This window comes from Sturnus vulgaris, chromosome W (assembly GCF_052056855.1).
Source record: "Sturnus vulgaris isolate bStuVul1 chromosome W, bStuVul1.hap1, whole genome shotgun sequence".
Taxonomy (NCBI): domain Eukaryota; kingdom Metazoa; phylum Chordata; class Aves; order Passeriformes; family Sturnidae; genus Sturnus; species Sturnus vulgaris.
In genome coordinates, this window is record NC_142282.1 from 38,914,416 (window position 1) to 39,202,773 (window position 288,358).

Here is a 288,358-nt window from a genome sequence, read left to right on the forward strand (position 1 = left end):
AATCATTAATTTTGACAACTGTTGTTTTAATGTTTGATTCATCCTTTCAACCCTCCCAGAACTCTGAGGGTGCCAAGGTGTGTGATACTCCCAGCTGATGCCCAGCGCTGAGGTCAGTAACTTAAGCACCTTTGATGTAAAGTGCGTCCCCTGGTCTGAGTCTATTGCTTGAACCAGGCCATACCTTGGGATTATGTGTTCCAACAATATTTTGGCTACTACTTGTGATGTGGCCCTAGCTGCAGGGTATGCCTCTACCCAGTGGGTTAATTGGTCTACTATCACTAGTAAGTATTTCCACCTTCCTATTTTTGGTAATTCTGTAAAATCTACTTGTATTCTTTCAAAGGGTCTGTAAGCAGTTTTCCGTCCTCCTGACGGACCTTGTCGCATACCTTTTTTATTAATTTTCTGACAAGTTAAACAACCCTGTACGCTTTGCTTTGCAATATCAAAAATGCTGATGCATCCAAAAATTTTAAAAATTGGTCTGCTAGTGCTCTGGTTCCCCAATGTGTTTGTTGGTGTAATTGTTCAATAATTTGTCTGGCCTGGGTCTTAGGCAAAATTTCCCTGCCATCTGGTAAAACCCATTTATTCTCATGCTGTTCTGCCTTTAATTTTTTTATCGCTTCTTTTTCCTGAGGAGTAAATAGCTTCTGTAGTTCCTGGTTGGGGCCAAGATCTTTGACTGTAGTACTTAATACAGAAACTGGTTTTTGCTTCAATGCTGCTTTTTTTGCTTCTTTGTCAGCCACATTATTCCCTCTTGTATGGTAGCTTGTTCCTTTTTGGTGCCCTCTTATATGGACCACAGCAATTTCAATGGGGCCCCTAAGAGCCTCTAGTATTCTAACAATTAATTCTTGATGTATCAACCCCCGTCCTTGAGTGTTAATTAACCCCCTTTCTTCCCAAATTTTACCAAATGTGTGGACTATGCCATAGGCATACTTAGAATCCGTATATATCGTCCCTTTTTTACCTTCTAAATAAGATAATGCCCTATAAAGAGCAAATAGTTCACAAGCCTGAGCGGACCATGCTGCGTTTAAGGGTCCGGATTCTACTAATTTCAATTCTTCTCCTCCTACTATGGCATATCCCGATTTTCGTTTTCCTTCCACCACTCGAGAAGATCCATCTATAAACAATTTTACTCCATCCTTAAATTCAACTTCTCCCAAATCAGGTCTAATTTTTGTTTGTAATTCTATAACATCCACACAATCATGTTCTAAATTTTCTCCTGGTTCCCCATATAGGAATTGTGCAGGACTTTGAGCAGTTGTTGCTTTTAGCTCCAAATCTGGGGAAGTGATTAGAATAGCTTCATATTTTAATATTCGGGCATCAGTTAACCATTTCTCAGCTTTTTGATTTAGAATTCCCCTTACGTTATGAGGGGTGTGGACCACTAGGGGTGCCCCAAAGGTAATTTTTCGGGCTTCTTCAATTAAAAGTGCTGTGGCCACTAGGGCCTGGAGGCATGTGGGCCAACCCCGACTGACAGGGTCGAGCAGTTTAGAATAAAATCCCACTGGCTTTCGACTGCCTGCCCATTCCTGGGTGAGTACCCCATATGCTGTTTGATCAGAGGTATTTACAAATAACTGAAATGGTCTCTCCAAGTCTGGGAGACTGAGTACAGGGGCTTGAATTAAAGCATGTTTGACCTTTTCAAGACTCTTATCATCCTCTTCTGTCCATTTTAGGCGATTAGTGGTAAGCTTTTCATATAGAAATTTTACTTTCTCACTAAATCCCTCTATCCATTGGCGACAATATCCCAGCAATCCCAAAATTTTCCTCACTTCTTTTTTAGTTTTTGGAGGTTCCAGACTTAATATTCCAGAGATTCTATTAGGATCCAATTTCTTTTTCCCTTTACTTAGCCAATGTCCCAAATATTTTACTTCTGGTTCTGTGAACTGTAATTTGGCTTTGGATACCTTCAATCCCTGTTGTCCCAAAAAGTTTAAAAGTTTTATAGTTCCATTTCTAGTAGATTTCTCGTCTTTTCCTGCTATTAATAGATCATCTACATATTGTAACAATTTCACCCCGTCCGGTGACTCAAAAGATTGCATTAATTCTTCTAGGGCTTGTCCAAAGAGATTAGGGGATTCTGTAAAGCCCTGAGGCAATACTGTCCAAAGCAGTCGTTGTTTCCTGCCCTTATCAGGATCTTCCCATTCAAAGGCAAAGTAATCTCTACTGCTTTCCTCTAATGGGCATGCCCAGAAGGCATCTTTTAGATCTATTACACTATACCAAGTGTAGTCAGGGGACAACTGGTTTAAGAGTGTGTAAGGGTTTGCTACTACAGGAAATTTGGTAACAGTTTGCTGATTTATAGCTCTCAAATCCTGTACCAATCTGTAATTCCCATCTGTCTTTTTGACAGGCAGAATAGGAGTATTATGTGGGGACATACATGGTTCCAAAGCCCCCTGTTGCAAAAGGTTTTCTATGAGAGGCTTAAGGCCCCGTCTCCCTTCCAGAGATATTGGATATTGACGAACTCGGATAGGCAAATCGGGATCAGTGATTTTCACTTTGATAGGTTTCATTTTTAACTTCCCTATTTCTCCAGGGGTGTACCACACCTCAGGACATATTTGCTCCTCATCCTTTTGAGTTAAAGCAAGAATTTTAAGCTGACCTTGGGATACTTCAATTTTCAAATCCAATGCTATTATTAAATCCCTCCCCAATAAATTATTTTCTGCCTCTGGCAGTAACAGCAGATCTTTTAATTCAATTTTGGTTTGGGTCTCAATTTGCACATTTTTAATAATAGGGACCCGAAATGGTTCACCTTTTGCTCCAACCACGAGTGCTGTTTCTCTACTAGGCTCACACCCTTTTGGTAGGTGTTTAATTGTGGATTTTTCGGTACCTGTATCTACTAAAAATTCCACCTCCTCTCCCTGGGGACCAATCTTTAAATTTATCAAGGGCTCTTTGGATGGTATGGTCCCTAATACATACAGCCCCTGACACCCCTATTCATCTTCCTGGAACATTTTTTCATCCCGTATCCGTTCTTTACAGTTTTTCTTTATATGACCTTTCTTGTTACAGTAAAAGCAGGTTCGCCTTGGTGAATTATTTCCTGCTTCATTTCCTTGTTTCGGTGGGGGTTTTAGTGATTTCCCTCCCCCTTTCTGCTGGGTTTTTCTGTGTTTCACGAACTGCAGCTATAAAGATTTTTGCTTTTGCTTTCTGCTTCTCTTCATCCCTCCTTACATAAACTTTTTGTGCTTCTCTTAGCAATTCTTGTAACCCCCGATCTTGCCAATCATCTAACTTTTCTAATTTCTTTCTAATATCTCCCCATGATCGAGCAACAGTTTCGGTTTTGAGGAGTGCCTGACCCACTTGTGTATCAGGGTCTATCCCGGAGTACATTTGGAGATCTTTCCTCAGCCGCTCCAACCAGTCAGTCGGGGATTCATCCTTTTTTTGTTGCTCACTAAAGGCTTTATTAATATTTTGTCCTTTAGGAACTGATTCTCGGATACCTTTAACGAGTATCCATCTTAAGTCCATCATATTCTGGCGATGGACATCATTTTGATTATCCCAGTTAGGATTATTTAATGGCCATTTCTGGTCTCCCCTAGGTCCAATCTGATGCTCCCGGTCCTATACCCTCATTCCAGCCTGTCTGATCATTTCCCGTTCTTCCGTGGTGAATAGGATACTTAATATAGATTGTAATTCCATCCAAGTATATATACTTGGTCCAAGGAATTGATCTAGTCTCTCCGATACCCCTATAGGATCCTCTAATAGTTTTCCCATTTCTTTTTTAAAGTTTCTCACTTCCCCTGTGTTCAAGGGAACATTTACAAATCCAATTAAGCCAGCCTGTTGTCCTGCTAATGGCACTTCCCTCCGGGGGTAAAGGCGAGCCTTTGTGTCGTTATCTCCCTCCTCTCTGGTGATACTATCTCTCCTGGTATTCCTTTGACTGGAGCGAGTTCTCAGAGCTATGGGAGTACCGGGAGGAGAAGTGGGTGCGTGGGAAGGGTCTCCTGTATTTTCTGTATTATACGGAGGTGGGAGATTATCGAGGGGTTCCCAGGTAACCTTATTTTTATTTTCATCCTCTTTTTCTTTTAGAGTATATATCAAGGATGGCTTGGACTGTTTTGCCCACAGGGCAGCATACTCATATTCCTCTCTGTTAAATGGTTCTTTATGAGCCACATATGTGTTTAATGCCCGACAAATCCAACCCTCAAATGATCCGAACATGGGCCAGTATAGGTTATCTTTATGGATCATTTCTCTGGTCCATTCCACCATGCAATATTGAATCAATTTTTCTTTACTTTTTCCTCTGTATACCACCCCTGTGTCCCAACATTTTAATATTACTCCCAAAGGGCTGCCTGGTGGTATTTCTGGCAACCTACTTGTCTTGTCTTTATTTTCCCAGTCTCCTTGTGGACTAAATGAACTTGAACCTCTTCGTGGGTCCTTGGGACTCAGAATCTTACTCCCTCTTTGTCCCATTTTTACCTCAAGGGACTGTCTTGAGGTGTTTGTACTCCCCGATGTGTTCCGCCCAAACCCCTGCCTCTCCTTGGGTCAGGATGGACTGGAACCCGCCTCTGCCTGGGCTGGGATGGGAAAAGCAGCTTTTCCCTTTTCCCTCCGTGACTGGTGTGTTGCAATCTGCTTTTCTTTTCCTCCCCCTTCCCCCCCCCCCTTCCCGGGTCCTGCGTTTGCCTGGACTAGGATGGGAAGGACCTAGCCTCTACCTGGGCTAGGACAAGAAAATCAGTCTCTCCCTTTGTGCTCACTCGCTTCGTCCGGTCACCGGCCAGGTCCCTCGCGGGATGCTGGAAACGCGGATAGAAGGACTCCGCTCTCGCTTCGCAGCAAAGGCCACGTCTCATTCAGACAAACACACAGTCATCCCCACAAAACCAGACAGATACTCACAGTCCGATGCTCCTGTCTGCGTCTTCGTGCACAAGAATTACAGGTGATTTTGCCGCGGTCTTCTAGGGAGATTTTCCTTGCTCAGTCTATATGGTGTGGGACGTCGATGGGTCCCGAGAATCACTGACGAACCGGGGCCACAGCAGTGGGGCGCCTCCCCGAAATCGCAGTGCCTCTCAGGGCTCCAAGGACGTCCCGGGTTTCGGCACCAAATTGTTATAAATGAGAGACAGAAGTCTCGATATTCAGTAAAATTTTGGATTGCTTTATTTGATATAGAAAGAGCAAGCAGCGCGCTGGGGAACGTGAGGGGTCACCGCCCACTCCACGCTCCACCGAACCTTGGTTTGCAGCCTCTTCTTATACTGTGGGTTCTCATTGTAATCAATACTTTTGGGGTTTTTTTGTTGGTTTTTTTTCTTTTTTTTTTTTTTCTGTCATAATTTTGCTAGGTAAGCAGTGGTGGTTGAATAAACATCCTTACACAAATTCACAAAGCCTTTGGGTGATAATCAGTCACAGATAGCCATCTGGTCCTTGTAGATGACCACCAGAGAAGTCCTGGAAGTCTGGTCCTTGAGATAGGCAGCATTGATCAAAGGCAGGAAGGGGTTTTTTTTTTGGAAGTTCGATTTTGCAAGCTGGTAGCCGATACAACTTGTTTGAAAAACATAACATAATGTAATGTAACATAATACAACATAATATAACATAACAAGGTGATTTTAAACAGAATTATTTAATCATATAATTTCCTTTATCTAGTGTCCATGCTTTACTTCAGAGCTTAGTATTCTGGTTTATGCAAACCCCAATGCTTTTGTGATTAACACGAATCTTTTATCAATTGTCACACAGGGAATCAGGATTTATTGAGGGAGGGAGGACAACTGGGATCGAGGGAAGGGAACCACAAAAGGCAGGGAACACAGGCGTGCAGCAACTTAAATAGAGGTCCTCCCCCAAGGGAGGGTACAATACAGCAACCAATCGCTACAGTTTGGGGGTGTAACATAAGGCGGGGCTGATTATACATACAACCAATAGGGGGAAACATAGGCGGGGAAATACATGTAACATCAAATCATATGCTAAGAAGGGGATGACTGATACAGAAGATACTAGAAGGATAGGAGGGGCTAGGAGGGATTGACAATCTCCAGGGCAGGGACTAGAGTGAGGGACAGGGAAGGTTCTGGAAGGTGGGTTGGGATATGGGTTGATTGATCAAGGGAAGGTGGGAATTAGGGCAACTGAATTATAACGGGGGGGGGGGTAACAAACAATGGAACAAACCATCTAATAACAATAAAATAACGCAATACAACAGGAAGGACCATACCAAGTGCTTCTCATCCCCTTCACTGCAGTTAAGATCAAGGAACAGAGTGCCTGGATTCACCATTCTCGAGTGAAAATGGCTCCAGAAACCCCTTGGAAAGTAACACCAGCTGGCAACAAACTGAAATTAAAACTTACTCCAGAAAAATGAGTACATTGCCATCAAGAATATTAAGTAATTTAGCTTGCAGAAATCTAGTCAATAGAGTTGTTTTGTTTGTTTTGCTTGTAGTTATAAGTATAATCCAGGAATTGGAAAGCACCTCTAGCCAGAATAATGCTGAATGGCCTTGGTCTCAAGCTTTCATTCGGTACACTGGATCCACGGGAAAGTATTCTGATATGAAAGATTTAAACCTATCAACTGTGGTCATGCATGAAAACCAGGTATATGAAAAGCAAGAATGGCAAAAACAAAGGTTATGGTCCCTTCAACGGACTATAGGAGAAGTAATCAGAATCGGATGCTGGATGATTTATGGGACTACACATAAGAAAGCAATTCAAATTAGTGTTTCAACTTCTCCTACAAACAAGCATCAGGAGATTTGTAGTCATCTAAGTGAATTAGATTGTTGGTATAATTTCACGTTAGTACAGACTGTGGAGGTGGTTTGCCTTTAGAGTCATGATACTACTGGGCTCTCATTCAAATTTAAAATAAAGGCCATACCTTGTGAGGTTTCAGGGAACCTCCGGGTGCCTCCTGTGCACCCACACTGTCGGGCTTCTTCTTTTATGTAAAAAGCAAAGCAGCTAATAATTACTGTAAAGTTATTTATTGCAGAAGCACATCAGTCTCAAAAGCAAATACAAAGCAAGGTAAAGCAATGGCTAAAAGCAATGGCTAAAAGCAATGGCTAAAAGCAATGGCAAAGCTGCAGTGGCAAAATGCAATGGCAAAATGCACATGGCATAAAGCCATGGCATAGAGCCCCAGCTCTCCCTGATGCATGTTCTTTTATAGAAACTTTCCAACTAGCTAAGACACAAACTCGGACCAGTACTCCTTAACCTATTAGAATTCTGGTTTCTTAGCACGCCAGGCTACGTATAGACTACGTTCATGGCCTATCTTGTTCTAACTGAAAAATGTAAGCAATATTCTTAACTCTATTATGTCTGAAGCTAGGTTCTTGGAGCCTCTAAGAAAACACTAGCATGTTTTTCAGCCTTCACTAGAACATGTACTACTTCTCAGGCATTTAAGACCTTTTGCTTACTAAAAGCACTTAAAACTTATTCCATTTACTTACTTATTTTCTCTCTCTTATGTTACAACTTAAGTCTTCACCTCTGCCTTATAAGTGAGAGGCCTAATATACTTCAATCCATCTAAAGGTTTCAACTCAATCCCTGCATTCTGATCTCTCCCTGAAGGATTCAGAAAAACTCCTGACTTACTGACTCCAACAATACCTATTACAACAATTGAATCAGCTGTAACCTATGTTAGTACCCAAGCCCAGACCACTCTACCTAAGACTGAATCTAAAATTTATGAAGTTGGTCCCTATGTAATAAGGAATACAGGCCAACAACAACTGTTATTTAACCCAGAGTGGTCTCTCAAGCAAGTTAAATTACTAATGCAAACTAACATCTCTGAAATTCAGCAAGCCTGCTCCTCTTTCCTAAAGACATCCTTTGAAGGCTGGGCAACATGGTTACAAAAGCAAATACACTTCAGGGGCAGAATACTAAGAGATTTAACTGGAATAATAGGAACAGAATTGGGAGTCTTAAATGGAAGAGATTCAGAAATATTAATGAATAAGTTAGCCACTGCAATAAGTGATTTGACAAAATTAAAATAGGCCCTACAATCCTCTTTATTAGCACTGGGAACTAGCCAGTGGCAAATTTCTAAAGTATTACCAAGGTGGGAAAAGGCTGAAGACCAAGACCACAAGCTAATAATGAATGCACCTAATATGGCCCAGGACAATGTGTCATTGGCCCTCAGCTGCATATAAGCACAATTATAGATGCAATCAATAGTTGCTTTAATAATAAGGGAAGGAAGTGAAGGGGCTTTTTCTATTGAAATTCAAAAAATTGTCTGTGACAATGCAAACAATTTAGAAGGAAAGTTTCAATCTTTGTGGACTCTGGTAAATTTTACCTATAACCCTACCACCGAAATGGCTACTACTTTCATGCTTACTATATGCAGTGCCACGATTTACACTATCCACCCTATTATTTCATTAGGATTAAATCATGAGAGGGCAGTGCTCTACCCCTTGGAGCATAGAGCATGGGCCCGGATGATGAATGGGTGATGGCAAACTGTCAATTTCAAATCTTGTGCTACAAGGGTTTATCTGTGAGAGTAATATGATTGACACACAAGATATATGTCTGGACACTCAGCAAAGCATTTGCCACTTTAAGATTCATCCAGATACAAGTCAAAAAACTGTGCTTGTATATATTGGCCTAGGCTGTGTATGTTTAAGAACTGCTTGTGCTTCTGTAGAAATAGATAGCAATGTAACATTACCTACTAAGAACCATTCTAATTTTTGTATTTGTAATTTTGTTAAGATTGTCAGGTGTGATTTTTCATATTTGGCACCAATTGCATCTCACCAGTTGATAAGGTCTAACTACACAATGTATCATAAATTATCACCTACACACATTGGAATGAACCTTATATTAGTAAGGCAGCTAATGAAACACCAAGACTTGAAAAAAATTCTGCAAGAGATTCAGGAAGATGGGAAAAAGACTCTGGTTACTGTCTATCATGATATAAAAGAGATAAACAAAGTATTACAAAGAGTAAAACAGGATGCAAATAATCACTGGTGGGATGTACTCTTTGGATGGTTGCCAACTGCAACTGGGATTTTGAACACGCTTTGCCACCCTATCATTGTCATACCGACATTAGTAGGTGTAAGTCTGGTGCTATCGCAATACTTGTTTGGAATTGGAGGATGTTAAAACGGATAGCGGTACTGACTTCCCTAGCAACAGTATATGATAATGCAATGAGGGATACATACCTTTCTCGGTTTGAAAGACAGGTATTTTTCTAAGGAAAGGTGAGAACCCCTTTCCTGAGATGCAGAGTGCAACCCCTTCCCCTTTAATTATTTTAGTTTCAAATCAGAGGCTGTCAGGCAGGAGATATGGGGATAGGAATAACAGTTCTTTACTGATATCTAACAAGGCAAAATAGCAGAAAACAACAACAGCTATAAAAATTGACAACAAAACAGAACAGTATAGCTCAGTTCCAGTCTCTTTTGGCCACAGGCTCCCTCTCCCTCCGCGCTCAGTTACCGGTGCTGTGGGCAGGGCAGGTCCCGCGCAGTCGAAGAGGGCTGGGTGATGGCGGCAGCAGCCCAGGGGTGAGAGGGGATGGAGGAGTGACTCCCCCCTCACGGTGTCGGTCGTGGTGCTCGACAAAGTGTCCGGAGGTAGTAGGATGAAGTGGGAGAGCAGCAGAGAGATGTCCAACTGCAGGGAGCGTGGATCTCAGCGCTGGGATGGCAGGGGAGATGCTAGCTTGGAGCACGGGCCGTCTTCCTTCCACTCCACGAGCCAAGCGAGAGCCAGAGAGAGCCCACCCCAGACCGCTCTCTCCCCTTTCCTTTTCCGGTCTCCCCCCATCCACCCACCCCCCTGCTAGAGAACATTATAGTTTCTAAGGTGTAGCCACAAATACTTAGCATAACAATGGAAGAAATTCCACAGAAAGAAAAGGGAACAAGTCAACCCCTAACAATACCAAGAAGAAAAAGCTGTAGAGGTAGACTGGAAAAAGGAAAGGTATCAATATTATTAAATAAAAAAATTTACTGATTTTCTAGAGAAGGGGGGGACTGAGACAGAGAAAGTAAGAATTAAAAATTAAGAATCAAGCATCAAGAAATGCTTTGACTAAAAGGCAGCTGATAAAACCATATGAAATGCTTAAACATTTACTGTGCTTACAAGAATAGAGGGAGAACCAGGCTACAAGATTAGATAAAGAGCTAGAATGCGCAGACAGGGTGGAAGGACAGAGGCACCACAGGATAAGGGGAATTCTTCAGACCCCTGAGCCAGGAAAATGGGCATCAAAGTCCAGAAGATGACCAAAGGACTAAAAAGAGCATGCGCAAAGAAACAAGGTGAAAAGTTCAATTGAGAGGAAGACTATTTACTTCATCCCAAAGACCCCCCAGATGACTGCAAAGAGGTGTGGAGCTAATTTTAATATGAAGCGGGGACAGGCAGGGTTAGGAAATTAATATGTATTAGGCGTATTGTGTAATCCTAGTTTGTAGGGAATAAAAAGAGAGGCACAGGTCGCTGAAGGTGTGCACGTTTTTGGAGGAGCTATCCCCCATGCACCTCAGCGCTGAATAAAATACATACCTACTCTTATAACTTTGTGGGTTATCGAGTTTTTCTGTGCTTCAGGAAAGGAGCATAGAGCAGGAGTTGGGAGGTGAGCTGCAATCCCTGCTCATCCACCAAGATGCCTTAACCTCTGTGATCCTGTTATCTGAAAATGGGGACCATAGTGTCATGATCCGCTGTTAATACAGGCGGGAGTCGTGATGGTTCATTTGATCTCAGGGGTGTAGAAGACACAACAGGAGACAAAATCAGTTTGCTCAAAGCAAAATGCACTTTATTGAGTGCCAACAACTCCGTTTTGCAATAGAGGGAGATTTAAAGGAAACAAAGAGAGAGAAAAAAAGGGGGGAATGGGGAATAGCTACCGACAGACTGGACGTTCGTTCTCGTGGTCTGGCCAATAGATGTGTCTTTTGTGGGGAGATCTCAAAAGCTTCTCCCGAGGGTCGCTTTTTTATAGTCCTTTTCCAAAGCAAGTGGCGTCTGGCCAAGATGTGGGAAGATTTATGGACTATTGTGAGGGTTGCTCTGAGAAACAGGTGTACAGAACCTGCTGCTCCAACTACTGCCTGCTCGAGGGCAGTGTACCATGAAGTCCTGAGGCATATGAGGGAAAAATTCCAGATCGACTCTTACACATTGTTCTTACCCACTTACACCCTTTGAAAGAGTGTGATGGGATTAGTTAGCAGCAGATCAAGAATATTCAAATTGCTAAGCATACAAACAAACAGCACAAGTCTCCACTCTGGTGCTGGCTCAGAGGTGGGATGAAACAGGCTCTGCTCTTTCCACTGTCTTTTTATCGCTCATTTGTGGATGCCCAGAGGAGTCCGGCTGCACATGGCCATCAGAAAGCAGAGCTATAAGGACACCCCAACCCATGGCCAGCTTGTGCAGGGATAGCCCTTATCCAGTCAGCAATTCTGTCACGGGATGAGTGAGAGCTTCAGATAAATCCTGCCTTAGCCTTAGAATTTGGCAACAGTTTAAATTTAAGGACTCACTCTGGACTGCAAGTTCTAAGGATGGCAGATCAGGTCTATTTATAAAAATTAATTATTTATTAAACAGAAAAGAGATAACAGGTAAAAGATCTTAATCAGAGATACTGCACAGTATAAAACTAAAAAGAACTACCAGTAGATTACAGCATAACATAAAACAGTGCATGATATCAAGGTACCTATATTAAAGCTAGCAAAAGAAATAGTATTGATTAGGAATCAAATGTAACTTACTAGCAAAATGACTATAATGTACATATTCTTTTTGCTTAATCCCTGGGGAGTAACCACCAAGCAGGCATCCCTACTCATGGGAGAAAAGTCACACATTTCCAGGGAAGCCTATAGAAAATTTCTGCTTTGTGAAAGTTTGGTGTGGCTTTTTGTACTTGTAAACTTAGGTGTCTGTCAGTCAGAAATCCAGCTTATCTTCCACTTCTTGGGAAGTGGGAAATCAGTCGCATGGGGTAAGATGAGGGCAGCTCCCATGGGACTGTGGGACCCTGTTGCACCTCCCCCCATGCAAAGGCAAGCCCTGAAAAGAGCATCAAGCAAAGACTCATTGTCCCTCAGCCAGACACATCCCAGCATGACACTTCGATTTTAGCATCTAGTCTGGGGAAATATCTCTTTTCTCCTTTGTTGGGGGTTGAATGCTTCCCTTTTCTTTCTGTGGAATTTCTCCCATTGTTATGCTAAGTGGCTACACCTTAAGGTAATGTTCTCTCGAAGGGAGGTGGGTGGAGGGAGGGGGGCAGAAACCAGAAAAAGGAAAGGTGGGACGGGGGTTGGGAGCGGACTGGAACTCTCTCTCATTTGGCTCGTGGAGGGAGAGGACGCCTCGTGCTCGGATCTGGCATCTCCCCTGCCACCCCAGCGCTGAGATTCACGCTCCCTGCCGTTGGACATCGCTCTGCTGCTCTCCCACCTCATCCTACTACCTCCGGACACTCTGCTGAGCACCACGACCGACACCGTGAGGGGGAAGTCACTTTCCCCATCCCTCTCACCCCTGGGCTGCTGCCGCCATCACCCAGCCCTCTTCGACTGCGCGGGACCTGCCCTGCCCCCAAAACACCGGTAACTGAGCGCAGGGAGAGGGAGCCTGTGGCCAAAAGAGACTGGAACTGAGCTATACTGTTCTGTTTGGTGTCAATTTTTATAGCCGTTGTTGTTTTCTGCCTTGTTAGATATCAGTAAAGAACTGATATTCTTATACCCACATCTCCTGCCTGAAGGCCTCTGATTTAAAACTAAAATAAATAAGTAAAAGGGAGGGGGTTGCATTCTGCATCTCAGGAAGGGGGCTCTTGCCTTTCCTTAGCAAATACCTGTCTTTCAAACCAAGACATCCTTCTTTTTGAGTACCCGATCAAGATAAAGAAAAAGCTTCAATGTGGTCTGGTTACCCCATGAGCACACCTTGCAACAGGGATGCTGCCAGATGACAGTGCAACCACCAATGCTGTGCCAGCAAACATCAAACCCCAAATATTTTATGCTAGATTTTAAAGGCCAGAAAATATTTTATTTACAAATCTCCAAGTTTCAGAAGGGAAAAAAAATAAAAGCAAAAAGTTGATGAAACCAGCTGTGAAATCATTGACATTTGCCATCCTTCCAGGACACTTTCTGCAGATCACCACCAAGATTGTTTAAACCACAGAAAGCAGAGGATGCTGCTGCTGGAGAACTGGGTTAAGCATCTCTCCAGCTTCACTCTAAAATCCAACTGGAAGTCCACATGCATTTGCGTCCCTGTGGCATCCTATGCACTGGGCCACAAGGATGTAGGGAGATACTCACCCAGCACCATACAGATGAGAGGGACATTATCTGTCGTTTCAAGGTGTAGCCACAATTACTTAGCATAACAATGGGAGAAAATTCCACTGAAAGAAAAGGGAATAGTTCAACCTCCAACAGCTGGGGTAACTGATACAGGGAGGCAAACTGCCCTTCCCCATACCTCCTCTGAAGATGGGGAAGAGAAAGGAGAGGGACAGAGATGTAGGGGAGCTGGCTTGACTGCAGGCACTTGTCACGATCCGGGGTGGTGTAAGGGTCGGTCCGAAGTTCCCCTCGATTTTGTATCATTTTTTCCACACATGATTTTATAGGAAAATTGTATAGCAGTTAGATTTAGCCAACAGTCTTGATTTTGGGTTCTACAATATAAAGTCCGGCCATGAGGTCCTATGCCATAACTGTATGCAGGTTCGATGAGGGATCCAGCCACTAATTTACAAGTCATTGCGACATCATCACCTTGTGTCACCATGAAAGGAGAGAAAACCTTGTTTTTGTCATCCAACACTAAGGGGGGTGCTTCTTCATGTCCCTCGGTGTTCTTCTGTGAAAAGTAAACACAAACAGAGTCTGCCTCCAGGAGGCAGGAGATTAAAATGATGGAACTATCCAGTGTGTAGCGTGGACTGGAATTCTGTTAACTTCCCAATCATTTTGCTGCTGAAAAGGAGGCCACTCTGTACCTCCTTTAAACACAGCATGGGAGTCAGTGTAGATGTAAACAAGAGAGATATTCTGTACCTCAAGTTGGAAAACACTCCAAACAACTGTCAGCTCACCGGTCTGAGAGCTGCCTTCTCCCTCAGTAATAATTTGTTCACCAGCAGAAGTGGGGAGGGCTACTGCCCTGTATTTCCCCACCTTTCCCTCTCGTTTGGCAGAAGCATCAGTGAACCAAGAATTTGCTGATTGTTCAGGGGAGAAAGGAGTGGCAACTTTACTTACCAAGGCAGGTTTGTCATGGCTATTTGCCAAGCTCTCAGTTTCTTGTATTGCCAGGTTTTTTACAGCTCTTTCTATCACTGAGAAGATGTTACAGTAATGTTTGATCTGGGCATACCACTTCCCAACTGAGGATCTTTGGGCCACCCCGTCAGGGGGAGGGGTCTCAATAGTGACTGTGATGTGTTTTCTCCAGAACACTAATAATTCTAGAGCCTGTTGGATATCTTTCCTGGATTCAGGCAATTTAATTTGATCCAGGGAGGTTAGAGTATCAGGTGGAATACATGTCATACTTCCTTTCCACCAAATTCCCAACAACTTCACCTCCTGAGAAGGTTTTTGAATTTTCTCTGAGGAAATTTGCAAATCAGGGTTTTCCAAATGAGAGATTATTTTTTGTTGGGTATCCCCCACTACTTTTATTTCATCCCCTCCCACCAGAATATCATCAATGTATTGATAGACAGCTGTATTGTCAGGTTTGGGTATCTTTTCTAATTCCTGGGCTAAAGTGTGGTGGGCTGAAGTGGGGGAATGTTCATACCCTTGGGAAAGCCCAGTGCAGGTGTACTGCTTTGGCTCAACTCCCAGAGCCTGTGCAGGAGATTGATTTGGTGCATTGTTCAGAACTTGTGGAGAAGTTTGCTCTGGTACACTGCCCAGAACCTGTGGAGAAGGTTGCTCGGGGGGTGCATCACTGATATAATCATATTCTATTTTAATCACAGGTTTCAAGTTGGGGCAGCAGTGTTGCCCACAATTTTTCATCAAAATTAGGTCTTTTTGAGAGTGTATTGGATTAATGTGAATAGCTTCCTTCTCCTGTGTTTCTTTTGGTGTTACACCCTGCGTTGAATTTTTGTCCCATTCTTCTCTTAAGGCAGCTTTTAACAAATTATTTTCATCTAGCAACAAATGGTTCTCATTCCTTTCTTGATCTAATTGTTTTTGCAAAATTTGAACAAGATTTTGTAGAGAGTCTATAATTGTTCTTTCCTCATTTCTTCTCTCAGACCGAGTTTCTATAGCTGCCGTAAGACAAGCTCCTAAAACTGAGCAGAGCATGGTTTTATTTTTGCCCAGTTTGAACTTTGACTCATGTTGCAAAGAACATATTCTATCCATCACATTCTCCAGATTAAACCAATTATTGTTCGCCCATTCCTCCCCACCTTGGGACGGTCTGGTGCTATACTTAGCTAATAGAGCATAAAATGCAGCTTTATCTGTTACAGTGGAATTCTCAGTCATTTTGTGAAGGGATAAGTAAAAACCACAACAGGGAGGTCTATTGCTTAAGTTACCACACACAACAAAACAGCTTCTGCTGTGTGCCCCCCTTCGCTTCCCTGTGTGGGTGAAGAGACCAAACTACTTGGGAGGCACTCCTTAGTTACAAAACACCAGGTTGTCTCTTCGCTACATCAAGTAGTCAAACATCATAAAAAACAACAACAACAACAACAGTGTCCCGCCTTTTGCACCAGTAGATCTTTTGTGAGATTCTGACGACAGAACCCTCAAGCGAGTCTGGGGATGCTCCACACCAAGGTGTCTGCAGTCTGCGGGAAATCAGAAAAAAAACCCCTTGCTTTCTAGACAGGCTCACCCATTCAAGGTGGCCAGCTAGGTGCGGCTGGAGTAAGACTTCCTTTCCCTGATACAGACTACAGACAACCTTGCATCCCTTCTGTCTTCCAGAAAATCCTGTCCGTGACGCCAATTTAATGTCACGATCCACTATTAATGCAGAGCGGGGGTCGTGATGGTTCTTTTGATCTCAAAGGTGCAAACAGGCAAAATGCAGGGGACAAAATCAGTTTATTCAACAGCAGAAAATCAGTTTATTCAACAACAGCAATGCATTTCATCAAATGCCAACAATTCAGTTACGGTAAAGGGGAGAGGTATAGGAAACAAAGTATAGGGAAAGGGGAAGGAAAGGAAGGGATGGGAAAATAGCTACCAACAGATGAGACGGGCGTCCTCACGGGTCATCCGATAGATGAGTCTTCGTCTGTGGGGAGATCTCAGGGGTCTTCTCCAGGGGGTAGACGGGTCTTTTCCAGAGGGTCGCTCTTTATAGTCCTTCTCCAAAGCGAGTGGCCTCTGGCCAAGAGGTGGGAAGATTTATGGACCATTGTGTGGTGCTGCAGGAGACAGGTACAGTCAAGCAGTCCTCAGTGGGTACAACACAACCTCTGTTTGGTGCCATGACAGCACAGTCCAGTGAACACAATACACCAGCACACAGTCACGAGCATCCACCTTGGCCTGGCCAGTAAACCATTGTTCAGAGTCAGCCTGGGTGGGGGTCCTCGAGGTCTCCTTGCGACGGTAGGGAGGCAAAATCAAGGGGAACTTCGGACTGACCCTTACAACACTGACCCAGCAACTGATCTAACTGATCTGAGATACAAAGCAAAGCCTCTAGACCATCAGCTTGAGAAACAGCAAAGAATAAAAAGCCATTTCTAACAAAGTTAAGCAGATACTGAGTATGACAGTGGAACAGACACAGGGAGTCAGTTTGCCCTCAAAGGGAAGGCTGAAATCAGTAACACTTAAAAATCTTTCTTGATGACACTGCAGTTACAGCTCAAAGCAATCAAATCCTACACAAAGGCTTTGTTTATTGAGGAATCACAAAATAACATATAGTCTTGCCTCCAGTTTCCTCAAAAACCAAGCAGCTTGATAGTCAGGGATGCGGGAAGGAGTTTATTAGCTATTGGAACCAATGAATGCAAAGGTTAAATTTAAGAGTGGGCACAGTATTCATAGTATGTAAAAGAACTTATGTAAAGACGATTCAGCAGAAAAAGTATATAAAATGGGTGGGTTTTGTTTCTTAAGTGGAACGTGTTTTCAGAGGAGCTATCCCCCATGTTTCCTGGTGCCTGAATAAAGACGTGTCTACTTATTCATATCAAATTGGTGTTGGACGTGTCAGGAAAATTAATCCACAAACACCATAGATTTATGTCCAAAAAGGAGACAGAGGAGTCCTGTTACTTTATTTGAACAAAGGGAGAGGCCATGGTGCATTTCCCCTTGGATGTCTCAAATTTTTGGAGGATGTAACCTCCTTTTTATCCTATTTTCCCGGCCTCATTTCCCTCTCTTTCCCCATTAGCTGAGGTACTTGAGAGATACAGACTTCCTGAGATGCCTAATACCTAAGACCTCCTTCTAATGTATACCCTCCCCTTTGTCTTTCCCTTCAGTCACTCAGTGGAATTCCTATGGAATTTATGGTTCTTCCCATTGTTTCTTTCATCTCTCAGTATCTAATTTTATTTATCAGCATACCCACAGTTTGTTTGTAAAGACAAGTCCTTAATTCCTTTCAGTCCCTCTGTTATAGATGGGTAATGCAATGGTTGGCTCTCGCAATTAAAGGATGAATATTATGTATATGTTAAGTTTTATTGATGCCCAGTTACATTATTGTGATTTACTATTTAGATGTCCTCTGTTCTACCCATTGTCCCCTTTCCCCTCCCCCTTGTATTGTTGCCACCTGATGGCCTTAGCAGTCGGGACATGGGGTGGGGGGGCGTGTACCTGTGCTCCTTGCATGGGGCATCTGGGAGAAGGGCAGGCCTGTTACTGAGACAACACCTGACCTCCAATCAAGTTGCAAGAAAGCAGTCTCCACCAATAAACGGCGAAGAAGAGTTGACGGACAGACTTCAAGAGGGGCCAGGGTTGGCTGACGCAATCCCCAGAGGTATAAAAGCAGGAACAGCCATTTTGTAGACAAGCACATGGCAGATGCCGGTTCCTAGCACAGTGCCTTTTTCCTTATTCAGTCCTTTGTTCTATTGGTTAAGGTTTAATAAACCTTTGAAAATTTTAAGTTAGGATCATTTCTCATAACTCCTCTTTTATTTTCTCAATAATTGTCTTTACAAACCTTAGTTATCATTGACTTAACTTTCTGTTCCTGAGTCCTTTTTGGTTTTGCAATTATTTGCAGTGACATAATTTTCTGTCCTTTTGTAGCCATTTCTGGATCTGTAGGCATGGCTACTACCTGCATCCCCTTGATCACCTGCTAAATGAGCTAAGCTCAGCAAGGGATCATGCATGGTTAAAAGATTAGAGTTGCTAGAGCACATAAGAGGAAAAAAAAGCAATTGTTTAACTCATAGTCCACCAGTTAGCCACGAAAACATGTCCCATTCCCATCCTTTCCATGTTTGGACTGGTACATGTGATAACTTTCTTATTCCCTTTGTTATTTGTTTCACCACTTTTTCATTGTCATCTATTTGCAAACAGCAGTTTGAGTAATTTAATTTTCCACACACTCTCCCTTCTTCTTAACTGATTTCCCTGAGTTTGTGGTAGCAAAAAGAACAAAAGTTTAATATAACCTGTATAACATATTCCTGACCAGTTTGGAGGTAACCTGTAATAGGCATGTTGGCCACCCATGGTCAGTTGTCAGATCGTCATGGTGTCAGGAAAATTAATCCACAAACACCAGAGGTTTATGTCCAAAAAGGAGACAGAGGAGTCCTTTTTGCTTTATTCGAATAAAGGGAGAGGCCATGGGGCATTCCCATGGGATCTCTCAAAATTTTGGAGGATGCAGCCTCCTTTTTATCCTATTTTCCCGGCCGCATTTCCCTCTCTCTTTCCCCATTGGCTGAGGTACTTGAGAGACACAGACTTCCCGGAACGCCTGATACCTGAAATTCCCCTCTAATGTATAACCCTCTCTTTTCATTTTTAATTCTTATAGAATTCATAGTTTTTCTCTGTTGCTTCTTTCATCTTTCGATATCCAATTTCATTTATCAGGAGCTGTACAGTTTCTTTGTAAAGGCAAATATCTTCTTCCATTCATCAATCAGTGGAATCCATCCCATTGTTTCTTTTATCTCTCAGTGCTAGCCTTATCTACAAGCAGATCCACAGCTCATTTGTAAAGATAAATTCAACATATGGCCTTCTGCAGATCCAAGAATTGCTAAGGTTAAAGGTTTTTGCAACTTCTCCTAGGGCTAAAAAACGATTCTCCTAACCTCTGGCCCAAACCTAACTGACAATACAAAGGTAAGATTATTAAGAAAAACATTCTAATGGTGTAATCTAATTTTATAATCTGGTTCTCACTGTTGTCTTCTGCACCACCTGTGGTCACTGAAGGCACAGAAACAACATAAAACAATGACAGCAAGTAGTAGCCCTCCAGTGACTGGAGATCAGAGAGGAGGGATGCCAATGCAGACTATTTCAGCAGACAGTATGAGGGTAGGAGCACGAGTCTTTCCCCGATGTTGACGCACTGGCTACTGCTCCAGTCCACTCCTGTGGAGTGCCAGTCGCAGCCTCCTGTCCTTCTCCTCCAGCTGAGATGTCCAAATCTCTGGGGCCTCAGAAGCCTTGACCCGAGTGTGATGGGTCCATCTGTGTTCATCTTTCTTGATGTCTGTTTCTGTGGTCAGTAATGAAATAAATAAGGGCAAGGAGACCAGGTCCCGTTTTAATGCCTTTATTGAGAAATCAGCTCTGGGTGGGAGCCCAACGGGTCACGTGCACCACTGCTGCTCCTGATGGACGATCCAGAGGAGGAGGAATTCAGCTTTGCTGTGCAGCAGAGCTGGGCCTTCTGTCCTCACAAGAGTCCCGCAGAAGACACTGGTTGGCTCGTAGTCCAGGGGTGTCATGTCGATCGGGTGCTGTTCAAGTCATGGTGACAAGGCAGGAGGGTCCTGGTTGGTGATTTCATCTTCTTCACTGTTTTTCTTACTTGGGAGTACCATTTTTGGTTTTCGATGTTATATTGGCTCGTTGTTTTTGGGGGTTTTTTATTACTGAGTTGTGTCCCATAAGTACTTGCGGTCTTCTCATTTGCTAGGCATCATTTTGGGAGCAGGGAAGGCGTTACCGACGGGGAGGGAAAGGGCACAATGGCAAGACAATTCCAGGGAGTGGGGATCAGAACAGAACAACAGCAACAATTAACATTAAAACAGTGTGTTTTCCACAGTTAACAGAACATTAACAGAACAAACAGGAGCTTGTTCGTAACAAGTAACACCTGGAAAGGTCTAAGCCACTTCGCCACTAGCGATGCTTCTTTCTACTTCTTAACTAGGACCCAGTCTCCTGGTTAGACGTTATGAACAGCAAAGTCCAAAGGCAGGGTCTGTGCTAACTGGGCTTTCTGTCAGAAATTTCATAAGAGGCAGTATCCTGGCCACATATTGTTTCAAATATACATCACTTATTTCTCCCCCCACCCCCCACTAGATTGAGAATTACAAGGATAAGGAATTCCAAACACAAATTCAAAGGGAGATAATTGAATCTCTTCTGGGCCTGGCCCTTATTTTTGTCAAAGCCAATGGCAAAAGTCATACCCATGGCATTTTAGTTTCTATCACCAGCTTCAAAAGGTGTTTATTTCTTCATTCATCTGTTCTACTTGACCTGATTTCTCACGGTGCCAGGGGGTAAGGAGATCCCACTGAATTCTTAAAGCAGCCATAATCCCTTGAAGGATCCCCCTGCAAAATGAGTTCCGCCATCCAAGTCGACTGTCTTCACAATCCCATATTCAGAAATCATTTGTTAACTGATCAAATAGTTGCTGAAGTAACTAGAAACTCTTTTGGCCACCCTGCCAGCCGGCATATCTCTACTGCTATCTAAGCCCTCCTCCCTAGGGCATCTCAGCAAAATACACTTGACATCCCTGGAAAGGATGTATAGCCCAAGGTCATTTCCCTGCCTTGCAATCTTCTCTGCAGGCTGGCTGTTAACTTTAGCCAGGCATCCCTCAATAGCTCGTTTTGCTAAAACAAAAAGACTCAAGGCAGTCCTTGAGAGTCCCAACGACTCCCCCCATGGAGCTGTCCCAATATTTGCAGGCTTAAAGTTCTTGACATCCAGTGTTTACTGTCATTTGTAAATCAATTCTCCCCTCCTGCCCCATTACCTTTAATTATCTCCAACTCTTCTGGTGGAAAAGACCCCACCACCATTTCCCCCCTCTCCCTGGCTACAGCTGTGCCACAGGGAGCAAAGGGAGGACCCCAGAGACCTCTGGCAAAAGTGCTGCTTTTTGAAAATCTCCATTGACCAGTTGATTATCTATTGTCTCTTCTGAGCGATCTGCCTGATGTCCCTTAACAGTTCTTATTTTTACCTCTTTTGGTAAATTCACCACTTCCAACAAGTAAATAATTGAGCTCTCATGAGCAGACGTTTTTCCCTGCAAGTTAACAAACTTTCCTCCCAGCTTTCCAAACTCACATACTACCCCGCATGCATCCATAAGACCTTTAGTCCCACCATTTTTCAGTAAAAAGACAAAACAAGTTAGACAAAAATCAAACTCCAGATTATGTAGAATGCTTTAAATAATATTTGATCTCCCACCAAGTCATTCAAACTGAAAACAAATTATAAACATTAACAAACTGACAATGCAAGCACTTATGGTGGCACTTAAAATTTCATTGGTTGTCAAGCAGGTCCATCTCATGGATTGGAAGGCTCCCATAAAAGAAAAGTGCAAATTTGGCCTACCAGATCGATTATTAAAAAGAAGTTAAAACCTCTTGTGGCTAACACAAAGTGACAGAGTTCACCTGAAGAAATGGTTATCACATTTAGGTGAGATTTTGTTGCTTGCCGTTTCTCTGCTCAAAAACTGTTTTCCTTATCTTTGATGCAGGGATGTTTGACATTCCTAGAAAAGAGAAAAGAAACAAACTCCCTGGCAAAATATGCCTGGGTGAAACAGTTAATTGCATTCTTATTCAGGTGGAGTTTTAGCTTTTATTCTATGAAGTGCTTGTTGCACCTCTTTTGTTGTTTCCCACAGATCTTCCTGAGGTTTCCTCTGATAGACTGTTTAGTGGAGGGAATGGGACTTCTTTTAAAAAGTTTTGTAAGAGTTGCAGTCTGTGAAGCAAGCATCTGCTTTTCGCCCTGGAGCATTTTGCCTTATCTGTTTCCTCCTTTTGTTCCAGTGATTTTCCTTTTGGACATGATGGAGTGGCAAGAGATGCCACTGCCTAAAGTCAATCACATTTTTTTAGCAACCAATTGCTCTCTATCCCAATTTTTTGCATCAAGTCCACCCTAGGGGTAAGGAGGTGACTAACAAATTAGCCAAGGAAGGATAACAAAATAATTTCCCCTTAAGTTTTCCATTAGCCCCCACAGAGGAAGCTGCATGATAAATACCTAGGCTTGCATAGGGACAACACCATCCCCACAAGGCAGCAGCTGCAGAATTGGCCTCAGGATTAGAACCTGTCAATTCCAGTTCCCCACAACAAACCACAGACTAGTGGGGGGTTCCCCACAATATAGGAGTTGCAGAATTGGCTTCAGGACTGAAACCTGCCAATTCTGGCTTTTCACAACAAAACACACAAAAAGCAGAGGGGCTTGGGTCCTCTCCAAACAGGAGCCTTTCAGCTCCACACAAAGCCCCATGTAGAAAAAGGAATTAAATTTCCAAATTCATTTACCACAATTTCCACAATTCCCTCAAAGACGCTTTCAGACTTCTAAGTCTACAGAAGAAACAGTAATTTTCACAACTCCCTGAACAATCAAACATCTTTTTGACAATTTCCCCCCCCTTAGAGATATAATTTAAGGTGGATTGAGAAGCCTCCTGTATCTACCAGAAAACACACCTCCTCTTTACTCGGACCCACCTTAAAAATTAACAAGGTCTCCTGAATGGTGAGGCCCTGGTATGATGGATGCCCCTAACATCCCTAACAATCCATCTCCATTATCTCTGGACTTCCTCCTCCTGAGGATCCAGCTGTCTCTGCTGACAGTCCCACTTCCAGTGTCCTTCTGTCTTTCCACATTGTCCAAACAGCCCCTCCCCCTCTCCAGCGCTCCCAGTGGGCACAGCCGGCAGCATTACAGGCGGCTGGGGCGTCCTGCAGCCTCATGGAGGCCGGCCGCCACTGCCGCCCCTGTCCGGGGGTGGCGCGGTCAGGCACTGCCCGGCGCTGAGCCCCTGTTGCCCCATGGCCCCCACAGGCCCCCAGCCCGTGATCCTCGTCTCGCACCTCTGCGCTCAGTCCTGCTGCTCCTTGCTTCAACCATCTCTCTCTACACTCTCCTTCAAGCAATTCTGTTCCAACACACCAACACTATCCATCCATCCCCTGTTGTCAAGACCCCTTCTCGGCTTTCCCTTATTGCCCCCCCCCGGGCATGGATTGTTGAGACCCCTTCTCAATCTCCCCTTAGTGCCCTCTCCTGGGCATCTGTCCTTAATTACCTCTGGGAGAATGTGTAAACCAACTCAACATTCTTCCAAGGGATTCTTCAGAGATATTTTGGGATCGTCATCCCTTTTGCCAGGGCCCCTTCCCGACTTTACCTTTGCAAGCCTCCATGAGTGCCCTCTCAAGTTTACCTGTGTGATATGGGAAACATATAATTCAGAATTTTAGAAGCATATAATGTGCTCAAGTAGGTGGAAGAAAAAACAGAAATACATAGGGTATTTAGCAATTTTGTAAAAGAAGAGAAACAACTTGTAATAGAATGTTGCTGGTGGGGTTTTGGGGTCCCTTTGGGATCCTTGAGACTGCTTCTGCAGCCCTCAGCGACGGAGCAAGTTCCCGAGCCTTGCCCAGATAGAATTTTGGCTGGTGGTGACCTCTCAGACCAGTGGGGTGAAGAGATTGGAATATGTAGAAAGGCACAAATCCATAGTTTATTCTATGAAGGCATCCTATCTAGCATATACAACAGTTATTGTTTTACAGGGGTTTTTATATCTTTTGAGGGTTTTGCAGTTTGCACCAATTACCAAGGGAATTCTACATTCTAACTAATCCCCGAGGTATTTCACATTCAAAGCTGGCCTATGGATACTAAAAGAAAATGAGCCACTAATACTGAAGATAGATAAGAGGGTCTACCAAGGGGGGGAACTGGATTCCTTTTTGTATTCATAATTTAACAAGCCACTTCTTATCTTTAAGCTATGGTTTTCCAAGGGGCTTGTTCTGAGGATGCAGAGGGACTTTCTTCTTTATGAATATTTTCTGGTCCCTCCACAATAGAACATATAGGAATGCAACTGGTTAGGTAGAAACAATTTGTAACATGTTATAAGCACATATTATATTATTGGCTTTTCGCAAATATGAAAATGAATGCTATATGTATAATGTTGGAAAACTTTCCTGTATGAATATAGTTTCTTTTAGTTCTACTATTAACAAAACTTAGAAATAGTAGTGTGATAAATATATATTTTTCTTGGACTATAACATGGTGATGTAAAAAGCTTTTTTGTTCATGTAACTAAGAGAATGGTAAAAAAGATAATCAGGAAATTCTTCACATTCTTGGATTATCGGACACCAAAGCCCCAGGGAAGGAATTTATTAATCTTATCAGAGAGTACCTACAAGATGGAGCCACAGGGAGAGGAAAAAAAAATTGATTTACAGGTTGGGGGAGGATGATTTTGAATAATGCATGGAGATCTATGAATATGCAAAATGTTGATGCATTTAACAAAGTGTTTTCTGAGTTAGTGTGTGCTCTTGGCAGAAGGCCAAGCACCCGACCGTATAACCTTTTGCTTTATTGTTTGTCTCTTATTGTCTTTTCTTAAACCTTTTAAATTCTACCAGGACAGTGAACCTCGTTTTTCACAAACAGAACACATAGGAATTTTAGTTGCTAGGTAAGTCCATAAAGATGTATACTGTGAAAACCCAGTAAAGCAAGATTTAGGTATTGTGAAAACTTGATAAAACAGAATCTTTTGATTAAGAAACCAGCAAGAACCAGGCCCCTGGTTTTGGCCAGGGCAAGCTGACCTGGCAATTAGCCAAACCTCCACTGCGCCTGCCCAGAGACAGGAGTCAAACAGCGAACACCTGAGGAAGACCTCTTTACTTCATCTGAAGACCCCTGCCCGCGACCACCAGGAGACGTGGCACCACAGATGACTAATTATAATATGAAGTGCAAGGAGGTGGAGAGTGGGCGGGAATGGGCGGGTAGGGAGGTATGGGTTTGTGGGCTCTATGTGTATTTAAACTTGAAACCTGTCCTGACCAGGTACGCATGTATGGTGGAAATATTCCCCATGCGTCTCAGCTGGAAATAAAACATACCACTTTACAATTTTAAATTGTAAAGTCCTTATTCTGCAACACAGTTTTGGTGCCATGACTCAGATTCTCTTCGTCTGGCTGCACGATAGCCCGGTAAGTGGGCATCCTCTGCTGCAGAGGCAAACAAGAATCTTCTATACGGTGGATAAGGTATGTTTTACAAGGATTAAGGAGGGCCCAAGGTAAGCCTATAAGACTCCTGGGACGCCCGTGCCTGGCGGAGGCAGTGTGTCAGATACGTCTGATATATAGCACTGACCTTTGGGAAAAGGTATTGGAAAGCCGACAAAAAGGGGGGGTTTCTGCTGACCGCACGGGGTGGCCACTAGCGAGCTTGGGGATAGCTCCAGAAGAACCCAAGGTATTATCAGTATTTTCTATGATCTTGCTTCCCTAACTTTTTCTGCTATAAATATCCTGTATAAATTGTGTTTGTTGTAGGATTATATTAATAGGTGGTGGAAGAAGATTCTATGTGGGACAAAACTAGTGATATCTGCTGTTTTATATCTGCGTCGCTTCAATTTTGGTGGTGGAAATTTTGGTTTTGACTAAGTTATTTTTATAGAGCCTCTTGTTTGGTAACGATTGCCTCTTGGAGTGTGTATTCATTTTTGTGGTTACACTGCCCTCTTGTGTCAAAAGATATAATTACAACAGGTCAGTGGTTTTCCGAGTTTACAAAAGTGACTGAGGCTCGAGCTCAAGCCCAGAGAGCCCAACCAACCAGGCAGACTCTAGATGGTTTCAACTCGAACCAGGAGAGTCTCTGAGTTATGGGGAGCAGTGGACCGGGTGTACTTAGGAGGAATATACTCAGACTAAGTGGGTCGTTATCTGGCTTTAAACTGGGAACAACCTCTAGTTGAGAGAGAGCTTAGAAATCCCAATATACAGGGAAAAAGAGGAGTAATTCCCTGTTTTGTGTGTGGACTGACAATCTTTCGTTGAGGATTGGGGTGGCATTCAGCCTGTGTTCTTCTCCGTTGAAAACAGTGTAAAAAGAAGTGGTATTGCATATCTAATAGGTGAAAGCCTACATGCTCCAGGTGTACACCTGAGCAACCATGATATTATAATTGGGAGTTAACTCATGCTGAATGTGAAATAGTGAACTTGAGCTATGGAAAGAGTCATTTGGTCTCTGAAATTTAGGACATTTTCAAAGACTATTGGGAAAAAGTGAAAGATCAGTGTAAGCAGAGGTTTGGGTGGAAATTAAAGAAGAAAGAGAGAAAGAAAAATAAGGAGGTAGAGAATGGGAACCCAGAAGAGTAAGGAAGTTCCCAAAATAAGCCCTTTAGGATGTATACTAGCCCGTTGGAAAGAAATTGTAGGGACAGGAGGAACAGAGAGTAAAAGGGGTTTTGATTAAATATTGTAATCAGTGGTGGCCTCTGTATAAATTAGAAGAGGGAATAAAGGGAAACAAGGAAAGGTGATCGCAGTAGTTAAGAAAGAGGACAAAGGTTCTATAAAGGGCCCCTCGCCTCCCTGCCTGGGAAGAAACCAAAGTGCTATATGTAAAAAATTAGGCCACTGGAAAAACGAGTGCCCAGAATGCTGGGGGAAAGGAGATAAAGGGGTACAGGTGGTGGCAAATGTGAATGAAGACTAACAGGAACCAAGGGGATCTTCCCTAGCAGATCCACTGGTTACAATGAAGCTAGGGGAGGGGGAGAAGCAAAAACAAGTGAAATTTCTAGTTGATATGGGGGCAACATATTCAGTCTTAAACAAAGCTCTAACATCTGCGGGAGAGGATTATATTATGGTTAAAGGAGCCACTGGCCAAGATGAAAAGGCTTAATTTTGTGAACCACTAAAATAAAAATTAAGAAAACAAATAGGTATACACAAGTTCTTATATATACCTAACTCACCATGTGCACTCCTGGGAAGGGACCTACTTGAACAATTAAATGTGATAATCAGATTTGAAAAAGGGGAAATTACTCTGGAGGTAGATGCTCAACAATACATTCAAATAATGAGTTTACTTTTAGTTGCTGTTCCCATAGAAGGAGAAATCAGTGAAGACATCATAGCCCAAGTGTATCCTGGAGTATGGGCCACTGAGAAGCCAGGAAGAGCTAAAAGTGCATCACCGGTAGGGGTAAAGCTTGAAGAGGGAAAATGACTGGTAAGAATAAAACAATATCCCCTAAAGAAAGAAGATAGGGAAGGAATCCAGTCGGTAACAGAAAAAAATTTGCAATGGGGTCGGTTAAGAGAATGTGAATCTGATTTCAACACTCCCATATTACTGGTCCAGAAACCTGATGAGACGTATAGAGTGGTCCAGGGTTTAAGAGCTGTCAATAAAATAGTAGAGGATTTATATCCCATAGCAACAAATCCATATACTTTGCTAACAGTACTAACACCAGAACTAACTTGGTTTACTGTTTTAGATTTAAAGGATGCTTTCTTTTGCCTCCCTCCCCATGAAGCGAGCCAAAAGATATTTGCCTTTGAGTGGGAAAATCCTAAAAGTGGACGAAGGACCCAACTCACCTGGACTGTACAGCCTCAAGGATTCAAAAATTCCTCCACCATATTTGGCAGTCAACTTGCCAAGGATCTCGAGTCTTGGGAAACCCCACCAGGGAAGGGAAGATTGCTACAATATGTAGACAACATCCTGATTGCCACTGAAACAGAAGACACTTGCATGGCCTGGATGGTGAGTCTCAAACGTTTTAGGACTCAAGGGGTACTGAATGTCTAAGAAGAAAGCCCAGGTAGTGCGGCGAGAAGTCATTTATTTGGGCTATGAGATTAGTGCAGGGAAAAGGACCTTGGGACAAGCCCGGAAGGACACTATATGCCAAACACCAAAGCCACAGACTGTACAAGAGCTGAGAACGTTTCTCGGGATGACCGGGTGGTGTCGCCTCTGGATCTGTAATTATGGACTACTTGTTAAGCCTCTGTATGCACTAATCGACACCAAGCAGAAGCATCTTCAATGGGATAAACAAGCCACACAGGCTTTGAACAACCGAAAAAGGCCCTGATGTCAGCTCCAGCCCTGGGGCTCTGTTGATAGCATAGGGTTAAAATGTTTCTAAAATCATGGGAATTGCATACAATAGATTCAGGGGATGGAAAGAAAGGTTGGGTCTACATATGTTAAATGATGTGATTGTTAAATGTAATGATTGTTTGGTAATTGAATATAATTATTGTTTAATTGTAATAAGAATCATGAGAAAGGATATTTGGGGGGCCTAATCAATGTATACAATACAATAGGACAATGTATAAATAGAACAATATGGGTTTAATAATATATAGTTATATAACGAAAAGGGTATAAAAACATGTCCATCTCAGATCCATGTCAGAGTCAGATTTGGGTCTGCACCCCTGATTCCCAAAACTCTTCAATAAAGCACCTGCATATAATAATTCTGTGATTATGTGTTTCAACACTAACATTTTGGCGACCTAGATGGGACCCTGTGCGCGCTGCTGAGGACCCCCCGACCCAATCACGCTCCAACCAGCACCGAGGGATTCTCGGGGAGCCCATCGGCGCTGGGACCCCTGCTGCTCACAACGTCCCCTGGAGAGAGGTAAGGTGCTTTTACTCTGGTCTGGTTGCCTGCCAGTATGACGCAGCGAAAGCTACTCTTGGTTGGGCTAAGGAATTCCTACTGTTGCCTAGGCGCCATCTGTAAGACAATCGCGAAAGCATTGCAGGTTGGGCATCAGTGGTCTATTGTAGCTGTAACATGGAGAAGTTTAAAGGGATTTTGGGCGGCAATGCCCCCATACCGCACGCTTCTCCTTTGGTGTGCTTATTAGCACATTGGAAGGAGGGTAATTTTGGGCAAGAGTTATGTAAGGTTAAGTTGATTGAATATTGTAACACTCAGTGGCCAAAATACATCTTGTAGGATGGGAAAATGTAGCTGGAAAATGGGTCTTTGCAATCTGACATGATTTCACAGTTATTGATGTTTTGTAAGCAAGAGGGGAAATTGGATGACGTTCAGTACATTGATTTGTTTTTCTATTTGCGGGAAAAGCCAGAGTGGCTGGCTGAGTGTGGGTTAATGATTGTTAAAGTACTTGAAAACAATAAGTGCATGACTTGTGTCCAAGGGAACACCTGGCATTAGATGAAAGTTTATATCGGAGAGATGATATGGATGATGAATTGCTGATAGCCCCCACGGCATCAGGGGAATCTGACCCTACCTCACCTGGCCCTATTTCACCTGACCCATTTACCCTCTCTGCTGAAAGATACCCTCCTCCCCCACTGACTCCTGCTCAAAGATACCCTTCTCTCTCACCAACGCCTCCTTCACCTGCTCCTGTCTCCCAGTACCCTCCTCTGCCGTCTTCACCCACCCCTTCTTCCTCAGGAAATGACCAAGATGTAGCTGTGATACAGAGACATGGGGAGGGTGCAGAAGGAGCAGATAGTAGTGGGAGCGATGAAGATAAACCAATAACCCCCATAGCTCATCGGACATGATCAAAATTAGCCCCGACTTGGTCTAAAACAGGAAAGGGTTTACTAAGATCATACAAACAAAAGAGAACTGTAATTGCCCATTTGAGACAAGGAGTGGGAGTGGACAGACCAGTTTTTGTAAAGGTACCTTTTCCCTGGGAGATTTAGTAATTTGGAAGCAGTCAGCTGGGACCTATAGAGAAAACCCAGATAAGGTGGCCAGAGTAGTGAAAATTATTATGAAAACTCAAAATCCCGACTGGGATGATATGCAAGTTATATTAGATACTCTAATGGACTCTACCGAAAGGGAAATGGTACTTAGAGCGGCCAGGGAAAGGGCGAGAGAGGATATTTGCAATGGACTAATAACAGGGACTTTGGATTATAACTTTCCCACCGAGGACCCATTGTGAGATCCTAATGAGCCATCTGGAGGGGATATGATAAGGCTAAAGAAATTTCAAGAGTGGATCCAAATAGGGGTTCAAAATGCTATACCTAAAACTATAAACTGGTCCAAATTATATGAGATCAGGCAGGAGAGAAGAGAATCTCCAACTGCCTTTTTAGAAAGACTTAAGGAAGCGGACAGGAAATATACTGACCTCCAAATAGATACAGAACAAGCAAAAGTTCAGCTTGCTCTTATCTTTCTTGGCCAATCACAGGATGACATTAGGAAAAAGTTACAGAAACTGGAAGGAGGAGAATTAAGGAGTTTAGACAAACTGCTTGAGGTTGCTTGGAAAGTTTACAGCAATAGAGAAAAAGATGTTAACAAACAGCAAGGGTGAAATCTTTTGTCAGTAGTACAAGGAAATTCAAGGGGAGGTGCTAGAAACAGCCGAGGCAGAACTATGGGGAGGGGCGGGTTTGGCAAGGGCCACGGAGGGCCAGTTTTGCAAGGGTTAGGCTTAAATCAATGTGCATATTGCAAACAGTAAGGGCACTGGAAGAGAGAGTGATGTTATGGTGTTTGTATCTCCAATCGTGTGTTCTGATTATGTTTGGTATTATGTCCTGTGCTTCCAGGACTGACTCTGAAAGTGAAGCTTTGTTTTGTCTTGTTATCAGCCGGCTCACCTCCCCCATGGTCTATGTTTAGGAGAGGTTTTAGCTTGGCTTGCTTGCTTGCTTGCCTGCTTGCTTGCCTGCTTGCTCGCTTCTGCCTCTTTTTCTTTCCTTCGCTTTGCCCTTGCTTTTTGCTTATTAGTTAGTTCAGCTAGGCAGTCCAACTTTTTCCCTGGACTGTTTTCTTTTCCACCCCGTCCCCTCCCTCTCCTGGATACCATCTGAACCTGTTCTGGACGGGGACCTGGGAAACCCCAAGAAACACGGGGAGTCTGCATTCTGTGACGTGCAGCAGTCATCCCCCAGCGCCGGAGACTGATAACTGGGCGACCACTCGCCGGAGAGACTGAGTTTGTCATCCCTTCAGAACGGTGAAAGAGGTTTTTTGTCAGCTGGTGTTGTTTTTTTCCCTGTGCTGGGGAGTGTCTTGCTTGTTAAATAAACAGGTTTTTTCTCCCACTCTTCTCTGAGGAAATTCTTCCCGAACCCGGTGGTGGGGGGGGAGGAGTCGTGGGGTTTGCTGTCTGGGGGCTCCTTCTGGAGGTTTTCCCCCAAATTTGCCCAAAACCAGGACAGTGCCCAAACTGGTTTTACCAGGGCGATCAGTTCCAGCAAGGAGATGTTGCCAAGGTGATGGTGTTATATGCTGGGTGGAAAGAATCCACACCCCAGGAACCTTTTGGTACTTTGCAGTTAGGGGAAAAAGAAGTAAAATTTTTAATCGATACAGGGGCTACTCACTCTCTCTTAAATAACTTAGAAGGCCGAATCGGGAACAAATCAACCACAATAGTTGGAGCCACAGGGAAAGAGGAAAATTGGCCATTCCTACAACTCTTAGATTTGTGTTTTGGGAACAGTGTTAACCCATGAATTCTTGCATGTGCCCGAATGCCCTATTCCACTTCTAGGTAGAGATTTATTGGCAAAGTTTGATGCAGTAATTACCTTTGAGAATGGGGAACTACTAATGAGGGCACCCAAGTCAAAAATGGGAAAAATTTTAATGATAAAAGAGAAACCAGTGCCTGTAATCCCTAGGGAAGTAGAAGATGTAGTGATCCCTTCTGTATGGGAAACATACACCTGGAAAATCGAAACTAGCACAGCCAGTACATGTGGAATTAAGGAAGGGGGCAAAAGCTGTACAGGTCTGTGATAGGTCAAACAGTATCCTATAAAAACAGAGGCACGACAAGGGATAGCAGAGACTATTGATAAATTCTTAAAATATCAGATTCTAGAAGAATGTGAATCAGAATATAATAAACCAATATTCCCAGTGAAGAAACCCAGTGGGAATTATAGGCTAATACAGGATCTAAGGGCAATAAATGAAATAACTAAAGACATTTATCCAGTGGTTGCCAATCCCTACACGTTGTTGGCATCCATAAAAGAGATATATAAATAGTTTACTGTAATTGATCTAAAAGATGCTTTCTTCTGCATACCCCTTGACAAAGAAAGTAGGAAACTGTTTGCCTTTGAGTGGGAAAATCCAGGAAATGGAAGAAAGACCCAGCTCACCTGGATGCGACTACCCCAAGGATTTAAGAACAGCCCGACCCTATTTGGAAACCAACTGGCAAAGGTGCTAGAGATGTGGACCAAAGAGGGGCAAGTACTGAGAGACCAATACCTTTTGTTGCAGTATGTTGATGATATACTGATAGCAACAGAAGAAAAGGCAACCTGCATAAAGTCAACAACTGAGATTTTAAACTCCCTGGAAATGGGAGGATACAAAGTGTCTAGAGAAAAGGCGCAAATTGCCCAACAGACTGTAATTTACCTGGGATGTGAAATCTCACAAGGAGAGAGAAAATTAGGTACTAACCGTATCCAAGCTATTTCTGCTATTCCAGAGGCCCAGGATCTCCATGAGCTGCGAGTCTTGCTTGGGATGGCCGGGTGGTGTCGTCTGTGGATCATGGACTATGGGCTGTCTTGGGATGACTGTATGATGCCTGATGCCTATATTCCCAAATCGTCTGTTCTGTTGGTGTTGAATATTAAATTCTGCAACTTTAAGACTGGTTCCAGGAGTGAAGGGGGGGGAAAGAAGAAGTGCAGAATTTGTTATCAGAGACTGCACTGGCTCCCCCGCATTCCTGCACACAGACTGTGTTGTCTGCAGTGAACAGAGAGAGAGAGAGCTTTCCTTTGCTCTTGGTTAGTTTTCTGGTTAGCTGAGGCCGACAAGCCCCCTGGATTGTTTTTTTCCCTTTTTCTTTTTTCCTGGAACTATTTGAACCTGCTCTGGACTGAAAACCCAAAAGAGCACCGGGAGCTCACACCTGTGGCCCACCAGGCCTGGCCTGGGCCGCAGCATTCCCCAGCACAGGAGGGACTGAGAACAGCCTGAGTGAGCCAGGCAGCCCACGGAAAAAACTCTTGTAAATCTGTCATCTCTTTGGAACGGTGAGAGGTTTTGCTGTTTGATATTGTTCATTTTTGTGCTGGGAAGTGTGTTGCCTGTTGAATAAACAGTTTCCCTTTTTTTCCCACTTCTCTCCAATTTTTTTTCTTTCTCTTTTTTTCCCCTGAGCTGACTGGGGGAGGGACTGCTTGGAATCTTTTCTTTTTTTTTTCCTGGAGGGACCTCATTCAGAGGTTTCTTCCCAAATTTGTCCTAAACTAGGACATGGGCTAATTGCAAAACCCTTGTATGAAGCTCAGAAGACACAGCCGTTCACCTGGGGAAAACCACAGAAAGAAGCCTTCCTAAAATTGAAAGAGGCACTGTAGCCCTGGAATGGGGTTTTAACCCTTTAAGTGTGGCGGAAATAAGGTGCACAGCTACATGGTCATCTTTCATGACAGGAAGAAAGAGACAAGTTTATTCAGAAACACACTTGGTTTTATAGCATGACTCGCAATTCCAAGAGTAGAGAAAAGGTGATTGGTTCAGAGAGAAGACACCCCGTTCCCAGGGCCTGGTCACACACCACAACAGGTGTTCTATCTTTGTTATTAATTCCTCTTTATTTTGACCAAATTATCACCCTGGGAGAAATTCTCCCCAGCCTTGAGCTGGCCCAGCTTATTGGCTGGAAACAGAGCTGAAAAGCTCCAGCCTGGAATATTTTCCAGGCTGTAATTTTCTTACTTTCTCAATATGTGTCCCACAAGGCACTGACGACAGCCCAGCATTAGGGTTACCTGATCTGTCTAAAGATTTTCAGCTGTTTGTACATGAAAGGCAGGACCTGGCACTGGGAGTCCTGACCCAACATTTGTGAAGCTGGAAAAGGCCGGTGCCTTTATTATTTGTTATTTCTCCAAACAACTTGACAATGTAAGTGCTGGGTTGCCTTCATATCTGCGGGCAGTCACAGCCACTGTAATACTGATACAGGAAGCCAGGAAGCTCACGATGGGAAGACACATAGATGTCTATGTACCACACATGGTAACTACCCTTTTTAGAGCAAAAAGGGGGCCATTGGCTATCTCTAAGCAGGATGATAAAATTCCAGGCAATCCTGATGGAGCAGGATGATGTCACATTAAAGACAACTAAGCTTTTGAATCCAGCCCTGTTCCTAGGTAACACAACTGAAGAAGGCCCATTAGAGCATGACTGTGTAGAAGTAATAGGATACACCTATTTGATGAGAGAAGACCTAAAAGATGTCCCATTAGAGCAACCAGAGTCGGAGTTATTCACAGATGGAAGCAGCTTCATGGAGAAAGGAACCAGATACCCTGGATATGCCGTAACAACAATCAGTACAGTAGTAGAGGCAAAAACATTACCACCAAACACATCTACCCAAAGGGCAGAACTGGTTGCCTTAACCAGAGCAGTAGAATTGAGTGAAGGGAAAAAGGTGAACATATGGACTGACTCAAAATATGCTTTTGGAGTAGTGCATGTGCATGGAGCACTGTGGAAAGAAAAAGGACTGCTGTCCTCTCAAGGTACGCTCATTAAACATCAAGATGCAATCCTGCAATTGATAAAAGCAGTGCAAAAACCTGAGCAAGTGGCAATTATACGCTGTAAAGCTCACCAATGGGGAAGTTCCAAAATTTGTGAGGGAAATCGAAAGGCAGACTGGACAGCTCGACAGGTTGATCGAAAGGTGCAAACAGCAATGGCATTGATACCTTTAAAACATAATGTATCTCAATTTAATTTGCCTTCAAAACCGAAATATTCAGCAGAAGATGAATTGCTGAATGCACAAAAGAATTCAGAAGGGTGGTATGTAACTACACAAGGGCAAATAGTGGTACCTCCCTTAATGATAAACATAATGAATGCCATTGGGGTGCAGAAGCATTGGTGAAGTTGCTAAAATGAAATTTAATCTCGGTACAAATATTAACAATGGCAAAATCAGTGATGACAAAGTGTGAGATTTGCTTGAGAAACAACCCAGTGGCTAGACGACAGGCACAGCTAGGAAGAATTCGGGTAGGGATAGAACCAGGAGACTATTGGCAGGTAGATTTTCTAGAGTTACCAAGAACTCGAGGATACAAATATCAGTTAGTGGGGGTTGACACATTTTCTGGATGGCCAGAAGCCCTTCCCTGTAGCTCAAACCAAGCAAAAGAAACAGTTAAATGGTTACTACAAGAGATCATTCCCAGATTTGGGGTGCCTATAGGGATATCATCAGATAGGGGCCTACATTTTATAGCCACAGTGGTAAAAGAAGTAAGTAGGTTGCTAGGAATAACTTGGGACCTCCACACACCATGGAGACCCCAGTCAAGTGGACAGGTAGAGAGGATGAATCAGACATTAAAGAGGCAAATCAGTAAAATATGCCAAGAAGCCAAACTGCAGTGGTCACAAGCTTTACCCATAGCACTGTTGAGGATTCGGATAAAGCCTAGGAGTGGGATGTCAGTCAGCCCTTATGAGATATTGTATGGGAAACCATATGAATCTCCCGAACCTAATCCGAATGTATATGCCAAGGGGAAGCAGGAAGTGTATAATTATGTTCTGTCTCTTGGGAAAACTTTAGCTCGGCTTGGAAGCGCCCTCGTGTGGAATAGGCTGCTGACTCTTGAGAATCCAGTTCACGACATTCATCCAGGGGACGACGTGTACATTAAAACTTGGAACAAAGAACCATTAAAAGAGAGGTGGAGTGGACCCTATCAGGTGCTGTTGACCACTTTTACAGCAGTCAAGGTGGCTGGAGTGGATCCCTGGATATACTATACCCGAGTGAAGAAAGTCTGTCCTGGACAGTGGACTGCACAAGCTGTAGGACCAACAAAGCTGCAGTTAAGATGTGTTTAATTGTTTCAAATGATATCAGTAATTGTGACAATGCTCATTTTATGGTTATTAATGTCACCAATTGGAATTGATGTTGCTTTGGGATATGGAATGCAAAAGGATCAACTGACCACTCTTCATTCGAGAATGAAGAGGGAGGTCCAGGCAAAAATGCAGGTGATAAAGGTTTCCAATGCAATCCAGGCTGAGAATGTAATGATTGGGTTAGTCAAAGACTTTGCCAAAATGCAAAACACCAGTAGAATAACTGCCTGTCTGCCAATACCAAAGGCAGTGGGAGACCCAGTAAGCTGGGGAATTATAACATCAAAATTACCTGAAATACAAAAGAACAAAACAATTGCATGTAAGCAAGTACCGGAGTCAAGGCAAATAGTCAAAGAGACCTGGAAAGTAATAGGGGAATGGACGAGGCCTTTGAGGAAACAGGACTGTATTTCAAGTCATGGAAAGGTAGGGCAAACCATAGAGTGGTGGGTTGAAGAGCAAAACCTTGCAAACTGGGAATGCTTCTTGCCACACTATAAAAAGATTAAAGAGAATATCACAGAGACCACTCTTGTATGGAAATGTGAGGAAAAAGATTGGAAAGGTCAAATGGAACTCTGGGACAGTGCATGGTCCATGGGTATACTTCAGAAATTTCAATATATGGCAAATACTCCTTGGTACATTAAATGGGAAGACCCTGAGAATGAAACAGATCCAGCAGCAGTGGACACTGCCAGTAGTAGCAGAATAAAGGCAGAAAAAGTAAGTTGGTGGGCATGTAATAAAACTTATGATTGTACTTCTGACAACATAGAGATTAAACAAATGCCACCACTGGCAATAGCCTTGCAGATTGGTTGTGCCTGCAGAGGGATCAAACACAAACAAGGTAAAGTTGATTATAAGATAATGGTGGGATGTAAAAAGAGTACAATCCAAAGTCCAGGACAATTTATATGGGCAACAAGTGATGGTACCTGGACAACACATCTGCCTGTAGACAGGAAAGTAAAAGAAATTACTCTGGGCCTCCCTATTTTATGTCCAATTTGAAAAAAGTCCCCATTTAATGGAAAACATGAACTTCTGCAGATAAGAACAAGACGAGAAGTTCCAGATCAAGATGAAACTTGGCAAGAACCCTCTAGTGGAGTGAAATTTGGGTGGGCCCTAGAGTCTTTACTCGGTCCTATAGCAAACTACCGAAATAGAGAAATGTATAAACTTACAGGTCAAGTAGATAGACTAGCAAGAGTCACCCAGGAAGGATTTAGAGAACTAAATGTGCAATTACAAGCCACCACAAAAATGACTTTACAAAATCGATTGGCCTTAGATATGTTACTTCTGAAAGAGCATGAGGCGTGCTGATTTTTAAAAGGGCAAATTGATCATTGTTGCATTCGCATCCCAAACATGACTGCAGATGTAGAATATGATATCAATCAGTTGAAACAAATAGAGTATGAGGCACAAGAAGAACAAAAGGACTTGACTACTAGCTGGTTAGACAAAATCTTCAAAAGGTTAGGATGGAATGTGAGTTCATGGATTAAGTCTATCATTGAGAGTTTGATAATCTTACTAATTATGTTTTTAGTGATTTGGTTAGTCTACAGCATCCTGAAAAGAGAAATACAGAAAAGGACATCCTGAAACCAAAAGATAATGAAGGCACTAACACAGGACAGAAATCCACACCCATCATCTTCAGGTTCCCCAGTTTGTGACAGCATCCATGACAACAGTTATAACAACCATGGATTTGAAGACGAACATCAAGTATAAAGTCAGAAGCCAAAAGGACTGTATCAAGGGAAAGCATTTACACTTATTATAGTGAAGTGAAAATACTTTCAAAGGGGGGAAATGATAGCATAGGGTTAAAATGTTTCTAAAATCGTGGGAACTGCATACAATAGATTCAAGGGATGGAAAGAAAGGTTGGGTCTGGTAGGCCTGGTAAAGGGAACTAGGCCCTGGGAATGAATATTGAGCTTTATCTTTTCTAGATCATGTGAAGCTACACCTGTATAATCATCATATGGTAAATGATATGATTGTTAAATGTAATGATTGGTAATTGAATATAATTATTGTTTAATTGTAACAAGAATAATGAGAAACTATGTAATTGCAACAAGAATCATGAGAAAGGATATTTGGGGGGGCCTAATCAATGTATACAATACAATAGGACAATGTATACAATAGAACAATATGGGTTTAATAATTAATATATAGTTATATAACGAAAAGGGTATAAAAACAAGTCCATCTCGGATCCATGTTGGAATCAGATTTGAGTCTGCACCTGTTTCCCAGAGCTCTTCAGTAAAAGCACCTGCATATAATAATTCTGTGATTATGTGTTTCAACACTAACACCGTGACGTGAGTAAGCCTTTATTTTTGTTTTCTCCTGAGAGACAGGGAATTGCCCTGGGAATATTGGCACAAGATCTGGGTCCATACCATCGAACAGTCGCCTACATTTCTAAGCAATTGGGCACAACTGCAAAAGGATAGCCAGGGTGCTTGCGTGCAGTAGCAGCCATGGTGCTAAACATCCAGGAAGAGCAAAAATTCACCTTGGGAAAGAAAATTACTATGCTGGTGTCCCATACAGTGTCTGCAGTATTAGAAGTGAAGGGCGGACACTGGCTTTCTCCACAGAGATTCCTGAAGTACAAAGCCATAATGGTGGAACATGGTGATGTGGAGATTGTGGCCACTAACATTGTCAGTCCATCTTCTTTCCTCAGTGGAAACACAAGAGAACCAGTGCACCATGACTGCTTGGAAACCATTGAAGCAATGTACTCAATCTGCCTGGATCTGAAGGATACTCCTATGGAAAATGCAGAGAACTGGTTCACAGACAGAAGCAGCTATGTCCCAAATGGCAGAAGGCATGCAGGATATGCCATCACCACTTGCCATGAGGTAATAGAGTCAGAGCCATTACCTGTCAATACCTCTGTGCAAAAGGTGGAGATAATCGCCTTGACCTGCGCCTTTGAATTGGCCCAAGGTAAGAATGTGAACATATACACAAAGTATGCTTTTGGAGTTGTGCACGCCCACGGAGCAATCTGGAAGGAAAGGGGGCTGTTGAACTCCCAGGGGAAAAACATTACACATGCAGAAGAAATTCTGAAATTGTTAAAGGCAGTACAGGTCCCAAAGAAAATAGCAATCATGCACATCAGAGCACATCAAAAAGCAAATTTGGAATTAGAAAAAGGAAACGAGCTGGAGGATAGAGAGGCAAATGAAGCGGCAAGGAGAGGTAAAAATGGAAGGAGCTTTAATTCCAGATGGAAAAATTTCCCTTGAAGGTAAGCCAAATTATAACAAAGAGGACCTGAAGCTAATCACAGATTTGGAGGGGACATACAATAAAGAAGGGTGGGCCTACACTCCAGAAGGAAAGGTAATCATACCTAGCCACTAATATGGTCTGTAGTAAGGGAGTAGCATAGGAAGAGGCATTGAGGAGCAGAAGCCCTGTATAGGCACTTGACTCAATACATTATAGCTAGAAATTTATACACTACTGTAAGGCAGGTCACCCGATAGCATGATCTCTGCTTCCAGACTAATCCCAAAAACACTCCAAAACCAGAAATGGGTCAAACTGGGACAGGGAATGGACCTGGCCAACAATGGCCAATTGATTTTTTGGAACTCCCAAGAAAAGGGGGGGTTTCATTATTTACTGGTGTTAACTGATACTTTTTCAGGATGGCCCGAGGCTTTTCCCACTAGAACCACTAAGGCTCAAGAGGTGATCAAGGTATTAATCAAAGAAATAGTACCACGATTTGGGGTTCTGGCACTCATTTCCTCAGACAGAGGGCCACATTTTATTTCAAAGGTGGTACAGCAGGTTAGCAATACTCTGGGTATAGATTGGCAGTTACATACCCCATATCATCCCGTCAAGTGGACAAGTAGAAAAGATGAACCACCTGATAAAACAAGAAATTGTGAAATTAGGACAGGAGTTCAATCTGCCCTGGCCTCAGTCTCTTCCTTTTGCTCTCATGCATACGGATTAAGCCAAGGGCAAAGGAAGGATTGAGTCCCTTTGAGATCCTGTATGAGGAATCCTATGAGATGCAGAGGGGAACATCAACACAAGTAGGGGAAGAAACTATAACAGAATATATGGTAGCCCTGGGGAAACAACTCAATAAAATCAAGAAACATGTAGTGGGAACTTGGTGTGGGGGATTGGATGGGCCAGTACATAATGTGCAACCTGGAGATTATGTCTATGTAAAGTCTCTTACAGAAAAGACTTGGGAACCTCAGTGGGAAGGACCATATCAAGTGCTCCTCACCTCCTTCACCTCAATCAAGATCAGAGTGCAAGCTGCATGGATCCATCACACTAGGATCAAAAAGGCTTCACAGTCACCATGGAAAATCAAGCAGGTGCAACCTGGAAAGCTGTGGCTTTCATGATCACAGTCATGGCAGCCACAGATGTCAATGCAAGACCACCTGTATATAAGGTGATTGGCATGTATGTTTGTCAAGGAAAAGCTTATGACTTTAACTCTCGTGAGTCTCTGTGGCAGATGTTACAAATTACAAATTCAACTATTTGGACAGGAAGAAATGTCCCAGGATGTATAGTAATGTTTGTTCAGGATGGAATACACTGAGGACCTATAAAATCTATTCAAATTGGTACTAAATGTTGTGACAAATTCTTAGCTAACTGTTCTGACTCCGGGATTGTAGTATGCAATGTAGGATGCAAAAGTACAGGATTCAAGATTGACTACTGTTACAAACAAGCTCCTGTTCTGTTAATGTTCTGTTAACTGTGGAAAACACCCTGATTTTATGTTGTTGCTGTTGTTCTGTTCTGATCCCCACTCCCTGGAATTGTCTTGCCATTGTGCCCTTTCCCTCCCCGTCGGTAACGCCTTCGCTGCTCCCAAAATGATGCCTAGCAAATGAGAAGACCGCAAGTACTTATGGAACACAACTCAGTAATAAAAAAAAAACCCCAAAACAACGAGCCAATATAACATCGAAAACCAAAAATGGTACTCCCAAGTAAGAAAAACAGTGAAGAAGATGAAATCACCAACCAGGACCCTCCTGCCTTGTCACCATGACTTGAACAGCACCCGATCGACATGACACCCCTGGACTACGAGCCAACCAGTGTCTTCTGCGGGACTCTTGTGAGGACAGAAGGCCCAGCTCTGCTGCACAGCAAAGCTGAATTCCTCCTCTGGATCGTCCATCAGGAGCAGCAGTGGTGCACGTGACCCGTTGGGCTCCCACCCAGAGCTGATTTCTCAATAAAGGCATTAAAACAGTAGCTGGTCTCCTTGCCATTATTCATTTCAACTACAATATAACTCAAGTTTGTGTAGCATTGAATAATAATCCCTGGAATAGAGACTAGAACAATTCCACAAACCCTGACACCAGGAGAAACCATAGTCACTCTGGTCACACCCACTCAGACCCTAAAATAGACAATTCAACCTTTAATCACCAAAATAGGACCATATGATATTAAGAAGACAGGGGTCCAAAGGCTATTGCTCAATCCAGAGTGGTCCCTGAAGCGAGTAGAGATGGCAATGCACGTAAAGGCTTCTGCCATTCGGTCAGAGTGCACTCCATTCCTCAAAACTTATTTTATGGAATGGACCACTTGGTTACAAAAGTGTGCACCTTATACAATCAAATGGAAAAGAGATCTTACAGGGATATTGGGAACAGGACTGGGGGTCTTGAACATGATGGATTCAGAGGCATAAATGAACAAGTTGACTGCAACCAGTAATGATATAGTTAAATTGCAACAACCCTTACAATCATTTTTATTATCATTAGGTACTATCCAGTGGAAGTTATCCAAGATATTACCAGAATGGGAAAACATAGAAGAACGAGATCATGAATTGATAATCAACGCTCTGGGCACAGCTAGTGAAAACATTTCTTTAGCCCTTGGATGTATACAAGCACAATTGTGGATGCAATCAGTGGCTGCCTCAATTATTAGGGAAGGTGGAGAAGGCACCTTCTCTACTGAGATTCGCAAAATTACTTGAGATAATGCTTCTGACATGGATGTAAAGATTTTGATGGAATGTGTTGCATGAATCTTTCTGACCATTTGGTATCTATACATAAGAGCATTCAACAATTGCAGGAAGGTATCACCAAACTCAAAGAATGATCATGGTTGAATGATCTGTCTAATTGGCTGAGTCTCACACCATTGTGGAGAGAACATTTGAAAACGGGCATGTATGTGCTGATTGTCATCCTAGTAATCATGATATTTGTGCCTTGTCTACTTCAATGTATCCGCCAGAGGGTTGACAAAGCTGTCAATGCAGTGTTCATGGTTCAAACAGAAGGGGGAGATGTTGGAACCCAGAAGCCTGTGAGTTTTGAGCTTTCTGACACTGATCCCCAAGGGAACACTGCTTTTGACTTGAGGCCTTGGAGGAGGCTTCCAAATTTGAGTGATAGAGTTGAAATCATGGGTGTGTAGTTGAATAGAAGTGTGTGGTGTCACATGATGAAGGGTTTGGAATTTGGGGATTTTAGATTAATAGGTATGGGACAAGATGGAGGTTCTTGGGAGTTGTCTCTTTCTTCCTTCTTCCTTCTTCATGCTTTCAGGTAGTAGTTTTTGGTTGGATAGTGCTGCACTGTGGGTCACAGGGGTTTGGTTATTGGGTCAAAAGTATAAATAATATAGGTGTTAGCTCTTTATTGGACTGTTTAGCTCTAAAAGACCTTGTAACTAGATAGATTAATCTCCATTTTCTCACTTTTGGCTTGATAGATAGACGTGATGAAGAACTCTCTGTACTACAGATAAGATTAAACAAACAACTGAGCCCAACCACGAAAAAATCCATCTCCTTTGTGTTTTAATCCTGTCTCTGAGTGAAGGCAAAAGAAAATGAAGACAAGCCACTAATTAGGTGGTGCAGCTAACCGCTTACAGGGTGGTACATTTTTTGCAATTTTAAATACCTGGAAGTTATTAATGAACATGTTAAAACTGATAAATGCCGAGGAAATGCAAAAGCAGCTGCTAAGATGCCTGTGGCAAGTCGCTCAAGATGGCGGGCGCCACATGACGTGAGAGTGACTCAACCAAGATGGCGGTTGCCACATGGTGCAGAAGCTGCCCACTCAAGATGGCGGAGCCAGCGCAGCACAGATGCAGCCTGCCAAAACATCTCGGGATGTCAAAGTGCAGGAGGCAGCCCATGGGGGAGGGTATGCCACGCCAGGCACGTGGAGGGAGAGGCTGGAGGGAGAGCAGCCATTGTTCAGGCTCCCCAGCCCCACAGTACCGAGGCACCATGCTATGGGGACCAAAGCCCTCCCACCATGGGCTCCGGATGCGTCAGCATTGCCCATACTGCAATTACCGATATTTGCAGCCCCTGCATCGCACATGGCTTTCCCATGCTGCAGTTGCCCAAGCCTCTGCTGCCTGCAGCATGTGCATCTATGCAGTGCCCTGGATTGCCCGTGCCATGTCTGCAGGTAACTGATTGGACAGCCCAGCCACCACTTGGCACGCCCACCAACGGCGGCAGTACACAAGCGGAGCCCAGAAGTGAAGTGGTGCCCAGCGTCGGAAGCACTGATGCCAAGCTGTGAGCGCTCAAACCCGGAAGTGTTGGCGGGAGGTTACAGGCGCCTGAGACTGCCAGACATTGCATTCTGCCACATACAGAGCCACGGCTCTAGAAGCCTGAGAGGTACAGCAGCAACCAGCACTGCTGTCAGCACCCAAGGGGCTGGGGGACCCTGCTGGATACGGGCAGCCCTGGGGACCAGTGGAGCGGAGCCGCCTGCTGCCAATGAACCGTGTTACCTACCAACCACCATCTGCAGCCCCAGAGATCAGCAAAGTGGAGCTGGGCCCCTCGACGCTGAGAGCTACCCCGAATGAGGAGCCAAGTCACTTCACCTAGCAACCACTGTGGCAGCCATGTCGACCCTTCTGCCCCGCCAGCGAACGCTGTGACTGATTATCGCCCGGAGGCTTTGTGAATTTGTGTAAGGATATTTATTCGACCACCACTGCTTACCTGGCAAAATTATGACAGCCAAAAAAACCACAAAAATTATTGATTACAACGAGAAACCACAGTATAAGAAGAGGCTGCAAACCAAGGTTCAGTGGAGCGTGGAGTGGGCAGTGACCCCTCACGTTCCCCAGCGCACTGCTTGCTCTTTGTATATCAAATAAAGCAATCTAAATTTTGCTGAATATCGAGACTTTTGTCTGTCATTTATAACAGGATGAGTCCTCTTTAATGCTTTGATTGATGATCTGGACATGGAGATTGAGTGTACCCTCAGTAAGTTCACAGACGACACTGAGTTGTGCAGGAATCTGCTGAAGGGTGGGAAGGCTCTACAGAGGGATCTGGACAGACTGGATCAATGGGCTGAGGCCAATTGTATGAGATTCAATAAGGCAAAGTGCCAGGTCCTACACTTTGGTCGCAACAACCCCATGGGATGCTACAGGCTGGAGGCAGAGTGGCGCAGAGGAAAAGGACCTGAGGGTACTGATCGACAGCCGGCTGAACATGAGACAGCAGTTTGCCCAGGAAGCCAGGAAGGCAAATGGTGTCCTGGCTTGTATCAGAACTAGTGTGGTGCTGGGGGTTGAATTGTTCCCTTTTCTTTCTGTGGAATTTCTCCCATTGTTATGCTAAGTATTTGTGGCTACACCTAGTACCTATGGTCTTCTCTCGAAGGGGGGTGGGGGGATGGGAGGAGACCAGAAAAGGAAAAGGTGGGAGAGGGGTCTGGAGCGGGCTCTGGCTCTCACTTGGCTCGTGGAGTGGAAGGAGGACGGCCCGCGCTCCAATCTAGCATCTCCCCTGCCATCCCAGCGCCGAGATCCACGCTCCCTGCAGTTGGACATCGCTCTGCTGCTTTCCCACTTCATCCTACTACCTCCGGACACTCTGCCGAGCACCACGACCGACACTGTGAGGGGGGAGTCGCTCCTCCATCCCCTCTCACCCCTGGGCCACTGCCGCCATCACCCAGCCCCTTCAGCTGCACGGGACCTGCCCTGCCCACAGCACCGGTAACTGAGCACAGGGAGAGAGGGCCTGTGGCCAAAAAGGACTGGAACTGAGCTATACTGTTCTGTTTTGTTGTCAAATTTTTATAGCTGTTGTTGTTTCTGCTATTTTGCCTTGTTAGATATCAGTAAAGAACTGCTATTCCTATCCCCATATCTCCTGCCTGACAGCCTCTGATTTGAAACTAAAATAATTAAAGGGGAGGGGGTTGCACTCTGCATCTCAGGAAAGGGGTTCTTGCCTTTCCTTAGAAAAATACCTGTCTTTCAAACCAAGACGTGGCCAGCAGAACTAGAGCAGTGATCATTCCCTTGGATTCAGCACTAGAGAGACTGCAATGTGAATCTTGTGTTTAGTTTTTGTCCCTCCCTAAAAGAAAGACATTGAGGTCCTGGATTGTGTCTAAAGAAGAACAACAAAGCTGGTGAAAGGTCTAGAGAACAAGTCTTATGAGGAGAGGCTGAGGGAACTGAGGTTGTTTAGTCTGGAAGAAATGAGTCTGAGGGTAGACCTTATTGTTCTCTAAAACTATCTGAAAGGAGATTGTAGCAAGGTGGGTGTTGGGCTGTTTTCCAAAGTAACAAGTGATAGGACAAAAGAAAACAGCCTCAAGTTGCACCAGGGGAAGTTTGGGCTAGATATTAGGAAAAATTTCTTCACCACAATGGTTGGCAGGCTTTGGAACAGGCTGCCCAGGGTGATACCTAAAGATTTTTAGCTTTTTATGTATTCTTCACCTATTTTTAGCTTTGTAGATTTTTAAGGCATGGTTGTAACTTCTAGCACTTTTCCAGCTCTCTTTCCCACAGCGAACAAACTGTTATTGATGCATTATTGGAATTCTGTTTAGTATTTTTTGTTAGTTTAGCTAGGACATTTTATTTTGCATCATGTAATCATAGACATAATAAATGTAGAGCTAGGACATGGAGGGGAGCTCCAATGGGGCAGAACCCGGGAGGAGATTACCTAACCAACTGCTCTTCTAATTGGACAATATTTGCTAGAGATACTAATTGCCAAATCTTATAAAATTGTACAAATCTAATTTGGGGCGCAGTTTTTGCCATATTGTGCACCTGAAAGCAAGTAAAGGTTTGCTTTTATATTATCATTTTAACATTGTTTGGGAAAGTTTCGTTCTATTTCCAGGCATCAAGGGAACTGGTGGAGTCACCATCCCTGGAAGTGTTCAATAAACTACTGGACATGGCACTTTCTGCTATGGTTTAGTTGTTAGTTGATGTTCAGTCAAAGGTTGGACTTAATGATCTTGGATGTCTTTTCCTACTTTACTGGTTCTGTGATTCTATGATAACCTGAGTAATATAAGCAAACTGTTTTCCTGTCAAATGGTTTCCTTACATTATAGTATTGTATATAACTTTATATACAATCTCAAAGTTAGTTACAAGGTAAAATGTTTTAAATAAGTTTTTTCAAAACACTGAAAGTTAAAAATAATTACAAAGCAGGGTTTTTCTTCATACTTTTTAATACTTTTCACTTTTAAATACTGGTTCAAAAATTGTGATTGTACCATGGGAGGACCAACTTATTTTAATTTTTAAAAATTTATCATTAGGATCATAAAGCTATTATAGAACAAAACAGTTACACTCTATACACTCAAGGTATTCAAAAATATGATTGATGCTTTGAATCTGTAGATGAATGGTGGCAATTCAAATACAGCGTTATCTCTACAACTTGACAAAAATACAGATGGACAATCTGATTAGTTAAAAGAGAATCTGCACAACTTCACATCAGCCAGCTCAGCCCAACTAAGTAAAAGGTAATTTTTTTCCCCAAGATGTACTAAATTTTTCACAGATAAATTTGTCAAAATAAGATGTTCAGATTTTCTGACAGGATAACAATGACCATCTCTCATCCTCATTCCCAGTACAAGTTCTACAAAGTAATTTCCTTCACATCTAGTTCAGCAACATTCAAATTCACCAAACTGACACACGTATTCAGAGAACAATAGCTGATGGATGAGAAAACTGTCTTCTCAGCCCTTCAAATTGGTTCACCTTATGAAAACAGCCATTCTACAGTCATGGGCTGCTTCTGCAAAGACCACAGCTGTATAAACACTACAGATCCTTTAACAGGAAGAAGAGAACTCAGAATGCACAGATATGTGTCAGTGACTGGAAAGAGGGTTGGGCTCAAAAGATCCCTTCTAGAACAAAAGACCTAATGGCTACTTGTACATGGACAATCTGAGAGGCCGATAGCTGCCTTTTAAAATTTGTTTTTAAAGCAGTCAATTAATACCTATTTCTCAATTTTGCAACTCCTTCCATATTCATTAAGAAGACTTACAACTCTGATTGGGAAGGGCCAGCTTTAGTGAAGTACCAGTGCCTTTATCTAAAAGCAAAATATTATTTACAATTAGTATCTGTAGTTTAATTTTATTTACAGAATTGCAAAAGTACATCATATTTAGTGCAAATGCAACTAATGATATAAGAATTATATACTGCTTTGTAAACTTCCAATACCTTTGCAAAATAAAGTCATCCAATTAAATTAATGAACAGGTAGTTGCCTGTGTTCAACAACTACAAGAAAAGGCAAATATGGAGTTAAACTCTATATTTTGGACTTTTTTTCCTATTACATTCCCATCAGTAGCTATGGTGGAATTAACCACTGCTTGGTTGATTTTAAAATGAAGAAGTACATTTGAGATAAATTTTTTAACACTACTATATAAAATGTTCACTAGTGATGTAGTAAACATACAGCTTTTAATCTTATTTGCCTTACTAGCATTAACATATAGGCACTTTTCCAGATATTCAAATTAATAGAATAACTCTGTAATAAGGCATATTCCATGTACACCATTTGGAAAAGGCAAATAAAAAGGAAAAAGTTATGGAACATGAAAACTGCATGCATGTGTAATTGTGTGTTATGTATGATTTCCTCTAAATAAAGAAGATGAACAGATAAAGTATTTTTTTCAACACTGTGCAGATCCCATTTAATCATTCACCAAATCTTTATTAAATTACTATTTTTAATTTATTTTCAGTTACCTACCATACTATATCAAACAAGACTTTCAGGGTTTTTTTGAGGAAAAAAAATAAATCTGGAACTTTTTTCTTGAGATACACAGGTCAGTGAAACACCCAGCAGTCTCTGAAGTTTCCAGCTACAGGACATGGATAAAAGACCTCAAAGTCAGTAGTAGTCTGCCAGAGACTTCTCTTAATGACCATATCCAGAATCAGGCAGGCAAATATCTGACATTTAAATTCTCATAGCAAATAGACAGAACTTGCCAATATGAACTATACATCCTTATGAGTTTTTGATTGAGACAAGTATCATTGCAACTTATTTTCTGCATGAGCCTCATAGCATGGCTTTATCAAGATGAGAAAAACACATGCAAGATCTGAAAGTAATGTACTCATCCTCATTGTAGGCTGGGAATGTTGTCCTATGTAGCCCAAATTACTTCAATAAATATTATAGTGTACCTTCTCAAAGCTTCAGGAAAGCCCCAGATATCATACAAGAAAGCAGTCCATATTTATAAGGAACAGATGACTTCTAGTTTTCAGGCACTGTCTTGCCCTCTCACAGAATCTTCCTAGAAATTCCTGGTTCATGTTTAATAGCAAAATTTCTGTAGCACATATTGCATAACTAAAAAATCCAATAGAAATATACCTGGAAAAAAATAAAGCTTTTCACACTCTTACTCCAGAGCCAAAGATCTTCATAAGAGTAAGACAATAAAAAAGGCAAAGTCATAAGGATATTGACAGCCCTCAATTATTACCTGACATTTTAGGTAACAAGATGATTCATTATAGAAACAAATGGCAATGAACTATGATTATACAAAGCAAAACAAAACCTGGAAATAAGTCACTTAGGCTGTACTGAACTCCCTCCCTCCCCACCAAAATACTTGAGATTTTTGTACACATAAAGCACATAGAGTATGCTATATGTGCATTTGTCTTTTGTGCTTTTTAGACATGCACAAAAACTGCACTAGTATATTAGGAATGTTGACAGCGAAATTCTGCAAGTTGTTTAAAATTAAAACAGTAACCTGTGTTGGTGTTTCAAAGCTGTACACATTCTTCCTCTTCTAAAGCAGTCAAAATAGTCATATGCATATTATCAAAACATCTATTGATAATTACACACTGACTCCGCAAAAAAATTTAGGAAAGAGCTATTGTTAAATATTCAGCCTCGTGGTAATGCAGCACTTCTTTACTTCAGTATACAAACCCTAGAAACCATAAAAAGACTATAGATCCTTTGTTCCAACATGGAGTGCTCTATGCACTTATCGGTCATGTCAAGGTGGAATGCTCACCCAGTCTTGTTCTGATCACTGCAAAGACAAAAAACAGCAGCAAAAGTTTTGAACACTAATAGGAAAACCAGAAATTGTTAAAACCCTTAAATAGTATCAGCACTATTCTTACATTTGAACTGCTGACTTCTGAAAGTTATGCTTTCAATGATCCACAGATACTAGTTCTTTAAAAATATAGTTAAAAATGAGAATCATTACAGGGCTACCTCTTAAAAAAGGATGAAACTACCATGACTTTTGGAGTCTGACATAACAAAAAGAATCTAAAAATAGAGGTAGCCTATGCTATACATAGAAAAGGGATGAAACCCCATTTTGGTACAATCACAGAATATGTTGAGTTGAAAGAGACCCATAAGGATCATCGAGTCCAACTCCTGATCCTGCACAGGACAACCCCAAGAATCACACCATGTACCTGAGAGCATTGTCCAAACATTTCCTGAACTCAGAGAGGTTTGGTGCTGTGACCACTTCCCTGGGGAGCCTGTTCCAGTGCCCAACCACCCTCTGAGTGAAGAATCTTTTCCTTATCTCCAAGCTACATATCCCCTGACTCAGCTTCATGTCATTCCCTAGGGTCCTATGACTGATCATCAAAGAAAAGAGACCAGTTGCCAGCCTGCCTGCCTGCTTCTGCTCATGAGGAAGTTGTAGACTGCAATGAGGTCTCTCCTCAGTCTCCTCCAGGCCGAACAAACCAAATGACCTCAGCTACTCTTCATATGGCTTCTACTCAAGGCCCTTCACCATCTTCATGGCCCTCCTTTGGATGCTCTCTAATAGCTTTATTTGCTTATTATATTGAGATGCCCAAAACTGCACACAGGACTTGAGGCTGCACCAGTGCAGAGCAGAGTGGGACAATCACCTCCCTTGACTGGTTCATGATGCTGAATTTGGCCACCCCAGCACCTGGTTGAGTCTTATGACTGCCAGGGCACGCTCCTGACTCATATTCAACTTGCTGTGAACCCAAACGCACAGATCTCTTCCCATGGGGCTGCCCTCCAGCCTCTTGTTCTCTAGTCTATATGTACATCCAGGGTTGTCCCATTCCAGATGCAGAATCTGTCACTTGCCTTTGTTAAACTTCAAATGGTTGGCTCCTCCCAATTTAGTGTCATCAGCAAACTTAGTATCTCTTCGAGTCCTGTGTCCGAGTCATTTATGACGATGTTGAAGAGAACTGGTGCTAAAATGAAGCCCTGAGCTTTAAAATGGAGCTTTACTGAAATCCCAAAAGATTACATCAACTGGCTTCCCTTGATCAACTAGGTGGGCTACCTTGTTGTAAAAGGAAATGAAGTTTGTCAAACTGGACTTTCCCCTCATGAAGCCATGCTGGCTGTGATCAGTGACTGCATTGCCCTTCAGGTGTTTTTCAAAAACTCCCAGAATAGTCTTTATAATTTTACCAGGCACTGAAATGAGACTGACAGGCCTGTACTTACCAGGGCCATCCCTCTTGTGCTTCTTGAAAATTGGGATAATGTTACCCAGCGTCCAGTTAACTGGGACCTCTCTGTATTCCCAAGACCATTGAGAAATCATTGAGAGTGGCCTCACGATGACATCAGCCATCTCTTTGAGCATTTTTGGATGAATCTCATCGGTCCCATAGACTTATAGGAATCCAGCTGGAGCAGCAAATCCTGCACAGTTTTGGGATTGACTGGGAGTTTGTCATTCTCACAGCTATGGTCCTCCAGCTCAGGGCTCTGGGGGTTCAAGAGGCCATCATTGGTATTGATGAGAGAGGTGAAGCAAGCAGTAAATGTCTCTGCTTTGACTGTGGGCCTGTTTGTGAGGTGACTGAACTCATCAAGTCACAGACCAATGTTATCTCCGATTCTCCTTTTGCTGTTAACATATTAAAAAGCCCTTTTTGCTGCCCTTCACAGTGTTGGCCATCTTGAACCCTAATGGTGCTTTGTCTGCACAAATTTTCTCCCTACAGTGGTGAGCAGTATCTCTGTAATCCTCCCATGTCACCTGACCTTGCTTCCAATGTCCATACACCTTCTTTTTTTGCCTTATCTCCAAAAGAAGATCCCTGTTCAGCCAAGCCAGACTTCTGCCTCATCTGCTTGACTTCCATCATTTGGCAGTTGCCTGCTCCTGTGCCCTTAGGAGGTGGTGTTTAAAAAGTGACCAGCACTGATGGACCCCAGCACCTTCAAAAGCATTCTCCCAGGGAACATTACTCACTAGTTCCCTGAACAACCTGAAATCTGCTCTCCTCATTTCCAGGGTTGAAGCTTTGCTGACACTTTTTCTCCTGATAACAGAGATTTTAAACTCAATCTCTTCGTTGTCACCGTGGTCACGATGGCCGCCAATCTCCACTCACAAGACCTTCTCTGTTAACAAGCAACAAATCAAGGAGGACGTCTTTCCTAGTTGGCTGCCTTAGTACCTGTACCATGAAGTTGTCATCCAGGTGTTTTAGGGATCACCTGGACTTGTTTGTTCCAGCTGTGTGGTTAACATCTGACAAGTTGAAGTCTCCCATAAGGATAAGGATGGTTGACTTAGAAGTGTCCCTTAGTTCCTTAAAGAATAATTGTTCAGTGTCATCATCCTTGCTGGGTAGCCTATAGTAGACCTCCATTCTTTGTTTCCCCCTTGATCCTTACCCCGAAGGTCTCAACTGTGCCACTGGCAACTGTGAGCTCCATACCTTCTAGCCCCTCCGTTACATACAATGCCACCCCCCCCACCTCACCCACCCTACCAATCTCTCCTCAAGTGCCTGTAACCATCTATATATATTAAATCTAAGTAATGAATTCATGTGATAAAGACATTTCTAGATCACATACTTCTGTTTGGCCTTAAATATTTACAATAGTGAATCAAGAATAAAAAAAACTAATGTATACCTGCTAATACTAGAATAAAATAGGCTTTCCTGCTGTTTTCTCTTGCACATATGATGTAAAACGCTTTAAGAATTTTGGATATTCTCGTTTTGCCACTGCCCGTAACACTGATGCTGGTGCCCATCCTCCTGGGTTCACTAGAAGTAGACAGTAAGGCAGACATTGAAATACAACAGATCTGCTAAAAGCTAGAAGAGAAAAATTAAGTTTGTATTCCTGTAATTCTTTCTGAAGTGGTAGGAAAGAATAATCAGCATAATTTAAACTCTTACAGCTTGTATTGCAGCACTTTCTACTCTTGTTACTCTAATTTAGTCCAGTTCTACAATGTTACTATTTCGAAAACATTAAACATTGTGTGTTGGCTTTGGGGAATGCCCAAATGAAAGATGATATTCTTTAAGTACTTCCAAAAAGCAACGGAAAGACAAACTCAAGCTACTTCTCATTTCAAAGAAAATAGAAGTCAAGCTTTAACTTTTCAATAACTGCTGCATTTGCCTGCAGAGTTGCTACATAGCCAATGTCTTACAAATTATTTTTAAAGCACTTCAAGCAAAATTTGCTCTGATTATAAAATATGCTTAAATTCACAGGTCAGATACTTGGCTGAAAAATATGCCACTTCCCATATAATCACAGTTCAGAATTTGTCAATGAAGATATATTTTTTAAATAATTGTGAAACTTCTAAACAGGAAATAAAGGCGCTTACCCCAGAGTTTAACATCATGCAGTATTATTTGTACAGGATTTAATACAAGTTGTATCACTCCTATATGCAAAGATTTACTGAACTCAATTTTCAGATTGTGATTATTTAATAAGCTATGCAATAGGTGGTCAAAAATAATAAGCAGATAAGATGCTCAAAGTATTTTTCAGCTCCAGGAGAGGAGATAATAGGTATGAGGTTCCAATACTTTAATATACTGCTGAATACTAGGTACAGTAACAATACAGTTTGGTTTTGCTAACTTTGCAGTCAATACCAAAGATTCTGTCAGTTAAAAAAAAATAGACTGCATTATACTATAGTTTGCAAACATCCTTTCACAAACATGAATTGTGTAAAAAAAATGATAGTAATGCATGAATAAAACCCCCAGATTATTACTAAAACTTAAAGCTTATGCAAAGTCATGCCAGTTGCAGACATTTCTTCTGTTCAATCCCCCTCCACCCCAAGGTTCTCTACTTTGGACTGAGCTACACATTACTTTCATTTATTGCTCTCAAAATGCCACACAATGAAAGATCCCATTCACTGATTGATGTAGCACATTAATTTAAATAATTTTGACCATGAAGACCACAAGTGTGATGCTATATATAAATTTAACAGAAAACTGCATCAACCTTTTTGTTCCCCAGTATTCAGCTCCCAGGAATTAACATATATAGTTAATGTCATACTGAATAATTTTAGACTTACCATTAGCTACATATGTAATCTTGCATAGGATATTGTCCCTGCTTATTTCCTTGTTCCCCTCTGGCGGGCTTACTAAAGTCTGACAAATCATAGCAATATTTATTTTGGCACGGACACAACGATTGTTCATCTATCAAAAAAAAAAAAGATAAACATTTGTAAACTTCAAACTAGGTTTATTTCAGCATACTAGAATGCTAACATTTAAATTTAGTATAAAGTCTAAGGTACTCCAAAAGTTATGTTTTTGGGAGTTTGCATTCTAGCATTACACAGATGTAACATGAATGTGAATGAAAGGCACATGGTGAGTAGGGAAAGGGTTAAACTGAAACGTCTGAATCTCAAGTTTCTGCTTGCTTAATACAATGAATTATTTCAATTATTTTGACAAGTAAGGAAACATCTAAAAATAATGCATCAGTGTTTACAAATATCAGTAACTTTTCCCTTGTAAGTAGGCAATGGCATGGTATTCAGCACAGAAACACTACAGAGAAAACAATCATTGCTACTGTCTGACAGAACCAAGGCAGAACTGTGTAAGTTGTAGGTTTAACAGATTCCATATCTAGTTATACAAGCCTATCCCCATGTCTGACAATATTGAAGAGTTATTTATTCAATTCCATATGAAGGAACCTCAATTCTTTAAAATGTTTTCACCATAAATTTTGCTTCCATTTTTCTGTAACGCCTTATATCTGTCAACTGTTGAGATAAGAAAGTTTTTGGCTCAGAATGCTTTCATCAGGTCATTGTATCATCTGGTATAAACAAACTGTATTTTTGCATACCCCCCTCCCCCCTCCCCTCCCCTCCCCTCCCCCCAGTATTGCAAGAGCATCACACCACATAATAGAAAAATGGCATCTTTAAAACAGAACTTGATAGAATGAAAATAATACTTACAGGAGCACTGTCATGTTCCACAGAGAAATTGCAAACAATCCATGTTTCAGGATCATTTTCACTGAATGCTGGTATTTTTCTGATGGCAGACAAATACAGCACATCCCTTTGAGAAGCTGGCCACACTCTCTGCAGAGAAATACCTGAATATAAGCTTTTCCAGTTTTGCAAATTAAGTACTTACTATCCTTAGATAAAGGAAAAAAACAAACAAGGCAAAACAGGTCAGTCATGTTATTTAAGTAAAAAAGTTTATTCAAGTTAGTAATTTCATGCAATTTTGAAAACTCAAGCAGAACATGGGCATTGTACAGATGTATAACAGGTTATATGGCTATACCTAATTTTAAACATTTAAGGTGAAAGTTTAAGGCTTTTGAAAGGCTGGGAACCAAGTTGCAACGACTTTTTCAGTAGACAACCGGGAAGAGGCACTTCGTCTCCTGTTCTCTCAATGTGAGGTTTACATTGTAATTAATACTTATAAGCTACAAACTGAACTAGTGGTTAAGTATAAATAGAAGCATCTACAGTTATTTATGTCTCCATAAATATAGTGAGAGAGTAAGCATAAAAAATACTTATAACAAATATTATTTCAAGAAGTTACTACTTTAATGAGATAGATATGGTAAATTGGTATTATCTAAGACAACGCTTCAGAAGCAAACTGTCATAAAATAAAGCAAAACTGCACAGAAGCCATTTTCCTGACATTCAATATGGGCAAAAAGTCTAGCTTTTACCACAACACTATACCGTTCATACAACTGTGTTGTTCAAAAACCAGTCTGCCGTTTCAGCAGTTTTAAGATAACCACATTACCAGTTAAAAAAAAAAAGTTTCAATATCTGAATATACTAATACTTGGTATCATCCAAGATTAAAGATAAGAGTGTACACTTCATTCCAAATTTTTTAGAACCTGTTAGGGAATAGCTATTGGGTTATAAGTCAAATGAACATTTTAGTAAAGCTAAATCAGAACTAGTTGGGGTGAAAAACCATAATGAAGTCAAAAGAACAAATGTACTGGGAATTATAAGACCTCATAATGCAAATGCAGAATGTCAACTAATTGTGGTCAACAATAACTTGCATTATTGCAACAAAATGCATGATACAGGGGTAGGGGTTTCTTCCTTGTAGTCAGTACCAATTTATTGCTTCAGTTTTCTTGAGATGAGCCTTGCCTTGCTTCCAGTGATATACTTAAGAGATTAAAAACAGTCATCATTTGTTATTACAATCTCTATCACATAGATACACAAACAAGTATGCTATCAAGCCAAGTTTAAAAATTTACAAAGTTGCAGTTCAATAAAGAAGTTGTTCTAAACTGCTGTTCTGGATAATATTTTAAGTTGTTAAGAAGGTAAAGTATTTCAGAAGAGATTAGAACACATATAGTCCAGACTGTCTCACTAAGGTTTGTATACAGGTGAAGCGTTATTACCTTATGCATCTGGTAAATGATGATGGCATTATCAGCTAAATTTTCCACAACATGGAAATTTTCAACGGTTGCTAAGGGGAGGGGACATAAAAATCCATCAGTAAACAAGCACAGCTATTAGGACAATGTTATGAATTATATGCTTGCTGAAAAACATGGAAAGCTTAAGAATCGATTCCTTACTTTCCCAGTCATTACGAACATCAACATTCCAGAAGTAGTGGCAAACTTCATGCCCTGTAACCCCTTTAACGGCATGTGTTGCTTTCAAAGGATCTAAGACAATTCCATTATCTTCCACCTCTCTTCTGTACACCTATGGTCAAAAAGAGACAGAAATGTAGAGAAATTGCCAAAACTGGCCATGTTTTAATTATTTAAAATTTAACCAGGTTTGATAAAAACTTACCCAGAAGACTAACAAATAAATAACTTGCCATGAGAGTGTTCTATGGTAACTACCAATGCAGATATTCTTGCAAGGCACTTAACAGGAAAAAACAGTATTTTGAAAAATCTCTTCTCCAAAAGTGATTAATTGAATCACAGAATATGTTGAGTTGAAAGAGACCCATAAGGATCATCGAGTCCAACTCCTGATCCTGCACAGGACAACCCCAAGAATCACACCATGTACCTGAGAGCATTGTCCAAACATTTCCTGAACTCAGAGAGGTTTGGTGCTGTGACCACTTCCCTGGGGAGCCTGTTCCAGTGCCCAACCACCCTCTGAGTGAAGAATCTTTTCCTTATCTCCAAGCTACATATCCCCTGACTCAGCTTCATGTCATTCCCTAGGGTCCTATGACTGATCATCAAAGAAAAGAGACCAGTTGCCAGCCTGCCTGCCTGCTTCTGCTCATGAGGAAGTTGTAGACTGCAATGAGGTCTCTCCTCAGTCTCCTCCAGGCCGAACAAACCAAATGACCTCAGCTACTCTTCATATGGCTTCTACTCAAGGCCCTTCACCATCTTCATGGCCCTCCTTTGGATGCTCTCTAATAGCTTTATTTGCTTATTATATTGAGATGCCCAAAACTGCACACAGGACTTGAGGCTGCACCAGTGCAGAGCAGAGTGGGACAATCACCTCCCTTGACTGGTTCATGATGCTGAATTTGGCCACCCCAGCACCTGGTTGAGTCTTATGACTGCCAGGGCACGCTCCTGACTCATATTCAACTTGCTGTGAACCCAAACGCACAGATCTCTTCCCATGGGGCTGCCCTCCAGCCTCTTGTTCTCTAGTCTATATGTACATCCAGGGTTGTCCCATTCCAGATGCAGAATCTGTCACTTGCCTTTGTTAAACTTCAAATGGTTGGCTCCTCCCAATTTAGTGTCATCAGCAAACTTAGTATCTCTTCGAGTCCTGTGTCCGAGTCATTTATGACGATGTTGAAGAGAACTGGTGCTAAAATGAAGCCCTGAGCTTTAAAATGGAGCTTTACTGAAATCCCAAAAGATTACATCAACTGGCTTCCCTTGATCAACTAGGTGGGCTACCTTGTTGTAAAAGGAAATGAAGTTTGTCAAACTGGACTTTCCCCTCATGAAGCCATGCTGGCTGTGATCAGTGACTGCATTGCCCTTCAGGTGTTTTTCAAAAACTCCCAGAATAGTCTTTATAATTTTACCAGGCACTGAAATGAGACTGACAGGCCTGTACTTACCAGGGCCATCCCTCTTGTGCTTCTTGAAAATTGGGATAATGTTACCCAGCGTCCAGTTAACTGGGACCTCTCTGTATTCCCAAGACCATTGAGAAATCATTGAGAGTGGCCTCACGATGACATCAGCCATCTCTTTGAGCATTTTTGGATGAATCTCATCGGTCCCATAGACTTATAGGAATCCAGCTGGAGCAGCAAATCCTGCACAGTTTTGGGATTGACTGGGAGTTTGTCATTCTCACAGCTATGGTCCTCCAGCTCAGGGCTCTGGGGGTTCAAGAGGCCATCATTGGTATTGATGAGAGAGGTGAAGCAAGCAGTAAATGTCTCTGCTTTGACTGTGGGCCTGTTTGTGAGGTGACTGAACTCATCAAGTCACAGACCAATGTTATCTCCGATTCTCCTTTTGCTGTTAACATATTAAAAAGCCCTTTTTGCTGCCCTTCACAGTGTTGGCCATCTTGAACCCTAATGGTGCTTTGTCTGCACAAATTTTCTCCCTACAGTGGTGAGCAGTATCTCTGTAATCCTCCCATGTCACCTGACCTTGCTTCCAATGTCCATACACCTTCTTTTTTTGCCTTATCTCCAAAAGAAGATCCCTGTTCAGCCAAGCCAGACTTCTGCCTCATCTGCTTGACTTCCATCATTTGGCAGTTGCCTGCTCCTGTGCCCTTAGGAGGTGGTGTTTAAAAAGTGACCAGCACTGATGGACCCCAGCACCTTCAAAAGCATTCTCCCAGGGAACATTACTCACTAGTTCCCTGAACAACCTGAAGTCTGCTCTCCTCATTTCCAGGGTTGAAGCTTTGCTGACACTTTTTCTCCTTTTCACTTGCCCGTTTGCTTTCAGTTGGGCAGTGGAGAGGGAAAAAAAATAATAAAGGGCTCCGGAGTTGTGATGAGGATGTGGAGAAAACATTCCAAGGGCAAAACAGGTTCAAATTTAAAGGTCTAAGGTACATTTATTATAAACAGGGTCAGAGTAGGATTATGAGGAGTAAAATACACCTTTGAAACACCTTTTTTTCCTCTCAGCCCCTCCCTCTTTCCCACCAACAGCACAGGGAGACAGAGCGTGGGGATTTTGGTCAGTTCATCACACAAGATCTTTTTCTGCTCGCTCAAGGAGAGGAGTCTTTCCCCTCCTATGCCGTGCAGTCCATCCCACGGGACACAGTTCTCCATTAACTTCTCCAGCATGGCTCCAATCTCACAAGCAGCCGTCCTCCTAAAATTGCTGGAAGGTGAGTCCTTCCCATGAGCAGTCTTTCCAAAACTTCTGCGGCGAAGTTCACTCGTCCATGGGGTGCCCTCCTCTAAGGATAGGCTGTTCTAGTTTGGAAGCAAGGGCCCTCTCTCTCTCAACTCTGGGAGCAGGAGGCCTCTCTCTCTGTTCGGATCTGTCACTGTAAAACAGTTTTTTCTGGCATCCACCCACTCTGGTGTGAGTACTTCTCTCACAGGCTATGAATGGATCTCTGCATCCCCCGTGGACTTCATGGACTGCGGGGTGACAGTTTATTTACCATAGTCTTCACCACGGCCTGCAGTGGAATCTTGGCTCTGGCACTTGGAGTACCTCCTCCATCTCTTTTTCCACTGACCTTAGTGCTGCCATGATGTTCTCCATCATATGTCTTCACTTCCTCCTCTTCTCTGACTAGAAGAAAAACTGCTTCCTATAGGTATTGTTGCCAACAAGTTCCACCAATTCAAAGATTATTGCAGGATCCTGCAGCACCAAGAGGTTGATCTTATCTAGGTTCCATGTCGGGGAATTGTTCGCCATGTTTCCACCACTGGCCAGGCGGCCCCGTGGCCACTGAGTGGGCAGTGGTGGCTGCCGCGGTGCTGGTGCCATTTAACGCCTCTCTTCATGCGGGACGCCAGAAAGGAGAAGCCACCGCCGCCACTCCTGCCCTTCTGCCCGCGGCACGGCTGGCTAGGGGTGGCCAGGAAGGCAAGGCTCTCTGTGGGCTGCACAGAGATGGCAGTGACCGCAACGCATTGCCACGTGATGCACTGAGATGGCCTCAGCAGTGGCGCCTCACCACCCCTGGAAAAAACTACACATGCACCGTTTTGATTTTCTTCTTAAATATGTCATCACAGAGGTGTTACCAACCTCTCTAATTGGGCCAGCACCATGTCCATCTTCAGAGCCATCAGAGATTGACTTTGTTGAACACAATGGAAGCTTCTAGCAGCTTCTCATAGAAGCCACTTCTGTGGTCCTCCCCCACTACCAAAAACCAGGCTGTGCCAAATCAACACAGCACACCATGTTGATAGGAAGTTTTAAGTAGGAGAAAATGAGACAGGAATCTGTAAAGACAAAGCTATTGCAAGTGCTGCATAAGATTTTGCTGAATATATTAGAAACTGCAGCTCATATGGTTGCCAGTTCTAACTTAATATTATTTTCAGAGAGCAGTTTTAACAGCATAACTTGCTCAGTAATAGTATTCAAAGAGAATGAAAATATCTCTCTTCACAGCATATCATATCAATTAAGCAAAACAACAAATGCTTACCTTCATTTCTCCTTCTTCTACCACTAGCTGCCAATTGGCATCTCCTCCTACATCTTGCAAGGAATATGTCATATGGTTTTGTACCATCTCTTCCACCTTTAAAGGAAAAAATACACATTTTAAAGTAATTCCTTTCATCTTCTTGGGCAGGCAACTATACAGTATTGAAAGCCATAAGTCAATACTTCAAATCCTGTGCAGGAGCTGAACTTGGACAATAGAGCCTTTATTACAAGTTAAGATCAAGCAGGTACTTGTGGCCTTCAGAAACAAAAGCCAAAATCTTGATTCAACTTCCAATTTAATTCTTTATGGGTTCTTCCCTATCCTTCCTTTGTACCTTTAAACTGTCACAACTCACTATTCCTACCTGAGACAGTTTTATTTCAGCATGTATGAAATTACTTCTGGTGCCTCCAAATAGAATTACAGTGCATTGTAGGACTTGAAAGACAATATTCACTGAAGAGCATTAAAAAGATGAAGGGAAGGGAGGGGGGGAGAGGAGACAGACAAACAAGCTCTAAAAAAGTAAATGCATATAAAAAGTTGGATTGAAACAGCAGTGAGGGAAACAGTCATGAGAAAATCATGCCTATTCTGTTTCTTTGGCATCTTTGCACAGTTGCCAACTAGAAAAACAGAACAGAAATGCTTACATTCAAAAAAATTATGATGATGCAGAGATCCACTATTTTAAAATACTCATTTAAGAATACTTAGCTAGACAGTTGCATGTTTTTCTTAAAGGCCAAATATTTGAAACATTTTTATCAAGTTATGTGAATACTGGTTTTTTTGTTCCAAATAATGTGCCTGAAAATGGGGGGTGAGACAGGAAATTAATTTTTATGTTAAATCTACAGTCTTGTTATATGTTTCTTTTGTCTGTCCCACCATTTCGAAATCCTATTCTCCCTCAAATAAAAACAGAGACAAAAAAGCTAAATTATCCATTCCTGTGTAATCTTTACAAGTGCTGAAAACAATTTAGCAATTTTTTTTGCCGAAGAGGTAGGTGACTACTAAAACTCATCACATCAAAGTCCATGTAACTGACACTATTTTCCTGAATCAGTAGAAATTTCTTTTTTAAAGAGGAAATGCATTGCAAGCAAAGGTTAGTCAATTGACCAACATATGGATTAGTCTAAGAACTGTATAATCACAATATTAATAGCCTGAGCCTATGGGTGGTTTTTTTACAACTTGAAGAAAAAAAGTAATTGAATCAAGTCAAAATCCTCAAAATACAACAAAAAGTAAAATCCTTTCAACAGAAATGCTCCTTTATGTTATTTTAACTGTAGAATTCTCTACAGAAACCAAGTTATCAGTCAAGTTTTGGGGGTTTTCTTTGTTTTCTTTAAGTTTTTTTTTTTAGTTATAATGAAGTATAAACATCCACAAGATTTGTGTTTCTGCTTTTAGACAGGCCATCTTTTCCTGCCACCTACTAACAGGTTTCTGACCAAATAGTCTTCTAAATAATTTTTTTTCCAGGGAAACAATGACACAGTACAATCCAAGCCAAGTAAGAATGTGAGCTATTTAAATATTCAGTTTTCTAGCTCTAGGTCACACTTCTTTCAGAAAGGAATCCTCACTATGCTCCTGCAACTTTACCTGCAACATATTCAGGGTCCCTGTCTCTTCCCTTTGCTCCTAATCTATTAGGGACAAAGCTGGCTTGTATGTGATTTTGTATTTTGCTGCTTTTTGCTTCATGCCAAATGCAGAGGGAGGAGAAGAATAGCAAAAGAAAGAAGAGAATGAAGCATTGACAGGAGTATCAGAGAATACCTGAGTTGGAAGGGACCCACAAGGATCACAGCATCCAACCCCTGGCTTTGCACAAGACAACCCCAAGAATCGTACAATGTGCCTAAGTACAATCTAAACAGTTTAAGGCCTTTGGAATTGTTCAGCATTTAGCCCCCTGACTTCCTCTGAAAACTTGAAAGGCATCTTTAGTTTTTTCCCTCCCTCTCTTCTCCCAGTAAAGTTTCATTCCTGCTAATACATCTTTCAGACAGCTTCCCCTTAGGTTCGGGAAAGAAGAGGTATCATTGCAGCTTTCAGAGGAGAATGTTGTTTTTCACTAACAAGCAATTGCTTCTATTTGACCAAGTAATTGCAGTGCCTACAACTGCCTTTTGCATACTATCTGTCCAAACTGTGATCTACCTGCTGGTTGCTGTCAGCCTGAACCTATTTCAGGTACCACATTAGGCACTGAGTCAATATTCACAGCTTCTTTCTCAGTGAGGAGGCCACACTATTACCTCTGGGTTCCTGGCAGACTACAGGAATGATCTGCAAAAATACTTCTATCCCATGCAGCCTTGGTCTTAACATTAAATGGACAGATCTTCATTTAAAAGGCCCTCAGAAGAGCTCAATCTATTTTAAAATCTGATAGTCCTTTAAAAGGAGAAAATGACTTGCAACACATTTGCAACATTTTAAGCCCACAACCTCTCACTCAACTGGCAGAGACTAATCAATGCCTTTCTGAAGGCACATTGAAGAACCAGCTCCTGACAGAATATGCGTTTCCATCTTAAAATGAAAGCTGCAAGTTTCTACTTGACCTGTTACAAAGATTCCCTTCACATAAACGAAGTCTAGAAACAAGCCCCATTTATTCAGAACCAAGATTTATCTTGCCTTTTTAAAAGCCAAATCCTCAGCCTGGGGACAGAGGACAATTTCCTAATAATAAGGTCTACAGCAGGTTGTCACCAAAAGGTGTGCTGCTTTTCTCTTCATGCTATCAGTTGTCTTTCACCTGCTTGTTCACTAGCAATGAATCTCCAGAGCAGATGAAGTAACTTAATGAACTGGCAAGTTTGTTCTAGGGAAGATATGGGGGAAGAATGGGGCAGACGGGAGTAAGTTAGCAGGATCATTCTTTCTGTGTCACAGTGCATACTGCAGCTGTTTAAAGCTACAGTCTGAAACCCAGCCAGTCTGTAAGCAAGCAGGTACCTGGATGAGTGACAGTAGGAGGGATTTGAGCAAATACAGAGAATCCCAGCCCATCTATTGGATCCTAAATGTCCTGGTTTAGGACAAATTTGGGAGGAAACCTTTGAATGAGGTCCTTCTAGGAAAAAGGAAAAAAAATTGGAGAGAAGTGGGGAAAAAAAAGAAAACTGTTTATTTAACAGGCAACACACTTCCCAGCACAAAAATGAACAATATCAAACAGTAAAACTTCTCGCTGTCCCGAAGAGATGACAGATTTAGAAGAGTTTTTTCCATGGGCTGCCCAGCTCACTCAGTCTGTTCTCAGTTCTTCCTGTGCTGGGGAATGCTGCAGCCCAGGCCAGGCACGGTGGGCCACAGGTGTGAGTTCCTGGTGCTCTTTTGGGTTTTCAGTTCAGAGCAGGTTCAAACAGTTCCAGGAAAACAGAAAAGGGGAAAAACCAATCCAGGGGGCTTCTCTGCCTCAGCTAGCCAGAAAACTAACCAAGAGCAAAGGAAAGCTCTTTCTTTCTGTGTTCACTGCAGACAACACAGTCTGTGTGCAGGAATGCGGGGGAGCCAGTGCAGTCTCTGATAACAAACTCTGCACTTCTTCTTCCCTCCCCCACCCTTTCACTCCTGGAACCAGTCTTAAAGTTGCAGAATTTAATATTCAACACCAACAGAACAGACGATTTGGGGATATAGGCATCACACAGTTACTTCAAGACATTGCACCCCTTATCCCCATATCGTCAGCTTACTACCATATCTGATACATACTCCAATTCTATAAACACATACATCATACACATATATATATACGAGATACAGCAATAGACAGACAATGACAGTTATATTTAATAGTAATATTTACATATGGTTCTCACGCAACAATTAGATTTTTCTGAGGTACACACTGTGTTGTCCTATCCTTCTGCATTATCTACCATGTGCAACTTGGTCCTTGAGCAAAGACAATCCCATGAATGGGTTTGTCTGTATTTGAGGCAGAATTGATCCAAACTCTCTTCTCTAACAAACTTCTGGCATGCACCACTGGGACTTTATCTCTGTCGACTGTATGCAAGGACTCTGACTGGGCAGGGCCTGCTCGATTTGTGGAACCTCGGGTATTAACTAACCAGGTGGCCTTTGCTAAATGCTGCTCTCAATTCTTAAAAGATTCTTCATCCAATGCTTTCAAAGTGGTTTTTAACAGTTCATTGTACCTCTTCACTTTCCTTGCAGCTGGTGCATGGTAGGGGATATGGTACACCCACTCAATACCATGTTCTTCAGCCCAGGTGTTGATAAGGCTGTTCTTGAAATGAGTCCCGTTGTCTGACTCAATTTTCTTAGGAGTACCATGCTTTTACAAAACTTTTTTTTCAAGGCCCAAGATGGTGTTTCGAGCAGTGGTGTGAGGCACAGAGTAGGTCTCCAACCATCCAGTGGTGGCTTCCACCATGGTTAGTACATAGCGCTTACCTTGATGTGTCTGGGGCAGTGTGATGTAGTCAATCTGCCAGGCCTCTCCATACTTATATTTGGACCATCGTCCCCCATACCAGAGGGGCTTGACCCGCTTGGCCTGCTTGATGGCAGCGCATGTCTCACAGTAGTGGATAACTTGAGAAATACTGTCCATGGTTAGATCCACCCCTCGGTCTTGTGCCTACTTATAGGTAGCATTTCTACCCTGGTGGCCTGAGGCATCATGGCCCATTGAGCCAGGAACAACTCTCCCTTGTGCTGCCAGTCTAAGTCTATCTTTGACACCTCTATCTGCGCAGCCTGATCTACCTGCTTGTTGTTTTGATGCTCCTCATTAGCTTTATTTTTGGGGATATGGGCATCTACATGACGGACTTTCACAGGTAGCCTCTCTACCCGAGTGGCAATGTATTTTTACTCGTCAGCAGCCCAAATTGGTGTTCTCCTACATTGCCAGTTAGCTTTTTTTTACCTTTCCAGCCAACCCCACAGAGCATTGGCTACCATCCATGAATCAGTGTAGAGGTAGAGCTTTGGCCACTTCTCTCTTTCAGCAATGTCCAGGGCCAGCTGAACAGCTTTGAGTTCAGTAAGTTGACTCGATCTACTTTCTCCTTTGGTAGCTTGTGCAACCTGTCGTGTGGGGCTCCATACAGCTGCTTTCCACTTCTGGTTCATTCCCACGATGCGGCAGGAACCGTCAGTGAAAAGAGCATAGCATGTTTCATCTGCTGGCAGTTGGTTATACGGTGGGGCTTCTTCGGCTCGGGTCACTTGTTCCTGTTCCTCTTCGTCAGCAAGATCAAAGTTTTCACCTTCCAGCCAGTTGGTAATTATTTCCAAAATCTTAGGGCAATTCGGGTTTTCAATACGGGTGTGCTGTGTGATGAGGGCAATCCATTTGCTTCATGTGGCATCGATGGCATGGTGGGTAGAAGGAACCTTTGCTTTGAACATCCACCCCAGTACTGGTAGTCGGGGTGCCAGGAGGAGTTGTGTTTCTGTGCCAACCACCTCTGAGGCAGCTTGAACCCCTTCATAGGCGGCCAAGATCTCTTTTTCTGTTGGAGTGTAGTTGGCCTCAGACCTTCTGTAACTTCGGCTCCAGAATTCCAGAGGCCGCCCTCGAGTTTTCCCAGGCACCTTTTGCCAAAGGCTCCAGGACAGACCATGGGTCCCGGCAGTAGAGTAGAGCACGTTCTTCACCTCTGGTCCTGTCTTGACTGGGCCAAGGGCTACTCCATGAGCGATCTCCTGCTTGATCTGGTCAAAGGCTCGCTGCTGCTCAGGGCTCCAGTGGAAATCGTGTTTCTTGCAGGTGACCAGGTAAAGAGGGCTCACAATCTGGCTGTACTCAGAAATGTGCATTTTCCAAAAACTTATGCTACCTAGGAAAGCTTGTGTTTCCTTCTTACTGGTTGGTGGAGACATTGCAGTGATCTTATTGATGACCTCAGTGGGAATCTGGCATTGTTCATCTTGCCACTTCATTCCCAGGAACTGGATCTTTCAGGCAGGTCCTTTGACTTTGCTTCTTTTGATGGCAAAACCAGCTTTCAGGAGAATTTGGATGATTTTCGTTTTTTTTAAATACTTCTGCTGCTGTGTTCCCCCACACAATGATATCATCAATATATTGTAAATGTTCTGGAGCCTCATCCTTTTTTAGTGCAGTCTGGATCAGTCCATGGCAAATGGTGGGGCTGTGTTTCCACCCGTGGGGCAGTTGGTTCCAGGTGTACTGCACACCCCTCCATGTGAAAGCAAACTGAGGCCTGCACTCTGCTGCCAAAGGAATGGAGAAAAATGCATTGGCAATGTTAATGGTGGCATACCACTTTGCTGCCTTGGACTCCAGCTCCTACTGGACTTCCAGCATGTCCAGCACAGCAATGCTCAGTGGTGGAGTCACTTCATTCAATGCCCGATAATTCACAGTCAATCTCTATTCTCCTTCAGATTTACGCACAGGCCAGATGGGGCTGTTGAAGGGTGAGTGGGTTTTGCTGACCACCCCTTGGCTCTCCAGCTCACGGATCATCTTGTGGATGGGGATCACAGCATCTCGATTCGTCCAGTACTGCCGACGGTGCACCGTTGAGGTGGCAATTGGCACTTGTTGCTTCTTCACCTTCAGGAGTCCTACTGTAGATGGGTTTTCTGATAGTCCTGGCAAGGTGTTCAATCGCTTAATGTTCTCTGCTTCTACAGCAGCTATTCTAAAAGCCCACCTGAGTCTCTTTTGATTTATGAAATACCCATTTTGGAGGAAGTCTATGCCCAAAATGCACGGGGCCTCTGGGCCAGTCACAGTAGGGTGTTTTTTTTATTCATTTTTAGTCAGGGTCACCTCCGCTTCCACTAAAGTAAAATCCTGTGATTCCCGTCACACCAGCAATAGAAACAGATTCTGTCTCTACATGTTTTGATGGGATTAGTGTGCACTGCGAACCGGTGTCGACCAAAGCCTTATATTTTTGTGGTTCAGATGTGCCAGGCTAACGAATCCACACAGTCCAAAAAACACGGTTTTCCCTGGCCTCTATCTGGCTAGAGGCAGGTCCCCTCTAAGCCTGGTTATTCTTTTTACCCTGAGCATATGTCTTGGAGGTTCCTTCAAGGGGATTGGACATGTTATCATCATCATCATTGTACCTGGCAGTTTGGCTACGGCCAACTGGAGCTGCTTCCCTTTTGGTGGAACTCTCTCTCTGTATCTTGCTGTCTTGCAATTCAAGCACCCGTTTTACCAGAGCAGCAGTAGGTTTTCCATCTCACTTTTTCATGTTTTCTTCAGAATTACGCAGGAAAGACCACAATTTAGCTCGTGAGAAGGGTCTTCTCTCCCCATCTGGGGAACGTTTACGTTTGGGGCCAGAACCTTTGATCTGTATAGCCAAGATTTGGAGAAGGTCTTCTTTAATTTCCTCCCTGAGTTTCTTGTGATTCTCTTCTATCCTATCTTCTAATTTTTGCAGACGTGTTTTCACAGCTGCAATTCTGGCATGTGTTGGGCCATGCACGGCATCTGCATATGCTTCGAGCTTTTTCGCCATATCAAATACAGTCTCCTCCCTGTCATCCTGCTTCATTATAGCTAAAGCAGAAGCATATTCATGGGGCCCAAGTCGTACAAGTTTTCGCCACATCACGGATGTACATGGCATTAAGTCTGGATTCCTAGTTGTTAGGTCATCTGGAAAAACAATCTCTGCCACTGCCATTTCTCTCAAGCTTTGAATCCCTTGTTCTATGGTCTTCCATTGGGTTTGCTGCATATAGAGATCGTCTGCACACAGGTATCTTTGTGCTACACTGTCCAGGACCCGTGCCCAGAGGCTGTGAGAGTTAGGCCCCCTCATAATTCCTTGGTCAATGACAGGATCATGTGACAGGGATCCCAAATGCCTGGCTTCAGTGCCGTCCAGAATTGTAGCCTCGCCTGCAGCATCCCAAAGACGGACCAACCAACTAATTATAGATTCATCAGGTCGTCGGGTGTAATCCTTTCTCAGGCCACGAAGGTCTTTCAGAGATAGGGACTCAATATTGGCTTCTGATCCTGTGTCAGTTGTTCTGACTTCTGATTTTGTATCGGAAGCCTGCCTTGAGGATCTTTTCTCTTCATCATCATCGTCCACTGGCCAATCAGTTTTGCTGGTGTGCTTTCTTCCTGCAATAACTGCCAGTGGCTTAGGTTTACGATTTGGTTTAGCTACAACCTGAGTGACTGGGGTATTGGCTGATTTATTTCCCTGCCCCCCTGCCTTTCTCTGCTGCTCTACAGTATTTAGCAGTGTGCGATAAGCATATGCCAGGGCCTAGTTTATTGCAATGATCTTTTTTTTATTAGAATCATCATGGCACTTCTCTTCCAGATATTTCCCCACCTCGTCTGGGTTCTGAATTTGTTCATGTGAAAATTCCCAGGCTGGGGGATCAGAAAATTTCTTCAGGGTTCTACCCATTCTCTCCCATTCCCCACACCACTCATAATTTTCCACGCCTGGGCCTACTCCTGGATCAGGGGTCCCATCAGCTCCTCTGGACATCTCAGCCTTCATTCTAGAGAGGCTGCAGACTGTGTAGAGGAAGCTCACCAGATGAAATACCAGGAAGGTGGTATCCTTGACATTCAGGGGAAACTGAACATCCTCAAAAAATGACTTAACAGATTCAGGGGAGAAAAAAGAAAGTTAAGGCTGAAAAGCCTCATTCCCTGCTCCTCCTCTAACAAACTGGGTGCAATTACTAATGAACCTCCAAAACATGCTATTGGAACTGGGACGTAGGGTAGGACGAAGAAACTATAAACTATAAATACCTGGAACAAACTCCAGTAGTTTTATAATCTTTCTATAAATCATTATTACTGAGCCCAGCACAATAGCTATTCTAATTCGTGCTCCTCTACTGAAAAAACTGCATGTTAGGGACACTACTGGAGCCATTTCCGGATAAGAAAATAAGCTTAGAGACCAGAAAGGTATTAAAACCTCAAAAAAGCCTAGAGACCCGAGACCCATAAAGGCCTCCATCCCGACAGACATGATAGACATTATGACTTCAAACAACATGGTTACTGACTGCTTTACTCCAATACAGAGTAAGTATAACCAAAATGCAATCTGAACAGGTTTTTTTTCCACTTTCTCGAGCCCCACGTTGGGAGCCAAAGGTATTTGTCCTGGTTTAGGACAAATTTGGGAGGAAGCCTGTGAATGAGGTCCCTCTAGGAAAAAGGAAAAAAAATTGGAGAGAAGTGGGGAAAAAAAAGAAAACTGTTTATTTAACAGGCAACACACTTCCCAGCACAAAAATGAGCAATATCAAACAGCAAAACCTCTTGCTGTTCCGAAGAGATGACAGATTTAGAAGAGTTTTTTCTGTGGGCTGCGCAGCTCACTGAGTCTGTTCTCAGTCCTTCCTGTGCTGGGGAATGCTGCAGCCCAGGCCAGGCACGGTGGGCCACAGGTGTGAGGTCCCGGTGCTCTTTTGGGTTTTCAGTTCAGAGCAGGTTCAAACAGTTCCAGGAAAACAGAAAAAGGGAAAAAACAATCCAGGGGGCTTCTCTGCCTCAGCTAGCCAGAAAACTAACCAAGAGCAAAGGAAAGCTCTCTCTCTCTGTTCACCGCAGACAACACAGTCTGTGTGCAGGAATGTGGGGGAGCCAGTGCAGTCTCTGATAACAAATTCTGCACTTCTTCTTCCCCCCTTTTTACTCCTGGAGCCAGTCTTAAAGTTGCAGAATTTAATATTCAACACTAACAGAACAGACGATTTGGGGATATAGGCATCATACAGTCACCTCAAGACACTAAGTTAAGATGTATCATTGGTCAAGGAAATGAGTTACTGAGATTGTAACCAATCATATGTGTGTCCCCAGGAAACTCAAACTCCCTGTTTAAAGAGTGTTCATAAGAATAAAGTGTTTAGTCTTTGTTACATGAATCAAGAGTGCCGTGTCTCTGTCTTGGACCTGGCACCAGTCAATATCACATTTCTGTAGTCAGTTAACTTGAAACCACATTTTAAGACACTGGGTAGTAGCTTCTACAGAGTATAATCCTTGCAGCTGCTAGAAAGAGCAACATCTTGACCCCATAATCCAGTCCATTTGACCCTGATCTTTAATGTCAATTTGCATTATTGTGATAAGGACCTGATCAATCTCAGATTTAAGTGGCTAGGTTTTCAGCCACACTAGTGGTCTGATACTCAGGTTTACCATACGGACCCACAAATGTTATTACAGACGTAAGAGGTGAAAATGAGAAAGTTCACATATTTTAATGACTGTTTCCCTTACGTTGAACTGGCAGTGCAGCCTGACAGAAAATGAATTCTATCTTTAGAATCAAACTTGCTTTCTATTACTTGATTTCCTCCCTCCTCCTCTACAAAACCTAACTTTAATTATTAATGTGACTGGAGTATCAGTAGATCAGCCTATTGGTGTTGTGCAATATGACCTGCATAATTTTTCCCCTTGTAAAAAATTCAAATTCCAGAAGGTAACTGACTGCAGTAAGTCAAGGCAAGTGTTGGGATTTCAGTCCAATAAGCAAGTCCTTAATTGTTAGGGTTCTGCTCACGAAGCTGGTGGCAAGGTATGCAGGTAGTATCATTCCAGGCTGTGTTACTCAAAAGAAAAATCCATTCCTTCTATTTGAAAAAGTAGGCTGTTTGCAGTGTGTCAGAGACTGGAAAGATGGATGTCTCAAGACATTTTGGGATGCATGTGTGTGGGGGGGAGGGGCAGGTTGGGCCTTGCCCTGGTGAGACAGTGAACTGCCTCCCACTCCCCACCTCTAGAGCCAGTATCTCAGCCCTGCAGTGGTGCCAAACATGGAACATTGGAGGCAGAGCTCCACTCTCACCTAACCCAGCTTCTGAGTGGCTGGAAGTCCCACCTGGAGGGAGGGGCTGATGCCTGGAAAGGCTGACCCAGAACAGAGACTAGACAGAGCAAAAGGAATAAAATAGGTATTTATTAAAAGGATACACCTTGGGCAGTGCAAGACCCCGGTCAGGGTTATACCCAAGTCAAATCCAAGATGGATCCCAGTCACAAGTCTTTACACTTTTATAAGTTTTGGTTCATCTACATATTGGAGTCAATTATCCAACCACAGCTCCAGGCTATGAAGTATCAGCCCCCTGGCTTGCCCCCTTTCCCTTGCTGTTGTTTATGCTTTTTGGGTAATGGGTGTCCTTGATTCTCTAGCTAGGAAGGGATTGTTTTGTCTAACTACCCTGTGAAGAGAACTTATTAACACCTAATATGAAGTTTCAGAGTTACACACTAAGCAGCAGAGAATCTGAAAAATATAAAAGCTAAAACCCAAGCTATCAGGGCCACGAAGGCCAAGAGGTATATAAGGCTGAGCATGAGGCCAGTATGTCTTGAACCTACCTTCCTTTTGGAGTTTCTATCTGAACACTTCTGGAACCCAGGAGTTGGTAGCTATATGCATGCTTTTCTATATATTTTCTTTCTGTCTTTCTCTCTTTCTTCTTCTACTAATTCCCTCTTCTTGGAACATTTTGAGTAATTTAACATCACACGAGTTTAAAGTTTGCTAAGTTGAATGGACCAAATTAATGCTGTGAGAAGTGTTTTATGTTGTTTTGATGTTGTAGTAAACCTTTTGCTAAAGCTCTCTGATTTTTCTAAAGTTTGCCAATAAACTTTTGTCTTGTTTTGACCTCTTGAGAATATCTGGTAAGTATTTCTTCTGTGTGTCTAACCCAGAGTACATGAACCACTGTAAAGTCCTTTTATTGGGGCCTTACACAGTGTTAGTTCATAATTTAAAAACAAACAAATCCAAAACCAACAGACCCCAGAAGGAAGCCCCATATTCACAATCATATGGACCACAGCAGAAAGAAAAGTAATGGCATGAATGTTATTTGAATGATTTTTTTTGAGACTAAAGACCAAACACATTAATTTACTTGTCTAATTCAACTTTAAACTATGCTCTTCAGAGCAAGCACCTAGAGTAATTTTGTACAATACTGGAATATGTCACTACAACTAAATTCACTTATTCAGGATGTCAGACATTTTCTGAACCATAATTGAGTATATTGGAACTCTTCAGTAAAAGTTCTCATAGCCAAAATCTCATTTTTTAACAACACACTAAAGTTGACCTTTTGGTAATAAAACTAGTTGTAGAGGTAAAAAATTATAATAGAGAACCTTAAAATTTGGTGTCCTAATGTTATTACAAGTGACAAATTTTAAAGACAGAATTAAACCTTTGATTTAAAAACAAGAAAAACTATACAATTTGAAGCAAAGACCATCTCCAGCCCACACAAACCAGGTGTTATTTTATTACTTTTATTATAATCAGAAATGCAAAATTTTCAAGTTGTAGGTATTTTTAGTAAAGCTAATGAAATGAGTCCAACAGTTCACAAGATTTGGGCCTCTGCACAAATGATATGCATGCAAGCAGAATGTAAAAAGACAACCATTTAGTAAAGAAATAGATAACTTTTTTTTGTCTCAACATACTAGTTTAGAGTAAACAGCGATTTATGTAACAAAAAACTCAGGTTCTAGAGAAGAGGATGAAATGCAGCAAAGATACACAACCCCCACTCTACACATTAATACAGTACCTGGGCGCTGAATCTGTGAACATCAAAGGCACTGACTAGATCAATGGAAGACATGGAGGAAGAGCGACTATAGAGCTACCAGAGACAGACAAAGAAAAAACCAAGTAATCAGAACAAAGGCACAACAGAGCATTCAGTACCAACTTGCAAGCACAAGATAATGAAGAAAATGAAAACAAAAGCACCATAAGAAGCAAGCACAGTGGCAAATGCTGATTTCATGCACCTATGATGTATTATGATCCCAGTGTAGCCCTAAAAAAGTCATAGTGTTTCAAGTAACACTAAAAGAAGTCAATTGATCCTAATGCAAGAGACTTTTTTTTCCTACCAATTAAATTAATTTTGGTGACGGTATCTTAAAAGCAGCGAGGTTAGCAAGTTGTTGATTTTTTCTTTATAATCGCTAACTGACAAGCTTTATACAAATCAAGAGTATTCTAAATAGATTCTGAAATCAGGATTTTTTTAGCCAAGACAGAAAACAGTCCTTTTATAATTCCAGCTACTTCAATTAAAAATGAGTAAACCACTGAAAGTTATTCTAGAAGCATCTAAAAAACAATTTAAAAAAATCTGACCTATCCATGCAAAATATTATATACAAGTCAATCAACTATACAGAGGAGTTCAGGAGAAATATCTTACCTTTTGTACAAATCTATGAGTCCCCACAGTAGAATATGCATCTCCAGGAGGTAAGGATATCGGCCAATATAATCTGATCTTTTCACTTTGGGACTGCAACAAAATAGCTAATTACTGGTAGTCAGTTGCTACTGGATGGACTATGAAACAGTGAGGCACCTTCAATCTTTATAATGGCTACAACTAATGCTGTCCATGACAGACATGAAGTTGCCATCCTGCTGGAGTTCTCAGGAAGCAAATGGACCTGGAGACTGAATTACCCATTAATCTATACTTCAAGGTATATTTCCAGGTTAAGCAAAATAGATTGGGAGCATGACAGATGTTGCATCCATGTAGTAGTGCTACAGTAACTCAAAACTTTTACCTTCTAAGAAACCCCAACATAGATAAATTGTTGGGTATAATATGTCCACTAGAAAGTCTTATACTTCTTAACCAAGTGATTGTATTCACTATATTCATAAGCCAAAAACCTTTTAAGACAAAGGAAGCACCACTTTATTATTCCCTCTCATATTATACACTACTATATTTTCTCATATTCTATATATTTCATCACACACATCCCTTTTTGATCCTTGTCACTGAAGTATATTCAAGAAATTAGTTAGAGAAATAGCCAGAGCCTACACAATTTTTAAACAAAACCAAACGTCAATAGAACTATCTATTTCCTATTTCACATACTGCTACAGTCAAAAGAAACTTCAGAGCAATAATTAGGTTTTGAAAAATAGCTGCATCATTAGATATTCTTATTTGCCCAGGGCATCAGTTATATATAGAGATAAGTTTTATACAGGACTAATACATTTATTTAGGAGTTAAAAACCAGAAACAATTAGCTTAACACTTATACTATCCTTTTCTATGCAAGCTGTCTAGTCACTTTCTCAAAATTAGTGTTAAAAATATTTAATTGTAAATATTATATAATGAATCCCACTTATATGTGTCAGTCTAAAATATCTAGAGTTTCAGGAGATGCATCCCAGGACCAATCAAGTCACAGAAGTCTTCCATGAAGTGCCCATCATTAACACATTTTTTAACTATCAATACCTGTTCTTCCATTTTATCCTGTCTATCAAGAGCAGCTTCAACAGCATCAAAGAATTCTTCTTCATTAATCAGACTATTAGGACCCTCCTAGAGCATAAGAAACAAAATTAGTTCAAGATTTTGGAGACATGAGAGCTCCACTTAAGTTCAGTATTAGAAATAGCTATTTATGTATTATGCGGATAACTGACAGAAGGAAATTTCTTCCATAAATTTTAAATATTTTCACCAATATTCATATATTAGAATTAATCTGAAAACTCTACTTGTTAAAAGAAGTTATTTCCTTTAAGTACAATTTAGGTATACTTAAGTAAACAAGCAAAACCCCCAGAAAACCGAAGACTGAGTAACAGTGTCAATATGCTTTGATATGAGATTTAGATTTTAATTAACAGATATCTTCTCTTAAAAATGTTTACCGTACGTAAGTAAGTATATTAAGATAATTGTGTATTTAGACTCCTTCCAAGTATTCTATTGCCTTAAGGTGGATTTCAGATATGTGCTCAAAGCACAAGACAAAATTGTGTGGATCACTACTGAGAATTATTGGAAAGGACAGTTTAACAATACACAGCAGGTAGAGTTGAATCAATTATTAAAAACTTGTGTCCCCTAAGTAAAATGGTAATTTAGGAAAACTAGGTTTACTGCTTTTATTTTATTGTAAAACAAACTAATCCAGCAAATTTCAAAAATCTACTTTACATCAGGGATATCTGGGGAAGCAGTTGAGTTCATAACCAGGTAGACAAAGTTCAACTTCCTATCCATCCTTTTCTTTTACAGTGCCTTAGCCACAACAGAGAACATAAGCTCAAATACCTTTTAAATATCTCAACATATTAATACTATTTCTCAGGCTATGATTTGTAAGTAGAAACCCAATTAATTAACGTAAATGAAAGAATCGAGTTCTTAAAAGCTATGCAAATTGCTTTATAGGTGCATTACATTATTGTTCAGGAGGCAGTTTAAGAGACTCAGACTTTAATTCAATAACCAAACTGAGGAGGAAGTTGATAAAATATGCCATTTAGCAGATGAAGCAGAACCTAAAATAATTGAATTTATCAACACATTTCAAGTGCCAGTGACAAGTCAAAAATCAAATTAAACTTCAGATTCTAAGACTGCCTGCAGGCAGGGCTTTCATATTTGCATTACATATCTAGACAGCTGACTAATTAAAATGTAAGAGTCCACAACATTCAAATGAGCAGTATAGAATGTACAAGAAAAATAATTAAAAAGGCAACAAAAATATCTGTAAGCAAAATGCTTTAGACAAAAGTAGAATAGGAAATCCGAGGTGAAGACAGGCTTCTATTCTCAAAACACTGAAGGATTTAGATTCTTCATTTAGTTTCAGTTTCCAAGGCAGAAAAAGTGGCATGAACACATTACACAATGACCTTGATTTGCATACACACTCCATTGAGAAACAAACTAATCTTCAAAAGCCTTAGCATTTTTAAAAATTTCAGAAGCAGAATTTGCACCTCATAGTCTGGCCCTCCGAAGTGGGACTTTTTCTTCAGTTCTGTCACAGCATTTTTGTATGCTTCTTCAATTCTTCTCCTTTTCTCTGTTTCCTGTAAAATTACATGATCATTTAAAACAGCAAGAATATATTGACTGATAATAGTCAGTATGACAATAAATGGAATGATCAGTATAAGTTTTATTCCCAAGGAATAGTTACAGAGATGCTGATTTTCTGATTTTATTTGAATGCATGCATTATATGTGCCCTTATAGATGCATATATAATACAAAGCTTGGGGAGCTAGCTACCTTGAGCATAACTTCTTTAAGTCACATGGAATAAACTAGATCAGCAAGAAAAATCTGGTATCTAGTTTAATCATAGCTATTCATGTTTGTTGAGGGTCAATCCCACTTCAGTGGCTGAAAAAGTTATGGAGAATATTCTGGGAGTTATTGAAAAACACCTGAAGGACAATGCAGTCACTGATCACAGCCAACACAGTTCATGAGGGGAAAGTCCTGCTTGTCAAACGTAATTTCCTTTTATGACAAGGTAACCCACCTAGTTGATCAAAGGAAGCCAGTTGATGTAATCTTTTGGGATTCCAATAAAGCTTTTGATACTCTCTCTTGCAGCATCCTTCTGGATAAAATGTCCAGCACACAGCTGGATAAACACATTGCACACTGGCTTGTACTAAATGGAGTCACATGAGGCTGCTGACCAGTCACAAGTGGTGTTCCACAGGGCTCCATTTCAGGGCCAGTTCTCTTCAACATCTTCATAAACAACTTGACTAAACAGGACTAAATGATATACTGAACAAGTTTTCAGGCAACACTAAATTGGGAGGAGCTGTAGATTCCCTTGAAGGCAGAGAGGGCTAAACTGTCCCTCTACAAAATGGAGACTGTATAGTTTTGTGAAGTAGCAGGACTCTCACTATTCACATTTGTGTTTTGCTGCCAAATAAAACATGGTTCTGAAGCTAATGAAGTGCCGAGGCTGGAGAAGGAAGGAGAGCAAGCTGGATTATGATACTTAGACAACTTGTAGAACACTCATTTCTTTTAGTCACTGACAGAGATCCTGTTCTTACTATGACACACCTGCACAGCACAGACCCTGCGTAGTGAATCTGCTGATATATAAAGGACAAACTTGATGCTGCACCTTTTAATTCTTCTACCTGATCTTTTATAGACACTGGACAGACTTACAAGAACTTTAAAAACCTCCCAGATAAAACACACACAAATGGCTGCCCAATTTAATATAATTTTCCCCTCTAACCTCTCAGAGAAAACATTCTGAACTTTATCATCTTCTAATATTTATTTATTTTTCAGAGCAGCATAAGCATCTATCCAAGAAACCCAAGAGTACACAGATCAACATCATTCTCCTCCTACATGTATTTATCAGATGACAGAGTAATTATTTTTTGCTCAGGCTCTTAGTTATAGAAGAGACTTTTACAGACCCATGTTTAGTTAGTAAAACAAGGCAAGAAAACCAAAAGAAGCCCTACAACTGAAGTGGAATAAATAGTGTTAGCAAAGGTCTGAATACATTCAACTACTGTCTTTAAATTCTTGTGCAGGGTGTAGGTGTCAAGGTGTTGGTTGTGGAGGGCTGCAGGACTGGCATATGAGGGAGGTGGCCAGGGGCTGTCCTGTGTCAAACAGGCTCCAAAACAGACCCACCACAGGACATAGCTGAGCCCATCCACCACATGCATGGAATCTCTGTGAAAATGTATTTCAGAGTAAAAAACAGCCCAGGGAGAGAAGAGATGGAACAAAAAGGGAGAAACAGAGGGAATGCCAAGGCCAGAAGAGAATGATGAGAAGGAGTTCCAGGGCAGGGAATATATCCACACTGTAGCTCATGAAGGACCCCACACTGGAGCAGAGGGACATTTCTTAAAGGAACAGTGTTCCATGGAGGACTCCCAATAAAGAGGAGTTTTCCCAGAGGACTACAGCCCTCAAAAGGACCTGTGCTGGAGCAGGGGAAAAGTGTGAGAAGTGGCATAGATTAGGTGTTTTGGATTGACCTCCAACCCTCCATTCCCCACCCCCCACCCCCACCACATTGCATTCCTTGGGGCTAGCAAGCAGGGTGTAGAAGAGCCTGCAGTTAGAGTGAGGTTGAGCCTGGGAAATGGGGGAAGAAAGCTGTTTTAGTGTTTGTCTTTTTGTTTCCTACTAACCTTGCCTATTTTAATCAGCAACAGATTTTCTACCAGGACAAAAACTCATAAGCAATCTTCCTGTCTTTCTCTTGACTTGTGAGCTTTCTCATCCTGTTTCTCCCATACACAGACTCCAGTCCTGCTGGATGGGGTGCTAAGTGGGCAGTTGGGTGGGCATTTGGCTGTTAGCCAAGGTTAACCCACCACAATTTTATACTATTTAATTCAATCAAAATCTCCTCATCTAATAAACTAGGAATTATAGGAATCCAAACTAAAAGGTTGTTTTATATTATAATTATAGTACTTCACCATCAGTGTGCTGTAATCCCCAGAAAATTTCACTGACAAGTGTGACCAAGTTGCATGTCTACCAAAGCAGAGAAACTTAAAATCTCCAAGTGACCCCCTTTAAAACGTATTTACTTATGCTGTAGAAGTGCCTATGAGTAAGAATCAGGGGGGAGGCCCACAAGGAAGATATCCTGGTAGGAGTCTGGTATAGAATACCCAACCAGGATGAAGAGGCAGATGAACTATTCTATAAGTGGCTCTGATGTTTCACGATTGTCAGCCCTTGTTCTTGTGGGAGACTTTAACTTGCCAGATGTCTGCTGAAAGTCACCACAGCAGAGATGAGGCAGTCTAGGTGGTTCTTGGGGTATGTGGAAAAGAACTTCCTGACAGCCCTGGTAAGTGAGCCTGATACCAAAAGGGTTAATTCAATTTTTACTGTGCCTGTGAACTTTTAGTAGAAAAACAAGGCATGCAAAAACTGCTTTCCCAGCAAGGACGGCTGGAAGATAAGAAGACAACATCTGGCTCAAGAACGTAGTGACAGACAAAACAAGGACTGAATCTGGGAACTCGGGGTGTGTTTTATGGCAATGGGTAAATTGTAATATGCATGTAGTGACTGTATATAAGCAACACTCTTGTAAAATCACGTCTGCATAGGGTTAGGAGTATCCCCTGTGGGACCTCTGGCCTGAATAAATGATGCCCTCTTTAACACCACATCTTATTCCGATATTTCGGAAGATTTGGTGACAAGTCTACCAGGGGTGGGGTTCAACTAGACCTGCTGTTTACAAACAGAAATGGGCTGCTGGGAAATGTGGTGGTCAGAGGCTGTCTTGAGCACAGCGACCACGATATGATAGTTTTCAATACTTGGTGAAGTAAGGAGGGGCGTCAACAAAACCTCTACCCTGGACTTCTGGAGGGTGGACTTTGGCCTGTTCAGGACACTGTTTCAGAAAAGTCCCCTGGTGAACAGTCCTTAATAACAAAGGGGTCCAGGAAGGCTGGACATACTTTAAGAAGGAAATCTTAAAGGCTCAGGAGTAGTCTGTCCCTATGTGCCAAAAGACGAGCTGTCAGGGAAGAACACTGGCCTTGCTGAACAGGGATCTTTCATGGGAACTCAGGGAAGAAACAAGGTTTATGACCTTTGGAAGAAGGGGCAGGTAACTCAGGGAGAGTACAAGGATATCATTAGGTTACACAGAGAGAAAATAAGAAAGGCAAAAGCTCAACCAGAACTCAATCTGGGTACTGCTGTGAAAGATAATAAAAAGGGTTTTTATAAATACATTAACAACAAAAAGAGAACCAAGGAAAATCTCCATCCTTTATTGTACATGGAGGGGAATAGTCACCAAGGATGAGGAAAAGGCTATAGCAGGTACTTAACACCTTCTTTGCCTCAGTCTTCAACAATAAAACAGGTTATCCTCAGGGCAACTGGCACCCTGAGCTGGTAGACAGGGATGGGGAGCAGAATAGCCCACCTGTAATCCAGGAGGAAGCAGTTAGCAACTTGCTGAGCCACTTAAGACACTTGTAAGTCTATGGGACCACATGGAATTCATCTGAGGGTGCTGAGGGAGCTGTCAGAAGAGCTTGCCAAGCCAATGTCCATCATTTATCATCAGTCCTGGCTCACTGGGGAGGTCCCAGATGACGAGATTGGCCAATGTGACACCTATCCACAAGAAGGGTCGGAAGGAGGATATGGGGGACTACAGACCTGTCACCCTGACATCAGTGTCTGGCAAGGTTATGGAACAGATCATCTTGAATGCAATCACATGGACAACCAAGGGATCAGACCTAGCCAGGATGGGTTTAGGAAAGGCAGGTCCTGCCTGACCAACCTGATTTCCTTTTATGACCAGATGACCCACCTAGTATATGAGAAGAAGGGTGTGGATGTTGTCTATCTGGACTTCAGCAAAGTCTTTGATACTGTCTCCCATGGCATTCTCCTGGAAAAGCTGGCAGCCCATGGCTTGGACAGGTACAATCTTCATTGGGTTAAAAACTTGGCTAGGTGTCCAGGCCCTAAGTGAGTGTGATGGTAAATGGTGTCACGTGTGGTTGGCAGCTGGTCACTAGTGGGGTTCCCCAAGGCTCAGTATTGGGACCAGTCCTGTTTAATATCTTTATTGATGATCTGGAAGAGCAGATCAAGTGCACCCTCAGTAAGTACACAGACTTCATCCAAGTTGGGCTGGACGTGTTGATCTGCTGAAGGGTAGGAAGGCTCTACAGAGGGATCTGGACAGGCTGTATTGATGGGCTGAGGCCAATGGTATGAGATTCAACAAGACCAAGTGTTGGGCCCTGCACTTAGGCCACAACAATCCCATGCAGTGCTACAGTCTTGAGGAAGTGTCTGAAAACCTTCCCAGCACAAAAAAGGACCTGGGAATGCTGGTAAACAACAGCTGAACATGACCCAGCATGTGCCCAGGTGGCCAAGAAAGCCAAAGCCATCCTGGCCTGTATCAACAATCGTGTGGCCAGCAGGACCAGGGAAGTGGTTGTCCTCCTGTACTTGACACTGGTGAGGCCACACCTCAACTGCTGTGTTCAGTTCTGGGCCCCTCATGACAATGACATTGAGATGCTGGAGCAAGTCCAGAGAAGGGCAACAGAGTTGGTGAAGGGTCTGGAGCACAAGTCTAACGATGAGAAGCTGAGGGAGCTTGACCTGGAGAAAAGGAGGCTCAGGGGTGACCTTATCACTCTCTACAACTACCTGAAAGGAGGTTGTAGCCAGGTGGGGGTAGGCCTCTTCTCCCAGGCAACCAGTGACAGGATGAGGACATAGTCTCAAGCTGCACCAGGCAAGGTTCAGGTTGGACATCAGGAAGAATTTCTTCATGGAAAGGGTTGTTAAGCATTGGAATGGAATGCCCAGGGATGTGCTGGAATTAACATCCCTGGAGTTGTTCAAGAAACAACTATACATGGAAATTAATGCCTTGGTCTAGTTGACAAGGTGGTGATCATTTGAAGGTTGGACTCAATGATCTTAAAGGTCTTTTCCAACCTAAATGATTCTGTGATTCTGTATGAGTTAAAGTGAAATTTAAATTTGAATTTTTAACCACTTACAGCTGAAAACAAGTGCTTTAAAGTTAGTCCACAGAAAAATAAAAATATGACAACTAATCTAAACTAAATTCTATACTAACATTATTCTGTAATAACATATACTAACCTACTGACAAGAAAAAATTCACTTCATCCATGCTGTAAGAAAACTGTGATCAGCAAGAGTGAACTGTGTTTGCTTAGTCTGGAATAGAGAAGGCTTTTATGGGGGGACTTCATAGTAGCCTTCCAATAAATCTAAGGAGGTCATCAACAAACTAAGCCAGATTCTTCACAGTGGTCTATAGTAGGAAGAGGAAAAACAATAGGCAGATACTGGAATAAGAAAGAGCTGCTCCCAGTGGGTCTATAACAGCAGCTGAGCATCAGAACAGGCTGCTCAGATGTGCTGGGCTCACCCGGGAAGAAACTCAGAGAAAAGCTCTCTCTATGAGGGCTTCCTCTGTGGGTTGATTAAAACCAACTGAGGGCTGGTTTAGTTATTGACAGCCTCAACAGCCAATTAGAAAAAGTTAGTTCGCTCCGTGAACACACATTTTAAAAGAGATTACCCCCCAAAAAAGTTCTCTTTGATTTCCAGTGACTGGTCAGGTAACACCGGCTCGGCCCGGGCTCCCTCCAATGCGGAGGGGGGCCTGGGAGGCTGCCTGGCCCCCGTTTACAAACCAAGGGACCCGATGGCCGGGGAGAGGAAAGGCTTGTTGATAAGACCTTAGCCCTGCTTCCTTCCCCGTGGCTCGTGGCTTGGGGGGGGGCCCGGCTCCTGCTGCTGGCTCAGAGCAGCTTCAGAGGGGCCGGGCCCGGCTGGCCCCCCCACGGCCTGTGGGGGAGGCAGCCGGGCCCCTGTCTGGGAAGCAGGGGTGGCCATGGACAGTGTGGCTGCTGCAGCTGAGCCCCAGAAAAGGCTGATTAAAATTTCAGCTGCCCCTCACCCCACAAGCCTTGGCCTGGCCCAACTCTTGCAGCTGTGTGAAACTTTAACTCTTTGTGCTCAGATAAGATTTGCAAAAGCTCCAGATTTCCTTTAAATATGAGAGGGGGAAAAAAAATACCCTGAAATCAATAAAGCAAGAGATAAGTTTTTTAAATAAAAAAAGAATGAGAAGATGCTGTGAAAGTTGGCTGAAAATCCTTTTGTAAAATTGTAAAGATAAACTAATATTGCACTAAAAATTCCTATAAACCGTAAAAAACAAAGCATGGGGGAGTTGGAGTGTTCCATTCAATAAATCATTTAACTAAAGTACCTATGTTAAAAATCTTTGCCCCGAGGAAAGAAGGGGATCTCAGTTTTCTAAGGATAAAGCATGAACAGAGAGAAAAGAAATAAAGAGAACCTTTGCTTTAAAATATTTAATTCTTAAAAGCAATACCCCATGAGTCCAACATAGCCCACATGCACAGCTCTGGGAAGGCTGTAAAGTTAGAAAGAGTGCCAAGAAAATGAAACCACAAGAACTGTTTTCTTCCTCCTTGTAAAAAAATCCCTATAGCCTGACAAGAAGAAACTTCTCTCTCCGAAGTGAACTGAAAAAAGACTATTTAAGTTTAAAACTGACTGAAGTAATTTTTTATATGTTTGTTTTGTTGTTATGAAAGTTGGGAGAGGGAAGGAAGTCTGAAAATCTTATTCTGAATTTTTTGGTTTTTTCCTTCTTTGTGTAGTTAATAAATTTCTTTTTATACCCATTTAAATTTTAAGCCTGCCTTGCTTCTGCTCCTAGTTCTGTCTCACAACAAAAATAAGTATATTTAAATTAACAAATCAAAACTATAACATTATTTAGTACATTGGCCAGAAAATTCAAATTAAATGAAGGCATTTTAAAAAAAAATTAAATTAAACCAAGACATCAGTCTTCAGCCTTGGAGACTTGAAATCAGACTTGAAAAATCCATGGTCAACCCAATCTGATTCAAACTGTGCTTCCTTTAAGCAGGAGGTTGTACTAGAGATGGTCTCTTCTAACTTGAATTACCCTACAATCCTATGAACAAGCTTCAAGTCTTAGGTTTGCTATAATTCCTCAAACTACCTAGATGAAGCAATAATAAATTAAATATTGACAGAAGTCACAATACAGTTAGATAAGACCAGGTCTTTGACATACGGACAAAAAGCTAGGAGACATGGGCAAGGATTCAAACATGGTTGTATTTTGTCTGAATAACTTAATTCTTTGAATTGTATGCCACTAACACATATTGAGTAAGATTTGAAATGTGATACACAACCATAAAGAAATATCTTAAATTAAAAACAAGACAACAATAGCTAAAGGACTATATAGGACACCAGCTGTTGATGGCAAAATTCTAGATATCAAAGCCTGAAGTACAACCTAGCCATGTTTCTAGCACATCTCATCTGAAGAGAGAAGACGCTGCTTCTTTCAAGTGGCTATAGTGGTTGAGTAGGCTTACCATGAACTATCACTGCCATAAGAATAACATAATATCAGGTGAGCCCCACCCCAAAAATTAACCAAATGGTCTAAAATATGACTTAAATTAATCTCTTTAATCTCCTAAAGGTAAGTGAAATAACTGTATCTTAGACCTTTAAAGTTAGAACTGGTTGTTCTCCTCAGTTCTGTCACCATTTCTTATCACAGAACATTTCAGAGATTTTCACATCATTTTGCAAGCACAGATAATTAGGTCTCTTAGAGGGCTTCAAGCTTATTACTTACACTTATTACTGTAGAATGCTATCAGGTTCTTTATAGTATTAAAAATATAGGAATACTATCTGAACAAGGGCTGGGAAAAGAAAAATATTATGAATAATGTTACTGTATCACCAACAATCAGAATGAGGTTTTAACATGTTAAAGGAGTAATTAATTATGAAAGCATCTATAATTAATACCTCCTGTACATAAAAATAAAAGTTAAACCTGGAATAATAAAGTTTAAACCAACTAACTTGAAATTTGAATTTTAAGCTGAAGAAATGATTTTTTCAGTAAAAGTTAAAGGAAAATGATCTTACCTTATCTAGTCTTTTTTGCCAGCTTTCTTCATGTTTTACCATGAGTTCAATACAATGAGAGAGTGTAGCAAGGATTCCAGCAGTAGTTGCCTTGAAAGTTATAGCTTCTCCTTTAAAGTCTATGCAATTAATTCCTTTGGGTGTCACATATGGAAACACTAAAACCAAACATTAATTACTCATTGATAACTGCCTTTAACTCAAACAAGCATTTTACATGCATGCTTTATATTATCACTGTTTGAAGAAAATAGACTGGCTAGAAATTTAATTTAAAAATAAAAACCAGAAGTGCTAAGAATTTTCAGCTATTCACTGGATAAAGAAAGAGATTTAAAAAGAAAAACACATCCCTTCAGCTTCATCTTCCTATACCATATTTCAAGTCTGCTTGTAATGCTGTATTACTCTGCAAATCATGTGGATGGAGGAAGTGGGAATACTTTGTAACAATAGCAGTTTGACAGCTTGAAGTGGGGCCTAATTAATACAGAGCAGCATTAAAACATATCCAGTACAGCACTAAGAAAGAAACTTTTTCAAAATGCAATGAAACACCAAAGGTAATATTTTAAGGCTGCTTTTAGCAGGTAACTATAGATTTTAAAAACACAACATAAAAAGGTATGATATAAAAGTATCAAATATGTTGAATTATCCAAGTACTGTGGTGTTCGTTAGTTCCAACAACTTCTTGCTGTCGACCAGGCCATTTGTTACTAAGTCTATTTAAACAAGTCACTTAAAACGTGACAAAAAAGTACCTATTCTATGTCAAACTCATATGTAGGTTGACAGAATACCAAATCAAACACTACACAATAATGTCAGAAAATATTAGAAAGCAGAAGTAACAATCATGTTGAAGCTGAGCCAAGCAAGTTAAAGTAACTCCTGCTATGCCATGAGGCAACCTGATGACATATCACCCACTTGGATATTGCTTTCTTTTCCTGGTCTGTCAGTTTGTCAATGTGCCACTGTTACAATTTAAAGAGTAAAAATAATTATTTGTGTAAATTTATGCAATATCAAGCTGCAAGGGTAAAAAGAAGAGCTTTCAAGCATCTCAATTCTTGTAGAGAAGAGAAATGCAATTGCTGTTCTCTAATAGTAGACCACAGTATTTACACTTAAGGAACAGAAAGCAAGCATCACATGGTCTTAAGTAATGGTTCAAGTCTCCAGAGGTTTTATATACCCTTCTTTCAGAAGGAATCAAATTTTTTCAAGCAGATGTTTACATAGCACACACTACTTCAAATACCTCAGTAAACATACATACTATGGTAGAACACAGCTTATCTTTTTGTTTCATGTTAATCAAGAATACTGCCTAAAAGAGTAAGGACAATGGGAGTGAAAGAAAGAAAGATCAATCTGTTTCAGAAGCAATAATGAGCTCTCCCTCTCCCTAACAGCTGCAAAGGGGAAAATGCAGTTTATACTGCTAATATGTCATGCTGGTGTAGATCATGTTCATGCGCAGGCTTGCCAGCACAGCTAAGCTGCTTATACATGTGGTTTTTCTCTTAAGCAACATGCTAGACACACTGAAGAAATTACCACTGAATGCAACAGTATAAAATCATTTCATAAATCTATGGCAAACTCCAAAGGAGATGCAGCAAAGTAGCCTCATTTCCTGGAAAAAAGCCAGCTTTTGTTATTGGATGTCTTTAAGTCTCATCTACAACTCATTAATACTTCCACAATTTTAGTCATCATATATTCTAAGTAGTTCTTTAATGACTAGTCTCAAAGTAGCAGTGATACAGAGTTTGCAGTTTCAAAGTCAGTGTCATCAAATTTTAAAATGAAATCTTGCATCAGATCTGTAGCTTCAAGTTAAAGGCTAATAGAAAAGTGTTATCGTTGCAACTGTTCTTGTCTAGAGATCAAACTGTATGTAGCCAATTGAAAGATGCAGCAGTATTATTTTTCTTCTACTTTAACTTCTTTCAAGTGGTTTCTTTTTAGTTATGCTATATCTTAATAATTTTGTTTTAGTCATTAATTGTTTTCTCTTGCCTTTCTTACAATGGATTTTTCATAGTATGTTTTAGCCTTCTTCAAAAGGACTTCAGCCCTTCTCTCCTACACATCTCTGTTAGGATAGATCAGTTGTGCCTTCTTATTCATAAGATGCTGTTTGTAATACTTTCTCAGATGTTCCAAAAATCACCTGTTCAATCAAGTCTGTTTTCCACTGAAATGAAAGACTAGTTTTAAAAGACAGTAAGTAGAAAAACAAAGTTCCTTTATCTTTTCCATTTTATGCCACTTTAACATCTTTTGTCACTAAACTAATTCTAAATGAAAGAGAAATGCTTTGGTACACAACCCATTTATTTATACCTAATGTTGATGGTATTCTGTGAATAGTAATAGTATCAATATAATTAGTTTTCCTCTAAAAACAACCTCATTATTCCAGCAGTATATTGGTGAATATTCTTCCTCCATTCAAAGCATTAAAATCCAACACAAATCCCACTGTGTTTTATATAAAATTTTTCTTTCGGTCTGTGTACCATTTCCATCTTTGTAGTTTCAGTACAAAACCACCTTCCATCTTCAAAGAGGTTCCCTTAAGTACCACCTACTGCTCTTATTCTTACATAATTTAAACCCAAATACACTAATTTACATGATCAGATGAATGGTAACACTTCCTGATCAAGATTCTACATTCTTAGATTCTAAAATCCCACTGGGTAAATATGCATCAGCTAGGGTCTCCCTTGATGCTTTATACAACTGATCATTGTTTCAGTTACCAGATTTTCTAATTGGAAAGTGAGCAATAAATTTGAATGCCTTCATAGTGTTCTTTTTAACTTTCACTCAAAGATCCTAGAGAACTGTACTAGTTTAAAAGCAAGCTAGAAAATTAAATCCACTCAAGATACTCCCTTTTCCCCCTGCCCCTTCTGATAATGGAGGAACACTAGGAGAGATCAAAAGTTGGAATCACAACTTACTGAAAAATTTCAATACCCACACAATATTAATAACAGAATGTACAAAAGAGAGAGAGAGTTTTACCCACAAAAGGGCACTCACCACCAAACAAACAAAAATGTCTCCCAAAGATGGCACCCGGTGTGGTTTCCCAGACAAAGGCAGAATCGTGACTGGCCCTGGAGTGGGGCAACGTGGTATTTGGAAAAACAAAAAGATATATAGGGAGGCTCTCACAGTTTAACTTTCCCCCCCAGCCCAAAAACAATATACAGCAGGGACAAAAAGAAACTTGGAAAGCTAGTTCATCTAAATGAGGAGTTGTGCTGCTGAAATTCTGACTTTGTGCCACTTGGCACAGCTCGGGCCCCACTGCAGGGGCTCTCTCTCCAGGGTGGTGGCAGCGATAGTGTGGGTACAAGGGCTCACTCTCTGGTGCAGTGGAGGCGTAGCAGCAGTGACAGCAGTCCTGGTCCCACAGTCTCTCCAGAGTGAGCCCAGAAAAAAAATTGAAAACTTCCTATTTCCAGACTTGGGTTTTTCCCTTCCAAAACCATACCCCCCAGTGGTGACATGGGTGATATTGAATAGACAGCATAAAAAACTCCACCCCCTTTCCTCTGCGCCCAAGATATTATCCATCCCTAATTCTATACCATTAATATAATGCCCAGATTTTATACCTTTCAACTATATACATATATATACACATATGGTTTTGCACAAGCACAGGTATTATTTCAATAGTCACTGGAAATCCCCCCAAGATGTTTGTTGAATTCTTTTAGTCCATGACTGGTGTAACTGGATCAGTTCATACTCACTGTCCATGGTATTTACGACATACAGTGTCAGTGTCATTCAACAACCCATATTACATATGAAATTCAACATCACAGACTGCTCTCACCCAAATATCAAATCACCTTAAGGTACACATCATGTTTCCCTGTGCCTCTGCATTTCCCATCAAGTGCACCTAGGTCCCTGAGCAAAAAGAATCACATGCCCATGGGTTTGCCTTTGCTTGAAACAGGACTAATCCAAGCTGTCTTCCCTAACACATTCCTCGTATATACCATGGAGACTTCATCCCCTTCTACAGTATGTAGAGGTTCTGATTGGGCACAGCCAGCTTGATTGGTGGAGCCTCTAGTGTTAACTAACCAGGTGGCCTTCACTAAATATAGATCCCAGTGTTTGAAGGTCTGTTTTGGCTTGCAGTGCAGGATGCAACCAAAAGTATGTATTCTATCACCATCTGTTAAAACCAGGTGGGGCAGTGTTCTTTATCTTTTCCACAACCCATCCTTCCTCCAGGGAGGTATCTTCTGTTAATGGGCCATTGAGTCCCACTGCATGACACATAAAATTACATCATCCCATTGGGAGATGCTCCAGCCAGGGGGAGGAGCCAAGCATTTCCCACCTAGATAAAAACTGAGATTTGGAACACCAAGGCAGCCTTTTTCCACTGGATTACAGAGGAAAACCAGACCCTTCTACATCATCACTGGACCTTCCGAGGAAAACTACACCCTTCTACAGGACCACTGCTTCAACTGAACCACATCTGTCACTCCAGGAGGACTGCAGTCACCATTTAATTGGACTGCTATCAACACTCTGGCTGACTGATGGGGTGTCAAGTTGTATTCTGACTCCGTCAGTGTTTTGATTTTTTCTATTACTGTATTTTTATTTTAATTTTCCTAGTAAAGAACTGTTATTCCTATTCCTATATCTTTGCCTGAGAACCCCTTAATTTCAAAATTATAATAATTTGGAGAGAGGGGGTTTTCTTTTTCCATTTCAAGAGGCTCCTGTCTTCCTTAGCAGACACCTGTCTTTCAAACTAAGACAAGGTCCCACTGCCCATTGCTTTCAATGTGATTTTTAACAGTCCATTACATTGTTCTATTTTTCCAGAGGCTGGTGTGTGATAGGGAATATGGTACATCCACTCAATACCGTGCTGTCTAGCCCAAGTGTCTATGAAGCTATTTTTGAAATGAGTCCTGTTGTCTGACAAATCTTTCTGGAGTGCTGTGTGGCAACAGGACTTGCTTCCGAAGGCCCAAGATGGCGTTCCGGGCAGTAACGTGAGGCACAAGGTAACGCTCCTGGCATCTCGTGGTTGTTTCCACCACTGTAAGCACATAGTGTTTGCTTTAGCAGGTTTGTGGGAGTGTGATGTAATCGATCTGCCAGGCCTCCCTATATTTTTATTTCAGCCATCATCCCCCATATTACAGAGACTTTACCAACTTGGTCTGTTTGATTGCAGTGCATGTTTCACATTTAAGGATAACCTGAGAGATGGTGTTCATGGTTTAGTTCACCCCTCAGTCACGAGCCCATCCATATGTTGCATCTTTTCCTTAATGACCTGAGGCGTTGTGAGCCCATCAAGCCAGAAATAATTCACCCTTATGTTTCCAGTCCAGATCTACCTGAGACATGTTAATCTTGGCAGCTTGATCTACCTGTCCATTGTTGTAATGCTCTTCAGTAGCCCAATGTTTGGGTATGTGTGCATCTACATGATGGACTTGTAGAGCCAACTTCTCTACCTGGGTAGTGATGTCTTGTCACACTTTGGCATCCCAGATGTGTTTACTTCTTCGCTGCCAATTGGTCTTTTTCCATTGCTCCAGTCACCCCCACAGAACATTTGCTACAATCCACAAGTCGGTGTAGAGTTAGAACTTTGGCCATTTCTCTTCACTCAGCAATATCTAAAGCCAGCTGGACAGCTTTCAGCTCTGCAACCTGACTTGATTCACCTTGTCCCTTGGTAGCTTCTGCAACTCACCACATAGGACTCAATACAGCAGCTTTCCATTTTCAGTTTGTCCCTACAATATGGCAGGAACTGTCAGTAAACAGAGCATGTCACTTTTCATTTTCTGGTACTTGATTATATGGTGGGGCCTCCTCAGCACGCTTCACCTGCTCCTCTTCCTCTTCTGATGATACTCCAAAATTTTCTCCTTCAGGCCGATTCATGATGATCTTCAAGATCCCTGGGTGATTGGGGTTTCCTATTCAAGCTAGCTGTGTGAACAGCATGACCCATTTACTCCACATATCATCAGCAGCATGATGTGTGGAAGGGACTTTCCTTTTGAACATCCAGCCCAACACTGGTGCCAGGAGGATCTGTGCTTCGGTGTCAATCACTTCTGAAGCAGCTCGAACCCCTTTAAAAGCTGCCAGGATCTCTTTTTTAGTTGGGATGCAGCAGGCCTTGGATCATTTGTTTCCCCTACTCCATAACCCCAGGGGTCATCCTCGAGTGTCTCCAGGTATTTTCTGCCAGAGGCTCTGGGAAGGACCATTCTCCCTGGCTGCAGTGCAGGGCATGGTTTTACATCCTTTCCTGTCCTGACTGGCCCAAGGGCTATTGCATGAACAATCTGCTGTTTAATTTGTTCAAAAGTCTATTCTTGTTCAGGGCCCCATTTGAAATCCTTCTTCTTCCAGGTCACATGATAGAGAGGGCTTATGATCTGACTGTACTCTGGAATATGCATTCTCCAAAAACCCACAGCACCTAGGAAAGCCTGTGTTTCCTTCTCGCTGGTCAGGTGGGACACAGCTGCTTTTTTGTTGATCACATCCACTGGAATCTGATTACATCCATCTTTCTGTTTTACTCCTCAAAACTGAATTTCCTGGGCAGATCCCTTGACCTTACTTTGTTTTATAGCAAAAACATCTTTCAGGAGGATTTGGATTATCTTCTCCCCTTTCTCAAAAACTTCCTCTGCTGTGTTGCCCCACATGATGGTGTCATCAATGTACTGCAGGTATTCAGGAGTGTCACCCTTTTCCAGTGCAGCCTGGATCAGTCCACAGCAAATAGTGGGGCTGTTTTTCCACCCCTGGGGCAGTCAGTTCCAGGTGTACTGGACACCCCTCCAGGAGAAAGCAAACTGTGGCCTGCACTGTGCTACTAAAGGAATGGAGAAAAACCCATTAGAAATGTCAGTGGTGGCACTACTTTGCTGCCTTGGACTCCAGAGTTCATACTGAAGTTCCAGTATGTCTGACACAACAGCACTCAGGGATGGTGTGACTTCAGGCCATGATAGTCCACTGTCAGTCTCCACTCTCCATTGGACTTAAGCACTGGCCATATAAGACTATGAAAGGGTGAGCAAGTTTTGCTGACCCCTCCCTGGCTCTCCAGTTCATGAATCATCTCATGGATGGGGGTCACGGAGTCCTGGTTGGTGCAGTATTGTCAACAGCGCATTGTTGTGATAGAGATTGGTACCTGCTGTTCTTCGACCCTCAGCAGTCCTACAGCAGAAGGGTCCTCTGAGAGACCAGGCAGGGTATTCAACTGTCTAATTTCATCTGTCTCTACAGCAGCTATCCCAAAAGCCCAACGATACCCTTTTGGGTCCTTGAAATACCCTCTCCTGATCACTAAAATTAATCTTTAGCAGAGCAAGTGCTTTATATGATTGAAAAAAAATCTACTCATATTTTTAGTTCTCTGGAAGTGTACTGTAACTCCTTCCAGTTCCTTTCCTCCTAACAGTTTTGGCAATATTCTAGAAAGAAAATTTAAATACAGCAAGGAAACATGCAACACATGAGGAACTAGAGCCAGATAAAAGAAAACAGAAGACAGAAAAGGCTTATTTTGCACATATATTCTTCAGATTCTTGAAGAAAGTGTCTACAATTTTAAAAATGCTTTTGCTAAGTACTTCTTTTGGTGATTCCATCAGATTTGCAACTGTACTGCTTCAAAATTTTGTGAGCCAAAGTCTAACAAATACCAAATTGTGAATTGTCAACCATTATAGAATGTCAGTGCAGAAATAATTTCAGTCAGGAAGCTAGAGAAAGTATAAAAAGAAAGAAAATAGATTTTAAAAATGAATGCACAACTTCTGGCAGGCCAGATGTATCAGATTTCTAAAAAAGCAACTTGCATGAGGAATTCACATTTAGTGAATGGATGCAGTGAGTACAATGACTATAACCAGATCATTTAAGATAAGAATAAAAATCAGAATTCTGTTCAGCATAACACTGAAAAATACAGTTTTAAAAAGTGCTAAAATTAGGATGAGTGAGATTCAGTAACAATATTGACTTAATCATTACATAGACATAGAAGTTAGAAAAACCATAATGGGGCACACCTAACTGAAAAAGCATTGTGCTTCACAACACTCCTAAAGCAGATAACACAAGAAAAGCTGCAATTGCCTGTTACAAATCTAATTTCCCAGTATACAAATGATGCAGCTGTTTCAACAGATTTTTGTAGTGGAAATAGCTTTGGACACAAATAGGAAATTCCATCTTGACAGTCTTGCATTAATATTTGTGTGAAGTAAGAATAACTCAGATTATAATTCCTTAACTGATTTTCATGATTATCTTAACACGAATTAAAATGTTCTGTCACATACATTCAAATAACTATTCTTGTAATTTTCTACTTAGAAAAGAACATAAATACACATTTTGTATCAGGCTTATAATACCATTCATACAATTTTTCAGTGAAAAAGTTGACACACTTACATTTTTCCTTACTGCTGCTACTGTTATGTAAAAAATCCCCATCAGAACGCATCACAGGGAAATCATCTTCATCATCTTCTACCACTAAATGTGAGAAAATGTGTGTTATGGGAGTGAGAAAGCTTTCCCAAGTCTTTAGTGTGCAAAAAAGAATTAAGAGCATCTTAATGTCTAAGCAGCATTTAAGATTTTTTCCTATAACAGTCATGACACACACCCTTCTTTCTTTTTTTGACCACTATCAACATTACCTTCAGAAACCATCAGGAGACTAACATTTGCTCAGTGTTGAAATTTAGCACTTGGTTTGATGGCAAGAAGAATATTATCTTGGTGTTACAACTGGATAAGCAAGGAGCCAAAACTGAGCAACTATCTACTCTTTTACACTAGAAAGTTCTCAAAGAAGTGGAATGGTACTTATCTATTGTTTTCTGTAGTGGTTTTGGTGTGTTAATTTTTTGGTTAATGTACTAATTTATGTGGTGGGTTTAGTGTTGGCTAAATTGTTAGTGCACTTATTGCAATTATTTACTTATTTTTTGTAGTGAGATAGGATTAGGAGGAAGGTAAAGTAGGTATAAATTTTAAAGGCTATAAAGAAAACCTTTATTAATAGAATTAAAACAATAATAAGAATTAGAATAAAACTTTTAGAATACTCTTCTCTTTCACACTTTTTATTGACAACTTATAGAAACAATTTAGTTAGTTTATTACATTTAGAATAGTCTTTTTTTAGTTTATATAGGGAGAGGAGTCTCTTGTTATGCTATGGAGACTTCTTCATAAGAAAATAGTTTTTTGTGGCTTTTAATTTTTATGAATACTAGTTATTTGGAAATTTGTAATTGTGAAGTCTTATTTATTTTTTGTAGCTTTCTTATAGCTGCATTTATGGGTTATGTTAAACTTATGGAGTATTATTTTAAGGATGAGTTGCTTAAAAGTAAAGGTTTTTTAATTCATTTTTGAGATTATTTTTATTTTTGGGAACAGAGATTTTCTTCTTTTCTTGAGGGTAAAGGTTTTTTATTACTCTTTTCTTTTTTTGTTTAAACTTTTTATGGGATTATAGCTATTTTAATATTTGTTTGTTTAGTATGGATGCTTTTGCTCATGTCTATAATGTGAATGTTCCACCCCCACCATGTTTTTTTATGATTTATAGGGATATTTAATATAGATTATTATTATGGTTTATAAGAGAATTTTAGCTTAAGCTTAAGGCATTTCTTTATTTTTCTTCTTATTTGGGACTCAACTTCTTTTTTATTGATTTTGGTGTTTTATGTTGAGGTTTTTTTGTGTCTTTATTTTGTCCTTTTCTCTAACTTGAGAGAGAATTGAAGATTTCCAGGTCTCATTTGTGCAGTGAAAGAGTTAATATTTCGCTTGAGGTTTGTGGATATTTGATCCCTGCTGGGTGGTGGTTGGAGTTGTTTATGGTGGAGAATTTTTTAGCGGCCGCGCTGGGGGGGAGGGAGGGAGTTAGAATTTTAGTAGTTAGGTTAAAATATAGTGGCAACATGCCGCGGGTTGATGGCTCCCCCTCCTACTCCCCCCCCCCCGCTTGTCGATTTTTGGTGAAACTTAGTAGTGGTAGTATTTTAGTTGAGTTATGGGTTGGTCTGGCCGCGTTTGGGGGAGGGGCACTTGGCTTGGCTAGTGTTGTATTAGAGCAGGGCTCGGCCTTGTTGGGACGGGGCCCGGCGGGCTTCTCAGGAAGGGATCCGGCCTCATGGTAGAGCCGGCCCGGCCCGGCCCAACCGCACAGGGAGCCGGGCCAGCCTGTTATCTGTACTCAGGCTAGAAGAAAAAGATAAATTCTCCGAGTTTGTTATTTTTAAAATGTGAATCTCATAAGTGTGTGTTTAACTTTCTAATTGGCTTATTAGTATGCTTATTCTCAGAGCTAGCTAGCAATTGGTTTTGCCCTGCACAGAGGAAGCTGTTAGCAGCTTTTCTTAGAACACCACTTCTGTGGTTGGGCTCATTCTTTCTTCATTAAAACTTAATTAATATAAAACTAGCACATTTCTCGCTATCAAAAATTTCAGGTTACCAGAAAAACATGGGAATCAATATTAATGCCTCAGAAGAGTGCATGAATATGACAAGCTATGCTCTGGGAAGAATAATTCAGAGATGTAGACATCCACACCTGAGTCTACTAGGACTTCCAGTGTACACTCAGTGCTCTAGCTACAGCCAATACATCTCAGGAGCATTCATTATGGCAGAACCTTTGCCTTTTTAAAGGAATGTATTGTTCCTATGAAAACTAATAATCTATTGCTTTTCAAAATAAAGATAAGAGACTGATTTTGGCTGGGATAGAGTTCATTTTCTTCTCAGTAGCTGGTACAGAGCTGTGTTTTGGATTCAGTACAAGAATAATGTTTATAACACACTGATGTTTTGGTTGTTGCTAAGTAGTGCTTACCCAAAGCAAGGACTTTTCAGTGTTTTATGCTCTGCCCGTGAGGAGCTGCACAAAAGGCTGGGAGGAAGCATGGGCAGGACAGGTGACTCGAACTGGCCAAAGGGATATTCCACACCATAGAATGTCATGCCTAGTATATAAACTGGGGGGAGTTATCTGGAAGAGGGGGCTGATCACAGCTTGTGAACAGGCTGGGTATCGGTCAGCAGGTAGTAAGCAACTGTATTGTGCATCACTTGTCTTTCTTGGGTTATATCTCCCTCTCCTTCTTATTACAATTATTATCTTTTACTTTGTTTCAAATAAACTGTTCTTATCTCAGCCCATGAGTTCTATTTTCTTTCCTGATTGTCCTCCCCATCCCATTGGGAGAGAAGGGGAAGTGAGCAAGCAGATACATGGTACTTGGTTGCCAGCTGGGGTTAAACCATGACAGAGACACAGCAGTAAACAAACTTGAATTCATGTTATGAGGTAAACAATTATTGTTATATAACATCAAATGCTTAAAAGATAATTTATGCAATTGACAGCTAGATGTCAATATTTAAATTAAGCAGACTTTTATGGGAATCCAACTTCTGAAGTGAAAATAGTTATCAATGTATGCAGAAATATCTACAATTGATCTCATTACTAAAGACTAAATTTAATATATATACTTCATTTATATAGTATCAAATGCTATAGTAACTATTTCAAGGGCTATTACTGTGTAAAAAGTTAAATTATGTGGAGATAACAGTTCCAATTGCAGTTTTACCTTTATCCCTCTGGAGTTCATCTTTGGAAACTGCATCTGCACAGGCATCAAAGTATTTCTGTAAAGTATCAACTTGTCTACACAAGATGTCTCTAAAGGTTTCCATTTCTGCAAGCTTCTCACGTAAGCTATGACCCTTCTGAAAATACAAGTAAAAAAAGAATCAAATGCTTCTACAGGCTCAGCAATAGTTCAATAAAAAAATATTTCTGCAATTATGAAGAACTAATTCTTTAAGCACAGCAAAGAAATTTCAGGTATCAGCAGCTATGAAATGCTGGTAATGTTAGAAGAACATAAGAAACTGTATAAAAGTGTTTCTTACTCATTTTGTCCACTGGTCTCAATTTTTCATCTTGATTTCATGTGCTACTTTAGAGCATTCAATAAAAGTTTATTAAAAACACAATCTTACATACTACGTGGTTTACACCTATTTACTGGAAAACAGTCAGTTCTAGTTTAAGATCTTTATTCTAGCTATTACTCCCTCTTTTCTTGTGCTGCTCTTTTTCTGCCCCAACCAATTTCAAATGTTCAATATTTATACACACGAAAAAAGTTGCCATTTGTCAAGTCACAGAATCACCATTTCCTTTCATCTAGAATCCCTGATATTCTCAGAAGTATGCAAAGAAAGACTAATAAATCCTCCCACAGGTTTGATTTCCTTGCCATTTGAAAAATGACACCATAGTTTAAGAAGGATAACTACATAGAGGCATGAAAAACTTTCCTGTATAATCTGTTCATCATCACATGCTGAATTACTAACACTTATAATAAACAAGATTTGTTTGGGGATTTTCCCTATAATTGTGTGAACAAGTCTTCACATAGTTTATTTACTTTCCAGTTTTGTGTGTTATTTAAACACCAATAATAAGAAAATGTTATTCACTAACCTTGAATGAAGAGGTGGATGTTGCAGAGTATCCACTTGCTCCAGAAACAAGAGACACCATGGAGCCATGGCGTCGTAAACTTGACTCTGATGCATAGCCAGATTCAGTCTAAAAACCAAACCATACACAAAAGTAGAGCATTGAGGCTTTTAATAAAAAGAGAACTAGTGAAAGCAAGTTTAATATCTCCTCTAAAGTAGCCCATTTGTTTCTTGTCAGGAAGCAGCAAGGGCTTAATAACTTGGATTGTGTCTGCAAGTTTAAGATGTTGATGTAGTAACTGTAAAGTTACTATGAATCTTTTTTTTTTGTTATCAGTTATCTGCAATTTATTGTGTACCCCTAAAAAAGTAACTAATTAAATAATGCAAAAAAACCCAAAAAACATCTATTGATTAAAATAGCATGAAAAAGATAAAAAAATAATAAGTTTGACAAATGTCCTCACAAGTAAAACAGAAGAAGATAGGAACTGTAAGAATATTTTCCTGAACGTTAACATAAAATGGCCCACACATAACAAAGGAGAAGAAAAACTCTAAAAGAGAATGTAAGAATGTTGGAAAATCTCATTCCCTAACTACTGTACCAGTCTTTATCATATTAATTTCTATGAACTTCCTTCATCCCAGGAGGACCCTGAGAACTACTGACCTATTAACCTGATCCTCCTGGAAGCTATTCTAAGGCACATGGAGGATAAGGAAGTGGTTCAGGACAGTCAGCATGGCTTCACCAAGGGCAAGTCCTGCCTGACCAATGTAGTGGCCTTCTATGATGGAGTGACTACATCAGTGGACAAGGGAAGGGTTACAGATGCCATCTATCTGGACTTCTGTGAAGCCTTTGACATGGACCCCAATAACATCCTTCTCTCCAAATAGGAGAGACAAGGATTTGATGGGTGCACTGTTCAGTGGATAAGGAATTGGTTGGATGGTCACATCCAGAAGGTAGTGGTCAATGGCTCAGAGTCCTGATGGACATCAGTGGCTAGTGGTGCCCCTTAGGGGTCTGAATTGGGACCAGTGTTATTTAATATCTTCATTAATGACATAGATGAAAGGATCAAGTGTACCCTCAGCAACTTTGCAGAGGACGCCAAGCTGAGTGGTTGACACACCTGAAGGATGAGATGCCATCCAGAGGGACCTGGACAAGCTAAAAAAGTGGTCCCATGGGAATCTCATGAGACTTAAGGCCAAGTGCAAGGTGCTGCACCTGGGCTGCTTGGTTGCACTGGGCAGCCTCTGGTATCAATACAGGCTGAACGATGAACGGATCAAGAACAGCCCTGCCAAGGACTTGGGAGATACCAGCGAATGAGAAGCTGGACATGCCTCAGTCATGTGCGCTTGTGGCCTAGAAAGTCAATTGTATCCAGGGCTGCTTCAAAATCAGAAGGTCAAGGGTGGTGATTCTGGCCCTCTGCCCTGGTGAGACCCCATCTAGAATATTACATCCACCTCTGGGGTCCTGTGCTGGTTATGCATTGAAGACACCTAGGGGGAGGGAATACTCAGAAGTTTTTCTCCCTGAGGAACTTCCTCTGTGAGTTGATGAGACCAATTGGAGGCTGGTTTGGTTGTTGACAGCCTGAGAAGCCAATTGGAGAAGTTAGTTGGCTCCGTGAATCACATTTTGAAGCAGGTAAACCCTGGAAAAAAAGCTCTCTTTCATTTCTGGCCGACCAGGCCCGGGCCCCCTGCCTGGGCCGGGAAAGGGGTGGGCTCGGGAGGCCGCTGGGCCCCTTTTACAACCAGGGGCCCCTATGGCCAGGGGGAGGAGAGGCCCCAGTTGCTAAGATCTTAGCCTTCCCTCCTCCCCCACATAGCTGCAGCTTGGCGGGACCCTGCTGCTGGCTCAGAGCAGTCATGGAGTGGTTGAGCCCACCCAGCCACCTACGCGGCCTGGGGGGGGACGCAGCCGGGCCCCCTGTCTGGGAAGCTGGCATGTCCTGGCAGGAAAGAGGGGTGGCCATGGGCAGTGGGTGCTGCAGCTGAGACCCAGGGAAACTGATTAAGATCCTAGCTATCCCTCCCCACCCTTTCCCCAGCGGCCGCTGCCGTTTCTGGCTTGGGCCAGCCCCCCAGCACAGCCTGATTGTCCTGAGATCCTGGCACAGCTTCAGCATGGCCTGGCCCAGCCCTTGCAACTTCTGTGTGAACTTTTAACCCTTCTAATTCTCAAATAAGACTTGCAGACCTCCATTCCTCCTTTGAGTGAGAGAGAGAGAAAAAACAGAGAAGATACACCAAAGTCAGTGAAGCAAGAGCTAAGTTTTTAGATGGAAGGAGAATGAGGAGACGCCATGAAGGTTGGCTGAAAAATCCTTTTGTAAGCTATAGAGGTGGACTGTACTGCAGTGAAAAATTCCTATAAACCATAGAAAAAGACATGGGGGGGGTTGAAGTGTTTTGGAAAAAAGATCCTTTGTCCTGAGGGAAAAAAAGGGGATCTCTGTTTCCTGAGAATGAAGTATGAACAGAGAAAAAAGAGATGAAGAGAACTTTTGCTTTTGAACAGCTTACCCTTAAAAGTAATATCCCATGAGTTTAACATGACCCACAAACACAGCTCTGGGAAGGCTGTGAAGATGGGAGGAGTTTCACGATTGCAGATTCCCAGGTGGCTGCTGATGTTCGTGAAAAGTGAAGTCACAAGAGAACTGTTCTTTCCCCTTGGGAAAGAAATCCCTATAGCCCAACAAAAGGAAACTCCTCTCTCTGAAGTGAATTGAATAAAATCATTTAAGTAGGGAGCTGACTGAAGTGTCTCTGTATGTTGTTGTTAAGAAGGAGTGGGAGGGGGGAGGAGGGAGTGGTCTGAAGATCTTATTCTGAATTTATTATTCTTTTCTTTGTGTTGTTAATAAAGTTTTTCTTTTATACCCTTTTAAGTTTTAGGCCTGCCTTGCTTTTGCTCCTAATTCTATCTCACAACAGAATATGAGTATATTAAAATTGACAAACCTAAACTATAACATTTATTAGTGCATTGGCTGGGAAATCAAACTAAACCAAAACAGGTCCCCAGCACAGGAAGGACATTGACCTGTTGGGGCAAGTTCAGTGGAGTGCCATGAAGATGATGAGAGGGATGGAACACCCCTCCTATTAGGAAAGACTGAGAGTTGGGGTTATTCAGCCTGGAGAAGGCTCCAGGGTGAGTTTACTGTGGCCTTTCAGTACCTGAAAGGGATCTACAAAATGACTGGAGAGGGACTTTTTACAAGGGTATGTAGTGATAAAACAAGGGGGAATGGCTTTAAACTGAGAGGGAAGGCTTAGCTTAGATATTAGGAAGAAATTGTTTACTGTGAGGATGGTGAGGCACTGGAACAGATTGCCCAGAGAAGCTGTGTCTGCCCCATCCTGGAAGTGTTCAAGGCTAGGTTGGATGGGGCTCTGAGCAAATTGGTCTAGTGAAAGGTATCCCTGCCCATTGCAGGAGAGGTGGAATTACATGATCCTTAAGGTCCCTTCCAACCCAAACCATTCTGTAATTCTTAAGATATATAGTTAACATTGTATACTGCATAGTCATGGTTAAGTCAGAATGACTAAAGGACCCCAGCTCATTGCAAGGACAGACCCCAAACTGAAGAATAAAGGATACCCCTGAACTATCAAGATAATGCCATCATCCTAGCCCCTCTAACACCTCTGTGAAACCCTCCCATTATCTGGCATCATAGACAAGTAACTGTAGCAAGACCCACTCCAGGCACATCTCAATCATGAAAAAATCAAATGGACAATGATGCCATAGAATTATAGTTGCTTTGCAAAGCAATGATATGTGTGTTAATTAATGATTGGTCAAATGATGTTGTATCTGAACACTTGAAAGGTAAAAGAACCATGTGTGCAATCACATTCAATGTACCTCAATTTGAATGGGATAACTCATGACCATGAATAAATAATTGCAATTTTATACTATACGTCCTCACCTCTGTCAACGTGCCAGTTGCAAAATTTCTGTGACAAAAGAAACAGATGGTTCAGAGCAATATCTGAAATGCGGTTAATAGATTTGATCAAGAAGAGAATACTGTAAAGGATCTCTGACAGAATAAGAAATACTGCAGCAGCAGAGCAATTCAGACAGGGCAGTGAGAAGGAGAAACAGAACATATGATATGGAACAAGCAAGAAGCAACAATAGAATTCGAGGTGTTGGACTTCTGTAGAAAATTTGAAAACGGCATAGGCTTTGGGAAGTTGAGAAAGTGCTGATAAATTAAGATGCAAATGAACTTACAGAGTATTAAAAGAAAGGAGAAAGGACACAACGTTGGAATTAGTTAAGACAGGATAATTTATACAATACTCTAAGTGTGCAGGACAAAACATGTATATTTGGGTTACAAAGGAGCAGTGGCAGAGAAACACAGTTTTGGAAAAATTAAAGTATGACTTAAAAGAAAAATGTGACTTCCAGAATTGTTAACATAATTCCTGAATGAATGTGACTGAATGAGATTACCCAGCCAAAACAAGTAAAATGGAGTCAAGAGTCAGTTTCTATCTGGCCCATTTAAAGAATGAGGTATAAGACAACAAAGAATTGAGGAAACAGAAGAAAGAGGAATAAGTATCAGAAGTAGAAGCAAAATGAAAAAATGAAAATTATCAAAAAATGCAAGTATAGTTAGAAAAGGGTATTCCAAATCTTGGTGGAAAAAGGCTAAGTAATCATCAACTTAAAAGAAAAGAGAGAAAGACTGAGAGAGCAGAAAGGAGTGAAAAAGCAAAACAATAAAAAAGGAAAAAGGACACTCATAAGTTCAAAAGATTTAATAAGGTACATTTTAAGTTAATTGCTTAATTTAGCAAAACAAAATTTAACTTATCTGAAATAACAGAAGTTTAATGACATTTTATAGTGAAACAATATAAGGCAAGATGTATTTAGAAATTTCTGATATAAATAATGAATTTAAAGCTATTTTATACAGAGCAAGAGTGCTAGAAATATAGCTACGTAAGGGTAGTGAGAGAAGTGCTAAAAGGTCAAATTGTTAACAATTAGTACTACTATTTGTTTTAAAGCATAGTTTTAAAATATCAACTGGAATAAGCCGTTTATTAGAACATTCGTATTGGGTACACAGGGCTCTTCTAGAATATTAGTTCAGGTGTTAAGCAGTATACCTAACTTCTGCAACATATTTGGTATACTGGACCACGTTTTGAATTACATTGCACTTCTGTTACAGTACAGAGATTATACCTTAATTCACCAGATTTCAATTTTAAATATAACAAAACAAATAATGAAACTTTGATTAGGTTTTTTGCAAATACCCAAGTAAGGGCTTTTAGCTCTTTATATGGACTTTAAGACTTTCAAAGGATTGACAAGTGAAAACAGAGGAGGTAAGGGAATTAAAGGATTTTTAAAAGAAAAATTAAGAATTTTAGGCATACAATACTATAATTTAACTTCAGAAGTGTTTAATTAGCATAAACCTCAAGACAGCATTTTGTAAGTTTCAAACCTCAAAGCATCATAAAACACTTCTGTTTAGATTTCTTCTAAGTACAAATCTAAACCAAACTTCACTGTTTTCCTGGTAACTTCAATGTTTACTTAATCATACACTACACATATTAAGATGACTTGGAATGTGCTTTTACTACAGTCATTGTGACAGTAGGGACTCATTCTGTTGTCTGTTTAATTGGATATGACTTAATGAACAGATCAGTTTTAGAATGTAGCTAAAATATCCATTGCATATGAGGTCAAAGCATTTTAACTATGGACAGCAAATATTTTCTGTTTTTCTCTTTTAAGTGGGAAAGATATATCTATGTAAAACTTGAATTTAAGCTTAAGGAGAGAAATTTCTGAATGTCCCTATTTGAAGATTTAATCAGTCACATCTTAACAGTACTACTCTAGTACTTACAAGAACAGATGTAATCTTAGAAGGAAAAGAAATCTCATTACTTATATTCTGCATTTGAATTAAATCCTTTTCTTCTGATATTACCTTTATAGTCAATGCTCAGTTAATTTACTACACAAAATAAAAGCTAAGGGGTTGTGCTGGTTACATTTGGGAGAGGGCAGAGTTAGAGAAGTTTTTTTCTATGAGAATTTTCTCTGTGAGTTGATGGGACTAATTAGAGGCTGGTTTGGTTATTGACAGCCTGAGAAACTAATTGGAGAAAGATAGTTCGCTCCATGAAAACACATTTTGAAGGAGGTAACCTGGAAAAAAGCTTTCTTTCTTTTTCAGCAGCAGTGCAGGTAACAGGGCCCGCCTGGCTCCACTGCAGGCCTGCGGGCCTGGCGGGGGGGCAGGGCCGGGCCCCCTGTCTGGGGAGCTGGCATGTCCTGGCAGGGAGGAGGGGTGGCCATCAACAGTGAGTGCTGTAGCTGAGACCCAGGGAGGCTGATTGAGGTCCCAGCCGTTCCCCCTCCTCCCCCTTTCCAGTGCGGCCACTGCTGTTTCTAGCTTAGGCCAGCCCCTTCCAGCATAGCCAGAGTGTTCTGAGATCCTGGCACAGCTCCAGCATGGCTTGACTACAGTCTTTGCATTTTCCCGTGTGTGATTTTAACTTTTTAAATGCTCAGATAAGACTTGCAGACTCTCAATTCTCCCCTAAGTTAGAAGAAAAAAAGAACAGAAGAGCTAAGTTTCTTTAGATGGAAAAAAAATAAAAAGATGCTATGAAAGTTGGCTGAAAATCCTTTTGTAAAGTTGTAAGGATGAACTGATATTGCACTGAATATTCCTATAAACCATGGAAAAAGACATGGGGGGGTTTGGAGTGTTCCATTTAATAAATTGTTGACCAAAAGCACCTGTGTTAAAGATCCTTCGCCCCCGAGGAAAAAAGAGGATCTCTATTTCTGGCAATAAAGCATGAACAGAAAAAAAGAAATTAAGAGAATTTTTGTTTTAGAACAATTCATTCTTAAAAGTAAATACCCCATGAGTTTAACATGGCCCATAAGCACAGCTTTGGGAAAGCTGTGAAGATAAAAAGAGCTTCACAACTTGCAAGTTTTTCACAGGCAGATACGAATCGTAAAAGTGAAGCCACAAGAAAACTGTTTTTTTTCCTCCTTGTAAAGAAGTTTCTATAGCCTAACAAGAGAAAACTTCTCTCTCTAAAGTGAACTGAAAAGGACTATTTAAGTTAGGAACTGACTGAAGTAGTTTTTTTGTATGTTTATTTTGTTGTTATAAAAGTTAGAAGACGGGAGGAAAAAGTGGTCTAAAGATCTTAATCTATTTTTTTTTCTCTTTCTTTGTGTGGTTAATATAGTTTTTTATACCCTTTTTAAGTTTTAGGCCTGCCTTACTTTTACTCCTAGTGCTATCTCACAACAAAAAATAAGTATATTTAATTTAGCAAATCAAAACTATAACAGGGGTGAAAGAACAAAAACCACCTTCTTTCCATATCAATATGTAAGATTGATATTTTTAAAGGTATCATTTCAGTAGTATGTTTATTTGACTGTCATTTATGTTTGTGATTAATAGTTCCACTAAACAGATTATTCATGCTTCTGAACTGCATACAAGACAGCTGTATACAGCTATCAGCCTGAAAACCCTACCTATAAAAAGGTGTTACAGAATCAGAATCCCAGATGCATTAAGGTTGAAAAAGACCTCGTGTTGGAGTGTATAAAATAGAAGCCTCTCTGAGTCCCTCAGAGAGAGAAAAGAATTCAGGGATTGAATTAAAGCCTTTAGAGAAATTAAAATATATGAAACTACACAGATATGAAGTAGAAATGTAAGTTTCAGTTTTAAGTAAGTAGGAATATACTTTAAGTGCCTTAAGAGAGTAAAAAGTCCCAAAGCCTAGTTTAAAGTTCAGTAACTTAGCTCCAGACATAACGAAAACATAGCAAAATATTGCTTGCATTTACGTGAATAGATATAACTATATGGGTAAATTATGTGTAAGAACTGACACTTCTTTCGTACTTTAGAATTAAGTTCTGATAGGTGTAGAAAGAATGCTTTAGAATAGTATTTTTAGCTTATTGGATGATTTATGAATAAAATCCCCTGTATTGGGGTGAGAGAATATATAAGAAGAGGAAGAAATAGAAAAAGAAGAAGAAATGGAAGGGGAAGAAGAAGAAGAAGAAGAAAGCTGGTGTTGCCACTGCTGCTTCTGCTTAGGACTCTATGCCAGAAAGCTTTAGCATGGACTTTAATACTCTGAACTCTTTGCCTTTGAGATTGATGTATTCATGCAATAAACAGCTTTACAGCAACCAACTACTGCTCTTGTCTCTTTGAAGACCCAGACCCATGAAAAACTCGACAACTTTGGAGATCATTGAGTCCAACCTTTGAGCGATCACCACCTTGTGAACTAGACCGTGCCACTAAGTGCCGCGTCCAGTCGTTTCTTGAACCTCTCGGGATGGTGACTCCATAACCTCCATGGACAGTCCATTCCAATGTTTAACAATACCTTCCATGAAGAAATTCCTCCTGATGTCCAGTCTTAAACTCCCCAGGTGCAAATTGAAGCTCTGTCCTCTTGTCCTGTCATTAGCTGCCTGGGAGAAGAGGCTGACCTCCACCTGGTGTCTTGGGGTGATTTTATAAAAATACTGTATTCCCCTATCATCTGCTTTATGCCCAGAAATGGGTCCTGTAGCTTTAAACTCGGAGGGAGCGGGAAGCCAGGGGAATTCCTCAGCTCACTGTTTGTGTTCAGCTCGAGCATACTTTCCCATTGTCTCTCGGTTCTGCAGCACGGAGAGGAAATATATCTTTTTTGCTTTTAGCTAGCTTCTTTTTGTTAGCTGAGGCAAGAAGTTTTTCCCTGACTGCATGCAGCTTCTCCAGTGATTTCTGTGGCTTTTTCTAGAACTGTTCAGCTTTGCTCTGGTCCGAACACCAGAACATCTCCGGGACCCCCATGCCATGAGTCCAGGAGAGAAGGCTGCAGGGATGCCTCATCCTGGCTCCAGACCTCGGGAAAAAGCCAAGCCACAGCTAAGGAAAGAACTCTGAATACACCAGCTTTCTCTGCAGTGAGGAAGTTTAAAATCTGACATTATTAATTTTCTTTTTCCTATGCCCTGTGGGCATTTTGTGTGTTAAATGAAGTTTTTTTCACTTTCCTCCAAGAAATTCCTTTTGTATTGGTGGGGGAGGGGGTGCCGAAACCTGCCTTCTTTAGAGATGTTCATTTCCTGACGTTTCCTCCTGAACTTGTCTCAAACTGAGACACCTGGCTACAACTTCCTTTCAGGTAGTTGTAGAGAGTGATAAGGTCTACCCTGAGCCTGGTTTTCTCCAGGCTAAACAACCCCAGCTCCCTCAGCCTCTCCTCATAGGACTTACCCTCTAGACCCTTCACCAGCTTTGTTGCCCTTCTCTGAAATTGCTCCAGCATCTCAATGTCTTGTAGTGAGGGACCCAAAACTGCACACAGGATTTGAATATGGCCTCGCCAGTGCCGAGTACAGGGCAACAAGTTCTTCCCTGGTCCTACTGGACACACTATTGCTGATACAGGCTAGGGTGGCATTGGCTTTCTTGGCCACCTGGGCACATGCTGGCTCACATACAGCCTGATTTCAACCAGCACCCCCAGATCCTTTTCTGACAAGCAGCTGTCCAGCCGCTCTTCCCCCAGTCTGCAATGCTATATGGAGTTATTGTGACCCAAGTGCAGGACCAAGCACTTTGCCTTGTTGAGCCTCATACAGCTGGCATCAGATCATCAATCCAGCCTGGCCAGATCCCTCTGCAGAGCCTTCGTACCCTCTAACAGATCAACACTCCTACCCAGGCCCCAAGGAGGCAGCAGACTTCCTTGTGAGACAGGTCCAATTGGCATACAGTGTGCTCCGTCTCCCTCAGAAGGGAATCACCTGCTACAATTACCCTTCTTTCTTTTTTAACACTCAAAGTTGTGATCCATCTGTTTGACTGACTTGTTCTGGGTAACCCCTCATATAGACCTTCATTATCATTTGCCTGCCATTTTCATTTGTACAGTTTTTTTTCACTTTCTCCGACCCCACATTGGGCACCAATATATTTGTCCCAGTTTGAGACAAATTTAGGAGGAAACCTCTCAAAGGGGTGTCTCCTCTTGAAAAAAGCAGATTCCTGCAGCCCCTCCCCCACCGGTTTGGAAAAAATTCCTGTGGAGAAAGTGAAAAAACAAACTGTTTATTTAATAAGCAGAGTGCTCACAAGCTTGGGAAAAAAAAAAAAAAAGAATGTTAAATAATAAAACCTCTCACTGTGAGAAAATCTAGTAAATTCAGAGAATCTTTTCTGTGGGTGTGGCTTGGCTTTCTCTCTCTGGAGCTGGGATGCAGCATCCCGGGCACCTCCAGACCATGGCATGGGCTCCTGGTGTTGGTCTGCATTTTCAGACCGGAGCAGAGATAAACAGTTACAGAAGAAGAAGCCACAGTACTGAGAAAACTTTTGCCTCAGCTCACAGACGAGAAGCTAGCTGAAAAAGCACAGCTGTCCTCCTTCTGTCTGTGCTGCAGACAACACAGGAGACTGCACCTGCAGTGAACCTGGAGGAGGATATGCAAAGAAAAAAAAACTGCTGAAAGAATTCCACCGCTCCATCTCCCTTCATTCTTAAAGGCACAGAACTTATACCTGGACAAAAAAGCAGACAATAGGAGATACCGGACCACACAGTCACCCCAGGACACCTACACAAAAAGCATTTAGGCAGTTTTAGCTATTTGCAGCCAAGGAGCAAATGCAGCAGACTAAACAGCACACAACACAAATCTGAAGCATATGCACTTACAGATCATATTCACCAAACTGTCTCAGATAATTATGGTTTAGCAGCCAAAGGGGAAAAAGATCCATCAAGAATACTTATTTGTCAGAAGAAACAGAAAAAAAGTATTGCTTTATAACTGATGCAGAGACAAGCTGTCCTGCTCTCAACAGGCCCATGCAAGCAGCTTAATACAAACAATGAAAACATACATCATGCAAAGCCCCACCGTTCTACTACCATAAAGAGCAGGTCACTGCTGCATTTGTCTCGTAAAGTAGATTGTATTTTTTTTTTCACTGCAGAAATACTCAATTACATTGACAAGAGGAATGTTGACACAAGCTTCTGTTTATAAAATTTTTCATTTCCCATATAAAAATTGGAAAAGCAGGTAGTGTCCACATGATAGAAGCCAGCAGTCTCTGCTTGAAAACAAAATAATTTGCAGAAGTTGTATCAATTCATAGCATCAAGCACTAATGTTATATTACCATTTTGAGTATATAGATGCAGTTCTTTAAATTCCATGTATACATCATAGTTTCAAAGCTACAGTCAAAAGTGTCATTTGTTAGTACATTGAAACATCTTCAGCTTTCTAAGGTGGTGCATGAAATCCATTAGTCCTTTCAAAATTATTTTCATTATGATAGACAAGAGGAAAGGGCCACATGATCCAAAGCTTCATGTGATTCTTTACTTGAGCAGGTGCTGGTATCAGCAACAAGGCAGTACATCAGAAAAACTGCTTTCAATAAAATAGCTAAGTATTCACAGAATCATATTATAGACCTCCATTATGGCTCACACTGATCCACCATTAAGGATTTCCTAAAGTGGGTAAATAATACTGATGCCTTAAGTTTTAGCTTTTATATTTTTCCAGATTCTGTATTGCATTGATGTGTGACTCTGAACTTCATATAAAGTGTTAGCAAGTTCTCTTCGCAGTTTAGTTAGACAAAACAATCCTTTTCCAGCCTGTGAACCAAGGACACCATTGCAGCTTCAGGTCCATAAAGTATAAACAACAGCAAATTGAAGAGAGCAGTCTGGGAGGATGGGACTACATAACCTGAAGCTGTAATTGGACAATTAACCCCAATATGTAAATGGATCAAAACTTACAAAAGGGTGAAAACTCATGACCGGTCATCCATCTTGGGTAGAGCCATGGCCAGGCTCTTGTACTGCCCAAGGTGTATCCTTTGAAGGCCTTTTAATAAATATCTATTTTACTCCTTTAACACTGTCTAGCCTCTGTTCCAGGTAGCCTCTTTAGGCATTAGTACTCTGGAGTAAAACAAAGACTCACTGAAAAGCTCCCCCACTTAAAAAAAAAAAAAAGTTCATATTTTTCTGCCATATTTTTAAGGCATTATTTGAATTAAGTCTCAATAAAGTGCCTGTCAAGCACTTCCATGAATGTTTGTCCACCAAAACAGATATTTTCAGTTAGCATTATAAATTATTATTTTACATAACACAAGCAGCAGGCAGCACCTCCAAGACATACAGCTCACCCTAGGAAGGGATAAAACAGACTTTAGGATACAGTGACTCCAATCATGTTTTCTGCAGTATTTGTGAAAAATCTTACTAAAACATCTATGAGATCAAAACACAATATGTTATAAAACCAATAATGTAGAAAAAAGTAGCAACACAAAATGAAAGAGGTGGAAGGTACTATGAAAGACTTGGTGGATACCATATATTTTTCCTAAGTTACTGTGTGTTGCCTTCAGACAATAAGCACTTTTAATAGCTGCATGAGATAGAGTGGTATACAAGTTGATAAGCCCTGGAATCACATACTGCTTTCTAAAGAAAGGGAAAAGGCCAAGAAGTAGTACAAATAAGACAAAATATTGCAGAGAAAAGAGAAAAGAGAAGAGAAGAGAAGAGAAGAGAAGAGAAGAGAAGAGAAGAGAAGAGAAGAGAAGAGAAGAGAAGACGCAGATTGACAAAGAGGCAACCAAAGGCAAATGACTGGCCTTTGATAATCTTTATCCACGTAGTTCACGCTTTGGTTTAATTACATGGATGTATACTGTTTTTTCCATGAATTCCCTTTAACTGTTAATGTGCACAGAAAAACTATTCACCAAATATTATTTGGTGTCTTTAAATCCTAAGATTCCATACAAGCTGAATAGAAAGGGTCAAGCACTCCCTTGATAGGAAGGAGAATGAAGAAGAGCTAGGACACTGAGCAAAAGGACACTCAAGGCAACAGATAAAGTTCTGCTTCTCAGGCTTGGGAACTGCTGAGGGGAAGCGTGATTTACAGAATAAAACTCTTTCCTGAGTAAAGGTGCCAAAACCCAATCTGACAATAACCATTTTGCTCTCTATACTGACTTAAATCTAAAAGAAGCTTGTACAACTGGGCCACCAGACTATAGCAAGACTGGAAGAGGGCTATTTGTCTCTCTTGTGAATCTGGGCTGTCAGGAGGGGGACAAGCAAGATCTACACAAAAACCAGAAATCTCCATTCTGCTGTTAGACACCAGCAGGAAAAGCACCGATGTTCTGGCCTCAGCAACCAATGCACTAAAGTTTACCTGCTGCACTTAAACATTATCTTGACACTGCCACATACAGAAATGGGGTGTGTTGGATCCTGGAAACCTGGGGGTTTTGAACTTTCTGTGCTTTCTGGCACTAACCCCCTAGAGAACACTGCTTTTGACCTGAGGCCTTGGAGATAGCTTCTAAATTTGAGTGATGGAGTTAAAATCATGAGTGTGTAGTTAAATAGAAGTGTGTGCTTTCACATAATGATGGATTTTAAATTTGAGGTTTTTATAGTATAGTAATAGGTATGGGACAAGATGGAGGATTTTGGGTGGTGTCTTTTCGGTGTTCATCTTCCTTCTTCTTCATGGGTTTCAGGTAGTAGTTTCTGGTTGGTCAGTCAGTGACACACTAAGGGTCATGGGAATATAGTTATTGGTTTAAAAGGATAAATAATATAGGTGTTAATTCTCTATTGGACTGTTTAGCTTTAAGAGACCTTGTAGTAGCTGGATCTGTTTCCATTTTCCTCGCTTCTAGCAGGTGGCTAGAACTGCTGTAGAATGGTCTGTACTTTTTGATAAGATTTAATAAACAACCAAGCCCAAACATGAGAAAATCCATTTCCATCGTGTATTTGTTAATCCTGGCTCTGAGTGAAGGCAGAAGAGACTGAGACAAACCACTAATTAAGTGGTGCAAAACTCCCACCGCTGTTACAGTGGTGCCCCGTGTGAAGATCAGACACCTGTTAAATCTCAGAGTCAGGACCTCTCTGAAGAAAAGAGGATAACGTAAGCAGATGGAAACTGGAAAAGTCCCCGGGGTGAACAGGAGCTCGGAGATCACTAGACACTGGTGAGAGGTGAACCAGGAGTCCGTGGTGCTGGTCATTCACGGAAAAGGAGGGACCAGAGGAAGAAATTTACTGCCAGTAAGGTAGGAGTGATTTGTTATCTTCAGGGTAATCTATAAAAATGAGCAAGGTAATGTCCAGATCTCAAAAGGACATTCTGGACCAAATAGAGTTAATGGTAAAAGACCATCCGATTCAAGTCTCCAGAGACCAGTTGAAAGATCTTTTAAAATGGGCCCAGGAACAATTTCCAAATGAGGACCCAAAAAAACTCTTTAATCCATTTCTCTGGGACGCTTTAAATATCAGATTGTATAATGCAGCAAAGTTCAGCTGTCCCGTAGCTGCTAAGTTGCTTTCTGCTTGCAGAGTGGTATATGAAGTTGTAACACATAAATGCAAATCGCAAGCAGAGAGCAGAGATGATCCCCATGACAGAAATCCCTGAAATGCAAGCCACAGGGGAAGCTATGGAAGCGGGTGGAGTGCAGGGAACGTCCCTCCCCCCTCCCGATCCGGAAAGAGTCGGGACAAAACCTAAAAAAACACAGAAAAAGCTTCAGCCAAAGGACAGGATGCTTTCGGCTCCTGCTGAGAGACTCCCGACAGAGGAGGGACGCCCAAAATCTCTGGGACCCCCGGGAAACAATCCTGAATGGGGGATGGCCGAGACCCGCTCAGCACAAACTGCGCAGCAGCCAGCAGTTCAAACATCCACGCTTCAACAGGGATCAGGTTCTGCAGTCCTACCGCCAGCATCACTACCGAGCAGGGCTAGCGGAAGACCTTCGGCGGCACCTACATCGCTGCCACTGCTCACAGAGCAAAAACTAGGGAGCTGGGATCAACGCAGCTGCCTCCTGCCTTGAGGGGAGTGGCCCTGACAGCCACTGCAGTCAGAGCGAAGGCGCACGGAGCAGTGGGGGGGAAGCCACCTCAGCCCGGACAGGAGGGAGCAGGCCAGCCCACAGCGGGGGGGGCGAAGGCTACCACTGCCGCCGCGTGAAGCAGAGAGTCTGCAGGGCAGTCCACATGGCTTGGAGCAATTCCGGTGCAAATTTTAAATATCACAAGCACAGCATTGCCTTCAGCCAGCCCGCAGGGAGCGGCAAGGGAGAGCCAGGGAGAGATAGAACCGGAGGGAGAACGTAGTTCCCCAGAAACAAGCGAGAGAGAGAAGGGGAGAGCTCGGATTCAGAACACAAGCTTGCAAACACAGAATCAGAAAATATACACAGCAGTTCCCTATTACCTAAAACTGCTGCACGAACATTTAACCTTTCGCCGGTCTTTTTGCAAGCTTTCTCCCAGTCGCAGACAGAACAAACAAGCGCAACACAGATTTTTCCCGGTCCCTGGTGTGACAATTGATAAAAGATTCGTGTTAATCACAAAAGCATTGGGGTTTGCATAAACCAGAATACTAAGCTCTGAAGTAAAGCATGGACACTAGATAAAGGAAATTATATGATTAAATAATTCTGTTTAAAATCACCTTGTTATGCTATATTATGTTGTATTATGTTACATTACATTGTTATATTATGTTATGTTTTTCAAATAAGTTGTATCGGCTACCACCTTGTGAAATCAGACTTCCCAAAAAGCCCTTCCTACCTTTGTCTAATCAATACTGCCTGTCCCAAGAACCAGACTCCCAGAACTTCTCTGGTGGTCATCTACAAGGACCGGATGGCTATCTGTGACTAATTATCACCCAAAGGCTTTGTGAATTTGTGAACAACGAGAACCCACAGTATAAGAAGAGGCTGCAAACCAAGGTTCGGTGGAGCGTGGAGTGGGCGGTGACCCCTCACGTTCCCCAGCGCGCTGCTTGCTCTTTCTATATCAAATAAAGCAATCTAAAAGTTTGCTGAATATCGAGACTTTTGTCTCTCATTTATAACAATTTGGTGCCGAAACCCGGGACATCCTTGGAGCCCTGAGAGGCACTGCGATTTCGGGGAGGCGCCCCACTGCTGTGGCCCCGGTTCGTCAGTGATTCTCGGGACCCATCGACGTCCCACACCATATAGACTGAGCAAGGAAAATCTCCCCGGAAGACCGCGGCAAAATCACCTGTAATTCTTGTGCACGAAGACCCAGACAGGAGCATCGGACTGTGAGTATCTGTCTGGTTTGGTGGGGATGACTGTGTGTTTGTCTGAATGAGACGTGGCCTTTGCTGCGAAGCGAGAGCGGAGTCCTTCTATCCGCGTTTCCAGCATCCCGCGAGGGACCTGGCCGGTGACCGGACGAAGCGAGTGAGCACAAAGGGAGAGACTGATTTTCTTGTCCTAGCCCAGGTAGAGGCTAGGTCCTTCCCATCCTAGTCCAGGTAGAGGCAGGACCCGGGAAGGGGGGGGGGGGGGGGGGAAGGGGGAGGAAAAGAAAAGCAGATTGCAACACACCAGTCACAGAGGGAAAAGGGAAAAGCTGCTTTTCCCATCCCAGCCCAGGCAGAGGCGGGTTCCAGTCCATCCTGACCCAAGGAGAGGCAGGGGTTCGGGCGGACCACATCGGGGAGTACAAACATCTCAAGACAGTCCCTTGAGGCAAAAATGGGACAAAGAGGAAGTAAGATTCTGAGTCCCAGGGACCCACGAAGAGGTTCAAGTTCATTTGGTCCACAAGGGGACCGGGAAAATAAAGACAAGACAAGTAGGTTGCCAGAAATACCACCAGGCAGCCCATTGGGAGTAATATTAAAATGTTGGGACACAGGGGTGGTATACAGAGGAAAAAGTAAAGAAAAATTGATTCAATATTGCATGGTGGAATGGACCAAAGAAATGATCCGTAAAGATAACCTATACTGGCCCATGTTCGGATCATTTGAGGGTTGGATTTGTCGGGCATTAAACACATATGTGGCTCATAAAGAACCATTTAACAGAGAGGAATGTGAGTATGCTGCCCTGTGGGCAAAACAGTCCAAGCCATCCTTGATATATACTTTAAAAGAAAAAGAGGATGAAGATTAAAAAAAGGTTACCTGGGAACCCCTCGATAATCTCCCACCTCCGTATAATACAGAATATACAGGAGACCCCCCCCCATGCACCCACTTCTCCTCCTGGTACTCCCATAGCTCTAAGAACTCGCTCCAGTCAAAGAAATACCAGGAGAGATAGTATCACCAGAGAGGAGGGAGATAACGACACAAAGGCTCGCCTTTACCCCCGGAGGGAAGTGCCATTAGCAGGACAACAGGCTGGCTTAATTGGATTTGTAAATGTTCCCTTGAACACAGGGGAAGTGAGAAACTTTAAAAAAGAAATGGGAAAACTATTAGAGGATCCTATAGGGGTATCGGAGAGACTAGATCAATTCCTCGGACCAAGTATGTATACTTGGATGGAATTACAATCTATATTAAGTATCCTATTCACCACGGAAGAATGGGAAATGATCAGACAGGCTGGAATGAGGGTATGGGACTGGGAGCATCAGATTGGACCTAGGGGAGACCAGAAATGGCCATTAAATAATCCTAACTGGGACAATCAGAATGATGTCCATCGCCAGAATATGATGGACTTAAGATGAATACTCGTTAAAGGTATCTGAGAATCAGTTCCTAAAGGACAAAATATTAATAAAGCCTTTAGTGAACAACAAAAAAAGGATGAATCCCCGACTGACTGGTTGGAGCAGCTGAGGAAAGATCTCCAAATATACTCCGGGATAGACCCTGACACACAAGTGGGTCAGGCACTCCTCAAAACCGAAACTGTTGCTCGATCATGGGGAGATATTAGAAAGAAATTAGAAAAGTTAGATGATTGGCAAGATCGGGGGTTACAAGAATTGCTAAGAGAAGCAAAAGCAAAAATCTTTATAGCTGCAGTTCGTGAAACACAGAAAGAAACCCAGCAGAAAGGGGGAGGGAAACCACGAAAACCCCCACCGAAACAAGGAAATGAAGCAGGAAATAATTCACCAAGGCGAACCTGCTTTTACTGTAACAAGAAAGGTCATATAAAGAAAAATTGTAAAGAATGGATACGGGATGAAAAAATGTTCCAGGAAGATGAATAGGGGTGTCAGGGGCTGTATGTATTAGGGACCATACCATCCAAAGAGCCCTTGATAAAATTAAAGATTGGTCCCCAGGAGGAGGAGGTGGAATTTTTAGTAGATACAGGTACCGAAAAATCCACAATTAAACACCTACCAAAAGGGTGTGAGCCTAGTAGAGAAACAGCACTCGTGGTTGGAGCAAAAGGTGAACCATTTCGGGTCCCTATTATTAAAAATGTGCAAATTGAGACCCAAACCAAAATTGAATTAAAAGATCTGCTGTTACTGCCAGAGGCAGAAAATAATTTATTGGGGAGGGATTTAATAATAGCATTGTGTTGTGTTGCATTGTTTAATGTTAATTTTCCTTCTGTGTTGATGGTTCGTCCCAGTTTCGTTCCCCTAAGTTAAGTACATAATGGTTTTTCCCTTTCCCACCTTTGTCCTAGTCAGTCATCCTAAACCCCTCCCATTTATCTGGAACCTTCCCTGTCCCTCACCCTAAACCCTGCCCCACTGGATGTCAATCCTTTGTAGCCCCTCCCTTTGTTCTAGAAGTTTCTGTGTCAAGCATTCCCTTTTGTATCCATGATTGGTTGTATTGTATGTATCCCCACCCTCGGTTTACCTTATTGGCTCAATGTACCCCTTTCCCCGCCTTCTGTACCTCCCCCGTTAACCGTTATTGGCCAGAGTTTTGTACCCTCCCCTTGCGCCTCCCCCGTACTTAAGCCTGTGTAGAACCCCTCAAAAGGCTTTTTCCGGTTCCCTCTCCCAACCTCCTGACCTGTTACCTCTTCCTTCGATAAATCCCTTCCCCCAGAACTGTAAAAGGTCTCTCCTGCGCCTCTTTGTCCCTCCCTGACGACTCGCCCAGGCGTAGCTGTTGCTACACCTCTTCTGCGGCTCCCAGAGTGGTGCTGGGGAGAGGCCACTCACCGACGCAGGCTTCCCGGAGCTAGCCGGTAGCCCAGGTGAGGTGGGCAGTGGGTGGAAGACGCGTCAGCATTGGATTTGAAAATTGAAGTATCCCAAGGTCAGCTTAAAATTTTTGCTTTAACTCAAAAGGACAAGGAGCAAATATGTCCTGAGGTGTGGTACACCCCTGGAGAAATAGGGAAGTTAAAAATGAAACATATCAAAGTGAAAATCACTGATCCCGATTTGCCTATCCGAGTTCATCACCATCCAATATCACTGGAAGGGAGACGGGTCCTTAAGCCTCTCATAGAAAACCTTTTGCAACAGGGGGTTTTAAAACCATGTATGTCCCCTCATAATACTCCTATTCTGCCTGTCAAAAAGACAGATGGGAATTACAGATTGGTACAGGATTTGAGGGCTATAAATCAGCGAACTGTTACCAAATTTCCTGTAGTAGCAAACCCTTACACACTCTTAAACCAGTTGTCCCCTGACTACACTTGGTATAGTGTAATATATCTAAAAGATGCCTTCTGGGCATGCCCATTAGAGGAAAGTAGTAGAGATTACTTTGCCTTTGAATGGGAAGATCCTGATAAGGGCAGGAAACAACAACTGCGTTGGACAGTATTGCCTCAGGGCTTTACAGAATCCCCTAATCTCTTTGGACAAGCCCTAGAAGAATTAATGCAGTCTTTTGAGTCACCAGAAGGGGTGAAATTGTTACAATATGTAGATGATCTATTAATAGCAGGAAAAGACGAGAAATCTACTAGAAATGGGACTATAAAACTTTTAAATTTTTTGGGACAACAGGGATTGAAGGTATCCAAAGCCAAATTACAGTTCACAGAACCAGAAGTAAAATATTTGGGACATGGGCTGAGTAAAGGGAAAAAGAAATTGGATCCTAATAGAATCTCTGGAATATTAAGTCTGGGACCTCCAAAAACCAAAAAAGAAGTGAGGAAAATTTTGGGATTGCTGGGATATTGTCGTCAATGGATAGAGGGATTTAGTGAGAAAGTAAAATTTCTATATGAAAAACTTACCACTAATCGCCTAAAATGGACAGAAGAGGATGATAAAAGTTTTGAAAAGGTCAAACATGCTTTAATTCAAGCCCCTGTACTCAGTCTCCCAGACTTGGAGAGACCATTTCAGTTATTTGTAAATACCTCTGATCAAACAGCATATGGGGTACTCACCCAGGAATGGGCAGGCAGTAGAAAGCCAGTGGGATTTTATTCTAAACTGCTAGACCCTGTCAGTCGGGGTTGGCCCACATGCCTCCAGGCCCTAGTGGCCACAGCACTTTTAATTGAAGAAGCCTGAAAAATCACCTTTGGGACACCCCTAGTGGTCCACACCCCTCATAACGTAAGGGGAATTCTGAATCAAAAAGCTGAGAAATGGTTAACTGATGCCCGAATATTAAAATATGAAGCTATTCTAATCACTTCCCCAGATTTGGAATGTCCTAGGGTGATGTTATGGTGTTTCTATCTCCAATCGTGTGTCCTGATTATGTTTGGTATTATGTCCTGTGCTTCCAGGACTGAGTCTGAGAGTGAAGCTTTGTTTTGTCTTATTATCAGCCGGCTCACCTCCCCCATGGTCTATGTTTAGGAGAGGTTTTAGCTCGGCTTGCTTGCTTGCCTGCTTGCCTGCTTGCTTGCTTGCTTGCTTGCTTGCCTGCTTGCTCGCTTCTGCCTTTTTCTTTCCTTCGCTTTGCCCTTGCTTTCTGCTTATTAGTTAGTTCAGCTAGGCAGTCCAACTTTTTCCCTGGACTGTTTTCTCTTCCACCCCGTCCCCTCCCTCTCCTGGATACCATCTGAACGGACGGGGACCTGGGAACCCCAAGAAACACCGGGAGGCTACACTTTGTCACCTGCAGCAGTCATCCCCAGCGCCAGAGACTGATAACTGAGCGACCACTCGCCAGAGAGACTGAGTTTATCATCCCTTCAGAACGGTGAAAGAGTTTTTTTTTTGTCAGCTGGTGTTGTCTTTTTTCCCTGTGCTGGGGAGTGTCTTGCTTGTTAAATAAACAGGCTTTTTTCCCACTCTTCTCTGAGGAAATTCTTCCCGAACCCGGTGGGGTGGGGGGGGGAGGAGTCGTGGGGTTTGCTGTCTGGGGGCTCCTTCTGGAGGTTTTCCCCCAAATTTGCCCAAAACCAGGACAAATAAATTGGCGCCCAACGTGGGGCTCGAGAAAGTGGGAAAAAACCCTGTTCTAATAATAATAATTTGGTTCAAATTCTTTTGTGTTGGTATAGAGCAGTTATTGGCTATGTTGTTGGAATTCATGTCTTTTGGGGTGGAGGCCTGCATGGGATTTTGGTCCCTAGGGTTTTTTGAAGTCTTAATACCTTTGTGGTCCCTGGGTTTATTTGCTTATCCAGAAATAGCTCCGGTATTGTCCCTAATGCGTAGTTTCTGTAGCAGAGGGGCATTGACCAAAATATCCATCGGGCTGGGCTTGGTTTTAATGGCCTGCAGGAGATTTATAAAGGTGCTGGAATCTGTTCCAGGAATGTATGGTTCTTGGTTGTGGTTGTGCACTCAGTTTGTTAGAGGAGAAGCAGGGGATGAGGCTTTTCAGCCTTTGTTCTCCTTCTTCTCCTCTGAATTTGTTACATCCTTATTAGAGAATGTTCAGTTCCCCCTGAGTGTTAAAGAGACCATCTTTCTGGTGTTTAATATAGTAAGCTTTCTCTATACAGTCTGCAGTTTCTCTAGAATGAGAGCTGAGATTTCTAGAGGGGCTGAGACCCTTGACCCCAGAGTAGAGCCAGGCGTGAGGAATCCTGAATGGTGTGGGAAATGGGAGGATATGGGCCAAATCTTAAAGGAATTTTCTGACCCTACATCCTGGGATTTTCCATGTGAACAAATTCAGAACCCAGCTGAGGTAGCAAAGTACCTGAAAGAGAAGTGCCATGGTAATTCTAAGGAGAAGAAGATCATTGCAGTGAGCTGGGCCCTGGCATATGCTTACCGTACCCTGCTAGATACTGTAGGGCAGCAGACAGAAGAAGGAGACACAAGCTTTCTTAGGCGCCATAGGTTTTTGGAGGATGCACATTCCTGAGTACAGTCAGATTGTGAGCCCTCTTTACCTGGTCACCCGCAAGAAGAACGATTTCCATTGGGGCCCTGAGCAGCAACAAGCTTTTGCCCAGATAAAGCAGGAAATTGCTCATGCAGTAGCCCTTGGCCCAGTCAGGACGGGACCAGATGTGAAGAACGTGCTCTACTCTGCAGCCGGGAACCATGGTCTGTCCTGGAGCCTGTGGCAGAAGGTGCCTGGTGAGACTCGAGGCCGACCATTAGGATTTTGGAGTCGGAGCTACAGAGGGTCTGAAGCTAACTACACCCCAACAGAGAAGGAGATCTTGGCCGCCTACGAAGGGGTCCAAGCAGCCTCAGAGGTGGTTGGCACAGAAGCACAACTCCTCCTGGCACCCCGACTACCAGTGCTGGGGTGGATGTTCAGAGGAAAGGTTCCCTCAACCCACCATGCCACCAGTGCTACATGGAGCAAGTGGATTGCCCTCATTACACAACGCACCCGGATTGGAAAACTGAATCGCCCTGGGATTTTGGAAGTAATTACAAATTGGCCTGAAGGTGAAAGTTTTGGTGTCACAGATGAGGAACAAGAACCAGTGACACGGGCTGAAGAAGCTCCACCATATAACCAACTGCCAGCAGAGGAAACACGCTATGCTCTATTCACCGACGGTTCCTGTCGCATTGTGGGGATGAATCGGAGGTGGAAAGCAGCCGTATGGAGCCCCACGCGACGGGTAGCAGAGGCCACTGAAGGAGAGGGTGGATCCAGTCAACTTGCTGAACTCAAAGCGGTTCAACTGGCCTTAGACATTGCTGAAAGAGAGAAGTGGCCAAAGCTTTACCTTTATACCGATTCATGGATGGTAGCCAATGCTCTGTGGGGATGGTTGGAGAGATGGAAAGAGGCTAACTGGCAGCGTAGAGGAAAACCAATTTGGGCTGCCGAAGAGTGGAAAGATATCGCTACCCGGTTAGAGAAATTACCTGTGAAGGTTCGCCATGTAGATGCCCATGTTCCCAGAAGTAGGGCTAACGAAGAGCAGAAAAACAATCAGCAGGTAGATCAGGCTGCAAAGATAGGGGTGTCGAAGATAGACCTTGATTGGGAACACAAGGGAGAGTTGTTCCTGGCTCGATGGGCCCATGATGCCTCAGGTCATCAGGGCAGAGATGCCACATATAAGTGGGCACGAGACCGAGGGGTGGATCTAACCATGGACAGTATTTCTCAAGTTATCCATGACTGTGAGACGTGCGCTGCCATCAAGCAAGCCAAGCGGGTGAAGCCCCTCTGGTATGGGGGGCGGTGGTCCAAGTACAAGTATGGAGAGGCCTGGCAGATTGACTACATCACACTGCCTCAAACCCGCCAGGGCAAGCGCTATGTACTGACCATGGTGGAAGCCACCACTGGATGGTTGGAGACCTACCCTGTGTCTCACGCTACAGCCCGTAACACCATCCTGGGCCTGGAAAAGCAGGTCCTTTGGAGGCATGGCACCCCTGAGAGGATTGAGTCAGACAATGGGACTCATTTCAAGAATAGCCTTATCAACACTTGGGCTAGGGAACATGGCATTGAGTGGGTGTACCATATCCCCTACCATGCACCAGCTGCAGGGAAGGTGGAAAGGTACAATGGACTGTTAAAAACCACCTTGAGAGCATTGGGTGGGGGATCATTCAAAAACTGGGAGCAGCATTTAGCAAAGGCCACTTGGTTAGTTAACACCCGGGGTTCCACCAACCGAGCGGGCCCTGCCCAGTCTAAGTCCCTGAATATAGTAGATGGAGACAAAGTCCCAGTGGCACATATCAGAGGTTTGTTGGGGAAGGCAGTTTGGATCAATTCTGCCCCGAGTACAGACAAACCCATTCGTGGGATTGTCTTTGCTCAAGGACCAGGTTGTACATGGTGGGTAATGCAGAGAGATGGAACAACACGATGTGTGCCTCAGGGAGATCTGATTGTGGGGTGAGGCAGCATGAGACAGAAGGAAATATGTAAGTGTCAAAGGTCTGAGCAAGTGAGATAGAAGGAAATGTGTAAGTGTCGAAGGTTTGAGCAAGTGAGATGGAAGAAAATGTGTCCGAATAAGTGAAAGATGGAAATTTCTACTTGCTGAAGTTTTTACATGCTGTTTAGTATGTTCACGATATGGAGATAAGGGGTGGAATGTCCTAGGGTGATGTTATGGTGTTTCTATCTCCAATCGTGTGTCCTGATTATGTTTGGTATTATGTCCTGTGCTTCCAGGACTGAGTCTGAGAGTGAAGCTTTGTTTTGTCTTATTATCAGCCGGCTCACCTCCCCCATGGTCTATGTTTAGGAGAGGTTTTAGCTCGGCTTGCTTGCTTGCCTGCTTGCCTGCTTGCTTGCTTGCTTGCTTGCTTGCCTGCTTGCTCGCTTCTGCCTTTTTCTTTCCTTCGCTTTGCCCTTGCTTTCTGCTTATTAGTTAGTTCAGCTAGGCAGTCCAACTTTTTCCCTGGACTGTTTTCTCTTCCACCCCGTCCCCTCCCTCTCCTGGATACCATCTGAACGGACGGGGACCTGGGAACCCCAAGAAACACCGGGAGGCTACACTTTGTCACCTGCAGCAGTCATCCCCAGCGCCAGAGACTGATAACTGAGCGACCACTCGCCAGAGAGACTGAGTTTATCATCCCTTCAGAACGGTGAAAGAGTTTTTTTTTTGTCAGCTGGTGTTGTCTTTTTTCCCTGTGCTGGGGAGTGTCTTGCTTGTTAAATAAACAGGCTTTTTTCCCACTCTTCTCTGAGGAAATTCTTCCCGAACCCGGTGGGGTGGGGGGGGGAGGAGTCGTGGGGTTTGCTGTCTGGGGGCTCCTTCTGGAGGTTTTCCCCCAAATTTGCCCAAAACCAGGACATGGAGCTAAAAGCAACAACTGCTCAAAGTCCTGCACAATTCCTATATGGGGAACCAGGAGAAAATTTAGAACATGATTGTGTGGATGTTATAGAATTACAAACAAAAATTAGACCTGATTTGGGAGAAGTTGAATTTAAGGATGGAGTAAAATTGTTTATAGATGGATCTTCTCGAGTGGTGGAAGGAAAACGAAAATCGGGATATGCCATAGTAGGAGGAGAAGAATTGAAATTAGTAGAATCCGGACCCTTAAACGCAGCATGGTCCGCTCAGGCTTGTGAACTATTTGCTCTTTATAGGGCATTATCTTATTTAGAAGGTAAAAAAGGGACGATATATACGGATTCTAAGTATGCCTATGGCATAGTCCACACATTTGGTAAAATTTGGGAAGAAAGGGGGTTAATTAACACTCAAGGACGGGGGTTGATACATCAAGAATTAATTGTTAAAATACTAGAGGCTCTTAGGGGCCCCACTGAAATTGCTGTGGTCCATATAAGGGGGCACCAAAAAGGAACAAGCTACCATACAAGAGGGAATAATGTGGCTGACAAAGAAGCAAAAAAAGCAGCATTGGAGCAAAAACCGGTTTCTGTATTAAGTACTACAGTCAAAGATCTTGGCCCCAACCAGGAACTACAGAAGCTATTTACTCCTCAGGAAAAAGAAGCGATAAAAAAATTAAAGGCAGAACAGCATGAGAATAAATGGGTTTTACCAGATGGCAGGGAAATTTTACCTAAGACCCAGGCCAGACAAATTATTGAACAATTACACCAACAAACACATTGGGGAACTAGCAGACCAATTATTAAAATTTTTTGGCTGCATCGGCATTTTTGATAATTGCAAAGCAGAGCGTACAGGGTTGTTTAACTTGTCAGAAAATTAATAAAAAAGGTATGCGACAAGGTCCGTCAGGAGGACGGAAAACTGCTTACAGACCCTTTGAAAGAATACAAGTAGATTTTACAGAATTACCAAAAATAAGGAGGTGGAAATACTTACTAGTGATAGTAGACCAATTAACCCACTGGGTAGAGGCATACCCTGCAGCTAGAGCCACATCACAAGTGGTAGCCAAAATATTGTTGGAACACATAATCCCAAGGTATGGCCTGGTTCGAGCAATAGACTCAGACCAGGGGACGCACTTTACATCAAAGGTGCTTAAGTTACTGACCTCGGCGCTGGGCATCAGCTGGGAGTATCATACACCTTGGCACCCTCAGAGTTCTGGGAGGGTTGAAAGGATGAATCAAACATTAAAATAACAGCTGTCAAAATTAATGATTGAGACTAAAATGCCATGGACAAAGTGCCTCCCACTAGCCCTGTCTAATATACGAACAATGCCAAATTCGAAAACAGGGATTTCACCATATGAAATGCTGTATGGTATGCCTTACCCTAAAGGAGTACACCTTGATCCCACCTTAGTTCAGGACCCTTCTCTTCAGAATTGCATAATAACAATCAGCAAAAACTTGCAAGAATTAAAAGAGAAGGGGATTTTAGCTCAAACTGTCCCTCTAGGATTTGCCATACATAAAATTAAGCCAGGACAACATGTGTTAATTAAAGTATGGAAAGAAGAAAATCTAGATCCAAAATGGGAAGGACCGTATTTAGTTCTGTTAACGACTGAAACAGCTGTGAGGACAGCTGAAAAGGGATGGACACATGTGAGTAGAGGCAAGGGTCCTGTAACCCCTCCTACTACAGGTTGGACAGTGACATCTGAGCCTGGAGACCTCAAAGTGCGAATTCGGAAGACTTGATGTCAATATCGGATCAATTCGTCTCGAAGGTCTCCTAATCAGGACTGAAAGTCACCTGCCCCAAACCCGGGTGTAGCCTGTTCATCAAGAAAAGGTGTCCATATTGTACTGAGTTGTTGTGGTGTTATTCCTATGGTGGGTATCCCCCATTCGCATGATGTGTCCAGTGTAGAAGAAATGAATGTAAGGAGACTATTAAGGTACTTAATACCCTATCAGCACAAGGAGAAATCGAAATTGATGATCATAACTGGTGGGAGTTATTTGAGAATGGAATAAGGAAAAAAAGAGAGCCAGAGCAGAGGTATTGGCAAGAAAGTGTCAGAAGGGTCGTGTATACCGTGCTGTTACTGCTGTACCTCGTACTGGAATGTTAAAGCTAAAAGCTGGAACAAAATTAAAGAACACTACCAAAAGAGAAAGACAATGTGGGAGACCCCAGGACATATTCCCTGCTGCCGAGAAGATTAAACAAACCTCGGCTACTGGCAGCAACCCCGTAGGCCTTGAGGGAGGCAGAGGGATGAAAATGGTCATGGGAGTCATCCTATTGCTAATGATGATAAAAGGAAATAGTGCTGATGCTTGTTCCAAGTGTTACCAGACAATTAGGTACGGCGGATGCACGGTATCCACCCTTGCCTTCCATAGACATATCAATTCGGCCTGCTATAATAAACACAACTTAGAAACTTGCACTATTATGGGAAAAAGTTACTGGGTAGCCACCAATTTGGGAAAAGGAGGGTGGGCTCCATCAGCATACCAAAGTTGTCCAGTAGGAGAGACACACCTCTGCTTCACAAAAGAAGGTATGTGGGGATATTCAGATCAGGGAGGAGTGCAAGATCACTACAAGGAAGAATTGATAAAAAATATAACTAAGGTGTTCAAAGGAACAAAGACAAACCATGGGGGAAATTTTAACTTGTATGAGAAAATAAAACAACAATTCAGCGAACGGGACTTACCCACCTTGGGAAAAAAATTATTTGTAGAATTAATCAAAGAAATCACTACTGAACTGAACTTAACTCACTGTTGGATATGTGGAGGAATGCAAATGACTGAACAATGGCCATGGAGGGGGGAGGGATTGGGCCCAGAGCAGTTGTTACAGTGGAATCAAACAGAAACATCGAGGGGAGTCAGTAGACCTGAAGGGTGGGTTCTAAGTCATGAGGTAATAGGAGAGGTATGTATAACACGCCAGGGAACTAACTTTACCCAATATGTGGGGCACACCCCCTGTAAGACTATCCTGATTACAAATGCAAGCAATCAGTCTTGGTGGCCCAAAGCTCCAGAAGGTATTGGGGAAAGTTAAGTAAAGGTAATTGTATAAAGAACAATTTTACAGGACTATGCTGGTATAATAAAAATAGAGCCAACCCATATGAAGAAGTAAAAAGTGTAAGGACCTATTGGCAACAACCTGAATCAGTTAAACTAAGCTGGAAAGCCCCAGATGGAATATTTTGGATCTGTGGGAAAAAAGCTTATAATACCCTACCAAAAAGGTGGAGAGGGACATGTACTCTAGGAATTATCCAGCCTGCGTTTTTTACATTACCAAAGGAAAAGGGTAATAGAGTGTTAGGAGTTCCCTTGTATGAAACTTTGTATCGAAATAAAAGGAGCACAGACATAGGGGGAACACAAATATGGAAGGATGATGAATGGCCCCCAGAACGAATTATCGAATATTGTGGACCAGCTACCTGGGCTCAAGATGGGAGCTGGGGCTATCGCCCTCCAAATTTATGTTAAATAGAATTATCAGGCTACAAGCCGTGGTAGAAATTACTTCAAACCGGACAGCCCGAGCAATGGAATTGATAGCTAAACAACTTACCCAAACTAGAGCAGCAGTATATCAAAACCGACTGGCTCTAGACTATCTGTTAGCTGAAGAAGGGGGAGTGTGTGGGAAGTTTAATAATTCTGAATGCTGCTTAGAAATTGATGATAATGGTGAAGTAATTACTAAAATTGCAGAAGAAATAAAATGAATAGCCCATGTACCTGTACAAACCTGGAACTCTATGCTTAATGATAATTGGTGGAATAACCTGTTGGGGGAAGCTTGGTGGAAGAAATTAGAGTTTATGTTAACATGTGCATTATTAGGACTACTGTTTATCCCTTGTCTTGTTCCATGCTTCATTCGACTAATCCAGTCGGTGGTTCAAGGAATGCAAGTTGCTACAATACCAATAGACCCCGAGAAGGCAACAAAATTAATGACAGTAAATGAATTAAATCTAGTACAAGAGGTACTGACAAAATTTGAAACCAGAACATGAATCAATGGGATAAAAAAAGAGAAGTGGGGAAATTGTGACAATTGATAAAAGATTCGTGTTAATCACAAAAGCATTGGGGTTTGCATAAACCAGAATACTAAGCTCTGAAGTAAAGCATGGACACTAGATAAAGGAAATTATATGATTAAATAATTCTGTTTAAAATCACCTTGTTATGTTATATTATGTTGTATTATGTTACATTACATTATGTTATATTATGTTATGTTTTTCAAATAAGTTGTATCGGCTACCAGCTTGCGAAATCAAACTTCCCAAAAAGCCCTTTCCTACCTTTGTCTAATCAATACTGCCTATCCCAAAAACCAGACTCACAGAACTTCTCTGGTGGTTATCTACAAAGACCAGATCGCCAGAACTTCTCTGGTGGTCATCTTCAAGGACTGGATGGCTATCTGTGACTAATTATCACCCAAAGGCTTTGTGAATTTTTGAATAACGAGAACCCACAGTATAAGAAGAGGCTGCAAACCAAGGTTCGGTGGAGCGTGGAGTGGGTGACCCCTCACATTCCCCAGCGCGCTGCTTGCTCTTTCTATATCAAATAAAGCAATCTAAAAGTTTGCTGAATATCGAGACTTTTGTCTCTCATTTATAACACTGGCACCCCTCAGAGATCCCAGTTGCACTGATTAACCCTCCATTTGGCCAGACAGTGACATATCATAATGTAATCCCGTGAAAATTTCTCAGAGATCTTTTATCTCAGCTACGGCACACTGCACGGGACCTGTATGGATCACAAGATATCGGCGCCATGTGCTTTCGATCCATACAACAAGATGGCGGAACCATGCACACGACTTTCGTACAACAAAATATCAGCGCACTGTTCACTTCCTTAAATAATGCTTACATATTTCTGCCTACGTCATTTTGCGAACAAGATGTTAAACCTCCTGCTACAACGCCACCTTTGGCAGTTTCTATTACTGCACCCTCAAATACTTATAATTTACAATAACAAATACAAAACACAAGTTACTTCACAGAAGGAGGAGGGAGTGAAGACAAATACAGCTTTGAAGTTGGAAGAAGGAGCATCTTTCCAGGACCCAAACACACAAAATAAAGATAATTCACAGAGTGCAAGCAGGGAATTAGTCCCATTTTCTTCTGGAACCGGGGTCATCCCAAAAAAGGAGAAAACAAAGAAACCCTCAAGAAAAATGCTGACAGATTGGGATGAGATCAGAAGAAAGGCATTGAAAGAAGGAGATTTTGACATAGCATCAACACAGCTAAGAGCCATGTCAGTCAGCTATGGGATAAGAAATGTACATCCCAAATGGGCACCTCTGACACACGATGCAAAGACTTAAGACAGACATTGAAAGAGAGTGGTTTAGGCTCTCCATATTTCAAGCAACTATTAAAAGGTATCTTCAGTAATTATGATTTGGTACCTTTTGACTTTAGACACATTACCATGACAGTCTTGAGAGATGCATAGTTCATGTTGTGGGAAGTTAAATGGAAGAGAGCTCTCACAAAACTAATCGTCTTATGCTAGAGGTCGACACCAAAACTTCACATTGGATCAATTGGCAGGAGATCGTCCAAACGATAAACCAGTAGATCAAGCAGAAGTCGTGCCTTGAGACATGCTCGAAGATATCAAAGAAGCAGCTTGGTAGACCATCACACAGATCCAACCTACTGGAGTTCCAGAGGGAATCTACACAGAAGTGAAGCAAAATGCATTGGAATCATTCACTTCTGTGTAGATAGTCTAACTCAAGCACTGGAAAGGCAATGCAGTGATGAAAATGCACATCCACATCTGCTTCAAAGCCTGGCTTTTGCAAATGCCAACGATGAATGTAAACATATAATTAGTACTTTGCCCGATCCACAACCAACCCTGACTCAAATGATAGAAGTATGCAGCAAGATAGGTACTCCTTGACATATGGCAACAATTCAAGCAAATGCCTTGGGAGAGCAATTCGGAAAAATTTTAGAAGCTGCAGATAAAAGATTGGAGAAAATTCTCGCAGCTCTTCATGTAATTCCTCAGCATGACGCCTCCTCAGAAGTAATGGCAACATAACTTTCCAAAAAGCCATGCTTCAAATGTGGAAAACTCGGACACATAAAAAAGTATTGCCCAGAATCGGCAGAGAATGCAAAAGCACCAAATCGATGCCCAAGATGCAGAAAAGGAAGACATTTTGCAAGTCAATGTCACTCAAAGACGGATGTGGATGGAAAACCTTTACCCTTTCTTGGGAAACTCCAAGAAGAGAGCGGCTCGCCAGCGCATGATGACACAAGTGATGGTGACAGCACATTAAAACAATTTATCTGCCATTGAAGAAAGAATATTTTGATTGGGCATTGCAAAAATCAGAAGAATTACAAATTGCTTTGCTGGACTGTTCAGGTGTTGGTTCAGTTCATTTTCCGAGTCACAAATTGTTGCAGGCAAGCCTGAATTTCAGGGAGAAGCCTATGTTGGGTGAAGTTCTGTTGGACGCTATAGCATTGTTTACTGACAGTTCAGGGAAGACATATAAGTCAGTTGTTACATGGCAAGATCCGAGAACGGGGACAGAGGAGTTGGATATTCAGTGTGTGGAGGGTTCTCCTCAGGTTGTGGAGTTGGCAAGCGGTGGTCAGAGCATTTCAGTTGTTTCAGGAGCCCCTCAGTCTGGTTGTAGATTCAGCCTGCATGGCTAGTATGGTTGGGACAATCGAAGGGTCACTTTTGAAGAACGTCAATGATGATTTGTATCGCTATTTGTCATGTATGCATCAAGCTTTGCAACACAGAAGAAATAAGTGCTTTGTGTCTCGCATCGGGCACATTCCTCTCTCCCAGGATTTTTGGTGGAGGGGAATGCAGAGGCAGACAGATTAACAGTGCCAGTTGCAGAAACCTTGCCAAACATTTCTGAGCAGGCAAAATTGAGTGGTGCATTTTTTCATCAGAATGTGCAGGCACTTACGTGAGCATTTCGCATCTCCAAAGATCAGGAGAGAGCGATTATGGATGCTTGTCTGAGTTGTTGGCTTGTGTGGCCTCCTGTGTCCACTGGAGTGGTGGGTTTGGGAGGATTGCAGAGTCTGCAATTGTGGTGGGTGGACAACACAAAATACCCATAATTTGGGAGATTTTAAAATATTAATGTTTTGGTGGACACCTTTTCAGGTGCAGTCTGCGCCTCCTTGCATGCAGGGGAGGCAGTGAGGCATGCATGTCAGCATTTTTTGCAAGCATTCACTTCATTGGGTGTGCCTCAGGAAATCAAGACAGATAATGGCCTGGCCTAAATTGCCCAAAGGCTTGAAACATTCTTAATGACTTGGGGTGTGCATCGTACCTTTGGCATCCCTCATTCTCCAGTGGGTCAGGCGGTCTTTGGGAGAGCACAACAAGCTTTGAAGTCTCTTTTGGAGAGTCGGGGGGGGGGGGGGGCACCGGCTACACCTCAAATGCATTTGAATAAAGTGTTAGTTGTATGTTTTAAATTTTCTAAATAGCTCTTCTGCAGAACTGAATCCACTCATCATCAGACACTTTTCTAACACAACTAGGAAAAATTAAAGGGAAATCCTTTGGTTTTGATCAGAAATCCGGAGACAGGAAGAATTGAAGGTCCAGTCCAACTAATGGCCTGGGACAAGGGTTATGCTTGTGCTTTTGGTAATGCGCCCATGGCCGTGAGTAAACTGAAGGACAATGTTTAGGTGACCTTGGCTGGTGCATCAGGTTTGGAAACCATTTGTTTGGCGAATTCGGGTCCAGAAAAGCCTTTCTCAACTTGTATGGTAGGTATACCAGTAGACAATTGGCCAATTCCAAGAAATGTCTTGCCAGATTTTTCTCAATTCATTGCAAATCCCACTGGGGAATGGACTGTTTAGACCAAATTCCTTCCTCAGGCATCCTATGAACCTCAAGAATTGGAAATTCTTGGCTCAGTGAGAATGGAATTTTGTCTAATATTTAATTTTCCAGGGTCAAAACAAAATAAAGACAAATTTACAGATGTCGCTCCAAATCACGTTGTATATAAAAATGTGACATCTTGGTACGATTTAAGCACAATTTCACATCCTGTACCAAATCATATCCCTTTGCAGTTACCGCGAGGGATCTTTCTCATTTGTGGAGATAGAGTTTGGCCTGCCATTCCATCAAACATCCAAGGCGGTCCATGCAGCATTGGGAGACTTACTTTGCTAACACCTCATGTAAAAATGATTGAAGAACATAAATGTAGAGAAAAAAGGTCCATTGATGAATATAAACCGGATTGTGATGACAACTTTAGAGCATGGAATTTTGGAAGAAGGTTTGCGGCAGCTCTTCTTCTGCCTCAAGCTGCTTCAGGGTCAGCCTTGAAACAATTGGATCCACTAGGTTGTTGGCTAAGTTAGTAATCTTGTGCTATCCCTCTTGCAATAAATGATTTGTTAACTGATGTTCAAGGTGAGGGATGCGCAGTTCTGCAAAGCAGAGTAGCAATTGATTTTCTCTTGTTAGTGAATGGGCAGGGATGCAAAGATTTTGCTGGAATGTGCTGCATGAATCTTTCTGATCATTTGGTGTCTATACATGAAAGTATACAAGATTTGTGTGACGGTATCTCCAAACTCAGAGTCAAAGAAGGATCATGGTTGGATGATTTGTCTAATTGGCTTAGTCTCATACCATTGTGGAAAAAATTTTTGAAAATGGGCATGTATGGGCTCATTGTCATCATAGTGATCATGGTATTTGTGCTTTGTCTACTTCAGTGTACCGCCAAAGGATTGACAAAGCTGTCAACGCAGTGTTCATGGTTCAAACAGAAGGGGGAGATGCTGGATCCTGGAAACCTGGAGGTTTTGAGCTTTCTGTGCTTTCTGGCACTAACCCCCTAGAGAACACTGCTTTTGACCTGAGGCCTTGGAGATAGCTTCTAAATTTGAGTGATGGAGTTAAAATCATGGGTGTGTAGTTAAACAGAAGTGTGTGCTTTCCATGATGATGGGATTTAAATTTGAGATTTTTATAGTATAGTAATAGGTATGGGACAAGATGGAGGATTTTGGGTGGTGTCTTTTTCGGTGTTCATCTTCCTTCTTCCTTCTTCATGGGTTTCAGGTAGTAGTTTCTGGTTGGTCAGTCAGTGACACACTAAGGGTCATGGGAATATAGTTATTGGTTCAAAAGGATAAATAATATAGGTGTTAATTCTCTATTGGACTGTTTAGCTTTAAGAGACCTTGTAGTAGCTGGATCTGTTTCCATTTTCCTCGCTTCTAGCAGGTGGCTAGAACTGCTGTAGAATGGTCTGTACTTTTTGATAAGATTTAATAAACAACCAAGCCCAAACATGAGAAAATCCATTTCCATCGTGTATTTGTTAATCCTGGCTCTGAGTGAAGGCAGAAGAGACTGAGACAAGCCACTAATTAAGTGGTGCAAAACTCCCACCGCTGTTACAGGGATGGGGTTTTTTTTTTCCCTCTCTACTCAATCCTCAGATATTCATCTAGCCATAAGAATAGAAATCCATTAAATGCTCAGTGTATCCCAGAATATGTAATAGGTAGCAAGCACTGAAGCATAGTCAGAATTGTCAAAGATCAAAAAGTCCATATTATATCTGACAGGATTTTTTAAAAATTGATTTACACTCTAAGAAAAATTATTAGAACACATAATTCAGTTTAAACTGCAATTTTACAAGAGTAATTTAGGGGGAAAATAAGGGGGGGAGAGAAAAGAGTTTTGCTTTCAACAGTGCTTGTTTTGCATCTCACACCTCATCATATTTAACACATTTTTCTTGGCTTTCAAAATATATGCCCAATTCTTTCTACTTCCTTCCTTCTGTCGGCTTTGTTTTTATCAGGTCTCAACACTCAGTTCCCTTAAAACTCCCCAAATACCAAGGAAGACTCACTGCACCAGTTAAGAGTTGAACAAAAAAAGGTTATATGAAATAAGGGACTCGCCAGGACATAGAATCCTTAAAGTTGGAAAAGACCTCTAAGACCATCAAGTCTAACTGTTAACCTAACACTACCATCCATCTTCATCACCTAACCATGTCCCCAAGTGTCACATATACACATTTTTTGAACAGTTTCAGGGATGATAAATCCACCACTTCCCTGGGCAGCCTGTTCTAATGCCTGATCATCCTTTCAGTGAATAATTTTTGCCTAATATCCAATCTGAACATCCCCTGGTGCAACTTGAGGCCCTTTCCTCCTGTGCTGTCACTTGTTACCTGGAAGAAGAGACTGACCCTACCCCTTTCAAAAATGTCCTTTTATGTAGTGGCAGAGACTGATAAGGTCTCCCCTCAGCCTCCTTATCTCCAGACTGAACAACTCCAGTTCCCTCAGATGCTTATCATAAGACTTGTTCTCTTGCTCTTTCACCAGCTTCATTGCCTTTCTCTGGACTCACTCCAACACCTTAATGTTCTTATTGTCAGGAGGGACCCAGAACTGAACACAGTATTCGAGGGGTGGCCTCACCAGTGCAGAGTACAGGGAGACAATCACTTCTCTGGTCCTGCTGACCACGCTATTGCTGATACAGGCCAAGATGCCATTGGCTTTCTTGGCCAACTGGGCACATTAACCTGACTGTCAACCAACACCTCAAGGTCCTTTTCTACCAGGCAGTCTTCCATTGATTTTTCCCCAAGTCTGTAGCATTACATGGGGTTGTTGTGACCTGAGTGAAGGACCCAGCAATTTATCTCGTTGAATCCCATAAAATTTGCCTTGGCCCATCAATATAGCCTGTCCAGATCCTTCTGTAGAGTCTTCCTACCCTTCAGCGGATCAACAGTTCCACTAAACTTGGTGTTATGTGCAAACTTACTGAGGGTTCACTTGATCCCCTTATCTAGATAACCGTTCAATATATTAAAGAGAACTGGCACCAGCTGAACCTTGGGGAACATGTATCTCTTTTGTCATGTTTCTGATATAACCTCAATTTCCTAAAGTTGGCCAGGGTTGAGGTTTCATAAAAATAGTCCTTTCTATTTGCATCAAAATGATGTTTATTTAGAAATGAAGTTCAGTCTGGTCAAATATATAAAACACAATGGATGTACCAACATTTAAAAAAGTTAAATGAAAACATGAATTGGTTTACTAGACCTACTTGATTCTATAATTCTCATATTAGTCTGTGGGCTAAGAACAAATCTAACATGATAAAAACAAAATGCTAAATAGAAAAATTATCTTAATACCTACGTATTTAGACATAACACCTAGTCTCAGAAACAGAAAGGAAAAAGATATGCATATAGTACAGCTCTCCCCTCAAAAGGCTCAAAGCACCTTTGACAGCATGTTCTAGGTTACAATGTAAAGATGTGCCCAAAAATATGTATTGTATCACCATCTGTTGAAACCAGCTGGGGCAGTGATTCTTATCTCTGTGGGAGATATCCTCTGCTAATGGGCCATCTGTTAAGAAACCAGGTGGGGCAGTGTTCTTTATCTTTTCCATGACTCATCCTTCCTCCAGGAAGACATCTTCTGTTAATAGGCCATTGAGTCCCACTACATGACTGATAAAATTACATCATCCCATTGTGAAATGCTCCACCCAGGGGGGGAGCCAAACATTTCCTACCTAGATAAAAACGGAGATCTGGAACACCAAGGCAGCCCTTACCCTCGTTTCCAGAGGACAAGAGCTACCAGACCTTTCTACAGGATCACTACTTCAACATGACCACTTCATCTGGACTGCTACCACCACCCTAACTAGCAGGGTGTCAGGTTGTATTCTGACTCTGTCAGTAGTTTTCTTTTGTACTATTGCATGTATTATATCTTTTCTCTTTTTTCCTATTAAATTGTATTTCTGACTTGGAGTCTCACACTGGTTTTGCTTTCAAACCAGCACACAGCATTAAGGTTTGCTGCAACATATACTTATGTAGTCAATTGAAACTGCCAATTCACTGGCTTTGCCCTGAAGTCTTCTTTCAGGAAATATACAATGTCCAGCAATAAGTGCACTTTGAAAAATTGCTAACATTAAATGACAAGCAATATCATATGCTTTAAGAGTTCCTAAAATAAAAAGACATATCAGTACAAGTATTACATATCAGCTGAGCAGCCCCATCTATACTTGCTTACTCAAACCAGAAATTTTAAGGTAATACAAGTTATTTCAGATTACCAGGGGGAAGAAAGATGAACAAGTCTTTCCCTATTCCCTTCCTCCCAAACACCAATATGTTCTAATGTTCATGTTCAACAATAAATATCTCTGACATTTAAACATTAAGCCTTTCTTCTTCCTGTCCCATTTAAAACAGATATGTTCAAGACACCAGATTTTGATTACTTTGCAGTAAGTCCATTCACCTAGATGACACTAAAGAGACAGCAAATTCATACTTTCATGCTTTATTTGTTTTCAGAAAGAAAAAAAAATATTTTTATTCTTATACAAGAGAAATTATATTAGGACTATTACCTTCAAAGCTTCCAATAAAGGCAAGTGGACATTGAATTAAATAAGCAAGAGATAACCCAAATCTTACTGTTCTGTTTTTAAAAGAATTCCCCTTTTCAAAGTCTCCTGTAGCCCTTTAGAGTCATGTTAGCTCCTGCAGTTATTCTCTTTTTTGGGAGGGACATGGGGAGGGGATGACAAAACAAAAAAAGCCAGGAAGGACTTTGAACAACATTACGTATGTTGAATGTTACTATCGTGGCTGGGCAGCACATACTCCCTTTGGCTAGGGTGTAACTGTTCTGTTAAAATCAAATCAATGTTTCACTCTAATGAAAGCTCACTGAAGCAAACTCACCCCTTACCAAGTCTTTTAGAAAGGGGGGAAAAAAGAGACTTCATTTGGTAGATGAGGCAGAGTATGAGATTTTTCTATTAAACTGTTAATGCACAGCACTGTTTGAGCTGATGAGTAATACTTCCGAACAGTATGGAGATCTATTTGGTAACTGTCAACTTTTACCATTTAACCACTCACTGCTTCCACATTGCATCTCTGTACTTTCTGTTCTTGATACAAAGAACAGCACTTACTGTGATTTGAAGAGGCATTTACCACTAAAGTCAAGCTCATCTCAAAAAAAAAAATACTGTTTTCAGGAAGATTGTGCAAAAATGTGCTGCCACTGCCACAGAGAGCTTGATTCCTAGAGCTCCCATGAAAGAGATATATCATATTTAGCCAAGAAATTCAGTGATTTTGAATTTTGTAAGGAGCAATACTAAGATTAGTTAAGAAATCTGTTTTTGCAACTTTGTTATTTTAGTTTCTATAATTCTGTTATTTTAGCTGCTTTTAGTTTTAATGAGTAGTTAACTTTGTTTTAATAAGATGTTATGGGAAGGAACAGAGAGTAACCCAGGCTTAGACTCTGATAAATGTACTGCACCTGTACTAAGGGAGATTGCTACACCCCAGAAGCGTCAATCAAAAGGTATTGTTTTAACTAGAGGAGCCTCAGAGTTATTTTATAACTAGACACAGATTAGATGTCTAAGTAAACAATTAGAACGATAAGAAAATAAATGGGACACCATAAGAAGGAAAAGTGCATGCATGAGGCTTGAAAGGTCATCTGGAGGGTGGCATGACAAAAATAAAGGTGATGAAGAAAAAGGAGACACCTCCTCACACCCCTCCTCAAAATTACCAGAAATGGATGCTAGATGGCAGTATTGCCTCACAGAAGAATAGCAAGACATAGACCTGTATCTGATGAAATAGTAGGAGGGGGTAAAAGTTGTATTGTATATAAACCTGTAGCAGCCGGTGCTTGGGGTCAGTCAGACCCTGGCTGCCACCGACATCCCGGATAGGGGGCCCAGCAAGGAACAGCCTTTCCTGGAGTCTTAGGAAACCTCAGCCACAAAGGTATCAATATGCAAGCAAGGCCTGGGTTTCAGGCAATCAGCTCTTATAGCGATTTCAGCTCTAAGTGATTTCAACTTAGAGTGATTTCAGCTCATCTCGCAAGGTACCTCGGCCGATGCAGGGATCAGAGACCTGGAAGTGCTGTGTAGAGGTTCCATAGAGCTCACCACTGTCTTCTGCGAAGGGTTCCAGTGACAGTGGCAGTCCACTGAACTGGGTGAAAGCAGGGGTTTTGATAGAGACAGTGTGGCTTGACAGAGTCACCAATGGTTTAGGGTTAAGGAAATATGACCAATAGTTTTACAAGGAGATAAAGCAGGGATCTGTAGTGGGGAAAAAGGTTTTTTAGCCTACTCAGCATGACTAAGCAATTCTTATCTAGGGAATGGCTCTCCAGGGAGGCCTTGCTAGGGTCCCTGCTCCCTCCACATAAACCCTTGAAAGTTTTGTTGGACATTCTTGGCAAATAAATGACTGTCTGTGATTCTTGGCCAGAATCGTTATTAGGGATGTTAATTCAACAACTCCTAAGTTGTTGAATTTTAAGCTTTTTGCCTTAGCCCTTTGTTTCATCATGTATCATTCTGCCAGTTGCAAGCACTGACATTCCCTTTATTTAAAATTATCTCAAGTCCACATATGTATAGCACTTCAGACTCAGAGAAGCAGCTCCCAACAGAATAACAAGAAAGCTCAGCTAATAATCAAGTTAGCACTAAATGATCTAGCCTTTCCCCAGCCAGCTGGTCTCCATTCTGACCATTCTTTAGAAAGAAATAGATCAATGAGCACAATCACTAAAGAAACTGAACCAAACCCTGGCAGCACAAAGAATTATTTATGGAAAGAAACCAAAATCCAAGACAGCAGAGCTAGAAAGACTAAAGTTAATGGAAGACCACCAAAAATTTAACACTTGTATACATCAGGGAAAAATGGCATTTAAGGTTGATTTGGTTATAGGAAATATTCTACTTCATAAGTACAGGACAGATAAAAGTCTGCAGATAGTTCTAGACATGAATCAGATTTAGTGGCTTTCAAGCTGAATAATAAAAAAAAATAATGCTGTTGCAATACAGGGTAGTTTTCAAGACCCAGAAAATAATGCTACATTCTATTCAACATCTGGAAGATCCTCTGTAGGAATACTGAATCCAATTTTGGTGCTACTCAGGAACCCAGTTAGCAAGCTTCCCTGGGAAAACATTTTGTAAGTTTCTGGGGTCCATCAGTGCTGGTCACTTTTTAAGAGCCACCTCCTAACAGCACAGGAGAGGGAAATTCAAAAGTGTCATAAGTCAAGCAAGCAAGGCAAAAGGCCAGCTTGGCTCAGCAGGGATCTACTCCGAGAACGTACGTGCGTGGTATTTGCGCCACTGGCTGCTTGGTCTTTGTTCAGGCAAAGGCTTTTCTTTCTTTTTCATTTTTTTTTTCCCTGGCCTTGGAGAAATTGCAGTAGCGGTCTTTGAACTGCCTTAAGGGTGAATTCCACATCTGCCTGTCCAAAGCTGGGGAATCGTGTTGACAGGAGCAGAGCAGAGCAGAGCAGTCCTGCTCCAGTCCAAGTCACTGTCGACCTCGTGGACCCAGGGAGAGGAAATACCAAGTGTCTCCAGCCCAGCTGCTTCACCTGCCATGCCCACTCTGCTGTGTCTTGGCATGGGGAAGCTCTTCATCTGCTGCTGGAACTGTTCCATGAGACTCTTGCCTTCCCAAGGGGGATGTGATGCCTTCTTGTCCCTTTTGTCCTGCAAAGTCCAAGGTTGTCCCTGCTAGGCCCTGTATCGGGAACACGTATTTCTGGTATTTTGGGTCGCTCTTTGTTCCAGTGGGGTTGTGAGATTTAGCAGTTTGATATCTAGCAGTTATTTACTTTTTTCCCCCGATTGCTGGCATTCTGTTTGTTCATAAAAGGTTATTTGTCCACTTTTATGTATATTAGTATTCATCCTTGTCTTGGTTTGAGACAAATTGGAAGGAAATGTCCTGCAATGAACGTGTCCTCTAATAGAAGGCAGGTTTCAGCAACCCCTTTCCAGGTGCAGAAAGAATTTTCCTTGGATGAAAGTGAAAAAAAACCTGTTTAACAACCAGGGTGTTCACAGGCATGAGAAAGAATGAATAATGTTAAAAAATAAAACCTCACAGAGTCCTTTCTGTAGGTGTGAGTCAGCTCTCTCTGGGACCCAGAGCTGGCCTCCAGGCTGGCATGGGGAGGCCCCCAGTGATGTTCTGGTGTTTCAGACCAGAGAAAAGCTGAACAGTTCCAGAAGAAGATACCACAGTCCCAGGAAAAACTTCTTGCCTCAGCTAACTAAAAAACTAGTGAAAAAGCAAAAGAAAAACTCTCCATCTCTCTTTCCAGAGGAAAAAAGCTGAGAGAGCGGGAAAAGACTAGCAAGTTATCTGTTTGGAATACAGTGGCTGAAAGAATTCCACCACCTTCCCCCCCCCTTCGAACTTTAATCTACAGGACCCGTGTCTGGGCATAGAGCAGATGACAGGGGATACAGCATCATATAGTCACCCCAGGACAGTCCCTTATTGGTGGAAAGGCTTTGTTGGAACCCTTAACGGGACACAACTCATTCCAGAGTGTTCTCTAAATTGTCTCAAATCAAGACACCTTTTATGACAAGGCCACCTATCTAGTTGACCTAGGGAAGCCAGTAGATGTGGGGTATTTTGGATTTTAGCAAAGCTTTTGGTACCATTTTTCACTGTATGTTTCTGGAAAAAATGTCCAGCATAAACCTAGACAAGTCCATAATAGGTTGTGTGAGCAAATGGCTGATGGCTCAGGCTCAAAGAGTTATAGTAAATGGGGTTACATCAGGCTGGAAGCCAGATGCCAGCAGGGTTCCTCAGTGCTTAATTTTAGGGCCAGTGTTCTTTATTGTTTTTATAAATGATCTGGACACAAGAATCTACTGAACATTAAGTAAGTTTGCTAATGATACTAAATTAGGAGCTGTGGACTCTCTCAAGGGTAGAGGCATTACAGAGAGATCTAGACAGACTAGAGAGCTGTGCAATCACCAATCATATGAAATTTAACAAGAGCAAGAACCAGATTCTCCATCTGGAATGTGGTAATCCTGGTTATACATACAAATAGGGAAACAAGAGACTGGAGAGCAACCCCATGGGAGGAGATCTGTGGATTTGGGTTAATGGCAAGTTGAACATGAGTCAATAGTGTGCCCTGGCAGCCAAAAGGGCCAACCAGGTCCTGGGGTGCATCAGGCACAGCATCCCCAGACGGTCAAGAGAGGTGACTGTTCTGCTCTACTCTGCATTGGCATGGCCTCACCTTGAGTACTGTGTGCAGCTTTAGGTGTCTCAATATAAGAAGGAAGCTATTAGAGAGCATCCAAAGGACAGCTATGAAGATGGTGAATGGTCTAGAGAGCGTGGTGGTTTTGCATGGCTTGAGTTTTGGTGAGGAGGGAAGAAGCCAGCCACAGAAGTGATTTTCTGTGAGCAGCTGCTAAAAGCTTCCTCTGTGCCTGGCAAAACCAATTGCTGGCTGGCTCTGAGAATAGGCACACTGCTAAGCCAATTAGAAAAGCTGGTAAAGCGTCTAGGATAACATATTTAAAAGAGGAAAAACCGCAGGAAGCTTTTTTCTTTCTCGCCTCAGAGGGGTGGTGATGGGGCCACCAAGCACTTCCCCGGCAGGCCTGCCAGGCCCCCTCCTGGCAGGCCGGCTGGGGACATGCCGCCGCGGGGGGGGGAAACTCGGCTCTGCGAGCAGCCTCGTGGTCGAGACCATGCGGTCGAGGCCAGGAGCGGCCGCCACCATCCCGGTCCAGGAGTGGCCACGCAGCCGGGACCATGAGACGGCACCATGAAGCCGCTGCTGTCTTGGCACGGCTCGCAATGAACTTTATTTGCTTAGCTGCTTTTAGCCAGCCATACTGCCAACAGAAAGGCAGAAGCAGCAGCAGCTTTTCCTTTTTGGCGCCTCGCATGAGGAGAGGCGCTGAGTGGAGCTGGAGGCCGGCAAGGCCTGGCGCGGTCCCGGTGGGAACCACGTGATCAGCAGTGAGAGGCATGGCGAGCAGTTCCCCGATGTGGAACCCGGATGGAATCAACTTTCAACGCTGTAGAACTCTATAAAAACTTTTCAGTTGATAGAACTTGAGAACAAACAAACTTACAGACACCAATTCTTTCTCGAATCAGAGAAAAGGAAAAAATCCGCAACAGAGAGCAACTTATATGACACCAGTGAAAGATAGTAGGGTCTTTGCATGCATCCTTATACACACACCTCCCTTTCCACAGTCTCTGATGGGCAGTGTGTTTTGTCCTAAGGTAAGAACACCAGGTGGGTATTACAGGAAGAACTGCTCACATAATTAATACATTCCAGAGATGGGGGAGCTGAGATGGTTGAGATTGACTTTGGTGCACATCAGCCTGCATAAGGGTATAAAATACTGCTGGAGACTGGACCAACTGGGCAAATTGGTCTCCTGAGACTGCAGGCAGCAATCCTCTCCCTGCATGCCTGCTAGGTATGCCCATCCCAAAGACTGGGAACACTCACTTTTCACTTTTGTACAGGTGAGTAAAAAGTTGCTAAGATCCAGTTGATGTCAGATGAAGTTAAAAGTCTCAAAAAGTTCACAGCAACGATAGGTTGGTCTTGAAACCATGTCAACAAGGTGCCAGATTAATGGAGCAGTGAAGAGTCCCCAAGAACAGAATACTATAAATCCTTATTTCATTGACAACTAATGGTTCAAATAGATTTAAACAGAAACTGTAACAGAGTATAAAGTTAAATAATAACTTGATCATAGCTGATAGGATGGAAATATAACTTAGAGTTACCTTAGATTATAATACTAAAAAACACTCTCAGGGAAATTCATATATCTAAATGATAATAATATGAACTGGACCAAGACCACCACATGCATATTAAGAATTTTGTTATATAAGCATGAGTGACCTGTTTCTGTATCATACTTTGTTTGTTACCTTTTTGTATAAAAGACTCTGTCTGTTTCCTAAAAGGTGTGCCAGCTCTGTTAGATGCCTGGCACCCTATTCTGCACAACTGTATTAAAATTTAATATCTCGACTCACTGTGTTGATTGGCTCCTTTACACTGGGTAAAAGAACCCTGCTTTAGGGACAGCACAGTCAAATACAGAGATAAAATCCTAAAGTAGTTCCATAGGTGCTTTCCTGGATTCTAATTGTGAATTCTGCAAGGCCAAAGATTGTAACCCTGTACATTTCTAGATGAAAATGCTTATATTACAACCCTTTAGTCATAGACTATTGACAAAATCTGAGACTAAGTGGACTGAGCCACACCTAGACTTTTCTGAGAAGTTTAGAAAGCAGGGCGGTCTCACTTAAGCTTGTGACTCAACAGGAGGGACCACAACCTGATGATACTATAATCCAATAGTTGTTGTTTAGATACTGTATCAGTATGGTAGGACTCACAGCTGGTATGTGGGCCAGAAAGAGTTAATGAATAAGGTGTGTTTTTGAAAGGTATTTTCTGACTAAGGCTGTTGGCATGGAGACCAAGAAGAGGAGAAGGAGGAGATAAGCAGGAAAGAAACCTGCAGCTGGGGAAAGTATTTTTAGAAAAGTCTTGGGAAAAACAGAGGTGGAGGGCTTTTCCACAAATGATTGTTATATTGAATTATTGTAACCAATGAATAAAGTGTAAACTTTGTAGAGGGTATAAAAGACATCATGCTGTTGTAATAAACAGATATTAGCCTTCTGAAATGTAGTGCGTCTATTCGTATGTCGCGCCCGCCTCAACAGCGACATATCAGTAATGTTTAGATACTGTATTAGCAATAAATCTGATAATAATAATCCACATAATCACTGTGTCTTACTTCTTGAGGTTTCTCTCAACTACTTTGCGATAACTTATGAGGAACAGTTGAGGTCACATGTTGGATCTCAGGAAACTGGAGTTTTTGAGCTCTCTGTGCTTTCAGGCACAGACCCCCTCTGAAAAACACTGCACTGGACATGAAACCTTGGAGAAAATTTGTAAATATAAATAATAAGTTAGAAATCATAAATGTGTAGTGGGTTTTAAATTTCAGGGTTTTATGTATAGAGGTAGTTAGGGGACAAGATGGAGAATTTTGGGTGGTGTCTTTCTTCTTGTTCATCTTCTTCCTGCTTCTTCATGGAACTTTGGTAGTTATCTTTGGATTGGTCAGTTGAAAGTCACTCTAAGGGTTATGGGAATCTATTATTTGGTTAAAAGTATAAATAATATAGGTGCAAAACTTTTATTGGTGTGTTTAGCTTTAAAAGGCCTTGAAACAGGCTCAGCTTGGAGCCATTTTTCCTACTTCTAGCAAGGATCTAGAAGTGCTGCTATGCTTTCTGTAAATTTTGATAAGATATAATAAACAACCAAGTCCGAATATGAGAAACCGTCTCAATCACCTTTCTAACAATCCTGGCTCTGAACGGAAACAGACGAGACCAATGACAAACCACTAATTAGTGGTGCAAAAGCCTGAAAACACTCTTACAGTCACAGTTTTTCAGCTTGGAGAAGGCTGAGGAGTGACCTCATCACAATCTACAACTTCCTCAAGAAGGGCAGTGGAGGGGGAGGTGCTGATCTCCACTCTCTGGTGACCAGTGATAGGACACAAGGAAATGGTATGAAACTGCATCAGGGGAAGTTCAGATTGGACAGTAGCAAAAGGTTCTTTGCTGCGAGAGTGGGTAGTCACTGTAACAGGTTCCCCAGGGAAATGGTCAGGGCATCTAGCCTGTCAAGAGTTCAAGGACTGTCTGGATGACTCTTAGTCATATGGTTTAGTGTTAGGTAGCTCTGCAAGGAGCAGGGAGTTGGACTCAGTCCTTATGGGTTCCTTCCAACTTGAGATATTCTGTTATTCTACCTCTATAACTGTGGCAGGACTTCCCGCCTACCACAGAAGAGCTTATGTATTCTATCCATCAACTGGGGCAATAGCTCTGGGCATTCTCCCCCCTCACATGAATTGATCAGATAACCCAGGCCAGCTTGTCTGACTAGCAAGTTGTCTCTGGCTAGTGAGTTATTTCTCTCTCTGGAGCCAGGGGTGGAATTTCCAGTTGTCAATAAACAACTTGCCTTGAGAACAAGATGTAGGGAGATAAGCTGGAATTCCTGACAGACACTTCACTTTAAAAACTATAAAAGCTACACAAACTTTCATGGAGGTAGAAGTCTCCTACACACACCCTGGAAATGCATGGGACTTTCCCCCGAAGTTTGGACACAAATTTCATGGATACTTTCCTGGGAATTGAGGGAAAGGATTCTATGTGTACTCCATCATCAATTTGGTGGTAAATTACATTGACTCCTAATCTATACTATTTCTTCACTAGCTGTAATATAGGTACCTTTTATCATGCACTTTTTAAAAATCTACTCGTTCTTTTGTTTATCCTGTGTGGTAGGATGGTTTGCAAGGTGTAGAAATACAGCTGGAGAGCAGGGCTCAGAGCACTGCTCAACTCATGACTGAAGTGGATGCACTAAGTTTGGTAGGCCACAAGCCCTGGCAAGCTGAGGCAGAATCCTGAATGGAGAAGCAAAAGGTGTACTTGGTGAGCTTTGTTTAAGATAAATCATGCAAGACTGTATGTGTCTATGCTGGTCTGTACAGGTCTGTGCAGAGGCTTTGTGCAGAGCTCTGATTAAGCAATGTTACTTAGAAATACCAATCGTGTGATTGTGCTATTTTTAGCTATAGTTGAAAACGTATATATATTGACATGTGAAATCAGTAAATTGGTTTCATGCTTGCATCAAACAGGGGGCTCATCTCTTCATTATGCAAGTGGGGATCCCGTCTCTGTTGATCGCCGTCAGTAAGGATAGTGCTGAAGGAAATTTTCCTCAATGAATTACAGCTGTACTGATTATCGAGGAGTGGGAACAGCCTTGCCTGTCCAACGAGGATGGGTGTTATAAAAGAGTGGGTTAGCTGGCTATCAGGGAGTTGGAGTCTGCTGGTTGTGCTGTGAGGAGGAAGGGACATGCAGTTGTGCAAGGGACAGACAGGGTTAGGTAGCTGTGTAAGGGACAGGTTGGAGTTAGCCGATCATGCAGAAGGAAGAAGGAAACTAGCAGAGAGAAGGAGGAAAGGAGTAAGTGTGACGTGGAGCTGCCTGTGAGGAAAGGAGTCAGTACTGTGAGGAGCTGCCTGTGAGAAGTCTATAGAGAGAAGGCATGAGAAGTTTTTAAGATAATAAAAGACTGATGACAGTGTCAGTCATGTCTGTCTCAACAGCCACATCCTGTGTAGTAAGTAAGTCTGTTAAAGTCTTATGTCTGTTTTTTCCTTGTGTCTATTCAATAAATAATTCATGTTGTAATAGACCCGATCAGTCATTATTAAGAACTTGTGAACGAGAGTGATTTTGGGGTGCTGGCTGCCTCAATAAAGCTGCTGCCTCCTGCCAGAAACCTGGACAAAGGCAGGGGCCATCCAAACTCTCCCTTCTCATTCATAACAATAACCCAGATGCAAATGTTTCATTGTGTTATGTATTATACTTACACTCAACACCTTGGAGCAGTGCCTATCTTTCATCTGAAAACATAACAGATGTTTTGTGTGTTATATATTTTTAAAATATCTGACCTTCAAGCCCTTTAGGCAAAATGAAAGAAATAGAGTTCATCAGAAGAGATAAGGCATAGATCAGGAAAACTCAATGAAAATGCTGATGAACAATAGGGTCTTAAAAGACAAGGAGACAAAAGCCAGTAATCAGATACAGTTAAAGCAGCCAAGCGTACAAAGATATTAGCCTAAAAACCTAGGAGAATGGACTCTACAACTAAGAAGTTTAACATTTGTGGCTTTTAGATAACAACCAATTTAATAAACAATGAGAGAGGATAGCCAAAACAATTCAAAAGTCACTTAAACATAATGCAAGCTTTTTCTTTTTAAAGCTAGAGAACTCAAGAAAGGTTCAGTTGTTAGCTCACAGTTCTCTAAACTCTTGTATATGAAGGATAAGCAAATCAATTCCTTTGGAACATAATTAACATCAAGGCTTTAATCTTGCAACTTTTATCTTTCAGAAACTCCTTGAGTACTTTAATGACTGTACATTGAAGCTTACAAGTCTCTGCAAGCACCACTAGATCTAATGAGGGACTGAAAAAGGAAATCAGAAAAAACTCATACCTTGTGTTGTTCTATTGCATCTACCCACTGTTGTCTGTGGTCTGGGTCCTGAGCTCGGAGGTACCAAACACTGTCGTTTACACTGATATCAAACCTGCATTCGTCAAAGTCATGAGGCTGTGAAAGAATGTAAAAATAGATAAAATTATCATAATGATCAACAATATCTCACACTCTAGAAATACAGCAATTAGAAAAACTGATTGATATTGCCTTGAATTCATCCTAGATTTTAAATTTGGTTGTATGCAGCTGTCTCAAATAATGAACATAATACACTTGCGTAATAAAAAATGCCAATCTTCTGAAACAGAAAAGCCAGTTTAGTACAGTCTTAACAAAACTGTCACAAAAAAGTTCTACACAGTGATCGAACATTTCAAAGGAATCCTTTAGCAAAATAACTACTGGACACAGCCAGGAAAATATGTTTTTTTAAAGTTCAAAGCAGGAAAGAGAAATTAAGGTTATTGCTATCAATATTAATTTTCAATGGAAGAAACACACATCGTAGCAGAAAGCACCAAGATAGAGCCATAAAAGCAGAATATATCAAAATGACAAGGAAGGCAGGAAACTAAAGGAAGCTGTGGCACCCTCTGCCTCAGCTACCTTAACTAAGACGACTGTCAAATAATAGGGAGCAATATGCAACCTCTTCCCATATGACCACTCGAATGCATCTAACTTTCAGTTCATATGCCTCAAATAGTAAAATGCCTTTAATAGCATTACAGTGAAGCTAGTAATGAAAGTACAAATGAACAAAACAAGGATCTATTTTGCCCTGTGACACTCAGTTCAAAGTTACTCCCTAGCAAACATCCAACACAGGAAAACTTTTTTTCCCCCTTCATTGAAAACTATTCTTTACAAAACATAACAGAGGTACAGCTGAACACCTTTTTGAATTTGAATACAAAGAAATGTTACACATAGAAGCACACAGGGACATAACAGACTCTAAGATTAAGGCAAACTATGCGATCTGAAAGGCAATAAATATTGATTCCAGATGCCAAAGACAAGTCTATACCTGTTAATATCCTTTACTGCTCTGTGAATACATTCATCTTGCAGACAAGTAAAGCACTGTGGATCACTTGTGAAACACTCCACAAAAGAAAACCTAAAAGTAAATCTCATTTGTTGTGTTCTGTGCAACAATTCAGTGTCCATAAGAATTATTTTCTAAGGATCTGAAAATCAGAAGCTACTTATGTATAATAGACAATGTTTCCTGTTTAAATATACTAGAAGAAGAAAGCTACAACAGAAGCCAATATAAAAATAAAAAAATAAAAAAAGAGCTAGGAAGAGTTCAACAAAAGTGCTTGAAGCGTCACCTTTTTTTTTAATAGCTTCACTTATTTGGTCAGGCATCTTAACCTAAGTTGAATTTAAATAAATTTAAATTTCCCCCCCCAAAAAAATATTCCAGCAACCGACAAAGCTAGCAATAAAGCAAATCAACTGCAGCTACCAATTCTCTTAATACCTGACCATCTCAACTTAATTCAACTTCATCCTACCCACAAGGCCATCAATGCCAGGACAAAGCATAGAGACATTATTTGTATTAACATGTTTCCAAACTCAGCAGGATAAAGAGATAAGTGGTGCAGCTGACAAACTCCATATCCCACACAGGAGCTTGCCCTTTAATAGCTACCATAGTTATAGCACACAATATAAAACTGCTGTTGTCTCAAGCCCCACATTGGGCACCCAAAAGGGCTGTGGTAGGTTGACCCTGGCTGGACACTAGGTGCCCATCAAAGCCACTCTGTGAATCCCACTGCAGAACAGGGTAAAAAAAAATGAGAGGCTTGTGAGTTAAGAGAAGGGAGAGATCACTCACCAATTACAGTCACACGCAAAATAGACTCAAGTTGGTAAAATTAACTGAATTTATTACCAAATCAGAGTAAGGCTAGGAGAAGTAAATCCAAATCTTAAACACACCTTCCCCCACACCTCCCTCCTTCCCAGGCTTAACTTTATTCTTGATTCTCTACTGCCTGCCCCAGTGGTGCAGGGATAAGGGTTACGGTCAGTTCATCAGCTGTTGTCTCTGCTGCTCCTTCCTCCTCATGGGGAGGACTCCTCACACATTTCCCCAGCTCTAGCATGGGATCCCACCCACAGGAGACATTCCTTCACAAACTTCTCCAATGTGAGTCCTTCCCATGACCTGCAGATCTTCACAAACTGCTCCAGTGTGGGTCCCTTCCACAGGGTGTGATAACATAGAGAATAGAAATTTTCAGTTCCCCTGATGTTGCTGGATAGAGCTTAAAGGTTAACCAGCAAAAACCATAAAAAAATGTAAAAGTACGCACACAGGATGATAAACATAGCTGGAACCAGTGGAGAAACAGAGGAATATATTGGCTTTTTGGCAAGTTATGTAACAACAAGATACAGCGCATGCCCAAAGAAAAAGTTCAAGGAAAGGGCACCTCCAATATTGAAGCTTTCAGTGAATATGACCACCAGAGACCTCTTTAGGCAACCCTCTAGGACTATAAAAGGACTTCCAGTAGGAGGTGGATGCATGCCAATTAGTTCAAGGAAAAGTGATGTTTATGTATTAGCTAGGAAGTATGTTGTAATGAATATGTATGATCATGATGGAATAAATACCCCATGCTAAAGTTTAACCACACACATTCAAGAAGAGATCTTTCTAAAGGAGAGATCCTTCGGTGTGGCCAGCGCTGATAAAGAATGCCTGCTTTCTAATGCTTCAAATTGTGTTTAAAAGTTTTACAGATGACTTTGGTATCAGGTGCAGTCCTTCAGGAACAAACTGTTCCACCGTAGGTCTCCAAAGGGGTCACAAGTCCTGCCAGAAAACTTGCGCTAGCATGAGTTCCTCTCTCCATGGGCCCACAGCTCCTACCAGGAGTCTGCTTCAGCACAAGCTTCCTGTGGGGTCAGAGCCTACTTTAGGAATCCACCTGCTCAGTTTTGGGGTCTTCCATAGGCTACATGTAGAGATCTGTTTTGTCATTAACCTGCATGGACTGCAGAGAGACAGCCTGTCTCACCATGGTATTTAAAATGGGCTGCAGGGGAATCTCTACTCCAGTACCTGAAGCACCTGCTCTCTCTCCTTCTCCACTGACCTTGGTGTCTGCAGAGTTGTTTCTCTAACATAGTCTCACTCTGCTCTTCGCTAGACGCAAAAGCTTCTGTGCAATAACTTTTTCCCCTTCTTAAACACATTATCACAGAGGCGTTACTACCATCACTGATTGGCTCAGCCATGGCCAATAGCAGGCCCATCTTGGAGCTGGTTGGCACTGACTCCAGCAAATATACTGTAATTTTCCAGCAGCTTTTCACAGAAGCCAACCCTGTAGCCACTCCCCCACTATCAAAACTTTGCACTGCAAACCCAATGCATGGAAACAAGGAGGAATCAGGGAACTAAAGGCCAGTCAATTTCACTTTTGTGCCCAAAAAGATTATGGAGCAGATTCTCCTGAAAACTATGCTAAGGCACATGGAAAAAAGGAGTTGATTAATGAGAGCATGGCCAAGCTTTGGTAGAGGAGGAGGGAAGGCCTACAGGGATGGCTTCTGTGAGGAGCTGCCAGAAGCTTCCTCAATGTCTGGCAGAGCCAATCTCTGCTAGCTCCTGTGATGGGTTGACTTGGGAAGAAGAAACTCAGAGAGAAGTTCTCTCTAAGGAACCTTCCTCTGTGGAGGTTGGGACAACTTCAACAGCCAATGAGACAAAGTTAGTTCGCTCCCTGAACACACATTTTGAAGGAGGTAATCCGGAACTGAGGCTCTTTGTCTTTCTGGTGGCTGAGAAGGTAACATCAACCCGAGCTTTCCCCCTTATGCGGGAGGAGGCTCAGGAGGCCACTTGGGCCCCGTTTGCAAACTAGGGGACCCAATGGCCGGGAGGAGGAGAGGCTCCTTGATAAGACCTTCATGGCTTCCTCCTCCACGGGCCTGCGACTCTGGGGTGGGGGGGCACGGTTCCTGCTGCTGTCGGATGGGCTGGGCCTGCCCAGCCCCCACGCAGCCTGGGGGAGGCAGCCGGGCCCTGTCCAGGAAGCAGGGGTGGCCATGGGCAGTGTGGGGCTGCAGCAAGCCCCAGAAAGGCTGATTAACACCTCAGCCATCTCCCTCCACCCAGTGCGGCCTGAGCCTGGCCCAACTCTTGTAGTTGTGTTAAACTTTAACTCTTTAGTGCTCAGATAAGATTTGAAAAACCTCCAGCCTTCCTTTGAATATGAAAGGGAATAAGAAGATTTCTGAAGTCAGTGAAGCAAGAGCTAAGTTTGTTTAGATGGAAGTAGAATGAGGAGATGCTGTCAAGATGGCTGAAAATCCTTTTGTAAAATTGTAGGGATGAACTGATGTACTGAATATTCCTATAAACCATGGAGAAAGATATGGGGGGTTGGAGATGTTCCATTTGATGGATGTTTTGACCAAAAAGCACCTGTGTTGAGAATCTTTTGCCCCGAGGAAAGAAGGGGATCTCACTTTTCTGAGGATGAAGCATGAACAGAGAGAAAAGAAATGAAGAGAACCTTTGCTGTGGAACATTTCATTCTTAAAAGTAATACCCCATGAGACAGGCATGGCCCACATCTTCAGCTTTGGGAAGGCTGTGGAGTTGTGAGGAATGTCACAATTGCAGGTTCCTGGGTGGATGCAAATCATGAAAATGAAACCACGAGAGGACTGTTTTCTTCCTTCTTGTGGAAAAAAATCCTTACAGCTTCAACAAGAGGAGGCTTCTCTCTCCGGAAGTGAACTGAAAAAGACTAAGTTGGGAACTGACTGAAGTAGTTTTTGTATGTTTGTTTTGTTGTTATGAAGGTTGGGAGAGGGAAGGAAGGAGTGGTCTGAAAAAAAATCTTATTCTGAATTTGTTCCCCCCCCCCTTTGTTTGTGTAGTTAATAAATCTTTTTTATACTCTCTTAAGTTTTAGGCCTGCCTTGCTCTTTTGCTCCTAGTTCTGTCTCACAACATTAAAATGAGTTTATTTAAATTGGCAAATCAAAATGAAGACAGCTCCAAAGATGGACTTGCTGCTGGTCAAGGCTGGGCCAGTTAGAAATGGTGGTAACGCCTCTGTGATAACATATTTAAGAAGAAATAAAAAAAAGTTATTGCACAATTGCAATTGCTGCCAGAGAAGAGTGGGATGAGAATATGTGAGAGGAACAACTCTTCAGACACCAAGGTCAGTGGAGAAGGAGGGGGAGGAGGTGCTCCAGGCACCAGAGCTGAGATTCCTCTGCAACCTGAGGTGAAGACCATGGTGAAGCAGGCTGTCCTCCTGCAGCCCATGGAGGACCACAGGGATGCAGAGGAGGCTGTGACCCTGTGGGACACCCATGGAGAGAGAAGCCCACTTTGAAGCAGCCTGTCCTTGAAGCATCCTGTGGAAGAGTGACCCACACTGCAGCAGTTTGGGGAGGACTTGCCCATGGGATGGACTCACATTGCAGCAGTTCATGGGGATCAGTTGCTCAGGAGATGGACTCACATTGGAGAACTTCATGGAGAACTGTTTCCCATAGGATGGACCCCATGCTGGAGCAGGGGAAGGACTCCTCTCCCCAGCAGCACAAGAAAAAATGGGTGAACTGACCATTCCCTGTCTCCCTGTGCTGCTGGGATTTTGCTAGCAATAAATTCAATTAATATCTTTAATTCCAGCCTGTTCTGCCCTTGATGGTATTTGGTGAGTGATGTCTTCTGGTCCTTAACTCATGGAACCTTTGTAATTTTTTCTCCCCTGTCCAGCTGTGGTTGGGAGTGAGCAGATTTGGTGGATGTCATGGCTTGACACTGACCAAATGCCAGGCAACCACAAAAGCTGCTCACTCACCCTCCACTGCCACAGCTGGGCAGAAGAGAGAGAAAATAAACAAAGGGTTCGTGAGTTGAGATATGGACCAGGAGAAAAACACTCCAAGGGCAAAACAGGTTAGGCTTAGAGGTACAATGTGAATTTATTACTAATAAAATCAGAGGAGGATAATGAGTAGTCAAATAAGTCTTCAAAACACTTTCCCCCCCAACCCCTCCCTCCTTCCCACCGACAGTGCAGGGAGACAGGGCATGGGGGATTTTGTCAGCTTGTCACCTGAGATTTTCCTTTGCTGCTGGAGCAGAGTCCTTCCCCTGTAAGACTGTGGGGTCCGTCCCACAGGAGACAGTTCTCTGTGAACTTCTCCAGCATGGCTCCAAATCTCATGGGCAGCAGTCCTACTGCACCTGCTACAATATGAGTCCCTCCCACGGGCACACAGTCCTTCCAAAACTCCTGTGGTGTGGGTCACTCTTTCATGGGGTGCAGTCCTCCATGGACAGGCTGCTCCAGTCTGGAAGCAGGGGAGACCCTCTCTACACCAGGTCTTCCACTGGACCACAGCCTCCTTCAGGCATCCACCCACTCTGGCATAGGCACCTCACCCACGGGCTGCGGGTGGATTTCTGCATCCCCTGTGGACCTCCATAGGCTGCAGGGGGACAACCTATTTCACCATGGTCATCATCACTGCCTGCAGAGGAATCTCAGCTCCAACATCTGAAGCATCTCCTTCCCCTCCTTCTCCACTGACCTTGGTGTCTCCATGTTATTTCCCTCACATGTTCTCACCTCCTCCTCTTCTCTAGCTAGAAAATATTCTGCCCACTTTGTTTTGATTTTCTTCTTAAGTATGTTATCACAGAGGTGTTACCAACATCTCTAATTGGCCCAGCCTTGGCCAGCAGCATGTCCATCTTCAGAGCCGACAGGAGTTGGCTCTGCTGCACATGGTTGAAGCTTCCAGCAGGTTCTCACAGAAGCCACCTCTGTGGCCCCCCCGCTACCAAAAACCAGGCCATGCAAAACCAACATAATGGATACCTGGCAGCTAGCCAGCATCAACCCACTACAGCTTCACTAAGAGCAAATCGTGGAAAAGATTATTCTGGGACGTATTGAAAAATACCTGAAGGACAATGCAGTCATCGGTCACAGCCAGCATGGCTTCATGAGGAGAAAGTCTTGCTTGTCGAACCTGATTTTCTTTAATGACAGGGTAACCCACCTAATTGATCTAGGAAAGCCGGTAGATGTTATCTTTTGGTATACTGTCTCTCAGAGTATCCTTATAGACAAAATGTCCAGCACACAACTGGATAACTGTGTTACATGATGGCTGGGAAAATGGCTCACAGGTCAGGCATAACGAGTTATAGCAAAAGCAGTGACATCAGGCTAGCATCCAGTCACTATTGGGGTTCCGCAGGGCTCTAGCCTCAGCCCAGTTCTCTTGAACATCTTCATCAATGGCTTGGATGCAGGACTCAAAGGAATACTAAGTAAGCTTCCCAATGACACTAAATTGGGAGGAGCTGTTGGCTCCCTCAAAGGCAGGGAGGCCCTGTAGACAAACCTCAACAAATTAGACAGATGAGCAATCACCAAACATATGAAATTTAACAAGGGGAGGTGCCAGATTCTGCACCTGGGACAGGGCAAACCTGGTTGTGTGTATAGACTAGGGAACAAGAGGTTTAAGAGCCACACTGTGGAAAAGGACATGGGGATCCTGGTTGATGGCAAGCTGAATATGAGTCAGCAGTGTGCCCTGGCAGCCAGGAGAGTCAACCATGTCCTGGGGTGCATCAGACAAAGCATCGCCAGCTGGTCTAGGGAGGTGATTGTCCCGCTCTACTCTGCACTGGTGTGGCCTCACCTTGAGTTGTATGTGCAGTTTTGGGTGCCACAAGAGGCTGAGGTCACTTGGTTTGTTCAGCCTAGAGAAGTGGAGACTGAGGGGAGAACTCATTGCAGTCTTCAACATCCTCATGAGGGGAAGTGGAGGGGCAGATACTGATCTCTTTTATTTCGTGACCACTGACAGAACTCGAGGGAATGGCATGAAGTTGTGTCAGGGAAGGTTTAGGTTGGTGTTGCAGACAGGTACAAGTTATTATAAAAGAAAGGTCTTAGAAAATATGGTTTAGGCCCTGCTACTTTAGCAAGCTAGAAGTAGGTTGTAAGGTCCCACAAAATAGAATCAGAGAAATGAAAAGTTAGCACAACAAACTATTCTTGGGGAGAAAAACAAGTGCACCTGTATAAACAACAGATATATCCCATGAGAATCCAGTGAAGAAAGTATGTAAACACCTGAATCTTAGCAGGTACACACAAAAACACCTTCTAACCAATAGCAAGAAAACTATTAACCAATGGGAATTCAATACGAAATCTGTAAAAACTGTATAAAAATGCATTGTGTGAATAAAGAATTGGCTTTTCCTGCATGAAGAAAATGGAGTCTCGGCTGTTTTAATACAAGAGGTTGGATATCAGGAAAAGGCTCTTCAACCAGAGGGTGGTTGAGCACTGGAACAGACTCCCCAGGGAAATGGTCACGGTACCAAGCCTGACAGAGTTCAAGAAGCGTTTGGACAATGCACTCAGGTACATTGTAGGATTCTTGGGGTGTCCTGCAGAGGGCCAGAAATTTCATTCTATGATCCTGATGGGTCCCTTCCAACTCAGCATATTCTATAATTATATGGTGCTATGAAATAATTTCTGAAAAATTCAGTGGCCTTCTATGACAGGGTTTCAGGGGAGGGGGATGAGGGAATAGTGACTAACATCGTATATGTGGACTTGTGCAAAGCATTTGACACTGTCCCACACTACATCTTTATCTCTAAATTTGAGAGACATGGATTTAATAGGTGGACCACTTGGCAGATAAGGAACTGGCTAATGATCTCACTCATAGCTGTAGTCAACAGCTCGATTACAAGTTGTCTTAGGGATGTTTTTTTTATCCCACATAATTTTTGGGGTTTTTTGTTTTGTTTTGTGTTGAGGTGGCCACTGCCCCCCCCCCCCAGCACATCCTCCTAGCCTCTGGGAGTATCGCAATGAGTTGGAGCCAGACTGGGGTTTCTGGAAAGAGTTGCGGGGGGGGGGGGGGGGGGGGGGGTCGAGGGGCAGCTCCTTCCTACCAGGCAGGCTTTTTCGGCTGGCCATGTCGCTGGTGCCTCTGACCAGGGATGCTGTTGCTTCTGTGGGTTTTGCCTGTTTCTTTTTGATTCTTTTCCTTTAGTGCTATGACAGGGCTTGCTGGCTTACTTCTCTGCTTCCCTGCTGTTGGGGAGCCCAGAGCCAGTGCATGCTACGCCAGGACCTGGGAACACCTTCGTTCCCCACCGGGGGAACATCCCCCTCCACACAGCCTGGACCCAGGGACCAGCCATCACTGCTGCAGAGTTTCCACTACCTCTTGCTTGCTAGACCAGGTGAGCCCACCCTGACATTCCAGCTGCCTCCGCGGTTCCTGCTGCAGCCCATTTTTGCCATTCATTCATTGCCACGTGAGGGAGATGTGACTGAGCTCACGCCACAGCGCTCCCTGCAGCCGAGAGGAAATTATTACACCTGCCCTGCCCCACCGGGAGCCTACCAGCGCCCCTGCCGGCTGTGACCATAACTACACCAAAGGGGAAAAGTGCCTGCAGCCGAGAGAAGGCTGTTACTGGGTTTCTGGTTCTGTTTGTTGCTGCTGCCATTGTTGTTGTTTGTTTCCCTTGTTATACATATACAAACTACTAAAGAATTTTTATTCCTTTATTCCTTTTCCCATATCTTTGCCTGAAAGACCCTTAATTTCAAAGTTATAATAATTTGGAGGGAAGGAGGTCATATTCTCCATTTCAAGGGAGGTTCCTGCCTTCCTCGGCAGACACCTGTCTTTCAAACCAAGACACAAGTGAAGGCCAGTGATGAGTGGCATTCCTCAAGGAATTGTTGCTGGTTAACATCTTTGTCAGTTACATGAACAGTGGGATAGAGTGCACCCTCAGCAAGTTCACTGATAACACCAAGCTGTGTGGTACAGTTGACACAACAGAAGGAAGGGATGCCATTCAGAGCAACCTTGACACGTTTGAGAGATGGGCTCATGAGTTGATTTGGCATAGCCTGGTTTTTGGTAGCGGGGAAGGGACACAGAAGTGGCTTCTGTGAGAAGCTGCTAGAAGCTTCCACCATGTCTGACAGAACCAATCTCTGATGCCTCTGAAGATGGACATGCTGCTGGCCCAATTAGAGAGGTTGGTAACACCTCTGTGATGACATATTTAAGAAAAAAATCAAAACAGCGCAAGCACAAGGGTGATGAGGCACTGCCACCAGAGGCCATCCCAGCACAGCCTGCAGCTATGCACCATGGCTGCTGCCATCTCGGCACAGCCTGCGGCCATCCTTGCCTGCCTGGCCACCCCTAGCCAGCCATGCCACGGGCAGAAGGGCAGGACCAGCAACTTCTCCTTCCCAGCGTCCTGCATGAAGAAAGGTGTTAAATAGTGCCAGAACTGTGGTGGCCTTCACTGCCTGCTCGGTGGCATCAGGGCCACATGGCCAGGAGAGAAAACATGGCAAGCGACTCTCCAGCGCAGAACCTAGATGAGATAGGCCTTTCAGTGCTGCAGGATCCTGTAGGAATCTTTTAATTGATGGAACTTGTTGGCAATGATACTGATGAGCAGCAGTTTTTCTTCTAGTCAAGAGGAGGAAGTGAGGACATGTGAGGGAAAGCAACAAGGTGGCACCAAAGTCAGTGGAAAAAAGAGGGGGAGGAGGTTCTCGAAGTATTGGAGCCGAGATTCCTCTGCAAGCCGTGGTGAGGACCATGATGAAACAAACTGTCTCCCTGCAACCCATAAAGTCCATGGGGGATACAGAGATCCACTCGCAGCCCATGGGAAAAATGCTCACGCTGGAGCAGGTGGATGCCAGAGAAAGCTGTGATGCAGTGGGAGACCCGAATAGAGAGAGATGGCCCTTGCTTCCAAACTAGAGCAGCCTATCCTTAAAAGACTGCACCCTGCGGATGAGTGACCCATGCCACAGCAGTTTTGGGAAGACTGTTTGCCCATGGGAGGGACCCCATGACATAGCAGAGAAAAGACTCCTCTCCCTGAGTGAACAGAAGATCTTGAGTGGTGAACTGACCAAAACCCCCATGCCCTATCTTCCTGTGCTGTCAGTAGGAAAGAGGGAGGAGAGGGGCTGGGGGAGTTGGGGAAAGATGTTTTAAAGGCTTATTTTACTTCTCATTATCTTCTGACTCTGTTAATAATAAATTTACTTTATACCTTCAAATTTTAACCTGTTTTGCTCTTAGAGTGTTTTTCTCCCAGTCCTTATCTCACTGTCTCGGTTTGAAAGACAGGTATGTTCTAAGGAAAGGCGAGAACCCCTTTCCTGAGATGCAGAGTGCAACCCCCTCCCTTCTAATTATTTTAGTTTCAAATCGGAGGCTGTCAGGCAGGAGATGTGGGGATGGGAATAACAGTTCTTTACTGACATCTAACAAAGCAAAATAGCAGAAAACAACAACAGCTATAAAAATTGACAACAAAACAGAACAGTATAGCTCAGTTTCAGTCCCTTTTGGCCACAGGCTGTCTCCCTGCGCTCAGTTACTGGTGCTGTGGTTGCAGGGCAGGTCCCGCGCAGTCGAAGAGGGCTGGGTGATGGCGGCAGCGGCCCGGGGGTGAGAGGGATGGGGGAGTGACTCCCCCCTCACGGTGTCGGTCGTGGTGCTCGGCAGAGTGTCCGGACGTAGTAGGATGAAGTGGGAGAGCAGCAGAGCGATGTCCAATGGCAGGGAGTGTGGATCTCGGTGCTGGGATGGCAGTGGAGTTGCTAGCTCGGAGCATGGAGCGTTCTCTTGCTCCACGAGCCAAGCGAGAAAGTCCCAGCCCGCTCCAGACCCCGTCCCACCTTTCCTTTTCCGGTCTCCCCCCCCCCCACCCACCCCCCTTCGAGAGAACATTATCGTTTTTAAGGTGTAGCCACAACTACTTAGCATAACAATGGGAGAAATTCCACAGAAAGAAAAGGGAACAATTCAACCCCCAACACTCAGTCATGAGCCCTTCATTAATTCTTTTTCCCTCTACTCTGCCCAACTAGAGCAGAAGAGGGTGAGCAAGCAACTTTTTTTGGGGGCCTGGCATTTGGCCAGTATCAAACCACAACAGTCCATTCATGCTAATCTCATCAAGTTCAACAATGCCAAGTGGAAGGTCCTATACCTGAGTCAGGGCAATCTCCATCAGAAATACAGGCTGGGTGAAGAATGGATTGAGAGAACAGCCCTAAGGAAAAGGACTTGGGGATGCTGGTGCACAAGAAGCTTGACATGACCCAGCAATGTGCACTTGCACCCCAGAAAGCAAATTGTGTCCTGGGCTGCATCAAATGCAGTTTGACCAGCAGGTCATGGGAGGTGATTCTGCTCCTCTACTCTGCTTTCATGACACCCCACCTGGAGTACTGTGTCCAGCTCTGGGCTCCCCAATATAAGAAGGACATAGACCTATTGGAGCAAGTCTAGAGGAGACAAAGATGATTAGAGAGTTGGTGCACCTCTCCTATTAGGAGAGGCTGAGAGAATTTGGGCTGTTTAGCCTAGAGAAGAGAGGCTCCAGGAAGACCTTAAAGCAGCCTTCCAGTACCTAAGGGAATCCAGAAAATTTGAGAGGGACTTTTTATAAGGGTGTGTAGCGACAAGACAAGACGGAATGGCTTTAAACTTAGAGTTGTCCTGGGTAACCCAAAATGTGTCTGTATTCCATATGTATCTCTGCCCAAAATTGTTGCTGTCTTTTAAGACCCAGCACCGTGACCACAAATAGGGCTGGGAGGTTGCTGGGGTCCCTTTAAAAAGTCAGAACACCCAAACTGAGTTCTCTTTTGCCTAGTGGCTTTTGCTCAAGGCAGAGGATACACTTCATTGGAGGTTGTTTTCAGCAGGTTTTTCTGGGCTCACAACAGAATCAACAAGAAAAGCTGCATTTTGCAATCAGAAACTGTTTTGGAATTAATTTTGCAACATCTGTTGGGAGCATGAAGCATGAGCTGGTCTGGGGATGGGCCATCACGCTTTGCTGCTGAGAGACAGTTTCTCCTCCCCCCTCAACACACCAGCGGCTCAGAAACAGCAGCACCAATACCAGCAGAGTCCATCGGGTGGCAGGAAGAAGCAGCGAGCAGCAGTACTGACCTCACGCACGTTAGCAATCCTCATCTGCCACTAGAAGTTCTTCATAAGCTCCTACCTTCCCAGGAGGGTTTTTTGTTTGCCATCATTTCCCTTTGTCTCCCAGACCACGTGGTTGTCATCTTGGAGGGGGGGAAGGCAGTCGCCATTTCCCCTTTGTCTTTCAAGCCATGAGGTTGGCTGTGCGCCCACCATCATGAGAAAGGGAGGGGTATTCTGGCAATTTTGTTTTTCTCTTTGTTTCCGTGGAGTTAATGAGATTTAGCAATTTTGTATCTAGTCATTATTTAGTGCTATTTTTTACCTCTTGTTGTTTTGCTTGTTAGTAAACTTCTATTTTTTTCACTTCTATCTACTCATATTTAGTTTCCCCTTATTCATGAAAAAGGATTGGTTAAAACTATAACGGGAGGCAACTCATTCCAGAGTGCCAACCTCTTCAATTATCTTAAAACAAAACAAAGAGATTTAGATAAGACTGTAGGAAGAAATTCTTTGCTGTGAGGGTGGTCAGACACTAGAACAGGTTGTCCAGAGAAATTGTGGATGCCGTGTACCTGGAAGTGTTCACAGTCAGGTTGGATGGGGTTTTAGCAACCTGGTCTAGTGGAAAATGTCCCCGTGTATGGCAGGGGGGCTGGAACTAGATGATCTTGAAGGTCCCTTCCAACCCAAGCTATTCAATGATGATTCTATGATGAATACATTCAAATCTGCATGCTTGATCTTCCTCTGCGCTGCTGCCTGCCCTAAGTAACTGAATGTACTTTTTGCCCTATGTAGTGGGTTGATGATGTCTGAATGTGAGTCACCCATGAAAGCCTCTATCACTCCAAGGCTGGACAGGGGAAAGAAAATAAAACAAAGGGTTCATTAGTTTAAGACTGAGAGAGTTCACTCACCAAATACCACCATGGGCAAAACAGGCTCCACTTAGAGATATTAACTGAATTCATTGCTAACAAAATCACAGCAGGATAATGACAAGTAAAATAAAACCTTAAAAACACTTTCCCCTCACCCCTCCCTTATTCCAAGCTCTACCTTCTACCCCAGAAGCGCAGGGAGACAGGGAATGGAGGTTATGGTCAGTTCATCACACATTGTTTCTTCCACTGCTCAGGGAGAGGAGTCCTTCCCCTGCTCCAGCATGGGGTCCCGACCACGGGAAATAGTTCTCCATGAACTTCTTCAATTTGAGTCCATCTCATGAGCAACAGTTCTCTGCAAACTGCTGAAGTACTAAGGCCTGAACAACAGGCCATGAGCATAAGTTGACCTCTAGATGAACCTTCCAACAAAATGTTATATATATATTTGCTCATTAACAAAGTAATATTAGCAATATATGTATCTGCTCATTGGCAAAACATGTATTTACCTTTCCATATTTAGAAACTGGACAGGGCCACATCTGGCCTTGTTTGGGGGTATAGAATCAAAGACAAATCCCTTGGTTCCTCCTTGAGCCCTGGCCAGGCTTTGGGAGAAACCCAATAAGAGAATGAAACCAGATGTTCCTGCACTAAAAGTAATGGTAATTTGTTTATTCAACAGTATAAAAATGGGGCCCTATCACTGAAAAGTGGGAAGCCTCGTTGCCTGTAGGTAGACACACCTACACAATTTCCCAGTTACCAGGAATGGTTCTCTAGTCCTTCACTGTAACAGTGGCTTCCCCAGCTTGTGTGGACCTGGATAAAGGGGTAAAGTATTAAGGTAACTGGTGATGTATCTTTCTTAATCACAATAGGCATTCTTTTGTAGTAATGATTAGGTGCATTGCTTAGTTTATCCTTTTGTGATTCTTTGCAGTTTTACATTATAGTAAATTACACTTATTCCTTAAGTTGGTGTCTGTGTCTTTGGTGCTGATCCTGTCCAACAGTAATATAACTGCTGCAACTCAGTCCATCCCATGGGCAATAGATCTCCCCAAACTGCTGCAGCATGGGTCACTCTTCCATGGGGTGCAGTCCTTAAAGGACAGGCTTCTCCAACTATCTTAGTTTTGATTTGCCAATTTAAATATACTCATTTTTCTGTTGTGAAACAGAACCAGGAGCAAAAAAAGCAAGGTAGGCCTAAAACTTAAGAGAGTATATAAAAAAAAGGAAATTTATTAACTACACGAAGGGGGGAAAAAAACAAATTCAGAATAAAATTTTTTTCAGACCACACCTTCCTTCCCTCTCTCAACCTTCATAATAACAAAACAAACATACAACAACTACTTCAGTCAGTTCCCAACTCAGTCTTTTTCAGTTCACTTCCAGAGAGAGAAGCCTCCTCTTGTTGAAGCTGTAAGGATTTTTTTCCACAAGAAGGAAGAAAACAGTCCTCTCGTGGTTTCATTTTCATGATTTGCATCCACCCAGGAACCTGCAATTGTGACATTCCTCACAACTCCACAGCCTTCCCAAAGCTGTAGATGTGGGCCATGCCTGTCTCATGGGGTATTACTTTTAAGAATGAAATGTTCCACAGCAAAGGTTCTCTTCATTTCTTTTCTCTCTGTTCATGCTTCATCCTCAGAAAAGTGAGATCCCCTTCTTTCCTCGGGGCAAAAGATTCTCAACACAGGTGCTTTTTGGTCAAAACATCCATCAAATGGAACATCTCCAACCCCCCATATCTTTCTCCATGGTTTATAGGAATATTCAGTACATCAGTTCATCCCTACAATTTTACAAAAGGATTTTCAGCCATCTTGACAGCATCTCCTCATTCTACTTCCATCTAAACAAACTTAGCTCTTGCTTCACTGACTTCAGAAATCTTCTTATTCCCTTTCATATTCAAAGGAAGGCTGGAGGTTTTTCAAATCTTATCTGAGCACTAAAGAGTTAAAGTTTAACACAACTACAAGAGTTGGGCCAGGCTCAGGCCGCACTGGGTGGAGGGAGATGGCTGAGGTGTTAATCAGCCTTTCTGGGGCTTGCTGCAGCCCCACACTGCCCATGGCCACCCCTGCTTCCTGGACAGGGCCCGGCTGCCTCCCCCAGGCTGCGTGGGGGCTGGGCAGGCCCAGCCCATCCGACAGCAGCAGGAACCGTGCCCCCCCACCCCAGAGTCGCAGGCCCGTGGAGGAGGAAGCCATGAAGGTCTTATCAAGGAGCCTCTCCTCCTCCCGGCCATTGGGTCCCCTAGTTTGCAAACGGGGCCCAAGTGGCCTCCTGAGCCTCCTCCCGCATAAGGGGGAAAGCTCGGGTTGATGTTACCTTCTCAGCCACCAGAAAGACAAAGAGCCTCAGTTCCGGATTACCTCCTTTGAAATGTGTGTTCAGAGAGCGAACTAGCTTTGTCTCATTGGCTGTTGAAGTTGTCCCAACCTCCACAGAGGAAGGTTCCTTAGAGAGAACTTCTCTCTGAGTTTCTTCTTCCCAAGTCAACCCATCACACCAACATGGGCTCCTCTCTCCACAGGCCTCTCACAGGGTCACAGCCTCTTCTCAGGCATCAACCTGCTCCAGCGTGGGTCTCTTCCATGGGCTGTGGGTGGTTCTCTAAAACCCCGTGGTGTTGGGTTAACAGGTATTGGTGTAAGGAAACATTTAAACAGAGAATGACAGCAGCAGCGCCAGCAGCACCAGCAGCATCTCTCTGACACAGCGTGTACCTGAGACAGAACTGAACGAATTAGTTTCTACTTCTATGTCAATATAGATGCACACTCTTCACACTCCTTTACCATGGCTTTGGAGACAACAATGGAAAATGTCAAGAGGACAGATTTATTGTAGGACTGTGATCATGTCTGTAAGCTGTAACCAAAAAAAAACTCTTAGGAGTAAAGATATATATATATACTGATGAATAAACTTCAGATTCACTCTCTCTCTGCTGGTGGGTCTCGTTTCTTCATGTATCACACCGTGGTCCTCCATGAGCTGCAGGGGGACAGTCTGCTTCACCATGGTCTTCACCTCAGGCTGCAGAGGAATCTCAGCTCTGGTGCCTGGAGCACCTCCTCCCCCTCCTTCTCCACTGACCTTGGTGTCTGAAGAGTTGTTCTTCTCACATATTCTCATCCCACTCTTCTCTGGCAGCAATTGCAATTGTGAAATAACTTTTTTTAATTTCTTCTTAAATATGTTATCACAGAGGCGTTACCACCATTTCTAACTGGCCCAGCCTTGACCAGCAGCAAGTCCATCTTTGGAGCTAGCAGGGATTGGCTCTGCCAGACATGGAGGAAGCTTCTGGCAGCTCCTCACAGAAGCCACCCCTGTAGCCCACACTGCTACCAAAGCTTGGCCATGCAAACCAAATACACCTTATTATCTTTCTAAAGTTTGGTTGATCCATATCACAAGAATCAGATGAAAAAAGGCTTCAGCTCTGTCTCTTTCCAGCATGTTTGACCAGACCCTGCCTTAATTGTAAAACACTGAAACAGGTTGCCCAGGAAAGTGGTTGAGTCACCACCCCTGGAGATATTTAAAAGACACTGAGATGTGGCACTTAGGGACATGGTTTAGTGGTTGTTGTGATTTAAAATCAGATGGAAATTAAACTCCAAGCAGTCACTTTTCCTTCCCTCCACGCACCCCATTGCCCCATACAGAACAAGTTATATTTCTTTAAAATGGAGTAAATGCAGCAGCGGGGGAATGCTGGATCCCAGAAACCTGGGGTTTTTGAGCTTTCTGTGCTTTCTGGCACTGACCCCCTGGAGAGAACACTGCTTTTGACCTGAGCCCTTGGAGAGGGATTCCAAATTTGCGTGACGAAGTTAAAATCATGGGTGTGTAGTTAAATAGAAGTGTGTGCTTTCACATGGTGAAAGGTTTTAAATTTGAGGTTTTTATATTATAGTAATAGGTATGGAACAAGATGGAGGATTTTGGGTGGTGTCTCAGTATTCATCTTCCTTCTTCATGGTTTCAGGTAGTAGTTTCTGGTTGGTCAGTTAGTGTCACACTGAGGGTCATGGGAAGTTAGTTATTGGGTTAAAAATATAAATAATATAGGTGTTAATTCTCTATTGGGCTGTTTAGCTTTAAGAGTCCTTGTAGTAACTGGATCTGTCTCAATTTTGCTCACTTCTAGCAGGTGGCTAGAAGTGCTGCTGAACTTTTTGTACTTTTGATAAGATTTAATAAACAACCAAGCCCGAACAGAAGAAAATCGATTTCCTTTATGTATTTTTTAATCCTGGCTCTGAGTGAAGGTAGAAGAGACTGAGTCAAACCACTAATTAAGTAGTGCAAAACTCCCACTGCTGTTACAAGGGAAGATGCTGGAAAATTCTTTTAGAGCAAAGAATAATAAGAGAAGTACATTATGACCTGACCACATATTTGAGATACTCATGAGGAGAAAAGATTCATTAGAAGATCTGGAACCATATCCAAAAAAAGTCCACAGAAATAATTAGCATATATGCATGCATTCAGGAAATGTAATGAATATGCAATAGAAATATAGTGAATATATATTAGGTCCATGAATATAAGCTAGTCTGTTAGGCTGCAGGGGGTGCATGTTAGATGGAGAGCTCCCCCATGTACTCAGGCTAAATAAAGTAATGTCAGCTTTCTAACTCAACAAATCGGTTTAAGAGGTTATTTCCTGGTTTTTGGTGACACCCACTCTGGTGAGAGAGGGACAAAAAGCAGCGATTATAGGTTGTAATAACAGTTTACTAGAAAAAAACCAGCAATGAGATTGATACTAAGAGTTAATTCAATTTTTACTATGCCTGTGAAACTTTTAGCAGGGAAACAAAGCCTGGGAAAGCTGCTTTCAGCAAGGACAGTTGGAATATAAGAAGATGACATCTGGCCCAAGAATGCAGTGATAGACAAAACAAAGGATTGAATCTCTGGGAACTTGGGGTGGGAGTTTATGGTAATGGATAAATTGTACTATGCATATAGCCACTGTATATAAGTAATCTTCTTGTAGAATCATGTGTCCATGTTAGGTTAGAATCTCCTGCGTGCACCTCAGGCCTGAATAAATGATGTTGTCTTTAACACAATTTTAGTCTTGGAGAGTTTGATTCCTATATTTTGGACATTTGGTAACAGTAATTTGGCAATCCAGATGGGACTTCAGCCTTGAACCCTGGAGGGTCTGCAGCCGATAGATCTCCAGCTGGCTCTGAGGGAATCTTGGGGAGAGCTCTGACTTCTGATTGTCTCCTGGGGCTCAGGGAGAATAGAATCCCTGGGTGAGTAAAGGAATAATTTCAATTATTTTGGGAGTTTTTGGCAAGGGGTATATTTGAGTTACTGGAAAGGTGGATTCGAGGCCCAAGAACAGGGGAGAGTAAGGGGTTCACAGGTAACCTGGGTTACACAGCCTCTGAATAAGCTTACCAAAAATGAGGGGACAAATGAGGGATTTCAAATTTTCCCTCCCCCTAGGGAGTTTGTCTCCTCCTGTGTATAAGGGGTTCTAGTCCCCTGGAAAAAGAAAAGGGAATAGGTGTTTGAGTTCCCTGGTAATATTAGAGGTTTTCTCTGGGAGGTATCATCAGACCAAGCCCATAGTTTCACTGTCTCGTGGTGGTGTTGCTATCTTGATTTGGGTAGAGGAGGAGGAAACAAAACCCAGGCTCAGTTTTCAAGCAGACCTCAGCTCCAGCCTTGGCTGGAGAGTGGTGAAGTCTGTTAAATTGGTTTGTAGTCCTTGCATTTTTCTTGAACTCAGAGTGTGTTTGTGTATGATAGTGGTGTGTGGTGATTTGAGTTTGCTGACATATAAAAGCAGGGATGCTCATGGTATAAAAAAATCTTTGCTAAAAGAGCGATCAAGAAGAAGTGAGTTTGCTGAGGCTTTTGAGTATTGTTGCATATTTGGTTGGACTTCTGTGTATTTGGTGTTGCTGGGTGAGATTGCATTTGTGGTCTTGGAGCACCCTCTTGTGTCGGTTTTAGTGATTGTAGGTCTGGCAATCCCCCACCCATATTTGTAATTATTGAATACAGGAGCAGGTTCTCCTAAAAAAAGAGTGGGGGAAAATATCCCAAATTCTCCATTGAAATGTATATTGAACCACTAGAAAAAGATAGCAGGAAAACCACTATGTAAACCTGCACCGATCCAATATTGTAATGACTCGTGGATCTTATATGAGCTTGAAGAACAAGCTAAATCGTCAAAGAATGGTACCATTCTACAGTTGATGTTGTTTTGTAGAAAGGAGAAATGGGATGAGGTGCCTTACGTAGATTTGTTCTTTAAGTTGAGAAAGCACCCAGAATGGCAAAAGGGACATTTACATGTCCAGTCAGAATCCTTTGTGTTATCATTAGAAAAGGAAAGGGCAAATGATAGGAGATTGATGTTGTTCCTCTTGTAGTATCAGGCATGGATATCTATAATGCAGTAGTCGATGGGAGGATGATGTAGAGATAATAGTGTCACCAGATGTGGAAGATAGAGGATTTGTCTGTGTCTGAGACCTGGGGAGAGCAAGGAGGGGACAGGCAGTTGGAAAAGAGCCAGGAATTAACTTTCAAGCTAAGTGGCAGGGTGGACTCAGGGTAGACAGGAAGCGAGAAGGCAGGAAGGGGATAAACAAGAAGTGTGTGGACCAGAAGGTGGTAAGTCAGAAAGTGGTAAACAGGAAGTGAGTAGACTGGAAGGTGGTAAGTTGGAGAGGGGTAAACGGGAAGTGAGTGAGAAAGAAAGGCATGAACAGGAGGCGATAGCTCTGCTCCGACAGGGAGTGGGAATTCGTTGCCCAATAGTAGTGAAGGTACCTTTCTCTCCAATGGATCTTGAGGCATGGGCAAAATGAGCAGGCCCCTATAGGATAGACCCAGAGAAAGTAGAAAAAGTATTTGAAAACATTCTCAAAACCCAGAACCCTGATTGGGCAGACATTCAGGTCCTGGTAGATAATTCATTCAATTCCACAGAAAATGAGATGTTGCTCTGGGTTGCTAGAAAGGAGGTGGAAAGGATAATTATGGAAGGCAGGTTGCCAGGAAAGGTGACAGCATTTTCCATCCCAAGACCCCCGTTGGGACCCCAACATGAGAATGGGAAGAGCTGCCTTGATACGATATCAGAATTGGATATTAATAGGCTTTAAACATGCAATGCCAAGGGCAATCAACTGGTCTAAACTTTATGAGGTGAGTCGAGGACCACTGGAGACACCAAGTGAATTTGCAGAATGACTAAGGGTAGCTGCCAGGAGATACATTAATATCAACCCCGAAAAGCCAGAAGGAGCTGTACAGCAGACCTATATTTATAGGGAACTCAGCCCCGGATATTAGAATAGTTACAGAAACTGGAAGGAGATGGCTTGCGAGACTTAAGGAAACTTTTCAAAGTAGTCTGGAAAACTTTTAATAATAGGGAAGAAGAGGAGATTAATAGAATTAAGGACATAGAAAAAGAGGAGAGAGAAAGACAACAAGAAAAGGAAAGAGAGAAGAAAGACAATGAGAAAAGGAAAGAGAAGAGAAAGAAAGAAAACAGGAGCTGGAAAGGGAGGAGAAAAAGACATAGAGATTCAATGTTGATAGCAGACCTGCAGAGGATGCTGTCCAACTGCAGAGCAGGCAAAGGTCCTGCTCCAGAAGGGTTATGGCCAAATCAATGAGCATATTGTAAAAGTTTTGGGCACTGGAGAAGGGACTGTCCCCAGAGGCTGAGGGAGGTGAGAGCTACCCCTACACCAAGACTGATGGGAACTAGGAGTGGAAACCCCAGCTGAACCCTTGGTTACCATACAGTTGGGGAAAGAAAAAATTGACTTTTTAATAGACACTGGGGCTACTTATTCAGTATTAAATACAAACTAGGGAAATTTAAGCCAAGAAACTGAAACTATGTTGGTGCAACAGGGAAATTGGAAAAATAAACATTCTTTAACCCTATTAATTTAAAATTTGGCAAGCAATGGATAACACACCAATTCTTATATATGGCGGAGTGTCCAATTTCTCTTTTGGAAAGAGACCTGTTAAGTAAATTGGAAGCTAAGATTATATTTAAAAATGGGGACATACAATTATTGGTACCTGAGACTAAAGCCATTGAGGCAAGAACTTTGATGTTGGAGGGAATACCGGAAGCAGACAACTCTGAAGGAATACCAGAAGCAGTAGAAAATGCAGTAACTCCCTCGGTTTGGGCCACTGGAACTCCAAGACATTCCCAACAAGCACAGCCTATAAGTATTATCCTAAAATCTGAATCAAAACTGGTAAGGCAGAAAGAACATTGTTTAAAATTAGGAGCTAGAAGGGGAGTTGAGAGTCTAATAGAGAATTTCAGAGAGTTTGGATTATTGATTGAATGTGAATCAGAATATGACACTTCCATTTTGCCAGTTACAAAGCCTGGGACAGACAAATATAAACTAGTACAAGATTTATGAGCAATCAATCAACTACTTTAAGATAAACATCCAGTTGTAGCCAATCCTTATACCCTGTTAACAGCCCTTACGGAATATAAATTGTCCTGGGGTGACTATGATCCTGTATCCCCTATCGTCTGCTCCATGCCCAGACATGAGTCCTGTACCTTCAGGTTAGGTCTGGGGGGAAGGGGGGAATGGGGGGAAGAGGTGGAATTCTTTTGGCAGCTGCGTTCAAAACACAGATAACTCAGTCTTTGTTTTTTCCCCGACTCCTAGCTCTCTCGGCTTTGTTCTCCAGAGAGACTGAGGGTTTTTCTTTGTTTTTTTAGCTAATTTCTTTTAGTTAGCTGAGGCAACAAGTTTTTCCTGGGACTGTGGCTTCTTCTTCTGGAACTGTTCAGCATTGCTCTGGTCTGGAAAAGCAGGCTACCACCGGGAGGTCCCACGCTGCAACCCAGAGGGGCCCATAACGCCGCACCCCTGCTCCAGAGAGAGTTGAGCCACACCTACAGAAAGGACTCTGAATCTACCAGTTTTCCTCCACAACAAGAAGGTTTATTATCTAACATAATTCATTATTTTTTCCCCTTTGCCTGTGTGCACCCTTCTTGTTAAATAAACAGGGATTTTTTTTCACTTTGCTCCAGAGATTATTTTTCAAACCTGAGTGGGGGAGGGGTTGCTGAAACGTGCCTTCTATTAGAGGACATGTTCATTTCTGGACATTTCCTCCCAGTTTGTCTCAAACCAAGACACAATGGTTTACACTGATAGACTTGAAGGATATCTTCTTATGCATACGTCTCGATAATCAAAGTCACAGCATTTTTGCTTTTGAATGGGAAAATCCCCAAACTGACTGGAAGACTCAGCTTACCTGGACTGTATTACCATAAGAATTTAAAAATAGTCCAACAATTTTTGGGAATAAACTGGCAAAGGAATTAGAGATCTGGAAGAAAGAGAACCCTCAAGGGTTAGTCCTACAATATGTTGATGAAATCTTACTAGCAATGGAAACTAAGGAAAAGTGCATGGAATTGACTATCAGCCTTCTAAATTTCCCAGGCCAAGGAGGCTGCAAAGTATCTCAGGAAAAAGGCTCAAATCATGAAGCAGCAGGCTACCTACCTATGATTTGGAATAATCCCAGTGATGCCTTTAGTTTTAAGTTTTCCTATTCTCCTTGGATGTGCTTTTCTGATGTGCTAGGGTGATGAAGACAAAACAGTCCTATTCTAGTTAAGAACTCAAGGACAGTTTCTCCAAACTTCAGGCCCTAAGTACAAACAATGTGGAAACATGGAGGGTGGGTTCATGCAAATGAACCAAAACCTATAAAAGTGTAAGATTTTGTGACCAACCCCTCCTTTGCTTCCATCTTGGAGCCATCCAGGCAGGGGTCACAACTGTAGCACTCATACTGCTAGGGTGTGGCTTTTGTAGGCCTTTCGTAGGCCTCTCAATAAATACCCATTTTATTCCCCTTAACTCTGTGTGTAGCCTCTGTTCCAGCTCCTCAAGGCATCACCAGAATGGCAGAAATTGGGAACAGACAGAAAAGAGGCCATCTGCAAAGTACCCCAATCCATGACTGCCCAAGATTTGAGAGCATTCTTAGGCCTTTGGGGGGAGGGGTGTGTGTAAAGATTGTGGGTCTTGAACTATGGACTTTTAGTTAAACTGATAAAGGGGGTCTGATAAGAGCAAGACTGGCCCCTGATAAAAGTAAGGTTTAACTGCCTGAAGTATCTCAAACCAGCCGAAACTGGCTTTGTGGTCTGGAGAAATGCCAAGGATCCAAGGAGCATGTATGTGGAATAGAGGTGAAAAGCTGAGCACAAAGAAGAGAAGCTTACTTCATCTGAAGCCCCCTGGCCCATGACCACCAGAAGCCACTGTGCAGACGCACCCAGGAGGAGCCAAAGGTGGGGACTATGAAAATTATTTCCCAGAACTCATTATAATAAAACCCGCCTTTTTGGGGAAAAGCCATGAGTACGTATAGACTGTGTCGCAATTATCTTGAATATGTAACATCTTTATGTTTAAAGGCAAGGTAAATCACCACAGTGAGTGCACACATTTGCGGTGGAGAGATCCCCCACGTGCCCAGTGCTGAAAAAAACATACCTACTTTACAACCTCGCTGGTTGTGGAGTCTTTACCCCACATGTCAAAACCATTGTAATAACTTTTAAAGGAAGCCCCGGAAGGACCTTTGATTTGAACTCCTGAGAGTGAATAAGGGTTCTGTAACTTGAAGATGGCCCTGATGTCTGCACCCACCTTAGGGCTTCTGGACTTAAGAAAACCCTTTGAGCTTTTTGTGCACGAATGACAGTACCTAGCACTTGGAGTTCTGGCTTAGAAAGTAGGAGACTTCAAAGAGGCCTACGGTGTATTTTTTAAAAACTAGACAGCGTTAGCCAGGGATGGCCAGGATGCCGGTGGGCTGTAGCAACAACTGTACTCCTGTCCTAGTTTTAAGGACAACAGGTGTCTGCCAATGAAGGCAGGAACCTCCCTTGAAATGGAAAATATGACCCCCTTCCCTCCAAATTATTATAACTCCAAAATTATGGGGCTTTCAGGCAAAGATATGGGGAAAGGAGTAACAGTTCTTCACTAATATATATATGTATGTATGTACGCACGCATGTATGTATGTATGTCTGTATGTATAACAGGGCGAACAAACAACCATAATGGCAGAAACAGCATACAAAACCAGAAGCCCAACAACAGCCTTTTCTTGGCTGTCAAGTGTCACAGTATAGGCTGGCCTGTACTGGACAGTTAATCTGACTACTGATTAGATAAGTAGCCTGGCTGAAAAGGCCAGCCCCCAAAGAACAGAGATAGGACAGGATTAGAGACAGACAAGGATTTAATCCAATGAGTTCCAGCCCTGGCTGCAGACAGCTATTGGTCAGAGGGCTGGGCAGCCCGACCTGGGAACCAATCACGGACGCTTGCCCGGGAACATTGAAAGGGGTATATAAAGCCAGGTCAGAACTGAATAAAAGCTTTTGTCACATAGATCACAGAGTGTGGGGTTTTCTGTCTCGGATCCCACGCCGCTCGAACTCAACAGTCAAGCACTTTCCACTTTGGTATAATTACGGTCACAGTCGGCAAGGACGCTGTTGGCTTCCAGCCAGGGAAGGCAGGTGCAATTACCTGTGGCTGCAGAGGGTGCTGTGGTACAAGCTCAGCCGCCTGTTTCCATATGGGTAATGGTAGGCGTGCCGACAAGAGAGATAGAAAAGGGTCTTCCTTTACAAACCCACAGAGGCAGACCGTCTCAGTGTCCCTCTGGATAACGAAATGGGCTATAGCAGCAACCTCGGAGCGGTGGCTGGAACAGCAGAGGTGGGCACACCCCAGGTGGCTAACAAAATGTAACAGAAACCTCTGTAGCCTTAGCAGGATCCACGGGGGTCAGGCAGACACAGGGTGTTGGGTTAGAGTGTAGCAAAAAAAGCCCAAGGCATAAGCAGAAAACAGCGGGGTTGGGCAGAGGCAGCCAGGTTTCTCTGTAGCAGCTGCTGAACAAAGTCAGGGAGAAGCATCCCTCTGGCAAAGGGGTCGAGGTCCAGGGTTTTTTCCCCTTAAGCCCCCGAGTAGATGGTGAGGGTTTTTTCTAGTCAGATCAGGTCTTAATGAGATCCCAGTTTACTGGCTGCTCTTACGAGCAGAGGCTCACCCACAATAAAGAAGAAGCAGTGCTAGGCTGGACTCTGTGGTGCCAGCAAGTTCTTCCCGCGATAGCTGCAACTTAACCATTCCCCTCCAATCTCGAGAGCAAGAGGAGACGAGCCCAACCCCTCATCTCCCAGCCAAAATCTCATGCTATCTGTCCCCTTCTCAAGAGCATGCCTCTGTCTTGGTTTGAAACACAGATGTCTGCTAAGGAAGGCAGGAGCCTCCCTTGAAATGGCAGATGTAAACCCCCTCTCTCCGAATTATTATAATTTTGAAATTAAGGGGTTCTCAAGTAAAGATATGAGAATAGGAATAACAGTTCTTTACTAGTATGTCTAAATAGACAAACAAACAAACAAACTACAACTTAATAGGAAAATTAAAATAAAATGCAGTAGTGCAAAAAAACCAAACCACTGACCAAGTCAGAATACAACCTGACACTCCATCAGTCAGTCAGGGTGTTGGTAGCAGTCTGATTAAATGGTGGCTGCAGTCATCCTGGAGTGACAGATGTGGTTCTGTTGAAGCAGTGGTCCTGTAGAAGGGTGCAGTTTTCCTCGGAAGGCCCAGTGATGATGTAGAAGACATCCGTTTTTCCTCTGGAATCCAGTGGAAAAAGGCTGCTCTGATCTTCCAAATCTCAGATTTTATCTAGGTAGGAAATGCTTGGCTCCTCCCCCTGGATGGGGCATCTCCCAACGGGATGATGTAATTTTATCAGCCATGCAGTGGGACTCAATGGCCCATTAACAGAAGATATCACCCTGGAGGAAGGCTGGGTTGTGGAAAAGATAAAGAACACTGCCCCACCTGGTTTTAACAGATGGTGATAGAATACATACTTTTGGTTACTTCCTGCATTGCAACCGAAGACAGCCCTTCAGCTATGAGAGTGCAGACAACTGCACCCCTCCTGCCACCTTGGCCACTTATTTTGTCTGTTAAATGTTGGTTGTTATCGTCTGTTAGCAACAACTGGGACAAAATTCCTTGGGAGAAAGAAAAAAAAGGAAAAGTCCTAACCTCCAGCATCTCCTTATCCAAGTGCTGCCAAACTGATTTTTGCTTTTATATATTCTTCATATATATTTGTAGCTTTGTAGCCTATTATCGTGTAACTATATAGATTCATAGCTAGTATTTTCCTATCCCGTTAGAGAGAAAGAAAAAATGCATTCCTAAGACCCTATCCTAATCTTCTGAGAACCAATGACAAATCACTCTCCCAAGACACTTTCTCATAAACAAAGTAGATCTAGTACCAAAAGGGAAGCTTCAGAAGAAGGTTGAACCAAGAGGGGGACTTACCTTATCATCTATGTTTCTAATTGAGGATTCTTGTCAATTATGCTTATTTGCTAAACTTATAAAACTGTACTTGCCCTATGTCATGTATGCATCTTCGGTGCATTTTTGGCGTGTTGTGCACCTGGGGGGACCCTTCATAAAGCTAAACGCATTTTATCACCCAACCATGTATGGCTCATGATTTTAGGGGCCAAAAAGGCAACACAAGAGGCCAGGAAATTAACTTCGGTACAAAAGATAATAGTGTATACTCCGCACCCTGTAATCACCATCTTAGGCCAAAAAGGGGGACATTGGCTTTCCCCAAGCCATATGTTGAAATATCAGACTGTTTTAATGGAGCGAGAAGACATGGAGTTGAAGGCAACCACAGCAGCAAATCCAGCTCAATTCCTGAACAGCCCAATGGAAGGGGATGAACAGCTAATCCATGATTGCTTACAGAAAATCGAGCAGATTTATGCAAGCTGACCAGACCTGCAAGACACACCTACTGAAGATCCAGAGATAGAGCTCTTTACATATGGAAGAAGCTTGGTGCAAGATGGAAAACTAAAAGCTTGCTATGCCGTAGACACGTGAGAGACCAATCTGATTTTTATTTCTCTCTCAACATATGTTATACATAAGGTAAAGGATTCCTGGAGGGACTGTACACGTGCTGGGAACCCTGTCCCCAGGGAGGCTTCCCCTGACAGCCAATCAGGCGAGAGAAAGTCTCCAGGATCAGGCTGCAAGCAACCCCCTACTTGCTGGTGGGGCATATGCCTGGGAAAAAATGCCCAGAAAATCTGGCTATGGGAGGAGCCTTAGCACATAAAAACAGTTAACTGTGACACAACCAGGGGCCATTTTTCTTTGGGTTTCTCGGAGGGATTGGGGGCTTGCCCGGAGGGTCAGCTTGGCCCCCTGTGAGAGTCAAATTGGCTGGGATGGACCGAGGCTTGGCACGGCTTCCCTACACAGAGGGCATAAATCTGAGACCCTGGGAGGCGAGCTGTTGGGAAGCAAGGCCTTAGACTTATAAGGTCAGGCCCCTGCCTTGCAGAGGCAGGAGGCTTTAGCCTAAAACCGTGGGACTTGTGGGGACATGTAAAAGCATGCCCAAACAAGTTCCTAGTTCTCGTTTGTGATCGGACCTCTGCCCTCAAATACCCCTATGTATTGTTAAGTCCAACCCCTCCCCCTGGTCTTTGGATACTGCCTCTCAGACCACGCGGTCGCGAATGGATTAAAGAACTTCTCAGGCACACCATCATACCGGTCCCGTTTTTTAGCCACGCTCAAACCCAGTCAAGCCGGAGAAGAGATCAAGGGGAACAAATCCCCTCCGACAGCCCCCCTCCCCCCCTCATCTTTTTCTCCCTGCAGTCCTGCTTCATTGTCCACCCCTGTCCTGCCCTGATTAACCACTTCCCTGAGGGATCTCGTCACCGTGACAACGTGGTGCTCTGCTGTTTCTCTGATGAGCAGCTGCCACCACCCGCAGCCACCACGTCCTGACCCTGACAGCCCACAGCTTCCCCACAAGCGCGCCTGTAGCCACGGCAGCCTGTTCTTCATCGATGGGAGAGACACGCAGCCTGCTGCTGTTTGGAAATCACGCCTAGCTGCCATGGGAGCCAGGCAGACCCATCGCATCTTACAGCACACACCATGTGAGCTGACGCCAACAGAGCGTCCCGGGGTTCTTGCGATAATACTGTCCCTGTCTTCTATTTCTCTCTCAGTCTCTCTTTTTCCCTCTTTATTCTCTTTGCTATCCTCTGGTAGGAACACTTATCTTTCTTTAAAAATAAGCAGTTCTCAGATATAATAGTGCCGCATTTACACTTTATTTTCGTCCGAGAAATCTATCAAAAAGAATCCTCCCTGACTCTCCCTTTCACAGCGGGACGGGAAAACACGTCAACTGAGGTAATAGAAGCTGCACCACTGGCTGCAGACACCTCAGCACAAAAGATAGAACTCACAGAACTACAAAGAGCCCTGGAATTGGCAGCACAAAAAAGAGTAAGCATATGGACTGACTCAAAATATGCGTTTAGCATTGATCATGTCCATGGAGCCATATGGAAAGAAAGAGGTCTATTAAGAGCATAGGGGTCTCCGATTAAGTACAAACAAGAGAGATTATCCCTCTGTGATGCCATCCAACTACCCATAGAAGTGGCTGTACTACACTGCAAAGCACATGAACATGGGAAATTCATGCACAAAATAGACTTGCAGGTAAAACTGCATAAGAGGTTGTGCAACAAGGCATCTTAGCATTAATACCTGAGAAAGCGATTTCACTTTCAGAAGTTAGCCCTGGATATATTCAAGCACATTTAAAATTAACTACTTATCTAAAAGCCCAGAATAAAGAGGGTAGATGGCTAGTAGCTCCCAATAACCAGGTCATAGTCCCACAACAATTGATGTTACAAATTGTAAAGGAGAAACACCAGCAAACTCACTGGGGAATCAATGCTATGGTAACCAGCCTACTGACTCAGATACTCAGTGTCCGTATGACGAAGATTTTCAAGTTTGTTACAGAAAAATGTCCCACATGTCTTAAGAATAACCCTCTAAACTTAAAAAGACCACATCCAGTATCACTAAAACAGGAAAGACTCCCAGAGATTACTGGCAAATTGATCTTTCTGAGCTATCACGCCAACAAGGATACAGGTATCTCCCTAGTGTTTGGAGATAGCTTATCCGGGTGGCCAGAAGCTTTTCCCTGCCACACCAACAAAGCTACGGAAGACATCAAGGTACTCCTCAAAGAGATTATACCCAGGTTTGGAGTGCCTATAGGGATGTCATCTGATAGAGGACCTCATTTTGTATCTGAAGTGTTACAGCAACTTAGTGAGCAATTAGATATTAGTTGATTTGCATACTCCATGGAGACCACAATCTAGCAAAAGGATTGAGCAAATGAATCAAACTTTAAAGAGGAAAATTAGCAAAATGTGTAAGGAAACCACTTTGAAATGCCCACAGGTGTTACCACTTTGTTACGAATTAAAGTACAACCTTGAACTAACCTGAAGGTAAGCCTGTATGAGTTGATATTTCGGAGACCATATTCTAACTTTCCCTGGTTCTGAAGAACAAATTGGGAATTAGAAAATAGAATGATACTTAACTTCATAAGGGAAATCCTTTAACAAACTAAAAAGGATATTCATTCTTTTGCAAACTCTTATCCTAGACAACCCAGTTCATTCATTTCAGCTTGAGGAAAAAGTGTACATCAAGACCTGGAAATCAGAACCACTTCAGGATGTGGTAGGACATCCCTCCATGCCCTAGGAAGGCCTATGTGTTGCCTATCAGCTGGTGCAATAACTCAGGGCATCTTCCCCCTCACATGAATTTGCTAATTGGTGAAATAACTCAATCAGGACAGCTTGTCTTGTAGTGAGTTATTTCGGCACCATGGAGGTGACATTCCCAGCTGACAATAAACATCTTGCCTTGAAAGCAAGATTGTACAAAGATAAGCTGGAATTTCTGACTGACAGACACTTCACTACAAACTATAAAAGCTACACCATTGTCTTGGTTTAAAAGACAGGTGTCTGCCAAGTGTCACTGTGTCCTGGTTTAGGGCAAATTTGGGGGAAAACCTCCAGAAGGAGCCCCCAGACAGCAAACCCCACGACTCCTCCCCTAACCACTGGGTTCGGGAAGAATTTCCTCAGAGAGAAGTGGGAAAAAACCTGTTTATTTAACAAACAAAACACTCCCCAGCACAAAAAAATGAACAACACCAGATGACAAAGACTCTTTCACCACTCTGAAAGGATGACAAACTCAGAAAGTCTCTCCTGTGAGTGGTCGCCCAGTTATCAACCTCCAGTGCTGGGGATGACTGCTGCAGGTCACAGAATGCAGACTCCCAGTGTTTCTTGGTGTTTCCCAGGTCCCCGTCCGGAACAGGTTCAGATGGTATTCAGGAAAGGGAAAGAAAAAAAAAACAGTCCAGGGAAAAAATTGGACTGCCTAGCTAAATTAACTAATAAGCAAAAGCAAGGGCAAAAGCAAAAAGTAGGAGCGAGAGCAAAACGAAAGCAAGCAAGCCTGCAAGCAAGCAAGCAAAGCCTAGCCTCTCCTAAACACAGACCATGGGGGAGGTGAGCTGGCTGATAACAAGACAAAACAAACCTTCACTTTCAGAGTCAGTCCTGAAAGCACAGAACATAATACCAAGCATAAACAGAACACACAATTGGGGATACAAGAACCATAACTTCACCCTAGGACACACTGTAAGGCTAGGGAGCAGTGAAAAAATATAGCAACACAGGCTTCATCTAGAAAGCAGAAGAAGCAATTTATTGCAGGAGTAGGCACATTTTTGTAGACTGGTTCGCTGAAGCAAGGATAGAATAAGCCCATTGGTCCAAGGAAGGCAACACGTCTTGTAAACGTGCTCTTACCAAAATATCATGTTCCTCACGCACTCCTCCTGTCCACAACACCAGGTGCTAAACTTTGTTATTAATTCTTTCTTTTCTGTTTTCCTTTGAGTAGCTTGGGAAAACTCAAACTACTGTTTTCCCTGGCTCTCACCAGCATCCACAGCCAAGGAAGGCGGACACTTTCCTGAAATGGAAAATATGACCCCCTTCCCTCCAAATTATTATAGTTTTGAAATTACAGGGCAAAGATATGGGAAAAGGAATAATAGTTCTTTAGTAGTATATATATGTATATCGAGACAAACAAACAACAACAATGGCAGCAACAACAAAGAAAACAGAAACCAAATAACAGCCTTCTCTCAGCCGGCAAGAACTTTCCCCTGTGGTGTAGTTATGACCACAGCTGGCAGGGGCCCTGTTGACTCCCGTCCAAGCAGGGCTGGTGCAATGATTCCCCCACGGCTTCAGGGGGCGCTGTGGTAGCTCAGCTACCTCTCCACATGGCAATGGCAAATCAGATGATAGGGGAGAGAGAGGGTGGATCCCTTTGCAAACTCACAGGGAGCAGCCAGTCTCAGTGACACTCCAGGTGGTGAAATGGACTGTAGCAAGAACCTCAGAGCAGTGGGCTGAAACAGCAGAGGTGAGCACACCGGGGGTGGCAAACAAAGTGTAGCAAAAAAACAAACCCCAGGTGGTGGCAGGAGCAGTGGGATATCTGGGTGGACATGGGGTGTTAAGTTAAAGTGTAGCAAAAAACCTGAAACAGTGGCAGAAAACAGCAGGGCTGGGCAGCGACAGCCAGGCTCCCACAGACAGATGCTGCAAGTAGCTGGGAGATGCTCCCTCCAGAGATGGGTCGGGGGTTGGGGTCCTGGGTTTTCCCCTGAGGCACCCGAGAACATGGTGAGGGTCCCTCCCAGTGAGATTGGGTGTTGAAAAGGTCCCAGTTCAATGGCTGTTCTTACGAGCAAAGGCTCACCCACGGTAAGGTAAAGCAGTGAAGGACGAAATTCTGCAGTGGCAACAAATTCTCTGGACAGCAACAGTCCAGCACCAGAAACACAAACCATCCCCTCTCTGATCCCGAGAGAGAGAGCGTGAGAGGGCTGAACCCAGCCCCTGACCCCCAGCCAAGTCTCGAGGTATCTCTGCACTTCCCCATAGAAAGCCCCAAGCTGAGACTGCAGCCAACTGCACTTCTTCCCCTCTCCTCCCCATCTTGGCCACATCTTTTGTCTCTTTTAAGTACACATCATTCCCATCTCTTAGGCAACAAATGGGAGAAAAAATCCCTGGGAGAAAAGGGAAAAAAAAGGAAAAATCCTAACCTCCAACAACCATATTTTCACAAAGCAGAAGTCTTCTGCACATTCCCTGGAAATGTGTGGACTCTTTTCCCCAAAGTAGGAACACCACTTTGTGGTTACTCTCTCGAGGGTCAAGTGAAGACTCTGTGTACCTCATCATCGATTCGCTGGTAAGTTACATTGTCTCCTAATCTATACTATTTCTTTGCTAGCTGTAATATAGGTACCTTAATGTTGTGCAGTGGTTTATGTTATCTACTTTTGTTTTATCCTGTGTATTAACTGTTTAAGGCCTTTTGTCTGTTACCTCATGTCTATTCAATAAATAACTCATTTTATAATAGACCTGATTTGCCATCCTTGAGAACTTGCAAGCCAGAGCAATTTAGGTGCAGGTCACCTGAGTAGAGCTGCTGCCAAAAATCTGAGCCTAAGGCAGGGCTTGTCTAAAGCTCTCACTCAATCCATAACACAGGAGCAGTGGAAAGGACCTTATCTGGTTCTGTTGACTACAAGAACAGCAATGAAAGTGAAAGGACTTAATTCCTGGATTTATTGCACACGAATTAAGAAATCTCTAGACTCAGAGTGAACAGTGGAAAATACCAGACCCCTGTGATAGAAAATTTCAAAAACATCTATGAACAAGCAGTGAAATGTATACACTAATGTTTATGGGAACTTTTTTTACTTTAGGTGGGAGTGTGAGAGAAAATTTGATATTAACTTTAATCCAAGGGTTTGGTAAAATGTGCAATCTGTCCAGCATTACAGCCTGCCTCCCTATCTCCGATTCAGCAGGGGAACCCATTCCCTGGGGAATTATCGCTAATAGATCTGTCAATTGTAATTCATTATGATAATCTAATTAAGGCAATAGCGAAAGCAAACATCACCCACTATTTGGATGAGGAAGAGAAATGTAGGCAACAGGGAGATGGCCTCCTTGAAGATCCAATAGCTTGGAGACCAAGAGATAACAGAATTATTTTTTGAAAGGAAAAGGTAAAGAGTGCCCAACAAGATCTCAGTCTCGACCAACGTTTTTTTAGGATTTTGCCATAGCTACTTCAGGAGGCCAAGCAGCCAAATTGATAGATTTATGTGTTACTAAAAATTACATCCAAAATGTTTCAAACTTGCCAGTGTCAAACTCTCTGAAGCAAGCCTTCTAGCTGGAGAAAGCCCTTGGAAGGACAATGGAAATACTTGGGGGAGGTGGGATGGTGTCTAGATTGGGGGATCACACCCATGTGTAATCTAAGAGTCAATGGGGGTGTGGAGAATAACAAAACCATACAAGTCAGTCCAGCACCATAAGCAGGATGGACAAATCAGTTCTAAACTGTAGTAACAAATCTTTAGATTGTGTTAAATCCATGGAAGTTCCTTCCCCAGGTTACACTGTTTGGACTACTTCAGATGGATATTGGACTACTCACCTTACATTTGAATCAACCACGAGGCAAGTTACCTTGAAGTTATTAACCCTATGTCCAACTTGGAAAAGAAGCCCCTAAAAGGCCCAATACTGGAATAAGGCAAAACAAGATACCAAGGATGAATGGACAGGGCCTTCAGCTTCCACACAGTTTGAATAGGCCCTACAGAGTTTTCTCTTACCTGGAGTCATGGCTCTAGAAAATAGGATTTCGTTAGATAATTTGACTTGGCAGATAAGGAAACTATCTGAAGCCACATTCCAAATATAAGAGATCTCCAGAGATGACAGAATGCAGCAAGTTGCTGAAGATAGCAGGGCTATTCAAAAGGCCTTTGAAACTAACTGGCTTAAAATTCGCCAAGGAATAGGGGGATGGTCCCTGAGAGGATGGCTGGCTGGAATGCTGGAAATCATCATAATTGTAGTACTTACTGTAGCAATTATTGTATGTACCAGTGTTGCTATTAGCTGTGTTCATAGAATAATCAGTCATGATCTTGAGAGAATGTATGCAACTCTAAACAGAAATCAAATTGAAAGCTATCGAATGACCATGAAGAAATTGAGACATTTCAAAGGGCAGAATTGATGCCAAAAGGGTTAATTCCATTTTTACTGTGCCTGTGAAACTTTTAAGAGGGAAACAAAGCCTGGGAAAGCTGCTTTCAGCAAGGACAGTTGGAAGATAAGAAGATGACATCTGGCCCAAGAACGCAGTGATAGACAAAACAAAGGACTGAATCTCTGGGAACTTAGGGTGGGAATTTATGGTAAATTGTACTATGCATGTAGCCACTGTATATAAGTAATCCTCTTGTAACCATGTTAGGTTAGAATCTCCTGCATGCACCTCAGGCCTGAATAAATGATGCCGTATTTAACACAATTTTAGTGTTGGAGAGTTTGATTCTGATATTTCGGACATTTGATAACAAGATAAGGAAAAGAAACAGTAACAGCAACAATACTGTTACAGATGACAATATAATATTGGCTTTCGCATTCATAGATTAGCTTTTTGCATCACAAGTATTTTGTTATGGTACAATTTATACTTACTTTTAACTGCTTTTATATAGTATAATCTGTCAGTTTACGTATACATTGTAGAGTTTTATATGAATAGTGGTATGATAAATATATTGTAGGCTTTAGCAAAATGTTAAAATAGAGACTAAAATACCTCTATGTAACCAACTTAGAGAATGGTGTAAAGAAATTATTTTTCTTGCATCTGCGAACTGGCCTCTCCAAGTAATAACAGTAACAAAAACCAGACCATAAGCATCCGGGAAGGATTTATCTACTCCTTGCTATCTGGGAGTATGAAACAACAGGATGGAAACACAGGAAGAAATAAAATATATTGACCTAATCTACAGAATGTACTGCAGACAAATCAGAGGTTAAAACCAAACAAGAGAGTTCCTGGAACATCAAAAACTCAAAGGAAGATTTGAATAATGTATAAACTCATGACTATGCATGTACCCCCAGCAATCTAACAGTATATAGAGAAGTATGTTTTACATTGACAGTGTGTTCTTTGGCTAATCACAAAAAACACCCCATCGCTGGATATGTTTGTCCCTGGTTTTATCCCTTATTAAATTTTTAAAATTCTAAATCGTGAACTTTGTTTTTTACTAATTGGAGGTTCCATCAAAATAAAATACCTCGAGTCTCCGTGGCTCCAGGGGATCTCCAAGAGGGAGGCGCCCCGCTGAGTTAAGTGGCCTGCTTGGGCTTCTGCAGCCGCAAGGTACCGCAGGTTAACCCTCAGTAGAATAAAAAGGGACAAAAAGAGAAAGAGAAGTAAAATTCCCTAAGGAACCGCGGCAACTCCTAATTTGTGCACGAAGAATCCAAATGGGTGAGTATATAGCGAAAAAGAGGGGTGTCACGAAAATCGGAGGGTGTGTGTGTGTGCGTGTGTATGAGATGCAGACGGGTCAGTACCCGATCTGTGAATTGCGGAGTCCTAATCATGTTTTCGTCTCCCCACGAGGGGAACGGCCAGTGAAGGGACTAAGCGAATGCTAGAGGTTGAGTGAGAGCCCGGAATAGGGGAATGTAGGAGCCGTGGTCTGGACGGTCAGGACTGGCCGAGAGATCTCTAAAGCCAGGTGTTGGAACTTGTGGTTTATTGCATAGGGCGTGGGTAGAAGGCCCCGCTTGGATCTGCCAGCCGCAGCTCGGAGCAGGCCCGTAAGAGCAGGAAGGCAAGAGTAAAAAAAGTAAAGAGAGAGCAAGGGATAAGAGGTAAGAAGAGAGCAAAAGTAAGAGCATCAGAGAGGCAAGAGCGGTAAGAGAGCGAGGTTCCCGTTACAATACAATAAATCTTCTTCTGTGTTGAATATTCTAATTTTCACTAACCAATCTAATACAAGATACAAATCCTATAGCATTTACATACAGCCTATGAGAATCACTACATTACCATACTGTGTTACACTTTAAACCCTAGAAACTACTCTTTGGACCCTCTTTACCAAGCTAATAGGGTCTTCTCTGATCTTTGGACCTATCTGCAAGCAGAGGGAATTGTTCAATCAAAAGGGGATTACTTTCAGATGGCTATAGTATTGTTTTCTAGTTGTTCAGTAACTAAGGTTTGGTATCTCAAAGATGGCTTACATTTCAACCTCGCTTATAGTTTCCATATTCTCAAAATCTTTTGCCAGGCAATCATATTTATAAGGTTTTCCATTTTCATCTTCCCCAACAGGGGAGGTTTAGCTACTCTGGGTTAAAACGGGGAATTAAGAAAACAAAGAGGAGAAGAATTGCCTGTAATTTCGACTGCAGAAATCCTAATTCCAGGTAGTACTGCATTCGTCCCATGTCTGATTGTCCACAGGAATCTTGGCTATATTGAGGGTTGGAGCAGTTAAAACGTTGGTGTAGGGTCTGCAAAAAGGTGAGATGCTGAGAACTTGAAACTCCAATATACCCTTGAGGCATGAATGGTTAGGCTGATCTGAAGTGTCAAGCTGCTGAACAGAAAACACTGCCAGAGAGATCTGAGAAACTGATTAGGCCTGCTTGATAACAGGACAAAAAGTAAAAGCCTTGTAGTAAGGTCTTTTGAAGTTTGTTTATATGCTGTTATATGGCTGGGGTTTTATAAATATGTGGGTGGCGAGAGAAAGTTTTTAAATTTGGAAAAATCTTAGAGGGTTTTAAGACTACTTTTGGGAGGTAGGTCACTGTGCAACAAATAAGCATCTGTAAAGGAATATTACTACCTGATTCAACAACAAGGGTACCTTATTATTAGTGTGTAAATGTGTATAAGGTGTATGTCCCTCATTTAGTGTGGCTGGCAAGTATAACTGCCGGATAAATGAGATGTACTGTGATAAATGTGATTCGTGCTAATTAAGTTGTAACTATATTAACAAAATTGTATTTAGATCAATAGAAGACAATTGTTACAGAGTGAGAAGGGGGAGATGGGTGAGACAGGATAAAAGACATCTTACAGATGTTGGGAGTCGAAGAAGGAGGTTGGAAGAAAGTCAGATAAGAATAGTCGAAGGACGAAGGTCTGATAAGCGGCATCTAGAAATACAGCTTCAACCTTGAAGCTGTCAAAAATGGAATGATCACAAGCATGGGACTTAATTAAAGTCATGTTATGGAAAACATCTGCTCAGTCACACAGGGCGCCTGCGCTACCTGCAGGTCACACCTCGGTCACTGATGATGATGATGGGCCTTCACCGGAAATAAGACCCTTAAAAGGATAAGAGACCCCCTAACCCATTAGTAGAGCATGCGCCGTGCAGTATAGTTACGTAGATCTTAGGAATAGAAACTAGGAGGAGCTTTCTAGAAACTTCTGTAGCCTACAGTATATAAGTGGGATTGTTAGCCTGGATGCTTTGATACGTGAGGAATGGCGAGCCACTCCCCGTATCCCCGGTCGGAGGGGGGCCCCTCCCCGGTCGGTTTTGCTTATGCTTTATACGAACCTCAATTATACTAAATTACTTACTGCCAAATTTTGTATATTCTTAAATATATGCACTTTGATTGTTTCATCTCCAATACTTTAATTGTCATCTCCAATACTTTGATTGTATTCATTTTGTTACTATTAAAAACTTACTATTAAATTTAATCTTGTTGCTTGATAAATTGAGAAAAATAGAACGTCATTCATAACATGTACTATTAGTACGAAGTGAGTGGGGATCTTGGGTGACCAAAACGGCCGGAGAAAGGTGAAGCGCTTGTCATTCTATAATAACGATTTTGTGTTGTTTGTATGAGTGCAATTTTGTGCTTGTAGTGTGGACCCAGGTGTGAGCCTTGGGTTTTGCGTGAGTGTAAAAACTGTCATAAGAACCAGATATCAGGCACTGAATTTCTTAATTTCTGTAGGACATGAGGAAGTAGACAGCCCAAGGACAGGAAAATCTTGGAGGGGGGCGGGGGGCTGAGGTTCTGACAATTCAATATCTAGCATTTGTTCATTTTTTTCCCATTCCATGTGGGCACTTTGTCAGTAAGCAATTGGGTTTTTTCACTTTCATCCACTAGTATTTATTTTCTCATTGGCAGAAACGGATTGTTGGAACCCCCGTTTTTCTTAGAGGAAACACTCATTCCAGAGTGTTCTTCTCCTAAACTTATCTCAAAACCGAGACAGTCACACAAAAAAAGGGAACAAAATGGCAGCAGTTCCACGTCACGTTCCCTTTTTCTTCCACCTGAAGCCATGACTCCCAGCGATGATGTGATATAGAATAAACAACCCAGACACACTCATGGCTCCAGGCTTCACCCCCCTTATGGCAACTGCTAGAAAATTGACTCTATCCTAGCTGTAACTAGGACAATGGTGGACTTGGCAGTGCTGGGTTAATGGTTGTACTCAATGATTTTTTTCTACCCTAAATGATTCTATGGTCACCAAATATCCTTTCTATATGTCTCCCAAAGCTTTCTTGCAAGACATCTGCTAAAATAAAGGCAATTGCAAGTATTCAAATGTCACAAATTTTTCTGTATAAAACCAGCTAATACTAGCTCATAAATTCTAAACAAACAGTTTACACAAAGAAATATTTACTTGGCTACAATTACTGAGGAAGTCCATAGCCAGCTTAGGTCTCATGAGTCATAGCTGCCTGCATTGACATGAAATCCTTCCTGCTATATAGCTCTCGAGCCTGATATATTCATGAATCAAGCTTCATAGCAGTATCTGCTTGAAAAATACTAGTTCAAGTGCTTAAGGCAAATCACATATGGAGATTTAAGTGTTTTTATATGCTTCAAAACCTTCAAGAGTATTCTGAGGGAGGGGGCACTTGAAACTTTTGCTTGCTAAACCAGTCTGTCACTACTCTAAACGGTATTCCTTTTTTTCTCTAGAGTTAAGTCAAGGCAGTTCATAGCAGATCAACTCATGTTTGTACATTGCAACTATTAAGTCTGCTTGTGCTGCTATACCCATTGCAGAACTAAAACTTGTCTACAGTGAAGTTATTTTTACATTTTTATTTTCTTTTTTTTTTGTATTAAGGAAATACTGAGCAGGGCACTAGGATACAAGACAAAGAATACAGGCCTACAGAAAACAAGAACCACGATTTTAAATTTCAGGCAGAAACATCACTAGCATAAATATTACAGAGGTTCTATCTATACAAAGTCCACAGTTATTAACAAAACAATACCATATAATGCTATGAAGCATACACTGTAAAAACATATACAAACCAAGTGGAAACACACTGTACTTCACCTAATTCAGCAGTACAAAACTATTTATCAATACCAGCTTTTATTTGGGTTTTGTGATGTTTGTCTGCGTTTCAGCTTGGCTAAAATTATTTTTTTTTCTCAGTAGCTGGTATAGTGCTGTGTTTTAGATTCTGTATGAGAATAACGTTGATAACACTCTGATGTTTTGGTTGTTGATAAGTAGTGTTTACCCAAGTAAAGGACTTTTCAATGTCTCATGCTCTGCCAGTGAGGAGCTGCACAAAAAGCTGGAAGGGAGCATAGCCAGGACAGCTGACCCAAACTAGCCAAAGGGATATTCCACACCATGGAACATGATGACCAGTATATAAACTGGGGGAGTTATCTAGAATAGTGGGGATCAGGAGGCAATTGCAGTTTGGAGATGGGATTTAGTTTGGCATCGGTCAGTGGGTGGTGAGCAACTATATTGTGCATAATTTTTTTTTCTTGGGTTTTCTCCCTGTGAAAGGTTAGTTTTTCCTCTTTGCCTCTAGATTTTTTTCCCATTGACATGCTAAGAAGCACTAATAGCTAACTATGGGAGGATGTTTTGCAAGAATAGTGCTGAAGGCAGTGTTCCCCAATGAATTACAGCTGTACTGATTACCCAGGAGTGAAAACAGCCTTGCTTGTCCAATGAGGATGGGTGTTATAGAAGAGTGGGTTAGCTGGTCTAGACTTAGTTGGAGCTTGAGAACCACAATCGGCTGCAGTTTGAGATGGAGTCTGCTGACTGTGCTGTGAGGAGGAAGGGATATGTGGTTGTGTGAGGGACAGACAGGGTTTTAGGTGGCTGGATAAGGGACAGGTTGGGGTTAGCCATCCATGCAGAAGGAAACTTGCAGAAAGCAGGGGAGAAGGAGTCAGTGCTGTGTGGAGCTGCCTGAGAGAAGGCATGAGAAGTTTTTAATAAGGGACTGGTGATGTTGCCAGTCGTGTCTGTCTCGACAACTGCAACAGCTAAGTCCTTGAGATGGAGGGAGGGGGAACCTCCCTGTTTTTTTTGGGAGTTTCTCTCAAAAGGAGGGGGACACCGTGAAATTAAAAGCAGGTAAAAGGAGAGTAGAGGCAGTTGCTGTCTCTTGCTCGCTCTTGGCTTTAGAAGAGGACGGTAGGTGCTACCACTGCCATCCCAACGCCGAAAGCTGCCTCTTCTTCTGCTGCTTGACCCCGCACCCCTGCCCTGCTAGGACACCCTCCTGCTTCAGCTTGCTGTTTCCAAGTGTCCTGTTAACGCACCAGGGCCAATACTGCCCCAGGGTTCGTGAGCAAAGCCTCTCTCCTCCATCCCTTCCTGTCTCGGACACAGCCGCCATCACCCCAGCAGCTGCACAGGAATCATCGTATCTGCCCTGTCCACCAGGAGCCTGCTAGCGCTCCCTGCCAGCTGTGATGGTAATTGCACCAAAGGGGAAAGTGCCTGCAGCTAAAAAACTGTTACTACGTTCCTGTTCTGTTTGTTGTTAATTCCATAGCTGTTGTTTTGTTTGCTTTGTTATATATACTAATAAAAAAAACTATTATTCCTATCCTTATATCTTTACCTTAAAGCCCCTTAATTTCAAAATTATACCAATTCAAAAGAAAAAAAAAATACTTTCTCCATTTCAAAAGAAGGCCCTGCTTTCCCTAGCAAATGCCTGTCTTTCAAACTGGAACACTCCCTTTTTTTATTTACTGTTATTGTTACTATTATATTTTAGTTTCAATTATTAAACTGTTCTTATCTCAATGTACAAGTTTTACTTTGGATTCTCCTCCCCATTCCACCAGGGTGAGGGGAGTGAGCAAGCAGCTGAACATTGCCTGCCTGCCACCTGGGCCTAAGTCACAACAATCCTTTTTGGTGCCTAACACAAGGCACAAAGGGTTGAGATAACAACAGATCTGACCAGAGTATGTTCAAATAAACTTGTCATAAGCATTCATTGTATTGGCTTACTAGTCACTGCTTACAATGTTGATTTATTTACTCACACAGTTATTATGCTTATTCTCAGGGTGGTGTTCTATAATACTGGTAATACATTAATTGCAGTATGTGTTCTTCGTGGTGATGTTTATTGTCCTTGGGGCTTGGGCTAAGACTATCATTGTGGGGTAACTTGTAGTATTGATATGATAGTGTCGCCGATCAAGACACCAATCTGGTGTATGTATTCAGTATTGCAGGCACCTCTGGACTTAGGGAGTCATGTATTGGGAACTATTAATAATCACACTCTTGGCCTTTTCTCCTTGGAGAGCCAATCTATGGGGAAGACACCTTCCTACATCTTCCTTCTTTCCTTCCTTCTCCTCCAGCCAATTACAGTAGTGTTTGAGAATTCTAAAGATTTTGAATATCCTTTGAATACCCTTGAAACCAAGCTGGTCTTTTTTACTATGAGCCAGCATGTTGCTGAATATGGTTCATGTCTTCTTTAGGGTCATAAAAATAATTAAGAACATCACCCAGAGATCTGCCCCAAGGCTGGATAGTTCAGAGTGGTGGGGTGTGTGGGATTGTATGGGCAAGTACCTAGAGCAGTGGGCACCTCCAGTGTGTTTGAACCTCACCCCTGAACAAGTGCAGAACCCAGAAAAACTAGTAAAACATTTGGAAAAGGTGTACCATCACCCTGGAAATTCCAGAGAGACACAAATCACTGCACAGTGCTGGAGCCTGACCCAAGCCTATCCGGCGGAGCCATGCTGAACACTGCTCAGTGCCCTCAAGGGGAAAAGAAGGTCTTTGGATCTGAAAATAAGATGACACTCTGCAGCTGCTCCGACCATGATAGACGCTGCAGGTACTCCAACACCCACCACAGGCCCTGCAGTTACTCCAACCCTGGCAATAGACACTGCCACTGAACCAGAGAACCAACATGGGCTGGTGCCAGTTGTCCCTGCACAGAAACAGAAGAAATGCACATGAAAGTCACATGGTAAAAGAGCTTTAGTGAAGTAGAACAAGAAGGTCAAGAAGGAAGAGGAGGATGAAGAGAGACAAGGGCCAAGAGGGAAAAGCAGCAGGGCCATCATAAGGGCAATTTTCAATGCCATTCCCAAGGCCATCACAAAAAGGGGAGGAAGACAGAAGAGGTAACCCCCACTTGATCCCTATCCTCAAGTGAGCTGTGGGAAATAGAAAAATATTTTAGCCATCATCCAGGTGAGCATATTACCATCTGGCTGCTCCAGTGCTGGGCTAGCAGTTTGGAATTGGAGGATAAGGAAGCCAGGCAGCTGGGATCACTTGCTAAGGAACCAGGCGTTGACAAAGCAATGGGAAATAGATACAAGCCTCTAGAGGTGACTGGTATCAAGTGTGAGGGAAAGGTATCCCTACAAGGAAGATATTTGATGTCACCCAGGCAAATGAACTGCAACAGAGAAAGATAACCAATACCTGAGGGAGTTGGCTGTGCAAGAGATGATTTATTATGACCTGAAGAACGGGCAATTATCCACAAACACAGATGAAGTCCTATGTCTATGACTCATGTAGCAGAAATTTGTACAGATCGCACCAACATCACATATCAATCCATTGGCAAAATTAATTTGGAAAGATGATGAGCCACCAACAGTGGATCAAGCAGTTTGTCAACTCCAGGAATATGAAAATAGTATTTCTTCCTCGTCTCTGCTGTGGAGAAACTGTCCCAGGAGTTCCAGCAATTCAGAGAAACTATGTCCTATTCTCCATCTGTATGGGCCTGTATCTCAGTAGTTGATAGCAGGTGTTCTTTTGCTCAAGAGAGAGGATATAGAAGGTACACACCATGGGATACCTTGTGTTTTTACCTGGAGGATTGCATTTGGTCTAGCTGAGATGAAGTTCATCTCCCCATAGTAGCCCTCATAGTGCTGTGCTTTGCATTGGTAGCTAGAAAGGTGCTGATAACACACCAGTGTTTTGGCTACTGCTGAGTAGCACTGACACAGCATCAGCACTGTCTCTCAACATTTCCCCCCTCATCAAGGGGCTGGGAGTGGGCAAGATCCTTGGAGGGGGCACAACCAGGCCTGCTGACCCAAATTAACCAAAGGGATATTCCATACCATATGATAACAGCTCAGATATAAAAGCTAAGGGAAGGAAGAGGAATGGAGGGCATTTGTCATTTATAATGTTTGCCTTCCAGAGCAACTGCTACATGTGCTGAAGCCCTGCTTCCCAGCAAATGGCTGAACATCACTTGCTGATAGAAAGTAGAGAATTAACTTTTTTTTCTCTTTGCTTATGTACATGCAAGCTTTCACTCTTGCTTTAATACACTGCCTTATCTCAACCTATTAGTTGTTTTCCATCTTGTTTTCTCTCTCCTGTCCAGCTGGGGAGTGATAGAATGGCTGAGTGGGCACCTGGCATCCAGCCAAGGTCAACCCACCACAGGGACCATGGAAAGGACATGATGAAGTGTGATGGAAAGCCTGCCTCGATCCTAGAGGTACAGGAAATGCATGGAAAAAAATCACTAATGGGGGTTCATCCAAAAAATTTGCTTCTCCAGCAGAAAGTTTTCCAGGCAGAATGGAAGATTCTAAGATTGGAGTGGTTCAGGTGGATTCAGATTGGCAATACAAAGGTGAATTTCTTCTAGCTCGGTGGGGCCATGACATCTCAGGACACCAAAGGAGAGTTACAACATATATACATGGGCTCATGATCGAGGGGTGGATGTAACCATGGACACTATCATATAATATCTTGAGTTGAAAGAGACCCACAAGGATCATCAAAGTCCATCCCCTGGCCCTGCACTGGACAGCCCTAAGAATCACATCATATGCCTGTGTCTTGGGGTGACTGTATGATGCCTATATCCCCAAATCATCTGTTCTGGTGGTGTTGAATATTAAATTCTGCAACTTTAAGACGGTTCCAGGAGTGAAGGGGAGGAAAGAAGTGCAGAGTTTGTTATCAGAGACTGCACTGGCTCCCCGGCATTCTTCTCACAGACTGTGTTGTCTGCGGTGGACAGCGAGGGAGAGCTCTCCTTTGCTCTTGGTTAGTTTTCTGGCTAGCTGAGGCAGAGAAGCCCCCTGGATTGTTTTTTTTTTTCCTTTTTCTTTTTTCCTGGAACTGTTTGAACCTGCTCTGGACTGAAAACCCAGAACAGCACCGGGAGCTCACACCTGTGGCCCACTGGGCCTGGCCTGGGTCCCGGCATTCCCCAGCACAGGAGGGACTGAGAACAGACTGAGTGAGCCAGGCAGCCCACAAAAAAACCTCTTCTAAATCTGTCATCTCTTCGGAATGGCGAGAGGTTTTGCTGTTTCATATTGTTCATTTTTGTGCTGGGAGGTGTGTTGCTTGTTGAATAAACAGTTTTTCTTTTTTTCCACTTCTCTCCAAGGAATTCCTTTTTTTTCTCCCTGAGCCGACTGGGGGAGGGACTGCTTGGATCTTTTCTTTTTTTCCCTAGAGGGACCTCATTCAGAGGTTTCCTCCCAAATTTGCCCTAAACTAGGACAGCCTGACAGCATTGTTCAAACATTTCTTGAACACTAGCAGGCTTGGGACTGTGACCACTTGCCTGGGGAGCCTGTTCCAGTTCCCAACCACACTCTCGGTGAAGAGCCTTTGCCCAATATTCAACCTGAACCTCACCTGATACAGCTTTATGTCATTCCCTCAGGTCCTGTCACTGGTCACCAGAGTGAAGAGATCAGTGTCTGCCTTTCCTCCTCCCCTCACAAGGAAGTTGTACATTGCGATGAGGTCTCCCCTCAGTCTCTTCTTCTCCAGGCTGAAGAAATCAAGTGATCTCAGCCGCTCCTCATATGGCTTCTCCTCTAAGCCCTTCATATTCATAGCACTCCTTTGGATGCTCTCTAATAGCTTTATATCTTTCTTATATTGTGGTGCCCAAAACTGCACACAGTACTCAAGGTGAGGCTGCACCAGTGCAGAGTAGAGCAGGACAATCACCTTTGACCAGCTGGCGATGATGTGCCTGATATACCTCAGGATATGGTTGGCCCTCCTGGCTGCCAGGGCACACTGCTGACTCATATTCAACTTGCCATCGACCAGCACCCCCATACCTTTTTCTGTGAGGCTGCTGTCCAGTGCCTTGTTCCCCAGTCTATACATGCAGGGTTACCCCATACCCCATCCCAGCTGCAGAATCTGGCACTTCCCCTTGTTAAATTTCATACAGTTGGTGACCACCCAGCCCTCTATCACACAGGTTATCCACAAATGTGAAACACATGCTGCAATTAAGCAGGCCAAGCAATTAAAGTCTCTCTGGTATGGAGGAAAATGGCTGAAATATAAATATGGGGAGGCCTAGCAGAGTGACTATATCACACTCCCCCAAACCCACAACAGCAAGCACCATGTGTTTACTAATGGACCCAAATTATCCTTTGTTTTCCTTTTTTTAATGTATTTGAAAAAGCCTTTTTTTTATACTTGCCATCCTTGGCCAGATGTAATTCTTCATGAGCCTTGGCCTTTCTAGTCTCATTTCTACTTACTCTGGCCACCTCTCCACATTCACTCCAAGTAGTCTGACCCTGCTTTCATCTCCTGTGTATTACTTGCTTGTACTTAAGTAATGACAGGAGTTCTTTACTCATCCACAGAGGTTTCTTGCACCCTTGGCCTGATTTCTTCCTCATTGGGATATATCATTCTTGAGCCTGAGAAAGCAAGCCCTGAATACCGACAAACTCTCTTGAACCCCTCTTCCCTTGCAGAGCCTGCTCCCATGGGATTCTTCTAAGAAGATCCTTAAAGAGGCTAAAGTTACCTCACCTGAAGTCCATGGTTGTAATCTTCCTTGCTGTCCTGCTACCTCTTCAGTCAATACTGAACTCTATAATCTCATGGTCCCTACAGCCAAGGCTGCCCCCAACCCTCACATCAAGGCCTTCCTTGTTGAATAGTATAAGGTCGAGCAACACACCATTCTTTGTGGGAACCTCCACTAACTGTGACAAGAAGTTATAATCAATGCTTTCCAGGAACCTCCTGGACTGCTTGTGTTCTGCTGTGTATCTTCTCCAGCAGATGTCCAGGTGGTTAAATTCCCCACAAGAACCAGGGTCTGTGACTCTGAGACTGCTTCTAGTTGCCTGTAGAAGGCCTCATCCACTTCCTCATTTTCATCAGGTGGCCTGTAGCAAATACCCACAATGTCACCCTTGCTAGTCTGCCCTTTTATTAGTCTGCCCTTTTATCCTAACCCATAAGCTCTTGACTCACTTGTCATCCTCACTAAGACAGAACTTGGCACATTTCAAATGTTGCCTCATAGAGGGCAACTCCACCACTGCACCTTCCTGGTTTGTCTCTCCTAAACATTGTGTAGCCCTTTATGACAACATTCCAGTCATGCAAGTTATCCCACCACATCTCTGTAATCACAATGACATCAAAGCCCTGCACACACAGATCTCTAGTTCCTCCTGTTTGTTCCCCATACTGTATGCATTGATGTACAGGCATTTAATAGAAGTATTTAATGGTGACAATATGCCAGTGGGAGCGCAAAGGGATACTCAATAGTCCTATCTAGTGGTTGTGGTTTTGGTTACTTGTGCTTGAACGAGGTATTCCCTCTTAAGCATTCTTTTGTTACTACGGTGTTTCTCCAATGTTTCCCTGTTGGCTTCTATTACCTCAGCAATCCTTGGTTTGTTTCTGTAAGACTGCAGGTGTGCTCCAGTGTGGCTGGTACTGTTGTATTGCACTGTTTGTTTGGTAAGTTGCATTGTTCATGTTTGGTATGGTATCTTCCGTTCTCCCCCATTGGTCTGTGACATGGTCGAATCCTTCCTTTCGCCCCTCACCGTCAGTGGTGTCCCATTGGTCGTGGGTCTGTTTCTTCCCTCCCCTTTTCCCGAGTTTAAAAATGCCTGCCATCTTCTCTCTCACTCTCTCCTCTCACCATGTGGATGCTACAATAAGCTGTGGACCATTTTTCCCATGGGAGAAAAGAGCCTCCTTTAGTCTTTTACCTTTGTCCTTCTTGAATATCCTCTCCTCCCCAGTCAGGAGCTAGCCGAAAGCAGGGGTAAGAGAGGGTAGTTACGACATGGTACATCTCAGAGTTACCTCCAGAGGGCCCTCACAAGTACCGTCTCACTTTTTCATATTACCCCACAGTTTGCCAGGGACAAGCCTGATATTGTCCCCCTCCCCTTCCTTTAGAGATCTCCTTTCCCGAAAGTTGGAGTACACGCAGCAAAATCCTGCCTCTGCTTAAGAACAATCCTTGTCTCTTAATTCTTTCATACAATTACATTAATTACAAGCTATATCTATGATGATTCTCTAGATTATGGTGGGTGTACCCTAGCTGGCTGCCAGATCTCCAACCATCTGCTCTCTCACAGCCCCCTCCTCAACTGTATGGGGAAAAAAAGTTGAAACGCTGTGGGTCAAGATAAAGACAGGGAGATCATTTACCCATTGCCATCATGGGCAAAACAGACTCAAGCTGGTGAATATTCTTTTAATTTACTGCCAATTAAAAATAGAGTTAGACTCTGGGAAACAATGAAAAAGCTAAAAACACAGGTGCAGAAGGATGGGGGAGTTGCAGTCATATCATTGGGTTGGAAGGGATCTTAAAGATAATCTAGTTCCAACTCCCCTACCATGGGCAGGGATGCCACCTACTAGACCAGGTTGTTCAGAGCCCTATCCAACCTGGCCTTGAATGCTTCCAGGGATAGGATAGTCAGTTCATAAAACTTCAACTCTGCTACTCATTTCTCACTTTTTTCCCCTCTTCCAGCATAGTTCCTCTCCATGGCTGCAGTCTTTCAGAATAAACCTGCTCCAGCATTACCTCTCCACAGACTGCAGACTTCTTCACTGCACATTCAGCTGCTGCAGTGTGTGGTTCTCTACAGGCCACAGTGTGGATATCTGTTATCTTCACAGGCTGCAGGAAAATACCTGCTGGCCACTGGTCTCCTCCAGGGATTACAAATCTCTGCTTGGCACATAAAGCACCTCTTCCTGCTCTAACCACAAGGCTGTTTACACTTTTTTACTCACTCCTCTCTCTCCCACTGTTGCACAGTGATTTTGCCCTTTCTTAACTGTTTACCTGAGGCACCATCACAGTGGCTAAGGGGCTCAGCTGTGCTCTGCAGTGGGTCCACTAGAGCCATCTGGAACTCTGTGTCCAATGCACAGTAGCCCTAGTCTCTCCTCACAGAGGCTGGCCTGCAGTCCCCACCCTTGCTACATACACCTAATACAATTATAGAAGTAAATAAAGATATTTTTTTCTTTACAAATTAATGCTTGAACTTCTAAACCAAAAAATAAAATTACTAAATAACATAATTGCTTAAATTTTGCAAGGCTGTTTTTCAGAGTTTTTTAATATCATTGACTCTCCTAGATCTTACTGCTAGAATGTAACAACTTAGAGAAAGCATATTTCATTGTTTATCATTCATTTTATTCAAAATATGCCAAAAATCCAAGAGATGTGGCAATTTCTAATTCACTTAATTTGCAATACTTTTTTTTTCCTCCTGAAACAAAATCCACGTTGATTCACAAACCTGGGGAATATAGTTTAGACAAAAATTCACAATTTCCCCTTTTGAATTCCAAAATCCAGACAAAACCTAGTAGAAACATTAGACAGATGTCTCATCTTTCCTTGCTATTATTCTTAAGCAAAAAGAATCCACTTTTTAGTTACATCAGCTAGCTTTATTTTTTACAGAATATAGGAAAGCATTGTAAACAAGTAAAGGAGACCACTATGTCTACTAAAACGATGATCCTTTTAGGTGGCAAAACATGGGACATCTAATCATTCTATTATTTGCTCATTAATGCACAAAAAGAAAAACTTTCTCATAATGGCAGATTTACATGTATAGAGGAATCTTATCAACAAAATAGACTTAAAAATATAAAAGCCTGTTAAGTTTGCTTACATTCTTTGCTACCACCCAAATATTTCACTTCATATCTTGTTAGGATATTTGCCTTTCAAAATGTAAAGAACACTGCTTTTTCTTTTAAACAATAATTATCTTGTCTTTTCAAACCTTAGCTGAAGTGAGACCCACTGCACCCATGAAAGCAGAAGCACACTAAACAGAACTTAATATTAGCTTGCTAGCACTCTGGGCAAACTTTAACTTGGTCTAATCATTGCAAAGAAATCCTTTCATCTGAAAATTACTTTAGATCTGGAAGATGCATGTATTGTATGTTACTTCTGCAGTTAAACCACGTTTTAAACTTGAAACCTGCAGTTCTCAAGAATGAACCTGGTTAATCTGCACACATGGCAGAGATGTTCAGAGACAGGAGTGATCATATAAAAACAATAAATAATTTGTAATTTTGGTGTGGAATCAACTATCGTATAGTTTTCCAATACACAATTTGTTAATGAATACTTTATACAGTTATTTTCCTGTTAATAATATGAAATTACTATATAATATGAAGTCACATTGTATTGATTTATATTCAAACACACCTGTGATGCACACTATTCCCAACTGCCCACTGAAAAATCAATGATTTGCAATAGCAAAATCTAGAATATAACAAATGTGCATTTGAAATATCAGCTAAACTTGGATCAATGACATGGAATGGCACTGTGTTATTAGAAGAAATGAGGTCAGGATTGAAGTAGTTATAAAACAGCATTTACACACACACAGCCAGCGCTTTAAGCGACCTACCATTGATTGTCAATACCCTATGTAAAAGCTCCATGGCTTAGTGAAGGGCTGTTGCCAGATTTAAACACATGTGGGAAGAGAGGAGATGGAGTTGAGCTGTAGGCTGTGGGACCCACCTGCAGAAGCACATGGCAGCACAGAGAAACACATGGTGGCACAGAGAAGCTTGTCTAAAAGCCTAAAAGCTTTCATCAAAGTTTAAAATTGACCTGATGTCAGTCTATATATGCATACATATTTAATTGTGAAACAACTTTTCTCCTGCAATTTAAACTTTTAAGACTTTATTAGACTCTAGTCACAATGCAATCTGGGTTCTTAAGCATCTAGAGACATGAGATAGCAAGTTCTGTTCAACTGGTCCTCTTAACTAGGGAACAGTAGACTTCAACTGAGTGGAAAGACATGGCAAACAGAGTAAGTAGCTGAAGTATACTAGAAGATTTGATCTAAACCACATTGATTAGAATTCATGAAGAACATGGCAAAAGCAGCAACTGAAGCTCGTGTCTAAAGGAGGAGCTGAGGTCACTTGGTTTGTTCAGCCTGAAGGAGACTGAGGGGAGACCTTACTGCAGTCTACAACTTCCTTGTGAGGGGAAGAGGCGGGGCAGACACTGATCTCCTCTCTGGTGACCAATGACAGGACCCGAGGGACTGGCATGAAGTTGTGTCAGGGGAGGTTGAAGTTGGATATTAGAAAAAGGTTCTTCACCCAAAGGGTGGTTGGGCACTGGAACAGGGCCCCAGGAAAGTGGTCACAGCACCAAGCCTGAAAGAGTTCAAGAAGCTTTTGGAAAACACTCTCAGGCACATGGTATGACTCTTGGGATGTCCTGTGAAGGGCCAGGAGTTGGACGTTGATGATCCTTGTGGGTCCCTTCCAACTCAGGATATTCTATGATTATATGATATGATTATATTCAAGTACTAAAGCTGAATACTTTAGCAATATTACATAATGCAAAAATATTGTTATTTAATACTTTCATAAATTACTGATTTTTTCACCCATCCTTATCATCTTATGACAAAGAACTCCATAATGATTAACAGTCTAAGCTGATCTGAATGTGTACTTTTCCACTTCTGACCTAATTTCTTCAATACATACTAAGAAATCTTCCAGTTTTCCACCCAGCCAAATATTTACATTTTTCTTGCCAAGGATATCAGTACTTCATATAGTATTTTGATAAATACAGGACAATATTCTGACATTTTCACTCTGAACATCAACCCAGCTACTGCTGGTTCAGATAACTCAGACTGTTATATTAATATACAAATTTATGCAGAGTATGTGAATGCTACAAATTATTCTCCAGAAGAATCCTATGTTCCAAACAATTTATACCTGTCTCACCAACAGCAGCCCCATCTCATCTCCTAGGCATCAACTCTTTCTCTCCCTTGCTCTTCTATTGCTCTTTGGCATTTTCCTCTCCAGAATACAATCACCTCAGGCCTTTCACATATGAATAAGCATTTCTGACCACATGTGCCTCTGTAATATTTTTTGGATGCACTGTCTACCATCATCATTCAGATTTCTTTCCCATTTAACCAAGATTTTCCACCAATCTGGATATAACTATTAAATTATTTAAAGCTCACACCAAAGCCTAAAAGTATAATTGCCTTGTGTTCTAAATAAACCCCTATCTAGTTAGGGCTTGTATTCTATATCTTCATTTACTCAAGTCATCTTTTTAGCAGTAATTAAGGCTGAGAAAGTACTTCATCAAGTTAGAGAAAATCATTTATTTAATAAAGTGCTCTCATACTAAAACATAGTTTTCCAACCTCAGACAATTGGAAGCAATACCTCCCCATGCAATTAGCAAATATTACAAATTTACTGCTATGGTACTTCTGCCCAAGGCATGGATTTACAGATTAGTTTTTTTAATAAAACCTTTCACCCAACTGCAGCAGCAATTTAGTGTGTCCAAGCTAGACTAATAGAACAAAACTTGAATCTGTGCATATATCAACTTTTTAATAATACTCATAATTCCTTCTCATCCCTTGATCACAGCAGAACTTTCAACTTGAGTTCAAGCCTCCTCTCTGTTATAAACTGATTAAATACCTTCGAGGCTTTTAGCCAGATAATGTAAAACACAACACAGCATAATATATTGACTTTCACTATCTTCTTTCATAACTTAATTCACATGGCTAGTTCTTGACAGTTCATTACTTAATGTAATCCAGTGAGTATAGAATATTCATCCTTGTCAGAGACTGGAAAAAACTGATGTCTTGAGACATTTTGGGATGTATGTGTGTGTGATGGAAGGGGCAGGCAGTGAAATGCTCCACTCCCCAGGCATAAAACCAGTATCCCAGCCCCACAGTCTGTCAATCAGGGTACACCAGGGGCAGTGCTACACTCTGCCCTAACCCAGCTGAGTGGCTGAGTGACCAGAAGTCCCAGCTGAGAGGAGAGTCCATGGAGGGGTTTAAAAGGCTGACCATTAAGTGACCATGTGTTTGACCCTGCCTCCTCTTGGAATCCACACTGGAACCCAGGAGTTGGTAGCTATATGTGTGTTTTTCTATATCTTTTTTGTCTTTTTCTTCTCCTTCTAATTCTCTTTTCATGGTAACGTAACATTAAGCAGTTTAAAGGTTGCTAAGTTAAATGGGCTAAGTTAATGCTAAGTGTTTTATGTTGAATTGGATGCTTTATTAAATCCTTTGCCAAACTTCCTTGATTTTCTATATTTTACCAGTAAACTTCTGTATAATTTTGACCTCTTGAGAATATCTGGTTGGTATTTCTTCTGTGCACCAACCCAGAGTAAAGGAACCTCGGTTTACCCCCTTACATTTAAATGTTCTGGTGTGTTACAATCCTTTAGTCCTCTATTCCAGAGAAATCAGCTTCTCAGTTACAGTGGTTAATATAGTCCAACTAGACCCCACATTTTCCATTCAATTAAAGACTATTGTCACATGAATCTGTGGATTTCAAAATGCAGCATTCACATATCCTAATTTTATGATTTATCATAAGGCTTATCTTCATTGCTGAAAGTACAGTAAGACTACACAAGAGCAGTTTTACAAATTTATGCTTATACATCAATGACACATGGACATTCTATACTACTAGTAGCATTAATTACACACAAAATCATTATATCCCCCATCAGACAAATGGGCATACCTAATCTGAGCACCTAAAAGAAGGCTTCATGAGAATCCAGTCCTCTCCCTCTCCTACAAGGAAACATTACAGTCATCAACACAATTTCATACTGCTCATACTCCACTTTGTACTTAAGGAAAATTTCCTGCAATACAGAATGTTAGGAGATAGGTAGTTACTATGCCTGACTCTGGATTAGCAAGATCAAGGAAAACTATACTTACAGTACAGTGAAAGACTGTTGACAAATATTCAAGATGAGGATCCCAATTACATCAGATCAGTGCTACTGAACATTAAGTCAGTAAGAAACCCAACTTCTCTACCAAAGTAATCACAAAACATACAGTAACAAGTTCCACTGATAACAAAAAAAGCTTTTCATTATTATCTCAACATTTTATCAACTACTGGTATTCTCCTATGCATTTAGATACATGTTAGCAAGCTTATATTAGGACATTACAAGGACATGAAAATAAAGATTAACTATGTACTACAGGAAGAATAAACAATTATCATAAATAATTTTCTATTACAGAAAACAGGTTTAAAAAATATTTAATTTGCTACCAAACTATCAAACCGTAAGCATTCATTCTGAAAAAGTAAATTTCTGTATCCTAGACACATGACCTAATAGCGTTCCTGAACCTTTAATACTTACATAGCAATCACTAAGTGCAACTAGAAATAATAACAGCAGATTACCAGGTTTCAGATATGCCATTTCAAACTACAAGCAATTAAACTATCAAATACCAGGCACCAAGCATGATTCTGAATGAAAATGAAACAACTAAAATATCAGAATAATTTTGAGAAAGACTGTTTATTCTTTCTCAATGTACTCAGGAAGCTCCAGAACTGGGGGGAAAAGGGATTGAGTCAACAATTCAACACCAAGTTACCAGATGCAACAAGTGCCAGATAGAAGAGAGGAAAAACGCTATCTGCAAGAAGTTTGTGTTACACATTTCCTAGTCATAAGACAAGGAGCTCACCAACTTCCCTTCCCAAAGCACAATATACCAACACATTCCCAAAACAATATCAGCATCACTATATTCTCCACCACCAGAACTGGAATTCAAGATGCTGAGATGTACTCTACAGCACATTTCCAGACATCTCTTGGCCTATCTCCCTGCCACCACCTTCCTGTCTCTGCCTGGCTGGCATGTTAAGCCTCTTACTAGTGAATAAAACACCTTTTTGAAAGTCCTGATCAGAGACTGGTACCTCTACAGACTACCAGAAGTACACTTAAATGAGCACTTCTAGATGCTGTTGCTGTGCACCATAAATTCCTGAAAAAGTCTAATCTTGATCAAGTTTAAAAGTTTAAGCTGCTTTTAAGAGCTTTGAAAGAAATTAGGCAATCTATTTTAATTTTCAGATGACTACAATACCTGTCAGACATCTAAATGTAAAAATATGTATTTTCTTCACAATCTTTTTCCCAAAAAAACATAAAGTTGATCTATTCAGTCCAGTCTTTTTTTTTTTCAAATCCAATTGTGTTAAAAAAAAAAAAATCTATTTTTAAGCTAAATATTACTAAAGGGAGCTTCTTATTCCTCATCCTCAATTCAGTTTGAAAGCAAAACATTTGGTGGAATAAGAACATAAATACTAAGATTTAACACTACTGCTCTAGGAAGTTATGTGCTACACAAGTCCAGCTTTCCCCCCCATCAAATAACTGGCTATTTAACAGTAACATAGAAAAGCATGCTTTTTGGCAAGCATTAGTCATGATTATTATATATAACTGAAAGCTACAAAAATATTTTTCTTTATCTTCTAAGGCAAGTTCATCTTTATAAGATTTCACTTATATGTAGGCTCTTTATTCTTACTAGCATAATGCTGGATCTTTTAACGTTAGGCAGAAACAGCACCCCACTTTAGAGAAAGAAATACATAGCACAACATTTTCTTTTACAATTTTTGTACAGTTATGTTCAGAAAGCACAGTCAAAGAAATACTACCCTCTCTAGTGTGAAGTGTAAAGACTGATGGATGCTGCTGCCTTTGCGAAGTTGGTCCAGGGTCTTAGGCTGACCCTTGGGAAAACTCCACCTCCTCCAGAAGCAAACTCTATCCCTACCCACAGAAACCTCCAAGATAACAGATATGAAAAGCTGTGTATTGACATCTCAGATAAAACCAGCTTGTTTTCTTATTAGTAACTTCTTTCCCTGGCTCCACAGTGTTGAACAAATATAACTAACTTTAATATTAAACAACCTACAAAAATGTATTTGCCATACCCATGTTCACTTTCACCAGACATTAGCCTACAAATATGTAACATCCAAAAACATATGTCAATACTGAAATAGCACTTACTGTAATCACAGCCTTGCTCAGACAGATAGAGCCTCTACAGCCATACTCCGTTTCATCTTCAGACTTGTAATAACTGAGTGTGTTGCTTTTCAGAATTACCCATCGATCCTGCCACCCATGAATGTAATTGGTCCACTGTAAAAAAAAATAAATTCAAAGATAGCTAATAAAAAAACAATAATAAAAAACACTTTGACTGATATTTCTCAGGCTTCAGGAAAGACACTTCCACATCAAAGTTCCTTCTTTATATTCACCATAAAATTGTAAGCAGGATATACAACAGGAAAAAAACCCAACACACTGGAGGAGTTCTGAAACATTTAAAGAGACCAGTAGGATACACTTCTGTAAGGCCCCAGAAAACTTTCTCAACAAGACTGTTAAAAGGGCTTACAGTTTTTCACGTACTCTGAGTTAGATGCAAGGGAGAAATACCAACAAGATATTCTCAAGAGGTCAAAACAACAAGAAAAACTTTACTGGCAACCTCAGAAAATCAGAGAACTTTGGCAAAAATTTAGAGCAGCATTCGACATAAAATATTCCACAAAGTATTAACTTAGCCCGTTCAACTTAGCAAACTCCAAACCTGTCTGATTTTAAGTTACTCAAAACTCCAAGAAGGAATGAAAAGAAGACAGAAGAGATATAGAAAAGAACAAATATAGCTACCACTCCTAGTTCCAGCAGTGTTCAGCTGATAGAAATTCCAAGAGGAGGTAGAGTCAAGACATGTGCTCGCTTCATGTTCTGGGTTAAATATCCTTTGACTTTCCTGGGTCCTTGCTAGACTGGGGCTCCAGGAGTGGGGTGTGGGGCGGGGCATTGCTTCCGGTGTGCCAGTGATTGGCAGCCACTGCAGGGCTGGAATACAGGCCAGGGGGAGTGGAATGTACAGGGCAGTGCATTGCCTCACGAAAGGCAAGGCCCAACCTGCCCCTTTCCCCACACATGCACCCAAAATATTTAGAGCCAGCAATCCTTCCAGTCTCACAACTTCTAATAAGATTCTCTTACCAAATTATTCCATTTGCTCCAAAGCTTTGCTCTTTACCAAAGGGCAGAACTGAAACAGTAGTGCACGTTTGTTCTGTTAATGTTCTGTTAACTGTGGAAAACACCCTGTTTTTATGTTAATTGTTGCTGTTGTTCTGTTCTGATCCCCACTCCCTGGAATTGTCTTGCCATTGTGCCCTTTCCCTCCCTGTGGTCGGGTAACGCCTTCCCTGCTCCCAAAATGATGCCTGGCAAATGAGAAGACCTCAAGTGCTTATGGGACACAACTCAGTAAAAAAAAAAAACAACCCTAAAAACAACGAGCCAATATAACATCGAAAACTAAAAATGGTACTACCAAGTAAGAAACACAGTGAAGAAGATGAAATCACCAACCAGGATTCTCTTGCCTTGTCACCATGACCTGAACAGCACCCAATCAACATGACACGCCTGGATTACGAGCCAACTAGTGTCTTCTGCGGGACTCCTGTGAGGACAGAAGGCCCAGCTCTGCTGCACAGCAAAGCTGAATTCCTCCTCCTCTGGATCGTCCATCGGGAGCAGTGGTGGTGCACGTGACCCCCAGAGCTGATTTCTCAATAAAGGCATTAAAACAGGAGCTGGTCTCCTTGCCCTTATTTATTTCAGTGCATACACAGAGAACTGTAGCTTACTTTTATTGATTTAAAAAGTAATTATATACATTAAGTTGTTAAAAGTAAATATTTCTTTAGTAGAAAGCTTAATATGCCACCATTTCATTTTATTTAGCTTGTCTCAAGTATTGCTGAGGCATCAACCAGCAAACAGTAAGTGTCCCTCAAGAATATTCACTGCAACAGGTTTCACCATACTTGGCTATTCATATTCCGTTCCATGTTCTCACTGAAAAGGCAGCATCAGCTACACTCAGCACAATCATCCAGAAACGTTTGCATGTATGTAAGCTACAGAATGTCAGAAGAAGCCGTGGCTTCACCTGCTACACCAGTAAAATACAGCACTAGGACTTATTAGATTATAAGATTTCACAGATGAGAGCCAAGGGCCTTCTTTTCTCCTAGCTGTTCCTCCCATCTCTAGGCTTAGAAACATTTTCAAGACTGAAAGAGTTCACAGAGTCCCTCACAACAGAATACTAGCCCCATCACAGCTCCTCTCAGCATCTAGGGCCTACTTATAATTTCAGTACTCTATGATATGTGCCTTCTACACAGGTCTGCATCTGGCCTTATTGCATAGGAAAGAAATTCAAAACATAGTGTTTTAATTCTAAAGATATTTCAACATTATTCTGAAAGTACTTTCTGTTTTTAAAAATCTGCTTTCAAACTTAGTAATTCAATATTCAGCTTTAAAACACTCCTTAAGTTCCCCAGTATTATCCAACACATATTTGCAAGTCATTTAACTTTCAGTGATACAAGAGCAAAAAGTGATGCTTATTTTTAAAAGGGGGAAATAAACTTCAATGTCATTTTTCTTCCACTCCTCCCCACCTCCTGTATCTGCGCTGCAGGGGTATTTTATTGCCCTGTTTTGATAGTTGGACCAAAGATTGTGCCATTCGTGCTAGGGCCTGCTTCTGGGAAGTGACCACGAGCTGCCCCTGCCCTTAGGAGTTCCTGGGCAGGGATGTGTGATGTCGCGGCTCCACACCACACCCAGGTCCGATGTCAGCTTCAGCCAGAAGCCTAAGGAGTGGGGGGAAACACCTCCCCGCGCGTACCTGGCTGCCCCCTCGCAGGCCTCTTTCCGGAAGCTCACACCAGGCAGCCAGCGGGCTGAAGCCGCACCCGCGACTCTTCCTCAAGAAACTGCTTCCTCATCCCCCCTCTCGAAGGTTGCGATGGGTGGGGGAAGGACAGACAGGCACTGAGCAGATGCGAGTATAAGGACGTGAGCCTCCCCCAGTCCAGAGGGCATGTGGTGGTGCCTCCGGCTGAGGGAGGGGGCGCGGGGGGTTTGTGCCGGACGCCGGAGCGGCTGCCTAGCAGGCTCCACACCATCAGGTGGCGGCTGCATCGGCCATGACGGCGCCTCCCACGCCCCCACCAGGCTTCTCCACCGGCGCCGAGGGACGCAGGAGCCTTAGCCTGATCCTCCAGAACAGCGGGGTAGGGAGGAAACAGGCAGCCGGGGTTGACAGCCCTCAGCCAGCTGCAGGATTAGGGTTAGGGCCAGCTGCAGGAGGGGGACTATAGTGCGACGCGGAAAAGGGAAGCGAGAGGCTGTCAGGCACAGGCTGTGGGGATGATGAAAGACAGCTTACCTTGCTGAGGACTCCACACAGCTCAACAGGCAGCCCGAGCTCTGTCTCGGGGTCTTCTTCGGAGCCAGAGGAATTCCAACTCTGATTGTCCGACATAGCCGAGCAGGGAAGAACCGAGCGACCCCCGCCCACAGCAGTCTCAGCTTCCTCCTGCTGAAGCGACGGGAGCAGCGGGCTCTACTTGAGTAGTACCACTCCGCACCCACAGTACTACCAGCAACCGGCCGGCGCCGACGCACGCAAACCTGGGCTTCCCCTTCACTATTGCTCCACGACCCCTACTCGCGGCAAAAAACCACAACACAGAAACGGCGAGGATACACAAGTACGCGTCTGCCTGCCACGCATTCCACCTAGAGCGTAGCAACCACCACCATCTTACGCAAGGCAAGTGCTCTGTGCCACTGTTAACTCCGCCCCTCGCCTTCCCTCCCGGGTCCCCTAACCGGGCCGCGCGGCAGCTGCCGGGAGTTGTAGTCATCTTTCTTTCAGTAGTAAGGCTGGCTACAATTGGCTCTTGGAGACGCAGTCTGCTACAGCGGCTCTCTCCCGTCGCCGGGTGGCCGCCATCTTGGTTTTGTCGTTTCGGTGGAGCTAGCGGTGGGTTTCGCCTTCGTAACTCGATGAGGTGGGGAGCTCTGTTTCCTCTGCCGCCGGACGAGGGCAGTGGTGCTTCTTAGGGCAATGTTTGCTTACTTTTTTTTTTTTTTTTTTTTTTTTGGGGGGGGGGTGAGGGAGAAAGACCCTTTCTTTACTAAGGTAAAGCGTTTCTCTGGCTCTGCTCACTTTCTAGATTGAGAGAAATAGTATTGTGAAAAACGGTATTTGTGATTTGGAATTTTTTAAAAGTTTAATAAGGGATAAAACAAGATAACTAGCGCTGGGGTGCCTTTGCCGCTTGACCAAAAAGCACACGTGTATATTCGGACAGTGTTATTTATATACTGTTATATTATTGAGGTGTATATATATATATATTTATGTGCTTCATACATTATTCAAACATTCTTGTGAGCTTTTGATGTTTTAGGAACTCTTGTTGGTTTTCTTTACGCTTTAATTTATCTGCATGACATCCTGTGAATCAAGTTGATATGTTTTATTTCTTCTTGTGTCTCCATCCTGTTGTTCTACATCCTCTGATAAGGAGTTAACAAGTTTTCTTTAAATTCTACGGGTATTCTTTAATTATCCTCTGGTGCTCTGGTTGTGTCACAGTTATCACTTGGAGAGGTCAGGAAAGTATCTCAGCACTAGGTCAGTCAGCAGATGTGGGGGAAAACATCTTAACATTTAGTGTTTTTCTAAGGCTTATTGTATAATATATATATTCATTACACTACTATTTCTATGAGCTAGGCAATGCATATTTAAACTGATAGATTATGTTATATTAATGAATAGCTAAAGAGAGTTATACATTGTACTATATATAAATATTTGTGGTCAATACTAGTATGCAAAAGCTAATACATAAATGTGAAAGCCAATCTTACATTGTAGTTTTTATCAATTTCTCTCTTTTTTTTTTTCACTGTATTTGGCTTGAGCTATAACTTCTGAACTTTTGTATTCTTGGCATATTGATACCTTCCATAGATTTTATATGCTGTTTTTAGGCTTGTATTTTTTTAAACTTTCTTTTAATATTATAGTGTTCTGTTTTCTTTTTATAGTTTCCAGTTGTGGATTAGTGGGCATTATCATTACTTGCATATTTTGAACTATATAGGTAATTAACCGGATCAGGCATGGGATTAGACATGGAAGAAAAATTAGGTTATTCTACATAGTACTACAAATTTCACTTTCTTTTATTAAGATATTTTAAATAAATTTTCTAACTATACTTTATTCATTATAGATTCTCATTTCTGGACTGGTATATGGGCTATTTTCTGGATGTTTTTAGCTATATCTAAAACGGCATCTTTATTATCATTAATTTCTAAATAACAATTAGATATGTTAATTTTTCTCCAAATCTTTCTTTTTTTCTGCTAATAAATAGTCTAGTGCTAACTGATTTTGATACACTGCAGCTCTGGTTTGCTTTTGCTGGCTAATTATTAATTTCATGGCCCCGAGTGTTTTATTGGTTATGATCTCTATGATTGTTTGGAGACTTATGATGCAATTTAGCATATAAATTGGGGTTCAGTATCTCTAACTCCCATCTCGTGCTTAAGTAGTTGGATCATATGTTTGTATTATTCGTTCAGGAGGCCACTCCACATTGCTTCATTTTTGATATCCCCTAATTTCTTTAAGTAGTTCATTCTTGGTCCTTTTTAAGGCATTATATACTGGCACTCCTAAATAATCGCCATCTTGGTTTGACAACAGGAAAAATCTTGGTTATATGATTCTTAGAGTATAGCTTCTTTTTTATAGGGGAGGAAGTTTTGGATAAGTCCTTTTTTTATATATCTAAAATAAGCCATCTGGGGCTTTTTAATACTCTTTGTTTTGGTTACTCAGGTTTTCTTAAAATTTGGATATTTTAGGGATTCTGTAATAGGGGTTTTTCCTGGGGTTATTACACAGGAAAAGTTTAATTTTTTTTTTCATATGTATAATTCTTTTTTTTTTTTTTTTTTTACCTAATATTGTGTTGGTTTTTCAGGAATCTACTATCTGAAAGTTCTATTATAAACTTTATATTTTTATAGGAGATTTGTCCTATATAGTTTGAGAATTCTTTTCCTATTGCTAGAGGCACTCCTCTCTTATTATTTCTGAACTTAATACTTATCTCTCTGGCTGGTTTTCTCCTTTTATGTTGGTTCTGTTCTATTTGAGAAGTTTAACTGGGCCCAGGTTACTACCCTTCTATGGCTACTTTTCGGACATTAAAGCTCTGCTATAAATTTAGCAGTTGGTAACATTTAGCTTTCTACTGATTCTTTCTCTTAGATCTACAAATAAGTTTTTTCTTAACTTTGGGATTTCTGTTTTATTTTCTAGTTGTTGCCTGAGCTTTGCATATAAACCTCCACGTGGAGTTGGCTCAGGAGTGGGTTGCTGTATTTGTTTTCTTTCTTTGCTTATCATTATTCGCTCTCATATTAAATTTTGCATAATTTCTCGTTCCTTTTTCCAGTCTCGGGTCTGACCCATGGAGAAACCAACCCATTTGTTTCCCTGTGGGCATCTTTGTTTTGACCTTAGAATTTTTCTAATTCTGTACATTGGGCCATTTTGTAGGCAAGTGTCTACTGGGGAGGAGTTATAACAGTGGTGGCTGAGGAAGGTATGAAAGTTAAAATAAGAACCTTGGATTTTTCTGTGGTATAGTGGTCTGTGGCATTTGTGACATGGATCATCTGGATTCCTAAGGGGGAAAAGACTAATTAGGAATAACAGGAGTCTAGTATAGCATGTACCTCTACCTTCTATGCTTAATGGGATTGCTGCCCATAGTATGTAAGTATGATCTTCTTGGTGGCCAGTATAGTGGTTAATCTGGTTTTGCCTCCTTGTTTCTTTATCACAAAATAATTTGTCACCCACTTTCTTTGTATTTTGGTTCTTTTTAGTTAGCTAGCGCTTATTAATTTAGCTTACCGAATACGGCCATACTACCTTCCCATCATATATAGTTGTTGTCAGTACTCAAAATACAGTTCTTGCTTTTCGTTTACTATAGCTTCTTACTCAGCTTCTAATAGTTTGTGAGTATCAGGGAGCATCTATTCAACTTTGCAAAAAAGTGTGAGAATTGGTACTTGCCTTCAGTTTGTGTCAGAGTTCCCTTTCTCTCAACAAACTTTGCAGCTCGCTTGTCACCTGGAGGAGTTATAATGCTAAAGTTGGCTATGATTTTTACATTGGCATTTTACTTAACTTGAGTGTTTAATTTTAGGATGTTTTAAGTAGGGTATGTGATCAGGAATAAATCTGGGAGATGTCTCAGTAGACAGAGCTAATGTTTTTTCTTTTTGTAGGTCACAGGCTAAAGTAAATATTCTAGGTTCACCTATGGACCTGGTGTTTGTTAATTTATATAACCCAGATCCCCCCAATTGGGGAGGTAATAAATTACTAACCTGGAATTTTGAAAGCCTCTGGCCTTTGGGAATACAAAAGAATCGATAAAGCCTGCAGGGAATTCCCTCCCAGTCTGGATTGATGTGTGGTTGCTCATAGTTTACTTGCTACATTGAGCTCGTGCATTTCGTCTTAGAGTAATTTTTAGTCCTCTTGTAAAAGTGATGTTTCTCTAGTTGTGAAGTTCTTTTACTGGTCCTTTTATCTTGCTAACATGAGTCTATCTTCACTCTGTGGTTTGTATAGTTGATTTAGTGGTCAACAATACCTGAAAAGGACCTTCCCATAGGGGGGTTAAAAGTTGGTCTTTCTATGATTTAACTAATACCTAGTCTCTAGGATTGACTTTCTGGATTTATAAATCTAGGGTAGCAGTTTGAGGGATTTTCCCCTTTTCCTGCAGTTCTTCTAGAGCTTGTGCTATAGACAGGACGTATTTCTTGACACTATCCTCCCCTTCTTCATAAGTGGCAATGCTATATGGCGAAATCAGGAAAGGTAAACTAAACGTTATTTTATAGGGTGAAACCCCTAAGGCCGATCTGGTCTGTGTTCGGATCCTCAACAAGGCTAGGGGTAGACACTTGACTCATGACATTTGGGTTTTAATTCTTAGTTTAGTTAAAGTTCTGTTGGGAGTTTGATTTATTCTTTTAACTTGCCCTGAACTTTGTAGATGTCAGGGAGTGTGTAATTCCCATTTTATACTTAGAGCTTGAACCATTTGCTATAGTATTTTTGATGTGAAGTGGGTTCCTTGGTTTGAATCCATGTTATTTATTATCTTATACTGGGGAATTATTAGTTTTAATAGTTTTGTATACTACATTGGTAGTAGCTTTAGCTACTGGTACTGCCTCTACCCAATGGGTTAAATGATCTACTATTACTAGTAAACATTTCTACCATTGCACTTGGGGGAGTTTAGTAAAATTTACTTGGATACTTTGAAAAGGCCATAAGGCTCTCCTCGGCATCTTTCTTATGACCTTTCTGTTTATTTTCTGATATACTACACACTTTGCAGTTATTTGCTTAGCTATTTTAAAAATTCCCATGCAACTTTAATTTCTCAGGAACTGATAACTTAGTGCTTGGGTACTCTAATGAGTCATATTGTGCATGCTTTCTAGTATTTTTCTTGCTAGTGGTTTATTTAATACCTGCTTCCTATTAGATAATATTCACTTCCCTTTATTGTCTTTGCTCTTATTTCTAGGAATTTTTTTTTTTTTACTGAACATTGGTATATTTTGATTTTTTTTCTGTGGAGGTTAGAACTATCATTATATTTTATTCCCTAGACTCAGCTGCATTTTTGGCCTCTAAGTCTGCTAAGTTGTTTCCCTGTATTTCTAAAGTGTTTCCTTTCCGGTGTCCTCTAATGTGCATGACCGCAAATTCTTTTGGCAATTGTAAGGCTTCTAATACTTCTGAGATAAGCCTTTCTTGGACTAGTCCTTTCCCTTTTGAATTTAGTAGTCTTCTTTCTTCTTAAATTTTCTTGAAAGTATGCACTACTTGGAAGGCATATTTAGAATCAGTATATACGGTCTTTCTTTTTAGTGCTAATACTTTAAGGACTTGTTTTAAAGTGTATAACTCATACACCTGGGCTGACTAGCTGGAAGATAATTTTTTTTTTTTACAGTTATTATTTTTTTATTTACTATAGTATATCTTGACATCTGTTTCCCCTGAACTACTCTTGAGGACCCATGAATGTATAATTGTTCCTCCCACCCCCCTAAAGCGGTTGGCTGGTCAAATCTTCTTTCACTGTAGTTTAATAATTTATGATTTCTAAGCAGTCATGTACTAGTTCTTCCACTGATTCTCTGTATAGAAACTGAGCAGGATTGGGGTGTTTATCTGTGACTAATCCTAAATTATTTTTATATATTAGAATTGCTTTATATTTCAACCCTTGAGAGTCAGTGAGCTACTTTTCAGCTTTTTGATTTAAAATATTTCTAACTGCATGTGGGGTATGCACTTTTAATCTTCTTCTAAAAGTTAATTTTCTGCTTTCCTTTATTAGTAAAGCAGTGGCAGGTATTGCCTGAATACAGGTGGGCCACCCCCTACTACCAGGGTCTAATAATTTTGACAGGTATGCTACAGGGTTTTTGGAGCCCCCCCATTCTTGGGCTAAAACTTTATGGGTTACCCCATTTTTTTTACATTTACACACAGGTAAAAAGGTTTATTTAAAGCAGGGAGACTTAGAGAAGGGCTACTAATCAATTTTTGTTTTAAACTTTTGAATCTTTGTTCATCTTCACATAATTTTATCTTTTTGGCTGAGGGAGTGTGGCAAGATAAGTTGAAAGGATAGTGCAGGATAGTATAGAAGGCAATCTCTCCTGACAAATTACAGCTGTACTGATTACCAAGGAGTGGAAACATCTGTGTCTGCCCAATCAGTTTGGGGGATAGAAAAGAGTGGGTTAGCTAGCCACCAGTTATAGGCAGTTGCAGTTGGAGCATGAGACTGAGAGTCTGCTGGAGTAAGAGAAGGAGATTGCTGCCTATGCTCCAAGGAGGTAAGGGACATGTGGTCGTGCAAGGGGCAGATATGGCGAGAAAGTGTTATGTGAGGGACAGTCAGGGTTAGGCAGCTGGAAAAGGGACAGCTTGGGTTTAGCTAGTCATGCAGAGTGAAAGAAAGAGTCAGTGCTCTATGGAGCTGCCTATAAGAAAAGGAATCAGTACAGTGTGAAGCTGCCTATAAGAAAAGGAGTCAGAGTTACCTGAGAGAGGTCTATAAGAGAAGGATTGAGAGTTGCTTGGAAGAAGTTCGTTAAGAGAAGAAGGAATGTAGAGATTGCTACTAAAGGACTGGTGGTGATACCAGCTGTGTCCGTCTTGACGTATTAACTGCAACAAGGGAGTGAGGTTATTTTGGTAATTCTTTCAGGATTTAATCACTGGCTCCCTTGACTTATAATATACCCCAAGTACTTAGCTTCATTTTCTACAAATTGAAGCTTTTCTTTTGATACTTGAAGCCTTTGACCTCCTAAGAAATTTAGTAATGATATGGTAAATTCTTAGACTTTTTTCTCATCCTCCCCTGAAAGAAGTAAATTATCAACATATCGAATAAGTTTTACTTCTGGTATAATAGGGAAGAGTTGTAATGCTTCTTCTAAGGCTTGTTTAAGTAAGTTAGGGGATTTTGTAAATCTTTGGGGTAGTTTTGTTCACCTAAGCTGTTGCTTTCTCTTGGTATCAGGATCTTCCTATTCAAAAGCAAATATATCTCTGCTTTCCTCTGCTAGGGGGTAGGCCCAAAAGGTATCTTTGAGGTCTATGACACTGAACTATCAATGTTATAGAGGAATTTTACTTAATAGTGTGTAGGGATTAGGTACCACTGGATATTGGTCTATCGTTCTTTTGTTCACTTCTCTCAGGTTTTGGACTAGTCTGTATGTAATATTTGATTTTCTCACCGGTAAGATGGGAGTATTGTGGGGAGACATGCACTGTTCTAAAGTTCCATCCTGTAGTGGTTTTGGCTTGCCAATTTGAGATTTCCCGGCCAATACACCAATCTATGTCGAGGGTCTAGCACTGGCCAAATTGCCAGTGCACCCACTAGAATTATTTACTCATTTCCTGCTGTGTGAGGTAGGTTAAGAGGAAGGCAAAACAAAAAGGGTACAAAGAAAAACTTTATTACTAGAAACTATAAGAAAGAATAATAAGAATCAGAATAAAACTTTCAGTACACTTCTCCCCCTACAACTTCTTCTCTTTTACACTGATAATGTACAGAAACGAATCAGTCAATTTACTTGGGAGAGGAGACTTCTCTCTTCAATCTATGGAGATTTCTCTACAAGAAACAGTTTTCTCATGGCCTGGATGTCACAGTGAATCAGCTGCCTGGGAGAATGGAAATCTGATCACTGTGTAAAAATCCCTTCCTCGACTAACAGTCTTCCCACAATCATTATTGAGGACCGTATCAAGTTATGGGATTTAAGGATTATAACAATTGAAACAAAAGCTCTCTTCATCTTTGAAAACAGAGGTCTTTCTTCTTCTCTTCCCTGGGGGCAGCAGGGGTCTTCTTCTCTCTTTATTCAAATCTATTGGATCACAGCCATTTCAACATCTGCTTACTTTAGCACAAATGCCTCTGCTCATCTCTACAGTTACAACATTCATCCACCCCATAATGCTTCTCTGTGTTATAGGGAAACAAGAGTTTCTTCTCCATAGCTTAAAAAAGAGAAATTTCAGTCCAAGAGTGAGGCATCTCCATCAATCCCTTCTGTCTGGGACCTGACTTCTTCCTTTTGTCTAACCTCGATGTTTTCATGCTGTTTCTGTGTGTATCTTCATTTTGGTCCTTTTTCACTCATGAGAGAGAACAAAGTGTCTGCAAATCTCATTCTGGCCAGTGAGAGTTAATACCTTGCCTGGGCCTGCAGATGGTCATGTGATCTGTTCCAGGCCACAGCCAGGATTTTTCAGTAGCCATGTGGGGCTGGACTAGGATCTTAGCAGGGACCCAGCCAGAAATGGTAGTGTGTTGCTTGGCTGCATTCCATTTGGAGGGGGAAACCCGCCTCAGTCCCCCCCCGTGGCTGCAGGGCGGCGGTGGACAGGCCCAGCTCAGCCCCCTCCAGGCTGGAGTGGAGCGGTGGGGCGACCCCTGTCCGGAGCTGCTCTCCTGGGGTGTTAGCAGCAGCAACATTTCTGCCACGCTGGGGGGGAAGGGGGAAGCAACCAAGATCTCAGCGGCTGATGGGCCTCCCCCTGCCTAGCAATCATTGGGGCCCAGCCCTGCCGGGACGGGACCCCCTTCACCCGACACTGCCGTATGGAGGGGCCAGGCCAGGCTGTTACCTGTACTGAGGCCAGAAGGGAAAGAGCTTTCCTGGGGTTTGTTCATTTTAAAATGTGAATTTCACAGAGGTATGTCCAGCTCTTTCAGTGGTTTAACCAGTTGTCCGTTCTCAGAATCAATCACTGATTGGTTTTTGTCAGACATAGAGGAAGCCTAGCTGTTCCTCTCAGAAAAAAATCACTTCCATGGGTTGTCTTTACTGCCAAACCAGCACACACCCTTTTTTAATACTTGAATTATGTTTTTTAACCCTTTTCTCCCTTTTAAAGAGAGTGGGTATTGCCATACTAGAATTGGGCAATTTTGGTTGTTTATTTTAATTAGTATAGGAGTTATGTTTAACTTGCTCTTATTTCTAGGCTTGGCCCAGACCACTTCTTAAATTTGCTTTTCATCTTCTTCCTTTAACTGGAGGAGTTTGACTATCATTTTGTCCCCTTCTGGAAGCACCCCCAATGCCTAACTGCACTCGTAAATCCCTCTCCAACAATTTTCATCTTGCCCCTGGTATAAATAAAATGTCTCTGATCCCTCTTTTGTTTGTTCCTTTAAATATCGCATGTTTTATAACTGGTGCTTTAAATCCTTCCTCTTTTGCCTCTACTACTTGAATTGTATTCTGGCTTTTCTCGCATCCTGTTGGAATTTTACAGACACAAGTCCTCTCTGCCCTGGTATCTACTAAAAATTAAAATTCCTCTTCCTGGGGACCTACTTTTAGAGTTATCAAGGGCTCCTGCTGATATTTGGACCCCAGGAGATAGAGCCCCTGACCCGTCTATTTCCTAAGCCTCACTAAACACTTTCAGATCCCTTTCCCTCTGTGGGCAGTTCCGCCTTTTATGTCCAACTTCCTTGCAATAGTGACAGATTGGGCCCTGAGTATTTCATTCCCCTTTTTCCTTTTTAGAGCGTCTTCCCCAGGGAGCTCTGTTCCCCTTAGACTCTTCTTGGTCCCCTTTGTTTTGGCCTGACTGGGGCCTCACTTCCTTAAAGGAGTGGATTTTTGCACGGTGGTTTGCTTCAGTAATAGCTGCTGCCATTACTTTAGGTTTTGCCTTTGCTTTCTCCTTGTCCCTCCGTACATATACCTTTTGGGCTTCTTTTAACAGGTGTGCTGGTTACACCTGGAGGAGGGCAGAATCACAGAGGTTTTTCTCCATGAGAACTTCCTCTGTGAGTTGATGGGACCAATTAGAGGCTGGTTTCGTTATTGACAGCCTGAGAAACTAATTGGAAAAAGTTAATTTGCTCCATGAAAACACATTTTGAAGGAGTAAACTCGGGAAAAAAGCTTTCTTTCTCTTCTGGCAGCAGTGCAGGTAACAGGGCCCAGGCCTAGCTCCACTGCAGGCCTGTGGACCTGGCAGGGGGCCAGGGCTGGGCCCCCCTGTCTGGGGAGCTGGCATGTCCTGGCAGGGAGGAGGGGTGGCCATCAACAGTGGGTGCTTCAGCTGAGACCTAGGGAGGCTAATTGAGGTCTCAGATTTTCTCCCTCTTCCCCTTTTCTAGCGCAGCTGCTGCCATTTTTAGCTTGGGCCAGCCCCTTTTAGCGAGGACAGAGTGTTCTGAGATCCTGGCACAGCTCCAGCATTGGCCACAGCCTTGTATTTCCAGTGTGAGATTTTAACTCTTTTAATGCTCAGATAAGACTTGCAGACTTTCAATCCTCCCATGGATTAGAGGGAAAAAGAATAGAAGAGCTAAGTTTCTTTAGATGGAAGGAGAATGAGAAGATGCTATGAAAGTTAACTGAAAATCCTTTTGTAAGTTGTAGGGATGAACTAATATTGCACTGAATATTCCTATAAACCATGGAGAAAGACATGGGGGGGGGGGGGGTTTGAAGTGTTTGGTTTGATAAATTGTTGACCAAAAGCACCTGTGTTGAGAATCTCTATTTCTGGAGTTGAAGCATAAACAAAGAGAGAGATGAAGAAAATTTTTGTTTTGGAACAGATCATTCTCAAAAGTAATACCCCATGAGTTTAACATGGCCCATAAGCACAGCTTTGGGAAAGCTGTGAAGATGGGAGGAGCTTCACGACTTGCAAGTTTTCCCAGGTGGATGTGACTCATAAAAGTGAAGCCACCGAAGAACTGGGTTTTTTCCCCTCCTTGTGGAAAAGTTCCTATGGCCTGACAAGAGGAAATTTCTCTTTCTGAAGTGCACTGAAAAGGACGATATATTTGGGAACTGACTGAAGTAGTTTTTTGTATGTTTGTTTTGTTGTTAAGAAATTTGGGAGAGGGGAGGAGGAAGTGGTCTGAAGATCTTATTATGAATTGTTTTTTTCTCTTTCTTTGTGTAGTTAATAAGGTTTTTTTATACCCTTTTTAAGTTTTAGGCCTGCCTTGCTTTTGCTCCTGGTTCTGTCTCACAACAAAAAAGGAGTACATTTAATTTGACAAATCAAAACTATAACATTATTAGTGCGTTAACTGGAAAATTAATATTAAACCAAGACAAAAGGCTATTCAACCCTCTGTCTTGCCAATCCTCTAATTTTTCCAGCTTTTTCTTTATATCTGGCCAAGCATGAGTGATGAAGGTCACTGAACAGTTGTCCAGACTCTGTATCAGTATCCATCCCCAAGTACTGTCTCATATTTCTTTTTAATCTTTCCAGCTATTCAGTTGGAGTCTCCTCCTTTTTTTGTTGTTCAGTAAATGCCTTGTGTGCATCTTGATTGCAGGGGGCAGCTTTCCTTATTCCCCTGATAATTAATGCTCTATACTGTTCTATGTTTTGCCTGCCCCTGGGGTTATTGTGGTCCCATATCGGGTGCTGTAGGGGCATCTTTTCCTCCCCAGGCGGTCTGTTTACGTGTTCCTTCTCCTATATCTGAATTTTTGTCCTAGGGTGATGTTACAGTGTTTGTATCTCCAATGGTGTGTTCTGATTATGTTTGGTATTATGTCCTGTGCTTCCAGGACTGACTCTGAAAGTGAAGCTTTGTTTTGTCTTGTTATCAGCCGGCTCACCTCCCCCATGGTCTATGTTTAGGAGAGGTTTTAGCTCGGCTTGCTTGCCTGCTTGCTCGCTTCTGGGTCTTTTTCTTTCCTTCGCTTTGCCCTTGCTTTTTGCTCATTAGTTAGTTCAGCTAGGCAGTCCAACTTTTCCCTGGACTGTTTTCTTTTCCACCCCGTCCCCTCCCTCTCCTGGATACCATCTGAACCTGTTCTGGACGGGGACCTGGGAAACCCCAAGAAACACCAGGAGTCTGCATTCTGTCACCTGCAGCAGTCATGCCCCAGCGCCAGAGACTGATAACTGAGCGACCACTCGCCGGAGAGACTGAACTTGTCATCCCTTCAGAACGGTGAAAGAGTTTTTTTGTCAGCTGGTGTTGTTTTTTTTTCCCTGTGCTGGGGAGTGTCTTGCTTGTTAAATAAACAGGTTTTTTCTCCCACTCTTCTCTGAGGAAATTCTTCCCGAACCCGGTGGTGGGGGGGGGAGGAGTCGTGGGGTTTGCTGTCTGGGGGCTCCTTCTGGAGGTTTTCCCCCAAATTTGCCCAAATCCAGGACATTGTGTTATCTGTCTTTGTTCAAATGTAAACAAAAGGTTGAGTATAGATTGCATTTCATCCCATATATAAATGTTGGGCTCTAAAAACTGTTCTACTTGTTCTGCTAATTTAATAGGATCTTCTAGTAGACCTTTTAATTCTTTCTTGAATGCCCTCACTTTAGAGGAATTAAGTGGGACAGTTATAAACTTAATCCCCTTCGTGCCTCTCCCAATGGGACCTCCCAGAGGGGGTACAGTGATACTTCTTGGTCCTCACTTTTCAATTCTTCTTGCTGGGCCATTCTTCCCCTGATATTCTGACAGGGTCCGTTAGAATGTGGTGGGGGTGCATTGGGTGCTGGCGGATATGGGGGTGGTAGGCAATCGAGGAGGTCCCAGTTTTTCTTTTTTTCTAATTTAAATGCCTTCACTGCCCTCAAATAAGTTCCCCCAGCAAGCGACGTAATCCTTTTCCTCCTGACAGCTTCGTTGGCATTTATATAAATATTTAAAGGTTGTGTCTTGGTTTGAAACACAGGTATTTTGCTAAGGAAAGGCGAGAATCCCTTTCCTGAGATTCAGAGTGCAACCCCCTCCCTTCTAATTATTATAGTTTTGAATCAGAGGCTTTCAGGCAGAAGATATGGGGATAGGAATACCAGTTCTTTACTGACATCTAACAAGGCAAAATAGCAGAAACAACAACAGCTATAAAAATTGACAACAGAACTGTATAGCTCAGTTCCAGTCCCTTGTTTGGCCACAGGCCCTCTCTCTCTGCCCTCAGTTACCGGTGCTGTGGGCAGGGCACGTCCCGCACAGTTGAAGAGGGCTGGAGTCATGGAGGCAGCGGCCCAGGTGTGAGAGGGATGGAGGAGCGACTCCCCCCTCATGGTGTCAGTCGTGGTGCTCGGCAGAGTATCCAGAGGTAGTAGGATGAAGTGGGAGAGAAGCAGAGTGCTGTTTGACGGCAGGGAACGTGGCTCTCGGCACTGGGATGGCAGGGAAGATGCTAGATCAGAGCACGGGCCGTCCTCTCACTCCACGAGCCAAGCGAGAGAGCAAGAGCCCTCCCCCGACCCCTGTCCCACCTTTCCTTTTCTGGTGTCCCCCTATCCCCCACCCCCCTGCGAGAGAAAACTATTGCTGCTAAGGTGTAGCCACAAATACTTAGCATAACAATGGGAAAAATTCCACAGAAAGAAAAGGGAACAATTCAACCTTCAACATTATCCACCCCTCAATTTTTCCCATACTAATATGCTATATCAAATTAAAACTGTTACATTATATACATACATGGAATTACAGATATAGGCACAGTATCTTGGGTATTTCATCCTAAAACAAGGTCTCCTTGGGGTATGCATCAGGTCTCTCCATCCTTTTGCATCACCCACCAGGTGCAACCTGGTCCCTGAGCGAATACTACTCCCCGGATGGGATTGTCTTTGCTGGAGGCAGGATTCACCCAAACAGTTTTTCCTAGTATACCTCTCATGTGTACCACTGGAGCCTTTTCTCTTCTAATATTCCGAAGGCCTCAGATTGGGCAGGGCCTGCTCGGTTAGTGGAACCTCAGGTGTTCACTAACCATGTGGCCTTTGGTAGATTAATCTCCCAGTTCTTCAAAGTTCCCCCACCCAGTGCCTTCAAGGTGGTTTTAAGCAGGCCATTGCACTGTTCAACTTTCCCTGCAGCTGGTGCATGGTAGGGGATATGGTACACCCACTCAATGCTGTGTTCTCTAGCCCAGGTGTGTATAAGGCTGTTCTTGAAATGAGTCCCATTGTCTGACTCAATTCTCTCAGGGGTACCATGCCTCCAAAGAACTTGTTTTTCTAGGCCCAAGATGGTGTTCCGAGCAGTGGCGTGAGGCACAGGGTAGGTCTCTAACCATCCAGTGGTGGCTTCCACCATGGTCAGTACATAGCACTTGCCCTGGCGGGTTGAGGCAGTGTGATGTAATCAATCTGGCAGGCCTCCCCATACTTATATTTGGACCATTGTCCCCCATACCAGAGGGGCTTCACCCGCTTGGCCTGCTTGATTGCGGCACACGTCTCACAGTCATGGATAACTTGAGAAATACTGTCCATGGTTAGATCCACCCCTCGGTCTTGTGCCCAATTATAGGTGGCGTCTCTACTCTGGTGGCCTGAGGCATCATGGGCCCATCGAGCCAGGAACAACTCTCCCTTGTGTTGCCGATCTAAACCTATCTTTGACTCCTCTATCTGTGCCGCCTGATCTACCTGCTCATTGTGTCGGTGTTCCTCATTAGCCCGACTCGTGGGGACATGGGCATCTACGTGACGGACTTTCACAGGCAGCTTCTCTACCCGGGTGGCAATGTCTTTCCACTCATCAGCAGCCCAGATTGGTTTTCCCCTATGTTGCCAGTTGGCTTTTTTCCACCTTTCCTGCCAACCCCACAGAGCATTGGCTACCATCTATGAATCAGTGTAAAGGTAGAGTTTTGGCCACTTCTCTCTTTGAGCAATGTCCAGGGCCAGCTGAACAGCTTTGAGTTCAGCAAGTTGACTCGATCCACCTTCTCCTTCGGTAGCTTGTGCAACCTGTCGTGTGGGGTTCCATACAGCTGCTTTCTACTTCTGGTTCATCCCCACGATGCAGCAGGAACCATCAGTGAAAAGAGCATGTTTCATTTGCTGGCAGTTGGTTATATGGTGGGGTTTCTTCGGCCTGGGTCACTTGTTCCTGTTCCTCTTCGTCTGCAAGACCAAAGTCTTCCCCTTCTGGCCAGTTGGTAATTATCTCCAAAATCCCAGGGCGATTCGGGTTTCCAATATGACTTTGTTTTGTGATGAGGGCAATCCACTTGCTCCATGTGGCATGGTGGGTTGAGGGAACCTTTCCTTTAAACATCCACCCCAGCACTGGCAGTCGGGGTGCCAGGAGGAGTTGTGTTTACGTGCCAATCACGTCTGAGGCAGCTTGAAACCCTTCATAGGCAGCCAAGATCTCCTTTTCCGTTGGAGTATAGTTGTCCTCCAACCCTCTGTAACTTCGACTCCAGAATCCCAGTGGTCAGCCTCGCGTCTCACCAGGCACCTTTTGCCAAAGGCTCCAGGACAGACCATGGTTCCTGGCTGTAGAGTAGAGCACATTCTTCACATCAGGTCCCGTCCTGACTGGGCAAAGGCTACTGCATGAGCGATCTCCTGCTTGATCTGGGCAAAGGCTTGCTGCTGCTCAGGGCCCCAGTGGAAATGGTTCTTCTTGTGGGTGACCAGGTAAAGAGAGCTCACAATCTGGCTGTACTTGGCACTGTGCATCCTCTAAAACCTATGGTACCTAGGAAAGCTTGTGTTTCCTTCTTGCTGGTTGGTGGAGATGGTGCAGTAATCTTATTGATGACCTCACTGGGAATCTGGCGCCGTCCATCTTGCCACTTTACTCCCAGGAACTGGATCTCTTGGGCAGGCCCTTTGACTTTGCTCTTGATAATGGCAAAGCCAGCTCCCAGCAGAATTTGAATGATCTTTTCTCCTTTCTGAAATACCTCCATTGCTGTGTCCCCCCACACAATGATGTCATCAATGTACTGCAGATGTTCTGGAGCTCCACCCTTCTTCAGTGTAGCCTGGATCAGTCCATGACAGATGGTGGGACTGTGTTTCCACCCCCGAGGCAATTGGTTCCATGTGTACTGCACACCCCTCCATGTGAAAGCAAACTGAGGCCCGCACTCTACTGCCAGAGGAATGAAGAAAAATGCATTGGCGATGTCAATGGTGGCATACCGCTTGGCTGCCTTGGACTCCAGCTCATACTGCAGTTCCAGCATCTCTGGTACAGCAGCGCTCAGCAGTGGCGTCACTTCATTCAATGCATGATAGTCCACAGTTAATCTCCATTCTCCTTCAGATTTACGCACAGGCCAGATGGGGCTGTTGAAGGGTGAGTGGGTTTTGCTGACCACCCCTTGGTTCTCCAGCTCACGCATCATCTTGTGGATGGGGATCACGGCATATCGTTTCATCCAGTACTGCCGGCGGTGCACTGTTGAGGTAGCAATTGGCACCTGTTGCTCTTTCACCCTGAGGAGTCCCACTGCAGATGGGTTTTCTGATAGCCCAGGCAGGGTCTTCAACTGCTTAATGCCCTCTGCTGCCACAGCAGCTATTCCAAAAGCCCACCTGAGTCCCTTTGGGTCTTTGTAATAGCCACTCCTGAGGAAGTCTATGCCTAGAATACTTGGTGCCTCTGGGCCAGTCACAATTGGATGTTTCTGCCACTCTTTCCCAGTCAGGCTCACCTCAGCCTCCAGCAAAGTCAATTCCTGAGATCCCCCTGTAACCCCGGCAATTGAAACAGGTTCTTCCCTGACATGTCCCGATGGTATTAATGTACGCTGTGAAACAGTATCAACCAATGCACTGTGTTCCTGTGGCTCTGATGTGCCAGAGCATCGGATCCACACCGTCCAAAAGATCCAGTTTTCCCGTGCCTCTCCCTGGCTAGAGGCAGGGCCCCTCTAGCCCTGGTTATTATTTCTCTCCTGGGCATACATACTGGAGGTTCCTTCAAGGGGATCTGACAGATCATCCTCCCTTCTGTAATACCCTGCACCTTGGTCATAGGAGGCTGAGGCTGCCTTCTCTTTAGTGGAGCTCCTTTCCTTAGTGTTTTCTTCCCTGAGTTGGTGCACCCATGCTGCCAGGACAGAAGTGGGTTTCCCATCCCACCTTCTCATGTCTTCCCCATGGTCACGCAGAAAGAACCACAGGTCAGCTCATGGAGTGTACCCTCTCTCCCTAGCTGGGGGTGTTGGGCTCTACTTTTGGGGTCCTTGACTCGCACTGGTGCTGCACTGATCTTCCTCACCTCTTCCCTTATCTCCTTAAACTCCTCTTTGAGTTCCTTAACCACAGTAGAGATATGAGCCTGCACTGGGCCAGTTATCATACTTTCAGAATTTCTGAGCCTGTTGGCAACAGAACCCAATGTCACTTGGTTGGTATCAGCATTAATCATTGCAATAAAGGGGGTATATTGAGATGGGCCCAGGTTTGCCAGATTCCACAACCTCTGCCCTGTGCACCTGACCTTGTCAGGGTCATTGTCATGCTGTCCATCCCTCCCAAAGAGCACCTCCAGCACTGCCACTTCTCTCAGCTGTTGGATCCCTTCCTCAAGGGTATTCCAATGCATTCTATGGTGGTGCTCCTGCATTCTTTCCCTGTGGACAAATCTCTCTTTCACACTCATTAAAAGTCGCTCCCAGAGGGAAAGGAGACTTGGCTCCCTTACAAATACCTGGTCCACACCTGAGTCCTGGGTCAAGGATCCCAAATTCCTTGCCCCTCAGTACCATCCAGTTGCACACCTGTACCCATAAGGTCCCAGACCCGCAGTAACCAGGTTGTAAAAGCCTCATGGCCCCATCATACAGTGTCTTTTCGAGGTTCCGGAGACTCTGATATGATAGGGACTCACTGATGATCTCAAGTTCTGGCTCCCTTGCTGGTTGTGAGGGGCCCCCTTCCTGACCATTATTATCTAGGTGCCTTGTTTTCATCTTAGACTTCCTAGTTTCCACAGGGGCAACTGTTGCTGGCTGTGAGTGCCCTTGCAGTTCAGCTGGAACCTGGACAGATATAACATCTGTGGGATCCACTGCTGCACCATCAGAGTCTCCCACTTTAAGGCAGGGGGAGGGTTTCTCACCAGCTGGGGAGAGGTACTCCTTCATCATATGGCTCATCTCACGTATCTCCTTCACTAGAACCCCCACCCACTCAGGGTGGTTCTTTTCTGAGGTGGGCTGTGGGGCAGGGTCAAACTCTGGGGTAACATCCCTAGTCTCTGGAACAGGATCAGGCTCTGGCATAACATCACTAATCCCTGGGGTAGGTATCAGGGTTGTTATCCAAGTCAATCTCCCCTTATCTCTGAATGTTAGATAGAACAGCTTTAACAGGAATATCAGCAGCACTAGCCCCAGTATAATGTCATTAGCATTTAGAGCAGATTTGAACCCCTTGAAGACTGGTGGGGTGAACTTCAAAAACCGTGTGATGGGTTGGGAGAAAATTTCAATTGCTGTCACTTCTTCACAGTAAGTACCATTATTGAAGTAGCCCCAGAAACACACACTTTAGAGTGCGGTAGCTCTGAATCCATGTGGCCATCTTCCAGAGAAAATTTTAAAATCTATGAATTCCTCAACTGATCAACCCACAAAATGAACTGGATAATAGCCACAGTAACCTTGGTTATGAGACTCATGTTTAAAAAAGGGCTTGCAAATGGAAGAGATATAGCAGTGACTACATGGAGGCCAATCCAGGGTAAGTTGGTGTCACCTACCCCAACCTTGGGTAACTCAAGAACTGTTATTCCCTTTTCTACCCCTCTCTCAATTCCCTCAGGCAATGCACCACGTTCTGGGTGCCAAAATCTATCTCGGTTTGAAAGACAGGTATTTGGCTAAGGAAAGGCGGGCATCCCTTTCCTGAGATGCAGAGTGCAACCCCCTCCCTTCTAATTATTATAGTTTTGAATCAGAGGCTTTCAGGCAGAAGATATGGGGATAGGAATACCAGTTCTTTACTGACATCTAACAAGGCAAAACAGCAGAAACAACAACAGCTATAAAAATTGACAACAAAACAGAACTGTATAGCTCAGTTCCAGTCCCTTGTTTGGCCACAGGCCCTCTCTCTCTGCCCTCAGTTACCGGTGCTGTGGGCACGGCAGGTCCCGCACAGTCGAAGAGGGCTGGAGTGATGGCGGCAGTGGCCCAGGTGTGAGAGGGATGGAGGAGCGACTCCCCCTTCACAGTGTCAGTCGTGGTGCTCGGCAGAGTATCCGGAGGTGGTAGGATGAAGTGGGAGAGGAGCAGAGCGGTGTTCGATGGCAGGGAACGTGGCTCTCGGCGCTGGTATGCCGGGGGTGATATTAGCTCGGAGCGCGGGCCGTCCTCCTCTTTCTCCATGAGCCAAGCGAGAGAGTGAGAGCCTGCCCCCGACCCCTGTCCCACCTTTTCCTTTTCTGGTGTCCCCCTATCCCCCACCCCCCTGCGAGAGAAAACTATTGCTGCTAAGGTGTAGCCACAAATACTTAGCATAACAATGGGGAAAATTCCACAGAAAGAAAATGGAACAATTCAACCCCCAACAGCTTGGCACTTTTTTTTTTATTAAAGTACCCTATAGAGGCCAGTATAAGTGGTCTGATCTTATCTCTTATTTAGTCCATGTTATCATACAGTAGTCTATCCTTTTAATCTTATTTTTATCTTTTGTGTAGGGGTTCTTTTCTCACTGTGACAAATTTATACTTGGGGACTATTGGGAAGGATATCTATCTGGCTTCCCTTTCCTCTGGGGACTTTCTCTCTTGTTGCTTTGTGTCCTATTTTACCAGTTTTATCCGACTACTTCTTGCACAGTGCTTTTTTTTCTTTTTCTTTAGTTTCTATGTGAATCCACCGATACACTCTTTACAAATAATTTCCCAATTCCCCTCAGATACAATCTAAATTCTAGCAACTAAATACTGTCTTCTACACACTACTTTAATTATTTCTGCTTGTCGTGACTCAGCCTCTGTTTTCTCCTAGCTGTTCTTATTTTTGGGTTGTTTTCTTCCTCATGTCCCACAGAAATGAAGAAATGTACTGCCTAATATTTGGCTCTTACTTCTGATTGCTAGCACCCCTGACACCAAGCACTTCTGAGGGTAGCAGTGCGATACCCCCTCTTATGACAGTTTTTACATTTACACAAAACCTAAGGCTTACAGCTAGGTCTACAACTTAAGTATAATATTTTACTCATAAAGACAACACAGTTTTTATTATAAACAACAAACACTTTGCTCTTTTCTGGCTGCCCCAGTCGCCCGAGAACAGAACCGTTGATCTGAACTCCTCACTTGCTTTGTCCTAATAGCACATCTCATTCATTCTGCCGTTACAGTTGTCAAGTCACACAAAACGAAATAAAGGACATATACTTTTGCTGCACACACATTTATACAACAATAATAAAGACCCTGGTTGTTGATTCAGGTACTGATGTCCCTTTATAAATATTTATTAATTTACACAATGACTTATCTCCCTGAAATAGCCGTGAACCCCTCTTAGATTCCCTTAAACATAATTTTTTTTATTGCCACCTGCATACTTCTAGAATTCTAACTATATAGTAACACATAAACGAACTTCAGAGGTCCTGCTACAAGAGTTTCACTTTGCCCTGTTATTAAGCAGACTTAATCATTTTCTCAGATCTCTTAGGTAATGTTTCTCTATTTAGCAGCTAAACACCCTAGATCAGCCCAACCATTCATGCCTCAGGGGTATATTGGAGTTTCAGGTTCTCAGAATCTCACCTTTATGCAGACCATGCATCCACCTTTTTAACTGTTCTATCCCTCAATATAACCAAGATTCTTGTGACTGCAGTACTACCTTGGAATTAGGCTTCCTGCAGTCATAATTACAGGCAATTTCTCTCCTCTTTGTTTTCTTACTTCCCCGTTTTAACCCTAAAGTAACTAAGCCTCCCCTTATTCCGGGCCGTCACTCAGCCTCTAGGATTTGCTTCATCCCTTCACTGATTTTTTCCCTTGTGGGAAGACGAAAATGCGGTTAGAAGGACTCTTCACTCATTTTGTAGATCGGGGATTGTCCCGTATATGTCTCATGCACATACATGTATGCGCCCGGATTTTCGTGACCCCCCTCTTTTCATGATATACACACCCTGTGGAGGGAGCAGAAAACACAGAAGAAAGTTTCCCTGCATCCTCAGAACAAGCTCCCTGGAAAACCATGGCTTAGAGATAAGAAATGGCTTGTGAAATGATGAATACAAAAGGAATTTAGCTTTCCCCCCTTGGAAGACCCTCTTATCTATCTTCAGTATTAGTGGTTCATTTTCTTTTAGTGTCCATAGGCCAGGTTTGAATGCAAAATCCCTCAGGGATTGGTTAGAAAGTAGAATTCCCTTGGTAATTGGTGCAAATTGTAAAACCCTTGAAAGATATAAAAACTCCTGTAAAACAATAGCCGTTGGTATATGCTAGATAGGATGCCTTCATAGAATAAACTATGGATTTGTGCCTTTCTGCATATGCTGGTCTCTTTTACCCGCTTGTTTTCGTTTTGAGTTGCCAATTTAAATAAACTTATTTTTCCTGTTGTGAGACGGAACTGGGAGCAAAAGAGCAAGGCAGGCCTAAACCTTGAGAGAGTATAAAAGAAAAATTTATTAACTATGCAAATAAAGAGAATTTTGCATCCGCCTGGGAACGCTCCTCCCAACTCCTCAGCTGTCCCAAAGTTGTAGATGTGGGCCATGTTTGTCTTATGGGGTATTACTTTTAAGAATGAAATGTCCGACAGCAAGGGTTCTCTCTGTCTCCTTTCTCTCTGCTCAGGCTTCATCTTCAGAAAACCAAAATCCCCTTCTTTTCTCAGGGCAGAAATTCTCAACACAGGTGCTCTTTGGTCAAATCATCTATTAAATGGAACATTTCCATCCCCCCATGTCTTTTTCCATGGTTTATAGGAATATTCAGTACATCAGTTCATCCCTACAATTTTAGAAAAGATTTTCAGCCATTTCAGCATCTTCTCATTCTCCTTCCATCTAAAAAACTTAGCTCTTACGTCACTGACTTCAGAAATCTTCTTATTTCCTTTCATATTCAAAGGAAAGGCTGGAGGCTTTGCAAATCTTATCTGAGCACTAAAGAGTTAAAGTTTAACACAACTACAAAAGTTGGGCCAGGCTCAGGCCGCACTAGGGGCGGCAGCTGAGGTGTTAATCAGCCTTTCTGGGGCTGGGCTGCAGCCCCACACTGCTCATGGCCACCCGGGCAGGCCCGGCCCGTCGGACAGCAGCAGGAACCGGCCCCCCCCCCTACGCCAGAGCCACAGGCCTGTGGAGGAAGAAGCTGTGAAGGTCTTATTACAGAACTTTTTCTTCCCCTGGCCATCGGGTCCCCTCGTTTGCAAACGGGGCCTAAGCGGCCTTCCGAGCCTCCCCCCCCACATGGGGGGGGAAGCTCGGGTTGATGTTACCTGCTCAGCCGCCGGAAAGACAAAGAGACTCAGTTCTGGATTACCTCCTTCAAAATGTGTGTTCACGGAGCGAACTAACTTTCTCTAATTGGCTGTTGCAGGTGTCCCAACCCCCACAGAGGAAATTCCCTTAAAGAGAACCTCTCTCTGAGTTTCTTCTTCCCAAGTCAACCTATCACACCGCTGATCTGAGAGCTCACCGCGAGCCAAAATTCTATCTGGGCAAGGCTCGGGAATTTGCTCCATCACTGAGGGCTGCAAAAGCAGTCTCAGGGATCCCAAAGGGACCTCGAAACCCCCACCAGTGACAAGTGGCGCCCGGACGAAAGTGGACTCTGCCCACTCTTTGCGAACAGCATCAAAAAATTTATTGCATCCGTCTTCGAGCGTCACACAAATTCGACAGTTAAGTCTCTGTTCTAAAAGACTTAACTCCTCTGAATTGACTTCAACAACCCTGGGACACCTCCCCGCTCGGGGCTGAAGTTGACCAGCACCTGATGAGCAGCCTTTAACGACCCGTCGAAGATAAGCTTTGTGACTATAAGCAGCTTTTCTTCCCCTAGGGTCTCGTTTTCGTTTTTTTTTTCTTTTGTTTTCTCTTTTTCTGCTCGTTAGGCTTGGGGTCGCTATGGGGAATCTCTTTTCTAAAATTGTCCTCTCCCATAGCGAAAGAGATCTTTATAATATAATAAAACAAACTTTATCCTCTGACAATTTGTCTTTCTCAAAACACTCTTGTTCTAAAACAGTCCTGAAAAGATTTATAAAATGGATTTCCACTCACTTTTCAAACTTTAATAACCAAACTATCCTTTTGGATTCTTTCTGGGACACTGTTGGCACGAAAATTTATGAATGCCAAGCAAATGCTGATTTTTCTGTGACTTCTTTCATTCCTTTTTCAACATATCATGAGAGCAAGATGAAAACTCCAAGAAAATACTGTCCCTGCCCTCTCTCCACTTTCTTCCCCCCTTATCCCCTCCGACAATACCCAAATCCCCCCCCACCCCCCCTCCTCCAAAATCCCGTTTCCAATGACTCAGCCCCTGTCTCCCCTGTTTCATCCCCCCCCCATCCCTTACAGCGGTGCCACAAGCCACACTCCTGCCCCCCCTCTTCACTCCCTAGCCCTATAAGTCCTGTTTCCATAGAAACCGACATTCCTACCCACTCACAAGGTCACACACACACAGCCACCTCTCCAGCTTTTCTCCCCACTCCACCCCTAAACCAATACCCGCCTTCCCAAACCCCACATCCAGTCCCGAACACCCCCCATCCTCCTCAAACCTCAGACCCCCTCATTCCCAACCCCATAACGCAGCTGCAACCCAGCACAGGCACCCCCCATCCCACACAAACTTACCTCCCTGCAGCTGCCTCCCTGCCCCCCCCCACAGCGCATCCCCCACAGCTCCCAGGAACCCAGCCACGGACCCTCTGCCCACCCCCCTCCACACACCAGCACCCTCACAAACGACATTCCTTTGTCCACACAAGCGCGAATTCCTCTAACCTTGAAAATACTCCCCCTCCCCCTTCTGTGCTCTGAAATTGTCCACCTGCGTCTCATCTGCCCCCTCCGTCCCCTCCCCCCTTCGGTATCCCACCTCCGCGCGGGCCCCCTGTTATCTCTTTCCCCTCAGCACCTCTCTTCCCCCCAACAACTGATAAAGTTACTATAGAATCTTCCTTTACTACACAGTTTCCAAACTCTGCCCTTCACACAGCAAGTTCTCCACACCCCCAAGCTGTCACTCACCCGCCCACCTCTGTAGCCCAGCCCCGCTCAGTTCACACAGCTCCAAACGCCGCTCCCGCCTTGATTTTCCCCGCCCCACACCCCGTTCCCTCGGCGACCGCCCCTCACCCCTCTCTATCCCATCCCCCATGCCATGCACAATCTGCCTCCCTTAACTCTGGTACTCCACAAGTTACACACACAAATCTCAACAACTCGCCACACAACCCTGTGTCTTCCCACCACAGTTCGTCCCCTAATGCTGCCCCAGGATGCCTCCTCCAGCCCCCAGCCCCCGAGGTCTCCCCTGTCCCGGTTCCTGTCCCCGGAAATGTTTTACCACCGTCCCTTCATGCTTCCTCGGTCCCCGAAGGTCCCTCTGCTCCTTCTCCTGTCCCAGTTCCATCCATGAATCCAGCCATGCACCCAACAAACATCCCCGCTCTCCCCAAAACCCCTCTTTCCCCCGAAAGCGCGGTCCCACTGCACTCCCTGTGCCTTCCTAGCGACTCCCCCCGCACAGCAGCCCCACACCCACCCATCCCCCAGCACGTATCCGATTTCAACTGCACCTCTTGTGCAGCCCCCCCACTGCAGCAAAGGTGCGCACCTAGCACACCGGCACCTGCGCCACCTTGTGACCAAGCCATGCAATGCACCCACACACATCCTTCTACAGGTTCAGACCCTTTCCCCCCCCAAGCTCCCCCCCTCCAACCTTCCCCCTCGCATTCTAAAAAGCGTTGTGCTCGAAGAAAACGCCACTCTTCCTCTGAATACAGCAGCAGTGATTCCACTGCCTCTGATTCAGAAGAACCAGATATTTGGGCCACAGCAAAATTGGAGGCAACCCAAAATGGAAATTGGCAATTAGCCCAAAGAATCTCTGCCTTTCCTGTGATTTATAAACGAGGCTGCAGAGGAGGATCCTCAAACAGAGCAGAATGGCAATCGATTGACATGAAACACGTGACAGAATTGGCAAAAATTGCAAAAGAACAATGCAGATCAGCACACATTTTTAGAAATTTTTAGAAGCCTTTTTTGCTGCTTTTGTCATGGTTCCCCATGATCTCAAAAATCTAGCTACTTGCCTTCTGTCACCGGCAGAATTTTTGTTATGGGAAAGGCATTGGAAAAAACAATTAAAAATACTATCTGATAAGTATTCAAAAGATCCCAATCGACAAAATTTCACTGTTGAACAACTTGCTGGTGAAAACCAATTTTCTAAACCCTCAGAACAAGCAAACTCTATTCCTGAAGAAACACTGCAGGACATTGCTAATGCAGCAAAAACCTCACTTCTCCTTACCCCTGACGGCTCTATTCCTAGCTTGCATTTTTCCAATATCAAGCAGGGAATAGACGAGACTTCTATAAAATTTGTAGACAGGCTCAAGGATGCTCTTGAAAAACAAATTGAGAGCACAGAAGCGCAAAAGGAAGTTTTAAGAAAACTTGCTTTAAGCAATGAAATTGAACAATGCAAAACCATTTTAAGAGCTTTACCTATAGACACTGACCCCACCACTGAGCAGATGGTGGAAAGCTGCACACACCACATGTCCACTGAAAACACAGTGGCCAAAGCAGTTGCCAAGAGCATTGCTGATGGAGTCTCTGGAGCCTTTGCAGCGATGGTCTCCAAAGACAATGCTCGTTGTTTCTACTGTGGGGAACTTGGACATTTTATCAGAGACTGCCCAAACAAACCACCCACCCAAAACCCGCACAACAACTACCACAAACCCCAAAGGCAGCAAAAACAACAACAGCAGCCAAAAAACTTCCAACGCAGCCCGGTTTCAGCTCCAGGCGAAGACAACAAACCAAAAGCTGCCTTCCACCCAGCCCCAACGATGACAAGCGAGGAACATCAAACCCCATCATCCTCGAAAATTCCAAACCACATCAGGCAGACCCAACATTTGGCGAGATTTCGATGGGAACCCGGTGTCAATTGATACTGTTTTGTTTTTAAATATTACAGATCAAAAATTTTATCATATCCCTACAGGAAAGTATGGACAACAAGATGGTTCTTGGCACATTTTAATCCTCAGTGACAGTTTCCATGGTCCACCACAAATTTCTGTTTTACCTGAAATACAAACTGTCGCACCTGGAAAATAAATCTTTGTCCAATCGTGTTGCACGGATATTCCCTTTCTTCTTCCACAGAAAACACCTATAGCACAAGCCTTCCTGCTTCCAAAAAATCACACGGAATGGATCCCTCTCAACCCTACAATAATGTGGACACAAATTATGCGTCCAAACAAACCCATCATCGAGTGCAGCCTTTTCTGCTACAGGGAAAAAATTCAGAAACCAGGAATGATAGACACCGGCGCTGACGTCACCATCATTGCCCGCTCAGAATGGCCACCACACTGGGAACTTCAACCTGTAGCAGGCATGCTGGCTGGAATTGGGGGAATTGCCGTTTCCATGAGAAGCAGACACAACGTCATCATTGAAGGACCTGAAGGAAAACTGGCAACCATCCGACTATTCGTGGTAAGACCCTCAATCACCCTATGGGGCAGACATGCCTTGACCCAATGGGGGGCTTCTCTCCGAATCCAAAGTCTGGATTTTTGATGGGGGCCATTGAAGCGCGCACTGTCGCGCCAACTCCTTGTCTCACCTGGAAGAGTGATGAACCCCTATGACAGGCACAGTGGCCCCTATCAAAGGTCAAACTGTGTGCATTGCAAGCCATCGTTGAAGAACAGCTAGCAAAAGGCTACATTGTGGAATCTGACAGCCCATGGAATTCTCCAGTTTTCGTCCTGAAAAAGCCTGGAACAGACAGGTGGAGGCTTCTCCAAGACCTTCGCAAAATCAACGACATAATTGAAGACATGGGCCCTCTCCAGCCTGGACTGCCCTCCCCATTGATGCTGCTTCGAGACAGGACACTTGTCATTGACATCTGTCCTGGTTTAGGGCAAATTTGGGAGGAAACCTCTGAACGAGGTCCCTCTGGAAAAAGGGAAAAAAAAATTGGAGAGAAGTGGAAAAAAGAAAACTGTTTATTCAACAGGCAACACGCCTCCCAGCGCAACAATGAACAATATCAAACAGCAAAACCTCTCGCCGTTCTGAGGAGATGGCAGATTTAGAAGAGTTCTTTCCGTGGGTTGCCCGGCTCACTCAGTCTGTTCTCAGTCCCTCCGGTGCTGGGAAATGCCACGGCCCAGGCCAGGCCTGGTGGGCCACAGGTGTGAGATCCCAGTGCTCTTCTGGGTTTTCAGTCCAAAGCAGGTTCAAACAGTTTTAGGAAAACAGAAAAAGGGGGAAAAAACAATGCAAGGGGCTTCTCTGCCTCAGCTAGCCAAAAAACTAACCAAGAGCAAAGGAGAGCTCTCTCTCACTGTCCACCGCAGACAACACAGTCCAAGAGGAGGAATGTGGGGGAGCCCGTGCAGTCTCTGATAACAAACTCTGCACTTCTTCTTCCCTCCCCCGCCCTTTCACTCCTGGAACCAGTCTTAAAGTTGCAGAATTTAATATTCAACACCAACAGAACAGACGATTTGGGGATATAGGCATCATACAGTTACCCCAAGACAACATCAAAGATTGCTTTTTCAGCATCCCATTGCATCCCCAAGATGCACCACGGTTCGCCTTCTCCGTCCCCTCTTTCAACAGAGAAGCTCCTCTCAAAAGATATCACGGGCTCTTCCTTCTCCAAGGACTCAAAAACTCCCCAACGATATGCCAATGGCACGTGGCACACATCCTTTCTCCTGTTCGAGAAGAATTCCCAGAAGCAATCATTCATCACTACATGGACGACATCCTAGTTTGTGCAACAGAAAAGACCTACTTAGAAAAAGCTGTCAAAACAACCATTCAGACCATAGAAAAAGCAGGATTCGAAATCCGTGAAGACAAAGTACAATACACCAGCCCCTGGAAATACCTAGGACTTTTAATCCGAGAAAGGACCATTGTACCCCAGGAGCTCTCCATTCGACACGACCCAAAGGCCTAAAGAGACCTACACAGCCTGTATGGATCCATCAACTGGATCCACCCCCTACTGGGATTCACAACAGAAGACCTCGCCCCTCTGTTCAACCTCCTCCGTGGCAAGGAGGACCTGGACTCCCCACGCACACTCACCCCGGAAGCCCGACAATCCATCATCAAAGGTCAGGAAGCCCTGTATTCATGTCAAGCACACAGATTTGAGCCAAATTTGCCTTTCCAGTTTGTCATTTTAGGAAAGGCCCCTCGCTTCTATGGACTGATTTTTCAATGGGACCCTCAACTCACAGACCCCCTGTTGATCCTTGAATGGGTTTTCACAAGCAATTAGCACACAAAGACAATTACCACGTTTCAAGAAATCATGGCACATTTGATAAACAAGGCCAGAACTCACCTTCGCTCTCTTTCAGGGTGTGAGTTCACATGCATTTACCTGCCCCTGACCATGGGAGATTTGGAAAATCTGCTCCAAACCAATGAAAACCTTCAATTTGCTCTAGATAGCTACACAGGCCAAATTTCCATTCACATACCAAAACACAAACTTTTTAATCCAAATGCAACCTTCAATCTGGTCCCAAAACTCGTTCAAAGCAGAGCACCTCTCAAAGCTCTGTTTTTACAGACGGCTCAGGTTCCTCTCACAAGTCTGTCTTGACTTGCAAAAACCCCAAAACTGACAAATGGGAATCTGATGTCCAAATTTTGGAGGGATCTCCACAAATTGCCGAACTGGCAGCTGTTGTCAGAGCCTTTGAGAAATTCAAAGACAAACCCTTTAACCTAGTCACAGATTCTGCTTATGTAGCTGGTATAGCTATGAGAGCAGAACATGCTTTCCTCAAAGACATTTCCAATACAAAATTACACCAATTGATTTATTCATTAATAACCCTCATTTCCCACAGAAAATTACCCTACCATATCATGCATGTTAGGTCACACACTGACCTCCCAGGTTTTATTACGGAGGGAAACAGGAAAGCGGACGCACTGGCCATGCCAGTTGAGACTGCAAACATCCCCAACATTTTTGCTCAAGGGAAGCTGTCACATTCATTTTTCCACCAAAATGTACCTGCCCTCATGAGAATGTTTAAAATTCCGAAAAGCCAAGCAAAAGTCATTGTGGCAACATGCCCAAACTGTCAAAACTACCAAGTGCCCTCTATGGGTATGGGAGTCAATCCCAGAGGCCTGAACAGCTGTCAGCTGTGGCAGTCTGATGTCACCCATTTCCCACCTTTTGGAAAATCTAAGTATGTGCACGTGTCAGTTGACACGTTCTCTGGAGCAGTTTTTGCATCGGCTCATACAGGAGAAAAAGCCACTCACATTATCAAGCATTTTCTCCTAGCATTTGCCACTTTGGGAGTTCCAAAAAAGATCAAAACTGACAATGGACCCGCCTACATCTCTCATAAATTTGAAGAGTTCCTTGGCGAATGGGAAATTGAACACATTCCGACCATTCCTGGAAATTCCACAGGACAGTCCATCGTAGAGAGAACTCATCAGAACATAAAGAGTCCTTCACCAACAGCGAAGAGACACAGAAATTTTATCTCCAGTGGAAAGACTCTGCAAAGCTCTCTACGTCATCAGTTTCCTAAATGGAACCGAGTCAGAACCTGACCCCCCAATACTCCGACACTTTGCAAACTCAACTCAAGCAAAGCTCACTGAGAAACCACCAGTGCTGGTGAAAGACCCTGAAACACATCAAGTTTCTGGACCTTTCCAATTAATTACCTGGGGAAGGGGGTACGCTTGCATCTCCCTGCCATCTGGACCAAGCTGGTTCCCAGGAAAAAATATAAAACCATACCTAGGCACAGTGAAACCTACTCCAACAGACAACAACAAAAGCTCCCCAGAGTCAAATACAAGACCTTCTCAAAACCAAACCAGAGCTGCTTGGAGAAGAAGATGTTGCCGAACACCTGCACATCAAAGAAAAGATCGTCTTGTCACAAGACAGCAGATGAGACAAAAAACTAGGCAGCACTCTGCTGCTTCAGGCAAATCATAAGCCAGACATAGTCTGGCCACAAAGTGACCTTTAGTTAGATGTTACTACCTTTACTGAAACACCCTAGTATTAGTTCCCCCCCCAATGATTTTACTGTAACCCCTAATCCTGTATTCACTTCCCTATCCCTAGAGAAAAGAAAAAAAAAAATAAAAAGGAGGGGGGGAAGGGACAAAGGAAGGAGATGAAGGAGGAAACCCTAACCCTCTCTCTCCCCCCATCATAAAAATAACTGACTTTACTTATATTCCTTATCAGAAGGCCCATCCTTGTCCAAAAATGAAAATTATCTCCGTTGATGCTGTCCTCACTGCTGCCTGGATCCTCTTCACCGTGCCACATGCCTTCAGCTGGATCAGTCCACAACCCAAACACGATGTCTGGGTGACTTTAGCAAAGACATTAAAACAAGATAACATGTGCCTGTCTATGGGCAACCTTGATAACCCACTTTCCACGTTTGGTAGGAATTCCCTTTGTAGCCGATGAATGGCCCATCCAGAATTCAGAGCTCCTCCGCACCACTGGTAAGAGACCAAATCCAGTTGACACTTGGGACCATTGGACAAAAATACTGCCAAATGCCCCCTAGGAACCCCAAGAATTAGATTTGCTGGGGTCCTCCAAAGCAGCATACTGTGTCAAATTCTACTACAAAAGTCCAAAGCAAAATTGGCCTGGATTGAGTCAAAATCGAAACACATACAGAAAAGACATATCACCCATCAACAAAGCCTACAATTATCCAGATTGGTGCAATTACACCACTCTGACTCCTCTATCCACCCCAAAACGTTACCCTGTGGAATGTTTCTTATCTGTGGTGATTTGGTTTGGGCTGGAATCCCCTCTTGCCTTCAGGGGGGACCCTGTAGCCTTGGCAAGCTTTCTACCCTCAGCCCAACATTACCTTATTACATAATTGGAAAAAGGAGAGTGAATCAAAATGCGAAAAAAGATCTTACACTGAATTTGATGAAAGTTGTGATCCTAAATTGTACAATTGGAACAAACCCACAAGAGCTGCTGTCTCCCTGTTCTTACCATGGGTGACTGCAGCAAAAGCCCTCGGTGAAATTACTAATTTGGGGTGTTGTCTCAGTAAGCAAGCCAATGTCACATCTGCTGCTTTGAGTGATCTTTTAAAGGATGAAGAAACCACGAGACACTCATCCCTCCAAAACCGAGCTGCAATCGAATTCCTGCTGCTCGCCCACGGACATGGCTGTGAAGACTTTGAGGGGATGTGCTGCTTCAATCTCTCCTCATGTTCAACATCCATCCAAGCAAACATCCAGAAGCTGAAAGACCTCGTGAAGGATTTGAAAGTAGAAACCACCCCAGACTGGCTCAACAACCTTTTTGGACAATGGGGACTGATGCGGTGGGCCGCATCTCTGGTTAAGGGACTTTTATGGATTTTATTCGTAGTTGTCATTGTGTTAGTTATGTATGTATGCTTTGTTCAATGTTTCAAGAAAGTTGCTGAAAGCACCATTTTAGTAAATACAGAGAGAGGAGTTGTGGAGGGAGCAGAAAACACAGAAGAAAGTTTCCCTGCATCCTCAGAACAAGCTCCCTGGAAAACCATGCCTTAGAGATAAGAAATGGCTTGTGAAATGATGAATACAAAAGGAATTTAGCTTTCCCCCCTTGGAAGACCCTCTTATCTATCTTCAATATTAGTGGTCCATTTTCTTTTAGTGTCCATAGGCCAGGTTTGAATGCAAAATCCCTCAGGGATTTGTTAGAAAGTAGAATTCCCTTGGTAATTGGTGCAAAATCTAAAACCCTCAAAAGATATAAAAACTGTAAAACAATAGCCATGGGTATATGCTAGATAGGATGCCTTCATAGAATAAACTATGGATTTCTGCCTTTCTGCATATGCTGGTCTCTTTTACCCGCTGATCTGAGAGCTCACCGTGAGCCACAATTCTATCTGGGCAAGGCTCGGGAATTTGCTCCGTCACTGAGGGCTGCAGAAGCAGTCTCAGGGATCCCAAAGGGACCCCGAAACCCCCACCAGTGACAACACCCGACTGGATTCTTCGTACACAGATTAGAAGTTGCCGGGTTCCTTAGGAATTTTACTTCCCTTTTCTCGTTTTGTCCCTTTTTATCCTACTGAGGGTTAACCTGTGGTCCCTTGTGTCTGCAGGAGAAGCCCAGGCAGGCCGCTTAATTAAGCGGGGGCAGCCTCTGCCCGGGAAACCCCAGAGCCAGGGAGACTCGAGGTTGATATCTCAGTGGAACCTCTGTTTTGTAAAAAATGAGATTTTGATTTTGAATTTTTAAAAAATTTAATAAGGGATAAAACAAGGATAAAAAAACATTAACCAGCTCTGGGGTGCCTTTGGCGCTTGACCAAAAAGCGCACATGTAATTTCGGACAGTGTTATCTATATGCTGTTGCATTACTGAGGTACATACATTTTCATGTGCTTCATACATTATTCAGACATTCTTGTGAGCTTTTGGTGTTTCAGGAACTCTTTTGTTTGTTTTCTTTACACTCCAACTTATCTGCATGACTGTTGCTGCTGGTGCCGGGGGCTCAGTCTGACCCCTACTGCCACAGATGTCCTGGATAGCGAAGTCCCACAAGGAACAGCCTGGCCAGGGGTCCCAGGCAGTCTCAGCCGCAGGGTACCAATGCAAGCAAGGCCTGGGCTTCAGGCAATCAGCTTTTTTAGTGATTTCAGCTCAGCTCACAAGGTACCCCAGCCGACTCAAGTACAAGAAACAGGAAGAGCTGTGTGGCAGTTCCACAGAATCTTTTATTGGCAGCTTCTGCAAAGGGAGTCCAGTGACAGCTTCATTCCACTGAACTGGGCAGAAGCAGGGGTTTTTATAGGGAAGATATGGCTTGACAGAAGGGCCAATCATTTAGGGCCGAGGAAATATGACCAATAGTCTTACAAGGAGATAAAATGGAGTCCCAAGGTGGGAAAAGGGTCTCTTAGCCCAGGCACCATGACTAAGCAATTCTTATCTAGGCAATAGCTCACCAGGGAGGCCTTGCAGAGAGCCCTTCTCCTTCTACAACTCCTCTCTCTGTATTTATTAAAAAGGCATACCCAATAGCTCTTTTAAAGAAATGGAAAAGGCATGAGAACATAACTAACACAATGATAATCACAATAAAAATCCACAAGATGCCCTTAACTAAAGATGAAACCCATCCTGTTAGTCCTCATTAACCGAGAAGGTAATTGACCCAGTCTGGGTTGTTTTCCACTTTTAAGTCTGTCTTGGTTTGAAAGACAGGTATGTTCTAAGGAAAGGCGAGAACCCCTTTCCTGAGATGCAGAGTGCAACCCCCTCCCTTTTAATTATTTTAGTTTCAAATCAGAGGGGATAGGAATAACAGTTCTTTACTGACATCTAACAAAGCAAAATAGCAGAAAACAACAACAGCTATAAAAATTGACACCAAACAGAACAGTATAGCTCAGTTCTAGTCTCTTTTGGCCACAGGCTCCCTCTCCCTGCGCTCAGTTACCGGTGCTGTGGGCAGGGCAGGTCCTGCGCAGTTGAAGAGGGCTGGGTGATGGTGGCAGCGGCCTAGGGGTGAGAGGGATGGGGGAGTGACTTCCCCCTCACGGTGTTGGTTGTGGTGCTCGGCAAAGTGTCCGGAGGTAGTAGGATGAAGTGGGAGAGAAGCAGAGCGATGTCCAATGGCAGGGAGTGTGGATCTCGGTGCTGGGATGGCAGTGGAGTTGCTAGCTCGGAGCATGGAGCGTTCTCTTGCTCCATGAGCCAAGCGAGAAAGTCCCAGCCCGCTCCAGACCCCGTCCCACCTTTCCTTTTCCGGTCCCGTCCCCCCCCCCCCCCCTCCACCCACCCCCCTTCGAGAGAACATTATCGTTTTTAAGGTGTAGCCACAACTACTTAGCATAACAATGGGAGAAATTCCACAGAACGAAAAGGGAACAATTCAACCCCCAACAAAGTCCTTCACTAATTCCTTCCATTTCTGGATGTTTGCGTGGATGGATTTTGAGCATGAAGAGAGGTTGAAGCAGCGCATCCCTTCAAGGTCCTGGCAGCCATGTCCATGGGCAAGCAGTAAGAAGTCAATCGCTGCTTGATTTTGCAGGGATGCATGTCTTGTGGTTTCCTCATCCTTTAGAAAATTGCTCAGGGCGGCAAATGTACTGTTGGCTTGCTTACTAAGCCAGCACGCCAGGTGATTTATTTTGCCGAGGGCTTTAGCTGCAGCTCCCCATGGTAGGAATAGGGAGACCACAGCCCTTTTTGGTTTATTCCAATTTTTCAATTTAGGATCACAATTTTCATCAAATTCAGTGTAGAATCTTTTTTGGCATTTTAATGCACTTTCTTTTTTCCAATTATGTAATAAGGTAATATTGGGAGTGAGGGTAGAAAGTTTGCCAAGGCTACAGGGACCCCCCTGGAGATGGGAAGGGATCCCAGCCCATACTTGATCACCACAGATAAGAAACATTCCCTGGGGCAACGTTTTGGGGTGGAGAGAGGACTCAGAGAGTACATGAGAGGTGTACTTACAGTAATCTGGATAATTATAGGCTTTGTTAATGGGTGATATGTCTTTTCTGTATGTGTTTTTTTGTCTGGTCAATTTCTGGCCAATTATGCTGCGGATGTTTAAAGTAAAATTTGACACAGTATGTTGCTTTGGAGGACCCCAGCAGGTCCAATTCTTGGGGTTCATCTGGAGCATTTATCAACATTTTTGTCCACTCATCCCAAGTGTCTACCGGATTGGGCCTTTTACCTGTGGTGTGGAGGAGCTCTGAATTATAGGCGGGCCAGTCATCTGCTACCAAGGGAATCCCTAGCAGGCATGTGGAAAGTGGGTTGTCAAGGCTACCCATGGATAGGCACATGTTATCTTGTTTTAATGTCCTTGCTAAGGTCACCCGAACATTATGGTTAGGCTGTGGGCTAATCCAGCCGAAGGCATGCGGCATGGTGAAGAGCATCCAGGCAGCAGTGAGGACAGCACCAACGGAGATAATTTTCATCTTTGGACAAGGATGGGGCTTCTTATAGGGAATATAAGCAAAATTTGTTATCTTTATGGTGGGAGGGGAGTGCTAAGGTTTTCCCCCTGTGATAGGTTGACTTAGGAAGAAGAAACTCAGAAGAGGTTTTCCTAAGGGAATTTCCTCTGTGGGGGTTGGGATACCTGCAACAGACAATTAGAGAAAATTAGTTCGCTCCGTGAACACACATTTTGAGGAAGGTAATCCGGAACTGACTCTCTTGGTCTTTCCGGCGGCTGAGCAGGTAACATCAACCCGAGCTTCCCCCTCCCCCATGCGGGGGGGGAGGCTCGGGAGGCCACTTGGGCCCCATTTGCAAACGAGGGGACCCAATGGCTGGGGGGAGAAAAAGTTGTGTGATAAGACCTTCACGGCTTCCTCCTCCACGAGCCTGCGGCTCTGGCGTGGGGGGAGGCCGACTCTTGCTGCTGCCGGTCGGGCCGGGCCTGCCCGGGTGGCCATGAGCAGTGTGGGGCTGCAGCCCAGCCCCAGAAAGGCTGATTGACACCTCAGCTGCCCCCCAGCGCGGCCTGAGCCTGGCCCAACTCTTGTAGTTGTGTTAAACTTTAACTCTTTAGTGTTCAGATAAGATTTGCAAAGCCTCCAGCCTTTCCTTTGAATATGAAAGGGAATAAGAAGATTTCTGAAGTCAGTGATGTAAGAGCTAAGTTTTTAAGATAGAAGGAGAATGAGAAGATGCTGAAATGGCTGAAAATGTTTTTGTGAAATTGTAGGAATGAACTGATGTACTGAATATTCCTATAAACCATGGAAAGAGACATGGGGGGATGGAAATGTTCAATTTAATAGATGATTTGGCTAAAAAGCACCTGTGTTGAGAATTTCTGCCCTGAGAAAAGAAGGGGATTTTGGTTTTCTGAAGATGAACCCTGAGCAGAGAGAAAGGAGACAAAGAGAATCTTTGCGGTTGAACATTTCATTCTTAAAAGTAATACCCCATGGAGCAGACATGGCCCACATCTACAACTTTGGGACGGCTGTAGAGTTGGGAGGAGCGTCACGGTTGCAGGTTCCCGGGCGGATGCAAATCACATAAAATAAAACCACAAGAGAACTGTCTTTTTCCTTCTTGTGGGAAAAATCCCTACAACTTCAACAAGAAGAGGCTTCTCTCTCCAGAAGTGAACTGAGAAAGACTAAATTGGGCACTGACCGAAGTATTTGTTATATGTTTGTTTTGTTGTTATGAAGATTGGGAGAGGGAGGGAAGGAGTGATCTAAAAAAATCTTATTCTGAAATTTTTTTTTTCCTCTCTTTTTGTTTGTGTAGTTAATAAATTTTCTTTTATACTCTCTCAAGTTTTAGGCCTGCCTTGCTCTTTTGCTCCTGGTTCTGTCTCACAACAGAAAAAATAAGTTTATTCAAATTGGCAACTCAAACTGAAGACATTAATTTGGTGCGTTGGCTGGGAAAGTCAAAATTAAACCAAGACACCCCCTCATCCCTTTCCTCCGTTCCTCCCCCCCCCCCCTTTTTTTTTTGTTTTTGTTTTTTTTTTTCCCCTTTAGAAGCTAAGGATGAGGGAGTAGATATAAGGTTAGGGGGTTTTGGCAAGGATTGAAGGGAGGGAACAATAGGGTTTTCTAGGGTAGGAGGGGTAACAACATATAAACCAGATATCACTTTGTGGCCAGGCTGTGTCTGGCCTATGGCTTGACTGATGCAGCAGAATGTTGTTCAGTTTTTACTCTTGTCTGCTATCGCATGACAGGACGGTCTTTTTTTGGTATGTGGACACTTGATGACACATTAATCTCCAAACAGAACTGGTTTGATTTTGAGGAGGTCTTGTATTTGACTCTGGAGAAGTCTTGTTAGTGTTTGTGGGAGCAGTATTTGCAGTGCCTAGGTGTGATTTTATGTTTTTTCCTGGGAACCATCTTGGGCCAGATGGTAGGGAGACACAGGCATACCCCCACCCCCAGGTAATCAACTGGAAAGGTCCAGAGATTTGATGGGTTTCTGGGTCCTTTACTATCACTGGTGGTTTCTCAGTGAGCTTAGCTTGGGTTGAATTTGAGAAGTGGCAAAGTATTGGGGGGGGTCAGGCTCCAATGCTGTACAATTTAGGAAGTTAATAACATAGAGAGCTTTGCAGAGTCTTTCAACAGGAGATATAATTTCTGTTTCTCTCCGCTGTTGATTGTGGACTCTTTTGTGGGTTTGATGGGTCCTCTCTACAATGGATTGTCCTGTGGGATTTGCAGGTATGCCTTTATTGTGTTCTATTCCCCAATTGCTGAAGAACTCTTTTAATCTATGAGAGGCATAGGTGGGCCCATAACCTATTTTGATACTTTTTGGGACTCCCAGTGGTGAATGCAAGGAGAAAATGCTTAATGGTGTGAGTGGCACTGTCTCCTGCGTGAGGTGATGGAAATACTGCTCCAGAAAACGTGTCGACCGAAAATGCACATATTTCGACCTTCCAAAGGGTGGGAAATGGGTCACATCAGTCTGCCACAACTGGCAGTGTTCAGGCCTCTGGGATTTACCCCAGTACCTGTAGATGGTATCTGGTAATTTTGGCAGTTTGGGCATGTTGCAACAATAGCTTTTGCTTGATCTTTTGAGAGCTTGAACATTCTGATGAGGGCAGGTACATTTTGATGATAAAATGCATGTGACAACTTTGCCTGAGCAAAGATGTCAGGGACGTTAGAAGTTTCTATTGACATGGCCAATGCGTCCGCTTTCCTGTTCCCTTCTGTGATGATACCTGGGAGGTCAGTGTGTGACCTCACATGCATAATATGGTAAGGTTGCTTTCTGTGAGACATTAAGCGTGTTAATGCAGAAATCAATTGGTGTAATTTTGGATTGGATGCCTCCTTGAGAAGAGCGTGTTCTGTTCTCATAGCTATACCAGCAACATAAGCTGAATCTGTGACCAGATTAAAGGGTTCGTCTTTGAATTTCTCAAAGGCTCTGACAACTGCTGACTCAGAAATTTGTGGCGATTCCTCCATTATTTGGACATCAGATTCCTAATTTTGAGTTTTGGGGTCCTTCCAGGTCATTACAGACTTGTGTGATGACTCTGAGCTGCCTATAAAAATAGTTAGAGCTTTGAGAGGTGTCCTACTTTGGACTAATTTTGGGATCAGATTAAAGGCCGCATATCAATTAAAAAGTTTGTGTTTTGGTATATGGATGGAAATTTGGCCTCTGTGTAGCTATCTAGGGCAAATTGGAGGTTTTCATTGGTCTGGAGCAAATGCTTCAGGTCCCCTGTAGTCAATGGCAATTATATGCATGTGAACTCACACCCTGCAAGAGATCGGAGGTGAATTCTGGCCTTTTTTATTAGATGTGCCATGATTTCTTGAAAGGTGGTAATTGTCTTGTTTGTAAAGATCCATTCAAATATTAATAGAGGGTCTCTCAGTTGAGGGTCCCATTGGAAAATCAATCCATAGAAATGGAAGGCCTTTCCCAAAATGACAAACTGGAAAGGCAGGTTGGGCTCGAAGTGCTGGGCTTGATGTGAAGACAGGACTTCCTGGCCTTTGGTGATGGTATTCTCGGGCTTTTGGTGTGAGAGTGTGTGGAGATTCTAGGTCTCCATTGCCACAGAGAAGATTGAACAGGTGTAGCTTCCCCCGAGGCTTCACCCTCATTCCCGACTTGCTCAGATGTTAGGAAGAAGCCTCTGGGACCCACTACATGGACATGAATAAAAGATAACAAAAGAGGCTCTTTCCCCCCTGGGGAGAATCTGAGGTTTATTTCTTGTGGGCTTCCAGGAGCAAAAAGAGAGCGAGGTCAGGGGGCATAGGTCTTTTCTAGGGTCTGTAAGGGGGTGGGGGGAAATTGGATCTCAGCCAACTAGGCATGGCCAGAGGGGAGAGGGACCAGGCCGCAGGACATTGCAGGGGTCACGGAATCTACCATTTTCAACACATCTAGTGAGTTAAAACATCTCCCTGTTTTTGGTTTAACAAAGTTGAAGGAAGGATATTAGGTTCATCTTGATTCAAATTATGATGTTGCCCACCACTTGCAGTTAGTGGGAGAGTTAGATTGTTCTAGGTTTTTCATCTCTATGTGATTGACTACTGAGGTAGAAGGAATGAGACCATTAATAGCCTTAAAAATCAAGCGACGTAGGATCCCAAACACCATTATCACAAGGAAAAGAATAATAAAAATTAACAAAATTGTTTTAACTATAGAAGTCCACCACCCTGTGAGTCCCCAGCCTTTGAACAGTTCATTGAACCAATCTTCAGATTCTTGCTTCACTTGTCCGATCAAGCTGTTCATGTTTCGGAGGGCAGCGTGGATGTTAGGAGCTCTCGAGGTCAGGTTCATGCAGCAAAGTCCTTCAAATTCCTGGCACTCATGTCCATGCAGCAGTAGGAGAAAATCTATAGCAGCACGATTTTGGAGTGTGGCCTGCCTGGTAATTTTCTCGTCTTCCAGGAGGGAGCTGATTGCAGTGGATGTTAAGTTTGCCTGTTTGACTACCCAACACTCTAGTTGGCCCAATTCACCCAGAGCTTTGGCTGCTGCAACCCACGGAAGAAACAGGGACACAGCAATTCTTTTTGACTTGGCCCAATGGAAAATTTCAGAATCACAGTTTGGGTCCAAACTGTCAGCACTTCTCTTTTGGATTTTATTACCCGATTTGTTTTTGTGCGTCCAATCATTAATTAAGGTTTCATTGGGTGCCAACAGGGACAACCGCCCGAAGGTGCATGGCCCTCCTAAGAGCCGAGAAGGGATCCCTGCCCATGCCCGATCTCCACAAATCAAGAACAATCCCCTAGGGAGGCTTTTGGGGCTTGAATGAGTTGAGGTGTCAGCTGCAATATGGTTTAGAATATTACACCACCTTTTGGCAGTGAATTCCTCACGATATTGCATTATGTTGTGGAACTCTTTTAAGCTAGAAGGTTTTGGGAGGATCATAAAATGAATGCAATATTGTACTGGGCAGGAACCCAACAGCTCTAATTCTTGGGGTTCCTGGGCTGTTTTGGGCAAACTTGGCAGCAGCTCCTCTATGGGGTTCTTACTCATTACAGCTGGCTGCCTATGATTTTTGTATAATGAAATGGTGTGTGACTCGGGAAGTTCATTGGGCATCTGTGTTTCAAAGCTGGCTGAATATTCTCCAGCCTTCAATGGGATTCCTACCAGGCAGGTGGACATAGGGTTTTCTGTTGCTGCAGTGGACAGACATATGTTTTCCTGTTGGAGTGTCTGTGCCAGGGCGTGGACACACACATTTAGAGAGCTAGGATATTACAGCTTGGCAATTCCTTTCAGACCTGGATTTCTCCTGTCTCTCAGGTCCATTCCCAGGCTGATAAGCAGACTACAGCTTCAGTTAAGGGAGGCAGTCTCCCAGAGTGATAACTTAGGGAAAAACAGAAAAGAAGTCGTAACAAAGATTAACACCTGGTGTCTTTCCCACGGGACATCCGGACATGCTGTCCCAAGAGATGTTTGTCCCAATTGTCCAATGAACTACTGTCCTGTCCTAGCTGCACATAACACACTTTAAATACGGGATGTCCGTACAATAAAGTTGGCCTTTTTTCCCCAAAAGAGGTCCGTGTGTGTTGCTGTCTTTTCTCTCTCTTTGCAGCACAGTAACCACACCAGGGTCACCCAGATGTTTTGACGTGGCTGAAGGACGATCCATGCAGCTGCCAAACTGTTCAGTGTTATCAAGAAGACAACTTGGATGGGGTTCATCACAGGACTGAGTGGAGGGAAGGTTTTCTCTAAAAGGAAAGACAAACGTTATACAACCTGTTAAAGGTCTCTATCTGCCGGAATGTCATCCTCTATGAGGATTCCCTTTCCTTTTTTCAGCGGTGTCTTCTTTTCGAAGCCACAGCCACTTGCTCCTCGTCCCCCTCAGTTGGAGCAGGATGTTTAGGGACATACGGTTTCACGCACTTTTGGGGAATCCACCGAGGGCCTGAGGGAGTGGATATGCACGCACAGCCACGTCCCCAGGTAACGAGCTCATAGGGACCTTTGGTTTCCCAGGTTTCTGGATCCCTAATCAAGACTGGAGGATGTTGGGATAACTTGAACTGTTTCCCACTCTTAAAGTGACGTACCACAGATGGACTCATGTTCTCAAATGAACAATATAGGAAATTGATAGTAAACATGGCTTTGCAGAGCTTCTGCTGTGGAGACATCCACACAGTTGAACTACTCTGTTTAGCCAAGACCTGCTTGAGCGTCTGATTGGCACGCTCAACCACACCTTGGTCAGTGGGGGAGTAGGAGGTGCCAGTTTAATGTTCCACTCCCCACTGCTGGATGAATTCCAGGAACTCCTTGGACTTATACGCTCGGCTCTTATCAGTTTTGATTTCCCTAGGGATCCCCAACACTGAAAAGGCTTGCACTAGGTGTTGTTTGGTGTGCACAGCCCTTTCTCCCACGTGGGCAGAGGCATAGACTGCGCCTGAATATGTGTCAATGCTTACATGAACATATTTGAGGCGACCAAAACTGGGAATGTGTGTGATGTCAGTCTGCCATACCTCACAGCTGCCAAGACCTCGGGGGTTAACCCCCATGCCCATTGATGGCATGGTCTAGAGCTGACAGTTGGGACAGGTGGCCACAATGGCTCGAGCCTGACTCCATGGCAGCTGGAACTGACGGATCAGACCTGGCACATTCTGATGATATTGCTGGTGGCTCAGCTTTGCCTGTTGAAAGATGTCAGGGAGGCGTGCTTGTTCTGATGGGGTTGCTTGTTCAGCTGGATTTACAAGGGAGTCTGCCTGACGGTTCCCTTCTGCGATTTCACCTGGCAAATCAGTGTGTGACCTCACATGCATCACATAGAATGGATGTTCTCTATGAGAAATCAAATAAATTAGTTTTGAAAGCAACCTGAAAAGCTGCTCATTCTCGATGTCCCTGAGCACTGCCTGCTCGGCCCTGGACACTACCCCTGCTACATAGGCTGAGTCTGTTACCAAGTTTATTTGCTCCGAGAACTTCTCAAAGGCATTCACGACTGCTGCCAGTTCGGCTACCTGGGGTGATCCCTCCAAAAACTCAACATCAACTTCCCACTGCTGAGTCTGGGGATTTCTCCAAGTCACCACTGACTTGTGGGAAGCCCCAGATGCATCCGTGAACACTGTGAGAGCTTTGAGTGGTCTCCGACTCCTCACGTGGAATGAGGTGGAATTCCTCATTAAACAGCTTGTGAGATGGGGCATGGACTGATATTTGTCCCTATAGCTGTCCAGAGATAATTGGAGACTGGCATTGCTCTGGAGCAAATGCTCAAACATCTCTTTAGTCAATTTGTCAGGAGAGTTCCTTCCCTCCTCAGAAAGTTTGACTGGGAGGTGAATACATGTGAAGTCACAACCAGCCAGTTCATACAGTCTCATCCTTGCTTTCCGAATCAGCTGAGCTATCAGCTCTTGTGGCTTAGTGATGGTTTTGAATCTTTGGTGGGAGAGGAAGACCCACTCTATCATTAAGAGTGACTCTCTCTGCTCCTTGATCCATTGGAATATTAACCCGTGTAAGTGTGGCAGTTTTCCTAGGACAATGAATTTGAAAGGCAGCTCGGGCTGGTAACGATGAGCTTGCCTCTCTCCTAAAGCCTTCTGTAACTTTTCGATTGCAGTCTTTGCCTCTGGGGTCAGTTTTCTTCAAGAAACCAACTCTCTCTCCTCCTTCATTAAATTGAAGAGAGGTTCTAGGTCCTCATTAGTGAGGCCTAGCCAGGGCCTGACCCAATTCAAAGACCCACACAAGGAATCTGCCAAGGTTTTTGGATTACAATTAATTTCCAATTTCTGCGGAACAATGGTCTGTGCAGTAATTTCCAAGCCCAGGTACTTCCAAGGTGGCATCCTTTGGACTTTGTCCTCCTGCAATTGAAATCCAGCAGAGGTTAAAACCTTAACCACTAGGTCAAGTGTGTATTGGAGTATAGAGTCAGCGGGGGCACACACAAGCACATCATCCATGTAGTGTAAGATGATGGCTTCCCTTCTCTGAGCACGCACTGGGGACAGCAATGACGCCACATGCCACTGGCAGATGGAGGGACTGCACTTAATTCCCTGTGGCAAAACTTTCCAGTGGTAGCACTTCATTGGGGCTTCTCGACTGATGGTAGGAACCGAGAAGGCAAACCATGGGGCAACTTCTGGGTGTAGAGGAATGTGGAAGAAACAGTCCTTGATGTCTAGAACAGCCAATTGCCAATCTCTGGGAAGCATCGTTGGAGAAGGCATCCCAGGTTGGAGTGACCCCATGTCCTCAATCACTTTGTTTATTTCCCTGAGGTCGTGGAGCAGCCTCCACTTATCCTTCCCTGTTTGTTTTTTTTTACCACAAATACTGGAGCATTCCACACACTTGTGATCTCTTCTATGTGGCCTTTGGCCAATTGCTCCTCTGCAAGCTCTTCAAGCGCCTTGAGCTTCTCCTTACTCATCAACCACTGTGCTACCCACTTTGGGGTGTCATCTAGCCATGTTAATTTATTGGTAGGGCGTTCTACAGTGGCTGCCTCTAAAAATCCCAGGGAGTCTTAGGAATAATCAATTTCACTCCCCACTGGGACATGGTGTCTCTCCCCCATAGAGGGCATTTATAGTCTGTAACAAATGGATGGGCGCTAACCAATTTTCCATCCGGCCCTTCAATTTGCATGATGCTTTTTGATATTTTTGCCAGTTTTACCCCTCCTATACCTTGGATTTTGCCAGCCACAGGCTGAAGTTCCCAATGTGACAGCCACATCCTCTGGGGTATGATAGTCAGACCAGCGCCTGTGTCCAGTACCCCTTCCACATGGAGGTGGTCTGACCCCTGGGTTAGGTTGCATGCCAAAGAAGGCTTTTCCTCACCCACCACTTCTGCCCAGTAGACTTCAGGTGATTTTCCATCTACTGGGACCTCCACTGGAATGGGAATGGCCTGGACGAGGATTTGCCCCTTGACCAGGTAATATGGTGGTAGAGGGCAGCGTGCCAGGAGAATGAGGCAGGTTATGCTTCCCTTGATGGTCATGGGAACCATCTCAATCTTTGGGGGTGTGTGTGCTGTGTCCCTCATAACTAAATACTCACTGTCCAGTTTCATGTGGTTTAATGTCACATCCTGTGAGTTGTTAGGTAGGTCCACTGTAATGACTATCCAGTCAGCTGACCTGAAATGAAAACCTTTGGTAGTCACGAGCCTAAAATGGCTTAGTGGCTGCCAAACCTTATTAATTGAACATTTGACATTTTGATTGTCCTGCATCCCCACACCCTTTATTCCATCCTCCCCGTTTTTTTTTAAGAGAGTCTTTTGTCAGTGTGGAGCCTGCAGTATTTATAACTTTGCACGTGATTGTGTTAATGGCAGGTGCGTGCTGTAGATCTAGTTTTTTTGTTTGTTGGTCTTCTGTTTCTGGTTGTGTGGACAGTCTCTGGTGAAATGTCCTGGCTTCTTGCACTGGAAGCAGATGATGTGCTGCAGCTGCTCTGGTGACATTGGTTGCTTCTTTGCTCCTGCTGTCACAGCTGCTGTGGTCTTTGGGCATGCCAGTCCAGGATTTCTCTCGTGTCCACTGAGCAGTTCTGCTTTCCTGGCACAGGCTTCTATCATCTGTGCTAAGCTAGGCGCTGGCTCGAGGGGAAGGCCAAGGATAACCCTACGGCAGGTTTCATTAGCATTCCTCTGAGCTATCTCCTTAATCAATTTGGCTTGTACCACCAGATCACGCATCTGCCTTTCCACTTGCACGCGAAGGGGATCTACAAACTGTAAGAAATTCTCAGAAGCAAACTGTTTAATGTTAACGTAATTACCCTTGGCGTCCACTGTTGGTAATTGGTTAAAAGCCTTTTCTGCAACATTGCATATTTTATCCAGGACAGACTTGGATAATATTCTGGTTTGTTTCTCTGAGCAATGCCAATCCCCTTCCCCACATAGGTGTTCATATGTTATGTCATTGTCATCAGCATCTTTCACATCCTCAGAGCTTTGTAAAAGCTCTTGTAAAAGCACTTTCCAAGATCTTTTCCACAGACTTTCCCATAGATCATATTCTGAGGGAGTTAACAGACATCGGAAAAGATCCTTGATATCATTTGTAACTAGTTCATTTGAGCTAAAGGTGGCTCTCATCATGCCTTTAAAGATTTCACTACTTCTGCCAAATTCTCTCTGTACTTTACAAATTTCCTTTTCATCTTGATAGGACAAAGGCTGATAACTTCTCTTGCCATTTCTCCTACCGAGATAAACCACGGGAACAGCTGATGGTATATGTTCTTCTCCCAGGTGTTGACTTCCAGGGCTGGACACCCCTCCCCACCGGGCCTGGGAGGCTGCCCACCCTCCCCCACCACGAGGACACCATCTGTCCCACAGGGTCTGTGAGCTGATCCCTCCCCACCCCCATCCCCACCGGCACTGAACCCAGCAGGGGCTCCACTGCCCCCCCCCCCCCCCCGCAGTAGCTTGGAGGGCAGGCATGTGAAACCAGAGCAGGGGAGGGGTAGCTGTGGGAACCAGGGTTACAACACGTGTGGGTGGGGTTGCAGGGTGATGTCATGCAGGGCAGGCTCTTGGAGGAGGGAGGGGGCAAGTCAACCGAGGGCATGAGTGGGTTATGGGAGCGTAATGGGTTAGGGGCAGGGACCAGAGGGCAAAAGGGATTGTGGGATGACAGAGGAAACATGTGGCCACCACCATATGGGACCCCCACCACTCGCTCTACAGTGCCCTGGGGACAAACCGCATGGCCAGCGCCACCTTGTATCTTGCCCCTGGCCCCTTCAGGCTTAGCCACATGGCCCTTGCCCTGAAGGGAAGGGAGGTTACTTCTATAGGTTTCTGAATACTGCTCTGAAGGAAAAACATTTGGGAGGGAAGGGTACAAGGAAGAATTGTTAAGGCTTTTTCTCGGCCCAAAAACAGGGTCTTCACCCTTCCTCCGGTCTAGCTCAGGTGTTAGGGTGAAATTCCCCTGGGCCCTAGCCACAGAGAGGTAGTTAAGATATCAAAAGAGGCTCTTTCCCCTGATAAAGTTACAGGTTTATTTCTCGTGGGTAGTGAGTGAAAAGGGAAGGGAAAAGAGCGGGGGAAGAGAGAGAAAAGAGGGGGAAGAACAGGGTAAGAGCGTGGGGGAAAAGAGCAGGGGAAGAGAGAAAAGACGGGGTAAAAAAGAGTGCGGGATAAGAGAGCGAGGTCAGCGGGTCCTGACCTTTTCTAGGGTCTGGAAAGGGGGGGCGGGGAGAAATTGGATCCCAGCCAGCTCTGTGTGGCCAGGAGGGGAGAGGGACCAAGATACAGGGCACAGCAGGGGTCATGGGATGTACCATTTACAATGTATCTAGGAAACGCAACATCTCCCCGTTTTTTGTTTAACAAAGTTGAAAGAAGGATATTGGTATCATTCAAATTACGATTTTGCCCACCACTTGTAGCTGGCGGGAGGGTTAGATTGTTTCAAGTCTTTCATTTCTATGTGATTGACTACTGAGGTAGAGGGAATGAGACTATGAATAGCCTTGAAAACCAAGTGACGTAGGATCCCGAACGCCATTATTACAAGGAAAAGAACAACAAAAATTAACATAATTGTTTTGACTATAGATGTCCACCACCCTGTGAGTCCCCAGCCTTTGAACAGTCCATTGAACCAATCTTCAGATTCTTGCTTCACTTGTCCGATTAAGTTGTTCATGTTTCGGAGGGCAGCATGGATGTTAGGAGCTTTCGAGGTCAGGTCCATACAGCAAAGTCCTTCAAATTCCTGGCACTCATGTCCGTGTAGTAGCAAGAGAAAATCTATAGCAGCACGATTTTGGAGTGTGGCCTGCCTGGTGATTTCCTCGTCTTCTAGGAGGGAGCTGATTGCGGTGGATGTTAAGTTTGCCTGTTTGACAACCCAACACTCTAGGTGGCCCAATTCACCCAGAGCTTTAGCTGCTGCAACCCACGGAAGAAACAGGGATGCAGCAATTCTTTTGGACTTGGCCCAATGGAAAATTTCAGAATTACAGTTTGGGTCCATATTGTCTGCACTTCGTTTTTGGATTTTATTACCTGATTTGTTTTTGTGAGTCCAATCGCTAATTAAGGTTTCGTTGAGTGCCAACAGGGACAACCGCCCGAAGGTGCATGGCCCTCCTAAGAGCCGAGAAGGAATTCCTGCCCACGCCCGGTCTCCACAAATTAAGAACAAACCCTTTGGGAGGCTTTTGGGGCTTGAATAAGTTGGGGTATCAGTTGCAATATGGCTTATAGTATTGCACCACCTTTTGGCAGTGAATTCCCCACGATGTTGCATTATGTTGTGGAATTCCTTTATGCTAGAAGATTTTGGGAAGATTCTAAAGTGAATGCAATATTGTGCTGGGTAGGAACCTAGCAGTTCTAATTCTTGGGGTTCTTGAGCTGTTTTGGGCAAACTTGGCAGCAGCTCTTCTATGGGGTTTTTATTTACTCCAGCTGGCTGCCTATGATTTTTGTGTGATGAAATGGTGTGTGACTCAGGAATTTCATTGGGCAAGTGTGTTTCAAAACTGGCTGAATATTCTCCAGCCTTCAATGGGATTCCTACCAGGCAGGTGGACATAGGGTTTGCTGTTGCTGCTGTGGACAGACATATGTTTTCTTGTTGGAGCGTCTGTGCCAGGGTCACCCAGACGTTCTGACATGGCTGAGGGACGATCCATGCAGCTGCTAGACTGTTCAGTGTTAGCAGGAAGACAGCTTGGATGGGGTTCATCACGGGACTGAGAGAAGAGAAGGTTTTCTCTAGAAGGAAAAACAAACATTATAAAACCTATTAAAAGTCTCTATTTGCCGGAATGCCACCTTCTATGAGGATTTCTTTTCCTTTTTTCCATCGGCGTCTTCTTTTTGAAGCCACTGCTACTTGCTCCTCATTCTCCTCAGTTGGAGCAGGATGTTTGGGAACAAACGGTTTCACCCACTTTTGGGGAATCCACCGAGGGCCTGAGGGAGTGGATACACATGCATAGCCACGCCCTCAAGTAACAAGCGCATAGGGACCTTTGATTTCCCAGGTTTCTGGGTCCCTAATCAAAACTGGAGGATGTTGGGATAACTTGAATTGTTTACTACTGTTAAAGTGACGTACCACAGGTGGACTCATGTTTTCAAATGAACAATATAGGAAATTGATAGTAAACATGGCTTTGCAGAGCTTCTGCTGTGGAGACATCCACACAGTTGAACTGCTCTGTTTAGCCAAAACCTGCCTGAGCGTCTGATTGGCTCGCTCCACTATACCTTGGCCTGTGGGGGAGTGGGAGGTGCCAGTTTTATGTTCCACTCCCCACTGCTGGACGAATTCCAGGAACTCCTTGGACTTATACGCTGCGCCCTTATCAGTTTTGATTTCCTTAGGGATCCCCAACACTGAAAAGGCTTGCACTAGGTGTTGTTTGGCATGCATAGCCCTTTCTCCTGCATGGGCAGAGGCATAGACTGCACCTGAATACGTGTCAATGCTAACATGCACATATTTGAGGCGACCAAAACTAGGAATGTGTGTGATGTCTGTTTGCCATACCTCACAACTGCCAAGACCTCGGGGGTTAACCCCCATGCCTATTGAGGGCATGGTGTGCAGCTGACAGTTGGGACAGGTGGCCACAATGGCTCGAGCCTGACTCCGTGTTAGCTGGAACTGACGCATTAGACCTGGTGTATTCTGGTGATACTGCTGGTGGCTCAGCTTTGCCTGTTGGAAGATGTCAGGAAGGCGTGCTTGTTCTGCTGGGGTTGCTTGGGAGTCTGCCTGACGGTTCACTTCTGCAATTTCGCCTGGCAAATCTGTGTGTGATCTCACATGCATCACATAGAACGGATGTTCTCTATGAGAAATCAAATAAATTAGTTTGGAAAGCAACCTGAATAGCTGCTCATTTTCGATGTTTCTGAGCACTGCCTGCTCTGCCCTGGACACTATCCCCGCTACATAGGCTGTCACCAAGTTTATTGGCTCTGAGAACTTTTCAAAGGCTCTCACGACTGCTGCCAGTTCAGCTACCTGGGGTGACCCTTCCACAAACTCAACATCAGCTTCCCAATGCTGAGTCTGAGGATCTCTCCAAGTCATCACCAACTTGTGGGATGCCCCAGATGCATCCGTGAACACTGTGAGAGCTTTGAGTGGTCTCCGACTCCTCACGTGGAATGAGGTGGAATTCCTCATTAAACAGCTTGTGAGATGGGGCATGGACTGATATTTGTCCTCTGTAGCTGTCCAGGGCTAATTGGAGACTGGCATTGCTCTGGAGCAAATGCTCAAACATCTCTTTAGTCAATTTGTCAGGAGAGTTCTTTCCCTCCTCAGACAGTTTAACAGGGAGGTGAATACATGTGAAGTCACAACCAGCCAGTTCATACAGTCTGATCCTTGCTTTCCGAATCAGTTGTGCTATTAACTCTTGTGGCTTAGTGATAGTTTTGGATCTTTGGTGGGAGAGGAAGACCCACTCTATGATTAAGAGTGACTCTCTTTGCTCCTTGATCCATTGGAATATTAACCCGTGTAAGTGTGGCAGTTTTCCTAGGATAATGAATTTGAAGGGCAGCTCGGGCTGGTAACGGTGAGCTTGCCTCTCTCCTAAGGTCTTTTGTACCTTTTCGATTGTAGTCTTTGCCTCTGGGATCAGTTCCCTGGGAGAAAGCAGCTCTCTCTCCCCTTTCAATAAATTGAAGAGAGGTTCTAGGTCCTCATTAGTGAGGCCTAGCCAGGGCCTAACCCAATTCAATGACCCACACAGGGAATGGAGATCTGCTAAGGTTTTTGGATTACAATTAATTTCCAATTTCTGCGGAACAATGGTCCGTGCAGTGATTTCCAGGCCCAGGTACTTCCAAGGTGGCATCCTTTGGACTTTGTCCTCCTGCAATTCAAATCCAGCAGAGGTTAAAACTTTAACCACTAGGTCAAGTGTGTCCTGGAGTAGAGAGTTATCGGGTGCACACACTAGCACATCATCCATGTAATGAAGGATGATGGCTTCCCCTCTCTGGGCACGCACCTGGGGCAGCAATGAGGCCACATACCACTGGCAGATGGAGGGACTACATTTCATGCCCTGTGGAAGAACTCTCCAGTGGTAGCACTTCATTGGGGCCTCTCGATTAATGGCAGGAACCGAGAAGGCAAACCGTGGGGCATCCTCTGGGTGTAGGGGAATATGGAAGAAACAATCCTTGATGTCTAGAACAGCCAATTGCCAATCTCTGGGAAGCATTGTTGGAGAAGGCATTCCAGGTTGGAGAGACCCCATGTCTTCAATTACTTTGTTTATTTCCCGGAGGTCGTGGAGCAGCCTCCACTTGTCTTTCCCTGGTTTCTTTACCACAAAAATCGGGAAATTCCACGCACTTGTGGTCTCTTCTATGTGGCCTTTAGCCAATTGTTCCTCCACAAGCTCCTCAAGCGCCCTGAGCTTCTCCTTACTCATCAACCACTGTGCTACCCACTTTGGGGTATCATCTAGCCATTTCAACTTTTGGGTAGGGCGCCCCACAGTGGCCGCTTCTAAAAATCCCGAGGAGTTTTAGGAATAATTAATTTCACCCCCCACTGGGACATGGTGTCTCTCCCCCATAGAGGGCATTTATAATCTGTAACAAATGGACGGATGCTAGCCAATTTTCCATCCGGCCCCTCAATTTGTACTATGCTTTTTGATATTTTTGCCAATTTGACTCCTCCTACACCCTGGATTCTGCCTGCCACAGGCTGAAGTTCCCAATGTGACGGCCACATCCTTTCGGGTATGATAGTCACATCAGCACCCGTGTCCAGTACCCCCTCCACATGGAGGTGATCTGATCCACGGGTTAGGTTACATGCCAGAGAGGGCTTGTCCTCACCCACCACTTCTGCCCAGTAGACTTCAGGTGATTGTCCATCTACTGGGACCTCCTGTGGAACAGGAATGGCCTGGGCAAGGATTTGTCCCTCAGCCAGGTAATATGGTGGTAGAGGGCAGCGTGCCAGGAGAATGAGGCTAGTTATGCTTCCCTTGATGGTCATGGGAACCACCTCAGTCTCTAGGGGTGTGTGTGCTGTGTCACCGACAACAAAGTACTCACTGTCCAGTTTCATGTGGTTTAACGTCACGTCCTGTGTACTGTTAGGTAAGTCCACTGTTATGACTGTCCAATCAGGTGACCTGAAATGAAAACCTCTGGTAGTCACAAGCCTAAAACGGCCTAGTGGCTTCCAAACCTTGTTAACGGAACCTTTGATATTTTCATTGCCATACATCCCCACACCCTCTATCCCATCCTCCCCCTTTTTGTTTATGAAGAGAGAGTCTTTTGCGAGTGTGGAGCCCGCAGTATTTATAGCCGAGCGCGCTATGGTGTTAATGGCGGGTACGCGCTGTAAAGTTAGTTTTTTTGTTTGTTGGTTTTCTTCTGTTTCTGGTTGTGTGGACAGTCCCTGGCGAAGTGTCCTGGCTGCTTGCACTGGAAGCAGATGATGTGCTGCAGTTGCTCTGGTGACATTGGTTGCTTCTTGGCTTCTGGTGTTACAGCTGCCATGGTTCTTGGGCGTGCCAGTCCTGGATTTCTTTCGTGTCCACTGAACAGTTCTGCTTTTCTGGCGCAGGCTTCAGTCATCTGTGCTAAGCTAGGTGCTGGCTCCAGGGGAAGGCCAAGGATAACCCTACGGCAGGTTTCATTAGCATTCCTCTGAGCCATTTCTTTAATTAATTCAGCTTGTAATACTGGATCAGACACTTGTCTTTCTACTTGCATACGAAGACGGTCCACAAACTGTAAGAAACTCTCAGAAGTAAACTGTTTAATGTTAATATAACTGCCTTTAGTATCTACTGTTGGTAATTGATTAAAGGCTTTTTCTGCAACATTGCATATTTTATCTAGGACAGACTTAGATAGTACTCTAGTTTGGCTTTCAGGGCAATGCCAATCTTTCTCCCCACATAGGTGTTCATATGTCATATCATTATTATCAGCATCTTTTGCATTATCTGAGCTTTTTAAAAGCTCTTGTAAAAGCACTTTTAAAGATCTTTTCCATAGGCTTTCCCATAGATCATATTCTGAAGGGGTTAACAGACATCGGAAAAGCTCTTTGATATCATATGGAACCAGTTCATTTGAATTAAAAGTGGCTCTCATCATGCCTTTAAAGATTTCACTATTCCTACCAAACTCTCTTTGTACTTTACAAATTTCTTTTTTATCTTGGTAGGACAAAGGTTGATAACTTCTTTTTCCGTTTCTCTTACCAAGATAAACTACAGGAGCAACTGATGGTACATACTCTTTCTCCTGGTGCTGACTTTCAGGGTTAGGCATCCCCCCCCCACCGGGCCCGGGAGGCTGGCCACCCCCCCCCACCACTGGAGCACCATCCATCCCCCAGGGGCTGTGAGCTGATCCCTCCCCACCCCCACCCCCACCGGCACTGAAACTAGCAGGGGCTACATTGCCCTCCCCCACCCCGCAGCAGCTTGGAGGGAAGGAATGTGAAACCGGAGAGGGGGAGGGGTGGTGGAATCCAGGGTTGCAACACCTGTGGGCGGGGTCGCCAGGTACCGTGCAGGACAGGGTCTTGGAGGGGGGAGGGGGCGGTGGAGCCGAGGGCAGGGAGGAGTTATGGGAGGGGATAGGCTTAGGGGCAGGGACCGGAGGGTAAAGGGGGTTGCGGGATGAAGGAGGAGACACGTGGCTGTCACCATATGGGCCCCCCCCCTCTCCCTGAACCACATGTCCAAAGCTATCTGGGACCCCGATCCTGACCTGTCCAGATACGGCCACGTGTCCGTGGCCCGGAGGGGAAGGGAACAAGGAAGGAGAGCTGATAATTTCCGAAAAATTATCAGAACCGGGATACTGGGGAGGATTTGGGGGTTTAGAACAGTTACAGCCGTGCTGAGCATGCTGCATTCCCAAGGGAGACCGTAGGGTGCTTTCCAGGTTATGGTTATAGCGTTTTTTGGAAAGGGAAGGTGAGCTTGAATCATTTTGCTGCTGCTGTCTGTTGTTTTCTGTCTGAATTAAAACTTTCCGAATTTGTAAGAATATCGGAAGGAATACAGAGGCAATTTTATCTCCATTTTCTACTTTTAAAGTTAATAAATCCCCTATTTCATCCCAAAATGAAATCCAATTTACATTTTGCAATTCAAGGTTAGATATTTCAACAGGCAGCCAGCTGGCAAAATGGGCTAGTTTTTTTATTAGATATTAAAACATTTCCTGAACTTAGTATTTCCTTGAGTTGTTTTGTTATACTCTTTTGTAAGGCAGATTGCTGTATCCCCATAGTGTTAGCAATTTGCACTATATCTACCCCACTACAGTTAAAACACAGGAAAGGAGTTAGTTGTTAAGACGTACACCACGGTTTTCAGGCTTTACTAGATGCGGAACCGATGTTAATTTCGCCGTTTTTTGTCAGCAAAACCTTATGTGGCGCCCGCGCTGCTGTAGGGACCGACCCCGCCGCAAACACCCGTAAAAACCGCAAAAACTGCAAAAACTCCCTGTGCCGCAGCTTTGAAAGCGATCAAAGCTGTCTGCCTGCCGCACAGCGCCTGGGGTGGCCGCATCCAGCCCCCCCCAGCCCCCGCGCCGCACCACGTGCCCACAAGCTGCCGAGCTGCGCGCACGCTGCAAACACACCCGCACCGCCTCTCCTCCCGAGAACGGCGCCGGGCAGGCAAAATGCCACCGGTGAGACCCCCCCGCGGAGCTCCGGGAACCCCCCGCCGCAAAGGGACGCTTAACTCACCTTTTCTCTTGCAGGCAGAGACGTCTGTGTACACGATAGTGGATCCACGTCCCGAACCGACCTGTCTGGGACTGACAGGCTGCCGGTTCGTGCTGAAAAGTCTTCGAACCGCACAAAATGCAGCTTAAAGAAATTTGAGCTAGTTGATCAGCTCCTATGCTGGTCGAATCCCGAAAATAGGAGTCACAGCGAAACGTGGGTGCTTTATAGAAACCATGCACGTGGAGCGCCAACTGTTAAGCTTTTTCTCGGCCCAAAAACAGGGTCTTCGCCCTTCCTCCGGTCTAGCTCAGGTGTTAGGGTGAAATTCCCCTGGGCCCTAGCCACAGAGACGTAGTTAAGATATCAAAAGAGGCTCTTTCCCCTGATAAAGTTACAGGTTTATTTCTTGTGGGTAGTGAGTGAAAAGGGAAGGGAAAAGAGCGGGGGAAGAGAGAGAAAAGAGGGGGAAGAACAGGGTAAGAGCGTGGGGGAAAAGAGCAGGGGAAGAGAGAAAAGACGGGGTAAAAAAGAGTGCGGGATAAGAGAGCGAGGTCAGCGGGTCCTGACCTTTTCTAGGGTCTGGAAAGGGGGGGCGGGGAGAAATTGGATCCCAGCCAGCTCTGTGTGGCCAGGAGGGGAGAGGGACCAAGATACAGGGCACAGCAGGGGTCATGGGATGTACCATTTACAATGTATCTAGGAAACGCAACAAAGAATGGCTGACAATTTTTGAAAAATCATCAGAACCGGGATACTGGGGAGGACTCAGGGGCCCAGAGCAGCTACGGCTGTGCTGGGTGCCCTGCGATTCCCGGGGAGACCCGTGGGTCCCCTCCATTTCCAGGTTATAGGGTTTTGGGGGAAGGGAAGGTGAATCTGAGCTGCTTTGCTGCTGCTACCTGTTGTTTTCTGTCTGAATTAAAAGTTTCCAAATTTGTAAGAATATCGGGAGGAATAGAGAGGCTGTTTCATCTCAATTTTCCACTTTTAAAGTTAATAAATCCCCTATTTCATCCCAAAATGATATCGAATTTATATATTGCAATTCAAGGTCCGATTTTTCAACAGACAGCCAGCTTGTAAAATGTGCTAATCTTTTCTTAGAGATTAAAACATCTCCTGAATTTAATATTTCCCTGAGCTGGGAACTTAAACTCTTTTGTAGGGCAGATTGTTTGAGCCCATGATTTTAATAACAAACTGTCACTATATCTACCTCACTACAGTTAAAACACAGAAAAACGAGTCAGTTGTTAAAATGTGCCGCGTTCAGCACAGTTTTCAGGATCTGCCGGCCGCGGATCCGATGTTAATTCTGCCGCTCTTATCAGCAAGACCCGCACGGTACCGGAGCCACTTTTGGGGCCGATTCTGCCGAGCGGAGCCGCAAAAGCCCTCTGACGCCGCTTTGAAACCGATCAAAGCTGGTGCCTGCTGCACTGTGTCTGAGGTGGCTGTGCCCAGCCCCCCCCAGCCACTCCTCCCGTGCCTGCGCACCACCAGGCCGGGCCACACCGCCCCGCACACACCTTTGCGCCGCTGCCACTTCTCGTGAGCGGCGCCGTGCTGGCCAAATGCCACCGGTGAGACCCCTCCCGCAGAGCTCCGGGGAACCCACCCTGCCGCGACAGGAGGCTTACACTTACCCTTTATCTTGCAGGCATAGGTGTGATAGGTTGACTTAGGAAGAAGAAACTCAGAAGAGATTCTTCCTAAAGGAATTTCCTCTGTGGGGGTTGGGATACCTGCAACAGCCAATTGGAGAAAGTTAGTTCCCTCCGTGCACACACATTTTGAGGAAGGTAATCCGGAACTGACTCTCTTGGTCTTTCCGGCGGCTGAGCAGGTAACATCAACCCGAGCTTCCCTCTCCCCCATGCGGGGCGGGGGGGAGGCTCGGGAGGCCGCTTGGGCCCCGTTTGCCAACGAGGGGGACCCGATGGCCGGGAGGAGAAAAAGTTGTGTGATAAGACCTTCACAGCTTCCTTCTCCACGGGCCTGCAGCTCTGGCGTGGGGGGAGGCCGACTCTTGCTGCTGCCGGTCGGGCCGGGCCTGCCCGGGTGGCCGTGAGCAGTGTGGGGCTGCAGCCCAGCCCCAGAAAGGCTGATTAACACCTCAGCTGCCCCCCCCAGCACAGCCTGACCCTGGCCCAACTTTAGTACTTGTGTTAAACTTTAACTCTTTAGTGTTCAGATAAGATTTGCAAAGCCTCCAGCCTTTCCTTTGAATATGAAAGGGAATAAGAAGATTTCTGAAGTCAGTGATGTAAGAGCTAAGTTTTTAAGATGGAAAGAGAATGAGAAGATGCTGAAATGGCTGAAAATCTTTTTGTGAAATTGTAGGAATGAACTGATGTACTGAATATTCCTATAAACCATGGAAGAGACATGGGGGGATGGAAATGTTCCATTTAATAGATGATTTGACTAAAAAGCACCTGTGTTGAGAATTTCTGTCCTGAGAAAAGAAGGGGATTTTGGTTTTCTGAAGATAAAGCCTGAGCAGAGAAAAAGGAGACAGAGAGAATCTTTGCGGTTGAACATTTCATTCTTAAAAGTAATACCCCATGAGACAGACATGGCCCACATCTACAGCTTTGGGACAGTTGTAGAGTTGGGAGGAGCATCACGGTTGCAGGTTCCCGGGCGGATGCAAATCGTGAAAGATAAAACCACAAGAGAACTGGTTTTTTTCCTTCTTGTGGGAAAAATCCCTACAACTTCAACAAGAAGAAGCTTCTCTCTCCAGGAGTGAACTGAGAAAGACTAAATTGGGCACTGACCGAAGTATTTGTTGTATGATTGTTTTGTTGTTATGAAGGTTGGGAGAGGGAGGGAAGGAGTGATCTAAAAAATCTTATTCTGAAATTTTTTTTCCCTCTCTTTTTGTTTGTGTAGTTAATAAATTTTCTTTTATACTCTCTCAAGTTTTAGGCCTGCCTAGCTCTTTTGCTCCTGGTTCTGTCTCACAACAAGAAAAATAAGTTTATTCAAATTGGCAACTCAAACTCAAGACATTAATTTGGTGCGTTGGCCGGGAAAGTCAAAATTAAACCAAGACAATAGGCTTCTGTGTAACTGTAGTGGGTCTCCGTCCAGAACCGACCTGCCCGGGTTACTGACATGCTCCCAATTCGTCCTTAAAGTCTCCGAACTGCTCAAAATGCAGCTCAAAGAAATTTAAGGTAGTTGATCAGCTCAAAGGCTTATTGAATCCTGAAAATGGGAGTCACAGCTGGTCATGGGGTTCTCTAATCTGTAGAGACCCTTCACGTGAGTGCCAACTGTAGCTTCCCCCGAGGCTTCACCCTCGTTCCCAACTTGCTCAGATGTTACGAAGAAGCCTCTGGGACCCACTACATGGACATGAATAAAAGATAACAAAAGAGGCTCTTTCCCCCCTGGGGAGAATCTGAGGTTTATTTCTTGTGGGTTTCCAGGAGCGAAAAAGAGAGTGAGGTCAGGGATGCATAGGTCTTTTCTAGGGTCTGTAAGGGGGCAGGGGGAAATTGGATCTCGGCCAACTAAGCATGGCCAGAGGGGAGAGGGACCAGACCACAGGACACTACAGGGGTCACAGAATCTACCATTTTCAATACATCTACTGAGTTACAACAAACAGGGAGGCAAGGTCCTCTGTTGTAATTCCTAGTGGGGGTGTATCCAGATGATGGATCCACACAGACTGTGTAGGCCTCTCAGGGTTTTTGGGTCATCCTGGGTGGCAAGCTGTTGGGGTATGATGGTCCTTTAACAGATCTGGAGTTCGAGATAAGTCCATGGGCTGGTGTACTGTATTTTGTCCTCACTAATCTCGAATCCTGCTTTCTCTATGGTTTCAGTGGTCTTTTAAACTGCTTTGTCCGAGTAAGTTTTTTCTGATGCACAAACTAGGATATTGTCCATGTAGTGGTGTATGATTGTATCTGGGAATAGGTCCCAAATGGGGGACAGAATGTGAGCAACATACCACTGGCATATGGTGGGAGAGTTTTTAAGTCCTTGAGGAAGAAAAAGCCAATGATATCTTTTGAGTGGATCCTCTCTATTAAGAGAGGGGATGGAGAAAGCAAACCGTGGGGCATCTTGGGGGTGCAGCGAGATGCTGAAGAAACAGTCTTTGATGTCTATGATGGCAAGTGTCCAGTCTCGAGGCAGCATTGGTGGTGAGGGCAGGCTGGGCTGGAGGGGACCCATGTCCTTGATGACCTCTTTGATCTTGCAAAGGTCCTGGAGGAGCCTCTACCTGTCCATCCCAGGTTTTTTCAGCACGAAGACCGGGGAGCTCCGAGGACTGGTGGTCTCAATGATTTGGCCTTTGGCAAGCTGCTCTTCCACAAGGGCTTGTAGTGTGCACAGTTTTACTTTCAAGACGGGCCAATGTTCCACCCAGACTGGGTTCTCATGTTTCCAGGTGAGCCAAGGGGTAGATGGCAGGGTGCGTTCCTTGGTGACCCCAATCACAAATCCCGGATGCGAATGTGTAAGGAAGCCCCCCATTGGGATAGAACATCCCTACCCCATAGGGTGATGGGGGCCCTTACCACAAATGGGCAGATGGTTGCCAGCTTGCCTTCAGGTCCTTCGATGATGATATTTCGCTTGCTCCGCATAGACACTGTGACTCCATCGATCCCAGAAATCATACCTGCTAGCGGTTGTAGTTCCCAGTTTGCTGACCATTCCAAGCAGGTGATTATGGTCACGTCTGCCCCAGTGTCCATCATCCCTGGTCTGTGGATCTTCTCCCCATTGTAGAAAAGGCTGCCCTGGATGATAGACTTATCTGAGCCCACGATCTGTGCCCACATTATTGTGGGGTTGAGAGGAAGCCATTCCAAGTGGTTCTGTGGGAGCAGAAAGGCTTGTGCAAACGGTGTTTGCTGTGAAAGATAAAAAGGAGGGTCTCTGCAGCACACCTGGACAAAGATTTCTTGTCCAGGGAGTACTGTTTGTACTTCTGGAAAAAACAAAGATTTCCTTAGGACCATGGAAAGTGTCACCAAGGATTAGAATGTCTCAAGGACCGTCTGGCGGCCCGCACTTCCCTCTGGGAACACGGTAAAAACACCCATCTGTAAAGTCAATGGACAGTGTTGTTACCAGCTCGTGCCAAGTTCTCATCTGTACCGCTCCATGTGTTGGATCTTCTTTATGTTGTCCTGGTTTAGGGCAAATTTTGGAGATAACTTCCAAAGCCCCCCCCCCCAGGAAGCAAACCTGAGCGGCCACTCCCCCAGCTGGTTCGGAAAGAAATTTCCTCAGAGAGAAGTGGAAAAAACCTGTTTATTCAACAGGCACAGCACTGCCCAGCACAAAAAAACCCCCAATACCGAACAACAAAACCTCTCACTGCTCTGAAGAGATGACAAATTCAGAAAGCCTCTCTCCTGTGGGTGGTAGCTCGGCTCAGTCTGGTATCAGTCCCTCCGGGGCTGGAATATGCTGCTGCCCAGGTCAGGATCCGGTGGCCACAGGTGCAAGCTCCTGGTGCTCCCCCTGGGTCCCCAGTCCAGAGCAGGTTCAAATAATTCCAGGAAAAAAATGAAAAAAAAAAAACTGTCCGGGGAACTTCTCTGCTTCAGTTAGTCAAAAACTAACTAAAAGCAAAGGAGTGCTCTCTTCGCTGTCCACCACGGTGACACAGTCCAGGAGGATGAGACGATGGAACTCCTATCTCTGTGTTTTGAAAACAACCACCTCAGACATTGCACCTCTTCTCCTCCCCCCTCCTTCACTCTCAAATCCAGTCTTAAAGGTACAAAACTTATTTCTGGGCTTAAACAGACAAATGGGGATACAATTCAACATGACAAACTCACCCCAGGACTTGGCATCTCCTGAGATGATGCGCAGTCGTGTCTGCAAGCCATATATTCTCCCTCCATTGTAGATTTCGCAGGTGGGACGGAGCAATATAGCTTTTGATTTGTTGTCTGCACATGGGGCTTTACTGTGCTTCGCTGGAAGTTTCCCGAGCGCTGCTGGTACCGCTGCTGTCTCTGGGGCTTTTGGTGATTGGTGCGAGGGTCTTGGGTAGGTGACTTCTCTAGGCAGTCCTTTATAAAGTGTCCAAATTCCCCACAGTGAAAACAGCGGGCATTATCTTCTGAGGCCACCACTGCAAATACACCAGATACCCCTTCTGCAATCGATGCCCTTGGCAACTGCTTGGACAATTGTGTTTTCAGCGGACAAGTGGCATGTACAGCTTTCCACCACCTGTTCAATGGTGGGTTCAGTGTTGAGGGGTAAAGCCCTCAGAATAGTTTTACATTGTTCATTAACATTACTCATAGCAAGTTTACCCAAAAGTTCGTGCCTCTATACTTTCTATCTGTTTTTCCAGGGCATCCTTTAATCTGTCCACAAATTTAATAAAACTCTCATCTACCCTTTGTTTGATATTAGAGAAATGTAGGGTAGGAATAGAGTCATCTGGTGTAAGGAGTAATGATGTCTTTGCTGCAATAGATATGTCCTGCAGTGTCTCCTCAGGTAGAGTGTTAGCTTGGTCGGAGGGTTTTTGAAGATTACCCTCTCCAGCAAGTTGCTCGACAGTGAAATTTTGCCGATTTGCATCTTTAGAATAGTTGTCAGATAATGTTTTTAAATGTTTTTTCCAATGCCTTTCCCATAGCATATATTCAGCAGGGGAAAGGAGGCATTGAGCAATATTTTTGACGTCATGAGGGACTAAGGAATGCGCAGAAAAAATAACTTCTAAGAAATTTCTAAAATTATGTGCTCCCTGACTGTGTTCTTTTGCTACCTTACAAAGTTCTATGAGTTCTTTGTTCGTAACGGCCTCCCACACTGTTCCGTTTGTGGCCCCACCCCTCCTCCCTTTTTTATAAGTTACAGGGAAGTCTGAAATCCTTTGTGCTAATTCCCATTCACCTGCCTGGGTGGCTTCAATTCGATTTATTGCCCAGGGATCAATGTCATCTGAATCAGAAGTAGACGTGCTACTACTGCTGTCCTCAGAGGAGGAGTCAGAGTGTACAAGCACTACACAGTGCTTCTTTGAAATCACGCAAAGGGCTTGGAGTGGGGAAGTGGAGGGCCGAGAGGGTTGTAAGGGGGCACAAGGCAGAACCTGGCCACAGGGAGGCAGCTGCGGGGTGTCGATGCCAGCGCTGTCGGGCGTGCAGCTAGCATGGGCTAGGGGATCGCTGTGGAGGGGCTCGGATCTGCCGTTTGGTTGCCTACTGACGGCCGCGGGAGACGGCAGAGCCAGGGGAAGGGGAGAAAAGAAGACCGCAGGGTTAGGAGCAGCGGCCGCCGCTGGAACTGCGGCGGTGACAGCGGGAGGGGGCAAACTGCTTGCAGCGGGAATGGGGAAAGTCGCAGCAGAGGCGTGCAGCGCTGCAGTGAGGGTGGAAGGAACCACGAGCGGCAGGGGTGCAGGGGTGGGGCGAGGTGGGGGGAACCGGATAGGAGCCGGCGCGGTTACATCCGAAGCCGATACGGGGGAAGGGTTGGTGGTGAATTGCGCAAGAGCAAGAGTGGTGGAAGGGGGGTTTGGTAAAGGCGGCGCGAGCCCCGCGCTCCCCGCCCAAGAGAGGGGGGCTGAGGGCAGGGCAGGCCCTGCGCTGCCCGCCCAAGAGGGGGGTGCTGGAGGCTGGACAGGCCCCACAGAGCTGGCCTTTAGGGGAGGAGGTAGGGTAGGAGAGTCGGTATTATGACCCGGGGAGAGCGGGGGGTAGAGGGGGGATTTGGGAAGCTGAGAAACTCTTTTTTCCAGGTTTGGGAGGGACACTGCGTTATCTGCTATTGCATTTGAACAGAGAGGGTCTGGAAGAGATAAGGGCGAAAGACACGGCGTGAGGGGAGGAGGGGGCCCAGGAGAAGGGTTTTTAAAGTCAGTTTTGTTTTTCCACAACCTTCGTAATAGCATGTAAAAGAGGAATAAAATATGTGACAGAAAAATCTCCCTTAGCCTGGAATTAATATATTTTAGTCCCTGCTGAATCCCAGAAGGAGTCAAGAGAGATAGAGTGTGTGTTGGAAGTAGGAAAATTAGCCAAAATCCATTTTATAAAATTTCTCAAATTAGATTGTCTTTATAGAAAGTAAAGCTGTTAGCAGATAAGGTTTGTAGATTTGGGGAATATAGGTCGCTCTCAGTATGGGATAGCTGAGCCTTTCCCAGCTTTAATCCCATACCGGAATCCCTTTCCAGCCCAGCAGAAAAAGTAAAAAGAAAAAACAGAAACCAAAAAGACCCAAAGCAAGAAGCTTGCAAAAAGAGGCTGATTAAAATCACAATTCTTCAGCCGATGGGGGTCAAATAAAAAGCTGCTGGGTTGGTGGTCAGCCGTGGTCCGAATCCTCAGGGATGAGCTCCCAGATGGTGATATGAAGGGTCTTCGGACAGCCTCGGGAGGTAGTTTTGCTATAACAAAGAGGCTACCTGGTGAGGTGGTGACGATCCGAAGGCAGTATCAGTTCAAAGGAACACTGCTCTCTCCCAAGCTGGCAAGGATCCAAGCTTGTTGTTCGGGGCTCCACCTGTTGTGGCTGGTGCCGGGGGTCAGTCTGACCCCTACTGCCACAGATGTCCTGGATAGCGAAGTCCCACAAGGAACAGCCTGGCCAGGGGTCCCAGGCAGTCTCAGCCGCAGGGTACCAATGCAAGCAAGGCCTGGGCTTCAGGCAATCAGCTTTTTTAGTGATTTCAGCTCAGCTCACAAGGTACCCCAGCCGACTCAAGTACAAGAAACAGGAAGAGCTGTGTGGCAGTTCCACAGAATCTTTTATTGGCAGCTTCTGCAAAGGGAGTCCAGTGACAGCTTCATTCCACTGAACTGGGCAGAAGCAGGGGTTTTTATAGGGAAGATATGGCTTGACAGAAGGGCCAATCATTTAGGGCCGAGGAAATATGACCAATAGTCTTACAAGGAGATAAAATGGAGTCCCAAGGTGGGAAAAGGGTCTCTTAGCCCAGGCACCATGACTAAGCAATTCTTATCTAGGCAATAGCTCACCAGGGAGGCCTTGTGGAGGGCCCTGCTCCCTCCACACATGACATCCTGTGAATCAAGTTGATATGTTTTATTTCTTCTTGTGTCTCCATCCTGTTGTTCCGCACCCTCTGATAAGGAGTTAACAAGTTTTATTAAAGTTTAGCAGATATTCTATAATTATCCTCCAGTGCTCTGGTTTGTGTCACAGTTATCACTTGGAGAGGTCAGGAAAGTATCTCAGCACTAGGTTAGTTAGCAGATGTGGGGGAAAACATCTTAATATTTAGTGTTTTGCTAAGGCCTATGTTATATATATATATATATATATATATATATATATATATCACACTACCATTTCTATGAGCTAGGCAATACATACTTAAACTGATAGATTATGTTATACTAACAAACAACTAAATAGTTATACATTGTATTATATCCAAATATTTATGGCCAATACTAGCATGCAAAAGCTAATACATAAATGCGAAAGCCAATACTACATTGTAGTTTTAACAGTATTGCCATCCACTATGTCTAGCCATCAGGATTGGGAAGTTTTTGGGAAACCTTTCTGGCTGGAGGAACTATGGCTCTTAAGACACGACCATAGTTACTAGCTGGGCAGAGCTGTAGAGGTCACACCCGCTGGAATGCCTTCATGGTAATTGAGTTGACCTCTGCCCAGAGACAGTGTTATAGGTTGCTTCCTCCCTATCATCTGGCTGCACCAACAATATCCTGGATGATGTGGAATCCCTGAGATGCAGTATCCCTCTGGACAAGGTGCACATGGTGTTCAAGTTGAGATGGGAATTACCCAGAACATTCAAGGGCCTTGGTGTTTTGTGATCAGTTGGCCAAGTGGACAACTTGGCATTTCAAGCCATGGTGATGGTGAAAGAAATCTTAGTTTGAGGGATCTTATTAAAATAGATCCCCATTATTCCCAGTTAATGGAACTGTTCCATCTTTGGTTACTCTCTGGTATCATCCCAGACATGGCAAAAGGGTGTGGACCATTATATAATCACCCAGATTGCAAGCATGTATGGTAACATCAAGACATGTATCGACCTGAGGAATGAGCAGTTGGATCCCATCAGGATTTGGATTGGAAATTGGTGATTCAATGTCTCAGATTCTATTTAACCTAGCTGTGGACCCTCTGCTGTGAAAGCTTGAAGAGGAGGGATATGGTTACCAAAATTGTGAGAAAAATTTAACATCTATGACCTTTCCAGATGACCTTGTTTTGTTAGGTGGATCATAGGAGGGAGTTAAGAGGAATATTGAAATCTTAAATGCTTTTTGTGATATTAAAGGCCTCAGGATGCAAGGGGAGAAGTGCTGTGACTTCTATATCAAGCCTATCAAGGACTCATATACCATCAGTGACTGTCTACCAGGGACAATTAATGGCCCATCCCTCAATATCACTGATCCTGCTAACTGAGAAATACCTGGGATTTTCCAATGATCCATGAGTAGGAATATCAAAAACAGACTTACTGGGGAAACTGAAAGATTGGCTACATCAGATTGAAAAGGCTCTTTAAGAACCATTTCAGAAAGTAGACATCTTGAAAGGATATACTATCCCCAGATTGATCTATTTGGCAGACCAGGTTGGTGTGAAAGCCATGGACCTTGAGTCTTTTGATTTGGCAATTATATCTGCCATTAAGAACTGGTTGCATTTACCTTCAAGTATATGTGATGCCATCCTTTATTCCAGCACAAGAGATGGAAACCTAGGTATTATCAGACTGTCAGGGCTAATCCTCAGTATACAAGCCCAAAGACTGTACAGGATCACACAATCTTCAGATGAAACAATAAGAGTAATTATAAGGGAAGAGGAAATTTAGAGAGAATTTGAAAAACTATGGATAACAGCAGGTGGTGACAAAGTTCCATCACTTTGGGACCCAAAAACAGCTACGGTAATGATAGGGAAGATGTGTGCTAATGTCTTTACAAACAATTTGATGGGTGAGGGTATGGGTGTTAACATCTTTGAAATAGGTCTTAATGTCTCTGCTAACTTCAAGCAGCAGGTTTGTTACAGAGCCCGGACAGCTTGGCTCCTGAAAGACAAGTGGGTCTGCACAAGCCTGAACTTCTGAAGTTTGGGGTAAAATGACAGGTTCAAGGGGGAATATGTGGTAGGGGGTTCGGGAAGGCTGTCTCTTCCTAGGACCTCAGCCAATGTGGAAAGGAAGAGGGCACCACGCTGCCAGGATTATTAGGATAATGCAGGCTGTGTCCTCCAAAACCAAGAGAGAGAAAACCCCCAGGCATGTGGCCCAGTGGACTCTCTCCCTTTATTTGAAAAAAGTTGCAGGAGTCCTCTGTCTCCTTTATGGATACTGGCTTTTCATAGCATGATTTTCCACACAGGATGGGAGCTTGTCTGGGATCCTCCCACTGTCTGAGGCCAGTACACGGCAAGAGAAGCTGGAGGCACGCCTCACCCAGTTTCAGTGACCAGCTCCCTTCGACGCTGGCCAGCACCGGGCAATTGATTGGGTACCCAAGACAGTCCAGGAGACAGACGAGAGGCAGACCAGGGGGGTTCATGAAGAGTCCACAGGAAAGGACCACTGGAAATCTCACCAGGGAATAAAACATGGCAGGACGCCTGGGGGGGGCAGTAAAGGAAAGTTGAGAAAGGGTCTCAACTATAGGGATGACAATCCCAAAATACCTTTGAAGGGTCCTTTGGGAGAATGTTGAGATGGTTTGCACATTCTCCCAGAGGCAGTTAAGGACATGGATGCTTAGAGAGGGCAATAAGGGGAATCGAGAAGGGATCTCAGTAACAGGGGATGGATGGTGTTGGTTTGGGAAAGGATTGGTTGAAGGGGAGTGTGGAGGAATATGGTTAAGGCAAATAGCAATGAGACTGTATGATAAGGAAAAAGAAACAGTGAGGACTTGGATGTTCTCCGCCTTATCTTCAAAGTCTGCAGTCTAATATAGGATCAGCTGCAAGTCTTTTGCATTCCCACCTTCCAGAAGAGGGAAAACAGGAAGGTATTGCTCCTACACCCCCACCCCTACCCAGATCATTATGAAGCCAGGGTGGAGGATTTGGGTTTATCCGCTTACTACTCAGGACTTGAGGGGATTTCTTTATGGTGAGGAGTGCTGAGGCCAGGTGCAAGAGAGCGGGACTGGCAGCATGGGCTGGGGGGCTGGGGGGGAGTTGCGGGACCAAACCTGGGCTGTGGGGCAGCCGTAGGCTCAGCGCTGAACAGTGCCTGAAGCCACCACCCCCCCGGGGCAGGGGCTGCAGTGGTCCCCAGCCCCCATGACGTTTCCAGGATGTCCTGTCCGCCTGTGACACTACTGGCTGTGCCATCTCACTGAACTGCACCAGCACCTGGTGCTTTACAGAGCTTGTGGTGGTGCTGGGAGAGCAGCCCAGGGGCCTGGACGGGTGTGCTGGGGGCGGGGGGGGGGGGGGGGTGGGGTGTGTGCATCTTGACACTCCAAGAGGACAGGGACTGGCTTTGGTGTATGGTGTAAGATACAGGGACCAGCTTTGATTTAAGATAAAATGTGTCACCAAAGCATGGCCCTACATAAGAAGGGATTTTTGTTTGGATCACCAGGGAGGCGAATGATTTTGCAGAGTTTGGCAGTTGTGGGAGAGTGAGAGCTCACCTCACATGCAGCAGGAGCAAGGGCTGGAGAGGTGGCAGAGTGAGCCCTTGCAGGAGTTGGTTAGAAAGGCATGTCAGGTATAGGAAAGAAAGGATGAGGAAAAGATAAAGGTACAGGTAAGGATAATGGCATAGTTTTTACAACCCCCAGTGGGAAAAAGTGCAGGGAGTCCCAGGACAAAAGGGAAGAGAGCAGCCACCAGGACAGTGATTGGGAAGGAATCAATGTGCCATTAGTAAAAAAACAAAAAGAGAACATTAGAAATAGATTTTTAAGGGTGTCAGGATCTCCTAATGTACTGGGGGCTCACCCCACCGGAGCCTTTAAGAATGGGGGTTTATTTGATAATTCAGGGAGTAAGTGGGAAAGATGAGCCAGTGTGCTTTATTCAACTACAGTTGGTGAATGTATGAGATGGGTTTGAAAGGCCTGAGTTTCTGTTCCTAGTTGTGACTGTGATTTGCTAGGAGGGGTGTGGACACACACTTAGAGAGCTAGGGAATTACAGCTTGGAAATTCTTTTCAGGCCTGGATTTCTCCTGACTCTCAGGTCCATTCCCAGGCTGACAAGCTGACTGCAGCTCCAGTTAGGGAGGCAGTCTCCCAGGGTGATAACATGGTGAAAAACAGAGTGGAATTCATAATAAAGATTAACACCTGGTGTCTTTCCCGTGGGATACATCCTGAGGTACTGTCAGGAAAATTAATCCACAAACACCAGAGGTTTATGTCCAAAAAGGAGACAGAGGAGTCCTTTTTGCTTTATTCGAATAAAGGGAGAGGCCATGGGACATTCCCCTGGGATCTCTCAAATTTTCGGAGGACGCAGCCTCCTTTTTATCCTATTTTCCCGGCCGCATTTCCCTCTCTCTTTCCCCATTGGCTGAGGTACTTGAGAGGCACAGACTTCCCGGAACGCCTGATACCTGAAATTCCCCTCTAATGTATAACCCTCCCTTTTAATTTTTAATTCTTATAGAATTCATAGTTTTCCCCCCGTTGCTTCTTTCATCTTTCGATATCCAATTTCATTTATCAGCAGCCCTACACTTTGTTTGTAAAGGCAAATATCTCTTTCCATTCATCAATCAGTGGAATCCATCCCATTGTTTCTTTTATCTCTCAGTGCTAGCCTTATCTATAGGCTGATCCACAACTCATTTGTAAAGACAAATTTAACATTCCTCTCAATCCCTCCTCTTTTATTTGTTTAATAATTGTCTTTACAAACTTTAGCTATCATTGACTTAATTTCTTGTTCCTGAGTTCTTTTTGGTTTTGTAATTATTTGGAGTGACATCAATTTCTGTCCTTTTGTAACCATCTCTGGATCAGTAGGCGTGGCTATTACCTGCATCCCTTTGATCACATGTTGAATAAGTTGTACTAAGCAAGGGATCATGCATGGTAAAAATATTAGAGTTGCTACAGCACATAAGAGGAAAAAAAGTAGTTGTTTAACCCATAGTCCACCAGGTAGCCAAGAAAACATGTCCCATTCCCATCCTTTCCATGTTTGGACTGGCACATGAGCTAATTTTCTTATTTCTTTTGCTATTTGCTTCACCACCTTTCCATTGTCATCTATTTGCAAACAGCAGTTTGAGTCGTTAAATTTGCCACACACTCCCCCTTCTTCTGCTAATAAATAGTCTAATACCATCCGGTGTTGAAATATTGCAGTTCTCATCTGAGTAGCCTGGTCAGCAAGAAGGTCAAGAGCTGTAGCTGTCTGGTTACTTACTATTTCAAAGACAGCTTGTAACCTAATTATCCGGTTTAGATTATAAATGGGTTCTCTGGCACCTGATATTAATTCATTAGGATTCCAAGTGGCTGGTCCGTAGTGTTGTATGATTCGTTCAGGTGGCCATTCATCATCACCCCATCTTTGGGTGCTCCCTCCAGCCAGGGATACATCAATTGACCGCTTTTCTCTAATTAGATCATCATATACCTTGATTCCTAAGTGATTTCCCTGAACCTGTGGTAGCAGAAAGAACAGTGGTCTGATATACCCCACATAACATATTCCTGACCAGTTTGGGGGTAACCTGCGATATGCATGTTGGCCACAAATCCAGTAATGCCCCTTTAAAGCCCAGGTCCCATTGGCAAAGGGACCGTCCCAATTTTCATGGTCAATTGGAGAGTCAAAATACAGCTTACTCCCTGGGCCCAGTGGTCCCCCAACAATGGTCGCCCCACCATAAGAATCACAGTAGTTGCATTTCCAAGCTCCCACATGAGGTTTCCACCTGCAGTTACATCCCAGATCTGTTTTGTTAGATTTGGACCAGAACCTATTAAAAAGGGTTCGAGTTCCATTTCGATGTTGCCATTTCCACTGGTAGTCACGGATAACATGTGTGCTACTTGTGGAATTATCTCGGGGACAGCTTAAAAATAAGGGGTCAAAAAAACTTATCCTTCCCCACTGCTTTACAGCCTTTTAAATCTTTCTGGTAATTATGATAGGAGCACTTTACCCAGCTACCATTTGTGAGCTTAACATGCGTTTGATTCCATCTGCCTTGATATCTGGAACAATCATAAGGAAGGCAGTTGGGTGTCCAACAATCTAAACCTAAAGATAAAGTCCAGTCACAAACGCTTTTTCCCATGTTTATGCTTCCTGTCCTATTTAGACAGTAAGTGCCTCTTTCAGAAGAATGAAGCCGCCATGGACTTCCTTCTTCCTCCCAAAATCCTGTTCCATTACGGACCTCACTCAGGGTGCTAATCCACCATTTAGGTTCAACTGGGCTGGCCACCCATGGCCAGTTTTCAGATCCCCCTGGCCCTCCACAGACCCAACAATTGCTAAGGTTAAAGGTTTTTGCTACTTCTTCTCCTAAGGTCAAAAAATTATTTTCCCATTCTTGGCCCCAACCTAACTGATAATATAAAGGTAACATTATTAAGAGAAACATTCTGATTGTGTAATCTAATTTCCTAACTTAATTTTTACTTTCACTTTGTCTTTCACACCACTTGTGGCGAGCGAAGGCACAGAAACGGCTTAACATAAAGAAAACAATGACAGCAAGGGTTGGCCCCCAGTGACTGGCGATCTGAGAGGAGGGATGCCCACACAGACTATTTTAGCAGGCACTCTGTGGGTGGGCACACGAGGCTTCCCCCGATGTCGACGCACTGGCTACTGCTCCAGTCCACTCCTGCGGAGTGTCAGTCGCGGCTTCCCGTCCTTCTCCTCCAGCTGAGATGTCCAAATCTCTGGGGCTGCAGAGACCTTGACCCGAGTGTGATGGGTCCACCCGTGTTCAGCTGTCTTGACGGCTGTTTCTGTGGTCAGCAACACCTGGAAAGGTCCACGCCACTTCGCCACCAGTGGTGCTTCTTTCCACTCCTTAACTAGGACCCAGTCTCCCGGTTGGATGTTGTGAACAGCAAAGTCCAAAGGCAGGGTCTGTGCCAGCTGAGCTTCCTGTCGAAGAGATTTCACAAGAGACAGTATCCGAGCCACATATTGTTTTAAATACACATCACTTATCTCTATCCCCCCACTAGGCTGAGAATTACAAGGGTAAGGAATTCCAAACATCAATTCAAAGGGAGATAACTGAATATCTCCCCTGGGTCTGGCTCTTATCCTTGCTAAAGCCAGGGGCAGGAGCCGTACCCATGGCATTTTAGTTTCTATCACCAGCTTTAGGAGATGTTTCTTTATTTCTCCATTCATTCTCTCAACCTGGCCTGAACTTTGTGGATGCCAGGGGGTATGGAGGTTCCACTGTATCCCTAAAGCAGTCATAACTCCTTGAAGAATTTTTCCTGTAAAATGAGTTCCCCTATCTGAATCTATTGCTTCCACCATCCCATATCTTGGAATTATTTGTTCCAAAAATATTTTAACAACTGATCCTGTAGTTGCTGACACAGTTGGAAATGCTTCTGGCCACCCGGTTAATTGACATACTATTACCAGAAGATATTTAAATCTTGCCACTCGAGGCATTTCAGTAAAATCCACCTGGCATCTCTGGAAGGGACGTACTGCCCAACGCCTCCCTCCCCTGGCCAGTTTCTTTGTAACTTTGTTGTTGGTTTTAGCACAAGTCAAACAGCCTTCAGTGGCTCGCTTTGCCAGGCTAAAGAGACCAACAGCAGCGTACATTTTGAGGAAGGCTTCTGCCAGTCCTCGGGAGCCCCAATGACTCCCTTCATGAAGCTGTTTTAACAATTGTAAGGCTAGAGCTTTTGGTATCCACTGCTTACCATCCTTTGTAAACCAATTATTTTCTCTTTTCTCTGCCCCACTCTTTTTAATTATCTCAAGTTCCTCTGGTGGAAAAGAGAGTTTCTCTGGCAGCGGTGCAGTTACTGGGAGCATAGGCAGGATCTTAGAGACTTCTGGCAACAATGCAGCTTTGCGAGCTTCTTCATCAGCCAGTCGGTTTCCTATTGCCTCCTCCGACCATCCTGCCTGATGCCCCTTAATGTGGATTATCACCACCTTTTTTGGTAAATTCACTGCCTCCAATAGGCGAGAGATTAAGTTCTCGTGAGCTAATGTCTTTCCTCTGCAGCTTAATAAACCTCTTTCTTCCCATAGTTTTCCAAATGCATGTATTACCCCATATGCATATTTAGAATCAGTAAATATATTTACTGTCTTGTCCTGGTATAATTCACAGGCTCTCACAAGCGCGTACAGCTCTGCTGTCTGAGCTGACCAAGTGGCTGGTAACCTCCCCCCTTCCCTTAATTGCTTCCCATTCACGATAGAGTATCCTGTAAATCGTTTCCCTTCTACCACTTTGGAGGACCCATCAATGAACACATTCTCTCCCTCAGGCCAGGGAATATCCCGTAGATCTTCCCTAGCCCGTGTCTGGAGGTCTATAACCTGGATACAATCATGGATTTCTTCCTGGCCCCCCTTTTCTCCAGGGCCATTTAAATAAGAGGCTGGATTAAAAATTTCCCCACCTTTAAATTCTAAATCCTCCTGTTCCATTAAACAAGATTCATACTGTAATAATCGAGCACTCGTCATCCACTTAGAGGCTCTCTCAGTTAACAAAGCTTTAATCTGATGTGGGACTTGAACAATGAGATACCCTCCCCTTGTCAGCTTTCGGGCCTCAGCCACCATCAGAGCTGTGGCTGCACAGTTCTGCAGACAATGGGGCCAGCCTCTGGCCACCGGGTCTAACAACTTAGAAAAATAGGCAACAGGCCTTCGTGTTCCCCCATGCTCTTGTACCAAAATTCCTTTAGCATGACCCTGTTTGACATCCACATATAGCTGAAATTCTTTTTCTGCGTCTGGAAGAGCCAAGACTGGGGCCTTAACCAATTTGTCTTTTAATTTCTTAAAGCTTTTCTCTCCTTCTGGTGTCCATACCACAACATTAGGACTGTTTTGAGTTAAAAAGTTATATAAAGGTCTGGCCACCACAGAAAAATCCTCGATCCATGCTCTACAGTACCCCACCAACCCTAAAAACTGCCGTAACTCCTTTTTAGTCTGGGGTAATAGTACCTGTAAAATCCCTTGTATCCTTTCTGGATCAATACACCGTAACCCTTCGGACAGAATGTGTCCCAAATATTTGACCTTCTTTTCTACTAACTGTGCTTTCTTTTTGGATACTCTAAGTCCCTTTTTTGCAAGAAAATTAAGCAGCTTTACAGTAGCCTCTTCAACCACCTTTTCCTGTTCCCCTGATAAGAGCAAATCATCTACATACTGCAACAACTTGACTCCTAAGGGTGGAGTAAACTCTCTTAATATTTTCTGCAAAGCTTGCCCAAACAGAACTGGTGACTCTGTATATCCTTGAGGGAGTACTGTCCATGTCAATTGTTGTTTTATCATTTTCCCTCCTTCCTCCTGTTCCCACTCAAAAGCAAAATACTGTTTACTATCTTCTGTGATTGGACACCCCCAGAAAGCATCCTTCAAATCCAGTACAGAATAATACTGATGTGAAGAAGGGATTTGATTTAGGATTGTGTATGGATCTGGAACTGTGGGATGCCTTGGTTTGACAATCTCATTTATTATTCTTAAATCCTGCACCATTCTGTAGGTTCCATCTGGTTTCTTAACCGGCAGGATAGGAGTGTTATAGGGAGACATACACGGCTCTAAAAGACCTGCTTTTAGCAGGGACTCACTAACAGGCTGTAACCCCTTCTTTCCCTCCCTTGAAAGAGGGTATTGCTTTTTAGACACCACTTGTCCTGGTTGCTTCAAAGTAATTTGGAGAGGCTCTATGTCCAGTTTCCCATATTTCCCTGGAGCTGCCCATACTTCCGGATTTATTTTAGCATAAGCCTTTTCAGACATTTTACACAAAGATATCACAGTTTCGGACTCCGTGTCACTTCTTACAATGCTAATTTGCATTCCCATTCTAGCCATCAAATCTCTTCCCAGTAAATTACAATCACAATTAGGAACAAACAAGAATTCATGCAGTTCAAATCTGTCCCCCACATCTATTAACAGCGGTTGAATAAAATGCACTCGCTCATCCTTCCCGCTTACTCCTTGAATAACCAAGGATCTTTTTGACAATTTCCCCCCCTTAGGTATAAAATTTAAGGTGGACCGAGAGGCCCCCGTGTCTACCAAAAAACACACCTCCTCTCGATCCGGACCCACCTTAAAAGTTATCAAGGGCTCCTGAGTGGTGGGTCCTTGGTATAATAGGAGCCCCTGACACCCCTAACAATCCATTTCCATTATCCTCTGGACTTCCTCCTCCTGAGGGTCCAGCTGTTTTTGCGGACACTCGTTTTTCCAATGCCCTTCTGCCCTGCAGATAGCACACTGGTTCTTCCCCAGCCGCTGTTTGGGTCGGCTGTCCCCTGCCGAGGAGGGAATCCCTCTGCCCCTTCCTTGTGGCCGACCCCGTCCCCTCTGTCCCTGGGGACCCCTTGGACCCTGCGGTTTACTCCTCTGGGGCTGCAAAAACTCTGCCATCATCTTTGCTTTAGCTTTTGCCTTTTCCTCATCCCTTCTTACATATATCTGCTGTGTTTTTCTAACCAATTCCTCTAGAGGCTTATTCTGCCACTCCTCATCTTTCTGTACTCCTTTCCGTATATCAGGCCAGGCTTTAGTAACAAATTGTACTTTAAGCAATGTGTTAAAGGCTGGCCCTTCAGGATCCATCCCCCCGCGCTTCCTCAAGGCATCCCTAATCCTCTCCAACCAATGAGGGCTTTCCTGTTTCTCCTGTTCTAATGACATACCCTTAGCTATGTTGTTAGTTCTGGGAGCCGCTGACTTGATTGCCCTGATCAAATAAGCACGGTAATCGCGAAGGCGAGCCAGACTGGCCTGGTTATTTGGGTCCCACTGGGGGTCTGCCTGGGGGATGGCATCATCCACCGTAGGTGCATTGGGTCCAGCCCCCCCTGCTGCTTGTGGGTGTTCATCCTCCCACAGCTGCCGAGCTTTCTGCAAAATCATTCGTTTCTCTGATGACCCAAACAAAATTCCCAAAAGAAAATCCCAATCCTTCCATGTATAATCCGCATTTCCCAAATATTCCTCTATCTTTTCCCCCACCCCTATGGGATCATCCAAATATGGGGGTAATTCTTTTTTCAACCCTCTTATATCCTGGGTAGTGAGTGGTACAATTACAAACCCAAATCCTCCCCCTTGACCCCCCAAAGGAACTTGACGGAGTGGCATCTGGTGTACCCCTGTCTCTTGGGGGGCTTCTGATGCCCTAAACTGAGTTCCTCTTCTAGTTCTGGGGGGTGATACAACATGCTGCTCCCCTCCCCCTACACCATTATCCTTTTCAGGTGGGGCTGTAGGAATAACATTTTCCTGATCCCCTTGCTCTGAAAGTTGAGGATACAGACGACCTGCAGCTGGCAACACTGGAGGACAAGACGGGGGAAGGTGCTGAAAAACATCCCAATCCTCACCACTTTCCTCTTCCTCCTCTTTTTCCTCTTCTCCTTTTTTTCTTAACACATAAATTACTCTTGTTTCTTGTCTGACCCATATTAATCCACATTCCCTTTCAATCCATCCTTTCCAATTCTCCTCTAGATACCTCCACAAAATTCTACACAAATGAATTTTATCTGTTCCATAAGTAGCCATATAAGTCCCCTTGCCAACTTATACTCTGGCCACACAAAATAACAATATTTTACCATAATTTCCATAGTTACTTCTGGGTGAATATACAATCTTTCCCAAGACCTCAGCATTCACCCCAAGGGACTCTCCGGGGGTATTATGGGATCGTCATCCCATTTGCCGGGGCCCCTTCGCGGCTTTACCTTTCCAACCCTCTCTGGGTGCCCCGTTTTACCTGTGCTACCCTCCATGGGTGCCCTCCCAGGTTTACCTGTGCTACCCTCCATGGGTGCCCTCCCAGGTTTGCTCCCCGAAGATCCCATTTTACTCACCGGTGAGATTTTCAGTAGTCCTTCCCTGCGGACTCTTCACGGACCCCCCTGGTCCGCCACTCGTCTGTCTCCTGGACAGTCTCGGGAACCCAATCAATCGCCCGGTGCCGGCCGGCACCAAGGGGAGCTGATCACCGAAACTGGGTGAGGCGCGCCTTCAGCTCCGCTCGCCGCCCGCCGCCCCGGACGGTGGAAAGATCCCGGACGAGCCCCCAAATTGTCAGGAAAATTAATCCACAAACACCAGAGGTTTATGTCCAAAAAGGAGACAGAGGAGTCCTTTTTGCTTTATTCGAATAAAGGGAGAGGCCATGGGACATTCCCCTGGGATCTCTCAAATTTTCGGAGGACGCAGCCTCCTTTTTATCCTATTTTCCCGGCCGCATTTCCCTCTCTCTTTCCCCATTGGCTGAGGTACTTGAGAGGCACAGACTTCCCGGAACGCCTGATACCTGAAATTCCCCTCTAATGTATAACCCTCCCTTTTAATTTTTAATTCTTATAGAATTCATAGTTTTCCCCCCGTTGCTTCTTTCATCTTTCGATATCCAATTTCATTTATCAGCAGCCCTACACTTTGTTTGTAAAGGCAAATATCTCTTTCCATTCATCAATCAGTGGAATCCATCCCATTGTTTCTTTTATCTCTCAGTGCTAGCCTTATCTATAGGCTGATCCACAACTCATTTGTAAAGACAAATTTAACATTCCTCTCAGTACTGTCCCAAGGATGTTTTTCCCAATTGTCCAATGAACTACTGTCCTGTCCTAGCTGCACATAACACACTTTAAATACGGGCTGTCCGTACAATAAAGTTGGCCTTTTTCCCCCAAAGAAGTCCGTGTGTGTTGCTGTCCTTTCTCTCTCTTTGCAGCGCAGTAACCATAGATGGGATTTGATGGCTGAATTGGGAATGCAAGTCAGTGTTGTGAGGGGTGATGGGGAGGTTAGTGCTGTTTTGCTGATAAAGCTTATACTAAAGTGAACCCAGTGTCACTGAAACTGCAGGAAAAACAAAAACTCTCCAAAAACATTTTTAGAGTGTCAAGGCATTACTTAATTATCTGGCCAGGATGTTGTTCTGGCCAGGATGTACCACAGAAATCATCTCATCCATGTGTACCATGGGTGTGCAGAGAGAATCGTTCTGTGAGAAATTACACTCACCTTTTAAAATTTCAAAATGTTTATTAAACCTTAACAAAATACAACAGTAGGACTGAATTGTGGGAGTCGAATTGGCTAGAATAGACCAAAACTTATCCCAAGTTTCCTACACAGAGGACATAAATCTGAAACCCTGGGAGGCGGGCTGTTGAGAAGAAAGGCCTTAGACATAAGGTCAGGCCCCTTCCCTGCAGATGCGGAGGCTTTGACCTAAAACTGTGGGACTTGTAGGAACATGTAAGGGAATGCCCAGACATGTTCCTAGTTCTCCTTCTTGATTGGACCTTTTGCCCTCAGATACCCCTATGTATTGTTAAACCAGACGCATCCCCCTGGTCTTTGGATGCTGCCTCTTGGACTACATGGTCGTGGATGGATTAAAAGATTTCTCAGGCACACCATCGTACCCGTCCCGTTTATTTTAGCCATGCTCTGACCCAGTCAAGCCAGATGAGTTGTCGCAAAGGGAACAATCTTCTGCCACTGCGACACGTGGTGCCCGAACAGGGACTTCTCATATTGAGAAGAACCTGCAGGGTTTTTTGATTTGGTTGGGTCATAGCAAACCGAAAAGGAACTCTCTGCTGTAGAATTGCTGTGGAATCAGTAGTCGGGCCTGAGACAACAAGCAACCCTTGGAGTAAGCCCAGTTGTCTCAGGACTCCTGCAGGAAAAGCAGGTGAGCAGAGAGAAAAGATCCCATCGCTCCTACCCTAAGCTGGGTGGGCTCTCCTGCCTGATTCCCCAGTTTTTCTGGGTACAAGATGGGACAGAGACTTTCCAATTTAGAAAGTGATGTATATGGACAATTTAAAACACTCTTAGCAGACTATGGAAAGGAGGTGTCATGGTTTTGATTTGCCAATTTAAATATACTAATTTTCTGTTGTGAGACAGAACCAGGAGCAGAAGCAAGGCAGGCCTAAAAGTAAGAGGGTATAAAAAGAAATGTATTAACTACACAAAGAGGGAAAAAAACATTCAGAATAAGAATTTTCAGACCACTCCTTCCTTCCCTCTCCCAACCTTTGTAGCAAGAAAACAAACAGAAAAAATTACTTCAGTCAGTTCCCAACTCAAACAGTCCTTTTTCAGTTCACTTTCGGTGAGAGAGAAGCCTCCTCTTGTTAGGCTATAGGGATTTTTTTCCACAAAAAGGAAGAAAACAGTCCTCTCGTGGTTTCATTTTCACGATTTGCATCTGCCCGGAACACTGCAATTGTGCACTCCTCCCAACTCCACAGCCTTCCCAGAGCTGTGCTTGTGGGCCATGTCTGATTCATGGGGTATTACTTTTAAGAATTAAATGTTCCACAGCAAAGGTTCTCTTCATCTCTTTTCTCTCTGTTCATGCTTCATCTTCAGAAAACCAAGATCCCCTTCTTTCCTCGGGGCAAAGATTCTCAACACAGGTGCTTTTTGGTCAAATGATCTATCAAATGGAACATCTCCATCCCCCCATGTCTTTCTCCATGGTTTATAGGAATATTCAGCACATCAGTTCATCCCTACAATCTTACAAAAGGACATTTCAGCCATCTTCACAGCATCTTCTCATTCTCCTTCCATCTAAAAAACTTAGCTCTTGCTTCACTGACTTCAGAATGTCAGGAAAATTAATCCACAAACACCAGAGGTTTATGTCCAAAAAGGAAACAGAGGAGTCCTTTTTGCTTTATTCGAATAAAGGGAGAGGCCATGGGACATTCCCCTGGGATCTCTCAAATTTTTGGAGGACGCAGCCTCCTTTTTATCCTATTTTCCCGGCCGCATTTCCCTCTCTCTTTCCCCATTGGCTTAGGTACTTGAGAGGCACAGACTTCCCGGAACGCCTGATACCTGAAATTCCCCTCTAATGTATAACCCTCCCTTTTAATTTTTAATTCTTACAGAATTCATAGTTTTCCCCCCGTTGCTTCTTTCATCTTTCGATATCCAATTTAATTTATCAGTAGTTTGTTTGTAAAGGCAAATATCTTTTTCCATTCATCAATCAGTGGAATCCATCCCATTGTTTCTTTTATCTCTCAGTGCTAGCCTTATCTACAAGGAGATCCACAGCTCATTTGTAAAGACAAATTCAACATTCCTCTCAAGAATATCTCCTTTTTCCCTTTCACTCCGGGAAGGATTGGAAAGTCTGTAAATCCTATCTGAGCATTGAAAGAGTTAAGATTTTGAACAGGGAAAAGAAAAAAAAAAAAACCAAGGCTACAATGCTGGAGCTTTGCCAGGATCTCCAAAACCGGCCACGCTGAAAGGGAGGGGGATGAGGAAAAGTGGCTGGGATCTTAAATAAGCCTGAGTCTCCCTGGCCACTGTCTATGGCGACCCTCTCCTTTCTGCTGGGCCATGCCAGCTCCCCAGACAGGGGGGCCCGGCCCTGCCCCCCTGCCAGGCCCACAGGCCTGCAATGGGACCAGGCCTGGCCCCTGTTACCTGCACTGCCACCGGAAAGACAAAGAGACTCAGTTCCGGATTACTTCCTTCAAAATGTGTGTTCACGGAGCAAACAAACTTTCTCTAATTGGCTGTTGAAGCTCTCCCAACCCCCCACAGAGGAAGCCCCCTTAAAGAGAACTTCTGAGTTTCTTCTTCCCAGGTCAAACCAGCACAGAGGTGAAAAATCGCAAGCTAAAAATCCTACTGAAATGGGTCTTGTGAGGGTCTCCATCCACTTTAAATCTGGGCAGCGCTGCTTCAGCTGCTGGACTCAGCTTGGACTATATTTTTTCCTCGGGCTTTTGGGATTCCATAGGGGTGAAACTGAATGATTTAACAACCAAAAGAGACTCTAGCTCCCCGCCTATTTACCTTCATTTTGTGTGATCTTAGAAGCCCTGAAAGCTGAAGAAAGGCAGCAAGAATCCCAGTTTTACACCAGCCCGCCTGAAAAAACTGCAACCAGTCTTACTCCACCGAGCACAACCTCCTCCTTACTTAGTTCTGCTTCTAACCCCCTTATCCCTGGGGAAGGGGGGGGGGGGGGGGGGGAAATGCGAGAGGAGCCCGTCACAGACGCTACTCCTGCCCTTTCGTATTCTCACCCTTCTAGCCCTTCAGAATTTCCTGGAAAGCAGCACAAAACAGAGATTGCCTCCAAGAACAGGAGAAGCCAAGGTTATCCCACAGTATTGTGTTCCATTCCGCCCGTCTCACCAGGGGTTCAGGATGGTGCCGGTCACGCCATCTTTGACTCCCGGGCCCCCCTTTCCCCCTCCTTCCCCCAGCGCCCATGACTTCCCTTCCCCTCGCCTATTCACTTGCTAAGGACGCTGCCTCTGTCTTGCAATGAGAATCGTTTTGGGTGGTGTGTCAGATTTCCTCACCCAGCTACACCTCCAGCTCCCCCCATGGGGTGGGCTGCGAGGGGCCCGTCACCGCCCCCATCCCTCTCCCTGGGGCAGGCTGCGCGGGGCCTGTAACCACCCCGTTCCTTCCGCCGGGATGGGCAGCACGAGGCCCACTCTGCCATGCCAGGCGCTCCTGTGCCCGCTGCTCCTGCCTTTCTGTCCAGGTTTAGGGCAAATTGGGGAGGAAACCTCTGAATGGGGTCCCTCTAGGAAACAGATTCAAGCAGTCCCTCCCCCAATTGGTTTGGGGAAAATATTTCCTCGGAGAGAAGTGCAAAAAACCTGTTTATTTAACAGGCAAAGCACTTCCCAGCACAAAAACGAACAATACTAAACAGCAAAACCCCTCGCTGCTCCGAAGAGATGACAGATTCAGAAGTGTCTTTTTCGTGGATTGCAGCCTGGCTGTCTGTTCTCAGTCCTTCCAGTGTTGGGAAATGCTGTGGCCCAGGCCAGGCCTGCTGGGCCACAGGTGTGAGCACCTGGTGTTCTTCTGGGTTTTCAATTTAGAGCAGGTTTGAACAATTTCACGAAAAAGGGAAAAAAAAAATCACAGTCCAGGGAACTTTCTTTGCCTCAGCTAGCCAGAAAAACTAACCAAAAGCAAAGCAAAGGAGAGCTCTCTCCTGCTGTCCACTGCAGACAGCACAGTCTGTGTAAAGCATGGGAGGGAGCAAGTGCCATCTCTGATAAACTCTGCACCTCTTCTCTCCCCCTTCACTCCTGGAACCAGTCTTAAAGCTGCAGAACTCAATATTCAACACCAACAGAACAGATGATTTGGGGATACAAGAATCATAAAGTCACTCCAAGATATTCCATCCCTTATCCCCATATCATCAGCTTACTACCATATCTAATATATATTCTAATTTTTAAACACATGCATCATACATTTATATATATACAGGATACAGCTACATATAGACAATGACAGTGACAGCCAAGAGTAATATTTACATATAGTTCTCACCCAACAATCAGATCTCCCTGAGGTACACATCGTGTTGTCCAGTCTTTCTGCATTATCCACCATGTGCAACCTGGTCCCTGAGCAAAGACAACCCCATGAATGGGTTTGTCTGTATTCGAGGCAGAATTGATCCAAACTCTCTTCCCTAACAAACCTCTGGCATGCACCACTGGGACTTTATCTCCGTCTACTCTATGCAAGGACTCTGACTGGGCAGGGCCTGCTCGGTTAGTGGAACCTCGGGTGTTAACTAACCACGTGGCCTTTGATAGATGTTGCTCCCAATTTTTCAAAGATCTCCCACCCAATGCTTTCAAGGTGGTTTTTAACAGTCCATTGTACCTCTCCAATTTCCCTGCAGCTGGTGCATGGTAAGGGATATGGTACACCCACACAATGCCTTGTTCCCTAGCCCAGGTATTGATAAGGCTATTCTTGAAATGAGTCCCATTGTCTGACTCAATTTTCTCAGGGGTACCATGCCTCCAAAGGACTTGCTTTTCCAGGCCCAGGATGGTGTTCCGAGCAGTGGTGTGAGGCACAGGGTAGGTCTCCAACCATCCAGTGGTGCCTTACACCACGGTCAGCACATAGCACTTGCCTTGGCAGGTTTGAGGCAGTGTGATGTAGTCAATCTACCAGGCCTTCCTATAATTATATTTGGACCACCGCCTCCCATACCAGAGGGGCTTGACCCGCTTGGCTTGCTTGATGGCAGCACACGTCTCACAGTCATGGATAACCTGAGAAATACTGTCCATGGTTAGATCCACCCCTCATTCTCGTGCCCACTTATAGGTGGCATCTCTGCCCTGATGACCCGAGGCATCATGGGCCCATTAAGCTAGGAACAACTCTCCCTTGTGTTGCCAATCTAAATCTGTCTTTGACACCTTTATTTGTGCAACCTGATCTACTTCCTCGTTGTTTTGGTGCTCCTCATTACCTCTTCTTTTGGGGACATGGGCATCTATGTGACGGATTTTCACAGGCAGCTTCTCTATCCGGGTGGCAATGTCTTTCCACTCATCAGCAGCCCAGATTGGTTTTCCCCTACGTTGCCAGTTAGCATTTTTCCACCTTTCCAGCCAACCCTACAGAGCATTGGTTACCATCTATGAATCAGTGTAAAGGTAGAGTTTTGGCCACTTCTCTCTTTCAGCAATGTCCAGGGCCAGCTGAACAGCTTTGAGTTCAGCAAGTTGACTTGATGCACCTTCTCCTTTGGTAGCTTGTGCAACCTGTCATGTGGGTCTCCATACGGATGTTTTCCACTTTCAATTCATCTTCACGATGTGACAGGAGCCATCAGTAAAAAGAGCATAGAGTGTTTCATCTGCTGGCAGTTGGTTATATGGTGGGGCTTCTTTGGCCCAGGTTACTTATTCTTGTTTTTCTTTGTCGGAGAGACCAAAGTTTTTACCTTCCAGCCAGTTGGTAATTATCTCCAAAATCCCAGGGCAATTTAGGTTTCTAATACAGGCACGTTGCGTGATGAGGGCAATCCATTTGCTTCATGTGGTGTAGGCGGCACGTTGGGTAGAGGGAACCTTTCTTTTAAACATCGACTTTAGCACTGGTACTCGGGCTGCCAGGAGGTGTTGTGCTTCCATGCTAATCACTTCTGAGGCAGCTTGAGCTTCTTCATAGGCAGCCAAGATCTCCTTTTCTGTTGGAGTATAGTTGGCCTCCAACCCTCTGTAACTTTGGCTCCAGAATTCTAGAGGTCACCCTCGAGTCTCACCAGGCACCTTCTGCCAAAGGCTCCACGACAAACCCTTGTTCCCAACTGCAGAGTAAAGCACAATCTTAACTTCTGGTCCCGTCCTGACTGGGTCAAG

At 43.5% G+C, this 288,358-nt stretch overlaps 2 protein-coding genes, 4 long non-coding RNA genes and 2 pseudogenes across 10 annotated transcripts; 3 read left to right on the forward strand and 5 right to left on the reverse strand.

Moving 5' to 3' along the window:
• Window positions 1–9,942: 9,942 nt before the first annotated feature.
• LOC148220146 (uncharacterized) lies at window positions 9,943–27,935 on the reverse strand. The gene is made up of 2 exons (XM_088155723.1): window positions 23,701–27,935; window positions 9,943–22,134 (listed from the first exon to the last, which is right to left on the reverse strand). Exon 2 carries the CDS (start codon window positions 15,672–15,674, stop codon window positions 14,070–14,072), a length of 1,605 nt encoding a protein of 534 aa, XP_088011849.1. The 5' UTR covers window positions 15,675–22,134; window positions 23,701–27,935; the 3' UTR covers window positions 9,943–14,069.
• Window positions 27,936–46,961: 19,026 nt separating this feature from the next.
• Window positions 46,962–206,297, reverse strand: LOC148220147 (ceramide transfer protein-like). Of its 5 annotated transcripts, XM_088155720.1 has the most exons (19): window positions 205,882–206,295; window positions 202,608–202,742; window positions 146,053–146,169; window positions 97,804–97,911; window positions 96,899–97,037; window positions 93,690–93,773; window positions 85,173–85,330; window positions 76,586–76,678; window positions 75,081–75,167; window positions 74,013–74,105; window positions 73,365–73,439; window positions 60,756–60,851; window positions 56,729–56,861; window positions 56,546–56,616; window positions 55,089–55,217; window positions 54,177–54,306; window positions 52,742–52,878; window positions 49,854–49,871; window positions 46,962–49,189 (listed from the first exon to the last, which is right to left on the reverse strand). In XM_088155720.1, exons 1-17 carry the CDS (start codon window positions 205,975–205,977, stop codon window positions 52,751–52,753), a joined length of 1,872 nt encoding a protein of 623 aa, XP_088011846.1. In that variant the 5' UTR covers window positions 205,978–206,295; the 3' UTR covers window positions 46,962–49,189; window positions 49,854–49,871; window positions 52,742–52,750. The 5 variants fall into 5 exon arrangements, 4 of the variants coding, with proteins under 4 accessions (XP_088011846.1, XP_088011844.1, XP_088011848.1 ...); XM_088155718.1 differs by having other exon boundaries at window positions 46,962–49,871; XM_088155722.1 differs by lacking the exon at window positions 202,608–202,742 and having other exon boundaries at window positions 46,962–49,871.
• Window positions 62,097–73,353, reverse strand: LOC148220148 (uncharacterized; annotated as a pseudogene).
• Window positions 90,137–91,477, reverse strand: LOC148220149 (uncharacterized; annotated as a pseudogene).
• On the forward strand, window positions 178,497–182,121 carry LOC148220150 (uncharacterized). The gene is made up of 3 exons (XR_015798914.1): window positions 178,497–178,543; window positions 179,260–179,380; window positions 180,609–182,121. It is a non-coding gene; the product is annotated as an uncharacterized LOC148220150 (long non-coding RNA).
• Window position 206,298: 1 nt separating the features above from the next.
• LOC148220151 (uncharacterized) lies at window positions 206,299–229,088 on the forward strand. Its single transcript, XR_015799149.1, has 2 exons — window positions 206,299–206,509; window positions 228,473–229,088. It is a non-coding gene; the product is annotated as an uncharacterized LOC148220151 (long non-coding RNA).
• LOC148220152 (uncharacterized) lies at window positions 206,650–218,209 on the forward strand. Its single transcript, XR_015799150.1, has 2 exons — window positions 206,650–212,477; window positions 216,755–218,209. It is a non-coding gene; the product is annotated as an uncharacterized LOC148220152 (long non-coding RNA).
• On the reverse strand, window positions 224,861–228,478 carry LOC148220153 (uncharacterized). The gene is made up of 2 exons (XR_015799151.1): window positions 228,372–228,478; window positions 224,861–225,266 (listed from the first exon to the last, which is right to left on the reverse strand). It is a non-coding gene; the product is annotated as an uncharacterized LOC148220153 (long non-coding RNA).
• Window positions 229,089–288,358: the final 59,270 nt, after the last annotated feature.

Bases quoted from the DNA above. Each gene is read 5' to 3' on its own strand.
- LOC148220147 (XM_088155720.1), bottom strand. From the start codon at position 205,977: ATGTCGGACAATCAGAGTTGGAATTCCTCTGGCTCCGAAGAAGACCCC. The intron at 97,038-97,803 runs GTTAGTGAATAA...TTGTATTTTCAG, and splicing joins CATCCACCTCTTCATTCAAG to AAGGGTCATAGCTTACGTGA. The intron at 56,862-60,755 runs GTAAGCATTTGT...TTTTGACCATAG, and splicing joins TAGAAGAAGGAGAAATGAAG to GTGTACAGAAGAGAGGTGGA.
- LOC148220146 (XM_088155723.1), bottom strand. From the start codon at position 15,674: ATGACTGAGAATTCCACTGTAACAGATAAAGCTGCATTTTATGCTCTA.